This window comes from Heterodontus francisci, chromosome 12, assembly GCF_036365525.1.
Source record: "Heterodontus francisci isolate sHetFra1 chromosome 12, sHetFra1.hap1, whole genome shotgun sequence".
NCBI lineage: Eukaryota > Metazoa > Chordata > Chondrichthyes > Heterodontiformes > Heterodontidae > Heterodontus > Heterodontus francisci.
The window spans coordinates 65842862-66131219 of NC_090382.1; the positions used below are offsets into that span (position 1 = coordinate 65842862).

The 288358-nt window shown below is 42.2% G+C and overlaps 1 protein-coding gene across 2 annotated transcripts; it reads right to left on the reverse strand.

Moving 5' to 3' along the window:
- Positions 1-70770: 70770 nt before the first annotated feature.
- LOC137375893 (pro-neuregulin-2, membrane-bound isoform-like) lies at positions 70771-236374 on the reverse strand. 2 transcript variants are annotated; one of them, XR_010976086.1, is made up of 11 exons: positions 236256-236374; positions 212988-213150; positions 209066-209184; positions 128779-128902; positions 109219-109289; positions 88827-88929; positions 88493-88616; positions 85245-85372; positions 78844-79062; positions 73398-75795; positions 70771-73149 (listed from the first exon to the last, which is right to left on the reverse strand). XR_010976086.1 is itself a non-coding variant. In XM_068043542.1 (10 exons), exons 1-10 carry the CDS (start codon positions 236329-236331, stop codon positions 75147-75149), a joined length of 1776 nt encoding a protein of 591 aa, XP_067899643.1. In that variant the 5' UTR covers positions 236332-236374; the 3' UTR covers positions 70771-75146. The 2 variants fall into 2 exon arrangements, 1 of the variants encoding a protein (XP_067899643.1); XM_068043542.1 differs by having other exon boundaries at positions 70771-75795.
- Between the last annotated feature and the right edge of the window lie 51984 nt (positions 236375-288358).

A 288358-nucleotide genomic window follows, 5' to 3' on the forward strand; every position in this document is an offset into this window, starting at 1 on the left:
AAATGGAATTTAATCCTGAGAAGTGTGAGGTGATGCATTTTGGGAGGACTAACAAGGCAAGGGAATATACAATGGATGGTAGGACCCTAGGAAGTACAGAGTGTCAGAGGGACCTCGGTATACTTGTCCATAGATCACTGAAGGCAGCAGCACAGGTAGATAAGGTGGAAAATGGGATTAGAATAGTTAGGTGCTTGATGGCCGGCAGAGAAACAATGGGCCGAAGTGCCTGTTTCTGTCCTGTATAACTCTATGACTCTATGACTCTCCATGCACAACTGATGGCTCACGGAGGACCCTTGCCGGGAACCACTTTACTCTGCCCGGGACTGCCCTCCCCCTGGACTGCACAACCACCACATCCTGTCCCCGTTCGCTGGGACCTTCTGGACTGGCCCCAGCAACTCCACCTCACTTACCTGAGGTCTGGGTTTCCAGCTCTGGATGTGGGTCCAAGGCCTCTGCAGTACCATTAGCTCCCTGTGACGCTGCTGATGCTGATGAAGCATAGAGTCATACAGCACAGAAACAGGCACTTCTTCCCATCTTGTCTGTGCCAGCCATTAAGCAGCTAACTATTCTAATCCTTCTGGAGCCTGTTCAGAGCGACTCGAGCAAAGACTTTCCCCACTATGCTGAGCAGGGAGATTCCACGGTAGTTGTTGCAATCACCGCGGTCACCTTTGTTTTTATAGAGGGTGATGATGTTGGCATCGCGCATGTCCTGGGGTACTGCTCCCTCGTCCCAGCACAGGCAGAGCAGTTCATGTAGTGCTGAGAGTATAGCAGGCTTGGCACTCTTGATTATTTCAGGGGTAATGCTGTCCTTCCCAGGGGCTTTTCCGCTGGCTAGGGAATCAATGGCATCACTGAGTTCCGATTTGGTTGGCTGTATGTCCAGCTCATCCATGACTGGTAGAGGCTGGGCTGCATTGAGGGCAGTCTCAGTGACAGCATTCTCCCTGGAGTACAGTTCTAGGTAGTGCTCAACCCAGCAGTCCATCTGTTTGCGTTGGTCAGTGATTATGTCCCCTGATTTAGATTTGAGGGGGGCGATCTTCTTGATGGTTGGCCCAAGAGCTCTCTTCATGCCATCATACATTCCTCTGATGTTTCCGGTGTCTGAGGCCAGCTGAATATGACTGCATAGGTGTCGCCAGTAGTCGTTTGCGCAACGCCGAGCTGTTCTTTGTGCAGTACTTCTGGCTGCTTTAAGTGCTGCGGATGTTAAATCGCTGGGGGCTTTCTTGTAGTTCAACAGTGCAATGCGCTTAGCGGCTATGACAGGTTCCAGCTCTTCATTATGAGATTGAAACCAGTCTGCATTTCTCTTCGCACTTTTGCCGTAGGTGGTCAAAGCTGACTCATAGATGGCGTCTCTGATGTGGGCCCACTTGGTCTCAGCATCCCCTGTGGGAGTGTTTTGAAGGGCTGTTACAAGTGAATTTAGAAATTTTTGTAACAGCTGTGGGTGAGAAATTCTGCTCGTGTTGATGCGCGGGTGGCCCTTCTGCTTGGAATGATGCAACTTCTTTGGTCTGAGTCTAACCTTGCTGCACACCAGGGAGTGGTCGGTGTCGCAGTCCGCACTGTGGAAGCTGCGTGTGATTTGAACACTGTTTAAGGCGGCTCGCCTTGTGACAATGAGGTCTAGCTGGTGCCAACGACGTGATCTTGGGTGCCTCCATGAAACCTGGTGACAGGGTTTAGTGTGAAAGAACGAGTTGGTGATGCAGAGGTTATGATAGGTACACAACTCAAGCAGTCTCTGCCCATTCTCATTCATCCTTCCATAGTGGGGAAAGTCTTTGCTCGAGTCGCTCTGAACAGGCTCCAGAAGCTGGCCGAGCGCGTCTACCCTGAGGCACAGTGTGGCTTTCGTGCAGAGAGATCGACCATTGACATGCTGTTCTCCCTTCGTCAGATACAGGAGAAATGCCGTGAACAACAGATGCCCCTCTACATTGCTTTCATTGATCTCACCAAAGCCTTTGACCTCGTCAGCAGACGTGGTCTCTTCAGACTACTAGAAAAGATCGGATGTCCACCAAAGCTACTAAGTATCATCACCTCATTCCATGACAATATGAAAGGCACAATTCAACATGGTGGCTCCTCATCAGAGCCCTTTCCTATCCTGAGTGGTGTGAAACAGGGCTGTGTTCTCGCACCCACACTTTTTGGGATTTTCTTCTCCCTGCTGCTTTCACATGCGTTCAAATCCTCTGAAGAAGGAATTTTCCTCCACACAAGATCAGGGGGCAGGTTGTTCAACCTTGCCCGTCTAAGAGCGAAGTCCAAAGTACGGAAAGTCCTCATCAGAGAACTCCTCTTTGCTGACGATGCTGCTTTAACATCTCACACTGAAGAGTGCCTGCAGAGTCTCATCGACAGGTTTGCGTCTGCCTGCAATGAATTTGGCCTAGCCATCAGCCTCAAGAAAACAAACATCATGGGGCAGGACGTCAGAAATGCTCCATCCATCAATATTGGCGACCACGCTCTGGAAGTGGTTCAAGAGTTCACCTACCTCGGCTCAACTATCACCAGTAACCTGTCTCTAGATGCAGAAATCAACAAGCGCATGGGTAAGGCTTCCACTGCTATGTCCAGACTGGCCAAGAGAGTGTGGGAAAATGGCGCACTGACACGGAACACAAAAGTCCAAGTGTATCAGGCCTGTGTCCTCAGTACCTTGCTCTACGGCAGCGAGGCCTGGACAACGTATGCCAGCCAAGAGCGACGTCTCAATTCATTCCATCTTCGCTGCCTTCGGAGAATACTTGGCATCAGGTGGCAGGACTATATCTCCAACACAGAAGTCCTTGAAGCGGCCAACACCCCCAGCTTATACACACTACTGAGTCAGTGGCGCTTGAGATGGCTTGGCCATGTGAGCCGCATGGAAGATGGCAGGATCCCCAAAGACACATTGTACAGCGAGCTCGCCACTGGTATCAGACCCACCGGCCGTCCATGTCTCCGCTATAAAGACGTCTGCAAACGCGACATGAAATCGTGTGACATTGATCACAAGTCGTGGGAGTCAGTTGCCAGCATTCGCCAGAGCTGGCGGGCAGCCATAAAGACGGGGCTAAAGTGTGGCGAGTCGAAGAGACTTAGTAGTTGGCAGGAAAAAAGAGGCGCAAGGGGAGAGCCAACTGTGCAACAGCCCCGACAAACAAATTTCTCTGTAGCACCTGTGGAAGAGCCTGTCACTCCAGAATTGGCCTTTATAGCCACTCCAGGCGCTGCTTCACAAACCACTGACCACCTCCAGGCGCGTATCCATTGTCTCTCGAGATAAGTAGGTCCAAAAGAAAGAATTCTAATCCTATTTTATAGCACTTGGCCCGTAGCCTTGTATGCTATGGCGTTTCAAGTGTTCATCTAAATACTTCTTAAATGTTGTGATGGTTCCTGCCTCTACCATCCCTTCAGACAGTGCGTTCCAGATTTCAACCACCCTCTGGGTGAAACAATTTTTCCTCAAATCCCCTCTAAACCTCCTGCACCTTACTTTAAATCTACACCCCCTGGTTATTGACCCCTCCGCTATGGGAAAAAGTTTCTTTCTATCTAATCTATTAACGCCCCTCATAATTATGTATACCTCAATCATGTCCCCCCTCAGCCTTCTCTGCTCCAAGGAAAACAACCCTAGCCTTTTCAGTCTCTCTTCATATCTGAAACGCTCCAGCCCAGGCAACATCCTGGTGAATCTCCTCTGCACCCTCTCCACTGCAATCACATCCTTCCTATAGTGTGGTATCCAGAACTGTACACAGTACTCCAGCTGTGGCCTAACTAGCGTTTTATACAGCTCCATCATAACCTCCCTGCTCTTATATTCAATGCCTCAGCTAATAAAGATACGTATGCCATATGCCTTCCTAACCACCTTATCTACCTGTGCTGCTGCCTTCAGTAATCTGTGGACAAGTACACCGAGGTTCCTCTGATCTTCTGTACTTCCTAGGGTCCTACCATCCATTGTATATTCGCTTTACTTGTTAATCTTTGGCCTCCTTGTCTCGAGAGACAATGGGTATGCGCCTAGAGGTGGTCAGTGGTTCATGGAGCAGCACCTGAAGTGTCTATAAAGGCCAATTCTGAGTGACAAACTCTTCCACATGCGCTGCAGATAAAATCGGTTGTCGGGGCTGTTACACAGTTGGCTCTCTCCTTGCGCTTCTGTCTTTTTTCCTGCCAACTGCTAAGTCTCTTCGACTCGCCACTCTTTAGCCCCGCCTTTATGGCTGTCCGCCAGCTCTGGCGATCACTGGCAACTGACTCCCACGACTTGTGGTCAATGTCACAGGACTTCATGTCGCGTTTGCAGACGTCTTTAAAGTGGAGACATGGACGGCCAGTGGGTCTGATGCCAGTGACGAGGTCGCTGTTTAATGCATCCTTGGGGATCCTGCCATCTTCTATGCGGCTCACATGGCCAAACCATCTCAAGCGCCACTGGCTCATAAGGGTGTATATGCTGGAGATGTTGGCTGCCTCGAGGACTTCTGCATTGGAGATATGGTCCTGCCACCTGATACCAAGGATTCCCCGGAGGCAGAGAAGATGGAATGAGTTCAGACGTTGTTCTTGGCTGACATACGTTGTCCAGGCCTCACTGCTGTAGAGCAAGGTACTGAGGACACAGGCTTGAAACATTTGGGCTTTTGTGTTCTGTGTGGGTGCGCCATTTTCCCACATCCTCTTGGCCAGTCTGGACATAGCAACGGACGTCTTTCCCATGCGCTTATTGATTTCTGCATCGAGAGACAGATTACTGGTGATAGTTGAGCCTAGGTAGGTGAACTCTTGAACCACTTCCAGAGCGTGGTCGCCGATATTAATGGATGGAGCATTTCTGACATCCTGTCCCATGATGTTCGTTTTCGTGAGGCTGATGGTGAGGCCAAATTCATTGCAGGCAGCCGTAATCCTGTCGATGAGTCTCTGCAGACACTCTTCAGTGTGGGATGTTAATGCAGCATCGTCAGCAAAGAGGAGTTCCCTGATGAGGACTTTCCATACTTTGGTCTTCACTCTAAGACGAGCAAGGTTGAACAACCTGCCATCTGATCTTGTTTGGAGGAAAATTCCTTCTTCTGAAGACTTGAACGCATGTGAGAGCAGCAGTGAGAAGAAGATCCCAAACAGTGTAGGTGCGAGAACACAGCCCTGATTCACACCACTCAGGATAGGAAAGGGGTCTGATGAGGCACCGCTATGCTGAATTGTGCCTTTCATATTGTCATGGAATGAGGTGATGATACTTAGTAGCTTTGGTGGAGATCTGATCTTTGCTAGTAGTCTGAAGAGACCACGTCTGCTGATGAGGTCAAAGGCTTTGGTGAGATCTATGAAAGCAGCATAGAGGGGCATCTGTTGTTCTCCTGTAGCTGGCGAAGGGAAAACAGCATGTCAATGGTGGATTGCTCTGCTGGGAAGCTGCACTGTGCCTCAGGGTAGACATGCTCAGCAGCTTCTGGAGTCTGTTTAAAATGACTTAAACGAAGACCTTCCCCGCTATGCTGAGCAGGGAGATTCCACGATAGTTGTTGCAGTCACCGCGGTCACCCTTGTTCTTATAGAGGGTGATGCCTTGTTAGTCCTCCCAAAATGCATCACCTCAGACTTCTCAGGATTAAATTCCATTTGCCACTGCTCTGCCCATCTTACCAGCCCATCTATATCGTCCTGTAATCTAAGGCTTTCCTCTACACTATTTACAACACCATCAATTTTCGTGTCAACTGCGAACTTACTGATCATACCTCCTATATTCACATCTAAATCATTAATGTACACTACAAACAGCAAGGGTCTCAGCACCGATCCCTGCAGTACACCACTGGTCACAGACTTCCAATCGTAGAAAGAACCCTCGACCATCACTCTCTGCCTCCTGCCACTAAGCCAATTTTGGATCCAATTTGCCAAATTGCCCTGGATCCCATGGGCTCTTTCTTACCTTCTTAACCAATCTCCCATGCAGGACCTTATCAAAAGCCTTACTGAAGTCCATGTAGACTATATCAACTACTTTACCCTCATCTGCACATCTAGTCACCACCTCGAAAAATTCAATCAAGTTAGTTAGACATGATCTCCCCTGACAAATCCAGGCTGACTACCATTGATTAATCCCTGCCTCTCCAAATGGAGATTAACCCTGTCCCTCAGAATTTTTTCCAATAGTTTCCCAACCACAGATGTTCGACTCACCGACCTGTAATTACCTGGTTTATCTCTGCTACCCTTCTTGAATAATGGTACCACATTCGCTGTCCTCCAGTCCTCTGGTACCTCTCCTGTGGTGAGAGAGGATTTGAAAATTTGTGTCAGAGCCCTTGCAATCTCCTCCCTTGCCTCACATAACAGCCTGGGATACATCTCATCTGGGCCTGGGGATTTATCCACTTTTATGCCCACTAAAACTCTAAAAGCCCTCTAATTGGCCGGCAGCTCTGGGAGGTGGGATCCATGGCTTTAAAGGGACGGGTACCCCAGCTCATGAAACTTACAGGTTAAAAGACCGGAGGATTGCTCTGGGGCTGTGGAGGGGGCTGGTGGGCACGAGAAGGCCGAAGCAGGGCTCCCCTTGCCTATTCGGCCCAGTGCTGAGAGCCTCGCCTCCAACCACAAAATCCAGCCCAAAATATCCGTTCAATGCTTCTGCCATTTTCTTATTTCCCATTATTAATTCCCAGACTCACTCTCCAGAGGACCAGAACTCACTTTAGTTACTCTTTTCCTTTTTAAATGCTTGTAGAAACTCTTACAATCTGTTTTTAATATTTCTAGCTAGCTTTCTCTCATACTGTAATTTCTCCTTTCTTGTTCTTTCTTTAGTCATCCTTTGCTGGGTTTTAAATTCTGTCCAATCTTCTGACCTACTGTTAATCTTCAAAGAATTGTACATTTTTCTTTCAATTGAATACTATCATTAAATTCCTTAGTTAGCCATGGATGGTGTGCCCTTTTCTCAGAGAGCCTTTTTTCTCACTTGAATGTATCTTTTCTGAGAGTTATGATTTATCTCCTTAAATGTCTGCCACTGCATCCCTACTGTCATAGCCTTTCACCTAATTTCCCAGTTCACTTTAGCCAGCTCTGTCTTCATACCCTTTATACATTGTATGTCTCGGCGATATCTGTAATCCTAAATTGGAAATCTGCCCCTTTGTAGGTTACAGTGGTCCTCAGAATTCCTAGGGAGGGTGAAGGCAGAAACATTTAGACAGAGATCCCAACTCTGTTCTGGAACCACTTCTGTTCACCATGTACATTAGTGATTTTGATAGATGGGTCAGCGTCTACGAGCTCAAATTTATACATAAACAATGGCAGCCCGCATGCGCAGGCAAAGCTTCACGGAGCCGCCCCGATATTAAACGGGATGGCTCATTTAAATGGCCGGGGCGAACCGACCCCCCCTGCACCCTGGAGACATGGAGGGGGTGGTTGTCCCTTTCCGGCACCAGCGTCAGGCGCCACTGCACAGGCGCCAACGCCATTTTTAAAGGACGTTGAGCCCTTTCGTTTAAATATTTAAAGGTATAGGCATTTTTAATTTATTTTTAAAAGTTAAATAACTCTAGCCCCTCTCCCACCCAATAACCATGCACTCATTCCTTGCCTTCTCGCCCCACAAAATACTTACCTTGTGTACCTGACCTTCCCCCCCAAAGTTCATAAATTTTTAACTTCAACCCCTTCCCACCATCCCCTACACCAATCAGATTAGTTTTACCCCACTCCCCCTGCTCCCCTCTCCCACCAGTGTCCCACATTGGATCTCCAGATGGAGATCTGAAGGTGCGTGAATGCCGGCCACCAGCATCAATATCGGAGCGGGATGGACGGCAGGAGCAGGTAAATAATTAATTTGTTAATTTACATTTTTAAAATATGTAAATTCTGCTCCTGTCACCAAGCAGCGGGGGGGGTGGGGGGCCGCCACGAAGCCTCGCCACCGCTGGCGATATCGGATCCGGGTCTTCCCAGCATCAAGGCCTATGGCGGGCCTCTGCCAGTCACTTTCTGCGCCCCGCCCCACCCCCCGCCACGACTCCCAACATCGGGGGCAGGCTGTAAAATTCAGCCCTACATTTTCAGATGGTACTAAAATAGCAGACATAATGGGTGAAATTTACTGACCCAGTGCTGGCAAGTTGGGGTTGTTGGGAGGCCCAAATGCTTCTGCCAGAGGGCTTTCCCCTACTCTCCGAGGGGCCTACTGGCTTAGCACCTCTGAAATTTTCATTTAAATGTTATCCTCTCCAAGGGCGCCTCCATGTTGAGGCACCCTCGAGGTACTTAACCTGCCTCAACAGTGTCTACCTCTCTGAGTGGGGCTACCGAGGCTCTAGAGTGGCTGGCCCTCTGATTGGGCCGGCAGCATCAGGAGCCCGCCCACCATCCTTACTAGGACAGCGAGCACGGAGGCAGCCAATTAGGTGTCCACCTCTGGGAAAATTGCTCCCCCGGTCTCGCTCCTGGCCAGAGCGGGCTCGGGACCTCCATTTGGTCTCAACATCGAGTTCTCGAAGCCCTGTGGGCAAATCCAGCCAAATAAGTCATTCTCAGCAGCAGAGGAAACTGCAAGGGGATTTTGATAAGGTGGCGGAATGAGCAAAAAATTGTCAAATAAAGCTCAATGTCAGTAAATGTGTGATGGTATATTTTGTTACATTTTTTAAAAATGGAAAAGTAATTATTATCTTTTATGAATGGTGGAAAGCTGGGTGTTGTGGAAGAGCAGAGGTATTTGCAGGTTCAAGTTCACTCGGCATTAAAGGCATTAATTCAAGTGGATAAGACCATTAAAAAAACCTAATGGAACACTGGGTTTTAAGGCAAGAGGAATAAAATATAAAATTGGAGATGTAATGGTGAACTACATAAAAACGTAGGAAGGTGACAGTTGGAGTTTTGGACTCCACATTATCATAGGATGTTAGGGAAATAGAGAGGATGACGTGTATATTCAATAGGATGTTACTGGGTGTATGCAAATACAAACTCGAAGAAGATCCTGAAAAAATTGGGCTGTTTTTGTTACAACAGAGGAGATTATGGAGTGATATGATAAAGGTGTTTAAAATTGTAAAGGAATAAAACACAGTAGATAGAAACAGATTGTTTCCAGTGATTGGGGGGTTTAGAATGAGAGGACATTGCTGAAAGATTACATTTAAGAGATTTAGGACAGAAAGCAGGAGAAATTGTTTTATACTGAAGGTTGTGAGACTTTGGATACACAAGTGGAGTTAGTGATTAAAGAAGAGGTGCTATATTAGGGCATTATTTGCACTCTTGCCTTTATGCTAAAAGGCCGTAGGTTTCGAGCCCTTACTCCAGGATTTGAGTAAATAACATAGGCTACCACATTAATGCAATACTTCCTATTTGCAGTATTGTTAATTTGATTGGTCATCAGATTTTTTTTGTTCCTAACATACAAATCAGCTCCCATAAGTAAGCACTCTCATGGTCTATGATCTGGTTTGGACTAGTCCACAAGTAATCACTTAGTAGCAGCTAAGCCCCTGCTGGTTGTGGTCATATTTAGAATAACATTTCTACCTATGGAGCTTCTTATCTGTTATGATTTAGTTAAAATTATAACTAACTAGGAAACAGTAAATTCCCTATACTCTTTTATCTACAGTCTTTTCAATTGAGAAGTCAGCCACAAAGACACATTAACTGGTTATTTGCCTCATTGCCTATTTGTTTGTCTGCATTGAATGGATCTAAAAATCATAATACTTTTTCAAAGTTGCAGTACTGAGTCGTCATTTCAGCTTTCCCTTGATGTACATGTCGTAAAACATGCTCTTCCTAGCATCATCTGTTATGCAGATAGTATATGAGGACAATTTTAGGAACACATTTTTCTTAGCGACCTCGATGACCTCCACTTTTTGCTTCTGCATTTTTCAAATCATGAGCAGGTCCCGGGAGAAAAGTTACAGGTCAGTAATGTGAATGAATGAAACTGAATCTCTTCATAACAAATAAGGCCAGGCAGTAATGTGTTGATCTTCTCCTATGAGATGAGAAAATGTAACTTTGCAAATAATTTGGGATACAGTAGCATTAATATACCCAGCATTCTATTTAAGCCCCAGGAACATGCTAATCTAAAGGCTCTCACTCCTCATAACCTGAATCAAAGAATTTGTTACAAAAACTACTGCAGAAGCCAGAATGTGTGCAGTGTTCAAACAGGATGTTCATAGAGTTTGTAACATTTCCACCATTACTGAAAACAGGATCCTTGCTTCAGAACTTCCCAATTTTGCTCAGCAAACCTGTTTCCACTGCATCCTTATGGCAAAGGAAGTTCTCATATTGTGGCTTAACCTGGCACTTCAAATTGGGTTCCCAGCAGTCATTGACCAGTACAGGTGAGTTACATTATTTGTCACTATATTGTCTTGTTTCTGTATATAATGGAACAGATTAATAGGTCAAGGTTATCCGACAACAGAGAGGTCAATTCTTACAAAATGTTTCACATGTAGACACATACATATCCAAATAGAGATACACAGACAGGGAGACAAAAAGTGATGTAAAATGCAACACAGCCAGATATACAAATGCACACACAAAGAAATAGTCAACATACTGACACACACTAACCTTTTTACCAGCAACTATTTCACATTGACTTCTTAACTCATGCAAAGCAAAAGGAGATTCAGTGCAGTATCTCTTCAACATCAGACTCCCCTATCTAATTAAACCAAAGGTCTTCTCATTGATTCTAAATGCATTTGTTACCAATTACTTTGGTGCCCATCGTGGAAATTATAAAAACTTTTGGCAGACCAAGAAATTAATGTTTGCTGTTACAAGTCAGAAGATAACAAGATACATTTTCCTGGTACCTGGCAAATATTTATTCCTCACTGATAATTAATATGGAGTAACAAACAAGAGAGTGTAATTATCACAAAGACTGCTTCCCAGGAAATGCAGCTTCATGCCTATTTCCTCCTAACTGCCTGCTGTCTGGAGGAAGCAGAGGCTGCATACTGTGTGATCTCGGATTTAAAATTATATCTTAGAGTGGGCCTGTAACCTGTTTCATCAAACAGAAAAAAAAGGTTTCTTCTGAAAAAGAGGAAATATAACTTGATTTTTGACTGCGCAACTTAGAATAAAAAAGTTTGCAGAAAATGTACTTATCTAGGATGAAGAAAGCTTCTATAAACTAAAGTTTCGTGATACCATTTTCCTTCTGCTTCATCTAAAATTAAATGCTTATTTTAGTCCTCTTACTAAAATGGTTACTTTAATCTTGTAGAATTGCATGAGGCCTCTTTCTCCTTCAAACTCATTTGTAATACAGGCTGACATGAATGTTTGTCAGAATACATTAAAATGGTACCATGAATATTTATTCGATTGCAAGGAAAGGAGATTTAGTAGTTTTATAACCTGATGTGCAATATATCAATGTAACTGCTGACAGACAAAATCTAAATAAAGTTCACTCCTATGTGATTAACAGTGAACATGAATCAAACTTTATTATAAGTTGAAAAATTCTTGCAGACCAAATGGACTTTTCCCTTAAGCACAATAAGTTATATTAAGACAAAATCTTTTGGGGCTGAATTTTTAGGCCCCATTGGGGGCGGGCACAGAGGCGGGTAGATGTAGTATTTCACACCGCTGCCGGCGTGCCGGTTCCTTGGCTCCATCCTATCCCCACAGGCCATTTTCCTGGAGGCAGAATGGGTGTGGGGTTTGTGGGGGGAGGCGGGGGGGGGGGGGGGGGGGGTTGCGGGTGGCAAGCCCACCTGTCCAAAAGTGACAGGTAGTCGAACCAACTAATTAAAGGTCTATTAAGGCCTATTGTCGGAGACCAGCTGGGACTTTCCTAGAGGCAGCGGGGAACTGTTCAGCTGCCTAGAGGCAGCCTCCTGGCAGCAGATGGAGGGGCCAGCACCCGAGGAAGGCTTAGAGCCCTCCCCACTCACCAGGCCTCAGCTGCAGCCACAGGCTGCCCTGTGGCACGGTCCCTTCCACAATGATGGACTGGCTGCTTGATCTATTTTTATTTTAAATTTGAAAATGTTGGTGAGGGGGCACCCTCCCCTTCACTGACCTGCCATGACATCCTGCTGGTGCTTCTAAACTTCAGGACCTCCTTTAGACCCACCATCTTCAAGACACTACCCGCCATCCTTGTTTGGTCAGCTAGTGTGCACCCTGGCTATTCATTGGCCAAATTGGGGAAAACCCACAGGTGAGCAGCTGTTCCTACGCAGTGTGGTCTTTTAGCCCCCATTTGACCATGTTGGCGGGGTCCTGAAGCACACAGAGAAAATCCTGCCCTTTGTGTCTCCATTGCATTGATAAACTTAGTTACTTTTAGACAGGATACACTTAAAAATAGTATGGGCACCCAACCTTCTCACACAGCAGTATGGGCACCAGGTTCTGCCACCCGAAAGCAAGCCCACCCATGCAGAGTGCACAGCACTTCAGTCCAGCAATGGCTTCCACTCCCCTCTCTTCCCCTTTGCAGTGCTGGTCATGGCTAGCTACCCTTCGCAGCACTGAGGCCTCGCCTTGGTTCCGCCAACTTTAAACTGCCGGAGATCCGAAGGTAAGTGACTGTCGTCGACTTAATTCCAAACCCCATTGAATTGCGATCAATTACATGCTAATATATTAAAACTAACTGTTCTACAATTTAAATTGCACTTCTGTTGCTTCAGGGCAGTGACGCAGCCTTGGTGCTTTCCCGCTGCGGATTAAATCTGGAACATCATAATGCCATATTTCTGGGTGTACTCGTCTGACGCCATTCTCTGCCCTCCCCCACTCCCCTCAATTTCCACCCCAAATGACCTCACTAAATTTAGCCCTATGTGTGGACAGTGGTGCAGTAGATGTCACTTCTTTGCATCCCTCAAAGCCCTGGGGCTGCTTAAAGGGGCTGGAGCATTTTGAAGGTGAAACTTGCAAGCCTGGCTCTAGGTAAGTAGAGTGCAAGTATACAAGTTACAGAGAAATATCCTGGAGTGAGAAGTTATTTTTGTCTGAAGATAATTTTTAAAGTGGCAGTGCCAAAGCAAGATTTTCTGGTAGCAGTCAAGATAACCATTTGCAATCAATCAGTAAAGAGGGTTAAATGCATAATAGCAATCAGTTTTGATGACAGACATTGAGTGGCTCTCACAGAAGTAGAATGGAGAGGGAATGGAAGTAGATCATGAAGGCCGCCTGAGGCAAGCAGGGAATGGGAAGAAGTGGTTGAAACCATCAACACTGCGCCAAGGTAATAGTGCAACGTTAAAGATGTTTAATGACCTCACCAGAGGGGACAAATAAGTTTTATGGATTTTAAAATGTTTACCATTTATGTGGTAATGACCTAGCATTTCCTTTCATTCGATATAATGAGTCAGTTAAAATAGCATCATGTAATGATGGTATAGTTTCTTCCACATAAGGATTGACTCAGTAGTCAAAAATTACGCTCACTCCAAACAAGTATCTGCAAGAATCTAATGCATGAAAGATCAGTAAAGCAGCACCACCTCTACAATAGATGAAACTACTTCTGAATACAAAGTGGAAAAGCACTGCTACTGTTGCAGAACTTCATGGAAGACATGGAAGTCCTTTTTGTAATATGTAAATTGTGCACACTGAGGGGATGATTTTTTCCTGGAATCTTTAGGTGCTAAACAACCTCCAAGATGGCCAAATGTGATCTTAAGCTGAAACACCAATTTAGCCCATGCTTCATACAAAATGCCATTTTGGTGAAGGAATTGAAGCTTGCACTAGGAATGACTGTCTGGAGGGTCGTTAAGAGGCTGATTGCCACTTAAATTAAAGCTCATTAAGGAGGCTACATAGCTTTTTGGTGGCTAGCATTTGACCCAACAAACTCTCTTAATATTGACCAGCTGATGGACATAAACAAGTTGTTGCAAAGGATTTCAACTGTTACTTAAAGGTATATCACCTTTTACTGTTCATTTATTGCTGAAGGTTTGAAGAGGTGTTTTGCAACATATCTGGAGACTTTCTGGGACACTTTGTCAAAACTTCACCAACATTCTATCTTAGTTGCAGAAATTTTCTGAGGACTTTACCTAAAAAGAGTAAATGTGTGCTATTTTGCCCTATTGGACACCTTATAGGAGTCACCAGAAGAAAGAGAGTACTTGGTCATGCACAGCTTGCTAGGGGTCCCCATTGATCTGTAGAATGGATGGGAGGAGGACATACGGCCAAAGTAAACAGCACCAGCTGCTGTAGGAGAGAGAGTCAGGAGGGCAAGGTGGAATCCTACCCCCACCTGCAGGTACAGGGCATCCCTTCACCTCTTGACCTCCTCCACCTGGCCTCCAGTGCCATTTCTGAGAACCCGTCAGCTCCTTCTGAACCTAAACCATCTGGAAACAACCTGCTATGTTCCTTCCAGCCAGCCAGCCTCTGCTTCAGTGGAAGTGGGTGTGTGAAACCCATATATCTTGCTCTACAAAAATTGTGTCTAATTAGCGCTTGAGTGCTAAACCTGCAGGTGTCTGTTTAGCACCTCCAGGCAAATTCAAATTCTGACAATCAGTAATTAGGACCAAAATTGTATGCTAAATCCAGCCTTTCAAACAGGCTAGTCTTATTAGCACTGCACCCATTTAGCACATATTTTCATCATTTCATCAAAATAACCCCTGAGGGTTTTGTGTATTGGTGCATTTCTCTGCTATGTGCTAGTTTTAAAAATGTGTGATGTCTCTCCAATATGAGCAGATGCACTCTGGTGATGAGAATAGAGTTGCCAGAATGGTTTTAAGCAAAGATTTCGTGTGTTTATAGGTTTCCATTGCATTGGAGTGTATCCCTAACACCCATCTGCCAATACAGAAAGAGTATGATTGGTATGGAATGTGAGTGAAGGTTGTATAAGTGGTATAGGATATGGATTGGCAAGAATGCCATGAATTAGCTTGGCTGCCCTTGAGTGGCCACTAAACCTCTTTCAGGACTCTGTGGCAGTTCTTGGGGTGGTTGAGATTGCATTGACTGTCCCAGTCATATCTTTCCACATAACTCCTGTGTGTCTACCTGGCCCTCTGTCCCAAAGATTCTCTCCCTTCTGGCTGCTTTAACAAGCCTGCCACAGATGCATCTGAAAACCTGGAAGCCCTTGTTCTTGGCTACTCCCTACCGCCAGGGCTGCTGGTGGAAAATGGAGGACACCCCCAATCCTCACTTTAACTGGCTGCAGACTTTTAAATGATTCATTAATCCTGAACTTCCCTCTTCCCAGCAGCAGTAACCTTAATAGAAGCAAATTATCACTCCAAACTTGCCCTGCATAGCAAATGATGGCTGCAAGAGAAAACTGCAATGGGTTAGCAGTGGGAAAACTGTATTCTTACTCCACTGGTTCTCTGACATTGGGGGGAGAATCTAACTCATTGACTTCAATTTTAACACTCCACCACCACCACCCCCCCCCCATCAGAATCACGCAAGCTGACCCCAACCCACCGCATTCCTGAAAATATTCTGTACGTATTACAGCAGTGATTTAAACCTTGGATAAGACTCCCGCTAAACACAATCGGGGCTTACTTAAGATTCAGAAGTTGCAGCCTGATGATTCATCAGTGTTGCAACATATTTTTAACTTTTCATGGGGTAGTTCTGCTCTGTCTGTTGTCCAGCAGCAGAAATGTGACAGGAGGTGATAACTATAGTATATTGTGTTGTATTGGATATTGTTGTTAATGTGTTAATTCGAATTGGTTAATATGCTAATCATAAACTGCGTACATCATCACAGGAAGTGATGGAACATCACATGATTTGGTCTCTCATACAGCCTCGTGGAAGATGTAAGCCAGAGCAGTATGCTATGTTCCAATAAAGCTCCTATTTCGTATACCTCTGCAGAGTCATTAAATATTCTGTATTAGTCTAATGATACCAAGAATATTATAGTGACTGGACAGAGGAGGCCCCAGGAAGTATTACAACTTTGCCTGTTTTTAAGCTTCTTGTGGGCCAGGTGGAGCAGGATTGTTCCCGCCCATTCCGCAGAAGGAACCATTCAATCGGCCCAGCATTGGCCTTGAGATGATGATACCCAAACCTCCCCCTTCTGATCATGACAATGCCCAGACTTCCCCTTCCAAAACATAACCGTGCCTCTACCCTTCCTGCCTCCCTTTTTAATATTGGGGCCAATACCTTTGTGAAAGGTGGGGGGTTAAATGGGGTTTGGGGTTTCAGTGAACTGAACCAGGAGGTTTTTCAAGGAAATGATTATCTGGTTAATATGTTGAAAATTCAAATATGACTTCTTTAAACCAAAAATTTATTAATTGTGAAATATGAAAGTGTTTAAAATTAACCAGAATGCACCATTTAAAGTAAAAGTTCAAACTTTCAAGACTTTCATCTCTTGATGTTGTTTTTCCTCCAATGAAGGAATGTTGGATATGCTTAAATGACAAAGCTCATATAACTACTTATTTTCACATGTCAAATACTTAGAAATTAAGCTGTTCTTGTGTTGTCAAACATTTGGGGCTGTGCCAACATTTTACATTGTTGGTCAGCTCTTACTAGATTCTAGGTTGCCATGTATTCTGCTGTCATCCATTAATTTAATTATCTTGCTCTAAGACTGTAAATTTAGATCATTTATGTGAATGAGTAAGAGAAAAGTTCCCAGCATGGGCCTGGAACATCTCATTCAATACTTCACCCATTTTGATGTAGTTCCTCCTTTCTACTTATCCACCATTTTTCCCCCCTTTAACTAATTACTAATGCACTTTCATTTCTTATTCTCAATATCCACTCAGCTATGTTTGTAAAAGTGTTTCACATGTGATATTCTATCGAAATTTTAGGTGTATCAGCTTTGAATACATTCATTTTTTAGCCGATTGACTGTGTCTTTGTGTCGGAAGGGACAAATATTGAGACAGAAATTTCCGTTCGAGTTGGGGTGACCCCCTTCCTTCTGTGTAGGCATCAGCAAAAGAGGCAGGACTGGTGGCATAATCTGCCAAATTTCTGTCAGTCCTACCGCATTCACCGTTGATGCAGTGCATGCTCACGTGAAGCAGTTGCTGATTGTGACATAGTGGTAATGTCACTGAACTAGTAATCCAGAGGCCCAGGCTAATGTCGTGGGGACGTGGGTTCAAATCCCTCCTTGGCAGCTGGTGGACTTTAAATTCAATTAATTTGTACAAATCTGAAATTGAAAGCTAGTCTCAGTCAGTCCATGAAGCTATCTTTGTAAAATAAAAACCCATCTGGTTCACTAATGTCCTTTAAGGAAGGAAGTTTGCTGTCCTTACCTGGTCGGGCCTATGTGTGAGTCCAGACCCACAACAATGTGGTTGACTCTCAACTGCACTCTGAAATGGCCTAACAAGCCACTCAGTTGTCAAGGACAATTAGGGATGGGCAACAAAAGCTGGCCTTGCCAGCAAAGCCCACATCCCATGAAAGAATTAGGAAAAAATGTACTTGCCAAAATCCCATCAATAATTTAAAAGGCCAGTTTCCCAATGGCAATGGTAGTGCGGTCATTTGCTGCAGGCAAACTGGCCTATTTGGAAATAAGCCAGGTCTTTTTCACTGGTTAAGTCTTCAGTAGGCATAGCTGACTTTCTGCCCCAGAAGGTACAGTTTCTAACATTCTAATATCCTATCTTGTACAATGGCAAAACGTGTCAGGCTCATGTCTGAAGTCAAAGGTAGGCTGAAGGAAGAGAGACAGGGACATCTGCAACTATTCCTTGCAGCTCACTAATGCTGGGCATAGGCTCAGTGTCAATACAGACCAAATAGTCCCAACTAGTTTTTGGAAGTCCTGTGAAAGTATCCTGTTCATTGCATCTATGACAACATGGTTAGCTGCCATTCTGGAATCTACCAATGTCCGTAGAAGCTGCTCCTCATATCTTGTTGCTGCAGTCCTTGCAAATTTACAGTCCAATGTTGCTCAAAGTCCTCTCAGAATGCTGCTTGAAGTCCTCACAGAATGGTGCTTGAAGTCTTCATAGAATGTTGCTTTCCTTCAGCGAATTTCAACAATTAACAACTTGCAAACACTTGCAACATAATCAATCTGACTAGAGATTTTGAGGGATAAAAGATGGTCACAGTCTAACTTTCCTCCCATCAGTTTAAATTACCAGAGATCTCTGTTTTGGCTTGACTTTTTTTTTAGAATTTTGAGAGATAATAAGTAAACAGACTAAATTTCTCTTCCATCAGTTTAAATGGTTGAGAGCTATTTTTCCAGGTGCTGTCATCACAGCTGTCTGTGTCCTCTGTGTGTGTGTTAGAACAAACTGTCTTCAACTAAAAGCCAGTTCAAAATTGAATTGTAACAAATGTATCACATGAGACTCACTCCCAGTGGCTGTATCTATGGTAATGAGAATGTACCCTTTGAATCACTGTCTCCAAATGGCTGTTTCTAAGGCAACGAAAATGCACCTTCCTATAACTCCTGAGGCTTGCTGGTTCTGAAAGCAAAACTGATCCCTTGCAAACCATAAAGGCAAACAGCATATTCCCGAAAAAAAAACTACAGGACTGCGCAACCTCCACCCCTAGTGGAATGAAATGCCATTCCTGAAATGCGTTTCATCACAATGGGTAAAAAAATATATCAATTGAAAATTGGGGCGGCACAGTGGCGCAGTGGTTAGCACCGCAGCCTCACAGCTGGGTTCAATTCTGGGTACTGCCTGTGTGGAGTTTGCAAGTTCTCCCTGTGTCTGCGTGGGTTTCCTCCGGGTGCTCCGGTTTCCTCCCACAAGCCAAAGACTTGCAGGTTGTTAGGTAAATTGGCCATTAGCAATTGCCCCGAGTATAGGTAGGTGGTCGGGAAATATAGGGACAGGTGGGGATGTGGTAGGAATATGGAATTAGTGTAGGATTAGTATAAATGGGTCGGCACAGACTCGGTGAGCCGAAGGGCCTGTTTCAGTGCTGTATCTCTGATCTAATCTAATCTAATCTAATTACAGATATATACATTTCTAAATAAAATGTTTAGACGACAGCAACAAATTCCATCAGAACATTTCAGCTTTAAATTTTCAAAAGGTTGTTCCAATTAACCCATTTCAAATTTACCAGCATAGTCTTCCAATTGTTTCATGTTTTCCTTCCAAGTGTCCCTATTGTCCATCACCTCAGCCAGGTGAGCTGCACAACTAGGAGCACTGGCCACTACTGGGTTCACTATTCTATGAGACGTTTCTCGAGTGCCCCTCAACCTATGTGGCATCACTTGACACTGGAAAGCCCTGTCTGGTGTAACACAAGCTGATTTTTTCTTACTCTGGGGTGTCAAAGGAATTTGACAGTGTCCTTCCAACACATTTGTCTCTTTAAGACACATTGTGTTGCCCAGTCTGTCCACACAGTCCTTTAAATGAGAATTTGGGTAGGAGTCTGCCTTCTTTACCACAGTGACTTTTCTAGAGTGTATGCAAGTTTGAGCTGACCCACCAGGTTTAGTCATCAAGACCATCTGTGAATTCCAGCTGTCCTAACTAGGTTTATCTTAGCTGCCCTTCAGCATGCATTGTACCTCTGCTTCCACTTGGGCCTGTCTGTATGGACCTAAGTGACAAGGATGTTGTTTTAAAGGAATGGCTCCCCCTATACCCACATCATGTATGGCTAAGGTTGAACAGCCTGGCTTATCCCTACAAACATTTTGAAACGTTGTGAAAACCCTGGATAGGACCTCATGCTATTTTACCTCTAAGTGTAAAAGCCTGTTGGTTAATTTTCCTCACCATTATTCGCTAATGGGATAATTGGAGGCTCAATCGGAGAATTTCCTAAGTCTGCTTCTGCCTCATCCTCACTATTCTTTTCCTTCTCCACAGTCCTGATTATCTGAAATACCTTATCAGATTATCCTCCTCCCTGCAGTAATATGGTTTGAACAAATTAATATGACACAACCGGTTCTGCAACTGGCGATCAGGGGTGTCAATCAAGTAATCTACCTTACCCACTCTTTTGATCACTCTATATGGGCCACTGAACCATGCTTTCACTGGTTCTCCCTGTGATGGTGATAACACTAATACTTCATCCTCTGGTTTTATGGAAGGTTGTGGTTTTCCCACCATTTGACAGGTTACAAAATTGTCTCACATCCTTTGTAAGACCTGGCGAGTAATAATGTTTGCTTATGTGTGATTTGGTCTTCTGAATTCCCCTATGTCCTGAAAAGGGAATGTCGTGTGCTAACCTTAATAATCCTTGGCGATATTTAGGTGGTACCACTATCTGTTCAACACCTGTCCAGTCTTCGTCGGCAGGTCTATGAGGCGGTTTCCATTTCTTCCTAAAAACCCCATTTGCCATATAATAGCCTTCTGGAACTTCTTTTACCTCAGCTTCTGACAGCGTCTGTGCTATTTGGTAGATCTCTGGATCAGCTTGCTGTGTTGCAATGATAGATGATCTGTTAAACATCTCATTTGGATTATCTAAATCCCCAAATAAGGTTTCAGATGCCTGATTATCTATTTGTGGTGCCCCTTTTACCTCCAACAATGGATCCTGTTGCTCGGGTAACAATACACGCAGGAAATATTCTCGGAACTTGCTTCTTTAATGCTCCATTTCCTTAATTTCACATACTTGCTCTGTAACCATGGGAGAAACTGATATTTTTGATCCTGCCAAATCGTTTTCTAGGAGTAGATCAATTCCCTTTACTGGTAAACTGTGGACAACACCTACAATTACTGCCCCAGTTATTAAGTCACTCTCTAGGCATACTTTATACAAAGGTATGGGTATACACACCCCACCAATTCCATTTACTAAATCTATAGCGTTCAAGGCACTCTCTGGTGGAAACCTCATATCTTTCCCCAGCAAGAGTGTTTGGGCCATTCCTGTATCCCTGAGTATAATGATAGGTTTTCCTGCCTCACTTACAGGATACGAGTTACTCTCCCCTTTGACAAAAAATCATTATAACTCTCAGGTATTTTATTCTTAACCTCTACAGTCCTCTTAGTTTTAGTATCTGGTTTCACATTCACAGTTGTCGTTAAAGCTATAGCCTGGTCTGCTATATCCTCAGACAGAGTCTATTCCTCTGTGCTATTTGCATTATCTGCACTAATTGTACGTACCCCAACAAGTCCTATAGGTTTACCTCACAATTTCCAGCACTCTGAACGAAGATGACCCATTTTGTTGCAATGATAACACTTTGGCTTGCGAACCACACTTCTAGCCTCAGCACCTTCCTTTCTGACCTGAGGAGGTGATCCTGGGGCATTCCCAGCTGTTCTTTCTTGTCCCCGGCTACTGCCTTCCTTTCACTCTCCCACTTTTTTTTTAGATTAGATTAGAGCTACAGCACTGAAACAGGCCCTTCGGCCCACCGAGTCTGTGCCGACCATCAACCACCCATTTATACTAATCCTACACTAATCCCATATTCCTACCAAACATCCCCATCTGTCCCTATATTTCCCTACCACCTACCTATACTAGTGACAATTTATAACGGCCAATTTACCTACCAAACTGCAAGTCTTTTGGCTTGTGGGAGGAAACCGGAGCACCCGGAGAAAACCCACGCAGACACAGGGAGAACTTGCAAACTCCACACAGGCAGTACCCAGAATCGAACCCGGGTCCCTGGAGCTGTGAGGCTGCAGTGCTAACCACTGCGCCACTGTGCTGCTTTTTCTTTTTCCTGCTGAAGCTCCAGTTTTTTCATTTCTAACTGAATCCCAGCCACTTTCTTTCCTTCTCGGTTTATGGGGGTGACGGACAAAATAGGTTCGCTTATTCACAAACTCAAAATCATCAGCAATCTCTGCTGCTTGCCTAGCTTTCAAAACTTTCAGGTTATCTATATGAGTTCTCACTAGTGAAGGAATCAATTCTCGAAGGTTCTCAAATGTGGCTTCTACCTTTAATGCCCATATTCAATGATCAAAATTCATTTGCTTCATCCTCTCAAATATGTCTGCCCAGTCAATCTCCGTAAGTTCCGAAACTTCTGATGGTAAGCTTCAGGGACTAACTTATACACAGACAGAATAGCCTTTTTTGCCATCTCATAATCTGCAGAAGCCTCTTCAGAAAGCATGGCATAAGCCTCATGAGCTCTGCCAACCAGCCTGCCCTGCATGAGCACTGTCCAGCTTTCCTTCGGCCATTTCATCTGTTTGGCTATTTTTTCAAAAGATATGAAAAATGTCTCTACGCCCCTTTCCTCGAATTTAGGAAGAGCCTGTATAAATTTAAACAACTTCTCGCTGGGTCCTTATCTAAATTCAGATTCTTCCTGGCCTGAATTTTCCCTGGATTTAAGACTACCCCTTTGTCTTAGTTCCATCTCTTTTAACCTAAATTCCCTCTCTTTCACTTTCTCTCCGAAATGCTTTCTCATTCTCCCTTTCCTCCAATTCAAGTTTTCTTATTGCTATTGCTTTTTCTTTTTCCTGCTGAAGCTCCAGTTTTTTCATTTCTAACTGAATCCTAGCCAATTCCACTGCATCACTCTCAGACCTACTACCTTCATATCTTTCATATTCGCTTTCTTGTTCTTCGTATTGCCCTTCATCTGTATTACCATCATCATCTTCTTCTACCAATTCCAGATGTTTGGCTATTATGTCAATTATCTCTGCTTTTTTGGCACCTGATTTCAATTCCAACCCCAATTTCGCTGCCAATTCTTTTCATTTGTTCTTCATTAAAATTATCAAGTCACTCAGGGAAACATTCTGCTTTCCCATAACTCTGCTACATCCATTAATACCAAAACAATGGTATAGATTGTATCTTATTATACAAGAGACCTGGTTCTTTTAATTTCTTTATACTTGGTGTCAGATTTAGATCCCAACAATCAAGTTTCCAACTGATAAAATCCCAGACTCGAGAGCAATTAATCTGATGCCAAACACAGGACCCCAATTTATATGTTATTCAAATTGCAGACAAACCCCCAATTAATATGTTATGACTGTTCGCTCCAGTCAAAGCCCCAATCAAAATATACGATTCTGATTGTGGTGGGAGAAACGAACTGATAATTCAATCCCATCGCTCCACAGATCGCCTAACATATTATTTAAAACTTTCCAAATTAAAGAAAGACCCAGCCAAATTTATTCACCCCCCCGAATGAGGCTAACCAAACCAGGTGTCTTTAAATCAACAAATTAACTCTTTAATTAGAAGAACTAAATTCTTAAACATTATGAAGATATAAACAACATTTAAAATAGAAAAAATTAGAGTACTTGCAAATTTACAGTCCAATGTTGCTCTAAGTCCTCACAGAATGTTGCTTTCCTTCTCCAGCGAATTTCAACAATTAATGACTTGCAAACACTTTCAACAGAATCAATCTGACTTTAGAGTTTTTGAGGGATAAAAGATTGTCACAGTCTAACTTCCCTCCCTTCAATTTAAATTACCAGAGATCTCTGTTTTGGCTTGACTTTTTTTAGAATTTTGAGAGATAATAATTAAACAAACTAAATTTCTCTTCCTTCAGTTTAAATGGTTGAGACCGGCGGATGGGCACTTCGCCATCTGGGGAGGCCACCCAGTAAAACCTGACGGCCTCCTTGCAGTCTGGATGGAGCCCTCCTGATCAGGTACCCTGTGCCCATGGAGGGCCTACCCAGTGGCATGGAATGACATCCCCTGGAGGACCCCTCTTGCCCTCGTGATCGAACCCCTCCCCTTCGCTGGAACCTGGATGATTGGCCCTCGAGAGCCCTAACCCCACAGACCTTCTTCTCTGGCCTCCAACGCTGGCTGGGTCCTGGGATTGCTGCAGTCCCAGCAGTGACCACTGCTCCTAGTGATGCTGCTGGGTCTGAAGAGCTACCAGCCCTCTGATTGGCTGGCAGCTCTTGGAGGCGGGACATCCTGACTCAGAGGGGTGGAAGCCACGACCTCAGACAATTAATTGCCTGAGTCATGCAAAATTGTGTTGTGGCTTCCAGGGCCAGTGGAGGCGGGATTGTCCCCGGCGTTCCAGCTGGTGGGCAGGGCCACTGCCTCCTCATTAAATCCCAGCCATAGTTTCGCTCTACCATATCAATTCATTTAATTAGCTTAAACACCTCAATTAGCTCTCCCCTTAATCTCTACACCCAAGGAAATATAAGCCTAGTTTATGCAACCTGGCCTCATAATTTAACTCTTTTATCTCAGGTATCATTCTGGTGAGTCTGTGCTGCAGTGCCTCTAAGGCCAATATATCCTTTCTGAAGTGTGGCACGCAGAACTGAACACAATGGGCTGAGTTTTATCAGCACACTGAGCTCCGCAGCGGTGCGCTGTGAAGTCGGCGGCCTTCCGACACGGAAGCGCTGCCGCAGAGCCCCCACAATATTACACGTGGGGGCTTATTTAAATGGAGGCAGCAGAGTGGCCGCCTTCGATGATGTAGAGGGGGCGCCGCTCCGTCTCTGGTAACGGCGTCCGGCAACACCGTGCAGGCACCGCCACCATTTTTAAAGGGCTTCAAGCCCTTGGGAACTAATTGAAGTCTTAAAGCGATATAACCTTTCATTTGCATTTTGAAAACAAATAAAAGCTGGAAGCTCCTTCCCAACCACCCCCCAACCCCCGGAATATGTTTTGTATTGCCAAAAATGTAGAGATTAAACTTCATTAACAACCCAAACTTTCCCCCAACCTCTTCACATTTGACCGTCAACCCCTCCCCACCATCCCACACAGCCAAGAAGAGAGTTTTTCCCTGTGCCCTCCCTCCCGCTCTGATAATTTCACTCCTCCCCCCTCCCCACCAACGTCACACCTCAGAACTCCGTATGGGATGGCTGGCGGTGGCAGGTAAGTTCATTTACATGCTTATTACCCTCATTTCAATATTTTAATGAAGGCCCCGCCACCAAGCGATGGTGCGGGATGCTGCGCTGAGGCCTTGCTGCCACTGCAAATATCCAGTGGGGCCTTCTTAGCGTCGTGGGTCATGGCGGGCCGCTCCCACTAGCATTTTACGAGACTTCCTGCCACGACCCACAACGTCGAGGGGCTGGTAAAATCCAGGCCAATATTTTAAATTTGCTCATAAAGGTGATGTGCCTGAATCAAGATCCTTTTGTGAAATAGGAGTATGTGCATGCCTGAAATATCACTTCCTAAACTGCCATGGTAGGAACACTCAGCGAGCAGCTTTCACAAATGGTATTTAAAAGGATCTTCACCTCCATTAAGTCATCTTTAGTTAGTCGTTTTAGGCTTCTAGGAAGCTTCTGGGCCAGGTTTTTGGCTGTTTTGGCAATGTTTGTCTGTGAAATATTTGGAAGAGTTTGTGAAGGGAAGGAACTATTTCACAGGATTTGCTTCATCCCAATTGCTGAACATGGGAGTCATTCTTGGCTTGTCCCTGAGGTATAATTAATGTTGCATTCTGATTAACTTACTAATTTTGAAATTAACTCAGTGCTTGTAAACAGAATTTTAAAAATAGTAACTATAATGCAGACTAGACATGACATTGTATAATTATAGTGGAGAGAACATTTGGTAGGAATCATAATCATATGGTTCTGCATCTATGGTCGATCTTTCATTGTTACAATGACCATATTTATAAACTTTTCAATTTTATGATAGTTCAATGAATAACAAAATCATATTGAGTGACAGATTTCAATACAATTTTTAAATAACCGTAGAAGGATTGCATTAAAAAAACATTTTAGGTGCTTTCTACAGCTGCATTACCTGGCAGTAGTTTAAATCAATTTTATATTTTTTCAGCTGCTAACATGCAATATAAATCACTCTGTGTGAAGAAAATCTAACTTAAATGGATATTTTTGTTCAAAGAAGAAAAACTTCATTTTAAGCAGACAAAGTGATTTCTATTAGGTGCACCATACTGGATATGGGTCACAGGCAATCCAACATTTGTGTCATCAATTGGCACCTTCACTATTGTCAACTTATTATTGTGGCAACACAATTTAGTGTCAGGCAAGGTAGTTGATTGTCTTTCTCAAAGGTGCCCTGGTTTGACCTTGAGACCAGCAGGATCTAGAAGATGATTAATAATACTATGCAGGCAGCAAAGTAGTTTATATTTTCAAAAACAATATGCACAGACTCACAACAAAACCATTGCAAACAGTGGTTCACAGGAAATAAAACACAGGATGGTATTAAAACTATATACATGACTCACCTGTGCTTCATATTTGTGAGTTTGGTGGTCTAGAAACAGTCAATAGTTTATTTGGCAATTAATTGCCCCTCACCATAATTTATCTTCCATATTTATTATTAATTGATTTAAGGAATTTTTTGAATTCACATCTCTCTTATTAAATATTTGAATTTTAATAAGGTAAAACGTACTTGAACAACGCGATAAAGGAGCTTCAAAATAGGACATTGCCATTTGTGGGAGTCGCCCAGTAACAGTGGACATAATCAGCACCAATTAACAGTTCCATCAACTCATCAGCTGTACTAGAATATTTTCTGCACTCTATGAATGACTTACACTTGAATGACTTCGACATGCTTTTAATTCTTATGAGTGATTGTTATATTAATGAGAAGATTAGGCACACTCCCTATTAACGTTGTAATCTATTAAGCAAAATATTTGCTTATCTGAAATATGAAGTTGGTTCCTGAGAATGCAAAGAATTTATCAACAAATCTTGGTCAAAATGCGCGATTAGTTTGTTTGTGGAAGAAAGCAGGTTCATTTTTACATTCACTGTACCTGTTAATTAATGGGAAACCCCTAAACATTCTTCCACCTGTGAAATGTATGAATTACTACCTCTGTCATTGTTTACATTCTGCATAAGAACATAAGAAATAGGAGCAGGAGTAGGCTATTCGGCCCTTCAAGCCTGCCCTGCCATTCAATAAGATCATGGCTGATCTGCTCCGGATCTCAACTCCTCTTTCGCACCAGCTCTTCATAGCCCTCAACTCCCCGATATTTCAAAAATCTATCTACCTCCTCTTTAATTACTTTCAGTAATCTAGCCTACACCACTCTCTGGGGTAGAGAATTCCAAACATTCACTACCCTCTGAGAGAAGAAATTCCTTCGCATCTCAGTTTCAAATGAGTGTCCCCTTATTCTGTAACTATGTCCCCTAGTTCAAGATTCCCCCACTAGTGGAAACATCTTCTCAACATCTGTCAAGCCCCCTCAAAATCTTGTACATTTCAATGAGATCAAGTGAATAGCAATCCAATAATGATGTAACTGAATACACTTAGTGTATCAAGAACATTCATTTCTATTTGATATTTAGCAACGTTACTTTGTCGAACAATAATTAACTGTAGGGTTTTTCAATTACTTCTACTTAAAGTTTTGTTTTATTTTCACACGGCCTTGTCACTTTCTCCAATAGCTTTTATAAAATACATTAATGTTGAAACTTGCACTTTTTACAAGAATCTTTTGACAATTGTGATATCTTAACTAACAAGACACGTGTTCATTGCTGTATTAGTGTACACATCTACAAATGTTTCAAGATTACAGTGAGTTGAGATGAGGAGGACGGAAATATCCAAATTGGTGTGGAGGAACAGGAGAGGGATGTTTGTTGAGGGAGCAAAGGATCTTGGCATTATAGTATATAATTCTCTAAAGGTTCATGAGCAATACCCTAAAGGCATAACCAAAACAAATAGGGAATTATGTTGTATTAACAGGGCTATTCAAAATAATACAAAACAACAGCAATTTGTCCCTGTACAAGACCTTGATTAGACCACAGTTAGAATACTGCAGTTCTGATGAAAGGCCATCAACCAAAAATGTTAGGCTAAGTTTTATCTAAATAGACCCGCACACAACAAGGGAGCTAGTAGTAGGTCAGGTATCCATTTATTCCATCAACAGGCGTGGCTGTGGCTCTTTAACACAACCGAGGCATTAGCATCCCACTTCTGGGTTTCTTGCCCAATCAGAAATGGTGGGCCAAATCTGCTAAAAGTAGGATTTCCAGTTAAAGGGACCCAGCAGTGGTCAGAATGGCTGAACTGTTCATTGATTCCTGTGGTTTCAGCAACCCACAGGAATGGAAAGGAGACCTGGGAAGGTTTGTTCCCCAGGTCTCGGACTTTTATCTGGAGGTCCCGCTGCAGGATCTGAGGGACTTGAAGTGATGTTTCCCAAGGATGGCAGGAAAAGGCCAGCTTCACAAAATAAGCAAGCATGAATGGAAGTGCCCAAGGTATTGAGCAGCAGGAATGTGGTCCCTTGAACCTTGAGACAGTACCCGAAGAGGTTTAAGGACCTCAGGAAGCCTGGAACAGTGGGCTGGATTTTACTTGCCCTCCAACGTCGGGGGTTGTGGCAGGGGGGCTCGGAAAATACCTCTGGGAGAGGTTTTTTTTCCCAAAATATACTTTATTCATAAAAATCTGTAAAAAATACATTACCAAACAGTTTTAAACAGCACCAAGTCAAAAAATACAAACAGTACAAAGGAGAAAAGTTTCCTTCAATACAATCATGAGTTGCCTCACAACCCTTCCATTTCATTTTTACATTTTACAGCACATGAAATTTGGTCCGCCACAGGCCTTAATACTGAGAAATGCCCACCCCATATTACTGGTGGTGACAAGGCCTTGTGGCAGCACCCCCACCTCAAGGCGATGGGAACCTCATTTAAATATTTAAATTAATGTTAATTAATGAATAAGTACTTAGCTCATCATGACGGTCGTCCCGCTCTGATATTCCGGCCATTTGCCAGAACCCCCACGCCTTCAGATCTGTGTTCAGAGATCCGGCGTGGAACACTGGTGGGGAGGGGGGAGGAGTTAAGTCTTCAGGGCAGGGGGCACGGGGAAAACTCTTGCGATTGGTGGAGGGGATGGTGGGAAGCGGTTGTGGGAAGGGAAGTTTGAGATCGGAAAATGAGTTTTTTTGGGGGGGAGGTGCAATCAATAAAGTCTTCAATCATGGGGGTGGGGTGGGAGAGGGGCTTGAATAATTTATTAAATTTTGCACATTACAATTTTATTGCCTGTTTCCTTAAAAATGTAAATTACGTGTAAGGGCTTGAAGCCCTTTAAAAATGGCATCGGCGCCTGAGTAGTGGCGCCGCATGACGTTGCCGGGGACAGAACGCCTGTCCTCCATGTCATCAGTGAGGGTGAGGGTGGTGGTCTGCCCCATCCATTTAAATGGGTTATATAAAAACAAGAAATGCTGGAAATACTCAGCAGGTCTGGCAGCATCTGTGGAGAGAGAAGCAGAGTTAACGTTTCAGGTCAGTGACCTTTCTTCAGGACTGGCAAATATTAGAAATGTAAAAGGTTATAAGCAAGTAAAGTGGGGGTGGGGCAAGAGATAACAAAGGAGAAGGTGTAGCTAGGACAAGGTCACAGAATAGCTGACCAGAAGGTCGTGGAGCAAAGGCAAACAATATGTTAATAGTGTGTTGAAAGACAAAGCATTAGTACAGATAGGGTGTTAACGGACTGAAAATTGAACAGCCGCAAGTACAAACGTGAAAAAAACAGTGGGTAAACAAACTAAGATGAAATAAAATAAAATAAACACAAAAAAAATGTAAAAAAAATATTTAAAAAAGGAAAAAGAAAAAAATAACTAAAATTAAAGCTAAAATGGGGGGCCTGTCTGAAATTATTGAACTCAATGTTCAATCCGGCAGGCTGTAGTGTGCCTAATCGGTAAATGAGATGCTGTTCCTCGAGCTTGCGTTGATGTTCACTGGAACACTGCAGCAATCCCAGGACAGAGATGTGAGCATGAGAGCAGGGGGGAGTGTTGAATTTTGCTTTTATTTTAGCATTTAAATGAGCTGCTGTGCTAACTATCGCAGTGGCTCTGCAGCGCACATCTTGTGCATGCACCATGCCATTTATGAAGCTCGCTGCCGATCTTGGCAGCGAGCTGCAAAAATTCAGCCCGTTGAGTGGTATAATCTTCTTTGCCAGTATTCTCCTGCACAGTACTCCTCAGACCAACACACCTTGCAGCCTCCACTCATTCCTCTCTCTCCAGGCACCTCACATCTGAACTGCCAACACTGACACTCACTCTTGGCAGTTAAAATTCTGCCGGTTAACTCTATTTCTTCCTCCATTGATGCTACCTGACTTGCTAAGAGTTTTGCAGTAATTTTTAAAAATGTTAATATACTGCATCCATATGGTGAGTAATATGGGGGTTTGCAAATGGTTCAAAGGAGGGCCATAAGAATGACTCCCAACTTAAAAAAACCTTAGTTATTCAGATAAGTTTAAAAAGCTGGGTCTATTCATTTTGGAGATGTTTAGACCTTGGGGTGATTTGGGAGAAGTTTATTATATTTGAGTTCCGACTGAGATTATTTCAATTTGATGGGGAAGACCAGGGGTCAAGTGTATAAGTGACACAAGGGTAGGACTAGGTTACATGTTGGGCCTTTTTTACTTTCCCTCAGGATAGTAGACTGATGGCACACGTGACCAGTTCATGAAATGACTGCTGAATCTGCATGCTTTCGAAGGAGCTGGGCTTGGGCAGAGATTGTGTCTTGCAAAAGACTGATGAAATAACAGGTAATATAAGCATGGTCAATGTAATCGCCTGGGTTAGTTTTGATCACCTCAGGGGCTTGAAGTGAAATTTTCCAGACTGTTTTCCATAATTTTCCATGAGTCAGCCATTCATTTTTTTGCTCCTTCCAAGAGATTGAATTGCTACTGGTGGGTAAGGGCATCACCACTGTGTGGGGTAGTTTTGATGGATCAGCTGGTCTTTTTCTCTGTCGTTTTCATATGTTCACAGTTTTACTGACACAACTACCAAAATAAATAAAATAAAATCATATAAAATGTTGCAATTATTAATATAGTAGCAGTCACAATATTTATAGTATGCAATTGCTAATGTAAAAAATGCAAAATATGAGATCATGAATTGTGAGATCCTGTTATGGTAGTGTAAATTAGTTGAGAATTTGAACTCACAGTGTAAGTTGATTGTTGAGATTAGTTATGAAGTTGGATGCTGTCCCAGGTTGGTTTGGGATCAGTTGTTGCAAGAATAGTACAGCCCCATTACTAATGGGGAATAACAATTCATCTCCTGAGCATATGTTTTCCTTTTGTAAAACACATTTTTTTATTTGCTTTAAAATATGGCCAGCATCATCTCATCAGTAGATTTTGCAGGTGAGTAGGCAATTTACAAACACTGAAATTTGGCTAATTCTGCAGGTTTGCATGGAATTTGCCATTTCCGGTTGTGTCTTAGTCATAATGCCTAATGTACGTGAAAATATCCATAATCTTTGAATTCTTTGATCCCAGATAAGGAGCATGAGAAAAAATATTAAATGCTAAAAAGAAATCAGAAAGAAGACAAATAGGATTACAGATAAAAGGAATTAAATAATGTAACTACCCATAAATCTTTGATCCTTTTTCCATTCCTTAAAAATATTGTGCTAATTAATCAAAAATGCCACTCTTTTACCATGTAAAGGAGTTTTATTGAGTTCATTAAATTGTGCCCCTTTTTCCTTTTTGCTGCAGAATCTTGATCTGCATGTGTATGATGTATGCTGTATAACACCAGACATTTTAAAAAAGGGTCTCTGATAAAGATTTAAAGGAGTGTCTGCAAATATTCACAATGCAATCTTATTTATTTTTCAAAAATATGGGATGGGACAGGATTCAATACCATTCATGTAGCTATGGTGCAGTCTCGGCAGGTTCTATGATAGAATAGAGGACAAATATGTTGACCACCTCATAATTCTGCTACAGATTGCACTATAGCTATTAATGGAGATAATTTTCAAACTCCTGCTTTCAAATTGAAATTGAATGGAACTACGTCCAAAGTGCATTATTGGGATTAATGTTCATTGGCCAACAAGCAGGAAATATAAAATGCAGAATCAATCTTCTATTAGAAAAGTAAAACCATCCAAGCAATAAATAAGCAGTGACAGATTATATAAGTTTTACAGTTGAAACACATGATGAAATCACCAGTTAAGTCATGAGTAACTATTTCTATCTATTATTACAATAATGAAAAGAAAAAAATCTTTGTGATATTGTAATATTGAACATAAAGATTACTGGGATGTGTTCTTTCAGATCATTGTTAAATTCTCTTGCTTCTGAGAAGTTCAAACATTTTCATTCTTTACAATGAGAATTTACTAAATGATGTGGGATGGTGTAGGCAAATGTTTATAAAACAGTCAAGCGTTTTCTTTTACACAATTAATGAACCTCCTTTATGCTATTGAAAAACTATGCACTATGAACTATGATACATTGTTCAGACAATGTCTTTCTAGTATCAATCATTGTATAATCAGTAACCTTCTTGATATCCATAAAGTCTAGATAATGATATTAAATGCAGTTGAATCATTTCCACTACTGCCATTTTTTCAGATTGCAGGTGCTGATATGATTCTGCTGTTGCAATTTATAACTCCTCTAGATCAATCTTTTGTTTGTTTACTGGTCCCATTACCACCCCTTTTTTGCCTTGCACCATCCTTCCTTTTGTCATTGAAATCACTCCTACTTTCTACCTTATCACAGACCTTAGTTTAATTTAGTGTGCAACCATAACATCTCATGAATGAATAAAAAAAAAATCTATGAAATATAGACACAGTTCTTTCCTAATTTCTATAGCCTTGTTTACTTAGTTTAATACCATCATAAGCCAAGTAATAAAGAAGTTAAATGGAGCTCTTTATAATTGTAAAAGAGTTCCTCAGGGTAGTGTCCTAGGCCCAACCACCTTCAGCTGCTTCATCAATGACTTTCGTTCAATCATCAGGTCAGAAGTGGGAATGTTCACTGATGATGGCACAAGGTTCAACACCATTTGCGACTCCTCAGATGCTGAAGCAGTCCTTGTAGAAATGCAACAAGAGCTGGACAACATCCAGGCTTGGGCTGATAAGTGGCAAGTAACATTCGTGCCACACCAGTGCCAGGCAAGGACCATCTCCAACAAGAGAGAATCTAACTTTCTCCCCTTGACACCCAATGGCATTACCATCACTGAATACCCCACTTTCAACATTCTAGGGGTTATCATTGATTGGAAATTGAACTGGAGTAGCCATATAAATACGAGGGCTGCAAGAGCAGGTCAGAGGTGAGGAATCCTGCGGCAAGTAACTCACCTCCTGACTCCCCAAAGCCTGTCCATCATCTACAAGTCACAAGTCAGGAGTGTGATGGAATACTCTTGCCTGGATGGGTGCAGCTCCAACAAGACTCACGAAGCTCAAAACCATCCAGGACAAGGCAGCCCGCTTGATTGGTATTCACGCCCTCCACCACCAGCGCACAGTGGCAGCAGTGTGTACCATCTACAAGATGCACTGCAGCAACGCACCAAGGCTCCGAAAACAGCACCTTCCAAACCCGAGACCTCTACCAACTAGAAGGACAAGGGCAGCAAATGCATGGGAACACCACCATCTGCAAGTTCCCCTCCAAGTCACACACCATCCTGACTTGGAAGTATATCGCCATTCCTTCACTGTCGCTGGGTCAAAATCCTGGAACTCCCTTCCTAACAGCACTGTGCATGTACCCGCCTCACATGGACTGCAGCGGTTTAAGAAGGCAGCTCACCGCCACCTTCTCAAGGGCAATTAGGGATGGACAACAAATGCTGGCCTAGCCAGCAACGCCCATATCCCATGAATGAATTTTTAAAAATTAACAATATAGAGGCACTTCAGTGCAACTGTAAGATCAAGGTGGTGATCAGCTGAATGCTTATGTGCTATGTATGGTCAAGAATATTGTCTGGATGTGAAAATTGAACCTTAAGTACTGAAGTAAGAAGACAACTGGAGTTCTTTGAGTTGTGTTGTTACAGATATTAGTTGAAAAGTAATTCGGCAAGAATGATTAAAGAAGAAAAACATTTTCAGATTGATTATCATGATGCAATTATATAGTGCAAATTATTTAGGAGTCACAAGGAAATTTGCGGTTGTTATTGTTTGAAAAAGGTGCTAATAGATCAAGAGATGGGCAAAAGATTAACATGGCTACATGATGTGGTCAAATGGGCAGGTAAGATGTGACATCAGGGACTGATGCAATCCACCTGCAAAGAAGTTAGGAACGGCACTGGTTGCCAACCTCCAGAGCAGAGATAAGTATTGAGAGTTAACTGAATGCTAAGAAGATCTGCATTCTCTTTACTAATTTGCACAAGGAACAAATTTAATGAGAATTCTATTAAGATAATATATCCTTATTTAACATTTTCTGCCTATGTTTTGCTTTCCGATTGGATAGATAAAAGGAATAGCAATTTTAACAATTTATATATGTCTAAATTTGACGAAGATTTGGTTTAGATTCATTTGATTAGATTAGAGATACAGCACTGAAACAGGCCCTTCGGTCCACCGAGTCTGCGCCGAACATCAACCACCCATTTATACTAATCCTACACTAATCCCATATCCCTATCAAACATCCCCACCTGTCCCTATATTTCCCTACCACCTACCTATACTAGTGACAATTTATAATGGCCAATTTACCTATCAACCTGCAAGTCTTTTGGCTTGTGGGAGGAAACCGGAGCACCCGGAGAAAACCCACGCAAACACAGGGAGAACTTGCAAACTCCACACAGGCAGTACCCGGAATCGAACCCGGGTCCCTGGAGCTGTGAGGCTGCGGTGCTAACCACTGCGCCACTGTGCAATTCATTTGGAAATGAGTTTACATGTGTATAGTGTTAGCACTAATATTTGAATAAATGTAGTATATAGAACATACACTAAGGCACTGCAGGATTTATGATATGTGTATAATTAGGGCTAGTTTTTTTTCATAATCCACTTATCTCCACTGTTTATTCTGTATTTTCTTCTACATGTACCACATTCAAAATGGACTTTTAAAAGAGCATTTGTTTCCGAAAAAACTTTATCAATGCATATGTGGGATCATTATTTGTTGTGAATCTGGCTGATCAGAAAGAGCACAAGCGTGGACAGAGAAGGTTGTGTTGTGCTTTTGTTGAGATGTTACTTACCTAAAAACATGAAAATGCTTTAATATGGAATGGCTGTATCATGTGGGGGTTAATGCAAATTTTTCCACTCTCTACACCAGATATCCTTAAAACTTTGTATGAGATTGCCAACTTACAACCAATTTATCCAATGGTGTCATTTTATTTGCAAATGCCCAGTTGAGAATGTCTAAAAGGACTTCATGCTGGATCCTTAGAGCTGACAGAAAGAGAAGTGACCCTTTCAGAATGGTCTGGATTCAAACCAAGTTCTCTTAGGGCTAAAAGACCACAAATGATTCATTTCCCTAATAAAGATAGCAAGGATAGAGAAACTTTCTGATCTTCCTGTTTTGTTGAAGTGGAATCTACAGCTTGCATTTAACAACATTCATTACTGTAAACAGAGCAGTTGTTTACTGTTGTGATAAACAGTACCAACTGTTCCCAGCAGAAAGTCTGTAAACAAGGCTTAGATGATTGTTAAATGTGCTCAAAGTGTTAGAGCAAAGACTACAACACAGTATAGTGGAAGTCACTGGAAAGGAAAACTAGGTGCAGTGAAGATTGATGTCTGATTCACTGTCACCAATTTTACACCCCTGTTGAAGTTGAAAGTTCTTCTCCATCTTCAATTTCTTCTTTGTCTCTTTGTGTAATTGAAATTTCCATATAAACATATTTATATGAAACAAAATTGCGAAGTTTTCCTACCTGCTGGTAAAATTCACCAACTCCATCAGATAGTTAAAAAGGCAGGCTTGAACTATTGAGAATTTTGGAAATGCTCTTTGGAAATAAATCCTTTTCCAGTGGCTTGGGTTCTGTGCCTGTGGAATCTTGGTCTGAATTTTAATTGGGCGCCACTCTGTGTGTCGGCGCCCTTACGACTCAGCGCGGCACCTGCATTTAGCAGCTGCCACAAAGCCCCTGCGATATTATGCGCAGGGGCTCATTAGAATCACGGCACCGAGCCACCCTCCCCATATTAGAGGATTAGGGAGAGGCGGGATATTCGGCACAGTGAGAGAGTTTTTGACAGCTGTGCAGCAGGTGCCAGGGCCCTATTTTAAGCGCCCCAGCACCTGCTTCCTGACAGCTGTCAAAGAAATACTTACCTGACTGCTGAAGAGTGGGGCTGCTGTCAATCTGGCAGCAAAGCAGAAAGTGCTGCAGAAATCCAGCAGGTCGGGCAGTTAACTTTCAGATCTGTGAACTTGGACAAGTTAACTCTGCTTCTCTCCACAAATGCTGCTTGGCCTGCTGAGTGACCCCAGCACTTTCTGCTTTGCTGCCACATAGTTACCCTGCTGTGTCCCAGTGAACTGTGAAGTTGCGATCCTCTTCTCCCACTCAAGTGCTGCACCTGGGTGAATAATCTTAATTTTGCACATTCCTGGATGTGAGACTTAAATAGACCATAAAAGGTATTACAGAGGTTTACAGACAACACATTGACACAAATGGGAATGCACGGGTGTCACAGCAATGTAAATACATCTTTCACTAAATGTTCCTCACCAACATGTGTGTCCTTTTCTCTGTGCGAATGATGTGTGCCGGCATGTAGCACCAATGTCACATCCCTTTGCCCCATTGGCCCTTCAGGAGAGCCAACATATGCAATATCATTGCCATGCCACCATTACTCATGAGCGTCTCCACGGATGCAGTGACATGAACATTGGCTCAGCCAGCTGCTGCCTCTGATGGTTTACGCAGGGATGCTGCAGATGTGAACTGGTGCACAGCAGGTGAGCGAGGGTGATAATGTGGCTTGCAGAGCTCATGTAGTTTCCTATGGAGCAGACAGCCTTTGTCTGATAAGCCACTTCCGTACATCCCGACCTCACTGCTAGCCCTGCGTGCAGAGCCTGGGTGTCATCTGCCCTCCCATGAGTCTTTCATGTTGTGGGTCCTCAGTGTCCTCATAGTCTGAGGAGGAATCCTGTTGACATCTCTCCTCATCATGCCAGACCTGGCCCCTATTGGGTGCGTAGTTCTGCAGAGCAGCAAAGAAAGGAGCTGGCCTTTTTGGCTTGTAGTACAGGGCATCACCCTATCCATCCAGGCATTGGAGGTGCTCTTTCAGCATGCCGATCTCCTGTTCAATGGTGGCTCATGTAGCTCAGTGGCTGGTGTTGTATCTCTCCTCTGCAGCAGTGGTGGAGTCTCTCACCAGTGTCAGGAGCCATGTCTGCAAAGGATAGCCTGTACCTCCAAGAAGCCACCCCTCCATCTGAGCCAGTTCAGTGAACAGCGGTGGCAGCCGGGACTGGTGCAAGACCCAGGTTTCATGGCAGCTGTGTGAGAAGCAGTCACACATTCGCTGCAAGCATCTGCAGTGTTCACATCCCAGCTTCACCTAGACTGAGAGAGCTCCTTTAATGGTGACGGCTGCAGGTGGTAACCTGGCAGGAGGCCTGATGGCCACATGAGTGCAGTCTATGAACATTACAACCTATGGTTCTCCGACAATGGTGCCAGAACCAATGGCCCTCTGGGCCTGGCTGTGAGAGTCCGTCCTGAAGCAGACATCCTCACTGGCCCTCCAGTGCAGGGAATTGGTGACCTCCCTGATGCAGAGGTGCACTGCTGACTATGTGACCCCACAAAGGTTTCTGGTGGGCCCCTAAAAGGCTGCAGAGGCGTCAGGCTTGAAAACCACTGCCAGAAGGAGAAACAAAGGCATGGGATGTCCACCGGAGCCCATGCACTGCAGGTCATCCTTGAGCAGGTCACAGAGACGTGTCACCACCCTCTCTATATGCGCAATTTCCTCTGACACTGGTGCTCTGACATCCGATGGCATGTCATGTGGGGCCTGTGGATGCACGGCAAATGTAATGGCAAGCTCACCTTGGGGGCTGCTGCTCACGACCGGGGGCCTCTACATTGATCGCACCTGCCTGTTGATATTGCCTCTGGCACATATGGATCCTCATGTGCAGAGGATCACACAATGTAGGATGAGCCATACCTATTTCCATGTGATAAATAAAGTTGAACCCTGCATGTATTCGAAGGTTCCTAACAGGGCAGGGATTGGCATTGACGGGTACATCAGCTGCTTTCCTGCATCAACTATGTGGCGTGCCATGGCATTGCCCATCTTGGCCGACAATCAGAGTGGCACAGCATGACCACATCAAGATCCTACCAGCCGAATCGATTGCCCCCACCATTCATTTAACCTTAATGCTCCTGCCATTTCTGGCACCCACCCCACACACAGGGTGCCTACTGTGCCATTGCCCCCACACAAACACAGAGTGTACACTGTTAACGGAGGGATGGTACACGGCACCTCCCTTCATGCCAGCACAGCTTTCCCTCCAGTAATCCCAGACACCCTCCCTTTCAGAATGCAGAGTGAGACCCCTGAGTATCCCCCCTCCTCCCTTTCAGAATGCAGAGTGAGACCCCTGAATAACACAACCTCCCTTCGCTGGCGACAACCTCTGCCTCTGAAGACCTGCCAGCTTTTCAGATCGTGAATGCAACGGCACGTGACGGCCGCCCATTCAGCAAAAAACCCGGAAGTGTCAATGGAGAGGCGGCGGGCTACATAATCTGCAAAGTTAAGTACTCCTTACAATATGCTAATTGTGGTGCTGCCGCCGTGAGGCGGTGGGGGGGCCGCACCAAGGTTCTGCCGCTGCCAGTAATATGCAGGAGGCCCTTCTTGACGTTGCGGATCGAGGCAGGCCTCTCCCCGCAGCATTTTACCAGCCCCTGCGCCGTGACCCGCAGCATCGAGGGGCTGGTAAAATCCAGCCCCCTGTTTATAAGTTGTTATGAAAAAAGTTATCATTGCATCTTCCTGAATGTTAACTTGGAGAAAAGCAATTACTTTCATTACATAATGCCTCATGCGATGGATCTGCCTGAGTAGAGGCATTCTACATGTTAGACTTTGAATCCTTTCTACTTTCCTTGGTGTCACGGTGGAGAACTCAGTTGTCTAGTTCTTAGAATTTAAGTGTAGCTCAGAAGTTGTTGCACTGTAGTTTCAGAGATGGTCAAGTTATTGAAACTGAGTCACAGTCAGTGCTGCCCACACCCACTGAAATGTACTAAAAAAGGACACTGCAGCACATTAATATCCTGGGAAGAAGCTGCAATCACCTTTGATCATGAAATTTGCCCCTGAGATCTCAGTTTTGTCCGCTCTGCTGATAATAGTCAAGACACAAAATATAGGAACAGGAGGAGGGCATTTAACCCCTCTGGCCTGTCTGTCATACAATGAGACCATGGCTGAGCTGCAACTTAACTCTATATACCCACTGCTGTCCCATATCACCTAATATCTCTGGCTAACAAAGATCTATCAATCTTAGATTTAAAATTAACAATTAATTTTTATACTCTGCCCCCTATTGCAAGATTCCTCAACCCTGTTGTTCCCCTTAACGTCTTGAAAACTTCGATCAAATAGCCACTTAACCTTGTAATTTCCAGGGTATATTGTGTAAATGGCAAAACATATCAACTAAAAAAGTATTTGTTATAATAATGGAAAATTCATCAGTCACAAAATTTGTTACTTCTTATAACATGAACGTCTCAAACTTCATGCCAAACACCACGGTTGTCACCACTTCTGAACAGCTAGCAATGTGTCTGAGCAGAGTAAGGTTCAGCCTTCTCCCAGGCAACTGCAGTCAAAATTATATGGGACCTTTTGAAATGACAGAGCTTGGTGCTTTCCTCAAGCTTATGGAAACATAAAAATGATTTGACAACCTGAATGATGAGGCAGCAACTATGTGCCTTGTGGAGAATCTAATCTCTGATTCCAGCTATGGTTATGCTTCCTGTTGGGTTTATCCCCATGGGGTGATGAACGCTTCCACAAATCTTTGTTCTGAATAGTTCTTCTCATCTGCGTGTTTCTCAAATCCAGAGTCCACAGGGATCATATAACATTTGTACTCAAAGTCTTTGGATCACCTGAAAAATGATGCCAGAATTGAATCACAGTTTAACAGGATACACAAAGAATGCTGTGTGACTATTGGCAGTAAGATAATATGGCTTTCAAAAGAAAAGGCTGTTGACAATATATAGCAGACAAACTGTCCAAAACTAAGAAAACATCTATAAAACAAAACTGGGATGCAGTCTTTTTGAAGAGCTTTATCTTTTCTGTGGCACATCATTGAGAATGATGTCACTGATGGAGAAAGATTTACAGAGGAATGAGGAGATTATTTTAAAAGTTGTATTATTTACTTTATTCGTGTCATATAGCAGAATAAGATTTTTAAATGTTTATTTTTAATTATTATAGTACAGTAGCAATTTATTTTGTCAGGGAATGATTTTGATTTACAAAAATCTTGTGCATTAAATAAAACCAGTTCAGAATGCAATTTTTTCCTATATTTGGGCGGCACAGTGGCGCAGTGGTTAGTACCGCAGCCGCACAGCTCCAGCGACCCGGGTTCAATTCTGGGTACTGCCTGTGCAGAGTTTGCAAGTTCTCCCTGTGTCTGCGTGGGTTTTCGCCGGGTGCTCTGATTTCCTCCCACAGCCAAAGAATTGTAGGTTGATAGGTAAATTGGCCATCATAAATTGCCCCTAGTATAGGTAGGTGGTAGGGGAATATAGGAAAGGTGGGGATGTGGTAGGAAAATGGGATTAGTGTAGGATTAGTATAAATGGGTGGTTGATGGTCGGCACAGACTTGGTGGGCCAAAGGGTCTGTTTCAGTGCTGTATCAATAAATAAATAATAAATTAATTAATGCTTTGGCCATTTTAGATTTTTGCTCTGATTTCTTCAGATGGATACTTTGTGCTCAAAATGCTTCAATTTTATTTCTGCCATATATAACAAATCTTGCTCTATTCATCAGATATATGCTTTCAACATTTTTATGGCTAAAGGGTTGAATAATCTGGTTAAATGGGATATCCTATTTTGAATGGATTTTCTGCATTAATACATGACTCGGTGACCTCGAGATAAAATTATCACCTAGATTTTCCTGGCCACTTGTGCCATTGTAATGGCATGTCTACAGCATGGGGACCCTTGGACGGTGCAAAAGAGGAAAATTTGAACTTAGTTATGCCATTAATTATGCTACTCCATATTTTCCTGGTGTCAGGATAGAAAAAAGTATTTGTCTATCAACAAGGAATTTTTTTTTTTATTTCCAAATTATACTTTATTCATAAAAATCTGTAAAAATTACATTGCCAAACAGTTTCCAAACAGCACCAAAAAATACAAACATTGCAAGGGAGATCAGTTTCCTTCAATACTGTCATGAGTTTCTTCCCAACCCTTCTGTTTCACAATTGTCATGTCAATTACAGTTTTACATTTACAGCAATTGAGAATATTAACGATCCAGTTCGAGGGGTTTCCCAGTGATCTAGCCCCTCAGTCCAGTTTGGTGGGGGATCCTTACACTGTGGTCTTTCCCCATTGAGCCTTTGCTGCGGCTGCCCCAAGCTTTAGTGCGTCCCTCAGCACGTAGTCCTGGACCTTGGAATGTGCCAGTCTGCAACATTCGGTGGTGGACAACTCTTTGCGCTGGAAGACCAGCAAGTTTCGGGCAGACCAAAGGGCGTCTTTCACCGAATTGATAGTCCTCCAGCAGCAGTTGATGTTTGTCTCGGTGTGCGTCCCTGGGAACAGTCCGTAGAGCACAGACTCCTGTGTTACAGAGCTGCTTGGGATGAACCTTGACAAAAACCACTGCATCTCTTTCCACACCTGCTTTGCAAAGGCACATTCCAGGAGGAGGTGGGCGACCATCTCTTCCCCACCACAGCCAACGCGGGGGCACTGTGCGGAGGGGGCGAGACTTCGGGTGTGCATGAAGGATCTGACGGGGAGGGCCCTTCTCACCACCAGCCAAGCTACGTCTTGGTGCTTGTTTGAAAGTTCTGGTGATGAGGCATTCCGCCAAATGACTTTGACGGTCTGCTCGGGGAACCATCCGACAGGATCCACCGTTTCCTTTTCCCGTAGGGCCTTGAGGACATTCCGTGCAGACCACTGCCTGATGGACCGGTGGTCAAAGGTGTTTTCCCGCAGAAACTACTCCACGAAGGATAGGTGGTACGGCACCGCCCAACCGCACGGAGCGTTCCGCGGCAATGTGACCAGGCCCATCCTTCGCAACACCGGGGACAGATAGAACCTCAGCACGTAGTGACACTTGGAGTTTGCGTACTGGGGATCTACACTAAGCTTGATGCAGCCGCACACGAAGGTGGTCATCAGGATGAGGGCCACGTTGGGTACATTTTTCCCGCCCTTGTCCAGAGATTTGAACATCGTGTCCCTCCGGACCCGGTCCATTTTACATCCCCAGACGAAGCGGAAAATGGCTCGGGTGACTGCCACGGCGCAGGAGTGGGGTATGGGCCAGACCTGCGCCACGTAGAGCAACAACGTGAGCGCCTCGCACCTGATGACCAGGTTCTTACCCACAATGGAGAGAGATCGCTGCCCCCACATGCCCAACTTTTGTTGTACCTTGGCTACTCACTCCTCCCATGTTTTGGTGCACGCCCCGGCCCTTCCGAACCATATCCCCAGCACCTTCAGGTAACCTGACCTGACGGTGAAGGGGACAAAGGATCGGTCAGCCCAGTTGCCAAAGAACATGGCCTCGCTCTTGCCGTGGTTGACTTTGGCTCCCAAGGCCAGTTCGAACTGGTCGCAGATGCTCATCAGTCTGCGCACGGACAGCGGATCCGAGCAGAAAACGGCGACGTCATCCATGTACAGGGAGGTTTTGACCTGAGTGCCTCCGCTGCCTGGGATTGTCACCCCTCTTATGCTCGCATCCTTCCTAATAGACTCAGCAAAGGGTTCAATACAGCAAACAAACAAGACCGGGGACAGAGGACAGCCCTGTCTGACTCCAGATTTGATCGGGAAACTTTTAGATTCCCACCCTTTGATTGAGACTGCGCTACTGATGTTTGTGTAGAGCAGTTGGATCCAATTGCAGATTCCCTCCCCAAACCCCATTTTGGAAAACACGTCCATCATGTAGGTGTGCGATATCCTGTCAAAAGCCTTCTCCTGGTCCAGGCTGATGAGGCAGGTGTCCACCCTCCTGTCCCGTACGTAGGTGATCGTATCCCTGAGTAGCGCGAGACTATCAGAGATCTTCCTGCCGGGTACAGTACAGGTCTGATCGGGGTGAATCACCAACTCCAGAGCAGACTTGACTCGACTGGCTATGACTTTGGACAGAATCTTGTAATCAACATTAAGCAGTGAGATGGGCCGCCAATTTCTGATTTCTGCCCTCTCCCCCTTCTGCTTGTAAATGAGGGTGATGATGCCTTTTCTCATGGATTCTGACATGCTGCCGGCCAGGAGCATACTCTCGTATACTTCCAGCAGGTCCGGGCCGACCCAGTCCCACAGGGCCGAGTACAACTCGACCGGTAAGCCATCGCTCCCGGGAGTTTTACTCGTCTCGAAAGACTCGACGGCCTTTGTCAGCTCGTCCAGAGTTAGCGGCTTGTCCAGTCTCCCCCTCCTGCTGTCATCTAAGACCTCTGTGATAGATGACAGGAAGGACTGGGAGGCTCTGCTGTCTGTGGGCTTCGCGTCATACAGCCCAGCATAAAAGGATTTGCTGATCCTTAGTATGTCGGACTGCGAAGACGTTACCGAGCCATCTTCTTCCTTCAGGCTGCTGATAACAGAGCTCTCTCTGTGTACCTTTTGGAAGAAGTAACGCGAGCACGTCTCATCCTGCTCGATGGAGCGGACTCTGGACCGGAAGATGATCTTGGAGGCCTCCTTGGCAAAGAGCGAGGCCTGCTGGCTCTTCACCTCTTGGAGGTCCTCCTTGACCTCGACCCCCATTGACTGCAACCGGAGTAGATTTTGCATCATTTTCTGGAGTCGGGACAGTTCCCTCTGTCTCTCTCTCGCCTTCTGAACACCTTTGTGGATGAAGAACCTCTTGATGTTCTCCTTAATCGCTTCCCACCAGTGAACTGGAGACTCAAAGAGGGGTTTCACGGTCCTCCAACCTTTGTAATCCCTTTTGAGTTCCTCAACGTTCTCTGGGGTCAGCAGTGTCGCATTGAGCTTCCACGTCCCTCTGCCAGCCCGCTGGTCGTCCTGTAAGTGACAGTCGACCAGTAAGAGGCAGTGGTCGGAGAAGGACACCGGCTTGACGTCGGTGGATCCGACCGTGACAGCACGGGACACAAACAGGAAGTCAATCCTGGAACGGGCAGACCCGTCCGATCTTGACCATGTGTATCTGCGCTGCGCTCCGTCTGCAGGTTTGCTGAAGACGTCGTGCAGTTTGGCATCCTTAACTGTTTCTACTAGGAATCTGGACGTAGCGTCCAGTTTGCTGTCGTCACTGCCGTATCGTCCAGCCGCATCGATGATGCAGTTGAAGTCACCGCCTAGGATGACCGGCCTGGACGTCGCCAGCAGCAGTGGGAGCTGCTGGAAGACGGTCAGCCGCTCGCTGCGTTGTACCGGGGCGTACACGTTGATCAACCGGAGCGGAGCGTTGTTGTACATTACGTCTGCTACGAGGAGGCGGCCGCCCACCACCTCCTTAACTTCGGAGATGGTGAAGTTACCTCCCCGCAGCATAATACCCAGGCCGGAGGAACGGCTTTCATTACCCCCCGACCAGATCGATGGCCCGTGGGACCACCATCGCGACCACTGCCTGTAGGTGCTGAGGTGTGGTATTCCACACTCCTGCAGAAACAGTAGGTCAGCTTTGACCTTGGCAAGGTAATCCAAGGTTGAAACACATCGCGTAGTAGATTTAATGCTACGCACATTAATGGAAGCAATTCTTACACCCATTTTTTACTAAAAATTAGTTGTTGCTTCCCATACCATTTGTCCTCGCTAGTCCCAGTCCTTCCCCTTCGGGATGTTCCTGCATACCCATCATATGCGCAAGCAGTTTCACGTTGGTTGGGCTCAGAAACCCCTCCTGATTTTTCATGCAGGGTTTGTGCCGCTCGGGTGACATCGGGGGGGTCTTGTAGGCAGAGAGGATTGGGTTGTCCTCAGCTGCTTCCATCTGTTCCTCCTCGAAAACATCACAGCTCCCGGTCTCCCGGAGCTCAGGTGCGCCAGACGTGTCTTTGCTCCCGCTGTCCCGGAGCTGAGATGCGTTGGCCACGTCGTTACGTGTGGGGCATTGGGGTTGGGGCACGCCGGGCCCATCACAGCTTCCAGTGCCCGGGGGCTGGGATGCTTTATCATCCATCTCGGAGTTCTGCCGCCTCTTTTGAAGGGGCTGTCGTTCCAGCATTTCCCCGTCCAGTGAAGAGGAGTTGTTGCAGTCTGATTCAGAAGAGAGCCTCCTCTTGCCACTGGTTTGGGTGGTGGCTTTCGGATGTTTTTTCTTTGTGGTTTTCCTCTGGACCACTTGCCACTGACCTGTTTGTCCATCTGCTGCCTCCTCCTCCATTGATTCTGTCTGTGGAGGAGGGGTTTCCGGGCGCTGGGTAGGTGCTGGGTCGTTGGTTTCAGCTGCCTCCCCTTCCTTCTCAGGTTGAAGTTCCTCACTGCGGAGAAGGTTGCTGGTCTCCTTTCGAACAGCGGACGCCTTCGTCGAACCTTCTCCCGGCCTTTCCTTGGACCTTGCCGCCTGAGCATAGCTGAGGCAACGTTTGGGGCAGGTCTTGTAGAGATGGCCTGCCGCACCGCACAAGTTGCAACACTTAGTCTGCTTACAGTCCTTGGTCTGATGGCCTTCCTCCTTGCAGTTCTTGCAAACAACCGTGCTGCAGTTGGCTGCCATGTGACCAGATTTGCCACAGGTGCGGCAAACTCTGGGCTGCCCAGCATAGACCAAGAAGCCTCGACTTCCCCCGATAGCGAAGCTGGAGGGAGGGTGGATGATGGCTCCACTGGGATCTACCTTCAAGGTCACCTTGACCTGCCGCTTGCTGGTCCAGATCCCAAAGGGGTCCTTGACATCAGTGCTGCTGCCGGCCACCTCGACGTACCTGGCGAGAAAGGTGAGTACATCCACCACCGGAACATGGGGGTTGTAGAGGTGAATCGTCACCACCCGGTCCCGTTGTGACGGAAGCGTGAAGAGCGGCTCCGCTGTGAGGATCGACAGTGGCGCCCGGTCCCATTTCTCCTTGAACGCCTTCAGGAACTTGATGCATCCCGCCACGTTCCGGGACGTCACGTCGAAGTATCCACTGCTGGGGAAATCCTGCAGGCAGAAGACGTCCGTCGCTTGAAATCCGCAGCAATCGAAGAGAATTTTCTTGATGAAGAAGGTGCGATCGACCGGTGCATCTCCTTCCTTGTCCTTCACGACCACCCGAATGGTGTTGCGCACTCCCTGGCCCGAAGCTCGAAAATTGGTTATAGCCATTTTACTCAAAGCTTCCCCAGGATCAAAAGGCAATGATCATGGTCTCTTCTCAATCAAATAAGCACTGATAAGAACAGATACTACACTTGATCATTGCTGGTAGATACCTGGAGATCACCTTCAACGAGGAATGAAATACCTAGACACCAGAGTCAATGTTTATAAATTTATTAGAGAACGCACTGATTGATGCAAAGGCTACAGAAGACCACACATTACAGTCACTGAGATCAGTAATAGGGAGATCAGCCCTCAAATACCTAACTTTGCATTACAATTTACACTATCCGCAGACCTTTAGCTCATTTCTGCAGCCTGACCTTTACCCTCAATATTCATTAGCACAGCATCTCAGAGAATGGTCATCCTCTTCCAGATCCAGTTGCTACCAACCACTGGAGAAGGGAAAAGGAGGCCCAAGGCCTAGAGTCTGGCCTTACTTGGACATGCTCCAAAACACTAAGTCTGGAATGAGGGGATTGTCCTAATGAGGAGAGATTGTGTTATACTAGGCCTATGGTCCCTAGAATTAAGAAGAATGAGAGGTGCTTTCATTGAATCATATAAAACCCATAAGGGGCTTGACTAGGTAGATGTTGGAAGAATATTTCCTCTGACTGGAGAGTCTAGAACTAGGGGTCACAGTCTCAGAATTAGTGTTGGCCATTTAGGACTGCAGTGAGGAGAAATCTTTTCACTGAGACGGTTGTGAACCTTTGGAATTCTCTATCCTAGAAGGCTATGGATGTTCAGTTGTTGAGTATATTCAAGATAGAGATCGATAGTATTTTGAATATTAAGGAAATCAAGAGACATGAGGATCGGGTGGGAAAGTGGAATTGAGTTTGAAGATCAGTCATGGTTTTATTGAATAGTGGAGCAGGTTCGAAGGGCTGAATGGCATACTCCTGCTCCTATTTCTTATGTCTTGGGCAGAATGAGTGACACCAAATCAGGAGCCCACTTTAAACCTCATCTGATTTTGAAAAAAATGTACCCATTGAATTCAGTCGAAAGAAAAATCAGGTGATGTGCAACATGGGCTGGCAATTTACTATCATCTGTTTATCGCCCAGTGATAAGCATTAAAATTATCCTCAATGTCTGTCTGTCACCTTCATGCAAGTGCTCCTAACACTGGCAATTTTGTACAACTTGAGCATTACCCCTGCCAAAACCACAAGATAATTTTGCCCTCATTCAGTTCAATGGTGATCTATTTTCCTGAATTTAAGCCAGTTTTCATACCGTTGTTGCTTGAGTGAAAAATAATGAGGCTGGTAGCCAGGCAGCAGTCTGATTTAAAGGATCACCGGAGAACCTGCCAAAAATTTTGAAATGTAAAAAGGGACAGTACAGCTTAAAATAAAAATAACTAACAAAGGTCATTGACACTGAAAAGTAAATGCATTCTAAAATTAATTGGACCTATTTGCTATATAATTTTTGGAAACAAAATAAAACAATCATTGATTTTACCAGAAGAAAACTAATGAAATTGCAGCATTCAACTTGAAATGATCCCTCTTACATTCCACAAAGTTCATTAACCAAAATCATCACTGTGTAATCATTTTCGGTTCTGTCTTTATGTTACTCTGGAAAGGGTGGTTACTGCCCATGAAATAACATATTTCAGTGTCAAAACATACAGTGCTCACTGTTTTAGTGTATTTTTGATTTCCCATTATTAGGTTTAAAATTGAGAACATGTAGCCTAATAATTAAAGTGGGCAATGTTATTTGCTTGCAGTTATTGGAATCTTACCTGGTGCTGGTACATTAAAAACAAGTTAAGTAAAAATTTAAATTTTTTCAGCTATGAGATGTTACTTTATTTATTGCAGTTTTTCAGATATAATATTTTGTTCACATGATGCTTTTGTTATCTTTTTAATCACTTCAGGGTTACATTTCAAACTGACAGGAAAACTCTCCCGAAGCCACTCTGTGCCCTCTTCACACCCAAATCAAAAACATTGAAAGCCTACCCGCCAACAGCCAGACAATCTCTCAATCTGGCTGGCTACAGTTGGGAAACAGAGACAAATATGTTATGACCAGGAGGAGCGGGAGCTGAGCTGAGCAAGAGTGGAACAAGATAAAAAGTACGGTGGCAAAGCAAGCTGAGACCAGAAGGAGAACAGGCAGAAATTGAATGAACGGCATTAGAATGAGGTCAGAGTCAGTGCTGAGAGGAAGGAGCGACAGAACCCAAGGGAACTAAGATCAGTAGAGAGAGTGAGTACTGAGTGAAGATCTACGATAAGGAACTAGAATAATTAAATTGGGTAGTCTTAAGTTTTAATTCTGATAAATTTAATCAGTAGCCCAATAAATAAAGGCATAACAGGGCACCTCAGTCCCAAGGAGTGTACATCCTGCTCCATGTGGGAACTCCAGGTCACTTGTCCTGCCCTGGACAACCATACATGTAGGAAGTTTTGTCAGCTGGAGGAGCTCAAGCTCTGGGTTTCAGACTTGACTGGAGTCACTGAGATGCATTCACAAGACTGATAGTTTCATGGTCAGCATGTTTCTAGAGCTGGTCATCCCGCACCTTAAGGCAGAGAGTGAATGGGTAACTGCCAGACAGTCAAGTAGGACCAGGCTGGTAGTGTAAGAGTCTCCTGAGTCCATCTCTCTCTCCAACCGATATTCAGTTCTGATGGTGCCTCTGGCACTGTAGCCAGAGCCAAGTCCATAGCACCATAGGTGGCTCAGCTGTTCAGGGGGACAGGGGGAAGATTGGAAAAGCAATAGTATTAGGGGATTCTATAGTTTGGGGACAGGCAGGTGTCTCTGTGGCCATAGATGTGAATTCAGGATGGTATGTTGCCTCCCTGGTGCCAGGGTGAAGGATGTCAACCAATGGCTGCAGAGCACTCTGAGGGGGGTGGGTGAACAGCCAGAGGTCGTGGTCTAAATTGGTACCAATGACATAGGTAGAAAGAGGGATGAGGTTCTTCAGGCAGATTTTACAGAACTAGGAAGGAGACTAGTAAACAGGACCTCAAAGGTAATAATCTCCAGATTGCTCCTGGTGCCACACTCATATAGGTATATAAATAAGAGGATAGAGCTGATGAATGCATGGCAAGAGAGAGAAGGAAGGAGGGCTTTAGATTCCTGGGCCATTGAATGGGTTCTGGGGGAGATAGGAGGACAGGTTGCACCTCAACAGAACTGGAATCAAAGTCCTGTGGGGAAGTTTACTAATGCTGTCAGAGAAAATTTAAACTAAAATGGCAGGCTAATGGGAACCAGGATGTAGCATTAGAAAAGAGAAATACGGTGCACAAAGGATTAGGAAAGACAGCTATAACCACAGTAAGAAATAGTAAGGTATTAGGTGGGATTAGGTTAATAGGGAATGCATTAAGGTCTAAATTAGGTTGATGTTGTGGTGTTAACAAAGACCTGGCTCCAAAAAGAGCATGATTGGGTACTAAATATTCCTCAATACAAGATGTACAGGAAAGATAGAGAAGGAAAGAAAGGAGGAGAGGTGACAGTATTGATTAAGGAGAATATTACAGTGCTGGAGAGAGAGAGAGAGCATGTCCTGGAGGAGTCAAGGACAGAATCTATTTGAATACTGTTAAGAAACAATAGAGGTACCATTACCCAACTAGATGTATTCTATAGACCACCAACTAGTGGGAAAGGTATAGAGGAGCAAATATGCAGATGAGTTACAGAGAGGTACAAAAACTATAGAGTAGTGATAGTGGGGGCCTTTAATTATCCTAATATAGACTGGGATAATAATAGTGTAAAGGGCAGAGAGGGAGAAGAGTCTCTGAAGTGTGCTGAGGAGAACATTCTATATCAGTATGTTTCTGGCTCCTCAAAAAAGGATGCATTGCTGGATCTGGTTCAGGGGAATGAGGTGGGTCAAATGGATCAAGTGTCAGAAGGAGAACATTTAGGGTACAGTGATTAGAGTATTATAAGGTTTATGTTAGCCATGGAAAAGGTCAAGGAGCAATCTAGAGTAAAATGACTTAACTGTAGAGGGTCAATTTCTGTGGGTGAGACCAGATCTGGCTCAGTTAAGTTGGAATCAAAAATTGGCAAACAAAACTATAAAAGGGTAATGGGCTGCCTTCAAAGAGGAGAGATACAGTTGAGGTACATTCCCACTAGAAGGAAATAAGGCAATCAAAGCCAGAGCTGCCTGGATGATGAAAGAGATAGAGAGTAGGATGAAACAAGAAAAAGGGTGTATGACAGAGGTCAGATTTATAACACAAGTGAGAACCAGGATGAATATGGAAAGTTCAGAGGGGAAGTGAAAAAGTAAATAAAGGAAACAAAGGGAGAGTATGAGAAGAGACTGGCAGATAACATAAAAGGGAATCTAGGCATATGCATAGTAAAAGGAGGGGTGGGGCCAATTAGGGACCAAAAAGGGGGCCAACACATGGAGGCAGAGGGCATAGCTGAGGTACGAAATGAATACTTGGCATCTGTCTTTACCAAGTATGAAGATGCTGCCAAAGTCATAGTGAAAGAGGCGTAAGGGATCCTGGGCTTCATAAATCGAGGCATAGAGTACAAAAGCAAGGAAATCATGATGAACCTTTATAAAACACTGTTTCGGCCTCAACTGGAGTATGTGTGCAATTCTGGGCATCACACTTCAGGAAGGATGTGAAGGCTTTAGAGAGAGTGAAGAAAAGATTTACGAGAATGGTTCTAGGGATGAAGGACTTCAGTTTACGTGGATAGATTGGAGAACCTGTGGTCACTCTCCTCAAAAAAGAAAAGGTTGAGAGGAGATTTGTTAGAGATGTTCAGAGTCTAGATAGAGTAGATAGAAAGAAACTGTTCAAATTGGCCGAAGAGTCGAGAACTATAGGACACCGATTTAAAGTGATTTGCAAAAGAAGCATGAAGAAAAACCTTTTTGTGCAGTGAGTCTAGAATCTGCAATACACTGCCTGAGAGTGTGGTGGAGGTAGATTCAATTATAGCTTTCAAAAGCAAATTGGATAAGCACCCAAAAAGAAAACAAATTGCAGGGCTACAGGAAAGGGCAGGGGAGTGGGATTATCTGTATTGCTCTTGCAGAGAGCTGACATGGACGTGACGGGCTGAATGGCCTCCTCCTGTGTATGTCACCATTCTGTGGATTCTGTGATAATCAGGTCTTACCATTAAATTTGGCTGGAAATGCAGTAAACCTGTTCTTCAAGGTTACCCGTATGCAAAACCAACCTGCTCTGTCCCCATAAATATTGGGACCATAGAGTCTAATGCATGAATTATAAATTAAAATATTTAATTCAATGTAAAATCAGGTACTGAAAGTGAAATTAGGTAAAGAAAATGGGATTAAGTGAGAGAGTGGTAAGAGACAGAAAGAAAAAGTAAAAACAAAACTATGGCCGGAATTTTTCGCTTGTCAGATGAGACCCATCCATCGACTGAAAAGACAGTGGCAATCCCGCCTCCACCGGGCCTGGGGATCCAGACCGGAATTTACGGTCCCCAGGCCCTTAATTGGTCTTAGGCGGGACTTCCACATCATTGAGGGCCTCAGTCCCAGCAGTACCACTGGGAGCGGTGGCCACTGCTGGGACTACACCCAGCTTCAAGATGAAGAGGAACGACGGCCTGGAAAAGAGGTAGGTTTTTGGGTCCTTGCCAGAGGTGATCGGTCTGATCCTGGCAAGGTAAGGGGGATCAATTGTGGGGCGGAGTGGGGGGCGTGTTGGGTGTTGGGGGTGGTTGAGGCATTGGGGGACGGCCCTCCATCAGGCACCGGGTGCCCGATCAGGAGGGCCCCCCCCCCCATGTTGTCAGAAGGCCACCTGGTTTTGTCAGGTGGCTTTTCTCAGGTCTGACCCACCCGCCTGCCAATGGTAAAATCCCCATGGCGGTGGGCGGAGGCCCTTAAGTGGCCATCAATTGGCCACTTAAGGGCCTTGATTGGTCTTGGGTGGGCAAGCTGTTTCCCGCCGCCACCCCACATAAAAAGATAGCGGAGGCAGGAATGGGTCAGGAAGGGCCCCCTGAGCCTCCCACTCCATTTTATGCCCTCCCACCCCCACCACCAGCCCGCTCTTTGGGGCGGAGGGGAAGATACACTTCCGACCTATTTTTTAAAATCTCCAACAATAATTTAAAATCCAAAGGAATGAGACGCCACTCTTGTAAAAGTAAACTTTCAGTCTCAGAGAGGCTGTTTGACAGTAATTAAGATTTATCACTGTGTTAAAATCCATTTTAATCTGAATATCTCAGCGCTAACCTTTCCTGGCGTATTTCATGATGTCTAATGGGTAAGCACCATAACTTCACACCCTTCATGTGTTTTAATGCCAAGACTCTCAGCAAGGTATCAGTGCAGCGAAGCTTTGCAGAAGCAGTGCAACTCGGACAGCAACCTCCTGATTTCCTGACACTGGAAGCTGCTATTCAATTTACTCTATAATAAAGGTGAACACTGATATCTTCATGGTCATTTCTATTGCAAAATCCTGGCAGTACATTTAACAATAATCTGGAATTTTCTCGGAACTGAAACCAGTTTGCCGCCATATTTCAATGGAAGTGAAAAAACAACGACATAATCAGCCAGAGTCAACCATCCCGCTGAGGATTCCTTTAATTTTTAAAAGATTATCTATCACATTTGGAAGAGGCAGGAATTTACGTTTTGGGTTGGGACTCCTATGTTGGGGTCAAATGGAGGTCCTGACCCCGCACTGTGTCAGGAGAAGTCATCTGGCACTGATTGAATTGACTAATTGGCGGCCAGAGAGTGGCTCACAGTCAAATTAAGGTTGGCGTGCAAGCTCTCAAAGTTGGAGGGCCAATTGGAGGCCCTTCAACCTGGAAGGAGCTGCAGCCTCCTGTTGCAGGTAAGGGAGAAAGAGGGCACTTCCATCTTGAGGCGACCTCTCAGCAACATTAACAAATTTGAAATAAAAAATGACCACAACTGTCTGGCCCCCATTGTGGAAAATTCCAGTCAGCTCTGATAATTGACCTTAATTGGCCTTTAAATTATCCTAACAAGCTACCTGTCACTTGAGAGTGGGTAGCTGTTCCGGCCCCCAAATATCCTTCAGCAAAATGGCTCGGGGATGGGATGGTGTCAGAAAACCGGCACACCAGCCAGTGGTGTGAATTTACCTGCCCGCCTGCCTCTGTTCTTAGCCCCCATATCAGGGCAAAAATTCTGCCCAAGGTCATATATCGTACGATAGAAAATGTGAGAGTGGAAGCAAAGCAGGTAGTCTCTCATACCTCTGTCCATTAAACATCTGTGAATCAACTAAGTCAAGCTTTCCAGCAAAAAGTCTATTGCAGAGGTTTACTGATGTGATGGAATCTGCGGTCTGCAGGACCCATGGGAAAATGTGTGCAAACTATTATCTGGACAGATGGCTTGTCGAATGCTTTGGCAGGTGTATTGATGCTGGCCGCAAAAGATTGTTTCTTTTTGGGTACAATATGTCCTAATAGAAATTGAAAACAAATACTTCAGGTTACTGAGGCAACTAAAACTGGTTGGGACCAGATAAAAGGATAAGACAGTCCCATCCAAGCTGAGATGGCAGGAAGGTTGGTTTTACAGGCAGGTTGAAGGAAGTGAAGTATGGGTATAGGAGCAGTTTCTGTTATTTAGATGAACTGATTACCCAGACCTGGTCACACAGTGCACAGGTTGTCACTGAAGTGCACGGATAATGGTGACACTGGGCATCCACACTGTCAAGCCTGTTGTGAGAAGAACTGAAAAGTTTCTGGAGAAGTGTGCCATTTTTCCTTTGAGGAAAACTGTACCTGTGGAGTTCAGGATTAAAGGGAAACTGCTGTCAGTCAGGAACTGTGGCTACATTTTGGAGGACAAGATCTGGAGACCTGCCTGAGGAATTTCAGGATTGTGAAGAACTGTAAATTGGGACCATACATGCTGAAAGGACTACTCAGAGGACTCGTGAGATCCATCTTTGTTACATCTGATAATTAACGTGTAATCTTTGAGCTATATAGATATTGACCATGATTTAACTGCTAGTTCTTGTTCATTTATATTGGGTTTGGTTTGAGTGTTAAAGTAAAATTTATTAAAATGAAATTTTGTCTATTTGGTTTTTGTTTCTTAAATTGGGGTCAGTCAGTGGCTTTGATTCTTTTGGTTTGTTGGTGTTCTCCACGGGGATCATAACACTGATCTTTTCTACCTTTGTGTAATATGGCATAGCAGAAATGAACAACTACTGCTGAGAACATGACAAAACTAACATAACTAACTGATCATTGCTAAATTCCTAACTTAATCACATATAGAGAGGTACAGGCATAAAGAGTGTATGAAATTCCTTCAAACACAGCTGTGGATAAGGAAATTGATAAGCATAAGCTACTTACTAAAATTTGCTGCGCTATCTTTAAGTGATACCTTTAAGCACCAAGTCTCATTCATTATAAATTACTTTCTTACAAGATGTTTTTCCAGTTTTATTATTCAATTAGACAGCAATTTACTATCCCTACTTTTGGTTGGAATCCTTGTCTGACCAACAGGATTCCAGCACAGCCATAGTTGGAAATAGTGTTGAATTTAGGGGTAAGATAGCATTCTGGTTATGCTACTGGACTCATAATCCAAAAATCCGGGCTACCAGTGCCATGAAAATTAGGTTGAATCCCACCAGGGAAGTTGAGAATTTAAATTCCATTTTAAAAATCTGAAAGTTAAAAACTGATACCAGTAAAACTGACTATGAAACTGTCAGGTTGTTATAAAAACCCACCTGGTTCATAATTTCCTTTAGGGAAAGAAACCAGCTGCTCTTACCTGGTCTGGTCTATATATTACTCAGTGGACAATTTAGTAACTAATGGGAGGAGGAGACTCCATGGGCATCCCCATCCTCAATGATGACAGAGCCCAACACAAATAAGTGGGTGCAAATTTAAAAGCTGAAGCATTTGTAACTATAAAACAGGTCAAATCCAGTCCAGTCAGTTAGTGCTCTATTAGCCTACCCTAATCATCAACAAAGTGATGGAAGGAAACATCAACAATGCATCAAGTGGCACCTACCAACCAATAACCTGCTCATCGATGCTCCGATTGGATTTTGCCAGGAACACTTGGTGCCAGACTTCATGACAACCTTGTTCCAAACATGGATATGAACCGAATTCCAGAGATGCGGATGGACAGAATTTAATCAAATGTGGTACCAAGGCACCCTAATAAAAGCAAAGTCAATGGGAATTGTTGGGGGGAGGTGGGAAGGGGGAAGCTTTCCAATGCTGGAGTCATACATGACATAAAAGAAGATTTGTTGAGGTTGTTGGAGGCGAATCACCTTAGCCCTAGGACATTGTTGCAGGAGTTCTGCAGGGGAGTGTCCTAGGCCCAATTATCTTCAGCTGCCTGTGTGGAGTTTGCAAGTTCTCCCTGTGTCTGCGTGGGTTTCCTCCGGGTGCTCTGGTTTCCTCCCACATGCCAAAGACTTGCTGGTTGATAGGTTAGTTGGCCATTATAAATTGCCCCTAGTATAGGTAGGTGGTAGGGAAATATAGGGACAGGTGGGGATGTGGTAGGAATATGGAATTAGTGTAGGATTAGTATAAATGGGTGGTTGATGGTTGGCACAGACTCGGTGGGCCGAAGGGCCTGTTTCAGTGCTGTATCTCTAAACTAAACAGTAAATAAATTAATAAGAATAATATCTACATTGCAAAGGCTGAGTTTCTTTTCCATCAGCAGTGTAATGTTTTAATGAAGCTAGTACACTGCATTATCTCTTTGGGCTGTAACTAAGTGCCATGTGTATGATACCATGTTATTTATATCCTCATACATATTTTGACTCAGTGATGGCACTCACACCTTGGAGTCATTTGGTAAATTCAATGGACTTGAGCACATAATCTAGGCTGACACTTCAGTGCAGTACCAAGGGAGCACTGCACTGTTGAAAGTGTAAGTCTTTCAGATGAGACATTATTCCAAGGCCCCATCTGCCTCCTCAGGTGGACTTAAAAGATCCCATGGCACCATCCATAGAACATGAGAGTTCTTCTCGGTGTCCTAACCAATATTTATCCCTCAACCAACATCGTTACAAAAACAATATTGTTCAATATTGCTCTTTGTAGGACTTTGTTATGTGCAAATTTATGCCATAGTACAAGCTCACAATAATAAATTACACTCCATCATTTAAATGGATTTTTTAAATAGATCACATGGGACTTATTGTGTTAATAAAAGCAAAATACTGCAGATGCTGGAAATCTGAAATGAAAACAGAAAGTGTTGGAAATACTCAGTAGGTCTGGCAGCATCTGTGGAGAGAGAAGCAGAGTTAACATTTCGGGTCAGTGACCTTTTATCAGAACAGTTCTGATGAAAGGTCACTGATCTGAAACGCTAACTCTGCTTCTCTCTCCACAGATGCTGCTGGACTTACTGTGTTGGTTGTATTTGTTAAAAGGTTTTTGTGGTGGAAAATGCAATTATTGATGGTTTGAATTCTAACCCAGACAAACCAGTCGAAAAGCAATGTTCTTGAATTTTTTTTCTCGGTGCTATTTATGGCAATTTAACATAAAACAGAAATGATCAGAAGCAGGGCAAAGGAAAAACAGCAGCAAGAGGGAGTGTAGCCTGCAGGGCAGAGCAAAGGTGCAGACAGAAGTAGGAACAAGATTTAGAGAGGGGTCAGTTGGTGAGAAAAACAGCTGCAGAAGTGAAACAGATCTTGGGATAAAATGGAGCCAAGGGGGCACAAGAAGGAATGAGGCAGACAGGAAAAACAAGGGGAGAAGCAGGTACAGCAATGTACAGCACTGGACATTTGAAAGCATCCAACATCAGGCTGGGCAGATAGAAGGTGCAGTGATAGAAGGGAGCAGTAGACAGTGAGAAAAAGTACTGGTGAAAGAAAATATCACATGTTAAAGAATTACTCACTGGCCTAGATGGAAAAGGAAAAGGCCCTTGAAAGTTGGATGAAAAAAGCTGATGGACCTGACCAACATGTCATAGCACCATTGGTGATTGAAAGTTGCAACTGCATGCTGCAGACTTTGGGGCTGGATTTTGTGCAGGAGGCGAGGGTCCTGACACCAGGCCAAAAAGTTGGGAGGATCTCTGCCCGGGAGCGTCCCTGCAGTCTTTGGCAGTCAAAGTTGAAGGAGGCGGTATCCCCATCCCTTTAAACACTTAATAGGGAGAGGAATCCCGCCCCCAAGAGCTGCCGGCCAATCACAGGGCTGGCTGCTCAACAGTATCAGCAGCACCACCAGGAGCTGTGGCCACTGCCGGTACTGCAGAGGCCTCAGACCCAGGCCCAGTGTTGGAACCCTGGGCACAAGGTAGGTGAGGCGGGGTCTCCGGAGCCAATCCAGAAGGCCTCGGTGAGGAGGAGTGGTAAGGGGGTGGGCATTGGGTCCTGGGGAGGGGGCAGTCCCAGGAGGTTCAGTGGTTTCCGGGGTGGGGACGGCTCCTCCGTGGGCCACGAATTGCCCATGAAGGAGGGCACCCCCTCTCCCCCAAACCCTCAGGGAGGGCACCTCATTTTCCAAGGCTTCCTCCCCACATGGTGGAGGCCCTCCCCTGTCGCTGGTAAGATCCTAGCAGCAGCAGGAATAGGCCCTCAATTGGTCGTCAATAGGCCACTTAAGGGCCTCAGTTGGCCCCTGGGCTGAAAGGCCGATGTCGACCTATCGCCCCCCGGGTACATCGGGCCCGGCAATCCCGGTGTCGGTTTCTGTGGCAGCCGTTGCCACTCCCATTCTCCGGCGCCCCCACGACAGAACCCGACATGGGCTGGAAACAAAATCCAGCCCCATGTTTTCAGTGCTATCTTTGATATTAAAGGGAATGTTACAGGTTTACAGGTCAGCGACCAGACCAACACTGGAAATCTTATTAGAGCACTGTCTACCAGCATCCCAAGAAAACATAGTAGGTAAAAAATAACATCTACCTGTGGATATTTTAATATGAAAATCTGCAGAGAGATGCTTACTGTCAATTTTTCAATGGAACATTTGACATAGGCACTAATATATTAATAGTGAGTCTCCTGTGGTGTTTCAGCAGTAAGTTATAGAATACGATTTCTTTCACTTATCTGTCCATTCATATTACACTTCGGTTTCTTTTTTGCTTCTTTTCTGCTTCTTTTTCTACAACTCCTCTATTTGCTTCCCTCTCTGTGTTTTAGTGGTGTGTCTGCAGGCTGAGTTCTGACGATAGGTTATCAACCTGAAGCTTTAACTCTGTTTCTCTCTTCACAGATGCTGCCAGACCTGCTGAGTGTTTCCAGCATTTTGTTTTTATTTCATATTTCCAGCATCCGCAGTATTTTGAGTTTTGTAGTGGTGGTTGTGAGGAAAATGTGGCCTTTAATGCTCCATCCTTCCCCCATCACATTCTACACCCAAAGGATATCCTACCCTTTCTGACCTCTTCACTCCCATTGCTACCTCTATGCACTCCGATCATTGTCCCGCAACTTCCCCTTTGAACTATTTTCTCAACTGCTGTAGCCTCCAATTCCCTCACTTTGCTGTCACTGACCTCACCTATCACCCTTCATGCACTCCTCTCACTCCTATTTTGCCTCCATAAAGTAGAAACCCACATCACCTCAATTTAATTATGTTGTTGTAAAATCTTTTCATTTAAACACCTATTTTGAACATTAGTAATTTCAGTTACTGAAAATATAGTAGGATGAAAAATGTTCAAAACGTATTTTGAATGATTTGTAGGGAAAAGGTAACAGTATCACCTAGTGGGCAGAAACTAATATCACATAGGAGTTTATTAACGTAATTAAATATCTATTTTAAATGTATATCAAATGTTTTAAAGGAAAAGTTGACACAAAGGTTTGACTGAAAATATGGAACCAGATAATATGGTTTTGTAGACCAAATTTTTATATGAGATATAGATGAATAATCCTTCACTTTATTTAAATGCTATTTTGGCTCAATGTTCGCACTCTTGTCTCTGAGTCAGAAGGTTATGTGTTCTGGCCCACTCCAAGGACTTGAGCACATAATTTAGGCTGACAATTAAGTGCTGTAATGAGGAAATTTTACATTTTCTTGAAACTATCTTTCAAATGAGACATTCACCTGCCTGTTGGGGGTGGCAGGGCGGGCAGGGTGGGATGGGGCAGTGCGGGGGGCAGGGCAGGGTAGGGTGGAGCAGTGTGAGGGTGGGGCAGGGTGGGATGGGGCAGTGCGGGGGGCAGGGCAGGGTAGGGTGGAGCAGTGTGGGGGTAGGATAGGGTGGGATGGGGCAGTGCGGGGGGCAGGGTAGGGTGGAGCAGTGTGAGGGTGGGGCAGGGTGGGATGGGGCAGTGCGGGGGGCAGGGCAGGGTAGGGTGGAGCAGTGTGGGGGTAGGACAGGGTGGGATGGGGCAGTGTGGGGGGCAGGGTAGGGTGGAGCAGTGTGAGGGTGGGGCAGGGTGGGATGGGGCAGTGCGGGGGATGGGGCAGGGTAGGGTGGAGCAGTGTGAGGGTAGGACAGGGTGGGATGGGGCAGTGCAGGGGCAGGGTAGGGTGGAGCAGTGTGAGGGTGGGGCAGGGTGGGATGGGGCAGTGCGGGGGCAGAGCAGGGTAGGGTGGAGCAGTGTGAGGGTCGGGCACGGTGGGATGGGGCAGTGTGGGGGATGGGGCAGGGTAGGGTGAGGCAGTGTGAGGACAGGGCAGGGTGGGATGAGGTGGTGCATGGGGGCGGGGCAGGGTAGGGTGGGGCAGTCTGGGGGTGGGGCAGGGAGGGATTGGTCAGTGCAGGGGGCAGGGTAGGGTGGAGCAGTGTGGGGGTAGGACAGGGTGGGATGGGGCAGTGCGGGGGCGGGCCATGGTAGGGTGGGACAGTGTGAGGGGACAATGTGGGTTTATTTTACTGAAAGATTCCTGGGGCCAGATTTTCAAATGCCAGCGGGGTCAGGTACTGGTTCAGGCACAATTTAAAAATTGCAGACCCGGAGGTCGTCTCTGGATCCCGACACCTCCGGGGACAGTCTGCCATATTCAAAGTGCTGGTGACAGGGGAGGGAACAGGGAACTCACTCGTCACTAATTAATGGCCCATTAAGCTCCTTTAGGAGCTTATTAATGGTTCAGGGAGGTTGGCATTGCAATTTTTAATGGAGACTTTGGTGAACCTAAAAGTATTTTTTTTTAAATTGTAAGATTATTGGGCTGTCCAGTATCCTGAGCTGGAACATGCACAGTACCTCTGTTTTGATCGTTTCTGCTCCATCACATCCCTTTGTGCTGCTGGCCTTCTGAGGAGCTGCCTGCTCTCTTCGGCAAGGCAGTGGCAGGCCACATCATGGCTGCTGCTGGTACCAGACAGGTAGCTCCTGCCTCTTTGAGGATGTTGAGCTCACTTCCTGCCCAGTTGGGGGATTAGCATTAAAAAATAGCATGGTGTGAGCAGCACAGTGGAGGTGTGGTGTCAGGACCCAGAATTGATCTGCGGGTCAGGTTCCTGAGGTTGCTTTGAAAATCTGGCCCCTGGAGACTGTCAGCAATGGGAGGGAGAATGGACAAGGTCTGACAGTATTGGCAGGGTGAGGAGTCCCGAGGTCTGGCAGCATTGGCTTTGTAAGTTTCTAATAGAATTCTGCAAACATTGAATTAATTGTTTCATAATTGGTTCCTGGAAATGGATTGTTTTCCCTCTATGAAGAAGTATCACAGCTGCATAAATAAATATGCAGATTCCACCCTCTGAAGCCCTGTCTCTTTGGTTGCTTAATCTCAATTTAATTTTATTTTCAATTTTTTATATCACTTGGAATTTGGTTGGGGAGGCTAATTTTTAGCTGTAAATGGCCACTCTTCCTTTTAATCATTAACACTTCCATAAGTTACCTCAGAAAGCATTATTTATCCAAAATAAGTCTGAAAGTATATTCTTATATTCTTCTTCTTTGGCTTCCTTGTCTCGGGAGACAATGGGTAAGCACCTGGAGGTGGTCAATAGTTTGTGGAGCAGCGCCTGGAGTGGCTATAAAGGCCAATACTAGAGTGACTGACTCTTCCATCGGTGCTGCAGAAAAAATTGGTTGTTGGGGCTCTTACACAGTTGGCTCTCCCCTTGCGCTTCTGTCTTTTTTCCTGCCAATTCTTATATTAGAAATCTGAGAACAACAAAATAGTTTATGTTAAGATCAACTTACAGATGCTACTAAACAAATCTGTGTATACACGAATAAACTAAGTACAAGGGGACAACATGACCTCGATACTAACTTGGAAATGTGTTGGGAACAAGGGACCAATATTGCGCAGAAAACCTGAAAGTAAGTTCAGCATGTCTGTCAGTGACTTTTTAACTAAGCCAGCTCATTAGCAATTTTATGTCTGGGTTTGGCATTTAATGCATAGCAGAAAGCATGATGAGGATCTGCATGACACCATCTCAACCCCAATATTTAAAGGGTCAATCTGATGATGGAATTTGGAGGAGGTGGAGTTGCGAGGAAGAGAAGAGAAAGTTCAAGAATGGATTTGGGACAGGCAAAGGCTATGCTGTGTTTCAATGCTGCCTCCCTTGATGTGGGGCTGGGTTCTGTGAGGAGTCACAAGGATATACTCTTCCCTTGCAATGGGAGGAAGAAACCTGCTGCTGAAACCAAGAAGGTGTGGTGGATGGTGGCCCAGGAGGTAAGTAGTAGGAGTGTTGTGCGACGCTCCTGGTTTAAGTGCAGGAAGCATTTTAATGTCCTAGCCAGATTAGAAAAGGTGAGCACAGTTGCACATTCACCTACATCCTGCGATGCTCATCATCCCACCCCCAAATTCTGCCATGTCATGCTTAGTCCATCACATCACTCTTCACATTCACTTGCACGCCTACCCTCACATCCCATCTATCCATCCATCACTCCCACATGCCCTCATTCCTATGCAATTTCATGCCTCTCCATTATATTTATCCTCACTAATTTCACTGCATGCATTGGGTGAATGCGTGCCGTTACACTCACTCAGAGATCTGCGCTTTCCATTGTTGCGGCAGAAGGGAGAACGGAACACCAGGGAGAGAGAGAGAACTGGAGGTGGGCCTCCACATATTTTCCAGCTCATGACTGCAGAGGAGGAGGCAATGGAGATAAGTGGTGTTTTGGTTCCCTGGCTGTTGCAAATGAGGAGCTTCCTAGTGACACAATTAAATACCAGCGACCCACATGTCATATGGCACTCAGTCATGTTGACTTAATTTCACCAGTGAGTGAAATATGATCACCTTCATGAAAGCTTCCAACGTTCGTACCTTGGCATTACCAATTCATGTCTTTAATCTCGACCAGGATCTTTACACATGCCCAGGTGGGAGACCAGATACCCTACCCAGTCGCATAGATGAACCAATTGGTGAGCTAACTGCTCATCCAGCATAGAGTGAGTTTGGGTCGAGGCAGCATGCCTCAGAGGTTAAAGACAATCAAACCAACACCTGAAATTTCTGTGGGGGTTCTCGAACTGGAGTTATGATGAACCTTTGATGAATGGCTAAAAATAATCATTTACATTGTTTCTCCAGGGTTTCAAAGAACAAAGAACAGTACAGCACAGGAACAGGCCATTCGGCCCTCCAAGCCTGCGCCGATCTTGATGCCTGCCTAAACTAAAACCATCTGCACTTCCGGGGACCGTATCCCTCTATTCCCATCCTATTCATGTATTTGTCAAGATGCCTCTTAAACGTCGCTATCGTACCTGCTTCCACCACCTCCCCCGGCAGCAAGTTCCAGGCATTCACCACCTTCTATGTAAAGAACTTGCCTCGCACATCCCCTCTAAACTTTGCCCCTCGCACCTTAAACCTATTCCCCCTAGTAACTGACTCTTCCACCCTAAGAAAAAGCTTCTGACTATCCACTCTGTCCATGCCGCTCATAACTTTGTAAACCTCTATCATGTTGCCTTTCCACCTCCGTCATTCCAGTGAAAACAATCTGAGTTTATCCAACCTCTCCTCATAGCTAATGCCCTCCAGACCAGGCAACATCCTGGTAAACCTCTTCTGTACCCTCTCCAAAGCCTCCACGTCCTTCTGGTAGTGTTGTGACCAGAATTGCACGCAATACTCTAAGTGTGGCCTAACTAAAGTTTTGTACAGCTGCAGCATGACCTGCCAATTTTTATACTCTATGCCCCGACCGATGAAGGCAAGCATGCTGTATGCCTTCTTGACTACCTTATCCACCTGCGTTGCCATTTTCAGTGACCTGTGGACCTGTACACCCAGATCTCTCTGCCTGTCAATACTCCTAAGGGTTCTGCCATTTACTGTATACTTCCCACCTGCATTAGACCTTCCAAAATGCATTACCTCACATTTGTCCGGATTAAACTCCATCTGCCATTTCTCCGCGCAAGTCTCCAACCGATCTATATCCTGCTGTATCCTCTGACAATCCTCATCACTATCCGCAACTCCACCAACCTTTGTGTCGTCCGCAAACTTACTAATCAGACCAGCTACATTTTCCTCCAAATCATTTGTATATACTACAAAGAGCAAAGGTCCCAGCACTGATCCCTGCGGAATACCACTAGTCACATCCCTCCATTCAGAAAAGCTGCTGATCTTCTGCCAAAGTTTCAGTGGAAAATCAGCAGAGCCCTGTGGAAATTCAGCATCCAGGTGTTTTAATTGTTGCAAGGTGGGCCATAAGGCAAATTTCTGCTGGCCATATTGATGCAAGCCAAGGAGACTGTAGAAGCTTGTAAGACCTATTGTGCAGTAATTGCTGATACAGACTTTTACTCAGGCAAAGTGAATAGGTGCATACAAAAGGTTTGCAGATACTGGTTGTTCCTTCAGAACTGCATTCTGGTGCTTTACAGACCCACAGATGTATCCATGGCCGGATGTTGTCCAGAATATTACAGTTCAGCAGGAGTAACAGAATTGCAAATCTATTTCTTGTTGTCATTCAAGGTTTTCTTTGGGAATGACATCTGTGTGAGGAAATGTCTAAATGATTTTGCAAAAGGCAGACCTTATTAATCTAGCGCAGTCAGCTGCAGAAGCAGTTGACCAAGTGGTACAAAGTCCAGGTCTTCCATCTGAACAGAATCAGGAAAGCAATGTCATTTCAGGCAGAGGACACGTTGAATCAGCTTTGAGGGCAGTGGAGATGTGCAGGGTGGCAGCAAGTTGCACACCAAGGTATTGAGGGATTTGAGTATCCAAGGAGGACAAAGGGGGACTGAAGGAGGTGCTGCTTGCCAACCACACTCGAGGGTTTAGGAAATCTTCAAGCTACAGTATCTGGAGTTGTGGATTAGATTCAGCACATAAGAAATTAGACCCAGTTAAGGCATCTTTCTGGTATGGTATTTCTTGCTTACTGTATCAATTTGAGACAATGAAATTTGTTAAAATTGTAGAGGGATACTGGGTGTTGTTCCAGTATGTGTTTTTTTTATTCATTCATGGGATGTGCGTGTCGCTAGCCAGGCCAGCATTTATTGCCCATCCCTAATTGCCCTTAAGAAGGTGGTGGTGAGCTGGCGTCTTGAACTGCTGAAGTCCATGGGAGGTAACTGCACGTTCATGTAGTATATTCATGTGAGTCCAGCAGAGAATGGCTGGGCAATCTCACACCTAGGCGGGCCGTTGCCAGGTTGATCAGCAGCTCAATGGAATTCATTCCTGGGATGTGGGCATCACTAACTAGGCCAGCATTTATTGCCCATTCCTAATTGCCCTTGAGAAGGTGGTGGTGCCTTCTTGGTAGAGGTATGACAAGCGGGGTAGAGTCACGGGTTAAAATTTTGGCTTCCGATCCAGTAAAGAAAGGAAATACAGAGATACATGTGTCACTCTTAGAGAGGAAGTTAGATAGGGGGAGTCAGGGATCCTTTCTTGAGCTAAGTGCCAACTTGCTTCAGAGAAATGTCATGGTCCTGTAGTTTTTTTTCAGGAATATGTGGTTTGCCTTTAAGGTTTGCAGAGGATCAGTATTGCTTTAAGAACTGGCAAGCCTCAGGAGTTATCGGAAGGTGCATTTTTGTTGCCTTAGAAACAGCCATTTGGAGACTGCGATTCAAAGGGTGCATTCTCATTACCATAGAAACAGCCACTGGGAGTGAGTTTCATGTGATACATTCATTACAATTCAGTTTTGAACTGACTTTTAGTTGAAGACAGTTTCTTCTAACAGAACACAGATATAGAGGACACCACTGTGGTGTCAGCACTTGGACAAAGAGCTCTCAGCCATTTAAACTGAAGGAATAGGAATTTAGTCTGTTTAATAATTATCTCTAAAGATTCTAAAAAAAAAAGTCAAGCCAAAACAGAGATCTTTGATAATTTAAATTGAAGAAAGGGAAGTTAGACTGTGACAATATTTTATCCCTCAAAAACTCCAAAGTCAGATTGATTCTGCTGAAAGTGTTTGCAAGACGTTAGTTGTTGCAATTCACTGAAGAAGGAAAGCAACATTCTGTGAGGACTTCAAGCAACATTCTGTGAGGCCATGAAGCAATATTCTGTGAGGACTTCAAGCAACATTGGACTGTAAATTTGCAAGGACTCTAGTTTTTTCTATTTTAAATGTTGTTTATATCTTCATAGTGTTTAAGAATTTAGTTCTTCTAATTAAAGAGTTAATTTGTTAATTTAAAGACACCTGGTTTGGTTAGCCTCATTCGGGGGTTAATAGATGGTATAATTTGGCTGGGTCTTTCTTTAATTTGGAAAGTTTTAAATGATATGTTAGGTGATCTGTGGAGCGACGGGATTGAATTATCAGTGAATTTCTCCCACCACAATCAGAATCGTATATTTTGATTGGGGGCTTTGACTGGAGCGGTCGGTCACAATAGAAATGACTGATCAGAAAGGTTGTATATGGTACAGCAACAGGGATAGTGTGACATACTTTATTTTCTATGCTGTGAGGACAGTTTTGAAATAACTGGAGATTCACTCTTGTTATTACACTATTCACATAATATATGAAAAATAAATCAAGTTGAGTGGGGCATGTGAGACTACAGTATCCAATGAACATAATAAGGAGTATCATTTTTATTACACCCACATAATATCACAAAACTGGGTATGGGGCAGTAAATTCATGATCATAATGAATGCTAGGTAATATTGTAAATGGTTCCCTCTCTTCAGTTATTGTTCCCTTTGCTTTCAAATGTACCATTATTACTTCCTTGTCCAAAAACCCACCCTTGAACCCCATTGTCTGACCTATCTTCAACTTCCCTTTCCTCTCCAAAGTCTTTGAATGTGTTGTCAACTGACAAATCCATGCATATCATTTTTGCAGCTCCATGTTTGAACTACTCCAATCAGCTTTCTGCCCTTGCCGTAGCACTGAAACTATTCTTATCAAAGTCACAAATGATATCCTGTGTTACTGTGGTGCACTATTCCCCATATTCTTCTCCAATTATCTATAATCTTTAGTCCTCCTCCAAAACCTTTCCTCTATTGTCCAGCTTGGTGAGATGCCCCTCACCTGGTTCCCCTCTTACTTATCCAGTCATTGCCAAAGAATCTCCTGAAGAAACTTCTCTTCTCAGCCTTGCATTATTATCTCTGGGATTCTTCGAGGATCAATCTTTGGCCCTCTCCTATTTCTCATCTAGCTGCCACCCCTTGGTAACTTCTTCCAAAAACACATCAAGTCCCACATGACAACCCAGCTCTACTTCATCACTGCATCTCTAGACTGTAATGAGTTATTTTATGTTGTCTGATGCAACATAAATGAAATGCATGGAGTCCAGTTATGTTGAAGATCTCAAACAGATGTATTACAGCTAAACTATTATACAGTACAGAGCTAACTAGTTACAGAACTTTACTCTGGATGTTAGAGTAGCAGAGTGACTCAGGCTTGTAGTCACACGACTGCATCCTGGAAATTAGCTCATTAGCATACTAAGATTTTAAAGGGATATCACTCTTAAAGGCAATCATACAACATGGACCACTCCACTATCTCTGTTGTGTCAAACTGCTTGTCCATCATCCAGTCCTGGAGGAACCAAAAATTTCCCCTATTAAAATTGGGAAGACGCCCTTGTCTTTGGTCGCTGTCACAAACTACATTCCTTGGCCACCAATACCACTTCCCCTCCCTATACACTGTCTTAGGCTGAACCAGCTGTTTGCAACCTCCCCATACTATTTGACCTATATCCATCACAAAGCCCTCCGACTTTCACCTCCATAATACCAACCATCTCTGCACCTGTCTCAGCTCATCTTCTGCTGAAATTTTCATCGATGCTTTTGTTACCTCCAAACTCACCTGTTCCAATGCTCTCCTGGCCAGCCTCCCATTTTCCATCCTCCACATACTTAAGCGTAGCCAAAATGCCACCCTCTGATTCCTAACTTACACCAAATCCCATTCCCCCATCACCCCTGTGCTTGTTAACATATGCTGGCTCATAGTCTGATGATGCCTCAATTTTACCACACATGCCATTCATCTTCCCATTCAAATCCTTCCATGGTTTTGCCCTTCTCTATCTCTGTAGCCACCTCCACCCCTATAATTCTCCAAGAACTCTTTATTTCTCTACCCACAATTGCCTTCACCCATTTAGGTCTTATGCTCTGGAATTACCACACTGAACCTCTCTGCCTCTCTCTCCTTTAAAGTTATCCTTTGCTTTGACTAAGCTTTTAGTCAGCCATCTAAATACCTCCTTCTTTGGCTCAGTGTCAATATTTGTATAATTACATTCCTGTGAAGCACTTTGGAATATTTTTAATTCCATTAAAGGCGCTATATAATTCAAGCTGTTGCTATTCTTGCAGTATAGAAGTGAACAGTGATACTGGACCCCAGAAAATAATGCAGAAATTCATAACTGTGATATATTGTTACACACATACAGGATGTAAAAGCTATAGCAGCACTGAGGGATGCAAATGTATTTATTTTTGTGACTGTAGCCTTTGGAGAGCATAGATTTATTTATTTATTTATTTATCTACCAGTTTTCAAACTGCGATCCATGGAGACTTTCTGGGGTCTGTGGGTGCTTACCAAGCAGGGATGCCTTTTGGGCGAGGTGGGCGACCAGAGGCGGGCTTGGTGTGAGCTGGGAGTTGAGAGCAGAGTGTGGCTGCCATAAATGCAGAGCAGAGTGGTCTGTCTCAGAGAGGGAGGGAAGCATGAAGATCGCTGAAATCTGTAAGTAAATGCCTGTTTTCTTAAAAGCATTATTAAAACACTATTTGCATACAGCACTTGCATAGAATGAGCATTATATAGTATTATAATTTAAATGGGGGAGGGATCCTTGATTACCAATCCATTTGAAAAGGGCTGCTTCAACCAAAAAAGTTTGAGAATCACTGAACTACACTATGTAGTAACTCAAGTCCACGCACACCAGATCTCCAGGAGAGTACTAATATATATATATATATATATATATATATAAAAAAGCTCAACTAGCCGCCTTTTACATGCAAAAATAGCATTAATAAAACATACTTTTTTTCCTCCTGATCAAGATATACCATTTACCAACATGGAGACCTCTGATCTCTTGTATCATTAGGAAGTACAAGCAGTGGCGATGATTATTCCTATATCATATGACTCTGGCTACAGATATCTTTATGAGAACCTCAACACTCCACTAGGAACTGATGAGTAACCCTGAAAACCCTGTGTTAGAAAGCCGGTGCTCAAGATGGACACCTGGAGGCATGGGGGCCTTCCATTTACATGCAAACTTTGAGAGATTGCTGGGGGAGATCCTGGGTGCATGCATCCTATCACTTACACAAGGTTATGACCACCCGCCGACCCCCATAGTTTTTGGCTTCACCATCTTTATTGTTGTGCAGTCTCTTTAAAGGCTGCTCGGTGAACTATAAAGTTATGACCTCACAGCTTTGATTGTTAAATGTCATTGCAAGTTAGTAATAAAGAGATGGAAAACACTCCACTATGGTTTGAAAAGAATTCACTAAAGGCGAATGAATTTAACTCATAGGCCGGAATTGTTCCAGCTTGCCACCGAGATCAGCGGCGAGCTTCAAAAGCGGCGATGCACACGTGCAGGATTCACTCCACCAAGCCGCCGTGATATTTAGCGGGGCAGCTCATTTACATGGAGGGGGCGGAACGCCCGCCCCCGATGACATGGAGCTGGCGGGCACTCTGTCCCTGGCAACCACTGCACAGGCACCTACACCATTTTTAAAGGGCTTCCGGCCCTTCATTTAAATTTAAATATTTATAGTTACCTGACCTGAAAAATTAAAAGGGAAAATTTACTATAAGTTTCAATCCCCTTTCCCACAACCCCCCCCCCAATGACTACACACTTTATTAATTGCCCTCTCCCCCCGAAAAAAGTAAATTTGCGATCCCGACCTATCACCCCCAAACTTTCTTCACTTTAACCTTCAGCCCCTTCCCACCATCCCCTCCACCAATCGCAATGGTTTTCCCCGCTGCTCCCCCACCCGGCCCTGAAAGCTTACCTGCTCTCCCCCCTTCCAACCAGTGTTCCGCCTCAGATCTCCGAACAAAGATCCGAAGGCAAGGGAATTCTGGCAACTGGCCAGAATATCGCAGCGGGACGGCCGTCGCACCAAGGTAAGTATTAATTCCTTCATTGAAATGGATTTAAATATTTTAATGAATGGCCTGTCGTCGAGTGGCAGGGGGACCTCCAGGAGGTCTCGTCACAACCAGTAAAATGGGCTGGGGACTTCCAGCGTTGAGGCCCGTGGCGGGCCTCTCCCAGAGGTATTTTCCAGGCTCCCCCACCCCCCGCCACGAGCCCTGATGTCGGGGGGGGGCTGGTAAAATCCAGACCATAGTTTCAGTCTTTATGTTTAAGTTTCAGTGCTGTTACAGGGAGGATAAGGTATATTATCTGGCATGATAATCCTATCATGTTTTACACTGATCATCTATCACGACGAGAATGTAGTCAGGCTACAACGGAGATGTGCAGTGTAGTATAGGCTTATTGTCCCTGCATCACCTTTATAAACCAATCTAAAATCATGCAACACATTGAAAGTCAAAACCTATGCTATCTTGTCTTTTTTTTAAATTGTTACATTTGTTTTATTGTTGAAATAACCTAACATATATCATCTGAGAATCTCAGTCCATACCCACTTGTGGGAGAATCACAAGGTTAATGATATCTGTTGCGAGGATAAATTGGACTTTTAGAATTTCACATTAAAACAATTTTTGTGAATAACCATTTTATTTTCAATCATGTATAATTATTTTCATATACTACAGCAGTGTATATAAATGCCGGTTTGATTATAAAACATTGAAGAAAGTGCTTTAGCAGAATCATTTCCATGACCACAAAGTACTTTAAAGTGGTTGCCTGATTGGGACCTGACCACTGCTACTGGATGTCGTGGCACTGATCCTGTTGTCTAACAAAGCCTTGGTAGTTGTAATCCATATGTACGTGGGCAAAAGTCAGACATGACAAGTATTTGGCTGTGGCACTTGTAGAAAAGCCTAATAAATCTTGTCATGTCTGAGATAGATAGCTGCTAAACTGCCATTTCAAATGTGAGATTCTGAAGAGTCTCTGAGAAGCACTTGCAAACCTTTTCTGAAATTCATTTACAATTTCTTTTCACAGTGACTTGACCTATCCAATCATGAAACATTTTTTTAGTATTGTCAATGAATAGCAATGAGATTCTCCAAAATATCCTTGGTAATGATTAACTCACTGAAGTAAAGAGGAAATTGTCTTATTCAAACTAAAATATTAAAGAATCCTTTTCTGAGTAATGCTAAAGCACAAATGGAAGTTGCCCATGAAGGAGATAATGAATTATGACCATAAATTCTTAGATGCACAGCAGAATCTCACTGCAGAGCATCAAGTGATAAGTATCTAATGCAGCTTTGAAGATTAAAGCACCACTTTATGCAATGTGCTTTATAATGAGCTGAATAGAATCTTATAATTAAGGAATACAAAAACCATTTACTTTGTCACCACCCACTCAAAGTGGGCATAAATACTTGGCAAATTCCCAGTGGAAATAAACAAATTCTTGAAGCTCTGAGTAGAAGAGTTTGAAATGAAGTACCTCAATACAGGAAAGGAATGGGGACTGCTTTCACACACATCCCTGTGACTGGATACACAGCAACACCTTTAGTGCCTGGGGATAGTGTATGCCATTGGGAATATAAAAAGGAAAAAGGAAACACCACAAAAGAAACCTCAAAAAACCAACAGTGTATGAATTTAATACAAAATAAAATAAAATCCTGCTATGTATCACACGTTAATGTGCAAGGACCATATTGGATTATTTCAGAATAAGCATCAAGATGGCTGCCACTTGAAACAGCCAGTAACTAACAGAACTAAAAATAATGGGGAAACAAAATCACCCTATTTTACAAAAGAGGTAAACGTTGCAAGTTAGTCACCTAAAAGTACAATAGAGGGAAGAGTTACACAACATAAAGACTTGGTAACTTGGCACCTAGATACACAATTAACAACAGTATAAATATACACAGTTGTACCTAGAACCACAATAAAATATGATCCAGTCTGCATGACTGTAACTGATGAATTCTAGACACTGAATTACAAAGGTTACTGTAGTAAATGCATTTCAAAATTAAGAACAGCCCTCACTGTTATGATCCACATTGTTTTCTATACCATGCATCTTCAATCAGCTACATAAAAAGAGGTTTGCCACGTTACCATTATAAATTGTGTTTAGTTTACATTGTTTTGAAGTTTTTTCTGCGAGCAAGCAAGGATGTCATTTTGGAGTATCTGAGTGATTAATATAAAAAAAAATCCCAAATTTTACCTTTGATTTATTACACATAATTTTAGCAGCATTTGTATGCAATTAACAAGTAAACAAATGTTCTGACATTAGTTGCATCATGTAATCACACATTAGTACAATATGCCTAGGTTTTGGTCTTTGAAGCACACAGGCAACAATGTGCAGAACAATTACAGTACCCACACAACGTTGTTGGCGACGCCTGAACTATTTTGATGGTTAGGTTGGAAATTATCAACGGAGAGTGCAATAAAGGTCACCCTGAAGCCAAATAACTGCCGAATAAATTAACTTTTGATCTTGCCAGACCTGCTTCCGAGGATTGCTTTAAGTAACTTCTCAGATAGTTTCTCGTCCTATGGGCAGGTTTCCTCTTGGGCGGATGCCATGCTAGTAACTACTAGATTAGCATTGGTGGTCTAACTACATCATAGGTCCCTGATTTGCATAGCTTAATGAGGCTTCTGCCTGTTTCCAGCAGGAGCACCGATGCATAAATTGAGGCCTTCTTGAAAATCACAGCAGGCAGGCCTCAGACAGGAAGTTGGCAGTAAGTAACTGTTTGCAATTTTAGTCTCAATGCTGCCCTGCTCATGCAGAAAAATGGGGACCCAAATCAGGGCCCATTTTTCCTAAAGTGTTACCACTACCTCCATAGTATAAAGAGTAGATTGAACATTTTAATAAAGAAATGGATACATTTTGTTTTCTTAAAAGAGGTGTAGGAATGAATGCAGAACAAGTGAATTCCTTAAGTCTTGATATGCTTCACATTAGGAAGGCTGGCTCAATGGATCAAACAATAGTAAGAGTCTCCATGGAATCAGAGGCAAATTGCTGTAAAGATAGGAATGTTTATCAAATAAAATCATTATTTGGCACACATCACATTGGGTTGTAAAACACTAATTCAAATGATTTCTAGGAGAAAGGTTAAAGGTAAAATAGAAGTTAAGAAATCAATTGAGCATGCAATCATGTCAATAGTAGAAGTGAAACAGACTTCCCTTTAAATAATAAAGGAATTCTTCTTTCTAAAAAAAAAGACAATACGGCATTCACCTTCTGCAAAATCTTTGACTCACCCTTCCCTCCCTTCCAAGAATAAATCTGTTATGGTTTTCATGCCTTTCTTTCTGCTAAATGGTTTCTAGCATGTTCTATAAAACAACCAGCCTAGAGACTTGGATTCACAGATCTTGAAGATAGAAATCCAGCAGCATAAGATCTTTTGCCAGAAATGCTTCAGTGCCAATAAACACTGGAGTGCAAAAAAAATCATGCTTATTATTAATGCACATGATAACAGTCTTTTAGAGAACTAATGGCAACAATTAATTTTAAATAAAATATTTAAAAGTCACATACTGTACCCTATTCTTCATGTAAAAAAAAATGTTGCCATTAACTTTATGCCTAATGTTTTTATCACTTGTGAAGCAAATCAATTGTAGAAGGAGTAATATAACTGGAATCTTCACAGCTGGCTGCTGGTTCCTGTCACAACTTTGCTGAAGATGAATACATTGCGGGAATTTGGGAAAACAGTTAATCATTGTATTGTGGGCACTACATTTCCTCAATCGCATGTTATAGATTTATGCTATGTGCTATTTGGCATGCAGTGTTTTACAACAAGCGTTGGGGTTCATTGAAAGTAAAGAATATAGGTTTATTTCAAAATGGACAATGCTAATTCCATATTTCACAGCCCTGCATGGCAAACAGTTGAAATGTACCAATAAAAGATTTGCAGAACCCATATTAAACCTGCACTAAAAGGGACAATAGATGAAAAGTAATGCAGTTCATTAAAAACATGTAAAATCTTTCATTCCTAGCTTCCCATGCATCAATCCATTTGGAATGGTAAAGACATGCAAAATCATGTTGCAAAAATCCCATCGAAAACAAATATCACAAAGTTGTTGCTTATTAATTTCCAGTTTCCAATCTGACCATTTTCAAAGTATATTTGAAAATAACATTAAAATGAAAGTGGTGTGATGTTTTTGTCAAATGGTGCTTTTGTACTTTTTTGATGAAAACAGTTGAGAATACCGATAAATAAATCCCAAATAACTACAAATGTTGCAGACTCTTTAGTGATGTCTGAATGTCATGTCTGGTTTGCACTGACCTTTGAATTTTTATGTTGGTGAGATTGTCAGTAAAGTGGATTCAGATAACATGCTGCCAGTCTGGTGCCAAGGGATCTTATCTTGGTAAATTCCTAGGTTAAGAGGGGCTGAAAATTATTAATTTAATCTTCACTGTTAGTTTCTTCTTGTAAAAAGTAAGAAATATTTATTAATCTGTTAGGGGGCAAAAAATAAATATAATTGTACTGTGTCTTCCCAATCAAATAAAATAAAGAATAGAGTTCAGCCAGGATGTCACTTGATGTTTCAGTAACCAGTAAATAGATAAATGATATCAGATACAGATGTCTGTGTCCAGAATTCAAAGAAATCTAACTCTGTCCAAATGTAAGAAAGTCTGTGGTGAAAATAAAAAAAAAACAAAGGGCATATAATATAATGAATCCAAGGTAGAAACCCTACAAAACTGAAACATCAGCAGGAAATCTGGTATCAGCATACAGCAAAAGGCACCACAATATTATTCATTTATGATGTGAAAAACTGGCACACCATCATCGTCTTTAACTGTAAATCATATTTTACATATAAATACATGTTTTCCCTATAAAAGACTTTCCTGTTAGCTGTAAGACAACTTTGCTAAAATGAAAATAAAATGTTTAATTTAATTTTAGAATATTTGATAATTATATAAAATAAAATATTTTTACAGTTGCAGATCTATGGCATTTACACAGGGGTCGAGTCTTGACTTGATTTTACACGTGTTACTCGGGTGTGTAAGTCCTCTCGCACATTGTGCCTATTGGATGAGTAAGTCCTACTATCAGAAGACCGGAATACTGAAGCTGATTCTGTGTTTGCTGCTTGAGGGTTCTGAGTGCTTAAGAAAGGTGTATGCTCTCCTGCTTTTTCACCATCAGAATCCGAGTCAGAGCAGCAACTTTCTGAGTTTGAGTCACAGTCGCATTCAGCTCTGTGTGAAATGTGACCATTTGGTTTCGTTTTTCTCCACCTTCTACTGCTGTTTGCCATTTTCTTTGGTCGATCTAGTGCTGGGATGTACTCTTGCGTTGTCTCATACTCATCATCCTCTACGATTCTCATTGGACTGGGGGGTAGACTTCCAAAGCTGTCATGAAGATAACTGCAGCGCTGCTTGTAGGGGTCGAGTCTCTGGTTGTCTTGTTGGTACTTGTGGTATCTTTTCAACAAAGGCTGTTCATCTTCCACTGTATAACCAACTGCTGCTGGAGGCAATGATGTTGCATGGGTAGATCCATGTGGAGACATCTCAAAACCAGGTGCATATGAGGGGAGAGAGTAATGTAAATCAACAGGTGATAACCGGGCTGGCGTTGTGAGGGCAGATACATACCTAAAGAAAATCAATAGCATCAACACTTGAAATACTGAACGATAGTTAGAATAGGTGCAACTAGATTATTGTACTATTTAATTCATCTGTAGGCAAGCATGATAAATTGTATTCCAAAACCATTTTATTTTCAAATTTTCCCTCCAATTTTATCATCTTACATTTTCTATCCTCATGCAAGATTATGGGGCTGAAATTTTGGTTGTAGGTCCCAATCTTGCCATTGAGAGGAAATGTAGGTCAGGAACCCAGACATGCTGGCGTCAGGACCCAGAGGGCAATTTTTAAGAAGGCAGCCAATTAAGTGGCTGCCTCAGGGAGTCCTGTCCAATTAAGGAAAAAGGGCAGGCTCCCGAGGCTGGGGGACCAATAGGAAGCCCTCCAGCACTGATACATCGGCAGCTCCAACATCAGAAGTGAGAGCTACCGATGTAGGTAGGTGAAAGAGAGGGCGCCGCAACATGGAGGCACCTTCTGGAGACTTTTTAAAACTTAAAAATAAACAGAAGCCACAGTTGCCAGGCTATCATCATGGAGGGGAAGCCCCTCCGAAGGGCAGCCTGTGGCCACAACTGTAGCCTCTTTCGGCCACCAGGGAGAGAGGGTTAAAAATGTAGATGGAGCACTGGCTCCATGGTCTGCCACCGGCAGGCCACCTCCATTAATCAGCCAGGATTCCACCTTAGTGGGGGCCTGACTGCCGACTGGAAAATCCCAGTCGACATCTGCACGCTGGCCTTAATCAGCTCATTAAGGGGCTCAATTGGCTACCCATTGCTTGCAGTCAGGTAGCCCCACCCCCACCCCCTAACCAGGTTCTTCAAAAATGGCCCTGAGGCGGGACCATGCTGGCAAACTGACACACACGGGGAAATTGCGGGCCTGTCCGCCTCTGGTCCCACCTGCATGGCCATTTAAAACTTCGGCCCATGGTTTCACTAGTTGCGACGAGCCCTCTGGTACCACACTGGTGGTCTTCTTCATTAATGAATCTGGACAGTGAACATAGTCACACTACTGAAGCTTAAACGTGTCCTTAACCAACATGCCACACATAAACACTTCCATCAGGGATTGTGCATAGGAATTTTACTTGAGTTTACCACCCCAAGCATGGGGATGCTGAGGGCAATTGTAGATCTTTCTAGTGCCACATTGATTGAGAGTATTTAAAGATGTTGATGGCTCAATGGCACAGAACATACTGCAACCACTCAGTGAGCCATAGGAGGAGTCTCCTACAGGACACTCTACAATTCCAACAAAGAATGCAAAGCGATAAACTTAGCTGTAAAACTGTATCTTTACTGAAGTTAATACAGCTTCTTTTCACTAAAATGGCATCCAGCAGAACATGCACATTTCCTGTAGATTTGCTGATAGATATATTTCCCGGCCAGTTTCTTACTTGAGAAACATTACATATTCTTTCAGCAAATAACCAGCATTACAGCAGATTGACCTTTGATTTAATTAAAGCTTTGCACATACTAAAGTCTAAAAAATAATCCACAGAACATCTGTGGGAGACACTAGACAACTGTATTTTGACATCAAACATTTAGAAGCATTTTTACTTCTGTCAAAAAGTTTTTCAAAAACCCACAGGCCAGAAAATATACAGGGCTGTGATCTCAGTAGTTCAGCCAGGTTGTGCTTGCTGCGAAATATCGCTGCTCACACTACAGAAGGTCACAAGGTCAGGGGGAGATACTTCCACAAATGGTCTTCAGCAGTTTGGAGGGGGGAAATCTGCAGTACATCCACCCCATTGGGTAGAGGTATATGCCTGCCACTGATGCCCTGGACTAAATTTTTAATCAACTCCAGAGGTGGGACGGGAGGCAGGCGAGCCCAGAAATTCCTGCCGCTGGCCAGTGTGCTGGGTTGCTGACATGGTCATTCCTCTATGCCATTTTCCAGGAGGCCGGGTCAGCGGCGAGACAGCTGCCTGCCCACAAGTGGCGGGTAGCCGCTTGAACCAATTAAGGGGCTTATTAAGGGCTCTCTCCTACGCCGACTGGAATTTTCCGGTCAGCAGGTGGACCCCCTACAGTGCCCGAAACATGGCCAGAGAAAGGAAGTGGCAGGCCGAGGCTGGGGAGGGGTGTGCGGGGCGGGGTGTGAGGGGGTGCGGGGCGGGGTGTGGGGTGGGGGGGGCGGCAGCGTCCATTTCACTATTTAAGCATTTTCCCGCCACCCTCAGACGATTTATAAATGAGGACAGTCTAGCAGCTGTGACCATTTTTAAGTTACAAGATTTTCTAAATGCTGAGAGGACACTTCCATCTTGAGGCGCCCTCTCTCTCTCTCTCTCTCTTATCTGCGTCGGCTGGCTGCAGCTACGTCAGTGCTAGAGGGCCTTCTATTGGTCTTTCAGATTCCTGACCCCACCCGCCATCCTTAATTGGTTGGTGAGCACATCTTCTGACCATTAATTGGCCTTTCAATCAAAAATTGGGGCATGTGAGTCACACCCACACCATGCGGGTTCAAGATCTGGAAATTATCCCAAAGTCGGGATCCTGACCCCAGGACAAAAATTCAACCCCACAGTGTCAAAAGGCATACATTTATATAAAAACCACCCTCTAATCTTTGACGGCCCAAGTCACAACCCAAGTCTGGAGCCTCAGATGGGCCTGACATTCTCTGCTGCCATTGAGAAAAGCCTGCTGAAACCAAGTGTACTTGTGCTGATGGTCGACTGAAGCCCTGGTAGTTTCTATCCCACCTTACATTGATGGAGTGGTGAGACCCTGGTCCAATACAGTCATACATGTAACTTGCACTTAAGACCGAGAACTAGGGTATCTGAGTCCCACTGGATTTACTGCAGCGGTTCAAGAAGGCAGCTCACCACCACCTTCTCAAGGGCAACTAGGGATGGGCAGCAAATGCTGGCCTTGTCAGCAATGCCTATAACCCACGAACGAATTAAAAAAAAAGTCTACCATGCAATTATTGGGAAATAATTTGTAATGATTCAGTCCACAAATAAATCCGTGTAGAACACAATCTTGAGTTGTAACGTGATACATCTCATACCTGTCACTATGAGGTGAGTCTCTGAGAGAATCCACTGAGTCCCTGCAATGGAAGATTGGATGTCTTGTGTCATGGTGACCACAAATTGTGCTTAGTCTGCCTCGTGGTTCCAAGGGGCTGTTACATTTACTGGTTTCCAATGACGATGTCATCATACCAGAATGCATTTCTGAAGTCACGCTCTCAGTCCGCTCTATGCTCCATGTGTGGTTTCCATTTCTATAGGAAAGAGCCATATGTTGATCAGAATATGCTGGACAGGCACTAGTAATTGTGTTTAACTGTACCCCAGGGCAAAAGAAGTTATGTAGTTTAATTGACGTTTCTGTCACAAAACAGCATAACTTTTTAGGCACACTATAGCCTGCCGGACTGAACATTGAGTTCAATAATTTCAGAGCATGACAGCCCCCCATTTTACTTTCATTTTTAGTTATTTTTTCTTCCTTTTTTTTACATTCTTTTTTACATTTTTTACAATTTTTTTTTGCATTTATTTCATTTCATCTTAGTTTGTTCAGTTTGCTTACCCACTGTTTTTTTTTTCAGGTTTGCACTTGCTGCTGTTCAATATTCAGTGTATTAATACCTAATCTATACTAATGCTTTGTCTTTCAACATACCATTAACATATTGTTTGCCTTTGCTCCGTGACCTTTTGGTCAGCTATGTGGCCTTGTCCAATCTAGACCTCCTTTGTTATCTCTTGCCCCACCCCCACCTCACTTGCTTATAACCTGTGACTTTTCTAATATTTGTCAGTTCCGAAGAAGGGTCACTGACCCGAAACGTTAACTCTGCTTCTCTTTTCACAGATGCTGCCAGACCTGCTGAGTGGTTCCAGCATTTCTTGTTTTTATTTCGGATTTCCAGCATCCGCTGTATTTTGCTTTTATTATACAACTTTTTGACTGCTAGGATGACAGGAGTTATAATTTATGGGCACTTGTTGCTACATATATGACACCATATCAAATCAGCAATTATTCAAAAATTAGAGAAACACCATCAATATCCAGATTTTTTAGGAAACAATTTTTTTTCATTTCGTATTATGTTTGAGGTTGGCCAATATGAAGGCCAATGCCACTCCATGATCAGTCACCAGGAGGCGCAGCAGAGCAGCCAGTGGGGGATGCTTTGCTTCTAATCAGTGGATCCTTCGAACAGCTTGTTCCAGATTGGGAAGTGGCTCTATGTGGAATACTGGCTACAAGGGCAAGTTAGTAGAATGGCATGTTGCTGAAGTAGCACATACTGTGCCACTGCTCCATCTCAAAAATGTTAGAAATTGTATAGCAAACTCAATTAATCATGTCAATGCTAACATTTATTTGTAGAATTGTATAATAGTACAGCACAGGAGGAGCCATTCAGCCTATCGAGTACATGCCAGCTCTTTTGACCAGCAACCAGTTAGTCCCCTGCTCTTTCCCCATGTCCCTGCAATTTTAAGTATTTACCCAATTCCCTTTTGAAGGCTGCTACTATTGAATCTGTATTCACCACCCTATGACGCTGTGCATTCCAAATCCTAACCACTTATTAGACAAAAAAAAAGCTTTTTCTCATGCCACCTCTGATTCTTTTGCCAATCACCTTAAAATTGCATCCTCTTGTCATTGGCCCTTCAGCCATTGGAGACAGTTCCCATTTATTTACTCTATCTTCATGATTTTAAATAACCCTATCAAATCTCCTCTTAGCCTTCACTGCTCTAAGGAGAATAACCTCAGCTTCTATTTAAGTAACTGTAATCCCTCATTCCTGGAACCATTCTTATAAATCTCTTCTGTACCTTCTCTAATTTAGATTATAGGCTGGATTTTGTGTTGGAGGCGGGGTTCCTGGCGCCGAGCAGAAAAGGCGGAGGAAAGGAGGAAAGCCCGCGTCTGCCTTTTCGTGTCCCCCTCTCCACCACCACCACCCCCGGAGCGATCCTCCTGTCTTTTTAAATCTATGTTTAAAGACGGGGATCCCACCTCCAAGGGCTGCTGGCCAATCAGAGGGCCAGAAGCTCAAGTGTATCGGCAGTGCCACCGGGAGCAGTGGCCACTGCTGGTACTGCAGAGGCCTTGGACCCAGACCCAGCGCTGGAACTTGGATTTCAGGTAAGTGAGATGGGGTCACTGGGGCCAGTCTGCAAAGCCCCAGCGAGGGGTGTGGGGGTTGGTCTTGCAGTCCGGGGGAGGGGAGCCATAAAACCTTATTAGTATATAGGACTAACTAGTATAAAGGTAGTATAAAAACAGAAAGTGCTGGAAATGTTCAGCAGGTTTGGCAGCATCTGTGGAGAGAGAAACAGAGTTAACAGAGGTCACAGACCTGAAATGTTAACTGTTTCTCTCTCCACAGATGCTCCCAGAGCTGCTGAGTATTTCCAGCACTTTCTGTTTTTATTTCAGATTTCCAGCATCCACAGTATTTTGCTTTTATTTTGCATTATAATGGTGGTTATGCGCCTGGAAGGTGCATTCATGTTATGGCTTCTGAGATTGCTAATCAGCCTATGAATTCTTCCATTACTTCACACCATTCTCCAATGGAAGAGTGTGACGATATGAAAAACATGTACAATCTATTGTCAGGCAAACGGCTCCCCCCCCCCACCCCTCTGCCAAGACTGAGCCACACATGATTTCGCCACATGAACATTAAGCAAGCCACTGGCTGGAAGGACATTTGCAGACAGTGTTGAAACAAAGGAACCAGTCCCCGCCCCAATACACAGAACATGCCTGGTCAAACCAGTTGGTCACGTGACCACCTGCTGGCCAACTAGGGGAGTTTTAAACAGGAAAAACAGAATTTGAACTCAGAACGGTGTGTGCTCCTGGAACTGAAGCAAGAATTACCTCCTCTCCTGTCTGCCCTCAACTCGCTGTCACCAGCGTCAGAAACCATTGAAGACATGTAAACTCAAAGAGAGAAAAGTCTCCTACGTGAACAAGGTTTAAGAAGAATATTGGGCCCCAACAAAACACAAGATCATATCTTCAATCAAGGACTAAGGCAAGTTCGAAGCACAGTAACAAGATATTGCCTCAAACTGTTCCACTTTATCTCTTCTCTTTTCTGTCCCTATCTACATGTGTATATCGCATGTGCATGCTAGCATTGGCACGTCATATATCCGTAGGTGTGAACCGTATTAGAGTTTAAGTAAGTTTAATAAATTTCACTTTTCTTCTTTAAACCAAGAAAGCCTGTTTGTGCTAATATCTTTGCCTTATAATTGGAAAGCTGTGAGCAAGAAGTCACAAAGGGGGAGCTCAAAACACAGTGTGTTTAAAAATAAACCCTGTTACAATAAGACCAGGTGAAGATAGTAACAGACCCCTGGACACATTTCGCACCTGGTCGTAACACTATGCTATCAAAAATGAGTTATTCCTGTATTTAAACTGTTGAGAAATTAGGCAAAGTTTTTCTCAGTTCTGCAAAAGGAAATTAAATAAAACTCAGAATATCTTGCTAATCGCATTCCACACAACATGTCTGGCTCACTGATGGCATTTTTGCTCTGAGTCAGAGGACTGTGCCAAACTGCCTACGCTGATGGTTCAGTGCTGTATTGAGTGTTGTACAGTTGGTGGTGTTGCCTTTTGGATGAGATGTTAAACCAAGGTCCCATCTGCCCTCTTAGTTTGGGACATGAAAGATCCCATTTCATTATTTAAAGAAAAAGAGCAGCAGAGTTCTACTGGTGTCCTGGCCAACATTTATCCCTCAACCAAAAAATTATCTGGTCATGTATTTCATTGCTTATTGTAGGACATTGCTGTGTGCAAATTGGTTGCCACATTTCCCTACATTACAACTGTGACTAAATTTCAAAAGTACTTCATTGTGATTTCATTGCATTTCAATTATGAAAAATCCTTAGATCATGAAAAGTGCTATATAAATGAAAGATGTTTCTTTCTATATCCTGAACAAAGTATCCTTCATTTTCATAGCTCCATGCAGTATTTGAGTTGTAAGGGATAATTTCAACTTACAAGAGTGAGGGAAAATGTGTGGTAGCAGATCGGGGTGTCCATTATACACCCTGCCCTGGAAAATCCTCAGTTAAACAGAATTCAACAATGCTATGACCTACATTTATTTCTATTGATAAGTGAATGACAGATAAATACTAAAAATTTATCTTCAATATTGCCAGTGTAACGGCTACAAATGCGCTCCATTTAAATTGTCTCATCTTGTCTTGGACTGTGAGTCATAACATTTGTTTCTATTTATATGTGAAAATTTACCCAGGATGGTAATAGTCAATTGCAAAGAAAATGAGTTTAATTTATGAGGTCTGGTGTAAGGTAACAGACCTGAAATGTTCACTCTGTTTCTCTCCTCTCAGATGCTGCCTGACCTGCTCATTATTCCAGCATTTTCTGTTATTATTTCAGATTTCCAGTATCCACGGTATTTTGCTTTTGTATTAAAGTTTAATTTATTTTAGGCATTCTAAATTCTGAGTTACAACCAAGTGGAACTACACAACAAACTGTGTTAATACATATCTAGTGTCAGAATTTTAAAGTGAAGAGAGCCATCAGTGTCAAATGTGATTTGCTACACAGGCATTGTTGCATGCGTGCCATTCTTAAACTCTCCAGTTTTACAACTATGGCCAGGATTTAGTGAGGCCCCCTGAGGCAGGGTGAGAGGCCGGGGGCCACGGAGTATTGTGACGCATGGCCGGGGGGTGGGGGGGGAGCGGGGGGTGGGGTCGGCAGGGCAGAGGGCCTGTTGTCTCCCCGTCACCCAGTGATCTTCCCAGGGGCGGGATAGGCTGACAATTGCGTTCCCGCCCAGAAGCCAATTGAGGCCTATAAGTGGCCTATTAACGTCCAATTAAGGGTTTGTTCCCGCTGCACTGGGATCTTACCAGCAGCAGGTGGGGGGCCTCTGCTGCGCGGGGAGGATGCCTTGTAAAATGAGGCACCCTCCTTGCGGGCTTGGGGGGTGGTCCCTCATTTGTGGGCAATTTGTGGCCCATAGAGGACTCCCACTGGGAACAACTTTATCCCCCGGGACCACCCCCCTCCCACCTGGACTGCATGACCACCCCACCTCGGCGGGGCCTTCCAGACTGGCCCCAGCAACCCCACCTCACCTACCTCTGTTAGAAGGTTGCAGCGCTGGGACTGGCTCTGAGGTCTTTGCAGCACTGGCAGTAGCCACCACTCCCATTGGCGCTGCCGATACTGCTGAGCTGCCGGCCCTCTGATTGGCTGGCAGCTCTTGGATGCGGGATCTTCATCTCTTTAAAGACTTTAGAGGGATTGGGATCCCGTCTCCTTAAACTTTGATTGAAAAAGAGTGAAGAATCACTCTGAGGCGTATGAAAAGGCAGAGGCGGGGATCCTCCCACCTTTTCAGCCCGGCGCCAGGAGCCCCGCCTCCAGCATGAAATCCAGCCCTATGAGTCTGACAAACCTTCTTGAACAATAACAGCATGCCCATTTTTCAGCATAACTAATGAACCAACAAAATCATAGGAATCAATAACTTTGAAGTATGCAGATTTGGTAATGATACTGAAAAGCTAGTAGTAATCATAATGCACCTGCATTTAATGCTTGTGAATAGCTTAACTACTTAACCAGAATAAATGTTAAAGAATTTGTTAATCTGGCTGTGGAGTACAATTTTTGTTGACAATGGCTGAACAGCAAGTGGAAAATTTTACAATTATAACTGGCAAGTGCTCGTAATGGAAAAATGCAAATACATTTTCAGTGATGGAGGAGAGCCTCTAAATATTCAAACAGGATGTCAGCAGCGCATGATGTCACCAACATAGTTAGCTGGCTTAAGATCCAAAAGAAGTTTAATGACTTAAAGAGAAACATAAAGGTAAGACATAAATATTGTAAATCAGCAGCACAGAAGTTGTATTTGTAAAAACATGTCTCACTGTCATAAACAGACATTAAGAAGGCCATTGCAATTTACCAGAAATGAAAGTAGCATGAAAATGCCAATTACATTACATGTGCAGTAATGGGAATGATGATAAGGAATTTTAATAGCCAATTCACCCTGTTTCAATCTCCACTGTTCCCATAACAGGATTCAATGGATAATTGCCCTCATGACATTAAACATGAGGAGGCAAGAATTGGTTCACACAAGGGAAAGAGTTTAGAAGGCATTCACTAATGAAATATACCAGATTAATCATATATTCAATTATTTGTATTCTGTGTTCATGCAGATCAGTAGCATTGTGAGCAGGAGCCTCCATTAGTGGCACATTTGACACAGCCAGTTTGCACTCACATCAGCAATAATTCTATACCATCTGGTAATTTAGAAAGTTAAAGCAATAAATATTCCTTGTATTATTGTCTTTATGTGAAAGTGGCAATGCTTGCTCATTAATAGTTAATTACCTATGGCTGGATGTATGTGTAGCTGTAGAGGAGTGATGAGATGTGGACGATGGCTGGCTTGCAGAAAATGAGGTTTCTGTTTCGTGTCGTCTCACGTGTTCAGGGGCTGGAACATTTTTCGAAATGTACTGCACAAGGAGAAAAGAAAAAAATCTTCAGAGTCAAGCAACAGGGCTCCCAGCCATCAAGATTTAAATGTCATTTTTACAATTAATTACTTAAGAAAACTAAGGTAAATAACTCACACAGTAAATCGTTGAAACAAACTATTCAAAAGCATATTTTTATAATAGGTTTTGTATGGTTTGATATTTTTCCAATTCCTTTTGGGGATTTCCCTGCAGTATTCCCTAGCAGCTTAAATTATTCCCAAGAGGTTAATAATTGTAAAGGAGATTGCCTGATCTATTATGGCAGTTTAAGGGTTAAGGAATCAACTGGACACAAAAGCCTTCTGGGGTTACCATCTGATCAGAAGGAAAACATTTAGCCCACTGCACCTGTGGTCAGCTTGTGTGTAGTTCAAGACACAAACCTGAATCCTTTCACACTTTTCAGAATGAATAGAAACACCTAAAGGACAATTCACAAAAATATCTTTGTTGTGGTGGGCGAGGAGGGAGATTTGCTTTTTGAACTAAAAGTAACAAAATTGTAAATGCATTGATTTTAATGGGCTAATAATTTTGACACATGTAACTTATGATGACAAGGTGAGGACGGGGTCTAGGGCTCCCTTCTCAGCCTATTACTGGTTTGGCCGTAACAGGGTTTAATTTTTAAAACACCCTAGTTTTAGCTTCCCCTCAGGGAATTCTGGTTTACTGCCCTCTAATTGTAATGGCAAAGAAATCAACGGACAGGTTTTCTTAGATTTAAACAAGAAAGGTGTAAGTTTATTAACCTTAAAACTCTAATTCAGTTAACACTAATAAAACACACTCACAAATAGAGACAGAGGAGGAGAAAGAATTAAAGAGGAGGGTTGAAGTAATATGGAGTTCAGTTACTCGTTTTGGGATTCGATGTAAAGCCTTTGATTGCAGTTAAGTCTTGCAGTTCTCGTTGGGGCCCAGTGCACACTTTCACTTATGTAGCTGGTACCAGAAGGCTGCAGGAGTCTTCTCTCTTGAGGCTGGAGTTACTTCTGTGGGGTCCCTGGAACTTTGCGTCAGAGAGAGGGAGAGAGAGATAGATGCTTTCTTCTTCAAGTTCCATTGTAGTCTGTTTCCCAACTGTTCTGTGAGCCGAATTCAAACTGCTCCAAGTTGGTCAGTGGGTTATTCATGTGACTAGCTCCTTATTTGGAAGAAACTCTCCTGCGTTTTGTGGATTTCTCCCAAGTTTGGCAGACACCCTCAGTGTGTGGGGGGGGGGGGGGGGGGCAGTGGTGGGGGGGTGGAATGTTGGCTTTTACACAGTCAATATCTCTTGATCAAAAACCATCTGGCTCATTGAACAGTGAAGCACTCCCATTGTCTTCTCCAGGCAACTGTCCTTTAGAATGCAAATGTGCAGCCATGTTTCAGTGATCTTTTAAACCAAGTTATTTTTCAGTCCAGTAACAGTTTAAAATTAATGTTCCATTTGACGAAATTAATGTCTCCTTTTGGCAGGTGTGGTTTTCATCACAAACTCAAGAAATCGTCACCATATACTTCAGTGTTCATAACAATCAGACTTCTGTAAACTATGCTGTGATAAAATGCATTTGCATTTAACTTTCAAGGTAGTCCATAATTACAGCTGTTGATCCGAGCTGGTATTCTGCCTGCTGCAAATTGCAGATTCTTTTTCAACTACAAAATGACCTCAGTCAGACCAATACACCCAGGAACAGTGATAACAACTCTGTGCACCCATTCTTTGACTCGTGCACAAAGCACTGTTGCTAATTTTATTATTGAAGAGTCCTCTTTGTCTCAATATTTAATAGAAGTTTTAAAGATTCATTAATTTCATTGGAGCACCGAAGCACTTTTAAAATGTTGGTGCTATACTGCAGCCACTGCTATCTGAGATGGATTCCTGCAAGTGTAGGAGTGGGGTGGGGTTGGTCTCATCCCACCTGGCTTTAGGGTACTCGGGTAGATCAGGATTAATAATTACATTTTGGGCCAATGTACATTCAAAACTGTTTTGCATTAATGCAACACTATAACTATAGCCTATTTGCGGACTCAATATTGGACCACTACAGTCTAACTTATGCAATTTGTTGCCAATATTGATATCACAATGAATTCGGGGCCAGTATGGCTCAGTACCAAATTTGGCAGTGCATTTAGCAGCTAAGCTGTTCGAAGCACCTGTCATGAACTTGAAATTATTTTTCTCCTTGGATTCAAAACAGTGTGTGTGCCACAGCTGCATTTTTTGTTACCCTGCGTAACAGCAGGAGAGAGAGAGGTCACATGGTAATGTTTCCACTTGGCTGTGTGTGGAACTGGTAGAAATGGCTGAAACCAATTAGCTCTGGGAGACTTTACAGCCAAGCGAACTGAATATTCTCTCTCAGCAGAAAATTCTACAAGGAGCTACAAGCTAAGTTAATTCCCTGAGTAAAGAAGAAAAGCCTTTTTTTCAAGAAACCATTTGGATTGCTATGCTCATCGTTCAAAGAACTGTTCAATGCTTGCTGCAGCCAAAGAGTTGAATGCCTATCTACTGAAGGACTATTTTCATCAAATCCACATTAGAAGACCTCATCCATCAGGAAGGTAACCTACAAAAACTTACTTATTTTAGTTAATATTAAGAGACAGCTAATTTTTTTTAATCTCCACTTGTAAAAAACAGTTAACTGTTAGTTTTTTTGAGTGTATGTGTGTGAATGTTGGAGTTAGGTTAAAATAAGAAGTTATAAGGTCTTTAGACATAGGTTTATCTTAATAGTGTTTAAGATTTAGCTTTTAATAAACAGTTAATTTGTTGTTGTCTAAAGATACCTGATTTGGTCTGTTTTATTCCGGGGTGGGGGGGGGGGGGGGTGGTGGGGGGGGTTTACTAGAGTGTTTAATTTGGCCGTTTTACGATTGGGTGTGAAAGCGTAATAATGTGCTGCAACCTGTGGAGTGATGGGACTGAACTGATAGTGCGTGGCTCCCACCGCGGTCCTAACACATCCCGAAAAGGCTTTTAATCATAAGCATTTTAATCAAAATAGTTGCTAAGCAATAAACAGGATTGTCACTAAATAATATCTTATTAATTATCCTAAAATTTGTTTAGTAAATAGAAGCACATACATCAACCATTTGAATGTCTTCTGGGAGAGGGCCAGGATGGTTGGGTCCATTGGCAAGGTTTCGATTTTGATGGTCTACACAAAGATTTTGCCTCAAGTGGCTGTGCATTTTCTTTCTTTGTTTTCTAAAGAAGTACAATAACTAGAGTAAGTTCTAGACAGGGTATTGAAATAACTTCAACAAATTGCAACATATTTGACCTCAGAAATGTAAATGTATCTATCAAATTATATGTAAATTTTAAAAATTACCTTACATTGCAACAATCCATTAACAACTTTAAATTCTCATAAGGAACTTTATGTTACAGTAACTGGCAGGTTTAAAGACTTACTTTGTTTTACAATATGCGACTACACACACAATTCCAACCACTAGAAGAGCAACACAAATGCCAGTGATGGTCAAAACTCTCTTTTGATACAGTTCCTCAGCTTCTGCAAACAGAAACACAGAGTGCAAAAGGGTTAAATACCTCTTAACACCCACAAGCATCATTTAATTTACTTCAGTCACAAGTTACACATGAAAAGCCTGGAGCATTTCTCACATTAATTCGATACACATACACACACATATATAAATATATATAAAATAATAGTGTACAAAATAGCAATAAACTGCAATAACATTACAATTACCACAAACCCCCACCCCAACACACTAAGGGCAGACTGCAGGCTTTCATAATAAAACTTTAAAAATTCATCTAAAAATCAAAACTATTTTACATATGCAGTAAAAGTTAAATGGCAGTATATTAAAGTAAAGCTTCAGAGAGAATTCAAGTTAGGGATGGAGAGTTATTCTGAATGACATTTTCATTTTAGTTTAAATGTTCTAATTTTGATATCCATATGCGGCTATTGGAAAAACAGTTGAAACATATTTGCTGTAACTTAGTAACTGTACAGATTGAGAATTGACAGTACTCAGACTAGTTAAACATTGTTTATATATATGTCAATCACAGTAATGAGAATATAAATAAATAAAAAGACAACGGAAAAATGGCAGACACATATATCTGATAATAGGTTGGGGGGGGGGGAGGGGGTGAGGGGGAGAAGTGGGAAAGTCAATGGCTTGGCATAGCATGCTTGTTACTGAAGAAGAGAATGGGAACATGGAGGGAAGAAAGATTAAAGCAGACTGTGAAGGGATGCCCCAGACTAAAACAATGGTGTCCTGACAAGACAAGGAAGTTGGAATTTTCTTTGTGATCAATAATTAGAATGTCAGCAGCACTCGTTTTGCTGAAGGTGAGAGAAATGAACAGGCTCATGTGTTATTAATGCTTTGCTATTACCCTTTTGCACTTCATATTAGGAAACTGCTGTGACTGTAGTGACATCATATTTATTATGCATAAGGACTAACCAAAGTACACAAGTGTGTCTCAAAATCTGAGATTAATTGCATAATATTACCCAGGATGAAAACAAATTGTTGAAAGTTTACATTCAAGTAAAGTGAGCTTTGGTACAAGTTTATGAAACTGTTTAATTTTCTCTCAATAAATAAGCTTAATTTGCTTTAGCTTGAATGTTTTGTTGTTTTTCTTAGCTGGGTCATTTTCTAATTTTTAAACTGTGTGCCATATAAATTGTTTATATTAGTTGCAACTTCAGCAAAAACATTATGACCTGCAACCTCGCTTGATTTACTGTTAAATCAACTTTATTATAAACCAAGTTTGGAGTTCAAAGAATAGGTCTCCTAGTCTAAATACCAGCTTCACTTTTTGAAAAGCTAACAGATGACACAAGCTTACACACATCTGGAGCTAACATGAAATTTATAGGTCAAACATTTAAGCAGTGGTTTTATGCTGTCTATTTACAACAGTTATAAATCTGGCAAGAGTTCTCCTGGGCCAGCTGCAGCTCATCTCTAGTCAAAAAGAGTGCTGCTATAGAAAAGCTGTGCTTATCTGTAGCTCAATGTCATCATTAGATACTGGACTCCTTTATTTTGGTAATGGATGGATTAGTACAACTAGCCAGCTGCAGTCAGATCATCCCTTCAAAGCAAAAGAAGTTGCTAGAAATCCAAGGCAGCTTTTTACATTTGCAGATTAAAATGAATGGTTTTCCATACCCATAAATTCAAATCCAAGATGCTCTGCCAATGCAGAAAGTTGACAAAAAAGAAAGAAAAAAGGAGAACAGTTTCAGAGAAGAATATTTAAAACATACTAAAAATTATACACGTTATGTGGTTAGCTCAAACTTTGGTACAGAAACATGGCAGGTGTAATATTAACATGTAACATAGTGCTCAGGGAAGTATTTCCATCTCGGACAATGGGCACTACCATTACAGGCAAACGTTTTACACATGCAAAACATGACAGGAATGGGTGGAATACAGTTAGTTGCAAATAATTACTCTCTTTTTTTACAATTCTAAGGAACGATATTATGAAGGTAATAGGTGACTGTTTAGGAGTAAAAAGTCAGTTATTATTTATGATTTTATCAGGTTTAGTATAGAGATGGCACTATCTGTGCTGTGAAAACACGGCTTTCAAGTAGATTAATGTTATGTATACTAGCATTAAAAGGGGTTTGAAAATCTTGCTACCAATTCAATCTAGGTTTATAGAGAACATACGTATAGCTCTTATGCATGTAAAATAAGCCTGATTTGTCGTTATTGGCAATGAGTGTGTTAAGGTATTCATTACTAACAACAGTGGCAAAATAAAATATCTTCTTGCCCATAGAAGAAATTATTATTGTGCTTTTTATTGTTTCTTTTCTTGTCAATTTTCTTGCCTCCCTTCCTCTCCTGAAGGCACTGCCATCTTCAGATAGAATTCTGCACATCTCAGATGCCCTCCAGTACCTCATCCAAATGCCTATAATTCATGTCTGAGTCTTAAAAGTGATTATAGGCAAGATATTTGACTGTGGGAGCATAACGCCTGAACCTGATCCTATCCTTATCTAATTTTCACACGTTAGTCAACAGCAGCAAAGAACAGCAACCTGGTCCAATTTTATCATCCTTAGCCTAAGAATACCGAGGTCAATTGTAGTATCACATCCATTGATTGGCTGAGATCAGTTAAATTAGCACAGACTGAGGGATTTTCTTGGGAACTTCCTGACCTTCATGATTCAGCTTTTCGCTGGTTAAATTCTCTGAGCTATCCAATTAAGGAATCCAATGATGATTGTTTAAAGTTACACAATGATTTACAGTGAATAATTTTCTTTGAAATACACTGTAAATTATTAGCTGGTATATTATGGCACTGAAACCACAAAAGTGGCTTAAGAATGTTGCAAGACTTCGGAACAGCAGCTCCGCTGATAAGTAAGAAACAAAAATTATGGGTGTGAATTTCTATTAAGTTTCTCCCATTCGTCAGCCGTAATTTTGGCGGAAGAGCCATGGAAACTCTGGAAGTTACATCAGATGATCGGAAGACACTTGACAGAAATTCACCTCCATAATTTCTAACTATATAATCACTGCACAAAATAATGGATATCAGAAAATGAATTCAAAGCTGTGAGTTTCAGCTAAGATTGACAAACTGTTCAGTCTTTATTCCCATGTTCTTGTAACACACACTAAGTGTCTATAATTTTATATATTGAATAACCATAAAGAATCTGAATATCAGAAGTATCCCACACCTTCTGATGTGGTATTATAGAAGTAATAGTGGCTCAGGGACAGGCATTCACAGTCAAAAGAAGATTGTACAGCAATGGCTGTAGATCATATTGGAGAAGGATGGTTACAAAATTGAAATAAGTGAGAAGAATGCATAATGCCAAGTAGAGTTCTTTCTCTAAGTGTATGCAATGAAAAAATAATTTGAAAAATACAGCACTTTATCATTCATGTACACCAGCTACTGAATTATCCTTAACTCATAATTGGTAAAGTCTTCTCAAGGTAGTTTTTCAATACATTAGCTATTAAGCCATATGAGGTTAATTAGGAATCCAATTAAGGCCAGTGACATTTTTGTTTAGTAAATAAAAAATGAGTAATAAGACACGTGATCTCAATACTCACATTCGCACAGCATATGCTTGTGTACTTTAACTTTTATGTGCACTTGCTGGTAAAATGGTAAGACAAGACGCACAGTGTGCAAGTCAGTTTTGATTGTTCCATATGCTTTACTTCCTTGGTTACTGTTTATTTGCTAAAATGGGGCATAACATGGGTGAAAAGGCTGGATTTCAGCACCATGGAAACACCTGGAGTTATCGTTATGGTCAGCAGAGAACACTCCACATCACCACAACAGGTCAGCCCGAGACCCAATCAAAATCTGGCCTCATATAAATTAGACTGGAAAGCTATGGACCTCAGAGTAGCTATGAGATCCTGGGAGGGGAGAGGGAGGCAAGCTGCAAGGGGCCGTGAGGGCTGGCAATGGTCTTTGGGACTGGTGTGGAGCCAGAAGCACTTGTTTTACGCCTCAAGAATGAATGCAGCACATACCAATTTCTTCCCCGCTATACTGGCTTTGTTAAATCTCAAACACTTTTAAAATAAAATAAAGACTTGCACTTATATAGCACCTGTCATGACCCTAGGACCTTTCAAAGTGTTTTACAGCCCATTTTTGAACTATTTTTGAAGTGTAATCACTGTTGTAATGTAGGAGACGCAGCAGCCAATTTGTGCACAGCAAGCTCCCACAATAGCAATGTGGTAATGACCAGATCATTTGTTTAGTGATGTTGGTTGAGGGATAAATATTGGCCACTGGGGAGAACTCCCCTGTTCTTTTTCAAAATCTTTCCATGGGATATTTTACAGACACTTCAGAGGGCAGATGGGGTCTTTGTTTAATGTCTCAAATGAAAGACAGCACCTCCAATAGTGTAGTACCCCCTCAGTACTGTGCTAGAGTATCAGCCTAGATTTTTGTGCTTAAGTCTCTTGAGTGGGACTTGAACCACAACCTTCTGGCTCAGAAGTGAAAATGAGGCATGTCTGATACCCCTTTAGGGACATAAGATTATAAATCCAGCAAAATGGGAAATAAAGATCCATGCAATTTTAAGTGTGAAACAGAATAGAAATACAGTTTAATTATCTCACTAGATTTTCCAAAAAAATATACAGTCGAGACAAATCCAATACTGTATGGGATGAATGTATAAAACTGGATAGAAATACGTATTAGTACTTTTCCCATTCCATCTATATATCTTTCTGTTGAATGATTAATTTTATGGTTTTATCAATTAGTGCATCACTAGTGATGTCCAACCTTTAGGAGCTGAAGGCGAAATACATGCATTTAAACCAATTAGTTGGTGACATATGATTTGGCAGAAATGCATGCCCCATATACAAAAAAAATGAGACCACAAAACACAAAAAGTGGGATGCCCATGCATAATAAAGCAAGACGGCCTTATACAAAAAATATATGCCCCCATATACATAAAAATGATATCCTCATATACAAAATATGCAATTATAAATACCCACTCCCACATTTATACCAGAAACTGCCTCCCACCAGTCAATCCAATGTAGCGCTACCAATGGCAGTAGATTGTAATTACAGTGTGACAAGTTTATATAGGCAGTTTCCATTATAAATATGGACTTAGGAATTTATAGTGCAATATAAAAAGAAGTCCTTTAAAATGGCAGCTGAATTATATCTGTGCAGCCTGCGCTAATTCTCCTGTGCCCTCTATTCTCACTTTATATGGTGATGTTGACTCCCTGGGCTGAATTGTACGAGTGCACCACAGATCGCGGTGGTGTAGTCTGATGGCGGCGTGCATCCTGCATGGATGCGCCGTCCCTGACCTCCCTGTGATATTAAACGCGCGGGGGCTCATTTAAATAGAGGGGGTGGAGCGGCCGCCCCCGATGACGTAGAGCGGGGACCACTGTGTTCCCGGCAATGGCATCCGGTGCCACCGTGCAGGCGCCGGTACCATTTTAAAGGGCTTTAAGCTCTAAGATGAAGTTTTAATTTTTAAAGGCAAAGTCATCGGAATTTTTATTAAACAGATAATAAAGATAAAGAGGCCCTTTCCCAACCCCCACCCCTTCCCTCAATGGTCATTTCAATGCCTGATATGACCAACACTTGCCTTTTTCCCTAGCCGAACTTACCCTCCCAACCTTCTAACTTTTGCCTTTCAGCCCCTTCCCACCATCCCCACATCCAATAAAAAGTGATTTCCCTGCTCCCCCACCTCTCCCACCATGAAAGTTTTATTCCTTCCCCCTCCACACCAGGTTCCTACCTTGGAACGCCGTACGGAGTTCTGAAGGACAAACGATGGCCGTAAAATCGGCATGGGACGGCTGCCACCTGCAGGTTAGTTAATTTACATTTCTTTATTGTTAATTTGCATATTCAGATGAAGGGCCTGCCGTCAGGCAGCTGGGGGGGGGGGGGGGGGCGCTGCACAGAGGTCCCCCCACCACCGGTAATATGCGGTGGGCCCTTCTCGACGTCGCGGGTCAAGGTGGGCCTCTCCCCACGGAATTTTACCAGCCCTCTCCTGCCGCGACCCATGGCGTCGAGGTACCGGTAAAATTCAGCCCATTGTGTGCGATATCCACAGGAGCTTGATTTAACATATTAAAAAATCTTACATTTGTGCACACTTTCTATAAGTTTTATTCCATTACAAATGTCCAAGTCAACTGCCAACGTAAACTGGTTAGGCAGTAATTATACCCTCCCCACTGTGGAGGTGCTGCAGTGCCATCAATAGCATAACAAATTTACATAGGGAGCTTCCATTAATTGACCTATAAGCTACATCTTGGAACACCATTGATCTATACTACAAAAGTACTGGAAGCAATCAGAGTGAGAACCTGAGCATACAGACCTAATATACCATATTAGTACCAGCTACTAATCCTCTAATAAACAAGCAACAACAACAGCATGTAGTAATAATCTTCAGAAATTTCCCCAGAGTTCTCCTGATCGGCTGCCTCAACTTTGAAGAGCACAGCTTACCTGCATATATTCAATACAAAAGTACCTTCAAACTTTTTCTTTAGGGCTTTAAGCCTTGTGTAACCAACGATTGATTCTGAATTGTAAATTACTGTGATATTAAACGCGCGGGGGCTCATTTAAATAGACTGGAATGTGTCAGACATAGCATCTGAACTTATGCTGTTTCAACAGCAAATGGAGCTGTGTTTCCTCGATCAAGAAGTGAAACAAGCTACTAAAATTAAGATTGCACTGGGCAATGAGGGCCTGAAAAAGATCAATACATCAGGATTGTCAGCTCAGGACCCTAGCAAGATATAGGCATTCCTGGAGCAGCAACTCAAAGTGAAGGTAAATTTCCGAGTACATAGGCTTGAGTTTATGACCTTACGGCAAAGGCAAGATGACTCCATTGATCAGTTTGTTGTAAGGTGTTGAGACAAAACTCAATATTGTGACTGCAGATATTGAATTAGCGGAATGGGTTATAGAGCTTGAGGCCTTTCAAAAGACCTTCTAGAAAATAAGGGCACACCATAGATACACTACTTATTGATGGAAGGTAATTTGAAGCCATCATGACTGGACACCAACGGCTACCAGCATTGGGGGTGGCTACAACATTTGTTAACCAAAGCTCAAAAGTCTGATAAGCCTTGTGGAAAATGTGGCCTGACTCACCTAATTGTCAGTTCTCCAGCGTACCAGGACCAGTGCAAAGCTTGTGACATGTGAGGGCATTGGGCAAGGCAATGCAGAAGGCCAAGCTCAGATACCGCACACAGGAATGGTGGCAGATCACATGCAGAGAATACGTCTGCAAGACAGGATGACAAATGCAATAAAAGATATGCCAACACACAACAAAAGCCCAAGCAGGTACATCAGGTTGGCAGAGAGACAGATTGCCAGGAGGACATAGATGAAGAGTGCACTCATGCAAACAGCAAGCAAGCATTTCACACAGTTAATTTGGATCAATGTGTCAATGCTATTACACAATTTGAGACATTCACCATGATTGGGATTATATGCCCACAGAAGAGTAGCAAGCATAAGCTCAGGGTAAAAATTGATACTGGAGCAAGTGCAAATATTCTGTCCATCCGTATACTGAAGGACATGTACTTAAAGGAATGGGAATCTATACTGCAATTCACCACAATAGGCTGACTGCCGACAATAGTTCTTCAATCAAGTGCATTGGAACAATAATCTTACAGTGCAGCTATGGGAACTCCAAATGGCTACCACAAATTTTTCATATTGTAGACACAACTGGACCAGCTGTCGCAGGACTTCCAGTATGCCAAGATTTTCGAATCATCACAATACATGAAGTCAGCTGAAAGGTATGGATGGTTGCAATACAGAGTGCACTGAGTCGGTTGGAGACCTGAAACAACCTTACCCAGACAGGTTTGATACAATCGGCAATTGCAAGGATGATGCCATATTGCATGTGAGGGAGGATGCAGTTCCCACTATCGACACGTCAAGTAAGTGCAGCGCCCACATTAAAGAGAAGCTTAAAGTGGAGCTGTATGAGATGGAGCGCAACAGAGTCATCCACCGAGTGCACCAGCATTCCGATTGGTGCAGCTCGATTGCCTGTGTGCTGAAGACTGATGGCTATCTCAGGATTTGCTCAAACCTGTGACAACTGAATTTAGCCCTCAAGAGATAACCACATAAAATCCTGACCCTGGAAGAGCTGAATCCTGAGTTTACTGATGCTAAGTATTTTTCAAAGCTGGATGCAAAACATGGCATATGGTTTATCCATTTAGACCAGAAGTCCCAGCTACTCTCAACTTTTAGAACGCCATTTTGAAGATACTGCTTTAGATGGTTACTGTTTGGTCTGTGCGTCAGCCAGGACATTTTCCAACAATACATGGACAGGATAACAGATAATGTCCTGGGCTGTATCTGTATAGCTGATGATATTGCGTTGATGGGGCAAACCATGGCAGAGCATGTCCGAAACTTGCATTTGCTAATGCTGGCCGCTCTTCGTGAGGGCCTTGTGTTTCATAACAAGAAGTGTCAGGTCAATATTGGGCATATCAACTTCTTTGGGTCAACATATTCCGCCACAGGAATACACACAGACCCAGATAAGATTGAAGATAGCAGAGCCATGCCAACTACTCAGGACTGGGAAGACTTACAACGGTGTCTAGGGCTGTTCAACATTTTGGCCCATACATCACCAATTTTGCTGAGCAAGTAGCATCGCTTAGGGAACTGCTGCGTAAAGGTACCCCCTACTTGTGGCAGGAAAACCACCAGCAGGTGTTTGAGTCCTTAATGTTCGCTCTGTCAAGTCAAGATAGCGGGCTACAGTATTCGGACCTGACCAAAGACACCACACTCAAGGTTGATACGTCCCAGAAGGGATTAGATACTTGCATCATGCAGGAAGGGAAGCCAATCACCTTCACATTGAAGAGTTTATCACAAACCCAATCTAATTATTCTAATATCGAGTGTGAAACTTTAGCTCTGGTTTTTGTTATTGTAAACTTCCACACCTACTTGTTCAGAAAACATTTTAATGTGGAGACTGACCACGAGCCACTTGAAATCATATGGTGCAAACCACTCATGAGTGTTCCTCCATGGCTGCAGAAATTTTTGGTGACGGTTCCGGGTTACGATTGTGGCATCCGATATAAACCAGGCAGCAAAATGTTCACATCGGACACTCTGTCTATCCCGAATAAAGATGCAGGCATCTCGCTGGATTTGCATGTCGAAGTTGTGGATACTAAGATTGAGAATGTCCTCTAGATCAACCTCATGAGATTTGGACCTCATAAATGTGAGCAACTAAGATATGATATGGCAGGTGACCATATCTTATCATCGCTGTGGAAGATGATGGTGGAAGGATGGCCTGACTCAAGAAGTAACCGAACGTCTACGCTGTTTCTGGCCGTATCAAGACGAGCTCGATATATCACAAGAGGTGATTTTCAAAGGAAAACAAGTCCTGATACCCAAAGCTCTGCGTTCTGATATTCTTGCCCAACTGCATCAAGGGCATCTAGGAATAGAACATACCAGACACCTTGCCAGAGAGATGGTCTACTGGCCAGGAATCAACTGTGATGTTGAGACTATGGTGAAATCCTGTAAGATATATCAAAGTCGTTAGTCAAATCAACAGAAGGAACCTTTGATCCCACATGAAACACCTTCACACCCATGGGTAAAGTTTGGCACAAATTTATTTCATGCTCAAGATGATGATTAACCTCTGTCACAGTTACTTCACCAAGTTTCCGATCATCAGACAGCTACAAGTGCAGTGGTTGTTGAAATGGTCAGTGTCCCGTTCAGCCTATTTCGTGTGCCAGAAGAAATCATCTTTCATATGGGCCATAATATGCAGGAAGACCATTCCAAGACATGTGTGCCAGGTGGGGAGTCCATCACGTGACATCGTCAGTGTATTGTTTAAAATCCAACGGCATGACTGAACGCATGATGTGCAACCTCAAATCGCTAATTTTAAAGTGTAGTCAGATATGACAAGATCCCAAGGTTGCAATGCTGCACCTCCAAGCGACTCCATCGGACATGGGCTTACCATCACTGCAGAGTTAATGTTTGGGAGGCACCACCTCTAAGCTTTTCACAGTAAAGGATATACTTCTGTCTAAATAAGGGAAGATGAAGGCATCGCACGACAGGCACACAGGACCAGAATTAGCTCGACTGCAAGTAGGACAGAAGGTCAGAGTCCTCAATCATGTGTCGGGATCTTGGTATCCTGAAGAGGTTGCGAGGAAATGCGACCAGCCCAGATTTAAGAGGTCCAGACACTCATTGGTGCGACTCTCAGACGGAACGAAAATCAGGTCAGAGAGATGTACGACAACACTACATGTGACAACCCTGTGGCATTACAGACACATTCAAAAACAAAGTCTGAAGATGAACGTGTGTATAGCGACTACGAGCACAGAGGATGAACATGCTTAACAGAGTTCTGAGTCTCAGAGGAGTCATCAAGATGAGCTCGATTCTGGGAAGAGGTTCACGATAACAAGATCGGGTCGAATAAGCAAACCTCCTCTATGTTTTGGGAGTGTTAAATTTGCTTATCCGCAAATAACATGTTGATTTAATCATATATAGTGAGTCAAAATTGCAACATCATTGCTTATTGTACATATGTTTTATCTTTGGAAACAAGGGTGATATTATGGGACCACTTTAAGAGCGCACCAGCTTTAAGGAGCTGTAAATGAAGATCACCGGAGGAAGTGTCACACATAACCAGGCAATTGTGGGTGGAGCCCGATGGAGCTAGATGTGTTTAGATGTAGCTCATGCAGTAACTGTTTGTGTCTATATATATATTATATATATATAAAGTTCCAACCAAAGTAAAATAAAACGCACATTTACTACGGATGTTACTTATAGTCCTGTGAGACTTACAATAGATCACACACCAAAGGAACATGTAATATTACAGCAGCCAATTATGAGGCTGCCACCAGTAATATCACCCAGTTGGTCCCAAGCGCAGGCTCAGGACTTCCATTTGGTCCCAATGTCGGGGTCCTGAAGCCCAGGGTAAAATTTAGCCCAATGTAGGAATGAATTACATCTCAGTAAATACTTTACTAAAGAAGAAAGTCAGGAATAATGATCTATCTTAATCTACTTCGGTTTACTTCTCAATTACCAATGTTTTTTGAAATATTTTTGTTAAGCAGCAAGTGCAGTTGAAATATTGAGGAGTCACTAAATTCAACAGTATGAGGGAGTTGAACTAATATTTTTAGTTGAAGAGGGTGCACCCTGATACTCTGGTTAACAATTGTTTCTCAACATATAATAATTCAGCTCTCTTGCACAGTCAGACTCAGTGGCTGCAAAATCTGGCTCCTTAGCATCCATAATTTTGGTGCTTAGCATCTGCAGCACACACACACACACGCATCTGGTGCGAGCCATGTCGGATGCTATTTTAGTGAGGGTGTTGGCACATGCTATTTTGGAGTTCATGGTGCAGGATGCCATTGACTGCACACACATTGCTGCATGTCAACTCTGCTCTATACCACAATCGAATGGGATTCCATTCCTTCAGTGCCCACCTGGTATATGATCAGAGGCAGAAGATCATGCAGGCCAAAGCCCGGTATCCTGACAGCAGTCATGATGCCTTCATTCTGCAGCAGTCTGCTATATCATCAGCATTTGAGTTACAACAACAAATCAGAGGGTGGCTAGTGGGAGATGAGGGCTATCTTTTGACAAAATGACTCATGAATCTTCAAGAGCCCACCCACTGCTCGGAATTGGAAAGGGAACCTGTCTCCATGCCAGTTAAGGGGGTGCCTCCGTGAAAATCCCGGAACCAGTCCCAACTCCTGTTCCCTGCCCCCAGAAGGAAAGTTCAGCCTGTTTTTAAGGAAGAATAGAAACAATTAGGTAATTTTTCAAATGACTCTGTTCACTGGGTGGGCGTGGGCAGAGCAAACTTACCACGCATTGAAAGAAACAAAACATTTTCATAGTAAGGCTGCAGTAGAATAAAATCGTCAAGCTGTCAGTGCTAAACAACTGCTAATAGGCAGCTTGTTGTTTCAGGAAGAGCAGGAAATCCAGCAGCCTATCTGTAGAGTTGAGCCTTTAATGGACAGCCTGATCAGGTGGAAGGAGGGCAGAAGATTCGACAGGACTTTTGTGGGGAAACAGGAAAAGCCTTCACGCTCCTTTTGCCCTGCAAAAAAGTCATTACTTACCTGAATTTCAGCCTTTTCTGAGCAGCCTCCAGAGATCCCTTTAAGGGATGCCTGCTTAACCACTTACCACACAGAGCATAGGCCGGACTAAGACAGCACATACATCATGCGCTTTAACTCTAAAATTGCATCAACATCCTATGTACATCAATGAAACAAAAATCAGACAGATTCCACAACGGCCAGGCAATCTATGCTGTCAGGTTACTGTCCAAGCGGCAAGGCTCAAAATTATCCATTAACTCTAATTACTAGATGAATGACTGCTACTTCATGAAGGTAGAAGAATTGAAGGGGAGTGGTTGTCAGCCAATCTATTAATTGTGTCTCTTAAATTGTGAGATGGCGATGACTGAAAACTTATTATTAGGATATATTGTGAGAATCACTAAATCCAAGTCCATAGAGCTGATATTAACTCACATTTTGCATAATGCATTTGCAAAATTACACTTAGAATATTGATTTCTGGCTGCAAATTGAATTTTAAGGGTACTAAGAACATGAGCAAAATATGATTTTTTAAAAATCATGTCTGAAATACAAGTCAATAAATTCTTTGAACTGAATTAGGAATCAAATACAAGAGTTAATGCCTTTAAAGTAGAATCCTGCCGAATGATGATTGTCACTTGTGGATTATTTTAAATGGAACTTGACTAAATTTGTGCTCTAGGAAGTATTGAGGAATATAATTACTTTTAACAATGGACAGTGAAGGTTGAGGTTTTAAGAGACAGAAAAACTGAGGAAAACATTGGGCTGTATATAGCATATTTGACAAAACAAACATGATAAGCTGAATAACCTTTTATTTCTCTATGCCCTACGTCATTTTGACAATTTCCAGTTTCCTGGTCCCAACCGCCTCCTCTTCACTATGGACGTCCAATCGCTCTACACCTCCATCCCCCACCAGGATGGTTTGAGGGCTCTCCGCTTCTTCCTGGAACAGAGGCCCAACCAGTCCCCATCCACCAACACCCTCCTCCGCCTGGCTGAACTTGTTCTCACATTGAACAACTTCTCCTTCAACTCCATGCATTTCCTTCAAGTAAAAGGTGTCGCTATGGGTACCCGCATGGGTCCTAGCTATGCCTGTCTTTTTGTGGGATATGTCGAGCATTCTTTGTTCCAGTCCTACTCAGGCCCCCTCCCCCAACTCTTTTTCCGGTACATTGATGACTGTATCGGTGCCGTTTCCTGCTCCCGCCCCGAACTAGAAAACTTTATCAACTTTGCTTCCAATTTCCACCCTTCTCTCACCTTTACATGGTCCATCTCTGACACTTCCCTTCCCTTCCTCGACTTCTCTGTCTCCATCTCTGGGGATAGGTTGTCTACCAATATCCATTATAAGCCCACTGACTCCCACAGCTACCTCGACTACATTTCTTCACACCCTACCTCCTGTAAGGACTCCATTCCATTCTCCCAGTTTCTCCGTCTCCGACGCATCTGCTCTGATGATGCTACCTTCCATGACGGTGCTTCTGATATGACCTCCTTTTTCCTCAACCGAGGATTTCCCCCCACTGTGGTTGACAGGGCCCTCAACCGTGTCCAACCCATTCCCCGCACCTCTACCCTCACCCCTTCCCCTCCCTCCCAGAACCGTGACAGGGTTCCCCTTGTCCTCACTTTTCATCCCACCAGCCTCCATATCCAAAGGATCATCCTCCGCCATTTTCGCCACCTCCAGCGTGATGCCACTACCAGTCGCATCTTCCCCTCCCTTCCCCTGTCAGCATTCCGAAGGGATCGTTCCCTCCGCGACACCCTGGTCCACTCCTCCATTACCCCCACCACCTCGTCCCCGTCCCAGGGCACCTTCCCTTGCAATCGCAGGAGGTGTAATACCTGCCCATTTACCTCCTCTCTCCTCACTATCCCAGGCCCCAAACACTCCTTTCAGGTGAAGCAGCGATTTACTTGTACTTCTTTCAATGTAGTATACTGTATTCGCTGCTCACAGTGTGGTCTCCTCTACATTGGGGAGACCAAGCGCAGACTGGGTGACCGCTTTGCGGAACATCTCCGCTCAGTCCGCAAGCAGGACCCTGAGCTTCCGGTTGCTTGCCATTTCAACACTCCCCCCTGCTCTCATGCTCACATCTCTGTCCTGGGATTGCTGCAGTGTTCCAGTGAACATCAACGCAAGCTCGAGGAACAGCATCTCATCTACCGATTAGGCACACTACAGCCTGCCGGACTGAACATTGAGTTCAATAATTTCAGAGCATGACAGCCCCCCACTTTACTTTCATTTTTAGTCATTTTTAGTTATTTTTTCTTCCTTTTTTTTTACATTCCTTTTTACATTTTTTACAATCTTTTTTTGCATTTATTTCATTTCATCTTAGTTTGTTCAGTTTGCTTACCCACTGTTTTTTTCAGGTTGTTTTTCTTCAGGTTTGCACTTGCTGATGTTCAATATTCAGTATATTCACACCTAATCTGTACTAATGCTTTGTCTTTCAACACACCATTAACATATTGTTTGCCTTTGCTCCGTGACCTTTTGGTCAGCTATGTGGCCTGGTCCAATCTGCACCTTCTCCTTTGTTATCTCTTGCCCAACCCCCACCTCACTTGTTTATAATCTGTGACTTTTCTAATATTTGTCAGTTCCGAAGAAGGGTCACTGACCCGAAACGTTAACTCTGCTTCTCTTTCCACAGATGCTGCCAGACCTGCTGAGTGAATCCAGCATTTCTTGTTTTTGTTTTCTTTCTCTATGTTCATTTGTTCTTTTTCCGAACAGATTTGTGTATGCAAGTAGTAATGATGTAGCAGAACATGAATAATTAGATTCCTTAGCACCTAATTCTGTGGACATTCTCTGTATTTTCATCTTCCAACAAGATTAATCAACTCTGGTGAAGATCAAAAGAAAATCCTGCATGTGTGATTTACAGTCCACACTGCAACTGGAACGATTTTAAAGCCCAGCTGAACAATGCTCATAGGATTAAGATGCTGGTCTACTTTGTGCCAGTGCATTCAAATGACCTTTCACTTGAGATGAAACTTTGCAAAGGCACATGAAAGGAATCAAGCAGTACCTTGTCATGTCTGCATAACATTTTTATGTTTTTTGTTATTAAGAATTTCTTGATACATTCAGGATTATCGATGATAATCAGATTTCTGCCTTGTTGTCTTTGATAATGTGTGGAAATTATTCCAGGATATTGAAACTCACTGGTTTGATTCTTCTTCAGTCCCTTACTGGATCTCAATAATACTGGCTGATTTACTTCATAGTTTTGTTAAACAGATAACTGAACTAGGCAATATGATTTACACCAAGGAAGACACTGAAGATGAATTGAGGCAGGGAGTTGAAATGTCCCAGAAAATTTTCCATAAGCACCAAAGACATGAAATTTAATATCTCATATATGCTCATACATATGTATTACTATGTACCTAGCACCACAATACCAATAGAAAATCTACTTACCCTACTGACAGTGTGCTTTACATTCAAATTGATTGTTTTTCTTTTTATCTCCTTTTATAAAACAATGTTCAACTCAAATTTAAATTCAAATTTAAGCATGTGGTGTCCAACAATTTCATGGTGCTCCGAGGTCACGTTCGGCCTAAAAAACATTACTATTTGCCTGAGACATTTGCTGAGACATTTTATGAAGGCCAATACCTTTAGTTTGATGACCAATTTTGTACCTACCCTTACATTTGTTAACCTAAAAGTAACTTTTGTGAAGAAGGAACAGGGATGAAATTTCCGGATGCTCCAGAACTAACTGTGCAGGACAGGAGGAAAAATCTGTTGCTGGATATATGCTAGCTCCATTGTAATTACTGGCAGTGAAACCAGGCATAGGCACCCTTCTGGAGGTGCACCACAGAGAAGAGAAGGTAGAGGACGATAGAATGATCAACCTGTTGAACTCTGGAAAAGCTGAAGACGTGGGGTGATAATGCAATATGGTCATCGTCACAAAAGAGGTCGTTACTGACTTTGACTTGAGTTTTTCCATTGGCAGTGCAGGGTGAAAATCAGATTGTAGGGATTTGAAGAGGGAATTTTGGGAGTAATACGTTTTGAGTTGTATGGTAACATTGCATTCTAGTAACATGAAGAGGAAAGGATTGAGAAATTGAGGGTTCTTTTATGGGAACAGATGATAACTGCAAATTTAAAGAGATGGGGTACATTGCCCAAACAAAAGGAACCATTTATAGTTTTACAAGTATTGGACAAGGAGAGATAATTGAGTATTCAGGAGATGGGAGGAGAAAGGATCAGGGTGGCAAAAGATGGGCTGCTTAGAGGAGATAAGCCTGATAAAGGCTGGTGGGGGAAATTTCAGCAACACAAATCAGGCTTGGGGAGACTGGAAGGGGATAGTGAAGATGGAGGAGGAGAGCTTGCATGATATGTCCTGATCTTTAACATAAACAAATCCATAAGATCCTCACAATTACCAGTAGACATGAGATTGGAGGAGGTCTAAGTAAGGTGTTGGAAGGGGTGGTGGATTCTGGGATCATCCTTACACTCAAGGATGATCTTGGAGTTATAGGATTTGGCCATGGAGAAGAAATATGATGTTCCTTGAGTTGGTGAAACAGGTCTAACATTGGACAATGAGAGTGATCACACCACAGGTGCTTTCATGTCTACAGACTTTACACGTGAGGACACAGTGAGGACAGTACCAGGCAGAATATTGGAATGAAAAACCCTTAATAGCTTGGACCGATGAGGTCATCAAAGGCAAAACTCAAGCAGCTGTTGAGAAGTAAACAGTGGCAGTGATGTTGTGGCAAATCAAAATCCAGAGGAGCAGTTAGATAGTGTAATAGTGTTGGAGCTTAGAGGGAAAAATCTTCCCAGAGTGAAAGGTGAGTGTGGTGCAAGCGGAGTTGGGCAAGAATTACATAGGCAGAAAAGATGAGGTAGTAATCAGAGAATACTAGGTGATTAAAATCTCCTAGTTCCTAGTTGGTGAAGCCTCAGATGATGGCAAGGTCAAGGTAGCTATGAGTATGAATGGGGAAGGCTGAGTGAGAAGTCAGGAGAAGATTAGGGGCGTTTAGATTAAGAATGAAGTTACCAAGGATGAGATGTCACTCCATGCAGAGGCTATAGAGGAGATCTTGGCAGCAGGAGTAGACAGAACAAGAATTCTAAAGGAAATTCTGGAGGAGTAGAAGACAGTAATGCACTTGAATGAAAGAAAGGCAGCAGAAGAATAGGGGGTAGATAGTATAGGCAGGAGACATAGTGGAAGTTGTATCCAGATAGGTGGCTTTGGTAAAGGAGAAGGAATCACTCTCTGGTAGCCAGATTTTTCCCTGATCTAGGATATCAATAAATTCACCCAGGATGATGTCATAGAGAGTGAACATTCTGGAAAGTGGCAGAGAGTTGAATATTGGGCATGTGGTATCCCATGTGGTAGCCAGAAAGGCATGGAGTGGGAATGACAGGTGACAGGGAGGATGTTAAAGAAATAAGCCACTGGGAAATGAGCTGAAAAGGAAGGTCACTAAGAATAAGAGATCAGGCAGTTAGGAATTCTACAAGAGACAAGAATTGGTGGCACTGTGGGCACAGCAGAGTAACATTGGGGTAGTGCAGAGAGCTATGTGCATGGTAAAGAGGGACTTAAGCTTGCTATCACAGTAGGAAGAAAGGTCAGCAGGGAGTAGCATTGAATGGGACAAGGTTGTATGTTATAATAATGAGAGTAAAAAGGTAGAAGTATGATGCCAAGTCAGGAGATGATGGGAGTTAAAAAGAGGAGCAGGGAAGTCAAAAGGCAGCCAGTAGGGGTAGTGATTTCAGGTACAGAACAGCAAACAATGTAAACATCAAAAGTAGGTTTAGGTTATATAAACAGATACAATGGAGAGGAAAATGTGATTTAACAATTTCTATACATAGAAACTTAGGAAATGGTAATTAGGAATACATCGCCAGACTGAATGGTGTGTCCAGATCTGATTGACGACCCAGGGCTATTGTTAACAGTTAACCATTTTGTTCAAATAACAATTTGTTTCTAATTCATAAATTAAAATGATCTGTTTTCATGAAAAGAGCATTGTCATTTTAGGAACAAAGTAAAACTAGCTATAATACTGCAACTAGAATTAAACCCAGGGAGGAACTAAAATAAATAACCAAATAATAAACTAGAATTGTAAACTCTCAATCATCTTGCAGCTTTATGTGTTACTGTAGCAAAATTTCAAGACCTTTGTCTTTTCATATTTTATCTGTACTGCATGATCACCTTTCTTATAGATATTAGTCTTCACTGAGTTACACCTAATCAACAAGTGAATCCTAAATGAAATTATAACCGGCATAACAAGGTTTTACAGTGTTCAGTTATTCTGTCGGTACAAAAAATATTTTAGTAAAAAGAAAATGGATTTGATTGCATAATAATTTACACCTGCCATAACATGAATCTTTGAATGTTGTTTAACCAATAATGGTTCATCTCCCACTCTGTCTTGGATGAAAACATCTCTCATGTTGAGTGAATACACTTGCATATTTCTATTTAATTTGCAGAATAAGGACAGGAAGATAATTGCACAACCAATTAAAACCAGATGAGACATAAACACATTCTCAAACATGTTTTTGCATAAAATGCCACTGAAGTGAAACTGCATGCAAATGTTATAGACGTGGAAATATCCAGTTTGTGCTTTTTGGAATATTAATGTATTAGCATTCTGGTGTTTATAGTTATTATACAATTTCATTAGCTTTAATAAATATAATACAACTGCCCTTATTGATCACTTATATAGAGTAGTCATCTGTCTATTTTTACAGCACAAGATTGGTCTTAATGAGATTTAGATGTTTATTAAAGTACCATTTGCATGAACAATTTTATTCTTTGTTTCCAAATGCCATGGCACGATCATGCAATTGAATTGGAATGCAGGACATGGGGATGTGACACTTCACCATCACAGATATTGGCTCAGATTCCTCTCTAAACCCAACTCAAAAAAAGGTTTTCCAAACACTTTTCAAGGAAGATAGTGGACATTTCATATAGCTGTGTCCCTTAAATGGCATTATCATTTCATAGAAGTCAGATGGTATCATACTGTATTGCTTGCTCTACTGTTTACTGACACTTGTGGTCAGATAACAGAATTAAACATTACTGCTAATAACTGATATATATCTATGAGTATGAAAATTAATTATGTGGTTTATCTGACCAAATAGTCTATCCAAAGGCCAAGTGTAATCCTTGACCAGATTTATTGAAGTTCAAGAAATTCATATTTCAATGCATCCTACACTAAAGTGCAATGAAATGCTGTAAGATATCCATTGCTGTATCATTTTCCAAATCAACAACTGTTTTTAAAAAAAACTATCTAATTTTATTCTGATAGTTTTGTTAACTGCAATGCCTCATTTGGTATTTGATTGAAATTAGAAGTACTTTTACATATTTCTATTAAGTGCAGTACAAACTTTCTAATTTCATCTCCTTTTCGATTTTGAAGACATAGGTTTAATAGTTTAGGGAGGCTATTAGGGATTACTATATAGGAAAGACAGGTAATAGCATCATCAACAGAAAGCAGTAGCAGAAAAACATGCTATGATTCAGCAATAGCATGCTTCAGTTTAAGAAGAGAAGAAATGGACGTACTGTAGAAACTGGCCATTACGTAGTGTTGGCAGCGATCACCTGTAAATTCATTTGGACACCTGACAAGAGAAACAAAAACCATAGAGAAAGAAACAAGATAGAAAGGATTTAACATTAGAATAGAGCATTCGAGGGCACACATCCCAAAAATATTGGTGAGACCACTGGATTATTCAACAGCAGAAGAAAAGTTTTCAAAAGAAACTAGCTTTTTTAATCTAGTTGTCTTTATATGTTGCTTCTGTAAAAGTCCCAACTCCAGTGGTGTCACCAAGGATACCTAGATGTAGTGCAACACTTCCTTACATAACATACTTAGATCAGGTTTATATGTTCTCAAGGGCTCAGTCTCCAAACATCTTTGTCCGAAGAATCCAGGTTGGCATCTGGGGGAGGAAAAGGGGACAAATCACAAAACAAATGTAGGCAAATGTTAGGCCGAAGTTACAAAATAACTTCATTCTCCAGTGGAAACATTTGTGTTATAATGAGAATGCAAAGAAGCTGCTGAAATAGCATGTTCCTGTTACCACCATTTGTTTGGTGGTCCCACTGAAAGCTGGAACAGTTTATTTCAGTACAAAAAAAGAGAAAAATGATAACAAGCATAATAAATCATTTTATTTAAATTTGATAAAATTAGATGATGAGTAATTTTGGATAAACACAAGTAAAATTTTTGGGTAGTAGTTCCAGATCTGCATTAAAACAAGACTGACAAAATTGTACTATATACTTCTGAGGAATGTAGTAAAAAAGTAAGAACAGGCAAATTTATGGGACTTGAAGTAATTTGAGCTGCAACGACAAGTCAGCATGAAAGTGATATTAATATATGAAGTTATCATAATTTAATGAAAGAAATTACCATACATCATATACTAGAAATATAAATAGCATCTAGTAACATTGAAGGTTTATAATACAAATATAATTTGAAGTAACACAACTTATGGTTTTATGCATGAATTTGTATTAACATGTTTCATAATATAATTTTGCAAAAGTAATTCAGCATTAGGTGCAGGATGTTTGTAATGGCTACAAAATATAATTGTATTGACAGCCATTGTGTGATAAACCAAAGGAAACTCACTCCTACTTAAATCATAATAATTTGCGATATGTTCCTCACAAGCACAGTACTCTGAATTATGTTTCACCATATTGTGGAGAAATCAATTTAGAACATGAAACCTGGTGATCAACAGCTTTTCACTACATTTCCCACGTATTCTGGGTAAAAGTCCATAGCGGTGTGACAATTGTATATTGTCGATAATCTTGCTTTACAAATTTCCACACTATTTTGTCATGTTATATATTTTTTAAACTTTCAGTTTTCTGAAAATTTATTTGGAAATATAGTAGAAGTCCATGTGTTCCAGACAATAGATCTTTCAGAATAAATGAATGGATAGACCATTAACTAACATTATGAATGATTACTGAATTTTTCCATGTTACAAAACATGACTAGTTTTATTTGACCTCCAGAAATGCTCATTTTTTCTTTATCATCTTTTGCCTAATTCCAGATAATTTGCCAACTCTATCCTTTTTTTTAGTTCTCTGACTGGATTCCATTTTACGTAACCTATGTTCTCCCAATCCTTTTGAAAGTAGAAACAAATGCTCCTTTGATCAAAAAGAGACATTACAAACACGTAGGGATAGCTCAATCAAGTAGCGTAATAAAATAAACCATCAATTAACTTTGAAGAGGAGGTGGGAGTGACTGGTGCAGAGTCTGGATTAGTAGCCAGAGTCTGTGAAGGTTTCCAATGAACCAATTGACACTTACACTAGTCCTCTGTGGTCACCTGGCTGGCACCAAATCTAATAAACTGAATCATGTTACAAAGAACTTTTACTCATTAGCTGTAATTTTACACCATTATACGGATTTCAGTTGGGGCTTATCAGCCAAAGTACTTGTTAAAAAAAGGGAGAAGGATAAACATAGCATTTACTGGCCAGTCAGTTTAGCATAGGTGATGGAGAAGCTTGGAGAAACAATAATAAGGGAGAAAATTAGCAGCTAGTTGCACAACGATGGACTATCAACAAAGAGCCAGCAGAGATTAGTTAAGGGCAAATCGTGTTTGACTAACTTGACGAGGTAACAGAGAGGGTGAATGACAGCAGTGCAGTTGTTTTGTGTATGTGGACTTTCAAAAGGCATTTGATAAAGTACCACACATTAGGCTTGTTAAAAAATTGGAAGCCCAAGGGATAAAAGGGACAGTAGCAGCATATTGGCGAAGGGATAGAAAACAGAAATGTGGTGATTGGCTGTTTTTTGGGCTGGAGGAAGGTGTATCCCCAGTGTTCAGTACCAGGAACACTGATATTTTTGATTTGATTAATGACTTGAACCTGGGGGACCAGGCCCAATTTAGAAATTTGCAGATGACACAAAACCTGGAAGTGTAATAAACAGTGAGGAAGATAATACTAAACTTCAATTGGATATAGACTGATGGAGTGGGCAGACAAATGGCAGATGAAATTCAAAACAGAAAAGTGTGAGGTGTTACATTTTGGTAGGAAGAATAAGAAGAGAAAATACATGCTAAATACTACAATTTTAAAGGAGGTGCAAGAAGAGAGAAACCTGATCTGGAGTCCTGTGTGCAGTTTTGGTCTCCACATTTAAGAAAGGATATACTTGCGTTGGAGGCGGTACAGCGAAGGTTCACTAAATTGGTCCCTGAGATGAGGGGTTGTCCTATGATGAGAGACAAAGTAAATTGGGCCTGTATTCTCTGGAGTTTAGAAGAATGAGAGGTGCTCTAATTGAAACATATAAGATTCTGAAGGGGCTGGATAGGGTAGTCACTGAGAGATAATTTCACTGGCCGGGGAATCTAAAACATGGGGGCACAGTCTCAGGATAAGGGGTCGATCATTTAGGATTGCAATAAGGAGAAATGACTTCACTCAAAGGTTTGTGAATCTTTGGAATTCTTTACCCCAGAGGCTGGGATAGACAGATTTTTGGGTCTCTCAGGGAATCACGGGATATGGGGTGAGGGCAGAAAAGTGGAGTTGAAGCCTAAGATCAGTCATGATCGTACTGAACGGCAGAGCAAGCTCGATGGGCCGTATGGTCTACTCCTGCTCCTATTTCTTGTATTCTTGTGCTTTAGAAATAGAAGAATAAAGTATAAAAGCCAGGGCGTTATGCTAAATCTATATAAAACTCGAGCTCAGCCCCCAGCTGGTGTCCAATTCTGGGCACCACACCAGGAAGAACATAAAGGCCTGCATTTTACATTTCCAACGCCAATGTAAACAATGGCGGTCCGCCCGCGTGGTTCGCACGTCGCAGAGTCGACGGGTTATTAAATGGCCGGGGCGGAACACCCCCCCATGACGTCCCTGGCAATGGCATCAGCTGCCTTTGCGCAGGCGCTGGCGCCATTTTTAAAGGGCTTTGAGCCCTATCGTATTTAAATATTTAAAGGAAAATGGTTTTTAAAAAATTAAATTCATTGATCTTGCCCCTCTCCCACCCCCCACAACAACCATAGATTTAATTCCTTGTCCTCTTGCACCCCCCCCCCAAAGTTCATAAAATTTAATCCTTACCCTTTCCCACCATCCCCTACACCAATGAAATCACTCTGACACCCTTCCCCCACCCATCCCACCGCACTGAAAAACTTACCTGTTCCTCCCCTCCCCTCCAGTGTTCTGCCTCAGATCCCCGGATGGGGATCCGAAGGCATGGGAGTACCAGCACCAATATCGCTCTGGAATGGACGGCTGGAGCGGGTAGGTAATTTATTTGTTCATTTACATTATTTTTCATATGTAAATTTGGCTTCCATCACCAAGCGGCTGGGGGAGCTGCCATGAGGCCTCGCTGCCACTAGCAATATCGGGCTGGGCCTTCCCGGCATCAAGGCCCATGGTGGGCCTATGCCGGAGGCATTTTCCAGCTCCCCCTGCCACGACCCCCGACATCGGGTGGGGTGGGGAGCTGTAAAATTCAGCCTAAAGGTTTTAGAGAGGGTACAGAAGTGATTTACTAGAATGGTTTCAGGAATGAGTGATTAAAGTTATGTAGATAGACTGGAGAAGCTGGGGTATTCTCCTTAGAACAGAAAAGGTGATTTGATAGAGAAGTTTAAAATCATGAAGGGATTAGGTAGAGTAAATAAAGAGAAACTGTTTCCAATGACTAAAGTGCTGAAAATTAGAGGGCACTATGCAACAAGTGGTTAGGATTTTGAATGCACTGCCTGACAGATTCAATAGCAGCTTTCAAAAGGGAACTGGATAAATATTTGAAGGAGAAAAAAATTACAGGGATAAAACTAAAGAGTCAGGAAGTGGAAGTAATTGGATTGCTCTTCAAAAGGGATGCGTAGACGTGATGAGCCAAATGACCTTCTTCTGTGCTGTACTATTCTATGATTGCTAATTATATTCCACAAATAATTAAACAGAATTGTACGACTATTGAGAATAGTTGGCAAATATCTACCTCCTTAAAAACTTTTCTTGTTAACAATAGCAGTGTAACAACTAATGAGAAAAATAACCCTTCAATGTAATCCAACCTGTTAGACTATTGTTCGACTGCCACTAACAAATACATAAAAAATAATTTTGTGTATTTGGATGTGAAGATGTAACTCAGGAATCTGATTGGTGATATAAAACAAGAGTTATGAGACTATCTCTAGCAGATACACTTATACAATTTGAGCTTTGCACCAGAGAGTGCAATTCTAGAAGAAGTTTCATTCCAAGCTGTGCAGTTATGTCCTTGCAGTTTTTGGATATTTTGCTTAAGTGCACATTCTTATCATGAAAAATTACCTTTGAGCCATGAAATGTTAAAAGATAGATTTCTCCACAATACCAGAACACTTGGCAGAGAACCACATTTGTAAGTCATTGGAATTTACTACTTTCTAAACGTAAAATTGATTTTACTTTTTAAGCAGCATGGCAGCGTCACAATTCTCAAAATCTTCCATTTAATTTTGAAAGCTTTGAAAAGAAAAGCTGCTCAACTCAATGAGTTATGATCAGCGTAAAGTTAGTTCAATTTATTCATAATAATCAGCATAAAATGAGTAAGTTTGGGTACACAAATTGTGCAGTTCATTTGCTTGCCTTTCTTTTTCACCCACACATGCAGAAGAGCAGAAAAACAGTGGAACTATGAAGTATATAGTCACAGTTAAAAGTGCTGAAATAAGAACCATGTGGGCCAAATCATCATATATGCGACTGAATCATGCACAAACTAACTGGATCAAAGGTTAAAGCAGCCAGTCAAGGGTGATTCTGCCTGCTCCTGTCACCAACATAGTGTGGCACATTAAAAAAAATGTTAAATGCAAGAGAACTGCAGATGAAAAAATGTGATAATGAGGGAAAAGAGCACTTAATCATCAGGAAAAAAAATCATGCTTTGTATAGATTGATAGTATGTGAATGAAGTATATGGAGTTTATGAACCAAGAAGTATTGAAGATTACGGAAAGCCATCAAAGTAGAAGTATAATTTACGGTAAATGCTTGTCGCAAATGTTGCTGAGGTGACTGGACACAGTTCAATATATTATCTGCTGTTCTCTCCAAACTTTGCAACAAAATGTTTATTTTCACAGTTAAAATGACCATGAATTAAATTATCAAGAACATTGTTTGAGTTGAGATATTCATATGCTACTCATAAGGCAGCTCAAAATTTTTTTTTTTTTAAGTCTTTGGTTGGAACGTCAGCGCCTTTATTCATCCAGTCGGTCACCAAGTGTGATATATGCTTTTGTCTCTGATTTACCACATGCCAAGTTCCAAATCTCAGCCATCTCATAATGGAAGGTGTCAAGCAGAAGTGTGGCAATTCACAAGAGGAAGTTAAAGAAAATTAATGGGATAGACATGTCATCTTACCCTCATAAATCTGGTATTGGCTGGTTAAAAAGTAGTAGTATTAGATGATATACTTTGGGAACAGTTATTGAGCCCATCTTTTCAGATAATGAATGATAAATTCAAAGGAACCTAGGGGAAAATATTCACAAGATGCCTGAAAGATAACTTTTTCAGATAGAATTTCTGTGGATTTTCTCCCAATCTCCTAGCATAACTTTTTTTTATTTGTTTGTAGGATAAGGGTGTTGCTGTCTAGGCCAGCATTTATTGCCCATTCTTAATTGCCCTTGAGACATGAATAGTTGTTTATGCCTTTGTTCTGGAGTTTCTATTGAGGTTATGTCGGTATGTTGATAGAATCCATATTTGTTAGGGATATTTGATGAATGGGCCCTAAAGGAAAAAACCTACAGAATAAACATCAAAATAATTCAGTAATGGGGCTGAAGAAACTGTAAATATTATAGAGTCATATACAGCACAGAAAGAGGCCATTCAGCCCATCGAGTCCATGCCAGCTCTCCATAGGGCTATTCAGTCAGTCCCACTCTCCCGTCCGATCCCTGCAACCCTGCGAGTCTATTTCCTTCAAGTGGCCATCCAATTTCCTTTTGAAGTCATTGACTGTCTCCACTTCCATCACCCTTGTGGGCAGCGAGTTACAGGTCATCACCACCCACTGCATAAAAAAGTTCTTCCTCATATTCCTCCTGCGTCTCTTGCCAAAAACCTTCATTCTGTGTCCTCTAATCCTTGTACCATTAGTTAATGGGAACAGTTTTCCTTTGTCTAACTTATCTAAGCCTGTCATAATCGTGTATATTTCTATTAAATCTACCCTCAATCTCCTTTGTTCTAAGGAGAACAAACCCAGCTTTTCCAACCTAACCATGTAACTAAATCTCCCATCCCTGGAATCATTGTAGTGAATCTCCTCTGCACCTGTTCAAGGACGCCTCACATCCTTCCTAAAGTCTGGTGACCAGAACTGGACGCAATACTCCAGGTGGGGTCTAACCAGAGCTTTATAAAGGTTCAGCGTAACTTCCCTGCTTTCATACTCAATGCCTCTGTTTATGAAGCCCAAGATCCCATATGCTTTACTAACCACTCTCTCAATATGTCCTGCCACGTTCAAAGATTGATGCACATGCACCCACAGGTCCCTGACTAGAACTATGTCATTAAGTATATATATATTGTCTCTCCCTATTCCTTCTGCCAAAATGCATCACCTCACACTTGTCAGTATTAAATTCCATCTTCTACCTCTCTGCCCATTCTGCTAGCCTATCTATGTCCTGTTGTAGGCAGTTCATATCATCCTCATTGTTTGCCACACCTCCAAGTTTGATGTCATCGGCAAATTTTAAGATTCTACTCTGAATTCAAAGATCCAAGTAATTTATATATAGCAAAAAAAGCAGTGGTCCCAGCACTAACCCTTGGGGAACACCACTGTCTACCATCCTCCAGTCTGAAAAACAACCATTAACTACGACTCACTGTTTTCTGTCCTTAAGCCAATTTTTTATCCAATAGGACACTGACCCTCCTATTCCATGTGCTTTAATTTTGTTAACCAGCTTTTTATGTGCTACCTTATCAAATGCTTTCCTAAAATATATATAAACAACATCCACTGCATTCCCTTCATCAACCTTCTCTGTTACTTCATCAAAAAATTCAATTACATTAATCAAGCACGCTCTGCCTTTTACAAATCTGCACTGGCTATCCTTAACTAATGCGAACCTCTCCAGGTGTGTGTTGATTTTTTTCCCTGGATTATTGTTTCTAAAACCTTACCCACCACTGATGTTAAACTAACTGGCCTGTAGTTGCTAGGATTGTCCTTACACCCGTTCTTGAATAAGGGTGTCACATTTGTCACTCTCCAATCCTCTGGAACCTCTCCCATATCCAGGGAATATTGGAAGATTATGGGACGATTAGGCCCAGTTTTTGTAGAACTAGTGAGGAATGGCATAGTCAATTGAGTGACTAAATGCACTGTGAGGTAAGGAAATAAGCCATAACAGATCAAAAATATCCCAGATTTGATTCCTGGCTTGTATGGATATTTTAAAAGGATCAGGGCTCTGGCTCCTCATGTGATCCATAGACCCTTGCTGAAAGTGTAGATGACAGATAGGCACAGATTAGGTTTGGATATAGTGCCACAGAGTAAAATAGGTCAATGGTCTCACTTTCCAAGCTTGCACAGGGCAACTTATGCAATGTACTGCCACTGTTTGGTCAAACGATACCCCAGCACAAATCAAACCAGGAAGCTGAAAAGCAGACAAATCAGTGGAAAAGAAGTAAAAATACCCGGAAATGATTTAGGAATTTAAGCAACTTGAGTTTCAGTATGCATCTTCTATCAAAACAAATATTCAGTTCCTGACATAAGAATGCTTTTTGAGAAATTAATTACTTTCATTTGAAATCCCAGGCTCCAACAACCTGATAAGCTAACTTCTAATAGTGACTGAGCATAATGTCACAACCTGCTTGTTTATTAGTTTATACTATCTGACCAATGATTAGAGATGTTATAGTCATCATGTAATTCAGTGGTTTGGTTCCATTTTAAAGTATGGCACTATTTGAGGACAGAACAGGACCTAAAACAATCTAGAGTGGTAAAAACAATCTGTACATCAATCATTATATTGATGCGAATTTATCTTTGTGAAGCAGTTTTGGTTCCAATGGCCATCTTTGCAAGACTTGGCTTAAATCTTATTAGAAGGCTTTATTCTTTTTGACAGTACACGTCCTCCCAGTTCAGCTCTTCAGGTTGAGTAATTAAACAGGCTGATTAATCAAACAAACTGGTAGTGAGACTGGCTAGCTGCAGCCAATCTATGATGCCTCTTCACACAAGCAAACAGGGAAGGAAAGTGAGGCATTTAATAGCTCTGCTTTGTTCATGGTCAGCACAGTCCAGTTTCATTAATTTTTTTTTATTTTATAGTTAAACTAATTATCTTTTGATGTTTCCCTTTATTTGAAATGACTTAATTACTAATGACCAAATGATTTTAAGACACAAAGTTTCATGGGTGTAAACTGTTGCACAACATGTGTCCAGTCCCTCTCAGCAGGTCAGGGATGAGAAAGCAACATATGGAAAAATGGCATGCTTGGTTGTGCTTGTCATGGTGTTCATGGATTATGTTTGTTCTGTCATTATCCCCAGATCAGACGCAGACACCTATTCTTTGTAGCCCAGTACTCAGAGCAACAACCTTTGAAAAACAGTGTGTGTTAGTTGCACAGCACAGAGAACACTTAAGGCCCATTAACGCTCAAGTTAGTATTCAGTACTTTTAAATAAGGTACACAAACTTGGATTACACAACATTTTTCTGTTAAAAATTGACAATTTACTTTTCAATGCCTGGGTCACACAGCATCTTTTGGATTCTTAGTTTTAATACCGAGGTGCTAAAAAAATGAGTTTCGAGCACGTAGTTTTCTATTTTCGTAACAATGCCAATGTACAGCGACCAGTTGTTCTGTTTTGTTTTATTCATTTTCAATGTGGTGATTTTCATTAAAGCAATTCACAAGCAAGGTTCTAGCCATAATAACTACCTTCATTTTGTTTTCTTGTATGGTATTGTGTATAATAAGGAATGCCTTGACATTACAATGCAACATTTTCAGTATTTAGTTAACGTTTTTGTTATGCTTGATGAAACCTGCTTTCATATTGCAGGCTCACTCTCAGTAGAGTGACCTAAGTACAACCCAATTGTACAGCCAGCTTTCCTGTAAACTGGCTGCAAAGTAAGTTCTGTAATTTTTGGCATGTGTTGACTGGCTGTGACAGTTTTAGTGATGGCCTTGTGTGAAATACTGGCATCATGATGTCAGCAATAAGAGTTATCTTGATGCCATCACATGGAATCACTGTACATTTGATGATGTTGTTCGTGATGCCACTATCTGGACTTCACTGCTGCCACCAGAGGAGCATATTTACTGATCCCAGGAAGACTGGCAGTTGTTGGGAAGACCCAGTAAAAAAAAATGGGCCTTCTTGCTACCCAGTTTAGATAGTGCAGTTATTATTTGGTTGCTGTTTGCTATGTAAGACCCACGTGTCACTAGCTGTGGCACAGAAATACAGTCAAAACAGCTAGCATTTCCAGCAAATAAATATCACAAAAAGCTGTGTACTATACTGAATGTAATTTAACAGGCTGTTTGACTATCTGGCCAATAGAGCAGAATTTTTTGGCTGAAGTGTACAAAACTCTACAGCAGAGTGCTGGATTTCCAACCACATAGGCCTGAGTTTAAATCCTGTTCTTGGCAATTATTCAAGAGCAAATTTTTATCCACTCGCCACCAGATGATTAAATGGACAGCCTTGGGGGGGGAGGGGGGGCGCGTGGAAGGGGTGTTGTTAGCACGTCACCTCTGGGATGAAAAGAAGCTAATATTAACAGTCCTCTCCCCACAGAAGCCATATGACCTCTTTCACATATTTGCAGCACAAGTCTCTAGCTCAGGTGGTCCTGCCTCACTGGATGAAGGATAAAGGACGCTGAAGGCAGTAACAGCACAGATGCTCGGAAGGGCAGGGGAGGAAAGAAAGGGAAATATGGCAAAACACAGTAAATTAAAAATACAGGCGTGTTAAAAGGTGCATGTGGCATATTGTCTCCAGTTATTTAATCAGCCTACAAAACTTCGTGTAACTTTGGGAACATCCTTTAAAAAGGTTATCATGAAGTATAATAAATTATTTTAGCTCTCCAATTGTCAGATAAAGCAAAATCTACTAATGTCTCTACATATCGGTACTCATTTTTATAGCAACCAAGTGCCCGTATAGCCGGAGTGCAGCGGTGGAGTCAAGCAATGCACTGTTGTATTTTATAGATCAATTTCTGTGATGTCACTGCAGCCTAGGTCAAGAAGGCTGTTGGCTTGGCAATATGAACTGTAAAAATACTTGTGCAAAAGGGATTGAGTAATGAAACAGTAATGCATTGTCAGTCTACTTGTGTTTTTCTAAAATTACTACAATTAATTATAAAACCAAAAGCATTCTTTTTAAACTATGTACTGAGAAGCCTATTTTAACCAATCTAATTGCAGCAATCGCTAGTAGTTAAATTTGAAAACCCTAAATGATCTATATGAACAAGGTTATTGAAAGATGAATACTATTATTTAACTTTGAATCTGGATAGTTATATGAAAACATGACAATGGAGGATTTGTTCCAAAGACATGAAACATTCCATTTAGTCACTACTGCAAAAATACAAGAAAAGTGCTTAGTAACAAATACAATGAATCCATATGAGCCACTCCATTAGTTTCTAGGTTATACTCCTTGCTGCGTGTTTTACTAATGGATGCATCTTTATACACATATTGTCCTGTTGCAAATATATTTGATCACATTTGAGGAAAGTGTTGTTTCACTACTGTAGATGTAAGAGTTAGTATTAGTTTTCATGGTTATTTTGTAAAGGAAGGTCATTAATAACTGTAGGAGGTGGGTGGTAGTTCTCATCAACATGGCCGTTCGAATGCTGAAGGCTGAAAGAGCACAGGATTGTGAGGTTAATCAGTCTTTAGTTTGTAGGTGATGCAAATAACATTTATGATATTTTTCAAAGTTTCAACTATGGGAAAATGATTGCTTTTGGAATAAGTAATTAATAAATTAAAGTCCCTTAAAAGCATAATTTCTAACAAGCAGTTCAGGAAGCCTTATGTCTGTATTTTCTTTCATATAATGATTCTTACAGAGAAGATACAGTATTTGAGCGATTGTTAAAATACTTATAGCTTCGTAAACTATTTTGAGCATGATTCCATTGTGTTACTGCTGTGAGCAGTTCATGTTATGGAATGAAAGTGGAAGCAAGCATGATTGTAATATGAGGTTCCTGTGTAACTTCCATTCGAAGAACGGAACGTATGCAAGAGAGACAGAGAGAAAAATAGGGTAAGGCACTTCATGAGAGAGAGCCTCCAGGCTACACTGCCTTGGGGAAAGTGGTGAGAGTCCAATACTGATAGACTGAAGACAGTTCTATTTATAAGCAGTAGAGTTTCCATGAGATCATTAGTTAGGCAAGTCACTAATTGATCACGTTAAAAGACGACATTTATTTTGCAAGTTACATCGCTGCGAGAAAATGAGAGACCCCATTTAAATAGAAATTGAACTTAAAAGGCTTCTTGTCACTTTTTCTCATTATCTTTGCTTCTACTAAAATTTAATTTTCAAATATGGCATCACAAACTGGCACTGATTAATTAACATCATGGCTGACATCATCAGAAACAGATCTATAGATATAAATTATAATAAACATGTCAAATGTGCTATGGATTATATAAAGCCATTGTTTGGTGACTGTGGACCAGGCAAAAAATTTCCATATTATACAGAAGAATAAGGGATTCATAACCCTGTGCGTTTTTTAAAAAAAACTAAAAGCAAGAGAATTGTACAATTTAAATTCAATACAAGTTAGAAAAGACTAAAAGAAGCTGAATATTAGATATTCATCCAGCACTTCACCAATAATGAGACTCTTGTTTGTCAATAGATGGAGTCAGTTATAAGGCCAAGCTTCCTCCCTCACTCCCACCACCCCCTGCTATTTTCTGTAACCATTTACATATCTTCTGGGGCACAGATATATCTTTTATTTCCCAATTCTTTCTCATTATTGCCTCCTTTTGTCATTCCATTATCACTTCTGTCATTTAATTATCTCTTGTCCTCCACTTAATCACACACTCATTTTCCCAGGCTTTATTTTTTCCTTATAAATTGTTGATGTGTAACACCTCCCTGTTCTACCAAAAGGTCATTGACCTGAAACATTATGCTTAATTTCCTTTCTCTGCTGCCTGATATGGTGTGTCACCAGCCTTTTTTGCTTTAAGTTCAGATTTCAGCATCTGAAGTATTTGTTTTTTTATTGCATTAAAAAAAATCATTTAACTTGTGTATTATATTTCAATAATTTGCATATGAAAGAAATATTTAATATTATTCTGATATATAATTGATTTCCTCCCCCACCATCGACCTTCTTTATCCCTCATCATTCCTGATTCATGTTAGGCTACAGCTCCACGGAAAGTCCCTGAACACAGGCTATCTAATGGTGAGGTCCAGCTTAGCCAAGCACGATGCTGCCTTCTCCCAACATCCAAACACTCTCACTCACATACACAACAACAATTGTCTAAACAGAAATGTGTGCATTGTAATCAGGAGAGTGAATCCTGACCAATTCTTAACCAATTAACCAAGGTCATGAGGTCAATTATAGCTGCCTTTACCATCTTCATAAATGATTCAATTAATTATGCGATTGTTTGAAACATTTCTTTTCCACATGGTTGAAATGATGAGAAGATAGTTACAAAATAAAACATTGATTCAAACATTCCAAAATGATCCCAATAAATAAAACTGGTGAGGAAATTCAAATTGGCTGCAACAATTCCATAATTTTTTGAAAATTAGTCACCAGTACAAAAAGTAGTTACTAAAAGCCCCAAATGTAGTTAATTCATTTATACTCTGAAACTTTACAGTCATAGGATTAGAGAGGTATGATCTTTCATCCTTGTGTAAATGCCAGAACGACACAGTAGCAATGATTTAGATTGGTAAAATGCACTGTGGGGAATTTAGCTTAGAACAGAAAATATTAAATTGATGTAAGGTAAATTGTGTTGGTGAGGGAACTGTTATGGCATCCAAATGAATTAACCTATTTGAGAAATACTTCACAAACAATATAGAAGCTGTTACCTGAAATCACTTCACCATGTCAGATAAGAAATGCTTCCAGTTGGTTTGCATGGAATGATTTGTTATCATTGCCTCTGAACAACATTAAGGCCAGAATTTTACAGGCTGGTGGTAGGGGTTGAGTGGGAGGCAGCACCCCTGCTGCCCCCGCTGCAATTTTACGTGGGGGGACGGCGGCATGAAACCGCCCACCCGCCTGAGGTCAACAGCTCCATTCGGTGGGACTTTCTGCCTCAAGGAGGTGGAAGTCCCACCTAAGACCAAATAAGGGCCTGGGGAGCCAAAACTCCTGGCCTGTTCCCCAGGCCTGGTGGAAGCTAGCTTGCCACTGACTTTTCAGCTGGTGGGTGGGACTTTATTTATTTAGAGATACAGCACTGAAACAGGCCCTTCGGCCCACCGAGTCTGTGCCGACCAACAACCACCCATTTATACTAACCCTGTAGTAATCCCATATTCCCTACCACCTACCTACACTGGGGGCAATTTATAACAGCCAATTTACCTATCAACCTGCAAGTCTTTGGCTGTGGGAGGAAACTGGAGCACCCGGCAAAAACCCACGCAGTCACAGGGAGAACTTGCAAACTCCGCACAGGCAGTACCCAGAATCAAACCCAGGTCCCTGGAGCTGTGAGGCTGCAGTGCTAACCACTGCGCCACTGTGTCGACTTCTCACGCAATGTAAAATTTCAGACTTTATTTCAAAGTGAAAGATGTAGCCATAAATAAGGAACAGTTTGTCTTTTTTTCTTGTAAAGGGGTAAATAATTACATAGGAGGAATGTTCCCATTGAACATGGCAGCTTAGAACTTCAAATCCCTGCAGGCATCAACTGTATTATCATATTTGTTGCATCTTCCTGGTGAATAAACTGTAAGGAGTGAGTTATTGCTAGTTTCAGTTTATATCCTGTTCCTTGAATATTTCTTCCAACAGTCAGCCAAAATCAGAAATCACAAATGCCACACTACACACTGTTAAGATCTACATACCCTCTGCATAATACATAATAAGTACATGTATGTAGATGTTAAGTGATGAGTACTGAAGGTGCCTTTCTGTAACGTTTTTAAAGGAGGTTTAATTTTTATTCCAATAAGCACCAGCTAGGCATGGGTAGTCTTCAGATATTTATGTAATTTAGTTGACACAATATGAAACAATCCCATTTCAATACAGTTATGTATTTTAGCCTGCCAGTTATATCATAGAATACAATATTGAATCTTGTCCATGAGACCCACCTCCTGCTCCCTCAACCCTATTTCCGTTAAACTGCTGCCACCCACCTTACCTTCCTGGTTCCCATGTTAGAAGATATTGTTAACTATTCTCTCTCCTCAGGTGCTGCCCCTTCCTCCCTCAAATTTGCTGTCATCACCCGCTCCTCAAAAAACCCTTGACCCCTGTGTCCTTGCAAACTACTGTCCCATCTCCAACCTTCCTTTTCTCTCCAAAGTCATTGAATTTGTTGTCGCAGCCCATCTTTCTCAGAACTCCACGGTTTCGTCCCTGCCTCAGTACTGAAACGGCTCATATCAAAGTCACAAATGACATCCTGTTTGATGGTGACAATGGTAAACTATTCCTCCTTGTCCTCCTTGACCTGTCTGCAGCCTTTGACATGGTTGACCACACCATCCTCCTCCAAAGCCTCTCCACAGTTGTGCACTCGCCTGCTTCCATTATTATCCATCCTGTCGTAGCCACAGAATCACCTGCAATGGCTTCTCTTCCCACTCCTGTACCAGTACCTCTGGTCTCCACTGAGGATCTACCCTTGGCCCCCTCCTATTTTGCATCTAGATGCTGCCCGTTGGCGACATTATCCAAAAACACAGTGTCAGTTTCCACATGTACGCTGATGACACCCAGCTCTACCTCACCACCACCTCTCGAACCCTCCACTGTCTCTAAATTATCAGACTGTTTGTCAGACATCCAGTACTGGATGAGCAGAAATGTCTCCCAACTAAATCTTGGGAAGATTGAAGTCATTATCTTTGGTCCCCACTACAAACCTTGCTCGCTAGCCACCAACTCTATCTCTTTCACTGGCAACTGTCTGAGGCTGAGATATCATATTTGAACTGAGATGAGCTTCCAACCATCTAACAAATTGGACAGTCTACACCTGGGCCGGACTGGAACCAATGTCCTTGGGGGTGCTTTTGCTAACGCTGTTGGGGAGGGTTTAAACTAATGTGGCAGGGGGATAGGAACCAAATGAGGAGGTCAGTGGACAGTAAGGAGGTAGTAACTAAAGCCTGTAAGGAACTAGATAATGAAGTCAGCGTGACGAAGGGGAAGAGTAGGCAGGGAGCAGATGATGAACGCAAAGGGACTGGTGGTCTGAGGTGCATTTGTTTTAATGCAAGAAGTGTAGTAGGTAAGGCAGATGAACTTAGGGCTTGGATTAGTACCTGGGAGTATGATGTTATTGCTATTACTGAGACTTGGTTGAGGGAAGGGCACGATTGCCAACTAAATATCCCAGGATATCGATGCTTCAGGCGGGATAGAGAGGGAGGTAAAAGGGGTGGCGGAGTTGCATTACTGGTCAAAGAGGATATCACAGCTGTGCTGAAGGAGGGCACTATGGAGGACTCGAGCAGTGAGGCAATATGGGCAGAACTCAGAAATAGGAAGGGTGCGGTAACAATGTTGGGGCTGTACTACAGGCCTCCCAACAGTGAGCGTGAGATAGAGGTACAAATATGTAAACAGATTATGGAAAGATGTAGGAGCAACAGGGTGGTGGTGATAGGAGATTTTAATTTTCCCAACATTGACTGGGATTCACCTGGTGTTAGAGGTCTAGATGGAGCAGAATTTGTAAGGAGCATCCAGGAGGGTTTTCTAGAGCAGTATGTAAATAGTCCAACTCGGGAAGGGGCCATACTGGACCTGGTGTTGGGGAATGAGCCCGGCCAGGTGGTTGAAGTTTCAGTAGGGGACTACTTTGGGAATAGTGATCACAATTCCGTAAGTTTTAGAATACTCATGGACAAAGACGAGAGTGGTCCTAAAGGAAGAGTGCTAAATTGGGGGAAGGCCAACCATACCAAAATTCGGCAGGAGCTGGGGAATTTAGATTGGGAGCAACTGTTTGAAGATAAATCCACATTTGATATGTGGGAGGCTTTCAAAGAGAGGTTGATTAGCGTGCAGGAGAGACATGTTCCTGTGAAAATGAGGGATAGAAATGGCAAGATTAGGGAACCATGGATGACAGGTGAAATTGTGAAACTAGCTAAGAGGAAAAAGGAAGTATAAATAAGGTCTAGGCGGCTGAAGAAAGACGAAGCTTTGGAAGAATATCGGGAATGTAGGACCAATCTGAAACGTGGAATTAAGAGGGCTAAAAGGGTTTCATGAAATATCTTTAGCAAACAGGGTTAAGGAAACTCCCAAAGCCTTTTATTCATATATAAGGAGCAAGAGGGTAACTAGAGAAAGGATTGGCCCACTCAAGGATAAAGGAGGAAAGTTATGCATGGAGCCAGAGAAAATGGGTGAGATTCTAAACGAGTACTTTGCATCGGTATTCACCGAGGAGAGGGACATGACGGATGTTGAGGTTAGGGATAGATGTTTGATTACTCTAGGTCAAGTCAGCATAAGGAGGGAGGAAGTGTTGGGTATTCTAAAAGGCATTAAGGTGGACAAGTCCCCAGGTCCGGATGGGATCTATCCCAGGTTACTGAGGGAAGCGAGAGAGGAAATAGCTGGGGCCTTAACAGATATCTTTGCAGCATCCTTAAACACGGGTGAGGTCCCGGAGGACTGGAGAATTGCTAATGTTGTCCCCTTGTTTAAGAAGGGGAGCAGGGATAATCCAGGTAATTATAGACCGGTGAGCCTGACGCCAGTGGTAGGGAAGCTGCTGGAGAAGATACTGTAGGATAGGATCTATTCCCATTTGGAAGAAAATGGGCTTATCAGTGATAGGCAACATGGTTTTGTGCAGGGAAGGTCATGTCTTACCAACTTAATAGAATTCTTTGAGGAATTAACAAAGTTGATTGATGAGGGAAGGGCTGTAGATGTCATATACATGGACTTCAGTAAGGCATTTGATAAGGTTCCCCATGGTAGGTTGATGGAGAAAGTGAAGTCACATGGGGTCCAGGGTGTACTAGCTAGATGGATAAAGAACTGGCTGGGCAACAGGAGACAGAGAGTAGCAGTGGAAGGGAGTTTCTCAAAATGGAGACGTGTGACCAGTGGTGTTCCACAGGGATCCGTGCTGGGACCACTGTTGTTTGTGATATACATAAATGATTTGGAGGAAAGTATAGGTGGTCTGATTAGCAAGTTTGCAGACGACACTAAGATTGGTGGAGTAGCAGATAGTGAAGGGACTGTCAGAGAATACAGCAGAATATAGATTGGAGAGTTGGGCAGAGAAATGGCAGATGGAGTTCAATCAGGGCAAATGCGAGGTGATGCATTTTGGAAGATCCAATTCAAGAGTGAACTATACAATAAATGGAAAAGTCCTGGGGAAAATTGATGTCCAGAGAGATTTGGGTGTTCAGGTCCATTGTTCCCTGAAGGTGGCAACGCAGGTCAATAGAGTGGTCAAGAAGGCATACGGCATGCTTTCCTTCATCGAACGGGGTATTGAGTACAAGAGTTGGCAGGTCATGTTGCAGTTGTATAGGACTTTGGTTCGGCCACATTTGGAATACTGCGTGCAGTTCTGGTCGCCACATTACCAAAAGGATGTAGATGCTTTGGAGAGGGCGCAGAGGAGGTTCACCAGGATTTTGCCTGGTATGGAGGGCGCTGGCTATGAAGAGAGGTTGAGTAGATTAGGATTATTTTCATTAGAAAGACGGAGGTTGAGGGGGGACCTGATTGAGGTGTACAAAATCATGAGAGGTATAGACAGGGTGGATAGCAAGAAGCTTTTTCCCAGAGTGGGGGATTCAATTACTAGGGGACACGAGTTCAAAGTGAGAGGGGAAAAGTTTAGGGGGGATATGCGTGGAAAGTTCTTTATGCAGAGAGTGGTGGGTGCCTGGAATGCGTTGCCAGCAGAGGTGGTAGACGCGGGCACGATAGCGTCTTTTAATATGTATCTAGACAGATACATGAATGGGCAGGAAGCAAAGAGATACAGACCCTTAGAAAATAGGCAACAGGTTTAGATAGAGGATCTGGATCGGCGCAGGCTTGGAGGGCCGAAGGGCCTGTTCCTGTGCTGTAATTTTCTTTGTTCTTTATCATATTTGTGTCATCACTAAGACCATCTTCTTTCACCCCCTTAACCTTGTCAGAGTCTGGTCCTGCCTCAGTTAACCTGCTGCTCAAACCTTCACCTACGCTTTTGTTCCTTCTAGGCCTGACAATTACAATGCAATCCTGGCTGCCCTCCCACATTGTACCCTCCATAAACTTGAGGTCATCTGACATTCTGCTGCCCGTGTCCCAACTCGTGCCAAATCCTGTTCACCTCTCACCTTTGTGCTCCCTGACTTACATTGGCTTTTTGTAAGCAATACCTACATTTTAAAATTCCCATCTTTGTTTTCAAATCCCTCCATGGCCTCGCCCCTCCCTATTTCTGTAATCTCCTCCAGCCCCACAACCACCCGAAATATTTGTGCTGCTCTAATTCTTGCCTCTTGAGCATCCCTGATTTTAATTGCTAAGGCCCTATGCTTTTTAATTCCCTCTTAAACCTCTCTGTCTCGTTACCATTCGTTCCTCCCTTAAGGCGCTCCTTAAAACCTCTTTTACCAAGCTTTTGGTCATCTGCCCTAATATCTCCTCATGTGGCTTGGTGTCAAACTTTGCTTAATAACGCTCTTGTGAAACAACTTGGGATGTTTTACTATGTTACAGGTGCTGTATAAATAAAAGTTGTTGCTGTCATTGTTATTAAATAGTTGCTAGATTTAGCAATGCAATGTAATGACAACTTCATAATGTTTTCTACACTTATAGATTTTTGGGCTAACTGTTCAGTAGTGTTGTGGTTGTACAGTCCAATTACTATATTCAGTCCCTTGTTCACCATTAAGCCAACCCTTCAATACTCAAACGGCAAAACATTTTCAGTATTATCAAATGAAACATGCTTAATCTCAAAGGAAATAGTGAATAAACCCCTTCTAAAATAATATAGAAAAATTCACTCACTTACTTGCAAGAAAGTTTATTAATACCATCAATATAATAACACACACCGCCATTGACACAGTAAGATTTCTCAGACTCATTGCATCTTCTAGCATGGCCAGATTCAGGTGAGAGTGTAGTAGTAGCAGCTGCAAAAGAAAACATGGGACAAATTTAGAATTTCCTGCATATCAAGTAGAAGTCACAGAATTATAGAATATTGCAACAGAAGAAATCCATTCATCCCATTCTGTCTCATGTTGGTTCCCTGAAAGAGCTATTTACTTACTTCCATTTCACTGCCCTTCCCCCATGCCTTCTTAAGTTTTTCTTTTTCAAATATTTATCAACTTTCCTTTCAAAACAATTTATGGAATGTGTTAACACCACTGCATCAGGTAAGGCATTCCTTGTCCTCATAATCCTTTATGTAAAATAAAATTCTCCTAACCTTTCTTTTTGACACCCTCTAGCTACTGACTCACCAACAAATGGCAAATGCTTTATTTTATTAAAACTTCTCAATTTTGAAAACCTATTAGATATCCTCTTAGTCTATTTTTAGTTCTATTGACAAGAGCCCCAATTTTTTTAGTTTCTCCTCACAACTAAATCCGCTCATCCCTGGTATTAACTTAGGTTATCTTTCTGCATGCTCGTTATCACCCTCATAAAGTAACACAACTGAAATTGGACGCAATATTCTAACCACAACCTAACCCATCATTTGTATGAGTTCAGCATTTTTAAAAATAAAAACTAGCATATCACTTTTTTGCAGTCTTGTCAACATGTCCTTCCACATTTAAAGATTTGTGTATCTAAATTAAGTCTTTCTGTTTCTCCGATCTTTCAAGCTTTTAGTGGATATATCTCTTCTTACTCTTCCTCCCAAAATTTATTGCCTCATATTTCTTTGCTATACATTTCATCTGATAGCTAGCTGCTGAATCAACTAAACAGTCTATAACCTCCTGAAGTCACTTAGAGCTCTTATTATTTGTTAATTACACTCCCTATTTTTGCATTTATTTGCAGCTTTTGATATTGAATCCTCACGCCTAAGCCCAGATCATTTTATATATTGAGAAAAAAATGTTCTTGTGTGACCCCCAGGGAAAGGCCACTGTTTACATCTCGCTGGTCTGAAAAATATCCATGAAGCACTATTTCATGATTTATGTCCATAATAAACTTCCTACAATAGTATTGCACTATTTTTAATACCAAATTCACTCATTTCATTAACAAGCATCCCAGGAGGCACCTTATCCCACTGGTGAAAGGATCGAGGATGAGAGGGCACAGATTTAAAGTGATTGGCAAAAGAAGCAAAAGTGACATGGGGAAAAACCTCCTTACGCAGCGAGTGGTTAAGATCTGGAATGCACTGCCTGACAGTGAGGTGGAGGCAGGTTCAATTGAGGCATTCAAAAGGGAATTAGACTGTTATCTGAAAAGGAAGAATGTGCAGGGTTACAGGAAGAAGATGGGGGAATGGCATCAGGTGGATTGCTTATTCGGAGAGCCAGTGCAGACACGATGGGTCTAATGGCCTCCTTCTGCGCTGTAATAATTCTGTGATTCAAATGCCTTTTGAAAATACACGTACACAGTATTTATTGCATTTCCATTATCATTACACTCCATTACTTCCTCAAAGAATTCTATTAAATTTGTCAGACAGAGCTGCCTTTTATAAATCTGTGTTGGCCATCCTTAATTACAGATGCAATTGTAAAATACTGCAGATGCTGGAAATTGGAAATAAAAATAGAAAATGCTGGACATATTCAGAAGGTCTGGCAGCATCTGTGGAGAGAGGAACAAACTTAACAATGAGAGGTCATCGACCTGAAATGTTAATTCTGTTTCTTTCTCCACAGATGCTACCAGATCTGCTGAGCATTTTCTGTTTTATTCTTAATTAAGGATGTCTTTTGAACTATTGTAATATCAGATAATTTATACTTTAAATTATAATCATTTGTATTGGCAGTGGGATAATTTGTCATTTCAGTCAAAGGTCTTAGTGACAGTGAGAAGATCTCATTTTATTTCCAAGTTGGTTAATTATTTCATTGAGTTTTAATATTGTAAATAAAGGACAAAGGATAAATTGTTCCCTTATGGTTGTCAGTACATTAATCAATATTCTACTTGTGAAGCCTGCACGATATTGTTGAGCTGTTCTCCGATAAGAATGCTAGTGTAGGGACATCAATCCTTAAAATTGTCATTACCAGAGTAACAAATATGTAATAATTATTTAGCGACGTATCAGTTATTGATCTCTTGCTTCTAAACTGTCACGAACATGCAGGAGCCATTTAAACCTGCAGATCTGCTTCAAGAATACAAATGACATTTTTCTGCGGTAGATTTTCAACTTGCTGCCATCAGAACTTTTTTTTAAATTTGTTCATGGGCTGTGGCCAGCATTTATTGCCCATCCCTAATTTCCCTTAAACTGAGTGGCATTTCAGAGGGCATTTAAGAGTCAATCACATTGCTGTGGATCTGGTATCACATGTAGGCCAGACCAGGTAGGGATGGCAGATTTCCTTCCCTAAAGGGAATTACAACAATTGACAATGGCTTCATGGTCACCATTAGACAAGCTTTTTAATTTCAGATGTAATTGGATTCAAATTTCACCATCTGCTGTGTGGCATTCAAACCTATGTCCCCAGAGTACGAACATGTGGCCTACCACTACGCTACTGCCTCCCCATTGTGGATTGGCCACCCAATACAGCAACAGCCCTATTTTCTTTTCCATCAGTAGAAATAAAAATAGTACAGTTTCTATGGTCGACCTGTAACGCTAGTTTTATGCTCGGGTAGCAAGTTGAAAATATCTCAGAAAATATTAAAATTAAATAGAATAGAATAAAATTTCATATCAACTGGAAATTAAATGAATCAGAACACATGTAATGCCTCTTTTGCAAAAATCATGAATATGTAATGTCATCTCATTTAAATGTTCTATTAATTACTCTCATCAAAAATAAATTTAAAATATGTGAAAGTAATATAATGAAAACTCTCCAACATCCAAAGGTACATAGTGAGTAACTGATGACAGTTCAATCACAACTGAGGCTATGACGCCTTATGTGAAACCTTTGATGCAGTGCTTCTCAAAATGTTTTGGTGGAAGGACCCCTTTTCAAATGGATTAGTAATCATGGATCATGGAACCCCCATTTCAATTATAGTACTTGATGTAAGACATCAATTTAAACTCCCAGCTTGTGATATAACTCCAGACAAGTCGAAAAACCCGAGCCAGCTTCTTTAGATGTTCTATATTTCAAAGCAGATACTTTCCTACCAGCTGCTGTAGCCAAATTGTTTTGTTTACTTCCCTTTGTTGCCCTCATGCCCACAGGAAAGGTATAATAGAAAGAAAACTTTCAATAAATAATCCCTTAACTTTTTATTGGTTCATTGATGTAACATTGTGTGGCGACTAGATGAAGATCATATCTGTCATTGGCAGCACGTTCATAGGCATTTGAAATATTCCCGCCTGAGTGCGGTGATGGTTGGAAGTCAGGAGGTGTTTATGGGAGAAATGGGCAATGACTTTTTGCTCATGAGTATCAACAATAATCCAGAGGCTCGCAAACATACTACTAATGATTGGTTTGATCTTCATCCAATCACCGCATGACACCTTAGACAGCCACTCATTTGATTATTTCGCAGACCCCAGGAAAGTCTGTACAGATCACCAGTTTGAGAGCCACTGATTTAATGTATTCTGGGAATCAGATAAGTTAGTTACCATTACAGAAGAAGTGATATTTGATAGCAGGATATGTTATGCTAGTAATGGTGGAGTGTTTATCTATTATCTCAGATTGGTTCTGCAAGCATTTCAAATACTTCATGTATAAATGGTGCTTAAGTGCCATACAATGGGGGACACTTTAATCCCCTCCACCTAATGGAAATGGTACAGTACTGGAGCTAAAATGGAGGTGGCAGACTTAATACCCTTTCACTGGGCAGCCCAGGCACCTGTTAAATCATTAATCTATGTAAACAGGGGTCCTGTAATGTTCCTAGCACCTTGATGTCATTTTAAATGGCCACTGGACAGAGTATAGTGGTCTTTACACTCAGTAAACCTTGGCAGTACAACAGAAGGGGCCCAAAAAGATAAGGGCTAAATGTATTTTGCTGGTATTCTCCGCTGCGCTCCACAAGAATAATATGGGCTGCTGCCACACCAGACTTCTCTCCCCACCTCTGCAATCATAGCTCCTCCCTTGAGTCAGTGCAGAGCCAACAAGCTGCGAGGGGTGATTATTTGGTACGCAAAGCCTGCTGAACATATGTTAATGAGGCTCAGCCCTCAAAATGGACTGATCCTCTCCCCAAAACTATTGGGTGGCCAGATGGTTCGCTCCACTGGTTGGACATCTGATAGTTAAATTCTATCCCAATATGTGTGGGACATAAATGAGCCATTAGCAAGTATTATTTGGTATTCACTCTGCATGCTTGTTTCTTGAAAATTCAGTTAATGGGTCCAGCAAATGCTGTTTGATCAAGCCAGTCAAACTCAAAAGAGATGCAGTCATCCGTCAGGAAGGTTCAGTAAGTCTTTCAGTCTTATTGTATTTGTTCATATAGTATTATTATGCGGTGAACTTCTTAACTAACCTTCTAAAAAGACTTCCCTTGTATTATGTAAGACCAACAATAATGAGGAAGAATATCACATCTAACAGGGAGTTGAAAAAAAAATTGTTTTGTTGTTTTTAAAACAAATATCTATTTTAAATAATTCTCCATCACGATCTTGTAATACATATACAACATGCTAATTTATGATCAATTAATAAAATTGGCTTTGATTACATGCTTTAAAAATCTGTTAATGCCAACAGATATTTAATGCAAAATACCAAGGCAGAATCATATAGCCAAAAGTTACCAAATGACACTAATTCCCATCTGTTGTGTGTGAGTGTAAAGGCCTTTGTAACTCACTCTTGAATTAAGATCATTGGACTAAGTAATGCATTTATGTAATTCTACCTGTATATGATTTAATCTATACATACCAGGACAACTATGAATAACAATCAATAAACAGACTAAGAAAATTAAACTAAAAAGGTAAATACACAGATTTTCTTTTTTCTAACAATGGCAGAAACAGAGTACTCCAACAGGTTGTTACACTTTTTAAATGAACAGTCAGTAAACTACTAACATCATTAAAATGTGATGGCTTAAACTCAGTTCAATTAAAGTACAAACTTATACCCTGAGAGACACTTCAGCAATCTGAAGGGCAATTTAATTTACAAGAACGTATAATAGTTATGTAAGCATGTAAGAAAAATACCTGCATTGCGATCCAAAACTTATTTAAAAAGATTGGACAATTATTGAATAAGCAGTAGCACTCTTCTAATTGAACCATTGTTAACTTCTTAAAGCACTCAACAAACTTGATGGCATTTAAGGGGAGACCTGTGTCCAGACTCACTGGATTGCCTCAATGCAGTAAATATCAAAAGTCAAGCGAGTTGAAGTGCAACACCTTTAAAATAACCTGCCCAATTTTCCTCCATTGATGCTGATGTAGAACTATAATAGGCACATTCATTTGTTTGCAACTGTTTTCAATTAAACGTTCTCACATTGTCCTGTCTACTATGTGTAATTTCATATTCTTCTTCTCTTCCATACCTAACAGTACAAAAGGCAACCCATGTCTTTCACTGCTTTACATGCAGAGGATTGTGCTCTGTGTTGCTTCTGTAACAAAATCCCTTTTTATGTGACACATTGTTAGCCTGGCTCACAACTCCCTACCAGGAGAACTGGTTCAATGTGATGGGACAAAGGGGGGGTGGGTGGGGTGGCTAGTCCATTCTCATTGAACGTGAATACCCTGCTGGCTTTCACCCAAGTATTCAGAAGCTGGAGCTTTGGCCACCTGTTTACCGGGGAGAATTTCTTAATACTCCATTTTAATTAAACACCATATCAAGCAATGAATGAGCTACTGTGCCAGACTAATTGAAGTCTGTCTGTCATTTTAAATGAAACTAGAAATTCACATCAGTGTTAAACTTAATTCCTGCATTATGAAACAATATACTTATTTTAAATTTAATTTGTGCCTATGTGCACAGCATTGTAAATTGCTTGGAGTGAAATTTTGTGACAAAGCTACAATCATCAGCCAGATTCTAAATCCAGTATACAATGCATTCCCAGCTATCATATTTACTGCAGTGGCTGAAGTCTGTGGCCTGGATTCTTTATTTATAGGTGAGCTACTATATACTTCATGGCTTAGAAATTTGTTTGTACCTGAAAATATATGTAAATAAGCTTACTTGGGACTTGACAGGTAAACAGTGGGAAGGGCTAAGAAGCACAAGGGAGTTCAGGGAGATTGATCATGGGGTGAAAACGGCACAAATTGCTTTCTATCCCATTTTGCTGCCAAAAAAGTTACTTTTTCAACAATAACAAAAGCTTGCATCTGTATAGTATCTTTAATGTAGTAAAGCATCCCAAGGCACTTCATATGGGTTTAATTTTCCAATGAAATTCATCAATGAAACAATGTGGAATTTCTTGTTAATTGTCATCTGCTGCATGTTCCCTATCTTTGCCCTGCAAAGAGGTCTCACCCTACAAGTCAAAGGACAGGTTGGAAAAGTCAGATTAGAGCAAATAAGTGAATATTACAAAGAATTAGCTGTGGATTTAGCAATGCAATATGGAAGACTAATGCACTAGGCACTAATTCAAGATGCCTCCCAATGAGCTACAGCTATACCTTGACCTAAAGCTGCAAACCACATCTATAAAGGATTCTACTGAAGCCATCCCCTCCTAAACTTTTACATTCAGTACATCAAATATTATTTAAGGTCATTTTATGCTGGATTCCTACTTTATTATAGCTAATGACAAATAACTGCTCAGCACAGTGTTCAAATCAAGTGCAGGGCATTTATTTTATTCACTGCGTAGTGTATGAAGGATGTCAGCTTGATCAGGTGTGCTGTTGCTCCTTTGTGATTTTGCCTTGTTTAAGATTTGCGAACCGAAGCCCTACTCCGAATTGACTCCCTTGTAGAAGGAATCATGTTTGCTGGCCAGCTACATGGTGTCACTGATAGATTCTGATGGACATAAACCTCCTTGAGTTATGCATTTTGAAGATCTGGTGATTGATTGGTTCAATCTACTTTCTTCTGCCATGCCTGCCTCTGAGAGAATGGGCTTTCATATCAAAGTGTGCCCATGATTCCCTAATTCCTGGAAGTAGGGCTTTTCTGCACCTAAAGTCAACTTACTTTTCTTAACTCTGTACTAGCCCAATTTTTCATCCACTTTGCTCATTTAATACCTGCTGTAGGCTTTCCAGTGCTACTTTAAACTCTTTTATTATCTCATAATTGCAGTTCACAACTGATTATACTTCATAGATTGGCCCTCTCTTACATTTCCATTTTCTGCAATCAGTGTCATTGCCAAACAGGTCAGGTATAGTACAGTTTTAACACAGATGAAAACTTTCTCCACTCTATCCCAGGAATTTAAACATACTCTTTAGCCTACATTCTTAAAATAATAAAGCCTTGTGTAAAGCAACTTTCTTTGTCACCCTAAGAAAATACAAATTTGACCTTAGTGAATCACCCAATAGTGCACCACAACAATTTTCAGCTTTAGAAATGATCAGAATGTACTTGGCATTTTACTTCAGAATTTAACATTATGCATAAGTCAAAAGCTGAAAAAAAATCAATTTTTGTTAGCGTAGTAATACCAGCACTGCATGTATGAAGAAGCTAGGCAGATATTGATAAGTTACAGGGAGACAGACATCGAGGTGTCACCAAGTGGAGCCTGTGAAGCATTTTCTGTGCATCCCTACTTTCCTCATTTTTCTCCTGTCCTTTGTTCAGCTCCTTTATTTGGAGTTTATTTTCCAAAACTGTCTAATTTGAGGAAGTTATTTGTTTGCGTTTAGCTTTCCTCTACTTCCTTATTTCCTTTTAATTTGTATTTCTTGTCACTTTTGCTAATACCTATTGTTTGATTTTCTAGCTGTTAACTGCATTTTCACCATCCTTGGGACAATCCATTGTTAATGAATGGAATAGCTATTTTAATCTTCAGATAATCCTTGAAATCAACAATTTTCAACTTGTTTTGTATTCGTTTGGTCTTTTGAACTGTCATGGGATTGCCAATAACATTTCACACCAATTATAACATATATAAATATTATTACCAATAATAACCACAGAGCACAGTTGAAAAAAACATTGTGAACTTTGTGTGAAGATCAAACAGCACTGTGATAATGACCAGATAATCTGTTTCTTTTTGTGATGTTGAATGAGGAATAAATATTGGGCAGGGTATCAGGGATAACTCCCTTGCTCGTCTTCAAGATAGTGCCATGGGAGCTTTTATGTCCACCTGAGAGGGCAGACAGGGCCTTGGTTTAACATCTCTTCAGAAAGATAGAATCTCCAAAAGCGCAGCAGAGGAGTGTCAGCTTAGATTTTTGTTTTTTTTCCAAAATATACTTTATTCATAAAAATCTGTAAAAAAGATATATTACCAAACAGTTTCAAACAGCACCAAGTCAAAAAAATACAAACAGTGCAAAGGAGATCAGTTTCCTTCAATACAATCATGAGTTGTCTCACAACCCTTCCATTTCATTTGTCATGCCATATACATTTTTACATTTTACAGCAAATGAAAATTTTCCTGATACAGTTCGAGGGGTTTCCCATGGATCCAGCCCCTCCGTTCAGCTTGCTGGGGGGACCTTACACAGTGGTCTTTCCCCATTGAGCCTTTGCTGAGGCTGCCCCAAGCTTTAGTGCGTCCCTCAGCACGTAGTCCTGGACCTTGGAATGTGCCAGTCTGCAACATTCGGACATGGACAACTCTTTACACTGGAAGACCAGCAAGTTTCGGGCAGACCAAAGGGCGTCTTTCACCGAATTGATAGTCCTCCAGCAGCAGTTGATGTTTATCTCGGTGTGCGTCCCTGGGAACAGCCCATAGAGCACAGACTCCTCAGCTTAGATTTTTGTGTTCAAGTCCTGGAATGGGATTTGAACCGACAACTGTCTGAGTCAGAGGTGCTACCAACTGAGCCATGGCTGGCAATGCTCTGTTTGGTAATGCCACTGAGTGCAAAAAAAAAGAAAATGGGAGCTTCTTGTACCCAAATTGGCTGACGCATTTCCTACATTACAACAGTGACCACTCTTCAAAAATACTTTATTGGCTGTAAAGTGCTTTGTGGTTGTGGAAGGTGAAAGTAAGTCCTCCTTTTTCTTCAAGTATAATGCAGTAGTTATGCAGATTAAAGCACCCACTACTCCATCTCAGTCTTGTCTCCATGAATCTGACTACCAATTAAGTGCTAAACAGTGGATTATTTTACTCTATGATTTGAGCCTATGAAAAGCAGGAATGAAACTATTGTCAATGTAGATGCTTACAATGCAACTTTCAGTCAATATGCTGGGTTCAATTTGAGTTTGAGGCCTCCAGCCTGGCAGAAATCGAGCATTAACAACTGAAAATAATTTGGAATGACATATCACTTCACTTCCACCGATGGTCTGGTCGTGCCGATATTTCCATATCCTCATCGACCATTTCTGGTTCTGCCAAAGAGGAGCCTGCAGATCAATTTTAATTTAATTTTGTGGCATAGGGCAAACTGCAAAAATGACCAAGGGTACTCCCATAATGGCACTGCTTTTCCAGTCACCCAAACACCACTGAGAGGGAAAAATCCAATCCAAAGTCCCTAAAATAAAAGAAGCATTGCTGATTGACTACATTAACCACTATCTGTAATCTCTCAGTCGATACCTAGTGAGCTCTTCCCATACAGATTTTTCACATGACGCTCGCTTTTGCTCAGATGATATTCCTAAAGATAATATATTAAAAGGTGTTTCACTGTACTCACTGTAATTATAAATTATCATACAGAAATAAGTGTCATGCATGATCATAAGGTTTTTTTTAATATGCAGTACAGGAATCACCCTCATGCATAATTCCAAACCATTCACTCAGATTGTTATCCTGCTTCGGTGGCAAAAAGCCAAAACAGATCATTCACCTTCAAATATAGAAGACAGACTGTCTGAATTTAAAATGATTAGGCAAGTATGGTATAAATTATTTGTTCTGATAGTTTGGAAGGACATGATCCTGAACTCCTGGGGAGGAAAAACTGGTTTCAAAAAAAGTGCTAAACAATAACCCTTAAAAGGCATTCAACATGATGCAGGATACATATGTGATTGGATCAGATGCAATTAGTACAATGGCAGACAGCATCATATGATTAGCCACAGGGATTAATCAGCAGATGGGCTTGTATTATCAGTTAACAGATAGGTCTTAAAATTACATTGCGGGATACCAACAAACAAACACTTAATGTGTTCATTTGAAACTTCGCTTATCTTCCATTTGAATAAAGGTGTTAACCTATTTAAAATAAGTGAGCAAATGCTACTGCTATAATAGTACAGAGAGAAATTTCAGATAAATGCATTAAGTATTTTTATGCTAGTATTCCACGGGGAAAAGCATGGAAGCTTTCAAGTGAAACAAATGCAATTATTGGAAAAACTAGCTGATCTCAGGGGCAAAAAAAAATTCCGTGTTACAGTTCCTTTGCTTGTCTTTCACGTGCTAATTTTTCTCTGTATCTCTTTTTGTCTTGTCTTTTATCTTCTGCCCTTTCTGCCTGAGACTTGTGAAAGCTCTAAGAAGGGAGGCCCAAATCTACTGCCAGAACTGAGGTTAGCTCCAGAATGAGTTGTGCTGGGAATGCAAGAATTGCTTGCTAAATGACTGGCAGTGGTTATGTGGTGACAATGAACAACAAATAACAACAGCAACAACCTGTACTAAATAGTGCCTTTAACATAATGAAATGTTCCAAGGAACTTCATAGGAGCATTATAAAAAGAAACTGGACACCGTGTCATATAAGGAGATACGAGAGCAGATGACCAAAAAATTGGTCAAAGAAATAGAGTGTCTGAAAGGAGGAAAGAGAAGCAGAGTGGTTTAGAGAGGGAGTTCAGAGTTTATTGCCTTGGCAGCTGAACACACAGCCACTGATAGTGCAGTTATTAAAATGGGGGATGCTCAAGAAACCAGAGTTAGAGAAACGCTCATATCTCGGAGGGTTGTGGGGCTGGATGCGATTTCAGAGATAGGAAGGGGCAAGACCATGGAGGGATTTGAACACAAGGATGAGAATTTTAAAATCAAGGTGTTGCTTAACTAGGAGCAAAAATAGGACAGCAAGCACAGGGGTGATGGGTGAATGGGATTTGGTGCAAGTCAGGACACGGAGAGCAGAGTTTTGGATGAACTCAAGCTTATGGAGGGTAGAACGTGAGAGGCCAGCCAGGAGTGCACTGGAATAGTCAAGTCTGGAGATAACAAAGGCATGGATGAGGGTTTCAGCAGCGAATGAGCTGAGGCAGGAGCAGAATCGGGCGATTGTAAGGGGGGTGGAAATAGGCGGTCTTAGTGATGGCATGGATATATAGTCGGAAATTCATCTCGAGGTCAAATATGACACCGAGGTTGCGAACAGTCTGGTTCAGCCTCAAATAGTTGCCAGGGAGAGGGATGGAATCAATGGCTAAGGAACAGAGTTTGTACTGGAGACAAAGACAATGGGCTGAATTTTGTGGAAAGATCCAAGGTCCCACGTCTGGGATCGAAAGCAAGAGCCGCTTGGGTGGGAGTGGGGCTGCGTGCTAGAGAACGCAATTTAGTGGCAGCTGGCCAATCAACTGCCAGGAGGCAGAGGAGCTGTCCACTCAGATGGTGCAGACGGCATGAGATCACACCACTGGAATTGCTGATGCCATATTTAAAGGGCTGCCAGCACTCTGACAATTCTATCCACCCACAAATGCAGCACATAGTGAAGCCCTAATGAAGAAGGCAGCACAGGCAATGGCTGAAGGACAATGCAGGGTGGCCCCACGGTTCAGTGATGCCTTCTGCAGGCTCTCCACTAGACTGCTCGGGCAAGGAGGGAGGTCCTCTTCTCCCAGGATGGGAGGAGGAATCTGGCCCAGCAGACCAAGCAAGCCTGGACGGAGATTGCAGAGGAGGTCAGTGCACCACACATTGCTTACCCTACAGCCTTACAAGTGACTAGGCATTAATGTGAGATTGGTAGAAAGGGCATGCTCACCCAGCCATTGGCAATGACCAGGCAGCAGCATTGGCTGCCAGAGGCATGACAGCCTCTCTGAGAAGTGCCCTGATCAGTCAGTTGACTCCTGCACTGCCGCTACTGAGTGGGCACCTGTAGGAGGCATTCCTGTGGCACCATCATGGACAGTCAGGCTGTCACCAGCATAGGTGTTGTGCATGGCAACTAACAATGGTCATTTCTGTGCTTGCAGGAGAAGACTGCCCACAATGCAAAAAACAGAGCCAAGATGGGTGGTGGTGTCCCTTACCTGGCCATCCTGATACTGATGGAAGAAGAGGCTCTGGAACTCAGAGGCCAGCATGCAGCTCCATAGCAGATGGTGAGACAAGAGTACAGCCCCAAGAGAGTGAGTGGCAAACAATCAAAAAGGCTAATAGAATGCTGGCCTTTATATCTAGAGTATTAGAATACAAAGGTGTAGGAGTCATGCTTCAGTTATACAAAACCCTGGTCAGACCACACCTGGATTACTGTCAGCAGTTCAGAGTACCACACCTTAGAAAGGATGTATTGGCTCTGGAGGGAGTGCAGTATAGATTTACCAGAATATCTAAACTCCCAGGGTTAAATTAAGAGGAAAGATCACACAAACTATGGTTGTATTCCTGGGAATTCAGAAAGTTAAGGGGTGATTTCATCAAAGTTTTCAAGATATTAAGGGGAACAATTAGGGTAGATAGAGAAAAATGATTTCTGCTGGTTGTGAAGTCGAGAGGAGAAAATCTAAAAATTTGAGCCAGACCTTTTAGGAGTGAAATTACAAAACACTTCTACACACAAAAGGTTGTAGAAGTTTGGACTCTTCTTCCACAAGTGTCAATTGATGCCAGATTAACTGTAAATTTTAAATTTAAGACTGATAGATTTTTGTTAGCCAAAGGTATTAAGGGATATGGGGCAAAGGTGTATACATGGAGTTAAGTCACAGATTAGCCTTGATTTCATTGAATAGCAGGATAGGCTCAAGGGGCTAAATGGCCTACTCTTGTTCCTATGTTAAGGGAATATAAGAGGGCAATGACCTCAAAAGGAGAGAGAGAATAATGAATTGAGATGGAGGTTGAAATCACTGAGGATGAGAAGTTGCTTGGTCCAGAGGCCAAAGGAAGAAAGCAATGAAGATATCTTGGACCAATCAAATGAAAAATAAACCCCACATGAACCAATTATTTTTATATAATACAAGTATGCTGCAAAGAATAAAATAATTAAGCAATTAAAAGTCAGGTAATGTAGAATAAATCCAAGTTTTGCAACTCTACCAAACGGCTCTCATCAAAAAAAGTTGTCAGTCAGTAATGGCCGTTGACCTTCAGGCAGAGCAAGTGATGTAGATAACCATGTAATTCAAAAACAATATGGGTGGAATCTTACTAAGAAAAATACTGCAGATGCTGCAAATCTGAAATAAAAACAGAAAATGCAGGAAAATCTCAGCAGGTCTGGCAGCATCCGTGCAGAGAGAAATAGAGTTAACATTTCAGGTCGATGACCTTTCATCAGTGACAGACGCCTTGTTGGCCGCTAACAATACATGGTCACCTGGTCCACTGTCCCACGAATATGCAGATGTCAGCAGCGGCCTGCTTTGGGAGCCTGAGCCTCCTAAGGCACTGGTGCTCAAACATATTGAGAAAGCTGATCGTCTGCCTGTAGACCCTGTGTTAGGGGTCTTGCCTCCTTCCAGCTGGATCTCAGAGGCCATCCTCTCTGCCCTGTGGAGGGGCATGTGACTGGGAAGAAGGAAGCTGGTGTGGCTGCTGGTGTTGCTCCTGCTGCTGTTGGAGCAGTTGGTGGTGGTAAATCCTCTGCCCTTGACCCTCAGCAGAGGTGGATGGTAGAGCTGCAAAAGTTGCTCCTGTCACGCTCTTAAGGCTGGCAGCAGGAAGTGCAGGTAGGTGAACTGCTGGACAGGTAAAGTGTGATACAAGCAGTTGGCAATCCCTGTTGAGCAATGATCATACTCTCTGTCAGAAGGAATGCTTAAACAGCAGCCTTTCACCTGAGCATGGCTGCAGCTCTTCAGTGTAACTGATCAAAGCCTTTACAGCTTGTCTATTTCACTGAGAAAGTTCTTTCTGCTGTGCACTCGCCTTCTCCAGCCTGCCGGGTTTCAGACACAGCATGGAATGCCTGTTCTGTTCAGAAAGAGGGAATTCATGCACAAAATTGCTCCTAATTGCCTTCTTAAGAACTTCACTTGGCTTCCTGCGTTAGCAGGGGTCCCTGCTCGACTCCCATTCTGCCTCTGGGAAAGACGGAATGGCTGGGAACACCGGCCTGGGAAAATTCCACACTACAATCCAAAACTTGCCCAATCATAAGAAGTTACCATGACAGAGCAAATGGTTCACCCAGATCTGTCAGACCTCAGATTGGGAAAAGATAAGCACAACACAATTTTTTCACATTTTTATGAGTGGATCTCTGGTGGCATTGTTCACAGTAAGTTGAATGATATGTTACTTTATAAGGGCAAGATATATCATGCAACATACAATGTATTGTTTTACTGTCAAGCTTTGTGTATGTGGTCTATCACTTTAATATGACAAGGCTAATTGCGATAATAGAAATATTCCATCACAGGCTAATTCTTCTGAAGGTCATCATGAGGTCAATTAGATGGTAATTTTTTCTTTGTAAGTTAGCAGCTGATTTAAACTCCAAGATCCTCTCCAAGGTCAGAAGAACCTATTGGAAATGACTGGTTCTCTTTCTTTACTTCTTCAAAGATTATTTTTCATTTAGAATAAATATATGTTGGATTCACACTAAATTCAAGACAAAACATTTAAATATAACTGCACTTGAAAATAGTCGTTGCAGTCTAGAATGTGTGACAGATTAAATGAACGTCAAGATTTCAACAGTAAGTTTTGTAAATGTCTTAATTTGAATATATACAGATAATGCTTAAAGAACGATGAATAAAAGGGCTACTTTGAGAAAATTTAAGGTCTGTAGAAGACTTATATAAAATGCAGCTTAAAGGTCATGACAATTTTTTTTACTTTCTTTTAGTTTTCTTTAAAACAAATTTAATTCAGAATTGCCTGAATAGTGTTCATTTATGTCTCAAAATATTCATAAGTTGTTACATATTTTGCTATATGCTTTGAATATCTCTACACTACAAATGAAATTTTACACTGCTTTTGGCTGCATCAGTATATTTTTTCATTTAGAAAACATTATTCTTGGCCAAATATTTCCCTTCCTTTTCTCAAAAGTTGGATGCTGCCACTAGGCTCATGAAAAGTGACTGCTTCCATACTATTTGGTAGAATTCAGACTGTTTATTCTGTGACAACATGGGCATCCTGGAAAGAAGACTCCATCAGATATTTACAATGTCTTTGCTGGAGGATGCAAAAGTAAGCGTCATGGGAAAGCTTTGGATTCAATGGGCTGGATTTTTAAAGCCTGCTGAATGCGGGTACAGGGGTGAGAACAACTTAAAAATCACATTCTCGGAGGTCAGCACTGGGACCCACCACCTCCTGGAACACAAAGCAAGTTTTAAAGGGATTCTGGGAAGGTGGGAACAGCAACCCACACATCTCCAATTAATTGCCTGTTGAGGTCATTATGCAGCTCATTAACAGGCCTGTTAGCGGTCGTTTGGTATTTTTAAAGGTACTGTCATGCAGGCCCCCACCTGCCAAGACTGAGGCACACATTATTTCGCCACATGAACATTAAGACTTAAAATTGTGGCTGGGAAGAAAAGAAGGTCTATCACAAGGAATTGCCAAGCCCCTGACTGGAAAGACATGTGCATGCTAGCAGACAGTGTTGGAACAAGGGACCCAGTCCTTGCTTCCCCAATACACAGAAGATGACTAACTGTTGAAGTTTTTTGAATTTGATCTTGCTGAGAGAAAGAAACTCAGAAAGCTCCTTTCTCCTTTACTGAGAACACCTCTCTCCTATCTGCTCCCATTTCTTTCTCACGGAACTGAAAACCATTGAAGACATACGAACCCCAAGAGAGAAAAGTCTCCTATTGTGAACAAAGTTTAAGAAGAATACTGGGCCCCAATGAAAAGCAAGACTACCTACATTTAAAGACTATGGACAGTTCGAAGCACAGTATTTTTCTTCTGCTTTTTTCTGTCCCTATTTGCATGTGCGTATTGTGTATGCATGCTAGCATGGGGCGTGGCATGTATCTGTAGGCGTTTACCGTATTAGAGTTTAAGTTTAAGGTTTAATAAATTTCACTTTTCTTCTTTTAACCTAAGAAAACCTGTTTATGCTCATTCCTTTGCCTTATAATTGGAAAGTGGTGAACAAGGATTCACCAAGGGGGCGCTCAAAACACAGTGAGTTTAAAATTAAACCCTGTTACAATAAGACCAGATGAAGGCTAAATTGGACCCCTAAAAACCTTTCTCACCTGGTTGTAACAGTATGGAATGGGGAAAACACCGTGGGTGGAACATGGCAGGGTGTATAAGACGTGAACACTGTGGGGGGCCATGAGGGCTATGGGAAGGGCTGATTAAAATAATGCAGAGGCACAAAACTAAGTTCAGCAGCTTCAAAAGTGCCACAGAGATGCCATTGCTGGAGCTGTGAGGCTTGTTATTTTTAGTAGTGAGTGGCAGGAATCTGGAGAGGTACATGAGCAAACTAGCATCACTTGCACACCTGGGGTTGGCAGAGGAAGGCCTGGTGAATGAACAAACCCCAGCTGAATCAGTTCAGATGGGAACAGGCTCCTCTGACAATGGACTGGGCGGCCAGGATGAGCTTCAGCAGATACAACCTTCTGGACAGCAGGAGGCCAGAGTAGCATAGCAGAGGGTTGCAAGGGAGGAAGGCGCTACCAAAGACATCAGTTCTACCACCCAAGAGTCGGTTACCTGCAAATATTAGAGCCCCAGTGCTGTATGAGGCTGCACCTATTCAGGCAGATGGTTTCGGACCTTTGTGCTCTGATCTACAATGACAGGAGACCCACTGCAGTCCCTTGCCTGCAGCCATCAAGCTCAGCGTTGTTGTGCTACACCTTTAAGAAGGTGTGGTTATGTTTTTAATGTACAATAATGTAAGGGAAATGATGTAATGTGCCATGTGACTTCTACTCGGAGGGAGTCTGTAGAGAGTAGGCATCCAGACCTGTGTAAGATTGCTCCTAGTTGCATACCTGTTGTAAATAAAGAATCTATGTTAACCAATCCCTTATGCGTTGTTGGTTTATGGGTATAGTCAACACTAACACAAAGAGAAGAAAACACAACAACCGTCGTCCTGAGTTTTTATTCAACTGGGTCAGTCCAGGGATCTTCTGCGGACGTAGGTGGCATCTCGCAGTCAGCAGCTCATCACACCACTGGGCAAGTCATGGATGCCATATTCCAGAGGGTGGGCACTACATCCACTTTGACACAGATGGGCCTACAAAGGCAGAGAGGGCATTGGGATTCTCCTCCATCACTGGATTCTCCCAGGTGCAGGGCATCATCGATGTGACCATCAAGGCACCCAGTGACTAGCCAGTGAAATCCATCAACAGAAAGGGCTTCCACTCCTTCAATGTCCAACTGGTCTGCAGCCGCAACAAGAGCTTCCTCCATGTGTGTGCTCACTTTGCTGGCAGCTGCCATGACTCCTTCATCCTCCGCCCGTCCAGGCTACCTCAGATCTTCACTCTAACCCCCAAAGTGCATGGTTGGATCCTAGAGGACAAGGAGTATCCCTTGAAGAGATGGCTACTAATCCCTCTGCAGGAGCCCCAGACAGGCACAGAGTTGATACAACCAATGCCTCCTGCTCGGCAGGTCAAGCATTGAGCAGGCCATTGGGCTTTTGAAGAAGCGATTCCGGTGACTGGACCGGTTGGGTGTTTCCCTCCAATACCCTCCTGCAAGGGTCTCGGTTATTGTGGTGGTTTGCTTCGCTCTCCATAACATGGCCCTCCAGAGAGGCATAGGCCTTGAGGACAGTGAGGCCGTGGAAGGAGGCAGCTCATTGGGGGAGCAGCAGGAAGCAGAGGGAGATAGCACTGAACAGAGAGGTGCCTCTGCTGCATGACAAGGTGGCCTCCTCCTGCCACCCTTTGGGAAGATGACCTCCCTCCTCTCCCTTCAGCAAGATCAGATTAAGGTCGGCATTGATGAAGCGAAGGTCTGCCCTGCCCCTAGTACCAGGCCTCCAGCTACCCTGTGACACTTCACTTCCCTCTGGTGCTGTGGAAGGCAGATCTCTCCCTCAGGACAACAAGCAGCCTCAATGATGGCTGTCTTGGGCGTCTACGTGAGTCCCACACTTGATCTGACTCACCTCCATTCCCATGCCCACTGGTTCTAAGTGGACAGGAAATCCATCTCCATACCAATTATGGGCTCTCCCATTTGAAAATTGGAATCTAAATCAGTATCCCTCCAGAGATGGGTTTTTGACCCAGAATCAGGCCCAGTTCCTGTTTCCCGCCTCCATAATGAAAATCCAGCCCAATAGGTTTAGTTGAGATTAGTTGAAAACTAAATCATTACATGATAAAGCAAACTGTTCTCTCATGTTTAATCATTATGTAAGGCTTAACTGGTTTTCCTTTGCCTGCATAATCTTTGGGCATATTTTGAGCTAAGCCACCCGATGAAAAACTAATGGAATTGGGTCGGCCACCTATTTTGTGACTTGACAATTTTACTCTCTCTTATTACTTTCAATAGCGGGTAAGATCACGTGGTGTGTAAAAGAAGTGGCTGACTCAATCCTGTCAGTTTTTCGTCCAGTAGGTTACATTAAAATAAGTTACATTAAAATAAACTCCTAGCTTCATGTCTGAGTTTATAAACTTTCACACAAGTACCTATTACAAATTATGCAATATGTTGCGTAATTTTTCAGTGGACACCCAGTTAGTGACTTGTGTTATTTTCACTTACAAACACCAAATTGCGATCCATATCATTTCACCAAGATGCCAATGATCCTTAATGATGCATTTTAATGAGTGGTTCATGTATTTTATGGTTTGGTTTGTGCACTATATTTAGTCTAGAGGTAAACACATCTAAGCTTATGACATCTGGGAGACTGTGTGCACATATTTATTCAGATAATGTTTTTGAAAACAATCTCATTTGTCTTTACAGGGTAGGTTTTAAAAAAGACATTCATTAATGGAGATGCAATCTTTAGGCATATTGCTTTCTAGGTAGGTTTATTAACTGAGTTTTCAATGATCAAGCTAATAAAATATGCAGGAAGAACTGCCGTCCTGAATTGTGCCTTGTGTTGTGATCTCACCAAAGGCATGGGGAAAACTAAAGGGATACAGTCAATAAAAGATATGTCCACATGTGGGGATAAAAAGTTAATGCTGTAAATCATTTATATGGATATCAGATTTTCCAAATGCTGTCTTAGGCAAAAAAATGGCTGGCGATATAATATGGCTGCTGCACCATTCAATCACTTGCCTACATACTCATGTCCACCTCATGTAGTAGCAAATCACTTTGCCAGGCACCAAAGAGAGAATGTGGATGTTGTGCCATTCCTTCACTCACATATTGACTCTTTTTCTGTCTCAGCACAATATGAAGTCTGTAAGCAAGTGATGGAATAGCACACCATACGTATTGCCTATCTGATTCCTGGAAAAGGGAGGGCTACTACATGAGATGGAGGTGTGGTGGTTTCCCCTTTTTCACTACTCAGATCCCATTCCAGAGGACAGCCCTGCCGCATACCTAACAGAAGATGGCAATGAAAAGGTGGTCATTGGTAGTGCCATCCATAGGTTATAAGTTGATTCAAGGTGGCTGTGCAGAGGATGGCACAGATCTGCAACTGATGCCATGCTGAACCGGAGCCTTTGGAGCTGGTTATTCACTGTCATTGTCATGTGCGTGTGCCAGGACCTGAAGGCATGGATGATAGTAAACAGTTTGACTCTGATGCCTGCTGATCTCCCTGGTATGACTTCTTTCATCTTGTACAATTTCAAGCATAAAATACTATGATAGAGACATTTTAAAACAACTCTGTCATTAAGCTGAATTTAACTGCTAAGGCCTCTTCACTTGGATGCCTTGTAGCTCTTTGAGCTTTCATGAAAATTTGTCTTGTAGGAGTTCTTTTTTCATGTCTCTTTTTAGCTCTTTCATTTTGCCAAGCACCCGCTTTATCTGCTCATCTTTCCAGTGATTTGGCAAATAATATTTAACTTGTTTAGATGCTAAATACACATTCAGAGGAAGGGGAAAAAAATCTTGAAACTGTCGGCAAACATTTATAAACTGAATTCTGTACTAAAAACTTGCTGTCAAAGTAAACAAAAGCCAGAAATTCTGAATCCTGTAACAGCTTAAAAGCTCATCATATTTCCCTTAGACCCATTCCAAATGGAGGAAGGAGCAGCCAAGCTTAATCTTGGCATAAGCAGATGAAAAATGGTGCTAGACTTCAAATGTAACACTTTGCATCAATGTTAATAAAAAAAAACTAATAGCTGATCATGGTGAACTTAATTATTGCACAAATGCTGTTAAGTTCATTAATTTTCTGTGGAGTGGGCACTTTTGGTGGAAAATAGCCAACTATTCAAATGAGCTGGTCAGAAGTAGCAGTAGGATTTAAAAGTGAGCAAAAAAAGTAAGTTATGAATGTTCTTACTATAAAATAAGAGAACAGAACATATAAGTGTCAGCCTTGGCTCCTCATGTGTTCAAGCCCAACTCCAGAAACCAGCCTGACACTTTAGTTCAATACAATACTGAGGGAGTGCTGTATTATTAGAGATGTCGTTGTTTGCGTAAGACATTAAACCAAGACCCCCTTAAGGTGGATATAATAGATCCCTTGTCATTATTCCAAGAATAGCAGAGAAGTTCTGCCAGCATGCTGACCATCACTGATCTCTCAAGCAATATTATTTTTAAAAAATCATCTGGTCATTTATCTCATTGTTGAGGTACCTTTACCTGGCAGAGTTTGACTGTCATGTTTTCCTACATCACTACACTTCAAAAGTATTTCATTGGCTGTCCAGTGTATGATGTTCTGAGGCTGTGAAAGATGCAATACTTTAAATATGGACATGAAAGGAATTAGTATTTGCAAAACATATATATATAATCCATTGTACTGATGTCAAAAAACATGACAGAAAAGAAGTAGCAAGTCAGTGAGTGGAAATGGAAATAGAAGGTTATGCAAATTCCATTTCATGTGTCATGATCGTAAGATAGAGTGAAGAAAGCCAATCTGTATATCTTAGTTCGTCCACCAAGAATGATCTTATTGTCACCCTTGTTTCAGCATCCAATTGCTTTTTCTTCCAAGATTCCAGTTTTTCACCTCTATTACTCTTCCATATATTGATCACTGTTTTGTGTCAACAGTCCAATGCCATCAGTCCTAAATTTAGTTTTAACTAATTTGAATCTAGGTCCTTTCATCCTACTCTCACTAGGTAACATAATAGGCCATATTTTATTCTGGCGATGGGGAACTCGGTGGCAGGCCGGAAGGCAGAGAGAGATCCTGCATCAGCCCTCTGTTACAATTAACTGCTCACGTCAGATGCAATCCCTTTAAGGGACCACTGCCCGCTTCCAGAACCATCGGCCATTCAGAAGGCCGGCAGCTCTGCAGTACCGGAGCACCACCAGGAGCGTTGTCCACTGCCAGTACTGCAGGAGGACTGAAGTACCGAGGACGTCAGAGACCCTGGGACAGGTAAGTGGGATTGGGGTCACCAGGGCCTGTCAAGCAGACTCCAGCAATGGGGTGGGGGGGCCAGTCTTCCTGAGAGGGGGGGGGGGCAACCATTGCCACCAGGAGTGCCCTCTGGAGGCCATGGCTTTCACCAAAAGGAGGGACCTGACCCTGCTAGGAGGCTGCCAGGTCTCACCTGGCGGTGTCTCCACGTGGCAGCGGGCCGCTCTGTCCTCCACAAACTTAAGAGCCTCAATTGGTCGGGGTCGGGGTCGGCAGTGGAGGGGGAGGCCACCCTTGGCCTTCCCCACTCTGGCCAAAATAGCAGGGGTCCTGGGTAATATCGGAAACGGTACCCCTTGCCATTTTGTTTGCCCCCCCCCCCAACCCCTATGCCTCCGTTCCTATCTCCAAGAGCAGGACAAAGTCCTGCCCAATGTTTCAGGTTTATCTTTTCTGTTCCCTGAACTGTCTCAATAAGATCACCTGTTATACATCTTACCTGGCTGACAATCCCAATATTATATAGTCTTTTTTATAACACAGGCCCATGACACCAGGGATTAACCCTGTGGCTCTTCTCTGCAATGCCTCATGAACTTGAATGTCTCCCTTGTGTATTGGTAAGAAAAATGAGACACACTATTCAAGGTACGGTTTGACCAGAACACTATTGAGTTTGGTCATAACTTCATCTGATTTGTATTCTACTGTTTTGCCTCTGTAGTTTAACATTTTATCAGCCTTTTTGATTGCTGCTCTGCTTTTGTTAGGCTGCTAAGATATCATGATTGTTTCATCTTCTTCCTTAGCTATTTCAACACTATTCAGGGAGTGCATGTATTATTTACTTTCTCCTCGTGTGCCATATTTCACATTTATCTGCATCAGACTTCATCTGCCATTTTGTTTTGCTTATTATTCTATCCCACTCATTCTGTAATGTTCAGACTGCTTCCTCTGAATCCACTACTCTACTGGTTTGGTATTATCTGAAAAATTGACCACTTTGCATTGAGTTTCAGAAACCAGGTTATTAGAAATAGTACAGTCCCAACCTGAGCCCTGGGGATCCATCTCTACTTCTCCTGACTCAGTAATAATGGAATCGATTTTGACTTTGGTGGGGGTCAACCAGCGGAACTTTCCTGTTCATACCATCACTCAGAGTAAATTTTTCTCCTTCTTAAGCTGACCTGGAGGTTTGTAACATTATGCGACCTTGGATTTTTTTTCACATTTTACATGTCTAGCCAGCTGGTCCCTCCCACAAGATCAACTTGATTTACAGATGTTCAGCCAATGCTATCATCTCTGTTTTTCCATCTGCCTCTTCTGAGACCTCATTTCCTTCTGCATTGGTAGACAGAGCCCTGATATTTGTTTGTTAATATAATCTCTAGGGTAACATCACAAGCTTTCTTATCTTTCCGACTATATCAACAAATCTTAATCTATCCAATATCACAGGCATGCTCACTTACCAATTCTATTGTTATCCATTACTCCTCAAAAATGTCATCACTTTTGTATACCCTGTAATTTTTATACCTTTTTCTTTGAAGCTATAACCCTTTCTATTATCTTATACATTATAGGAATGCTAGTTGCATTTTAAATGAGTCCACCTCCATATTCAGGGGAATGCTCCGGCTGCCAAATGTAGGCCCAGGGAGACATTTCCCCAGCAACACTAGCTCATTACCCACCATTTTTGGGGTTACTCTTCCTTACCATTACAAATTAAATGAATGAAATCTATTAGCCTTTGAGACCTACTGCCTCAATCTGCCAACTCAAAATCCTTGCTTTCCCAGTTCATTTATTTGAATAGAAACAGTCACAGGCAGAAATGTGAAACATGTAGTGTAGTCCTAAGAGCATTCACTGTATGAAAGTTGTGGTGTGATCCAATGTATCACAGGAGAGGGCATTTCACCCGTTTAATTCTTTCACATCCTGGGATTTAATGTTTTTAAATTTGAACAGTAACCCTGGAGCAAAGGCAGTTCCTTCCTGAATATAAGAAATCCTTACTCATGAGCATTGCATGCAAACACAATTAAGCCATGATGGCCTTTTGCACAAGTGAAAAAGCGCCTGGAGCTTAACACCAGCTGGATGTTGGGTTCATTCTATGGGAACACATCTCCTGATACAATCTCACAGCCACAGTTACTGAAATAACTTCTCAACTACCACACCCTGTTTTCAAGCACAGTATGATAATCAACACATGGTACCTTTAAAAAAAAACCATGCCATGGACAGTGAAGTTGTAAGTTGTCCACACAACATTAATTCAGTTAGATTATTTGAAAATACTACTTTCTTATTATATGTTCAAATATTGTTGATGACAGCCTGACACAGTAGAAGAAACAAGGGACATGTGCAACATTTCTGTGGCAACAAAAAGTGTTCTACTACTGACTGAGCCTCCCCAAAAAAGTTATGTCACAAACACTCCTCTCATGTTGGACAATAGATTGAGGACAGTAGGCTGACTGAAGGATAACATGTGTGATCCAGTGTTTTAGGTTAAACTGTTAACTCCCCATTCCAAGTGGAATCCATTATGATGATTTGAGTATTATTTCTGCTGCTGTTTAGTACTGTTTCCAAAACAACCATTGCTTTGCTTAAAATGTGCAAGAATACTTTTCATTGCCACTGGCTTCTTGCATGTTCCTCATTTTAATCACTCCATCATTGATACCCATGCCTTCAGCTGCCTAGGTTGTAAGAGCTGGAATTACCTCCTGAAGCATCATTGCATCTCTACCTCTTTCCTCCTTTTAAGACAATCCTTAAAACCTACTTCTTTGACCAAGCTTTCGATTACCTGTCCTAATACCTCCTTATCTGGCTTGGTGTCAATTTTTGTTTGGTAACACTCCTGTGAATTGCCTCAGCATGTTTTGCTATGTTAAAAGCACTGTAGAACATAAGAATATAAGAAATAGGAGCAGGAGTAGGCCATTCGGCCCCTCAAGTCTGCTCCACTATTCAATAAGTTCATGGCTGATCTGATTGTGGTCTTAACTCCGGTTTCCTGCCTGCCCCCAATAACCCTTGACTCCCATGTCAATCAAAAATTGGTCTAACTCAGCCTTGAATATATTCAATGACACTGCTTCCACTGTTCTCTGGGGTAAAGAATTCCAAAGATCAATGACTTTCTGGGAGAAATTCCGTCTCATCTCAGTCATAAATGGGAGACACCTTATTTTGAAACTGTGCTCCCTAGTTCTAGATTCCCCTACAAGGGGAAACATCCTCTCAGCATCTACCCTGTCAAGCCCCCTCAGAATTTTATATGATTGAATAAGATCATCTCTTATTCTTCTAAACTCCAATGAATATAGACCCAACCTGCTCAACCTTTCCTCATAAGACAAACCCTTCAGCCCAGGAATCAACCTAGTGAACCCTCTCTGAACTGCCTCCAGTGCAAGTATACTCCTCCTTAAATTTAAGGTGACCAAAACTGTATGCAGTACTTTAGGTGCGGTCTCGCCAACGCCCTGTACAGTTGTAGCAAGACTTCCCTACTTTTATACTCCACCCCCCTTTGCAATAAAGGCTAACATTCCATTTGCCTTCCTAATTACTTGCTATATAAATGCAAAGTTGTTGAAATATTAGATGTAAATAGTCTGTCCTCCATTATGCATATCATGAACAATTTATTATTCTTGTATTATTCCATGTAAAATTTATTTTGCAGATGCATTTTGATACTATGGTATCCCATAGCATTTGAGTTTTAAGTGCACTTACAGTGATGCAGCTGCTATGCTAAGCAAATGTTTGATCTATGAGTTTGCAGTTTAAGCATTAAGACACCAAAGAGTTAATACAAAGAGGTAATGCATTGAACTGCCAATCTGATTTAGTTGTACAATATTAATATGTGTGTGTAATATGAAACCTACAACAACATATTGTTACAACCAGATGAGAAAGGTGTCTAGGAGTCCCTCTCAGTCTTCACCTGGTCTTACCGTAACAGGGTTTAATTTTAAACACACCGTGTTTTCAGCTCCCCCTTGGTGAATCCTTGTTCAGTGCTTTCCAATTATAAGACAAAGAAACCAGCACAAACAGGCTTTCTTAGGTTTAAAGAAGAAAAGTTGAAATTTATTAAACTTAAACTCTAATTCGGTTAACGTCTACGGATACACGACACGCCCACGCCAACATGCATATGCGATACACACATGCAAATAGAGACAGAAAAGAGAAGAAAAATATAGTGGAAAAGTTTGAGGCAATATCTGAAGAGTTGTTGTTATGGTTCTTTGAGCTCACTGTAGAGTCCTTGATTGTAGTCGGATCTTGCTTTTCATTGGGACCCAGTATTCTTCTTAAACCTTGTTCGCTGAAGGAGACTTTTCTCTCTTGAGGTTCATGTATCTTCAATGGATTCAGAGGCTTGTGAGAAAGAGATGGGAGCAGACAGGAGAGATCTTCTCAGTTCAGGAGCAAACAGACACTCTCCTTCAAACTCTCTGTGGTCAGTTCAAAAGAAAACTCTGGAACAGCCAGGTAGCCATGTGACCAGCTGGTCTAACCAGTCCTGGTCCTTGTGGATTGTATCCTCCTTAGCTGGCCCTGGAATGCACTTCCTCACCTTCGATGTCTGTTAGTATGTAAATGTTTTTTTCCAGCCACAGCTGATCTGTTTAGCAAGTCACTTCCTCGCTCCAACAACAATTAAAAATCAATGTTTATGACAAAATTGATGTACCTCATTCTTGGCAGGTGGGGGCCTAGCATCACAATATTAATCATAGCATTCCTGAGATTCCACATTAAACATCTGCAGGCACGTCTAAGCTTCAGGTTCTGAATTCTAACCCCAAGATGAAGGAGGACTCCAATGAGGCATTGGTCAGTTCAGATATTCTCCCCTTTTCCCTGTGACTGTGAGACTTGGTACACTACCTAATATCAACTAATATTGATGTGGCTAACCTGTGAGTAATTACCATCCACATATAAAATGTTGGAAATGGTTGAAATGTTTTAAATACAGTAAGTGCAGCAACGGACTGGATCATGGTAAATGGTGTTAACTAACCCCACAATCCACAAATGCAGTGATGAGGTTAGGCACATGCTGTCACTATGATGTGACACTAAGCTCCATGTAATTCAGAACCATAAATATCACATTGCTGGGGCAGAAATAGCATTGCATGTTGTCATAATAAATGGGATTAACTTGATCTGGTTTACACAGGCATAAATGGGGCAAATCTCTTGAACGCATATATTCAAGAAGCTAAAACTATCCACCCATCTAAATGTAACTTTTTCTAAACAATTATTCTGCACATGGTGAGTTTTTGCAATTGTTTAATTTTAGAGGAGAATTATCAGAATCTCCTGAAGGTTAAGGACTCAAGAGTTGTACAGTTTTTTCTAATATAATAATGGCAATGCCGCACGCTCACTGTGCGACTTGACAGAGTGCTGGGAGTTCGCTGAGTTGAGGGAATCTTAATCTCTTTCTAAAAATCTAATTTTATTTGAATTTAACATTTAACTGAAAGTTACTGTTTAAATTCTAAATTTCATCCATGGGTCTAAGCAGGGATATACGAGCTATCCACTGGGCAGCAGCTGTAGTTAGTTAATTAAGGAAACTAGCTTGAACTATTTTTTCTGTACCCGGGCCTCAGCTAATCTCTTTAGTTTCAGAACATATAAATACCGGCATCTCAGTGCGACTTAGCACTGAGTGCAACTTGAACAGAGTTCTGGGAGGTCGGTGAGGGAGTTGGGGAAGGAGATACTCCTTTGCTTTTTCTAACTTTTTCACGCTGTAGAATTTGGTTCTTATTCTACTACAGGGGAAGAAGCTAGCTGTTTTGTGAGTATATGGTAAGGTCTATTCTATTCTTAAGGTTTAAAGTAGTACAGGAACTGGTGGTAAGGTTATTAAAATAAAAAGCCATTCGAGTGGTGGAAGCAAAAGGAATGTAGTGGTAGTAGGAGACAGTTTGGTGAGGGGGATTGACATTGCTCTCTGCAGCAAAGAGCAAGAGTCCAGAAGGCTATGTTGCCTGCCCTGTGCCAGGGCTTGGGATATCTGCTCAGGCCTGGAGAGGAACGTACAGTGGGAGGGCGAGGATCCAGTCGTCATGGACCATGTAGGTACCAAAATAGGCAGGACAAGGAAGGAAGTTCTGCATAGTCAGTATGAGGAGCTAGGCACCAAATTAAGAAGCAGAACCTCAAAGGTAATAATCTCTGGATTATTACCTGAGCCACGTGCAAATTGGCATAGGGTAAATAAGATTAGAGGAATGAATTTGTGGCTTGTGAGGCATTGACACCAGTACTGGGGAAAGTGGGGGCTGTACCATTGGAACAGTCTGCACCTGAACCATGCTGGGGCTGGTGATCTAGCAAGCCGCATAACGAGGGAAGTAGAGAGTGTTTTAAACTAAATAGTGGGGGCAAGGGATCAAATTTGGAAAGATATGGTAAATCAAAGAGTAGAGACAAGGCAAAAGAGAAAGGTATTAATATGGGAAATGATAAGCAGACCGTGACAGGAAGGGACAGAGAGTACAAATCTAGGAGTAAATCAGCAGACAAGGCTATATGTTACAAAAATAATAAAAGGACAAAACTAAAGGCTCTGTATCTGAATGCACGTAGCATTAGAAACAAAACAGATGACTGATAGCTCAAATAGAAATAAATAAGTACGATCTGAGAGCCATTACAGAGCCATGGCTGCAGGGTGACATAGATAGGGACCTGAATATTGAAGAGTACATCACATTTAGGAAGGACAGAAAGCTAGGAAAAGGAGGAGGGGTGGCTCTGTTAATTAATGATGGTATTAGCACATTAGAGAGGGATGACCTAAATTCAGGAAACCAGGATGTAGAAGCTGCTTGGGTAGAGATGAGAAATGATAAAGGCAAGAAGTCACTCGTGGGAGTGGTGTACAGGCCCCAGTAGCCACATGGTAGGACGGGGTGTAAAGGAAGAAGTAATGGGAGCTTGTCAGAAAGGTATGGCAATAATCATGGGGGTTTTTAATCTACATATAGACTGGAAAAATCAAATAGACAAAGATATCCGAGATGAGGGGTTCATAGAATGTTTTTAGGATAGTTTCTTAGAACAGCATGTTCTGGAGCCAACAAGAGAGCAAGTTATACTTGACCTGATATTGTGCAACAAGATAGGATTAATTGATGACTTCATAGTGAAGGCGCCCCTAGGTAACAGCGATCATAATATGATTGAATTTTGCATACAGTTAGAGGAAGAGAAGAACAAATCCAAGACTAGTATTTTAAACTTAAATCAGGGCAATTATGAGGACATGAAAGCAAAGTCAGCTAAAGTAAACTGGCAAATTAGATTAAGGGATAGGTCAATAGAGATGCAGTGGCCGACATTTAAGGGGATATTTCAGAATGCACAGAATAGATGCATTCCAATGAGAAAAAAAAATTCCAAGTGGAGCACCCACTATCCGTAGTTAACTAAAAAAAGATTAAAGATCGTATCAAACCTAAAGAAAATGCATAGAATTGTGCAAAGATGGGTGGCAGGTCAGAAGATTGGACAGAATATAAAAAAAAGCAAAGAATAACTAAAAGATTGATAAGGAAGGAAAAATCCAAGTATGAGAGAAAGCTAGCTAGAAATATAAAAACAGATAGTAAGAGTTTCTATAGATATCTATAAAAGAAAAAAAGAGTTAACAAAGTGAGCGTTGGTCCTATAGAAAGTGAGACTGGGGAATTAATATGGGAAAATATGGAGATGACAGATGAATTGAACAGGTATTTAGCATCGATCTTCACAGTGGCGCAGTGGTTAACACCGCAGCCTCACAGCTCCAGTGACCTGGGTTCGATTCTGGGTACTGCCTGTGCTGAGTTTGCAAGGTCTCCCTGTGACTGTGTGGGTTTTCGCTGGGTGCTCTGGTTTCCTCCCACAGCCAAAGACTTGCAGGTTGATAGGTAAATTGGCCATTATAAATGGCCCCTTGTATAGGTAGGTGTCGGGGAATTTTGGGGATGTGGTAGGAATATGGAATTAATGTAAGATTAGTATATGTGGGTGGTTGATGTTTGGCACATACTCGAAGGGCCTGTTTCAGTGCTGTATCTCTAAATAAAATAAAGGATGCAAGTAACATCCCAGAAATAGCTGTAAATCAGGAAATGGAAGGGAGGGAGGAACTCAAGAAAATTACAATCACCAGGGAGGTAGTACTAAGTAAATTGTTGGAGCTGTGGGCTGACAAGTCCCTTGGTCCTGATGGACTTTATCCTAGGGTCCTAAAAGAAGTGGCTGGTGAGATAGTTAATGCATTGGTTTCAATTTTCCAAAATTCTCCAGATTTGGGGAAGTTCCCATTAGATTGGAAAATAGTGAATGTAACTTCTTTATTTAAAAAGGGAAGGAGACAGAAAGCAGGAAACTACAGGCCAGTTAGCTTCACATCTGTCATAGGGAAAATGTTAGAAGCTATTATTAAAGACATTTCAGCAGGGCACTTGGAAAAATTCTGCACTCGGCAGGAGTCCCCCATCCCATAGAGATCTCATGGAGTCCCCACTCGATGCTTTGTGGAAGAGGACCAATCCAGTTGTTTTAAAAATGTTTTAACATTATCTTCAGAGGTGGCTTCTGCTCCCTGGATCCCCCTTCCTTTCTAGTTTGCTCACAGGTACCCTTTTGCAGCCCAGTATGTCTCATCTATTTTGGTAGACTGGTCTCCAGTATTGAGCTGGGTCTCTTCTGAAAAGTGGGAATGATTAGTAAGCAAAGTCCTCATCCCTAGTACTTCCCTCTTGGTTGGGGTGTGTAAAGATTTAATCTTACAATCTTTTACAATACTGATTATGATCTCCCAGAATAATCTGGGTGCCAATTTCTGGCACATTCCACTGGACTCTCATTTGAGTTATGGCAGGAGTCCAGCAGAACTCACAAGAAAATTCAAGGTCAGTAATGTCTGCTTTGGAACTGAATCGTATTCAAATGCATTGTATTACTGGAAGCAATCAAGATTTGAAGCTCCTTGGTGTTCTTTCAGTATTAACAACCAGATCATTTTGAATTTACACACAATTTAAAGTAATTCCAAATTGTTTACTGGGCAGAATAAACACTAGACCATCAGAAATAAAAATTCCTGAAAGAGCACTGAATAAGGTGGTTGATAAATGTACTTAAAATATGGCCCAATCGTGAAGTGCATGCCTTAACCGCATAGTTTGCTGTTCCTCTCAGAACAGATTGCTTATATTGTGCTATACATCAGTGAAAGTTATGAACTCAATGGCAGTGATAGAGCTCTGGAAAGTCAAAAAAAAATTTCAAACCTACAGACAAGTTGAAAACTGAAATGTCAACATAAATAGATTTCAATAAGAACACACAAAAACCCATAGCGATGCATACAGATCTTTCATTTTCTCACCCGTCAAATTCCTAGGCTGGAAAATGGGTGGTATTTAAAGGCAGAAATTAGGTGCACCTGCGACAGAGGAGGAAGAAATTGGGGAAAAACCCCTTTACAGCTCTTGAGAAATTCCACCAAAAAGGGAACTATTTCCACCTGCAACCCCTATATGCTGATGCCACTTTTGGGGCTAGGGTTGAAGGGTTCCTCAGCTCCCTGGAAATCCCATCAGTTCTGCCTCTTCATAGTCATAGGTAGGTATACCTGCATGTATCTGGACCCCACATTGCTGTATTGAAATATAATGAATCCAAGCCAGGTTGGATATTGGGCTCACCAGCAAGGGAGAAATAGCTAAGCAAACTTTAGCCTTTGAAATGTTTGGCCGGTCCATTTTGCGCCCCTCCTCAACAAATCAGCAAGTCGCTGCAAAATCCCAACCGTTAGGCAGGGCACCTGCTCCAATCCCATCCCTGGGATTTGGAATAGGGGAGGCCAGATGGGTATCATCTCAATTTCTTGGCTTTTGTCTTCAATAACACTGGGAGAGACTGCAGATTGCATCATGTGACATCATAAAAGTGCTGCAGTTAGCTAGATATTACCTCTTACATTTACGACATGGGTAAAAATCCAAACCAGACAATGGGCTTTAACTGTCCTCTGTCTTTTGGCTGTAAATATCTTCTGTCAAAAATCACTTGACATATGATCTTTACCTATTTTTAAAAATTGTATTATCAAGAGAAGACATTTGCATATATATTTTAGAAAGTTATTGTGTATATTGGTGCATGTTTACACAGATAATTTAAGCCATTATTTGTCTGGTGTTTGCAGGGGGAATGTATTGATACATCCAAGTTTCTTGTCATGACTGTGCTTGCATTGGGAGCAGTGCAAGCTCTAATTTTCCATTAACTGGTAATCTCAGTCAGACAGGCCACAAGATCACTAACAGGAGTAAAATGTCACAGTCGTGCAGTAGGAGGTTTTTTTAATATTGGGGCATAGTAGAGAGAACATTATTCTACATCTGGTTCTTTTATACCTTTCGCAGGAGTGCTTGAAGCTGACATCAGGGGCTCAATTTTCAGTTTCCCCTGAAGTCAGGAATAGAGTTTGGGGGGAGTGCCCGAATATAATAGTGCCGGCCGACGTGTCAGTTTCAGGATTCCATTCCAGCTGCTGGTAATATTAACCAGGATGGGGGAGGGAGGGACATGAATACTATTCGCATGCTATTGAGGCCAATTAAAGTAGTTTAAAAACTCGGTAAGCACTTGCTGGAGGGGGAGGGTGGAATTTTAAAGGGGGTAGGTTTCAGGAGATGCATGTTGCAGATCTGCTGAAGGGAGGCAGGCATTGAGTTAGGAACCAGTCATGGTTGCCCCAGGGTATCACCTTGACCCCATAAGAGGGTTAGCAGGGTAAAGGTGGACTTGGCATTTGGTAAGGAACTGCCCTTGATGCTGCGCAGGTGGTGAGGAAAGTGGGCACTCAGTGCTTGGGCATTGAACTGGGTCGTCACCCACCCCCGCCCCCCACCCCGGCATCGCAGGGACAGTAGAAGAGCAGGGGGCAAGGTTGCCAAGGACAATTTTGTGGCCACCTCTCCAAAAGGAAGGTTGGAACTGGCAATGGGGGAATGACTGCCAGATTCTGGGCCCAGTGGTGATGTGGGGCAACACCCTCCTCAGGAAAGGTAGAATCCCGAGCAGCAGGAGGGCATGGGAGAGGAAAGAGGTGCAGGAAGGACACGGAAGCCATACCCTCAACACAGGATCTACTGCCAAAGATGGAGCTACCTGGAGATAACCAAGACCCTGTGCCACAGGAGACTGTGGCTCTCCAGGCAGATGACCACAGACATCTGTGATCTTGTCGCCAAAGATCTTGCAGCTCACAGAACTCATTGCTATGCCCTGCTAGTGGCCAGCGAAGTCACTGTGGCCTTGAACATTTTTGCTTCTGGCTCCTTCGAAGGATTAGCTGCAGACCTTAGTGGCATCTCGCAAGCAGCTGCACACCATTGCAACTCGCAGGTGACTAATACTCTCTTTGCCAGGCTGGACTGTACATTCATTTCATGACAGTTGCATCTTACAGGTACAAAGGGCATTGGGTTTCGCTGCCATAGCTGAATTCTCCCAGGTACATCGATTGCATCCATGTGGCCATCAAGGAACCCAGCGACTGCTCATGCAGATTTGTAAGAATTTGTAAGAATATTTTTGATTAACTTAATGGTACTTTAAGTGAAATTTGTGGTTGATATTTGTGAAAGCTATTCAACCCAGGATTCATCGATAGTTTAGATAGAAGCAACGTGTTTTTTGCTTTAGCCAGTTGTACAGAAGTCTTAGCAGTATGTTTTGCAAGACCAAGAGAGAAAAGCTGCAGGCTGCTTTTACACAGATAAACAAAAGCCATTGGTCTGTGAAGAAGATCACACTTTCAAAGCCATGGAATGCTTTGCAAGAGGCTCAAGGGCCATAAATAGGGTAGAAACCAACGACCAGCCATCCTTCAAAGCTGTGTTTTGCTTTGATGCAAAGTTAGAGCCTTAGTGAACCTTTATGTTTCGATAAGTCTGATTAAAAGTAAAACTGGATAGACATAAAATGTCTGTTCTGGGGAATTATAAACCCCAAGTACTGAAATTCAGCTAATTTAAGTGGTATAAAGTTTATTTGAAAGCTGCAAGAAAATGGCACAAGCTGACATTGGCTGAATGATGTCAGGGTTTGTCTTCTTTTGAAATGCAAAGAAGTTTAGCTGTGTGTGCTTTTCTGTGCTTCCTAGAATCAGATAAACTCTGCTTTTAATTCATCAGGCAACAACATTCCAAAAAGTCAGTAATTTGAGAGACTTTGATTGTTTAATTATTTTGGTAGTCCTGGAATATGTGACCAGGAAAAAAAGCTACTGCTGTGTTTGATGATAATGATCTAAAAACGTCTGCAGTACAAGAGTGATGGAAAATTATTGAAGGAAGTTTAAATCAGATGAACAGTGTCAAAGCAGGGCTTAACTTCGTGGTTTGCACAAAGAACCTCCATTGGATATTGTAGCTGAAGGTGTATTTTGGTAGGACAGTATGACTCTGTCAACGAAACACCCACGCCCATCTTGGAAGGAAGGGTATAAAGATCATTGTAAGGAATAATTTGATGCTGCAGGAGGGCAACTTCATCAGTTGCTGAAGTGTACGATCAACGGGAGGTGACCACTCATCAGGTAATCATATTTATAACTTCTGGTAATGTATTTGTGACTAATGGGTGTATTGCTAACAGGTGTATTGTATTGTTATCTGGTATTTACACTAGACCTAGTAAAGATATTAGTGTTTAGTTTGGGCGTTGAGTGTAGTCTCATTATTTCTCATAATGCTCATATCCAGACTTAGAGAAACCTGTCAAGGATAGAAGGTTACATCTTACAGATTTATCAAGAGGAAGGGCTTCCTTCAACCTCCATATGTGTGTTCGCTTTCCTGGCAACTGCCATGACTCCTTCATCCTCCAGTAGTCCAGGCTGCCTCCAACACCCAAAGTGCATGGATGGATCCGAGAGGACAAGGGATATCCCTTGAAGACATGACTACTCACCCCTCTGCGGGATCCCCAGACAGAGGCACAGAGGCGATACAAGCATTGTAACCTGCTCAGTAGGACAACAACTGAGCAGGCCATCGGGCTTCTGAAGTTGCGATTCTGGTGTCTAAATGAGCCAGGTGATGCCCTTCAATATTGTTGTGAAAGGGTCTCGGTCATTGTGGTGGTCTGCTGTGCTCTCTATAAAATGGCTCTCCGGAGAGGTGTGAACCTGGAGGATGGTGAGGCCCTAGAAGGAGACTGCTCATCAGGAGAGGACCAGGAGCAGGAGGTGAGAGAGCAGGAGGAAAGGAAGGAGAGGAAAAACAGGGAACTACAGGCAATTAGCCTAACATCAGCCATTGCGGAAGTGCTGGAATCTATTATTAAGGAAGTCTTAACAATGCACTTCGAAAATCATAGTATGATCAGACAAAGTCAACCTGATTTTATGAAAGCAAAATCGTGTTTGACATGCTTATTAGAGTTTTTTGAGGATGTAACTAGTAGGGTAGATAAAGGGGAACCAGTATATGTACTATACTTAGATTTCCAAAAGGCATTTGATAAGATGTCACACAAAAGGTTAATAAGGCCGTAACGAGCTGGGGTTGATATATTAGCATGGATAGAGGATTGGTTACCGGACAGGAAGCAAAGAGTAGGGATAAATGGGGAATTTTCAAGATAGCAGGCTGTGACTAGTGAAGTGCCGCAAGGATTAATGCTGGGGCCTCAGCTATTTACAATCTATATTCATGACTTAGATGAAGTCACAGAGAGTAATGTATCTAGTTTTGCTGATGATACAAAGCTAGGTGGGAATGTAAGCTTTGAGGGTGACACAAATAGACTGCAAAGAGATATTGACAGATTAATTGAGTGGGCAACAAGGTGACCGATGGAGCATAATGCTGGGAAATGTGAGATTATTTGGTAATAAGAATAGAAAAGCAGAATATTTTGTAAAAGATGTGAAACTTGTAAATGTTGTTGTTCAGAAGGACTCAGGTGTACTTGAACAAGGAAGATAGAAAGTTAGCATGCAGGTACAGCAAGCAATTAGGAAACCAAATAGCATGTTGGCCTTTATTGCAAGGGGATTGGAGTACAAGAATAAAGAAGTCTTGCTACAACTGTACAAGGCTGAGGTGAGACCACACCTAGAGTACTGTGTACAGTTTTGGTCACCTTATTTAAGGAGGGATATACTTGCATTGGAGGCAGTTCAGAGAAGGTTCATGATGTTGATTCCTGGGATGAAGGAGTTGCCTTATGAGGAAAGGTTGAGCAGGTTGGGCCTATACTCAGTGATTTAGTAGAATGAGAAGTGATTATATTGGAACATACAGGATTCTGAGGGAACTTGACAGGGTAAATGTTGAGAGGATGGGTAGGATTTTGTTTGCCCTTGAAGACGGGCACAGAGGCGGAGGGGCAAACAAAAATGGCAGGGGTGCCATTCCCCACACTACTTCAGGCCAATTGAGGCCTCTAAGTGGCCAATTAATAGCCACTTAAGTGTCTCTTCCCACCTCCACTTCAATTTTGTTAAAGGTGGAGGGGTCCGCCACCGTCTGGAGAAGCTGCCAGGGAAAGCCCGGCAGCCTCCTAGTGGAGGGCCCTCCCCAGCAACGATGGTCGCTCCCGGGAAGAGCCCTCCCCCCTCACTAACACATGCCCAAACCCCATTGCCAGGACGTACCTCAATGGCTCCGATGACCACAACCCCACTCACCTCTCCCACGGTCTTCTCCAGTTTTCTTCTCTGCAGGGCCTCCTGCCGTACCGACAGTGGCCACTGCTCCCGGTTGCACTGCTGGGTACTGCAAAACTGCTGGCCTTCCCATTGGCTGGCAGTTCTACAGGTAGGAGCTAGTCCCTGAAAGGACGGCGTCCCAATGGTGGGCAGTTGATTGCCTGCCCGCCATTAAATAGCAACGAGGCCCAATGGTAGGCTGAGGTGGCATCTCCCCCCTCCTTCTGGCCTGCCATTGGGAACTCCTGTTGCCAGAATAAAATCCGGCCTGATGTTTCCCCTTGTGGGGGAATCAATAACTAGGCAGCATAGTTTCAAAATAAGGGGTCTCCCATTTAAGATGGAGATAAGGAGGAATTTCTTCTCTCAGAGGGTCATTAATTTTTGGAATTCTTGACCACAGAGAGCAGTGGAGGCTGGGTCATTGAATGTATTCAAGGCTGAGTTAGACAGATTTATGATCTGCAAGGGTGTAAAGGGTTTAGGGGGGACAGGCAAGAAAGTGGAGTTAAGGCCACAATCAGATCAGCCATGATCTTATTGAATGGCAGAGCAGGCTCGAGGGGCCAAATGGCCTACTCCTGCTTGTTCTTATGTTCTTATGAGAGGGTGCAGAAAAGATTTACGAGAATTGTTCCAGAGGTGAGGAACTTCTGGTATGTGGATAGATTGGAGAAGCTGGGGCTGTTCTCCTTAGTGAAGAGAAGTTTAAGAGGATATTTGATAGAGGTGTTCAAAACCATGAGGGATCTGGACAGAGTAGATAAGGAGACATTGCAGGGCTACGGGAAAGGGCAGGGGAGTGGGATTAGCTGCTCTTCTCTTGCACAGAGCCAGCACAAATATGATGGGCCAAATGTTCTTCTTCTGTGCTGTAACCATTCTATTCTATGAGGAAGAGGTGGAAGAGGGGTATATCACCGAACAGAGGGGTGTCCCTGCTGTGCAACGAGGTGGCCTTTCCACTGGAGGTGGGTTTCTGACCCAAAAATTCAGCCCCAGGACTCTGCAATCTACCTGAGAGTGTAGCCACCTCCAGGGATACTGCTACTGGGTCCAGGAGTTAATGTTCATAGCCTTTACAGCTTTGGCTCAACCAGATGCCAAACAGCAACTGTGCTCAAACATGTGCTTCACTTTGGAGAGGCAGATGTCCACCTTGGAAAGACTGATGGAGGATGGATAAAATAGATAAAGGCATCACTTATCTATTGCAGTTTGCGTTTCCACAGGTCAGTGGAAATGCTGATGGGCTTCCCATGGAAGTGTCCGCGGCACAGTGGGAATAGCATGTGGTGCCTTTTCTCAGGATGTCAGACATCTGCTTCCTCGCCACCTCCTGAACCAATACCACCCACAGTGCCAGAATGTCAGCACGGCCTGACTGCCCTAGCAGCTGCCAGAGTGCTGGGGTCTGCAGCCTGACCTTCAGAGGCCAGAGCTGCCATCAATAAGCATCTCAAACTTCCCCACAAGAACAACAGCAACCTGTTGAAACCTCTCGGGGGAAAACCTCATAGAAGTAGCAAGATTAGTAAACTTTCTTTTAAGAGAACCACAATAGGCTGATCACTTGGGTGACAATAAATAAATATTGTGTTTGGAATTAAACTCAACGCCACGATCACATTAGGCATTTTGGTCTATAGTTTCTTCCCATTACAGTTTCTTAGTCTGCATTGTCAGAAAGTCACATAGAGGTTGGCTGTATAGTTTTGATTTTTTTTAGTTCAGACTCACAGAAGTGGTGAAGGGTTAACAAGGATTTTACTGAGGGTTTTTTCTGACTTTTTAAGTAAGGGGATTGAAGGGTTCACTAAAAGTGCTGCTCTACCAACTGCTCCCTGGTTCTTCTAAGTGCAATGTCTTCTGCTTGCTCTCCTTCTTGTGGTGCTCCATCAACTTCATTCAAATCTTCCTCATCTGATGATGCCTTCTCTTGTTGCTCTGCCTCCTTCAGCAACAATTGTCATTGCATTGCCAGGTTGTAGAGAATGCAGAAACCTACAAAGATGTAGCCCATTTAGTCTGGGCCATATTGCGAGAAGGCCCAGAATGATCAAAGCACCTGAACCTTTGCTTCAAATGCCAACAGTACATTCTATGATGTTCCTGGTGGTTCCACGTACCTATATTGACCAGGAATGAGGAAGTTTTGGGGGGGGATTGGGGGGGGGGGGGGGTGGGTGTCATCAGCCAGGTGTAAACATTCCATGTCTCCTAGAAAGACATCCTATGACATTTCTGGATGAGTAGAAAAGGGGTGATGGATGAGTGTCACAGAATGAAGGCATTGTGGCAGCTGTCAGCAAAAGTGACATAGGCTTGCATCATCTACCTGTGATGATCACAGACCAGTTCAACAGGAGTGGAAGCCTTTCCTGTTCATGTAAGTTGCAGATTCTTCGGATAGCTATATGAATTTATTACACCTTGGACATGAGGAGGGAAGCTAGTGACTGCCCCAAATCCCACAGTTCTCATATTCTGGCTGTTGGCATCCATTGGGAAGGTAATGTACTAGTTTGCTTTGGCAAAGAAGGCTTTTGGTAGCCTGCTTGATGCAGCTGTGCACTGCAGACTGAGAGATGTTGCTGATGTACTATGCAGTGATAAAGTTAGGGGAGCTGGTGAGTTTGACAGCCCCTGGCAAAGCATGGCCCGTGATCCAGCAGGCAGCTGGTCCTGCTGCAACAGGCACTGCTCCTCACAAATATCCAAGCAGGTGTCTTGGCCTATAGACCCTGTGGACTGAGTAAGGCCTTTTACAAACAAGTCCTCTCACCTCCTATCTTCTAAAAGATCCACCTGCTGCTTGTTTTGGTTTTTCAGGTTGCTGCTCTTCTTCTAACTGTTCCTCAATCCATCCAAAAGAGTGAAGCAAAAGTGACACACATAAACTGTGATTGCTCAATGAGGATAAAGAAGGGGACATAAAGCAGAAAAAAGGAAACTGGAAGATCACAACTGTTTTGGAAATGCTCTATTCACCATGGTGTACAGATTTGAACGGTCCCAGTGCCATAATGGTGAATGTCCCTTTAAATTTAGCTTTCAATCATGTCAGTTTGTGAAGCCAATGCTGCCAGGTTCTGTGCAGTCAGTTAGTTATTGGGGCGACTTCTGACCTGCCCAATTAAAGATCATGTTGGGTTCCAAAAGATATGATTAGATCTGTTTTACTTTATTAATGAGGCACCCACCTTTTTATGGGGGAAGGTTGTTCCTGATCTGTCAGTTCCAGAATTAAAATGTCAGTCAGCGGGTTTCTAGCTGTAAAGATTTTTGCGATTATAATTGCTCACCAACCCTGTTCCCATCGATCTGGGTAGGTTAAATTTGGGGCCTTGGGGAGCCTGAAGTGGAGTTTCTATTTGCAGCAATAATATCTTTCATCTCCAAAAATAATTGGAAGTGCAACTACACAGTCAGAATGATAAATATGCTTGAAAACCAGGATAAATTAAATAAAAATTGAAGTGCATTTTACTTGAAGAAATCTTATTATACACTGTATATGTCATATCAATAGAATTTACATCTGGCACTGCTGGTTTATTGGAAAGAAATTACTCGGGCTATTGTTGATTATAAATCCATCACAAATCACACAGCTAATACCACGCAATAGTTTATTTTCCACAAACCGCTAGTCGCTGAGGTGTTTCCTGTAAGTACTGCATGATAGATATTCACTAATGGAGTGTTGCTGAATCTAATGAAGCATATTATTGAGGTTGAAGTTGTGGTTGACAGACCAACCTGCAGATCAATTGATGAACAATGCCACAGCATAACACTCCCTCCAACAGGAAGAGAAATTTAGCCACAGTGTTTGAGTCATCCTATTTCCAACTGGTTCTTAAACTTTACAATAGTTTGTAACAGCACAAGTACTTACTTCAACATTGATGGTCCCTTTACCAGGCTCCCTGCAGAAATGAATAGCATTTGTTGAGTAGTTCTGTCACTCAAGATTGTGATATTTGAATATCACAAAATCTAAGTAAATTATTTTGGCCAGAGGAAGTTCAGAAAATTAATCATTTAACAAGTATTTGCAATTACGGACTAGTTAAAAACACAACTTTGTTCAGCTCTCAACCAGAAACTTTATACCCAAGATGCCATTTCTGTCTCCCTCCTCAAGCTGCTCACTCAGACAGAAGCCACAATGTCTTGTTGACTTGGAATTGGATTTCTGTTCCATTGCCAAAACCTCTTATTTCCATCTCTAGAGCATTGCCCACTTCATCCTCTATACTGCTAAAACTGATTAAAAGGAAATTAGATAAGTGTATGAAAAGAAATGACTTGCAGGGCTATGGGGATAGGGTGGGGAAATGGGACTAGCTTGATTGCTCTCGCAGAGAGCTGGCATGGACTTGATGGGCTGAATGGCTTCCTTCTGTGATTCTATGAATTTCTAATGCCAAGGTCATCAAGTAGAGCTCAGTAACTGACAGGTCATGCCAGAGTGACACTGAAGAGAACTCCCAGAGCACCGTTCTGTTGACCAAGAATGTTCCTGACAGAAATGTGTTCAGGGTTTATAATGATCAGGCATTGTATCTCCTAAAATTTAGTTTGGGATAACCAAGCAGAGGATGCTGAGGATCATGATGGCAATGACAAACCATTGGCTGTGCTGCTTTGATTCACCGCAATGCTGTCTGCGGAATATTCTAATTAGCAATGCAGAAAAATATGGACGAATTTAGCAATGGCAAGAATGACACACTATGGTGTACATTGCCGGTTTCACCGGTGCAAGAAAGCCTAAGCTATTACGTGACTGAGAAGTAAAGCTTTTTCAGAATCAGAATCTGTTTTTCAAATTTGAGACGGACAATAAATATTGCGTTCAAAATTAGAGACAAAATGACAATCAGCCTTGTATTAGTTTAGTTTAGTTTAGTTTAGAGATACAGCACTGAAACAGGCCCTTCGGCCCACCGAGTCTGTGCCGACCATCAACCACCCATTTATACTAATCCTACACTAATCCCATATTCCTACTACATCCCCACCTGTCCCTATATTTCCCTACCACCTACCTATACTAGGGGCAATTTATAATGGCCAATTTACCTATCAACCTGCAAGTCTTTTGGCTTGTGGGAGGAAACCGGAGCACCCGGAGAAAACCCACGCAGACACAGGGAGAACTTGCAAACTCCACACAGGCAGAACCCAGAATTGAACCCAGGTCGCTGGAGCTGTGAGGCTGCAGTGCTAACCACTGCACCAGCTGTGCCGCCCCAAGCTGATCCAACTGTAGTGGAAAAAGATCCAGATCAATTTGTTCTTGTATTTGTGTTTTCTTTGCTAATACCACATGAGACTTGATCTATATGGGCTGAATCTTCTGAATTTAAAAAATTTTGAGGTGTTGGGACCATTTCCGGGTCCCTATCCCTTTCGTAGCAGCAGCGGGACTTCAGAAGCAATTGTATGGGAGCTGGCCAATTAGGAATCCGCCTCCAGGAGCGGCGTCCAATTAGGGGCTGCGGCTGGGTTCCAGAGAAGGGAGGTGAATACAGCACAGCCCATTGCTAGGGTCACAACAACAAAAACAAGAAATGCTGGATTCACTCAGCAGGTCTGGCAGCATCTGTGGAAAGAGAAGCAGAGTTAACGTTTCGGGTCAGTGACCCTTCTTCGGAACTGACTAGGGTGGCTGGCCATTGCTAGGGTGGCTGGCAGCCTTCACTGTCATCAGTGAGAGCGCTACTGACAGGAAAGCAGCAGAAGAGGCAAGGATGCATTGGAGGTGCCATCTTTATCAGGGGAGTGGCTGCCACTGCATCAGTCCCAGCATTATTGGAGACATTAGTCTCCAGGAGATCATCACTGAACAACAAGCCTCTGACCTGAGAACACATCAGCCTTGCCATTTTTTTTTAATCAGTGGACGTTAAAAAGCCTTCATACGCAGCTATGACCTCCTGCTGTGCAGCTACCTCCTCTGAGTTGGTGTGGTGCTGCCACAGTGGCGGGGTGTCATGATGATAATTGAGTGTTATGTGGACTTGCATATTAGATACAATACAGTACTTCAATATGATACATGCCGTTTGGAGGTCATCTGGCCTGGGGTTCAAAGGTCAGACAGCACATGTTGAAGGACCGTATCTGTAGAGTAAAGATGGCTGGATAAAGTCTGTGAAGCAACGTTACATCTCAGTCTTGCTATGTGTCATTACTGGAGGATCCAGCATAGGCAACGTGGAATAAAATATCGGATTAGGTTAGTGAACCGTTGCAGTCCAATATGGCTTTTGGCAGATTGCAATCTGCTGGGATTAGAAGTGTAAATCCGTTTGATCCCAATGGTGAAGCCAGTGCAGTGAATGCATGATGGGTCGCATATCTGAAAGAGTTTGAAGCTTACGCGGACAGCAGGGGCCTGTTTCTTGATGGGCCAACATCGACGCTGCAGGCACAAAGGTGGGCTTTGTTGCTCTGCAGTGCTGGGGCATCAGTGAGAGAGACATTCAAAACACTTAATGGCACAGGAGAATGGGATGATTATGACAAGGCTGTGGATGCATTAAACAATCATTATGTGGTGAGGATGAATGGAACATTTCAGCGACATGTTTTTCAGCAGACGAAGCAGACAGATGGGGAAACTGTTGTGCAATTTGTCACTAGATTGCACCAAGTATCTAAGGGATGTAATTATGGAAATTATTTGGATAATCAGCTCAGGGATCAAGTCGTACAGAGTTGCCAATCAACCTACTTGAAGCACAAGTTGTTTGAAAAAGATGTGTTAACCTTGGCAGAAACATTGAGGGTGGCGGCTTCGTTTGAAGTTTTGGCAGCTCAATTCCAGTTAATGAAGATGGATGCAGACACTTCGGCTTCAGGGTGCCTGGATTAAACTCAAGCCAAGTGAACAAGATTAGATGCTCCAAAGGGCAAGGTAGGAGTAGCCCATCTAAGACTGAAAAAGAGTGTTTCAAATGCAGAAATTTGGGACATTTTGGGAAGACCTGCAGAAATTGTGGGGGAAAGGATCACTTTGCTAGGAAGTGCAGAAGCAAAACTGAGAAGATAGGAAAGTCTGGAAAGGGAAACAGAGGACAAAGGAATGAACAAGGCAGAAATATATGCCGAATAGATGATGACAGCAAGAATGATGGTGAATGTGATGAGGAATGCATGTTTGCAGTCAATGATGGGAAACATGGAAAAGTTCCAGTGCTGATGGGTAGGGTGAAAGTGAGTATCATTGTGGATTCTGGAAATGATAGCAATATTATTGTTAGGACAGTGTGTGAAGAATTGAAGAGTGCAGATCATGGAAATGTGTGAGGAAGTTGTACCCATAGACATCCAAGATAACGCTTCAAACTGTGGGATGTTTCAAGACTGCAAGTAGGTATCGAAAAGGTAGATGCAGAGTTTGTGGTCATTGAAGAGAAAGGAGAACCACTCATAAGCAGAGACACAGCTCATGTCTTAGGGGTGTTGCATATTGGATTGAAGGTGAACTTGGTGAAGTCATATGCTGAACTGAAAGGGGAGTTCAAACCTGTTTTCTAGGTGTTACAGCCAGGTGAAGAGGGGGTCCCTCCTTGCCCTTCCTCTTATTTGACCACAACAGGGTTTATTCCTTTTAAAAAGCAATTGTGCTTACCACCTCTGTGAGTGTTTTACCTTTTTCCTTTGCTGTGATCTTGAAAGAACCAATCGGCCATGTTTTCTTGAGTTTAAACAAGAAAGAGGTATGTTTATTAATTTAACAATCTAACCCGAATTTAAAAATAATTTTTAAAAAGCCACACATTCATGTACACATTCACATGAGAATCACACACACACAAATAGATTACAGAGGGAAAAGTAGATTTGTGGTGAGATTAGAGTCCAGAATAAATGGAACTTAAATACACAGGCTGTGGAGCGGATGTTTCATTGGTCTTCCAGTTGAAGCTGTATTCATGAAGTCCTTGGCTGGTCAAAGTGCACTTCGTGCCTGGCCCGCTTGGCTCAGGGTTTTCTTGGAGGTAGAATTTTAGTTGGCTCTCTTCCCCTGGTCTCTAGCCTGTAGCAGTCTGTGGGCTTGGAGGGTCCACAGTCACAGACGGTTTTCAGCTTGATGTTTTCTGGAGAGAGAGAAAGGCAAGCACGCAGCCTTTTGCTGCTGCACCAACCAAGTTACTGCTTGTCTCTTCTGTGTGTAACAAAACTTCCATTTTTTTCAGAGATGGACAGACAGACATAGTTCTCTCAATCCCCTTTGTTTTTAACGAGGTCCAAAGTGTAAAACCCAAAAGATCTCTCAGGTGATGTTATCTGTGTTTTTATTCCCCTGGAGGGATGTCTCCACTTTTGAATGTCTCAGGATGACTTTAAATGTCCTGCTAATGAGGATGATCTGGATAATCTACTCACTTAGTCAAAGCATTGTTCTGGCTGTTCTTCTTGTTAGACTTTTGTCTCCAGTTCGATCTCCTGGTATTTCAGATGCAAATTGTGGTGGCCATCTTGGCTGCCAGTTTTTTAAAAGTTAACTGTAAGATTTTTTCCATTAAAAGTCTAATGTAAGTTTCCAATCGATTAATTAATATTTCTCATTTGGCCTATCATGTTTTCCTGACACAAGGAATAGGAAAACTTTGTGATCATCAAGTGAAGCTAACCATTGATGACATCATCAAGCCAGTAGCTCAGCCTGGATGAGGAACACCTTTTGGACTGAGGAGCAAGGTTGAAGCCAAGATCCAAGAGCTCATCACTCAAGATATTGTTGAACCAGTAGAAGGACCAACACCTTGGGTGAGTCCAGTAGTGGTAGTGCCCAAGCCAAATGGAGACATAAGACTGTGCATCAACTCAAGACAGGTGAATGAGGCAGTGATTAGCGAATATCATCCTATATCAACTGTAGGTGGGATACTTCAGGAGATGTCGACAAGTTGAGGTGTTTTCCAAGTTGGACTTAAAGTGGGGGGGACCATCAGCTAAGGTTGCACCCAGACAACAAACAATGTTAGTTGCACACTATGGACTGTACCAATACAAAGGGCTGTTATTTGGCATAAACACAGAACCTGAGATTTACCAGTACGAGATCCACAAAGTATTTTAAGATGTCCAGGAGTGACCAATATTTCAGATGACATCATCGTTCATGTTGCCTCTCGTGAAGAACATGATGATAGGTCGAGACCAGTGTTGGCAAAGTTGCAAGCAGCGGGTCTAATGGTGAATGCAGACAAATGCCTATTCAGATTGTCACAGCTAGTATTTATGGGTCACAAATTGACAAACCAAGGCATTAATCCAGCAAGAGAGAAAGTCAAGGCAGTGGCAGTGGTAAGAGAACCATACAATGTCAGTGAGGTGAGGAGTTCTCTTGGTCTTGTAAACTATTGTACAAATTCATACCAAACTTTGCTACAATGGCTAATTCATTGAGGAGGTTAACAAGGAAGAATGAATGATTTGTGTTTGGCCAGGAGCAGAAGGATGCATTCAGAGCACTGAAGGAAAGTTCAATGAGGCTCCCATTCTGGGATATTACAATCCCCAACCACAAACAAAGGTCATTGCAGATGCCAGTCCAGTAGGACTAGGCACAGTGCTAGTACAGAAAAACACCAGAGGACCAAGAGTCATCACTTACGGAGGCCGGTCTTTGACAGATGTGGAGAGGTGATATTCTCAGACAGAGAAAGAGGCCTTGGGACTGGTATGAGCATGTGAAAGATTTAATGCGCACTTGTTTGGCATTGAATTTGAGTTGCTGACAGACCATAAACCACTGGAGGTCATATACTCTCCGAGGTCAAAACCAGGTGCTCGGAGTGAGAGGTGAGTACTTAGAATTCAGCAATACAAGTACAAGGTTAGTCACATTGTGGCAAAGACAAACATTGCAGATTCACTATCAAGACTACTGAAGGTGGACAAGGTGGAAGGATTTACACTAGAGAAGGAATCAGAATCATTTGTCAGAGTTATAGTGGTACACTTGACACCCAGAACAATGAGAACTAGGGAGATAGAGAGCGAGTCAGACAGAGATCCAGAACTAGGAGGCATCAGGCAGAGGATCCAGACAGGAGAGTGACAGGTGTATAAATAACTCCTATTTTGCTGTGAGAGATAAACTGTACACAATGTAGTACTATGTGCTCAGAGACAACAGATTTGTACTGTCAAGGCAGTAAAGGAATATAATGGTGGCATTGGCTCATGGAGGTCATTTAGGTGTGGTCAATATGAAGCAGATCCTGTGAACCAAGGTTTGGTGGCCTGGAATGGAGGAGGATGCAGAAAGATTTGTCATGGATGTTAAGTCGGTAGCTGACCCAACCCACCTGAACCAACAGGCAATAAATTGCCACCAGCCTGATCATGGGAAGATGTAGTCATAGATTCTTTAGGTCCGTTTACATCAGGAGAGTCAATTCTGGTTGTGATTGATTATTGCAGTTGGTACTATAAGTATGTTGTGATGAAGGCTACAACAGCAGAGAAAATAGTGACAGTGACAGTAGAATATGACAGAAATACATCATATGTGAAGACAAGTCAGCATCACAGTAGTTTTATGATGCAGAACCCAGAGTCTGAGCAAAACCTAGTTCCAGGTCAAGATGCACAGATGGTGGAATAGCTAATATCAGTTCAACATCGAGATGTGGTTCTGATGGCAACAGGGACTGATGAGGTACCTGGACCAGGGACCAGAGACTCCAGAGTTTCTGACAGCAGGCCAACAGCTTGCAGTTCAGAGGCACAGATGAAGGTGCATGAAAGGCAGATGATATCCTCAAGTCAAGGGATAATAGGATTTTCTGAGATGGCAGGCAGAGCCAAGCATCAGAGCAGATCAGCCAAGAGATATGAGGATTTTATCTAATGTGCACATATTCATTTGTGTAATGCCAGAAAATCATGGACATGTTTTCAGTCTGATAAGGGAGGGATGTCATTATGATAACTGAGTGTTATGTGGACTTGCATATTAGATACAATATGGTACATGCTGTACTAGTTAAGAGGTCATCTTATTGGGAGTTCAAAGGTTAGATAGTACATGTTGAAGGACTGTATCTGTAGAGTAAAGATGGCTGAATAAAGTCTGTGAAGAAACTTTACATCTCAGTCTTGCTAAGAGTCATTACTGGAGGCAACGCTGGCAAAATGGCAGTAAATGTATCCTTTAATTAAGTTAATTGGATTCCTGCCTCAGACGCGCAGGTTCCTGGCATTGACCCAGCCCGTCCCTGGTAAAAGTACGAGGTGGCAGGAACACAATCGTAAGGTCAGAGGTAGGGATGGTCGCTGAAGATTGTACAATGTCCAGTACCTTTCGCAACTCCTTAGATACTGAAGCTGCCCGTGTCCATATGCAGCAAGACCTGGACAACATTCTGGCTTAGGCTGATAACTTGCAAGTAACATTTGCGCACACAAGTACCAGGCAATGACCATCTCCAACAGTAGAGAATCTCACCATCTCCCCTTGATGTTCAATGGCATTACTATTGCTGAATCCCCCACTATCAATATCCTGGGGGTGACCATTGACCAGAAACTGAACAAGAGCAGGTCGGAGGCTAGGAATACTGCAGCAAGTTACCCACTTCCTGAGTCCCCAAAGCCTGTCCACCATCTACAAGGCACAAGTCAGGAGTGTGATGGAATACTCTCCACTTGCCTGCTCCAACAATATTCAGGAAGCTCAACACCATGCAGGACAAAGCAGTCCGCTTGACCAGCACCCCATATGCCATCTTAAACTTTCACTCCCTCCAACACTGACGCACAGTGGCAGCAGTGTACACCATCTACAAGATGCACTGCAGCAACTCACCAAGGCTCCTTCAACAGCACCTTCCAAACCCATGACCTCTTCCACCTAGAAAGACAAGGGCAGCAGATGCGTGGGAACACCACCACCTGCGAGTTCCCCTCTAAGCCACACACCATCCAGACTTATAAATATATCGCCGTTCCTTTACTGTCGCTGGATCAAAATCCTGGAACTTCCTCCCTAACAGCACTGTGGGTGTACCCGCACCAGATGGACTGCAGCCGTTCAAGACGGCAGCTCACCACCACCTTCTCAAGGGCAATTAGGGATGGGCACAAATGCTAGAGTTGCCAACGACACCCACTTCCCATGAAACGAAGGAAAAAAAACACATCGGAGAGGCGACCTGATGCATTTTGTTCCAATTTTCCTGGCCCCCCCCCCCACCTCCAAGGGGCTGAAAAAACTCTGCCCTATGGCACAGTTCTTAATAACCTCTTAGTTCAAAGTCCGAATAAGCTCATCATTCAAATTCGGTTGCTTCGTTCAAAGACACAGATTTTCAGTTGCTTACTGCAAATCAGTTTCTTGCAGTTAATAGTCTAGTCTAATGTTAGCTTAGACTTTGAACAGTATTGTAGTAGTTATCTTTTATTTCAATATGGTCTGTGATGCTCTGAGTAAATCTGTGAACAACCACGGAATTCTTTTGCGTTGTTCCATAACCAGGAGCACACGTGATTCATGAGTTTTATGCTAATAGGAAGATATGCAGCTTAAACTGGCTATGGTGGTAAACGTATCATAGACTTTTCTGCTACAAATTAGTAATAAATATTTAATAAAGGCTATTAACAAATAAATGTATTATGAGCATTAAGTATGCAAATTAATTAAAATTAAGCTATTCTGGTACAAAATCCGATACTCGCCAACGTTATCGGTTGTCGTCAGAGATCTAACCTACTGGGGGAGGGCACTCTTCAACAGACTGCATTGTCACTGTAGGTGTGTGGGAAACCTGATCCTATATACTGACACCTGCATAAGCAGGTATCTGAGACAGCTGGCTAAAAACATCACAATGCAGTAACCAGGAGAAAATGGCATCATGAAAGTGGACTCCAGCCATGGCACTGATCAGGAGGACAGAGCTGATGATATCAGTTAGATCCTGCAGACCCTTAGAGATGTTGTTATGAAGCTTTCAAAAGGCAGTAGGTTATCTGGCAAAGACCATCAGGAGCTGTATTTGCCTCCTGTAGGCATGTTTAGTAGCAGAACAGCAATAGTACCTGTCCACATGAATCCACCCCAGCACATTTGATGTGTTTGCCATCATAGCCAGTTAAGGATGCTCATCTATTTTCCAGCCACTGATAGTGTCAGATATTTCAAGGAGCATCAGCCTCAGGGAAGAAAGGAGCAAGAGCTCCCAGGTTTTCAGATGCATCTATGCAGGCGTTTCTGGCTGAAATCAATACTAGAAGACAGAGACTGGAATACTAAAGAAGTTGAAGCGCTTGTCAAAAGGAAGAAGAAGGCTTATGTTAGGATGAGACGTGAAGGCTCAGTTAGGGCGCTTGAGAGTTACAAGCTAGCCAGGAAGGATCTAAAGGGAGAGCTAAGAAGAGCAAGGAGAGGACACGAGAAGTCATTGGCGGATAGGATCAAGGAAAACCCTAAGGCTTTCTATAGGTATATCAGGAATAAAAGAATGACTAGAGATAGGTTAGGGCCAATCAAGGATAGTAGTGGGAAGTTGTGTGTGGAATCAGAGGAGATAGGGGAAGCGTTAAATGAATATTTTTCGTCAGTATTTACAGTAGAGAAAGAAAATGTTGTCGAGGAGAATACTGAGATTCAGACTACTAGGCTAGATGGGATTGAGGTTCACAAGGAGGAGGTGTTAGCAATTTTGGAAAGTGTGAAAATAGATAAGTCCCCTGGGCCAGATGGGATTTATCCTAGGATTCTCTGGGAAGCCAGGGAGGAGATTGCAGAGCCTTTGTCCTTGATCTTTATGTCGTCATTGTTGACAGGAATAGTGCCGGAGGACTGGAGGATAGCAAATGTTGTCCCCTTGTTCAAGAAGGGGAGTAGAGACAGCCCTGGTAATTATAGACCTGTGAGCCTTACTTCGGTTGTGGGTAAAATGTTGGAAAAGGTTATAAGAGACAGGATTTATAATCATCTTGAAAAGAATAAGTTCATTAGCGATAGTCAGCACGGTTTTGTGAAGGGTAGGTCGTGCCTCACAAAGCTTATTGAGTTTTTCGAGAAGGTGACCAAACAGGTGGATGAGGGTAAAGCAGTGGATGTGGTGTACATGGATTTCAGTAAGACGTTTGATAAGGTTCCCCACGGTAGGCTATTGCAGAAAATACGGAAGTATGGGGTTGAAGGTGATTTAGAGCTTTGGATCAGAAATTGGCTAGCTGAAAGAAGACAGAGGGTGGTGGTTGATGGCAAATGTTCATCCTGGAGTTTAGTTACTAGTGGTGTACCGCAAGGATCTGTTTTGGGGCCACTGCTGTTTGTCATTTTTATAAATGACCTGGAAGAGGGTGTAGAAGGGTGGGTTAGTAAATTTGTGGATGACACGAAGGTCGGTGGAGTTGTGGATAGTGCCGAAGGATGTTGTAGGGTACAGAGGGACATAGATAGGCTGCAGAGCTAGGCTGAGAGATGGCAAATGGAGTTTAATGCGGAAAAGTGTGAGGTGATTCACTTTGGAAGGAGTAACAGGAATGCAGAGTACTGGGCTAATGGGAAGATTCTTGGTAGTGTAGATGAACAGAGAGATCTTGGTGTCCAGGTACATAAATCCCTGAAAGTTGCTACCCAGGTTAATAGGGCTGTTAAGAAGGCATATGGTGTGTTAGCTTTTATTAGTAGGGGGATCGAGTTTCGGAGCCACGAGGTCATGCTGCAGCTGTACAAAACTCTGGTGAGACCGCACCTGGAGTATTGCGTGCAGTTCTGGTCACCGCATTATAGGAAGGATGTGGAAGCTTTGGAAAGGGTGCAGAGGAGATTTACTAGGATGTTGCCTGGTATGGAGGGAAGGTCTTACGAGGAAAGGCTGAGGGACTTGAGGTTGTTTTCGTTGGAGAGAAGGAGGAAGAGAGGTGACTTAATAGAGACATATAAGATAATCAGAGGGTTAGATAGGGTGGATAGTGAGAGTCTTTTTCCTCGGATGGTGATGGCAAACACGAGGGGACATAGCTTTAAGTTGAGGGGTGATAGATATAGGACAGATGTTAGAGGTAGTTTCTTTACTCAGAGAGTAGTAGGGGCGTGGAACGCCCTGCCTGCAACAGTAGTAGACTCACCAACTTTAAGGGCATTTAAGTGGTCATTGGATAGACATATGGATGAAAATGGAATAATGTAGGTCAGATGGTTTCACAGGTCGGCGCAACATCGAGGGCCGAAGGGCCTGTACTGCGCTGTAATGTTCTAATCCTAATACTGCATTCAGTTTCTGGCGCTAAAATTCATGAAATATGTACTGGCCTTGAAAGAGGTATAGTGCAGGTTCACCAAATTATTTCAGGAATTGAAGGGTTAATTTACACAGCCATTCCTTTGAGCTTAGAAGATTGCAGGGTGAACTAATTGAGTTGTTCAAAATGATAAAGGGCTTTGATACGGAGAACTATTTCTTCTGGTGGTGAAATGCAGAACAAATGGGCACAATCTTAAAATTGGAGCAAGGCCATTTAGAGTGAAATCAGGAAGCACTTTTTCACAGAAAAATCAGGGATTAGTACTGCACAGAAGGAAGCCATTCAGTCCATTGAATCTGTACTAGTTCTTTTGAAGAGCAATACAGTTAGTTCCACACCCTGCTCTTTCCTCATATCCCTGCAATTTTTCTCCTTCAACTATTTATCCAATTCCCTTTTGAAGATTACTATTGAATCTATATCCACCACTCTGTCAGGCAGTTCATTCCAAATCCAGACCACTCGTTGCATAAAAAAGTTTTTTCTTATGTCACTTATGATTCTTTTGCCAATCATCTGAAGTCTGTGTCCTCTGGTTACTGGCCCTTCAAGCTTTTGGAAACAGTTTCTATTTATTTACTCTAACTAAACCCTTCATGATGTTAATCAATTCTATCAAATCTCCTCTTCGCCAGCTTCTCCAGTGTATCCACATAACTGTAATCTCTCATCCATGGAACCATTCTAATAAATATCTTCTGTATCCTCTCCACAGCCTTCACATCCTTCTTAAAATAGGGTCCGGAATGGACACAATAGTCCAGCTAGGGGTGAACTAGCATTTTTTATAGGTTTAGCATAACTTCCTGGCTTTTGTACTCTATGCTTCTATTTATAAAGCACAGGATCCCATATGCTTCATTTACTGCTTTGTTAACTGCTTTGTAGGTCTTTAAAATTATGAAAGGTTTTGATAGAATGGATACAGAGAAAATATTTCCTCTTGTGGGGAAGAACATAACTAGAAGCTATCAATGTAAGATGGTCACCAAGAAATCCAGTAGGGAATTTAGAAGAAACTTATTTACCAAAAGAGTGGTGAGAATGTAGAACTGGCTACCACAGGAGGGGTTGAAGTGAATAGTGTAGATGCATTTAAGGGGAAGCTAGACAAGCATATGAGGGAAAGGGAATAGAGGGTTACGATGATAGATTTAGATGAGGAAAGATGGGAGGAGGCTCAAGTGGAGCATAAACGCTGGTTGGGCGGAATGGCCTGTTTCTGTGCCATATATCCTATATCTGTAATCCTATGTAACCAGTCCTGACACCTTCAAAGATTTGTGCACAAATACCCCCCAGGTCTCTCTTTTTGCAGCTCCTTTAACAATGAACCAATTAAGACGTATCTCCTCATTCTTCCTGCCAAATGTATGACCTCACACTTCTCTGCATTGAATTTCATCTGTCATGTGTTCACCCATTCCACTGGTCTGTTTATGTGCTCTTGAAGTCTATTACCATCTTCCTCACTGTTCATTACAGTTCAATGTTTTGTGTCATCTGCAAATTTTGAAATGGTACCTAACACCACCCCCCAAGTCCAAGTCATTAATTTATATTAAAAACAGCAGTGGTTCTAGTACTAAATCATGGGTAACTCCACTGTATACCTCCCTCCAGTCCAAAAATAGCACCCTTGTTTCCTATCCCTTAGCCAATTTTGTATCGATGCTGCTATTGTTCCTTTTATCCCATGAGCTTCAATTTTGCTAACAAGCCTAATATGTGGAAGCCAATAAAGGGTAGTAGAAACCTGGAACTACTCCAAAAGGTGGCGGACGTTGGGTCAATCGAAATTTTTAAGACTGAGATCGAAAGATTTTTGTTAGGTAGTGGTATCAAGGGAAATGAAGCAAAGGCATGCAAATGGAGTTGATGTACAGATCAACAATGACTAATTGAGTGGCAGCCAGGCTCGAGGGGCTGAGTAGATTATTCCAGTTCCTATGTTTCTGGATGTTCACAGAGATATACAAATGTTTTGGATAGGAGAGGGATCAGCCCAGAAGTTGTGGTGCATCTTGGGACCGGTGGCATATGAAAAATATAAAATTGAGGTCCTAAAAGGGAATTTCAACAAATAGAAGATTGATTATAGAACAGGACCTTGTCAGTAGCAAGCTCAGAATTACTTCTAGTACCATGCAGTCATTATAGGAAGAACATATCATGAAATTAAAGGTATGTCTGGAGAGATTGTGTAGGTGAGAAGGATTCAGACTCCAGGGACCAATTCTGGAGCATAAGTGGTCCAGTAAAGAAAGATGAAATTCTCGTGAACAAGGTTGGGACCAAAGTCCTTGCTGATAGTGATGCAGGCAAGGGTTTAAGCTAATGTGGCAAGGGAGGAAAAAGCAAGATGATGAAGCAAAATGGAAAGCAAAAGGGAGAGATAGTACTGGCAGATATTGAAAAAAAAGGAAGATTATAAAGAAAAGATCAGAAGGAGGTAGGATTAAAATGATTAAGATTTCTGAATAAACAAATGCCAGTTTAAATCATATGCGTATAAATACTCAACATGTTAATAAAACTGGTGAGCTAAAGGCATAAATTGTTATAGCGGTTATTAATCACCGATTCTGCTACAACCAATGTTCCTGCTAAGCTGCGCACATGCACAGCTGTGCAGCAGCCTAGAAGATACCATGCAGGCCTTATTCTGTGTTAAATACCGTGTGGCCGCTCAATAACATTTAAAGGCCACGCACAGCAATGAAATTTTACTGCGAACACTGGATACATCACTAGAATATATGGATGATAATTGGGGATGTCTCAAAAGCAGATTTGTCTTTCATCTCTAATCAGCCGAGCCATTTTAAAACTCTTTCACTTACAATGTGTTGGTGGCACTAGAACCAAACAGCGTGATTTTCCAGAGGCTTTGTCTGGCCCCTTCTTAATGTTGTGTCCCAAGATGTGCCATATTAGTATGGATGCCGCCCCACCAGAAAAAAATGCAGATTTGGAAACCCCTGAAAAGTCCAGCAGATTCCTGGCAGGTGCATCTTTACAACTTGGATCGCAGACCACGGACCTTCAGGTTCCTAATTTTTTTTTCATGGAATGTGAGCATCACTGGCTAGGCCAGCCTTTGTTACCCATCCCTAATTGCCCTTAAAAAGGGCATTCTTGAACTGCTGCAGTCCAATGGTGTAGTGCTGTTAGGAAGGGAGTTCCAGGATTTTGACCCAGCGATAAAGGAATGGCGATAAAATTCCAAGTCAGGATGATGGGTGACTTGGATGGAAACTTGCAGGTGGTGGTGTTCCCAACCTTCTGCTGCCCCTGTCCTTCTAGGTAGTAGAGGTCATGGGTTTGGACAGTGCTGCCAAAGGAGGCTTGGTGAGTTGCTGCAGTGCATCTTGTAAATGGGAAATATTGCTGCCACAGAGCGCTGGTGATGGAGGAAGTGAATGTTTAAAGTGGTGGATGGGGTACTGATCAAGTGAACTGCTTTGTACTGGATGGTGTTGAACTTCTTGAGTGTTGTTGGAACTGTACCCATCCAGGCAAGTGGAGAGTATTCCATCACACTCCTGACTTGTGCCTTGTAAATGGGGACTCAGGATGTGTGTTACTCGCCACAGAATTCCCAGCCTCTGACCTGCTTTTGTAGCCACAGTATTTATATGGCTGGTCCAGTTCAGTTTCTAGTCAATAGTAACCCCCAGGAATTTGATGGTGTGGGATTTAGCGAAGGTAATGCCATAGAACATCAAGGAGAGATGGTTAGATTCTCTCTTGTTGGAGATGGTCATCGCCTGGCACTTGTGTGGCGCGAATGTTACTTGCAACTTATCAGCCCAAGTCTGCATGTTGTCCAGGTCTTGCTGCGTGCGGGCACGGACTGATTCAGTATATCAGGAGTTGTGAGTGGTACAGAACACTGGGCAATCATCAGCAAACATCCCCACTTCTGACCTTATGTTGGAAGGAAAGTCATTGATGAAGCAGCTGAAGATGGTTGGGCCTAGGACACTACCCCGAGGAACTCCTGCAGCGATATCCTGGGACTGAGATGATTGGCCTCCAACAACCACAACCACCTTCCTTTGTGCTAGATCACTCCTACCAATACTAGATTGGACAGATGTCTATATGACAGGTAGATTGGTGAAGGCCAGGCCAAGTTGGTTTTTTCCCTCTTGTTGCTTCTGTCACCATGTGCCACAGGCCCCGTCTGGAAGATATGCTCTTCAGGACTCAGCCTGTTCAGTCAGTAGTGGTGCTACTGAGCTACTCTTGGTGACAGACACTGAAGTCCCCAACCTAGAGTACATTCTGTTCCCTTGTTACCCTCAGTGGTTCTTCCAAGTGGTGTTCAACATGGAGGAGTACTGATTCATCAGCTGAGGAAGGACAGTAGGTGATAATTAGCAGGAGGTTTCCTTGCCCATGTTTGACCTGATTCCATGAGACTTTATGCGGTTCAGAGTCAATGTTGAGGACTCCCTGGGCCCTCCCTCACCACTGTGCTGCCACCTCTGGTGGGTCTGTCCTGCTGGTGGGACAGGACATACACAAGGATGGTCACAGAGGAGTCTGGGATGTTGGCTGAAATGTATAATTCTCTGAGTATGACTATGTTAGACTATTGCTTGACTAATCTGTGGGACAGCTCTCCCAGATTTGGCACAAGTCCCCAGGTGTTAGTGAGGAGGACTTTCAGAGTTGACTGGGCAGGGTGTGTCTAATTAGTCATGGCATTGTGTAACCAAATAGCACAGTATTTAATCTTTTTTGAAATATCTCTCATTTATGTCTTTTTACACTCGTAGAGGATTAACTGCTTCCATTTAGCCTCATCCAGGACAAAAAGATGGCCAGGACCATAAATGTTTCCTCAGACACAATGGAGGCTATTCCACAATTAATTGAGAAAACATAGGCTCATATCTGTGGGGATTGATAGGTCAATTGGTCCCTTCTTGAGATGATTCTAATGTGAGCAGTTGACAGCATACTCTAGTAACAAGTGTTACAACAGAGATACAGTGCATCTCTGTCCGAACAGCATGGCGTCATTCTAACACAATGCATAGAATAAAAGAGAAGAATGTTACTTCCAAGTAAATGTCTAGTCAAACTTACTTCAGAAATATGAGAAAAATCATCACAAGATGATTAATGAGAGCAGAAAAGAAGGGATTCTTTTGAGGGAAAACATTTACATTGTAAAATCTTTAAAACAGACATTGGACCGTCTGAAAGGGAACAGCAGCTTTCATCCTCACTGGCCTCTTGTCCTATATATTAATTAGCTAAATTGGGATTTCTGACAAAACCCTGCCTAAAGAAAAAGCCCGTTTTAAAACAGCTATTACAATCATCAAAGAAGATAGAAAAAAATTAACAAATGTTGCCAGTATTCATTAAGGGAATATATCTGTGTAGGACAAATACTTCCACTATGCGTCTGTATTTTTATTCCCAGTCATGTTCTGTAAACTGACATTTTCAGGGGTCAGATATGCTCATCAGTGGCGTCACTGCATGAGTCCGCACAGAGAATCAGTATTGGAGCCAGCCGGAATTTAGCAGGCTCCTACCGATAAGCTGCAACAAGATGTCCGATTGCCATTTAGAGATTGTCTGGTCAACTCTAATTTTGTCTGATACTGAATTTCAGTGGGTTCTCGGGCTAACAAGGATCAAGCATGCAGAGCAATTACTCCAGTAAATTACCAGTCCAAATTCTTGGCCACATGTTTGCACCATAAAACCTACCCCAAATCATAAACAATAAAAAGGAGGCTAAAAAGAGGTAAAGCATATGTACAAAATTTCTTTCCTAATGGCTTGAAAGAAGCTGACACAAAAGACATAGACACAGAAACATAGAAAATAGGAGCAGGAGTAGGCCTTTTGGCCCTTTGAGCCTGCTCTGCCATTCATTATGATCATGGCTGATCATCACCTGTTCCCACTTTCACCCCATACCCTTTGATCCCGTTAGACCCAAGAACTATATCTAACTCCTTCTTGAAAACATACAATGTTTTGGCCTCAACTGCTTTCTGTGGTAGCGAATTCCACAGGCTCACCACTCTCTGGGTGAATAAATTTCTCCTCATCTCAGTCCTGAAAGGTTTACCCCATATCCTTAGACTGTAACCCCTGGTTCTGGACTCCCCCACCATCGGGTACATCCTTCCTGCATCTACCCTGAAGTTCTGTTAGAAATTTATAGGTTTCTATGAGATCCCCCCTCACTCTTCTGAACTCCAGCGAATACAATCCTAACCGACTCAATCTCTCCTCATACGTCAGTCCCACCATCCCAGGAATCAGTCTGGTAAACCTTTGCTGCACTCCCTCTATAGCAAGAACATCCTTCCTCAGATAAGGAGACCAAAACTGCACACAATATTCCAGGTGTGGCCTCACAAAGGCCCTGTATAATTGCAGCAAGGCACCCCTGCTCAAATCCTCTCGCTATGAAGTCCAACATACCATTTGCCTTTTTTACCGCCTGTTGCACCTGCATGCTTACCTTCAGCGACTGGTGTACGAGAACACCCAGGTCTCGTAGCATATTCCCCTCTCTCAGTTTATAGCCGTTCAGATAATAATCTGCCTTCCTGTTTTTGCTACCAAAGTGGATAACCTCACATTTATCCACATTATACTGCATCTGCCATGTATTAGCCCACTCACTCAACTTGTCCAAATCACCCTGAAGCCTCTCTGCATCCTCCTCACAACTCATCATCCCACCCAGTTTTGTGTCATCTGCAAATTTGGAGATATTACATTTAGTTCCCTCACCTAAATCATTAATGTATATTGTAAATAGCTGCGGTCCTAGCACCGATCCTTGCGGTACCCCACTAGTCACTGCCTGCCATTCAGAAAAAGACCCATTTATCCCTACTCTTTGTTTCCTGTCTGCCAACAAATTTTCTATCCATCGCAATACACTACCCCAATCGCATGCATTTAATTTTACATGCTAATCTCTTATGTGGGACTTTGTTGAAAGCCTTCTGAAAGTCCAAATAAACCAAATCCACTGGCTCCCCCTCATCAACTCTACTAGTTACATCCTCGAAGAATTCTAGTGGATTTGTCAAGTATGATTTGCCTTTCGTAAATCCATGCTGACTCTGTCTGATTCTACCACTGTGCTCTGCTATAAAATCTTTGATAATGGACTCTAGAATTTTCCCCACTACCGACGTCAGGTTGACTGGTCTATAATTCCCTGCTTTCTTTCTACCTCCCTTTTTAAATAGTGGGGTTACAGTTGCTACCCTCCAATCTGTAGGAACTGTTCCAGAGTCTATAGAATCTTGGAAGGTGACCACCAATGCATCCACTATTTCTAGGGCCACTTCCTTAAGTACTCTGGGATGCATACCATTAGGCCCTGGGGATTTATCGGCCTTCAATCCCAACAATTTACCCAACTCTACTAATACTGATTTCTTTCACTTCCTCTCTCTCAGTAAGCCCTGTGTTCCCCAACATTTCTGGTATGATATTTGTGTCCTCCTTTGTGAAGACAGAACCAAAGTATGCATTTAGCTGGTCAGCCATTTCTTTATTCCCCATAATAAATTCCCCTGTTTCTGACTGTAAGGGACCTACATTTGTCTTCACCAATCTTTTTCTCTTCACATACCTATAGAAATTTTTACAGTCAGTTTTTATGTTCCCCACCAGCTTGCTCTCGTACTCTATTTTCCCCTTCTTAATCAAACCCTTGGTCCTCCTTTGCTGAATTCTAAACTGCTCCCAATCCTGGTCTGTTGTTTTTCCCGGCAAATTTTTATGCCTCTTCCTTGGATCTAATGCTATCTCTAATTTCCCTTGTAAGCCATGGTTACCTTTCCCATTTTACTTTTGCGCCAGACAGGGATGAACAATTGTTGCAGTTCATCCATGCACTCTTTAAATGTTTGTCATTGCCTATCCACCGTCATCCCTTTACGTAACGTTTCCCAATCCATCATGGACATTTCGCGCCTCATATCTTTGTAGTTTCCTTTACTAAGATTCAGGACCCTTGTCTCAGAATCAACTACGTCACTCTGCATCTTGTTGAAGAATTCTATCATATTATGATTGCTCATCCCCAAGGGGTCTCACACAACTAGATTGTCAATTATTCCTCCCTCCTTACACAATACCCAGTCTAGGATGGCCTGTTCTCTAGTTGGTTCCTCATCTTGTTAAGAGGTTCCATGCCTGGAGTGGCACTGACTCATAAGAGACTCAAGCATCCAGTGGTGCTGAGTTATTAGGAAATGGTTTAAAACATAAAATATTTGAATAATGAAATTTATATGCTGAATTTATATGTTCCTAAATTTTTTTTGAAAAGTTCGGAGATTATGCAGCAGAACTTTAAATTTACTTCATTTTTTTACTTTACTCAGGAATATGAAGTTTCATGGTGCAGCAAATCGAGTTACATCGTGGAAAAGAATGGGTAATCTGCTCATTTCTTCCGAGAGATGTAATGTCACATTTATGGTAATACTTGAATGTAGCATCGTTATGGCTTTGCGCCTTCTCAAACTTCACAGAAAATATGCAAAGCTTTAGAAATAATTAGAATGTTGTCTTGCCATTCTTTCTCCTTGGATCATTAAATTTTCCTTTCAACAATACATTTCAGCTTGAGTAAAGTAAGAATATTACAAGCTTTCCATGGAGATGATGAAAAAAACTGTGTCTATGTCTGATGTTTCATAGATTAATTGCAATTCCTAAATCATCTTAATTATACTGGAATTTTGTCAAACTGAAGAAACTTCAGGGGTGGGGTAGAGGGGTAGTGATTTAGGTGGGGAACAGGCTTCAACTTACATACCATTAGAAATACTAACTGTAACTTAAAAGGAATGAGCAAGTTCATACAGATCACCACTGTCCCACACCTCTTTAGAAGTCAAAATACAAATACTACATCAGATTTAAACCAGATTTTGAGTGCAACCAGATCAGAGCCATCAGCACTTTGGACCAAGTAATTTGTCAGCATTTAAACAAATAGACCGTGGCATCTCCCTGTCAGCTTCAAAGATAATAACTCAGGAAGTAAGAAACCACATGCTGATAATTACTGGAGAATTTCAGGCTAGAAATCAGATATGAATAGTTAGATTGCCTTTGAATATATTCAGAATATATTTGGGAAAAAAAACAAACTAAAAATCTCTTCAATTTCATTGTATACTCTAAATAAATTCTCACCCTTCAAAACCTTTACACTGGTACAATTTCCTAAAATACTATAATGAAAGCCAGGAATTTGGGAAATTAGGACACAAACTGTAGAACAACAGTTAAAAAAATTGCCAAGGTGCAGAATAAGAATATTCAATTAAAAAAGGAAACTACTAGTAGTTTTAGGATGCCATGGATATACAAAGTGATTCAAGATCAATTACAATTGAACAAAAGGTTCTATCAGAACAATAAGAAGGTTTCATTCCCTTCTGACTGATTTCATTGGAACAGAGTCAGAGAGCTATCCCACTATTTTCAGTGCCTCCAAGCAGTCCTGATGGAAGAGGTCAGGAAACATATTAACCAGTTTGCTGGGGATATTGCAGTACCAGCTAATTTTCCAGCAATATTTCAGTGCCAACCAGTTTCCTGGGAATATCACACTGTTAGCCAGTTTGCGAGGGATGTTGTACTGTTAGCCAGTTTGTAAGGGATATTGTACCGTTAGCCAATTTGCAAGAGATACTCTACTGTTACGCAGTTTGCTGGGGAGATCATACTGTTATGTGGCTCAGTGACAAATTTGTTTTATAACACTCCTGTGAAGTGCCCTGGGGCATTTCATTACCCTAAAGGCATCTTTGTTATTGTTGTTAACCAGTTTGCTGTGAATGTCACATTGTTAACCAATTTGCCAGGGATATTTCAGAACGACACTGGACTCTCAGTGCATTCCTAACTCATCCCTTTTCCCTCTCCTCTCAGTCCTTTTCAGCACCTGGACCTTGCAGAAGAAGACACCTTGGAGGAGTTTATGAAATTCTAGGTTTGGTCACAAGGGGCATAGAATATAAAAGCCAATAGGTAATAATGAGCCTATATAACACCAGTTTTTACCTGGCAGCGTTTCTTTGCGGCGCAGGCTGCTCCATCTTGTATTAAATTGAGGTGGAGGCAGGAAGAGGCCCTTCTTAGGGGCCTCAATTGGCCTGGGGTGGCTAGGCCATCCTCAAGCTTCCTTACCCCAGACTAAATTGGAAGGCGTCGGGGACATGATGGGCACTCAACCCCCCGCCTTCCAAAACAATTTTACGGGCCCCTCCCCACCCACCTCCATTCCCATCCCTAGGGGGCCCATAAAATTCAGCCCGATGAATCTGTGGAAGGAAGCAGATTGTTTCCAAGAAGGAAAGGTTAACAGATACAAGATTAAATGTTACAGATTTAGAATAAAGGGCAGGAGAAATTTCTTTACACAGAGAGTTGTGTGAATGTGGATCTCACCTCCAGAGTTACTGGTTGATGCAGAAGTTATGTCAACATTCCAGATTAGATTGGCTAGGTAGATACAAGAGAAGGGGTTGAAAGGCTATGGTAACAGAGTGGATAAATGTGATTAAGATCATTTGCTTGCATGGAGGGTAAATGTTGACATGGTCTGATTGGGCCAAGTGGCCTGTTTCCATATTAGATATATAATTAATTCAAAACAAAATAGTTGCTGAAATCCTCCAATGCACAGATTGCAAGTTTCAATATAATCTATGCGACCCATGATTTTAGAGTGCACTCAGTCTGATTTAGTTAAATTCAGTTCAACGTCAACTTGTATTGATATAGGGCCTTTAATATAATAAAACATCCCATGGTGCTTCACAGGAGCATTATGAAACAAAATTTAACAAGTCACATAAGGAGAATTACATTTTTATTCTTATATTGCCTGAATCTATCAAATTGGAGGTGGTTTTTGTAACAAATTTGTTGGCTGGTGACTAAGAACATGGTCAGACATATCTTTTAAGGAGCATCTTAAAGGTAGCGAGGCAGAGAAGTTTAGCCAGGGAATTCCAGAAATTGGGGCCCAAGCAGATGAAGACATGGCCACCAACGATAGAGCAATGAATACCAGGGATACATAAGGGGCCAGAATTGGAGCAGCACAGAGATCTCAGAGGGTAGCAGGACTGGAGGAGGTTACAGATCAACCCTGCTCAGCTGGTGTGGATTTTCTGCAATCATGATAGTTCCTGAAGGTGCAGATTTGAATTTTACAATCTTTATAGCTCCTATAATCTACATACTTTTAAAATCTAAGCTTGATGTCACTTAACCACTACATCTCATCTTCTATTCTTTTAAACATTGGTGGTGTGCAGCAGTATAGACCTAGGTCCTTCACTTAGGTTTCAATTTTCAATAAGAAAACTGAGAGCTCCGTCTCTGCTTTGTTCACCTCTCTCTCCTACTATTGTGTCCCGACGATAATTCAAGGAAAATCTAAGTTACTTCATTAAGCTTTACATTAACTTTTGCTGAGTGTTTATTGTCTGGTATTGTTACAGACAGATTAAACTAGATCAGAAAAATGGCATTTCAATCATTGTTCTTCGAAAATAGAATTTGTAGCCAGTACTTATAAATGCAAATACATTTCAGAACAAGACTTTTCAAAATATGGACAGTAAGGGCTCTTTGTATACTCAGTGTGCTAGTATGAACTGTACAATCTCTACTCCTCTAAGTGACCTATGTGCCCCTTTGTCTACATACTGATGAAGCACAGATTCTTAGTTAATTTTTGAATTCTGCCTTAGTGATTGGTTCTTGCAATCTATTATTTCTGACATTTTCTCTAATCTAAATGTTTACATGTCTTGAAATTCATTGTACTTTTAAAAGTTAAACATTAACAGAGTAAAACACATCTGGCACTTTGACATTTTGAAGAATTCATGAATTATTAGAAGTGTTTTAAATCAAGGACTGAGCAACAAGCCAGTGTGAGAGAATATTATGACCTGTACTCCACAGAAAATACAACAATATTTGTTTCATTGGGACAGAAATAATTTAATATTTGTAGTGCAGTACCAATACCAATTTGAATCCAGAAATGACCTTACAAATATGAAGCATTAAAAAAGACATTAAACAGAAGTATTATAGAGTCATAGAGCCGTACAGCATAGAAACAGGCCCTTCGGTGTCCATGCCGACCATAATGCCTATCTATACTAATCCCACCTGCCTGCATTAATTCCATATCCCTCTATGCCTTGCTCATTCAAGTACCTGTCCAGATACCTCTTAAATGTCACTACTGTTCCTGCCTCCACCACCTCCTCAGGCAGCTCATTCCAGATACCCACTATTTGTGTGAAAAATTTACCCCTTTGATCCCCTTTAAACCTCCTCCCTCTCACCTTAAATCTATGCCCTCCAGTTTTAGTCACCCCTACCATGGGAAACAGACTCTGGCTATCGGCCCTATCTATGCCTCTCATAACTTTATATACCTCTATCATGTCCCCTCTCAGCCTCCTTCACTCCAGGGAAAACAGACCCAGCCTATCCAATCTCTCTTTATAACTCAAGCCCTCCAAACCAGGCAACATCCTTGTGAATATTTTCTGCATCCTCTCTTGCTTAACCACATCTTTCCTGTAGTGCGGCGACCAGAACTGCACACAGTACTCCAAATGCAGCCTAACCAACGTTATGTACAACTGTAACATGACGTCCCAACTCTTGTACTCAATGCCTTTTACAGAATGATTTTACAGAATGTGATAGAACTTAAGAAACAAATTACACAAATACATTGTTGTTTAAGAATGAGACAATGATGCTCAATGTTACCACAATAAACTATAGAGGAGATTACTTACGGAACTTCTGTATTGTAATCAAGTTGAGCTCCGTAGTAGACAAGGACTGCGTTGAAATCTCTGTCACTGGAGACGATTGCAACAATAGCTTCATAGTTGAGGACAAGGTAGAAGATGAAAGGGAGAAACTAGAAATTCTGAAGCCGTAGGAACTTTCGAAGGAAGAATATGAAGTGGGTATAGCTTGCAGCCCATCTAAGGAAGTTGTAGCCTGTTTCTCAGTCTCAAGGACTGATCTTTCCGAGGTCACTTCACTTAAATGCATTGGCAATGTTTTAGTTAAGTAGGTGCCAGTCGAACTCTGTGCAACCCCTTTTAGATCAAGTAAATCTGGAAGATCACTCTTATATTTTCTGTTCACAAGAAACCATTTTGCGCCAGCAATGCACAATATCAAGCAAATCAAACAAGCCAGGACTAAAATGATACAGATCTTGTCAGAATTTATATACTTTTGCACATGGATCTTCTCTGTGCAGACACAACAAAAATAGTCAGCAGTACGTTCTGATGGGTTTGGATCATTTCCATCGAGTTGGCTTTGAGTTTCATCATCCTCACCTGAGGCATCAATAGGAATGGAGGCAGAGAAACAGTGCATAGGTGGTGCCAAGGAATAAGCAGACAGATCTTGAGCCATTGCCAATGTTTTGAAATATAACATTAAATCCAGTAGATCAGAAAATATTAGTATCATAGAAACACTGGGGGAAACTGCATGATTTTTGCCAATCTTTATGTTTTCCACTTCACCCAGGAAAATAAACAGAAGTTGTCAAAAATGCATAACATAATGCAATTCTTTGGTTCTTTCTTCGAACATAATGTAGTTAGGATGAGTGGAAACAAGAATCAATATTATTTTTAAATTGCACTATTTCTTACCATGAGATAAAATATTGTAGTTCCTTTTGCTGAGAACACTGTTCCCCTTTACTAGATATGTACAACTGACGAGAAATCCCTGAGATCTTGCAGATGAACAAGGTCTCTGAACACCTTAGCTGTCAGTTCTATTAAAATCTAACCAGCAGCACAGGCAAGCCTGTCCTCCAGTCAAAAACTACTTGCGATCAAAATACTCTAGTCAGAGCTGCACACTAGCTATACACCCTTCAAAAAACATATTGTCATAACAAAGCACAAAGAAAATCACCCAATATATCTTTTAGGCGAGAAAGGATGAGCAATCGATTATGCTAATATGAAGAGTCACATATGGAGAGCTGCTGGTAAACTGACATGAAGGGCACATGATGATGCTCTGGGGAATAGCAATCACAGTTTGTCTTTCCAGAGGGAATATCAAATGCAGTTTATGCACATACTGATCTGATTTCAGTCAACTACTATGAACAAAGAAAGTCAGGAATCTAAGAATAAAATGTGATGCTGCTCCTGGGTTATGGAAAAATCTACAGGCATCTAATCATGAATGCAGTGATTTTTTTTTGCTTTTAGTCCAGAGACATGGTACAGCTGAGAATTTCCATGTGCAGTTTTCTATTTGAACTACTGCCCACAGATAGCCATCAATCCATCAGGCTCCAGTACCACCTATCAGTCTGTAATGTAGAAAACAGTGCAGCACACCTGCTGTGGGTGGGATTTGTTCTCTTATTTGACTCAGTTGCAGCTGTTAGCTGAGATCTGTTATGATGAATATGTTCCATAAGACCATTGCAAAATAATTGGATGTGAAGAAGGCCAGTTGCAACACATGAAGCCTCAGTGAAGCCCAGAGCCTGCAATTTATCAGGCTGAATCCAGTTAGAATCAGGTATTGTAACAGTTAGTTCATCAGGTCCCTCAATAATAACACAGTATATAACGCCTGAGGACAAGAGATCTAAGTATTAAAGTAGCTGCTTCAACACAATAATTCAGACTAATAGTTTTCCTTTATTTATTTTATAAACCTCCTTTGGTAAGTATATAGAGAATAAATTCAGAACAACATTGGATACAAAATTTTGCAACAACTACCTGGTAGAATAACACATCAGTTTCATTTTTTCTTTTGGGCCTCCTTATCTCGAGAGACAATGGATACGCGCCTGGAAGTGGTCAGTGGTTTGTGAAGCAGCGCCTGGAGTGGCTATAAAGGCCAATTCTAGAGTGACAGGCTCTTCCACAGGTGCTGCAGAGAATTTGTTTGTCGGGGCTGTTGCACAGTTGGCTCTCCCCTTGCGCCTCTGTCTTTTTTCCTGCCAACTACTAAGTCTTTTCGACTCGCCACATTTTAGCCCTGTCTTTATGGCTGCCTGCCAGTAATGCATCAGTAATGACACCATATAGAGGCCTCATTAAATACCTTGTTTGAAGTCAACAGGAAGGAAATCAGGTGGGGTGAATGAAGGGAGGACTAAAGTGTGCAGTTTAATGTTGGGTACAATTGTTCAATAAATATTGTATTCAATGGGATCCCTGGCATGTTAATTTGTCTTAGACAATAGTTGACATGATTTCAAAGGTCCAATTTTATATTTTGAAGGAGAAAGCTAGGATTTACATTTGTATTGAGGAGATTATGGGAGTAAAATTCAACATGGGCTATCACAAAACATGTACTAGCAAATTGGCTTCTCTTGTACATCCCAACCCACTTTTTTCACTATTAAACTCAATTGGGTGGGGTATATAGCGGGCAGCCAATTCACTACCATGTGTCTTATGCTTTTGCCAAAGTTGAATTTCACTCTGTATGGTTGGTAGATGGTGGATGGATGGAAGGAATTATGTACTGTTGTTGTGGTAGTAACTGTATTAAAGGTTACTTTTGGAGACCATTATCAAGTGTCCTTTAAGTCAAACTTCTGTTCATGTACCGAATCAACATGCAGAATTTAAAATACTGTAGTTACAAGCAAAAATAGAATAAAATTCAACATCTCTGGAGTGCCAAATGATAGGATAAAAGTAAACAGTATTCGTGGAGTTTGGAAGACCTAAGCAAGAATGTCATTCTGTCCACCAAGGTCTTCTCTCCACAGATTGTATACAATCTGCCCCATAGGGCATCTACCCAATCCATTCATTCTGTCAAAGAAGACACTAAAAACAGGTAAAGCTACAAGAAAGCAAAGATCAGTGAAAATTCTTCCTGATTCTCATTATCAAGGAAACTTCCAGGAGCAAATTTCCTCCATTCACTAATGTTGACATAAACCAGCTTCGTATTAATGACAACTTTTTGCTAACATCAGTGAACAGAAGAAGCTATAACCCCAGAATATTAATTCGGTCATACAACACATACAACTCTGACCAGCTGCTTTGCATAGGCGACTAATCCATGGTCGCAGGAAAGCATGAACCCTTGTATTTCATAATGTATTACATCATGTGTGACTATTCTAATAAACTACAATCTATTCTTAAACAGACACTTATCTAACTCTTTTCAAAGGAATTAATTAACCTAACGTTAACTGTTTTTCTGGGAGTCTATTCTGCATATTCATGTTGGAGAAAATAAGTTCTCATCTCTAATAGTGCTGATTTTTATATTCATATCTTCTTGTTATACATGGGCATAATTTTTTTATGTTCATTCATGGGATGTGAGCATCTCTGGCAAGGCCAGTATTTATTGCCCATCCCTAATTGTCCTTGAGAAGGTGGTGGTGAGCCACCTTCTTGAACTGCTATAGTCCATGTGATATAGGTCCACCCACAGTGCTTTTTTCTGTAGTGGTTTTGATACAACTGATTGGCTTGTTTAGACATTTCAGAGGGCAGTTAAGAGTCAACCACAGTGCTGTGGGTCTGGAGTCACACGTAGGCCAGGCCAGTTAAGGATGGCAGATTTCCTCCCCTGAAGGGCATAAGTGAATCAGATGGGTTTTTATGACAATCCAATAGTTTCATGATATGTATTAATGAGACTAGAATTATATTCCAAATTTAATAATTAATTGAATTTAAATTCCACCAGCTGTAGTGGTGGGATTTGAACTCATATCTTCAGAGCATTAGTCCAGACCCCTAAATCACTAGTCCAGTAACATTACCACTATGCTACCACCCCCTAACATTGCTCATAAATATTCCAACAAGGAATTAACTTTACTTCATTTGATAAATTCTTGCTAAATGTTACCATGATGGTTAAAGTGAAATGCATGTTCTTGTCATTATCAACTATCATTGCTTGCAAATTAATGTTTAATGTCTACAAACCTGATGGTTGTGTTATGAATAAAATCTTTGAACAAATTGTCATTTTTCATGTGACAATAAATACACAAAAATAATAATTTCAATAATCTGCAGTAGAAAACTTTCGTGAAAGGCGATGGTCTAACGCAATGCCACAATGAAAATGAGCATATCTTAATTAAATGAGCTCCTTTAAAGTTTCTAAATCTTTGGAGCTGTCTCATTTAATTATGGGTCAATTTTCACATTCTGCTGCCTTTTCCTTAATCTCTGTGTAAAGCAGACTTTCTCTGTTGTATCAACAATAAGACATCTTGCTCTGATAAATTAAATTTCTTCAGAAGTTAGTTAGAGTAGTAACATAGTAAACAATATGTAAATTACATACTTCAGTCATCAATGGGAATGAATTGGTCTTAGTGGTGGAATAAAATGGACCACTGTAAATCGAAAGCCCATTTTACACACTGCCTGATTTTGTTTTCCATTAACTTTACTGGAAATGATGATCAAGCAGGTTGTTAAAGAGGCTGTCGATTCTCTATCACCTGTTTTGTGCTACCACTGAATACCAATTTCACCTCATGTCTTTGAAAACAAATGATTTGCTTTTACACCTTGGAGGGTAACCATCAAGGGAGAGATTCGCACATTTCACAATCTTTGTCTTGCAGACTTCAGTCATTTGGTCTCAGATTTTCTATCGAGAGGTTACTAATGCAATTTCTCACTTAGACTATCCTCTTACTCATTGTAAACATGTTAGAGCGGTACAAAAGAGTTCATTCTATCTGTTAAGTTATCTCCTTTTACAAATTACATGCTCCTACATTTCTGACACTTAAGGATTTAAGTAAAATCAAACACAGCCATATGCTTTCAATGAAAGCACTCTTTACATTCTGTTACTGCTCCCTCAGACTGTGAGTAATTTACTTTCTTTACATTTTCTAAGGTTTTTCTGCTTGCAGGTTAGTAACTGGCACGAACACAAAGAAATCTAGTTTTTATGTATCAATGGTGTACAAAGTAACTTCAGCCAAAAATACTCAGTTCAAAATGTTCATATCTCATTCCCAATTAGTCTCATAACAAATCTAGTAAATCCATGCAAACTTATTACTTCACAACTGTTTTCTGGACTGCTGCATGTTCAACTATACAACATTTTTTACTCCGAGTTTTGGAGTTCTTCAATTAAAGTAGAAATAGCTCAACCAAAAGTTTAAAAATGTCACATTATGTTTTACAGTATCTACTCACAAGTAGTACAATATCTTTTAAATTGCATGTGTTATGATTTTTGAATGTAATTGTTTATGCGGTTATATGCTGTCAATGTAAACAAAGGGACTGGTCAAAGATTTTTCAAGTGTGTATGGTTTACTATTATATTTATTACTTATGAGCTTAAGTAGTGTGTTGGCATCCTTCCATCTATGAAAGATGGGCACGTGGCAAACAATCCATTTAGGTGGGGTGTCTTCTCTTGGTGCACCACCTTTGCTAATGGCTGTGAAAGCCAATCCTTGACAGGCAGATTCTGCCACAAATGCCAGACGTGAAGCTGCCAAGAGATGCTGTGAGTTGTTGTTTTCAGCACTGGCACCTGTTGTCAAGCTGCTATAGCCACTGGTCGTCGTGGTAGTTCACACCAGTCCACAGGATGTGTCGCCATTTCCCTCTATCGCCAGCTAGTGACTCCCAGCTGCAATAGTTGACATGTAGGGCCTTCATGTCATGCTTTCAAGCATCTGGTCACGGATACCTCACCATACCGAAGGTCTTTGGGTATGTCACCATCTTCCATCCTGTAGATCTGTGGATGTGTCCAATCCACCGAAGCTGTCTCTGTTTGATTAGTGCCAACACACTCGGGAGCTCTGCCTTTGAGAGGACTGCCACATTTGTGATTTTATCCTGCCAGGATATACCCATCATGCACCGCAGACAGCGAAGGTAAAAATTATTGAGCTTCTTTTCCCGGTAACTGTAAGTTGCCCATGTTTCACAGCCATACAGCAAAGTGCTTAGAACACAGGCCTTATAAACTATCAGCCTGGTCCCAAGGGTCAGTCTGGTGTTATCCCATGTGTGTTTTGCGAGTTGGCGAAGGTGGTAACTGCTTTCCCTATGCATGTATCGAGATCTGCATCAAGGGATGGATTGTCTGTCACCTTGGACCCAAGGTAGCAGAATTTGTTCACCACTTCCAGTGGGGTGTTATTTCGTGTGGTCAGGGGCAGAGATGCAACACCTATGTTCTTGATGGTTCTAGTCAAGGAAAACAAGTTACAAGCATGGGAGAGACAGTCCATGAGTCTTTGTAGCTGAACTGCCATGTGAGCAACTAGCACAGCACCAGCGTAGAGGATTTCTCTGATCAGGAGACGATGGGCTGGATTTTGTTCTCAGCCCGATGTTGGGTTCTGTGGCATGGCAGGGCAGGGGCGTGGGGGGCCGGAGAATCAGAGCGGCAGCACCAGCCACAAGCCCAGCACCAGGATTGCCAATTCTGATCTTACCGCAGTGGCGAGGCTCCTTTATGGCACCTCCGCCACTCTGCGACGGGACCTACTTTAAATATTTAAAATAGCTCTCTGCATAAATTTAAATTTAATTCCCTGCGATTTTACCTTCAGTTCACAATCTTGAGCACTTTGGTGGGGCACTCACCCACCTTCACTTTCTCGTCCAGGAGAAGCTGGCGCCACCAAGGTGGGAAGGGGTCAACTCTGCTTGATTTAGTGTATGGGTGGAAGGGGTCAACTCTGCATTATGTTGTACTGTGTGCAGGGCAGGCAGCCTTTTAGAAATGGCATAAGTACCTGCTCCTGCATCAGGTGACACTGTGAATGGCATTGCCAATGCTGCCCCCAGCACGTGATTTTAAGTGGCTGCCCACTGTGTAATCGCGGTGGCGCAGGTTCCATGGGGATGGCCACCATGTTCCCCGTGCGCCGTTGTTCCCAGCGGCAAGACTATAAAATCCAGTCCGATGTGTTTTTGTCTTTGCTTTCAGCCATGATAGATTATAGAGCTTGCTGCCTGAACTAGTGTGCAGGTATAAAAACAAGAAATGCTGGAACCACTCAGCAGGTCTGGTAGCATCTGTGGAAAGAGAAGCAGAGTTAACGTTTCGGGTTCCGAAGAAGGGTCACTGACCCGAAACGTTAACTCTGCTTCTCTTTCCACAGATGCTGCCAGACCTGCTGAGTGGTTCCAGCATTTCTTGTTTTTATTTCAGATTTCCAGCATCCGCAGTATTTTGCTTTTATTCTAGTGTGCAGGTAGACTCCTTCCATATTTTCAGGGAAGACAAAGGTCAGGAGCATGCAGAAGAAGATGCCAAACAGAGCGGGGGCTAGGACACAACCCTGTTTCACTCCATTCTTCACTCCAAAGCTATTGCTAGTGGAGCTATCAACCTGTACAGCGCAATGCATGTTGCCATGGAAGGGGCAGATGAGACTGAGGAACTTCGGTGGACAGCCAATTATTCCCAAAATCTTGTAGAGCCCTGCTCCACTGATCGTGTCGAATTCCTTCATGAGATTGTCAAGAAAATACAGTATGCCAAATGAGGGAATTTTAATTCATCAGCTGGAAATTTACATAAAACTTTTAATGGGAAAAATCCTACAGTTAACCTTAAAAAAACTGGCAGCCAAGATGACCACCATAATTTGCATCTGAAACACCTTTTCACATTCCAAAGATCCACCCAGAGACAGGTCTGAACGGCTTGTAACCAGAACAATGGCTTGCTCTAAGTGATTGAATTACCTAAGGTTGCTTCATTAGCATGGCATTCAAGGCAATCCTAACACCTTGACTTTGAAAGAGCAAACGCCCTCCAAGTGTAAATACTGGCATCCTGGGGCCTGGTGAGCCAATTCCAAACCTTGAATATCATTAGAAGGTTCCAGTAACTACATGGAGGCCGTCATGTGACCATCTGTCCATCTCTGTGAAAGCTAAAAGTTTCCTTGAACAAAGACTGACGGGCAGTAACGCAGACTGTGCCTCTCTCCCACTCCCTCTCTCTCTCGCTGTCTCTCTCTAGATAATACAAGTTTGAACCCCATCTCCGATTGTTGCCTCCAAACTTGATTTCCCATTCATAAATCCATGTTGACTATGCCCAATCAGATCTTTATTATCCAAGTGTCCATTTATCACATCCTTTAGAATAGATTCTAGCATTTTCCCAATGACTGATGTAAGGCTAACAGGTCTGTAATTCCCTCCCTTCTTAAATAATGGGGTGACATTTGCTACCTTCCAATCTGCAGGAACCATTCCAGAATCTATACAATTTTGGAAGATGATCACCAATGTATCCACTATCTTCATAGCTACCTCTTTCAACACTCTGGGCTGTAGAATATCAGTTCCTGGGGACTTATCAACCTTCAGCCCCATTAATTTCTCCAATACAACCTTCTTACTAATACTAATTTCCTTCAATTCCTCATTCTCCCTAATCTCTTGGATCTCGAATTCTGGGAGATTTCATGTATCTTCCTCAGTGAAGACAGACACAAAGTAATCATTTAGCTTCTCTGCCATTTCCCTTTGCTCCATTATAAATTCCCCTGACTCTGCCTGTAATGGACCCACATTTGTCTTAGCCAAACATTTCCGTTTTGCATACCTATGGAAGCTTTTGCAGTCTGTTTTTATGTTTTTTGCTAGCTTACATTCATAATCTATTCTCCCTTTCTTTATCAGTTTCTTCGTCCTCCTTTGCTGTATTCTAAAATCCTCTCAATCCTCAGGTTTACTACTATTTCTGGCAAATTTATTGGTATTTTCTTTTAATCTTATACAATCCTTAACCAGTCGTTATTGTGGGTTCCACCTTTACCAAATGATGCTTCTGCTGCTTTATAGATGATTTGAGCTTAGTGACTGCCAAGCTTCATCGATGCCAGCATCGATACTTCCCATTAAGGCTTTTCTGGGTAGCAAGTGTTTTATTGACAGTATGAAGTGCTGGTATTTGGTATCATTGCTTGTGCAAGGGCCATTGATACATGGTGGAGCTGTGGAACATTCAGGGGTACACCTTGATTCTGCTACTGATAAGAGAGTGGTCAGCGTCACAATCTGCGCTATGGTAGGTGCGGGTGTGAAGAACACTGGGCAAATCGCGCCTCCTTGTGATAACTAGTTCTAGTTGGTGCCAATGTCCAGACCTTGAGGATGCCATGATACCTTGTGGCAATGTCTGCCCTGGAAGAAGGTGTTGGTGATGCTGAGTTCATTCAGGGTACAAAGCTCAAGAAGGCGTTGTCCGTTATCATTGATTTTGCCCACCCCATGATGACCGAGGCACGTTGGTCATGAATTACTGTCTGCCCCTAGACATGCATTGAAGTCACCCAGGATGAAAAGCCTCTCGCCATTTGGGATGTTTCTCAGAACATCACCTAGGGTGTTGTAAGTAGTACTGGGTCCAGTATAACAGTTGGGGCTGAAATTCTGTCTCAAAAGCCAACAGTTTCAGAATGTAACATTATTGCATACAAGGAAACTGGTCTATTTACTCAATTGGTAATCAAACTACCCATCCCACAGAGGTAAGCAAACTTATATTTTTTATTTATTCACAGGATGTGGCTGTCACGGCAAGGCCAGTATTTATTGCCCATCCCTAATTGCCCTTGAGAAGGTGGTGGTGAGCCACCTTTTTAAATACAATAAATAGCTTGCTAGCCCATTTTAGAGGGTGGTTGAGAGTCAACCACATTGCTGTAGGTCTGGAGTCACGTATAGGCCAGACCAAGTAAAGACAGCAGATTTCCTTCCCTAAAGGGCATTATTGAACCAGATTGGTTTTTATGGCAATCTGTAGTTTCATGGTTACCATTACTGATAGTAGCATTTTATTCCAAAGTTTTTTCAATTCTTTTTCCTCCTTGTTCTGTTCAAGCTGAAGCTGCTTCATCTGTAACTGAATTTTAGCTCATTCTGGTTTGCTTTCTTCTTCTTCCAATTGCAAATGTGCTATTACTTCAATTCTGTCTGCTTTCTTAGCTCCTGGTTTTAACTCTAACCCCAATTTTGCTGCCAGTGCTATTAGCTTAACCTTGGTTATGCCAACAGTGTGGGTTCAACCCCCATACCGGTTGTGGTTGTTCATGGAGGCATGCCTCCTCGCCTTGCCCCACACTTGAGGAGTGGTGACCATCAAGCTATATGTCACTAACTGTCTCTCTCTAACGAGGAGAGATGCCAATGGTCCTTTGGGACTATGGCTAGAACAACAACCTTGGTTAAGTTCCTCAAATCACTCAGGGTTACATCTTCCGTCCCCAGAAAAGTCACAGCAAATGATAAAGGCATTCCAGTAGAGTAAACTTTAAACTTTTTTTTATTCGTTCGTGGGATGCGGGCGTCGCTGGCTAGACCAGCATTTATTGATCATCCCTAATTGCCCTTGAACTGAGTAGGCCATTTCAGAGGGCATTTAAGAGTTAACCACATTGCCGTGGGTCTGGAGTCACATGTAGGCCAGACCAGGTAAGGACAACAGATTTCCTTCCCTAAAGGACATAAGTGAACCAGATGGGTTTTTACAACAATCGACAATGGTTTCACGGTCACCATTAGACTAGCTTTTAATTCCAGATTTAATCTACTGCACAAGAAACCTAGGTTCCTTTTATATTTCCTTTTTCAATTATTATTACTCCACTTACAATTGTATGTCGTTAACATTGGTTTTATACCACAAAGAACCCCCAATTATATGTTACGACTGAGGTGAGAGGAGTGCACTGTTTCTTCTAGTTCCAGTTCTCCACGGGTCACAACATATATTTAAGTTTTTTCCCACTTACCGATACGGTCAATCATAGACTCTATTTTTATCCCAGAATAAAACACACCAACCAGGTTTCTTTAATAAACAACAAAATTATTAATTTATTATAAAACAAGTCTTAACCAGTAATGGAGTAAAGCATAAACACACAGATGGAAATATTAAAGTTCCTTTTTTACCTTAGCCCCTCACATTCACACACACACATACACCGGTTAACCAGAAAAATAAAGGGATTTTGTTTGTCGAGCTCGATTACAGCCAAAAAAACACTTGGGCCAAATACTTGCTCATTCTTGAAGAAACAGCAGATGAGTTACGTTGTGTTCCAAAACTGGCATACAGTCTGGCGTCCGAGTACACGTAGACGGGTCACTGGGATCTTTTAGAACAGTTCTTTTTAGGCGACATTGAGAATTAATTTAGCAGGCTTTTATTCAAAAACAGAAGACAAGATGAGTTGACACAGTGGACTGCTCAGGGTCTTTTAGAGAGGTGCTGGTAAGCTGAGCTGAGTTGTGGTCTTCCTTTCTTGGGAATTCTCTTCTCTCCTTGGAAGTTCTATCCCTTTATAAACAGTTCCACCTCAACTCAAAACAATTCAAAAGCGAAACAGACAACAGGAGGTCAACCTTTTGACCTCCATCAATCTTGACCTGTCACTTTTTTGAAAACAACTTCTCCAGGTGTCCAAAGTTCTCTGTTGTTTATTGAGCTGGAAGTCAGGTGGTTTCCCGGAAAGGCTTGTTGTTGCTGGAAGTCAAGTAGTTTCCTGGAAAGGAATTCCGAAGAAGGGTCACTGACCCGAAACGTTAACTCTGCTTCTCTTTCCACAGATGCTGCCAGACCTGCTGAGTGATTCCAGCATTTCTTGTTTTTATCCTGGAAAGGCTTGTTTTCCTCACAAGACTTCTCAGTGTCCCTTTTGAAAACATTTCCAGGGACTGCTTTTAAAAGTCAAGTGGCCTTTACATGGCCCCCTTTGAAAACCCCAAAGTTTAACATTCCTTCAATCTTTAAAAAATGAATCGTCAAAAAATACATTTAACAAAACAGAGGCATTTTCGTAACAATAGTTACCCATTTTTTGGGTTTGTGAGGTTTTAACAATGCAATTTGACTTCCTTTCTGTTCACTGAGTTATTGGGCTAGATTTTAAGAGCCCGCTGTCGGTCCCAGCGGTGAGCTCAAAAAATGGCGGCCCACATCGCAAGCCAAAGAGCCGCTGTAATGTCCTGCGTGGTGGCTCATTTAAATAGCCGGGACAGCCCGTCCCCGCAATCACGTGGAGGGGGCGGGCTGTCCGACGCCAGCAATGGCATCAGCTGCCTGTGAGCAGGCACTGGCGCCATTTTTAAAGTGCAGCCCGCCTTGCCAGCATATTTAATTTTTTAAAGATACACCCTCCAAAATTTATCAAATAAATTCTAAAGCCCCTTTCCCCCCCCCCAAATATGATTACATTAACTAGTTGCCCTTTCCCCCAAAACACGTACCTTTGAAATCTGACCTTCCCCCACCAGACTGCACAAAGTTTAAAGTTCATCCCCTCCCACCATCCCCTACACTCATTACGTTTATTTGATCCTGTACCCACCACCCCTCCCCGCTTCCCCACACACTAGAAATCTTAACTCCTCTCCTCTCCCCACCAGTGTCATGCCAGCTTTCCCCAGACGGGGAAGTGAACAAGGGTGAGTGCCGGCCACCTCACTGAGGATCGCGGTGGGCACAGAAGATTGTTCATTTAATTTATTCATTTCAATGATTTAAATATGTAGATGCAGGTCCTGTCACCCAGCGGAAGGGAGGCCACCACGAAGTCTTGCCGCCGCTCAGAAGATCGGGCCGGGCCGGGCCGGGCCGGGCCTCTGCCACAACCATCTTCCAGCCCGCCCCCTCCCCGCCATGGAGCCCGATGTTGTGGGCTTGGTAAAATCCAGCTCATTATATTTCTTTGAACATAAGCACCATGTCAGTGAATCAGTTGGGCATCTCATGTTCACAAATAGTAATCAATGCTATCGATTTCAAATTTTAGAACTCAGAACAATTGCACGTGCTGCCTTGACGATTTTCTTGTATAATAATAATGCAGCCCTATGCATTACAATGGAAAGGTCAGACACCTCATACTCTGTACAAAAGGGAACTTGTAACTGACAATAGATTTCTTACTTGGAACAGCAGCTGTCTTTTGCATCACTGCTTCTCTTGGCCTAGACAGCAACAAGCCTAACAATATGACGATTTAGCTCTATTAGGGCATGCATTGATAATAGCCTATGCACAATTGTCACACTGCCCTCTAAAGGATGATACAGTGAGTTCAACTTGCATATGTCTGCTTTGGATCATTGGAATACAATTCATTATGCATATACAGTAGTTTAATGTCATTTAAAATGATAATAAGGTTTCATTGGCTGGAATTGTACTTGGTGAAAACTATTGTTAAACTTGAGAATGATAAATTGTCATTTATAGATTCCTCAAAAAGAAAGTCATTTTTAGAAAATGGCTCTTTTCCATAATACTTTGTTTTCTTGCTAACAAAATGTTTCCTGCCTTTGCCACTTAGATCTGACAGGGGAGAACACAGGAATAAATAATCTACTGTGTTTTAAAATGATGGATCTTGGCTCTGATTCCTAATAAAAAGCCTAAAGATGTTATGAAAGACAGATCAGACTGTAATCAGTACAGAAATACAAAATGATTATGTTAATTTCAATTCTGTAAACTTTCCATCTTAACATTTCAAAGATAAATAGATTTAATTCACAGCTTTTGGCAGCAGCTACTTATTCTGGAAAGAGTTACTGTCCTTACTAAATTTAGTGGTAGCAAATGGAGGTTTAAGAATGCATTTCTTTATGGTTGATCACTATTCTATGAATCCATTGACTTTGTGTGAAGTAAAACGAAAGGGAGAAACTGCAGCTGTTAAAAAAGTCTTGTGGAATTATCACCTTCCTCTTCTATACAACTTAATATAGTCTCCTTTCCACCAAGGTTCCAAATGTTGGAGAATACAGTTCTACAATCTGCTTGAACATATATATCACTGATAAAATGACCTCTGTCTTGGATTATAACCTGATTCTGATTATTCAATTATCAGAATATTCATCTATTATTACCAAAATTATGCAATTTAACTACTACAGCTGTAGATAACAGGCCATATATACAATTATTTAAACCATTTTTATTATGCATCTAAAAATCCCTAATTCACAGCAGTACATCAATACTACACTTAACTGGGAGAACAGCTATTGTATCCTCTTCTTTCCAGATTTGGATAACCCATTTTCAAATTCAAACAGGATCCCAAACAATATTTGTTCTTTATCAACAAAAATGTTCAAATATTTGTTAAAAGATGCCTATGAATTGATTGCCTTTTCCCAAATCATATGCATGACCACAAAAACTGACATTATGAAATAGCTAATAATCCATTACCAGCATCAGTTTCTCTCTCCCACTGTGAGCTAAAGAGTTTATTAACTCTTTCATTCCTAGGTAGAGTTCAATCAATGCTGTCCTGTTTAAAATGCTGTGGACTATATAAGAACATTCTGATTGTATATAAATACTCTCATAAAGAAAATTATGACAATTATCACATATTATATTAACCCCCTATGAATGCTGATATGGCAATACTTTCCATTCCGCACATTGGAAATGTTAACTTCTTTCTTTTGGGCCTCCTTATCTCGAGAGACAATGGATACGCGCCTGGAGGTGGTCAGTGGTTTGTGAAGCAGCGCCTGGAGTGGCTATAAAGGCCAATTCTGGAGTGACAGGCTCTTCCACAGGTGCTGCAGAGAAATTTGTTTGTTGGGGCTGTTGCACAGTTGGCTCTCCCCTTGCGCCTCTGTCTTTTTTCCTGCCAACTACTAAGTCTCTTCGACTCGCCACAATTTAGCCCTGTCTTTATGGCTGCCCGCCAGCTCTGGCGAATGCTGGCAACTGACTCCCACGACTTGTGATCAATGTCACACGATTTCATGTCGCGTTTGCAGACGTCTTTATAACGGAGACATGGACGGCCGGTGGGTCTGATACCAGTGGCGAGCTCGCTGTACAATGTGTCTTTGGGGATCCTGCCATCTTCCATGCGGCTCACATGGCCAAGCCATCTCAAGCGCCGCTGACTCAGTAGTGTGTATAAGCTGGGGATGTTGGCCGCTTCAAGGACTTCTGTGTTGGAGATATAGTCCTGCCACCTGATGCCAAGTATTCTCCGAAGGCAGCGAAGATGGAATGAATTGAGACGTCGCTCTTGGCTGGCATACGTTGTCCAGGCCTCGCTGCCGTAGAGCAAGGTACTGAGGACACATGTTAACAAAGCTACAGAACATTTACACTTACCGGCTTGCACATTAATGGTAGTTTTTGAAGTGTCCTTGCCTAATGCATTCTCAGCTTCACATGTATATTCCCCAGCATCTTCCACCTTCAGTTTATTTATCTGAAGTCTTGAGTTCTTTCTGTGGAAAGAAAATGAATATTTTGGGATCAGTCTTAGGTATATATTTGTAAATTGTCAGAAGAATGAAACAGAAAAGTTGAACCAGACACACAGCTTTACAGCATTAATTTTTCATTTTACAACAGAAGTGTAGACTTTGCATCCATTAAGTGTAATCTGTATTTTGATTCACTTTCTTTGCTCTAATTTGTTTAAATGATAATCTTCAGTATAAATTACTGGTGCTTTTGCCCTGATAAATGAAATTGACAACACTGAGATATAACGCTAGGGTGCTGGGTGACATTCGTATCCGACCAGCAGAATATTCTTTTTAATTGTTGCAATATAAAATTACTGGAACTTATTTGAAATAACAAAAACATATATTTATATAGCGCCTTTAACATAATAAAACATCCCAAGGTGCTTCACAGGAGCCACATAAGGAGATATTAGGTCACATGACCAAAAGCTTAGTCAAAGGGGTAGGTTTTAAGGAGTGTCTTAAAGGAGAAAAGTGAGGTAGAGAGACAGAGAGGTGTAGGGAGGGTATTCCAAACCTTAGGGCCCAGGCAATTGAAGGCGCACCCACTAACGGTGGAGTGATTAAAATCGGGGATGCACAAGAGGCCAGAATTAACGGAGTACAGATTTCTCGGAGGGTTACTGGGCTGGCAGAGATTACAGAGATAGGGAGGGGTGAGGCCATGCAGGGATATGAAAACAAGGATGAGAATTTTAAAATCAAGACGTAGCTTGACCGGGAGCCAATGTAGGTCAGCGAGCACAGGGGTGACAGGGGAAGGGGACTTGCTGCAAGTTATAAAAGGACTAATATGCTGCTTTAGAGATTTTTGGGTATCTAGCTAGCAATACGTCTTACAAAGACTTATGTAGAATTAAATTGCATTACTTTGATGTCCTGTTACAAGATTACTAAAGCAATTAATATATATTTTAGGCTGCACTATTGCTATAAAGATCAGAATTATTGGACTGGATTTTGCAGTCAGCTGCAAAGCAAGGGCGCTCGTCGCTGATCTCAAAGAAAGCTGCCCTCAAAGGTCTAGTGATCTCAATGGCATGGTTTCCCCCACCCCTGATGGCAGTTTAAATCTGGTGCCAAGCAGTGATGTCAGCAAGCAGATAAGCAGCCAATCACATTGAAGTATTCACACACAGCAAACCAGGAATTATTCTTCACTTTTAATTTTAAATGACTATGATCGGATTTAGATAGAAGATAAAATGTCAATATAAACAAACTTTAAAGAAAATGTGGAATTGTTAATATCAGATTGGAAAAATTTGACATTTCACAAATGTAAAACTACCTTCTTGGGCCCAATGAGGGTGTTTAACAGTAATTGTGAAGTTAGAACACTGTTAAAAATCCAGTTACACCTCCTTCGACAAGGTATAACTTTTGAGGTTTTTCACAATGAGACTAACAGCATAAGAGTGGACATTCTCATCAAATTATACGATTTCCCATTGATTGCAGTCGAAGGGAACCTCAAAAGTGCACCCTCCGGAGAAGCATAGGATCATTGACAGCAACCTCTGGATTTCCGCATTATTCTGCGCATGTGTGCACTCCAAAAGTTGCTATCAGTTTCAATGGAGTTATGACAGCGAACTCTGAGTTTCACCATCGTTACCACCACACAATCCAGGCCAATGTTTTATATTCTTGCCATAAATGCAGGAAAATCGTATTCTCCAGTCTTTTACGTAGGAGAGGAACTATGCTAAGGAACTAAGTGAAGTTTTGGCAGGTGAAATGTAGGAATAGCACAAATGCTTAAGAAAACTCACGCGTAGCGATTTTTCAGCATAAACTGGCGTAAATCACTTCGATGCAAATTTCCTTGGAAGAAAAAATCAGTGCAACTGTGATCTTACGCCTGAGTTACGCCAAAACCTTCCAGGAATTTCCAGGGCAATCATGGTGTTGCTGACTAAAAGGGACCAAGGTAAAAATTGGAGGCCAAGTCAAGCTGTGAAACTTTCATGTACCTCCTACCAATTAGTCACTTGCTAAGATCAAATCACCCATTCAATTTCTTTGCTTGGAAATGATCTGTGGTACTAAAATAAGTGCAACATGAACCAGGGAATTTTATTTACAATGGCTTTACTGTTTTCTATTTTAGACATCTATAGCATAGTGAGATTAACCAATCATAAAACGGTTGTTAAAGATAGGATTCGCAAGATTTCTAGAACGTTTGATTATTGATTTGTTTAATGATAGAAGCTATTTAAAGCAATATCAACATCCTCTTAACATAGATGAGCAAATTGCTTCACTCATCACTCATCCTAATGATTCAAGAATTATGGAGAGGAATTCACTTGGGCTCCATAGTAATAGATCAAACTGCTTTGTTTATAACTTAAAAGCCTAGATGTATTCAGTTGAAAGTGCATTTGCAAAACTGAGGTTTTGTGTGAATTTTAAAGCAAGCATCTCTAACTTTCATTTAAGATCTTCCTCCTTCAACTGTTTATGTTGCATGAAGGGCTATATGGTTAGTCTCACATTTAACTCCAGTAGAAAAGGCATCTCAACTCCTCCAACTTTGTCTATTTACACTAAATGAAAACTTACAACTGAATATGACCTTGTTATCAGAGGTAACATAATGATCATAAACCAGAAACATAAAAGCTGTGGCGAATTGCAAATACAAATGGAAAAGGCACTCTCATTGTAGCCATGTTTTTTCCCAATATGCACCAGTTTGAGAGTTTTTGGTTCAAATGTGTCATCAGAGAGAGATACCAAATGGATATAAGGCACTTACCCAAAAGGGGAGGTAAACGCAAAGGAAAGTCACAAATCTCATATATTACCTAGTAAATAGCAGCATTATCAGAAATATTTGTATCAGTTTATGTCTCCTCACAATGACTTGTTGACCATTAGAGGAATGGCACTTTACTCATCATATGCAGCATGTGTCCATTCCTCCAGTTAACAATAGTAAAGACTTCTATTAAGAAGTGACTACACATTGTATTTTGATAGATACCAGCATTCAGGACATTGCAGTAGTGTAAATGGGGTCCATAGGAATATTCCAGGCTCGTCGGGACCTGTTGATGCCACTGGACTTTCAGAAAAGGGACTGTCAACATAGGTTTCTTTCCTCTTCTGTTCGACCAACTGAATTTGAAGGTTGGCAGCAAGCAATCTCCAGATTTTCTGCATCCTCCCAAGATATGCCAATACTGGCATGAGTGCCCACTGGTGAGATGTAAATTACCTAACCCCAGGAATGTTAGCGGGGTCAGCGCCCGAGTTATTGGCAGGGTGCAATTAATACTCTGCCATAGTTATAATGGTAGAGCTGGATCTCGCATTTTGGGCCCCAATAACCAAGCCTCACAGGGGTTCTTCCTATTGTATCAGTGTCAATGTTCCACTTATGCACCCCCTCTCAAGTCCAGCCTTTCCTTGTGGCCTTTCTGATTGAGTACCTATACTGAAAGTGACTTAATTCCCTTCACAGGATTCTTACATGATCAGAAAGAATTCATACAGTCTGGGCTGGATTCAATCCCAGACCCAGTTAAAAGAAGGACAGTGTGTTAAACCACTGCAGTTTCTCACCTCGACTAAGGACTATTTATTGTACAATGTTTTCCTTGTGTTTTTGTCTCCAACTATAAAAGTCATGACAAGTGGAAAGTGATTTACAAAGGACTTAAAGCAATGTTTTATACAAAGAAGTGTTAATTTCCCAGTGAATAAGTGAAAAAAATGCCCGTAAGTTAGATGTAAAAGCAGCATTGTATATTTTGTGAACTTACTTCCCAGTTTTTATCCTGATTTCTTTGTTTTTCTTTATCTCTCTTCCATCTTTGAACCACTTATAGGTGGGTCGGGGATTTCCAGCTGCCTCACATTTCAAAGAAAGCTTTTGTCCTTCCAGAAGAGTTTGGTTCTTCAGTTTCTTCAGCTTTGGAGGAACAGCTGTGAAGACACAAATTTACCTTGGAATCAGTCCACTTGAACAGCGTCCCCAACAAGTGCCTTCAAATACTAACACATAGAGGTAAGGTAATCATTAACATAAAAAATGGTGGCCAGAAATTTCCTCAGGAGTTCTTCCAATTGGTCATTATAACTTTGACAGAAAACCTGGATAAACTGTGTACACGGAGGTTTCTGTCGATCTTCTGCTATAGTTAACTGTGGAAGGTGACTAATAAGGAGAACCCCAGAGCAAATTCCTGGCCATAGATGGGCTGCTACAAAAGTGTTACAGAATGTAACATTTAGGGTTCCTTTGTTAATGCTCTTCTAAGCCTGTGGCAGAAAACTTTTAATGGGATGCCGAATGGCATAAGAACATATACTTGATACAAATCAAATATATGACAAAAGCTGTAGGAAGATCCTATTCCAACATATACGCTGTTAAGGATTGTTTTGGATCTGATTTCACAAGTAGGAAATCTCTACTACTCGGTATGGTTATTTGAAAATATTTGACAACAGTAATAGTTTGTGAAGATTCCTCAATTAGTTTGGAGCTCGAGAGTTATCACAGGATTATTTTCAATAACCTGCTGACACAGGTGTACCTTCCACTGGAATGCTGCAACTTAATTCCTACAATTTCTATCAGTGATTTAATAGGTTTTACCCTACAATTATTGGTATTATTTTTCACATTGCACATTTGGCTATTCTATGCCAGTTTTAGTGTGTGGAGGCAGAGAATGCTAATCAGATACAGCTGCGTTCTATTGTTATGCTCTCTGCTGACAACTGAAGCTACAAGCCAATCTGAAGCACAAAGCATTTTCAAGTAACTTTACTGATAATAAAATTATACAAAAAAATACCCCTGGTGTGAAAATATAAACATAGAGGAGGTGATATTCAACTTTGGCAGGGATGCAAAATGGGGAGTAATGGAATGGTCGCTTGCTATAAATCCCAGCCCACAAAGCAATACAGTGTGAGTAACAGGAATTCATTCCACTAACACCCATATTTCACACTGCCAAAGTTGAATTTCAACCACATAAGGTTAATCCTATTCATGTAATAAGTTCACAACACATTAAACAGAAATGACGTGTACAATAGGCAGCAGGAATATTCTGTTAATAACTAAAGCAGATTTTCAAAGTTCTATAATTGCTTTCTTTGGTACAATAACATGATAAATATAAGTTACTGTTTGGCAATGAGTGAACTATGTAAAATAGATCATTGCATAGTGCAAAGCTACAGAATTTGTGAATGTTGGATTACAGGAGTAACATAAGAATAATAGGAACAGGAGTAAGTCATTCAGCCCCTTGAGCCTGTTCCATCATTCATTTAGATTGTGGTTGATCTGCACCTCAACCCCACTTATCTGGCTTTGCTTCATATCCCTGGATATCCTAACCTAACAAAAATCTATGTGACATTCCCTGCAGCATGTATTTTCTATTTTCCATAATCCCTGTATTCCTGACATTTGCTTTCTTTGTCCTTATCTGTTCCATATTATCATTTGAAGACCTTTCTGGTATTCTCTTTTGGTTGCAGGACAGATTGTGGGTGGAGGGCTGATACTGAGTTGTGGTCTACAGGTCAGTTATTGGGAATTCAATCTGTCATTATTTGGTTATTCATTCATATTGGGCAGCTCAATGAAATGAGCTGTGGGACAGGAGCTACAAAGAGGTGAAAATGATGAGGAAACAGATCTGAAGGCAGACAAAAATATGCAGAAGAGAAATAAGCTGGCAAAAGTCAGGCAGCAACTAGGAAGAAAGAGAGAAAGTGTTGGCCATTAGGCTCAGTAGTTTTGTCAAATAGCTTCAACAGTGCAACATAAGATCTTAAACCAATCAGTATAGTTCACTGAATTAAATCATTCCGGTTTGGTATAATTTGAGAATAGCAGACAGAAGTGGAATACCAAATTTGACTTCAGATTCGAATCCAAGGAGGTCATTCAAGTTTTGCAAAAGGAAGTAAAATTGGGATGTTACTCTTGATCATTGCTGGGAATTTCCTTTGGGTTCTGCCAATTGGCTGCAGTACCTTTGGTGGAAGATTGGTGGAAACACCTGGAGTGATTTTCAGTTTGGGCAGGCAGTGGGAGGTGCACCCGCGACACATTCCTTCAATCATTGCCTTGAAGCCCAAGTCATTTTACAGGGCTGACCTTGTTTGGTCACTGCTGGCAAGCTGCAAACACTGTGCTAGCACAGAGAGGCAAATCGTTGGTGAGCAGGTGTGAGGAGGGAATTCTGATGGAACTTGCCAGGAGTCAAAATGGAAGTTAAATGGCAGGTAGAGGCAATCATGGCAAAGGGGTAAGGACGGGATGGCAACGGGCCACATGTTTCTCACGAGGAGCAATTATGCTCCTCCTAGCCTCATAAAAATCTTTTAAATAACTTACCTGGCCTGTTTTTAAGCAGCCTGCAGTGATCCCTTTAAGGACACTCAAAGCTTGGTACCAATGGCTCATAAAAAACCAGAACCCCCGTTTATGCATCTATCTGAGGTTTCTGCCAAAGATACAGCAGCTAATCAGGAGAATCCCAGAGAAAATTTCCAATGCATCAATGTCACATTGGAATTAGACATCTGACCATGTACGAAGCTCTGATGGCATAAAGGGAAAATATATTTTAACCAGTATTTGTGAATCTCTTGTTTCTGGGGAAGTAAATGATCATTTGAGATGTCATTGCTATGGCCATTACACAACCCACTGCTGGTATTTTGTTGAGCTCCTGATGTCGGGCTCCGTGGTGGGGGGCAGCGCTGGAAGATTATAGCGGCAGCAGCCCGCCACGGAGTCCCATGCCGGGATTGCTGGGCCTGATCCTCACAGCAGCAGCGAGGGTCCTTGGCAGCACCCTCTGCTGCTTGAACCCAACTATAAATATTTAAATAAAGGCAATGAATCAATTCAAATACTATTCACCGCAATCTTATCGGCTACCTGGGATCTTCCATGCGACAGGCGGCACTCACGCATCTTCACTTTCCCGACCAGGGAAAGCTGACGCCACCAAGGTGAGAAGGGGGGGGGGGGAAACTTCGGATTTTTAGTGTAGCAGGATTTGGGGGGTGGGGGTGGGAAATGGGGTCAACTCTGCATTTCTAGTGTAAGGTGGGGGAAGGAGTGACCTCTGCACTTTGTGCAGTTGTGGGGGGGAGAGGTCAACTCAGCAGTTTAAGTTCAGAGGGCAACAATGCAATGTAAGACGTTTGTCGAGGTGAAACGGGGTGACAATTTATTTGCGGTGTACTGGAGTGGGGTACAGGGCTCAACTCTGCACTTTTTGTGGCAGGTTTCACAGCCCTTTAAAAATGGCAGCAGTGCCTGTGCAGAGGCAGCTGACACCGTTCATGGCGTCGCTGAGGCTGCCCTGCCTTGTGATTGGGGAGGGGGAGGAAGTGGCATGCCCTGCATATTTAAATAAGTCACCCCATACTAGATCACAGTGGCGTTGTGGTTCACGGCCCGTGCATGCAGACTCCCATTTTATTTCACCCAGGGAAATAAAATTCAGCCCCATGTGTGTAACACAAAAACAGCACAGTATCCATCAGTCACCGATCAATAACTTGTTTTTTCCTTTTTTTAAAAATAATAAAGCTGGGTGATTTACTCTTAAAATAACATGGTATGTAATCTACATAAAAACAAATCAAATTGCCAAGAGACTTAGACAAATCAAAAGATTCCAGTACTGCTGAGAATGCAGGAGTTACAGTTTATATTATCATCACAACTCAGGTTGAGTAATTGGTTTTTAGCTTATTTGTAGCTCATCTGTTATACCAGATTTGTACATGAGTCAGTCCACTATTCGAGACAAGTTTTGCCACTAACACCAACTATTTTTAATGGATTTTCATTCATAAAACACATGATAACACCAACAGCATCAATCTAAATCACTGACGATACATAGCTATCTGTCTAGATGTCTACATTTTAAAAATCTTACATTGTTGCACACTTCCAGTCAACATTTTATTATAAATTCCTCTGTCACATTCATAATGTAAACAGCCTATGCCAACTTCAGTGCAGTTACACCCCCTGCCAGTGGTGCTGTAGAACCTCAGTATTGTGCCTTTAAGCTCCTCTGCCAGAAAACCCGTTGCAGTCAATGGAATTAAATATCAGGAGTTATGTATAAATGGCCAGCCAATTCAATTCCACCCATTTTGTGCCACCACCTGGACGAATTCCTATCCCTTAAACTTCTTTGTTTACCAAACTGCCATATTGATATTTAACTATAATAATATTAAATCAATTTATTATCGAAAAAGGAACAGAATATCTGACTCTAAAATGCATATACTAGGTCAATAACCTTCTGCCCTCTATTTTTATTTCAACTGAAGTATACAGTTGATCTTGACTCCCTGTTTGAAACAAAATGGAATATTAACTAATATTTATCCACTGTGTATTAAAAATGGTGAGTCATCACAAGATCATAATGGTAATGTACCAGAAGTTAGAGTGGTATGCATAAAATGACCTGATCAAGCAATTACAGTAACTGAACAATCAGAAATCTCAAGCATTAAATCTTGCTTCCTGTATTTCTCCTCTGATGGGCTGACTGCTCTATGCTTCGACTGTCTTTCCTGACCTAACAGTACTGGATAACCTTGAGATATTTCCCAAGAAGTACACATTCCTTTTTATCCTCCACAAACCCCCGATGAATGACTGATCAGTGATGGCTTAAGTACCACCACTGTAGGCAATTTGATTTGACTTTCAGTACATGTTTGGCAGACAAATCAGATACTGATCCTTTGTCTCTCCCCTGTGTGCTTCTCATGTTGGCTCGATTTCCCAGGCAGTCCACTGAACATTACCCAAACCCCTGGCATTTATATAGTGCTTCTCATGTCCTCAGAATGTCCTAAGGTGCTTCACAGCCAAGAAAACACTTTTGAAGTGTAGTCACTGTTGTAATGCAGGCCAACAAAATTTGTGCACAGCACCATCTCCCAAACAACTATGAGATAAGTGGCCAGTTATTGGGGATAAATTCAACATTAACAGGGTGCTAAACAGGCTGACGTCCATGGAAAGCAAAATTAGACTGAGTGTATAATGGGAAGATGATCCACTGTCACTGTTCTGCACAATCGCTGAAGTTGAATTTTACCCCCAAATCATGTTTTTTTGGTCCTGTAGTTTTTTTTTCCGGAATATGCGGCTTTCCTTTAAGGCTTACAAGGGATCAGTATTGCTTTAAGAACCAGCTAGCCTCGGGAGTTATAGGAAGGTGCATTTTCATTGCCTTAGAAACAGCCATTTGGAGACTGCGATTCAAAGGGTGCATTCTCGATACCATGGAAACAGCCACTGGGAGTGAGTCTCACGCGATACATTTGTTGCAATTCAGTTTTGAACTGGCTTTTAATTGAAGACTATTTGTTCTAACAGAACACACAGACACAGAAACATAGCTGTAATGACAGCACCTCGAAAAAGTGCTCTCAACCATTTAAACTGAAGGAATAGGAATTTAGTCTGTTTTATCATATCTCAAAATTCTAAAATAAAGTTAAGCCAAAACAGAGATCTCTGGTAATTTAAATTGAAGAAAGAGACGTCAGACTGTGACAATCTTTTATCCTTCAAAAACTCTAAAGTCAGATTGATTCTGTTGAAAGTGTTTGCAAGTCGTTAATTGTTGAAATTGAGAAGGAAAGCAACATTCTGTGAAGACTTCAAGCAACATTCTGTGAGGACGTCAAGCAACATTGGACTGTAAATTTGCAAGGACTCTAATTTTTTTCTATTTTAAATGTTGTTTATATCTTCATAGTGTTTAAGAATTTAGTTCTTCTAATTAAAGAGTTAATTTGTTGATTTAAAAACACCTGGTTTGGTTATCCTCATCCAGGGTTAATAGATGGTGCAATTTGGCTGGGTCTTTCTTAATTTGGAAAGGTTTAAATGATATGTTAGCTGATCTGTGGAGCGATGGGATTGAATTAACAGTGCGTTGGTCCCATCACAATCAGAATCATATATTTTGATTGGGGGCTTTGACTGGAGCAGTCGGTCGTAACATGGTTGAAAGATACATTTTGGCTAGGATACTGGAACACCTCACTGCACTTCCTGAAATCATGTCATGAAATCAAATTACACTTCAGGCTGAAAAATCCAGTAACACAAAAAGCCCACCCTCGACTCTTCTGTCATGCAAACTACAGCACCATCTTCAACCTCCCTGTCCTCTCCAAAGTCCCTGAATGTGTTACTCCCTCCAAAGTCTGTTCCCACCTTTTCCACAACTACACTTTTGAAACTCTCCAATTAGGTTTCCACCCCTGTCACATCACCAAATCAAAACCATAAATGGTATCCTCTGTGGCTGTAGCCACAGTGAGAGCACAGCAGATTGAGCTGATAATAGAATGAGCTGGGAAAGGGGAATTTGGAAAGAGTGGGAATTCGGTACAGCTGGGGGTGGGGGGGGGGGGGGGGTGTTGGAGGGAGGGGGCAAGGATGTGCTAAATAAATTAAAGAGACAAATGCAAAAACAGAAAAAAAGATGGATTTGGAAACTTTAATTGAAGGGCTTTGTTTTTTTTTCTTTTTTCCTTAGGGTTTTTAAAAACTCAAACAGGCTTAAAATTTTAACGTTGCAAGAGGAAGGAATACTTTGTGCATTGTAGAAGCTGCGAGATGTTTGCCTTCCAGACCAAGATTCTGGAGGATTTCACGTGCAACAACTGCAAGCTGCTCTATGCATTCAAGGCTGAAGTGGTCAGTCTTAGTGAGTGCCTGACCATGCATCAAAATATTACGAAGGGAGAAGTTGCTATAGAAGACCATGCTGGAGATCAGCGAGGGCGAGAAAATCCCAACGCTTAGAGGAGGAGGGTATGTCTCTGTTAGAAAGAGGGCTAGAAGTCACAATTGGGCAGTGGAACATCCCTCATACTTTCCAGAAGTTTCTCTCCTCTCAAAGGAGATGATGTGGAGACTCAAGAGATGTGCCATTCACTGAGGCAATTCAGTAGCCCATCAGCGAAGGAAGGTAAAAAAAGGAAGAGTAGCAGGCAACTTGTGGTGTTAAGGGATTTGTTTATCTGATTCACGACAGAGGTCTGTGCAAACCGAACCCAGAGAAATTAATGGTAAAGTACCTCCAGAGTGCATGGGTTGAGAATTTGATGTCCTAGGTTGACTGAATGCTAGCAAATGTAGATGAGCAAACAATTGTTATCACCCATGTGGGGAAAAAATATAGCTATAAGCAAACCAGAGGTCATGATAAATTTAGAACGGTAGTAATAAACTTTAAGAGAAGGACCTTAAGTGCAATATTTTCTGAAATACTATACTCCCCACATGCTAGTGATGAAAGGCAGAGAGTAATTAGGCTGATGCATGGCTAAGGCTTTACTGTAGGGAATCATGATGTTCTTTCAAATGATGGGACACCTTTTAGCTCACATAGGCTCCATCAAAACAAAAATAGTGAATGGAGCTGTTGGCAGGCAGGTGTAGATAGAATGGTAGGGATGTATTAAAACCAGAAGCGAGGACGGGTTGTGGTGGCTGCACCAGATCACCCATATCAATTAATGGTGTAAACTTAATCTCAGCCCATTTTCAGACTGATAGATCCTATCATGCCTCCATAGACAGCTCGCCCTTCTCCAAAAGTGAATTTCACCAGTAGCGGCCCTTGGGTATATGCCAGGAAGGGGTGGGGGAACAAACTGCCATTGGGGATCAACTGTGGTTGTCAGGGGCTGTTAGCACACCTGCTCCTACTGATGCCACATACATTTAAAAAAAAATATTTACCTATTCAGTGGCAGCTGCTGGTTAGGCCACATATTCAGTGGCGCAGTGGTTAGCACCGCAGCCTCACAGCTCCAGCAACCCGGGTTCAATTCTGGGTACTGCCTGTGTGGAGTTTGCAAGTTCTCCCTGTGTCTGCGTGGGTTTTCTCCGGGTGCTCCGGTTTCCTCCCACAAGCCAAAAGACTTGCAGGTTGGTAGGTAAATTGGCCATTATAAATTGCCCCTAGTATAGGTAGGTGGTAGGGAAATACATAGACAGGTGGGGATGTGGTAGGAATATGGGATTAGTGTAGGATTAGTATAAATGGGTGGTTGATGGTCGGCACAGACTCGGTGGGCCGAAGGGCCTGTTTCAGTGCTGTATCTCTAAAAAAAAATCAACAGCTGGAAAACCTGAGGATATATGCTTTGCTCAGGGTAGCCCAATTTCCCAGAAGGAACCTAAAAAGCAGGTGTTACATTCCTCAATGGCATGTGCAAGATGCCTAACGCCTTTATTAGAATGACTGTAAAATGGCCTTATCCAATTTCGGGTTGGATATTTTCATGTTTCATTGGGTCTTCGTTGGTTCCTAAAGTTTGGTGCAACCTGGTACAATTTTACTATAATAGATGATAAAAGTGATAAACTATTATTAGAGATATGCTATAGATACCCAAGCAAGGAGGATGTGATAAGAAGGTGACTAGTAATGGACCAACTCTAATAGTTGGAGATTTTAATTATCATAAATTGATTGTGATAAATTCTCTACTGGCAAGACAGGGAAGGGACTTCTAGAGTTAATGGAAGACTGTTTATGATTCAATTTGTTAAAATGTCAACAAGGGAAGAAAATATCTTTGATTTAATTATGAGTTCCAGGGATTATTAAATCCCCAACACAAAGGTGGGTAAGGTTTTAAGTTCCAATGATCAAATGTGATCACATTTGACATTACAAGGATTGGAATGGTTATAAATACCCAAACTTGAGCTTGAACAGTCTTGTTAGAGGTGAATGGGGAATATGTAGAGGCGAATGGAGAAACTATGGAGTTCTTTAAAGAATGTGGTTCTGAATGCAATGGGCCAATGTGCACCCATGCAAAGCAAATATACCAAGCTTAAAGGCACTTCTGCCTGGTTGAACTAGGCCACAAAGTAATTCAAAGAAGAAAAAAGAAACTAGAGGCCACAAATGAAATGGCACAGAACTAAGTAGGGTTCAATAACAAAAGACATTCCAGGAGTGTATAATGGTAAATAAGCATTTTGAATTGAATGTGGCAAGAAAAGTAAAGGATAATAATGAGCTTTTTAAAGTTATAATGAGGAAAAGAAAACTGAGGGATGGAGTGGGGTCACTGAATGTAGGATTGGATGAGAACATGACAACTGATGCTACACAGACTGCAAAAATTCTAAATAAATTTCTTGCTTCAGTTTTTAATTAGGAGGGGATAGGTAACTTATTTAAACTGGAAAAGGAACTAAAGGGTGTTGCAGGGGTATGCTGTGACACTATTCACATTACTACCAGCATGGTTGCCAAATACAAACCTAAGGTTAGTAAATCAAAGGAACTCTGGCATGAAGCTTTCAGAAATTGCTGAATACTGGAGAGGTCCCTGGGGACTGTAAAAAGTACAGATGTTGGGTTGAAAATGTGACCCAGAAAACTACAAACGGTGGGCTGAATTTTATGCAGCTGTTGGGGGTCCCAACGCCAGGCCAGAAAGGTGAAGGGAACCCCGCCAACGGCCGTTTGGGAAACCCCAGGCTGCATTTTATAGCACACAGGTAGTTAACTGCCTGGCCCCAGGGTCCCTGTCCCTTTAAGGACCGGGAACCTGCCTCCAAGAGCTGCCGGCCAATCACTTCAGCAATCCCAGTAACCCCACTGGGAGCAGTGGCTACTGCAGCAGACAACAGATTAGGAGCAGCACTGGAACCTTAAAGAGGAGGTAAGTGGGAGTGAGAGGGTGGGGGAGGCGGGTATTGGCACAGGGGCAGTCTTTGACACTAAGGGCCCTCTGTGGACCCCAGATTGCCCAAACTGGAGGCCCCCCCACCCCCACCGGTCTACACCTGATGTTACTGGGCAGCCTCCCCACATGGTGGAGCGCCCCCTCAGCCACTGGTTAAATGCCAGTGGCAGCAGTATGAGGTCCTTACGTGGCTATTAATTGAGAGCCTCAATTGGCCTCTTGGTGGGAAGGCCGTCCTCGGCCTTCCCCACCCTGGACTCAATTCAATGGCATCGGGAAGGCAATGGGCACTCCACCCCCATCTTCCCTTGTTTTTATTTGGACCCTCGCACCACCCTGCTCATCCCCAAGAGGGCTGATAAAATTCAGCCAGTGAGTCTGATGTCCATTGTTGGTAAACTAATGAAAAAAAGATAAGAACGTGAGCTTTTGAATAGAAATAAAATCATAACAGATAGCCAATATGGGTTAATGAAGGGGAGGTCTTGCCAATTTAAACTGTTGGCTTTCTTTGTATGTGCGACAAAGATACTTGATAGAGGTAAGGCAGTGGATGCTGTGTACTTAGATTTCTGTAAGCCCTTTGAGATAGATCCTTTGGAAAGGTTTCGGTTGAAAATAAAGATAGCAGGTATTAGTGGAAATATTTTACAATGGATGTATAATTGGTTGACTAATAGAACCCATTGTACAAGGACTGAAACAAAAACAAGAAATGCCGGATTCACTCAGCAGGTCTGGCAGCATCTGTGGAAAGAGAAGCAGAGTTAACGTTTCGGGTCAGTGACCCTTCTTCGGAACTGACAAATATTAGAAAAGTCACAGATTATAAACAAGTGAGGTGGGGGTTGGGCTGGAAAGAGAAGCAGAGTTAACGTTTCGGGTCAGTGACCCTTCTTCAGAACTGACAAATATTAGAAAAGTACAAGGACTGACATTAGTCTGGGAGAATATTATCGGTAGGATCTCACTCAGGGTCTGTTTTGACCTCTTTTGTTTAATATCCCAAACCTAGAAGAACAAGGGAAGCAGATGCATGGGAACACCAGCATCTGCAAGTTCCCCTCCAAGTCGCACACCATCCTGACTTGGAACTATATCACCATTCCTTCACTGTCGCTGGGTCAAAATCCTGGGGGTAGAAGTGAGAGATCTTGGAGTGCATGTCCACAGGTCCCTGAAGGTGGCAGAACAGGTAGATAGAGTGGTGAAGAAGGCATGTGGAATGCTTTCCTTTATTGGCCAAGGTATAGAATTCAAAAGCAGTCATGTAATGCTGGAACTGTATAAAATGCTGGTTAGGCCACAGTTGGAGTATTGCATACAGTTCTGGTCACCACATTACAGAAAGGACATAATTGCTCTGGAGAGAGTACAGAGGAGATTTACAAGAATGTTGCCAGGGCTTCAAAGTTGCAGCTATGAGGAAAGATTAGATAGGCTTGGGTTGTTTTCCTTAGAACAGAGGAGACTGAGGGGTGACTTAATAGAAGTGTACAAAATTATGAAGGGCCTAGATAGTGTAGACAGGAAGGACCTGTTTCCCCCAGTGGAGAGGTCAATTACCAGTGGGCACAGATTTAAGGTGATTGGTAGAAGGATTAGAGGAGACATGAGTAAAAACTTTTTCACCCAGAGGGTGCTGGGTGTCTGGAATTCACTGCCAGGAATGGTGGTGGAGGCAGAAATCCTGAATTATTTTAAAAGGTTCCTGGACATGCACATGAAGTGCTGTCACCTCCAAGGCTATGGACCAGGTGCTGGAAGGTGGGATTAGATTGGACGGCTAGTTTATTTCAGCCTGCACAAACATGACGGGCTGAATGGCCTCTTTCTGTGCTGTAATTTTTCTATGGTTCTAACTCCCTCTTTAACAGCACTGTGGGTGTACTTATACCACATGAACTGCAGGGATTCAAGAAGGCAGAACATCATCACCTTCTCAAGGACAATTAGGAATGGGCAATAAATGCTGGACTTGCCAGCTATGCCCACATCCCAAGTATGAATAACATTTTTTTTTAAAGGGCCACAGGAACAGGAGTAGGCCATTCTGCTCCTCGTACCGGTCCTCATAATTTAATCCTTTAAGCCATGGTATAATTCTGGTGAAACAGAAGGAAAATACCACAGATGCTAGAAATGTGAAATCAAAACAGAAAATGCTGGAAATACTCTGTCAGCATCTGTGGGGACAGAAGCAGAGTTAATGTTTCAAGTCGATGACCATTCATCAGGTGGTGGTAGACCCAATCAGTATTTCCAGCATTTTCTGTTTATAATTCTGGTGATTCTACGCTGTACCTCTTGCAAGATCAGTATATCTTTCCTGAGGTTTGGTGTCCAAAACTGACACGCTACTCCAGATCAGATCTCTGCTACTGAAGCACCACATCCTCACTTTTGAATTCCAACCTCTTGACAAAAAGGCCAACATGACATTAACCTTTTCAATTACTTTTTGTATCTGAGCACTAGCTTTTAGTGATGTGCATCCATGGACACATAAATCCCTTTGCTCTTCCACAGCTTTCAGTCTCTCACCATTCAGAAAATATTCCACTTACTCTTTCTCAGATTAAGAGTAGCGCACTCAATTTGTAACTTCCTGTTCCCATCCAAACACCTTACCGTGCCTCCTAACTAGCACCAATTACAAACTTGGGTACACAGCTCTCAATTCCTTCATCCAAGTCAATCATATAAATGCTGAGAAGCTGAGTCCCCAGTATAAATCCCTGTTCACACCCAGCAATAAATTACATAGATGATCTAGAGCTAGGAGTCACAAGTTCAGTGGCTAAACTTGCAGACAATACAAACATATAGAAGTGGCAGACTGCAAAGCTGATTAAAATAAGCAGCAGGATAATTAGAATATACTTGGGAATTTAGCAGACAGGTGGCAGATGAAATTCAATGTAGAAAAATGCATGAGGAAAACAATCCAGCAAGGGGGCGGCACAGTGGCGCAGTGGTTAGCACCGCAGCCTCACAGCTCCAGCGATCCGGGTTCAAATCTGGGTACTGCCTGTGTGGAGTTTGCAAGTTCTCCCTGTGTCTGCGTGGGTTTCCTCCGGGTGCTCCGGTTTCCTCCCACAGCCAAAAGACTTGCAGGTTGATAGGTGAATTGGCCATTATAAATTGCCGCTAGTATAGGTAGGTGGTCGGGGAATATAGGGACAGGTGAGGATGTGGTAGGAATATGGGATTAGTGCAGGATTAGTATAAATGGGTAGTTAATGGTCGGCACAGACTCAGTGGGCCGAAGGGCCTGTTTCAGTGCTGTATCTCTAAATCTAAATCTAAAAATCTAAATGGAAAGAAAATAATATATATGAAAAACGAAAGCGATCTGGTAGGCCTGATTGACAATAAATTGAGAATATTGCAATAATGGTCACTGGCAGTGCGCAAAGCAAATCAAATTCTGGCACGTCATAAAAGGTAAATATTGAGTTGAAATAGTCACACTTCAAAGTGTCAGATGCATAATGAAAAGGAGAAAGAAAAGCCATAAGTTAATGCTTATTTTTTCCTAATCTGGAGGAAGAAATTTACAACCCCCTACCAATCTACAAGCTTCTGTCACTAATTGGATGTGGAGCACTGGCTTGCATCCCAGCAATGGGTCACACAATCATGGAATGTAGAAATGGAGCTCAATGAGTCATTCCATTTCAAGAAAATCTCCAACTACAGTTCCAAAAGGCAAAGTTTATTTAAAGGAGCCAGTTTATTACAACTACTCATACATTATTCCATTCTCTCCTCTCTCTATCCTACACTATACACAAAACTGGTTGCTGCAGAGAAGATATATACCAAAGATTCATGGAATTAAACAAATGTAATGACGAAATCCAAAAGAACAACAGGAAATGCTGGAAGTACTCAGCTGGTCAATCAGCATCAGTTCACAGAACAGATAGGTTAATGCTACAGGTGTAGATTCTTTGTCGGAATTAGAAGAAATTAACAGATAAAACAGCACTTCAAAAGAAACAGAACATTGAAAGGGGAAACAAAGCAAACATACACATGAGAAGTAAAATGACCATCTTAAAAGATTTATAAATTTTTGATCTGCATTAGATATTCTCTTGGGTTTCGCGTCACTGGTCTCTGGTCATTCCTGTAAGTGGATCCTGCACTCCTTATAATTAGGAGTTCACTGTTACTGCTCAATATCTAGTTACATGATATTTATCAGAACCGTAACAATAAAATCTGTTTTTGTACGAAGTATATACTATAATACCACCTGGCCCATTACGTACAATACTCCAATCTTCCAAAAGGGGAACATGAAAACTGACTGGAAAAGTTTCTATAGGTATGTAAAGAGAAAAAGACTGGTGAAGACAAATGTAGGTCCCTTGGAGTCAGAAACAGGGGAATTTATTATGGGGAACAAAGAAATGGCTGACCAACTAAATGCATACTTTGGTTCTGTCTTCACAAAGGAGGACACAAATATCATACCAGAAATGTTGGGGAACACAGGGCTTAGTGAGAGAGAGGAACGGAAGGAAATCAGTATTAGTAGAGAAATGGTGTTGGGGAAATTGATGGGACTGAAGGCCGATAAATCCCCAGGGCCTCGTGGTATGCATCCCAGAGTACTTAAGTACTTGCATACAGTTCTGGTCACCACATTACAGAAAGGACATAATTGCTCTGGAGAGAGTACAGAGGGGATTTGCAAGAATGTTGCCAGGGCTTGAAAGTTGCAGCTATGAGGAAAGATTGGATCGGTGAGGGTTGTTTTTCTTAGAACAGAGAAGGCTGAGGGGTGACTTAATTAGGGTGTATAAAATTATGAAGAGCCTAGATAGAGTAGACAGGAAGGACCTGTTTCCTCTAGCAGAGAGGTCAATTACCAGTGGGCACAAATTTAAGGTGACTGGTAGAAGGATTAGAGGGGATATGAGGAAAAACTTTTTCACCCAGGGGGTGGTGGGTGTCTGGAATTCACTGCCAGGAATGGTGGTGGAGGCAGAAACCCTCAACTCATTTAAAAAGTGCCTGGACATGCACCTGAAGTGCTGTAACCTGCAAGGCTGTGGACCAGGTGCTGGAAGGTGGGATTAGATTGGGAAGCTAGTTTTTTTTCAGCCGGCAAGGACATGGCGGGCTGAATGGCCTCTTTCTGTGCCGTAATTTTTCTGTGGTTCTATAGATGCATCTCTACAATTAACCTTGACTACTCCTTATGGCAGTGAATTCCACATTCTTCCAACTCTCTGGGTAAAGAAGTTTTTTCTGAATTCTCTATTGGATCTCTTGGTGACTATCTTATATTGATGGCCTTTAGTTTGCTCTTACCCACAAGTGGAAACACTCTGTATGTGCCTACTCTCTCAAAACCTTTCATAATTTTAATGACCTCAATTAGGTCACCCCTCAGCCTTTTCTTTTCAAGAAGGAAGAGACTTGGCCAGTCATCCTTTCTTGATAGATATAACCTCACATTTCTGGTATGATCCTTGTAATTCTTTTTTTGCTCCCTCTCCAGTGCCTCCATATCCTTTTTATAATATGGTGACCAGAACTGTACACAGTCCTCCAAGTGTGGTCTAACCAAGGTGTGATACAGGTTTAGCATAACTTCGCTACTTTTCAATTCTATTCTAGAAATAAATCCTGGTGCTTGGTTTACTTTAATGACCTTATCAATGTGCATCACTTCTTGTAGTGAATTCTATATTTAGGAGTGCTTCTTTTCTCCTCTATTTCTTAGCTGGATAGAAAGCCAAGGGCTTAACATCTGACTATCTCCAAACTCCCTGCAACAAAACACATAATAAATACTATGGAAATCCAAAGCAAAAAACTGAAAAATGCTGAAGTCAGCGGGTTCAGCAGCATCTGTGGGAAAATGATGAAAAGTTAACATTTCAGGTAGATTACCCTTGGTTTGACAAAGGGTCAGAATCGTAAAATGTTAACTTGACTCTTTTTCCATAGATGCAGCCTAACCTGCTGAGTTTTTCCAGCATTTGTCTGTTTTTGTCCCAGCTCTGTGTGTCTGGGGATCAGCCAGCTGTGTTTCCAATCAGATCTAACTACCACCCTCCTAGGTGTGAGCTCCTGGCAACCAACCCCAGCTGACTTCAAATGAATAGAGCCATTCCAACATCTCATGCATAAATGTTTACTGAACTGTTTTAAATGAACATCTATTGTTCCAAAGAATCTGGATTAATGTTATGTCTGAAATCTAATCTGCACCCCAGTGCAAAGTTGTTCTCTGGATCTAATCCCTTGTGGATGAAATTTAATTTAAAAGTAACATATTAGCATCAATTTCATCCAAATCCTTCCTCAGCCAAATAATCAGAAATTCCAAAGCCTAACAGTGGCACATCTAAAAAGTATTTTGCAATGACTCATATAACCGAGAGATACCATCAGAAATCCCTTAGTCGACCAAGCTAATTAAAGCACTGTAGATTCGTATTGCACCAGTCTCTGTAGCCATTTACTTCTCAAGAGTTAACTTCGCTCAATGATAGCATCTAACCTGAATCAAAAAATTGTGGCATTGAGGATCACTCCAGGACATCAGCACATGATTTAGGCTGATGCCTCACTGAGGTACTGAGAGAATTCTGCATTGAACAGGCATAGCTTTCTGAAGAGACTTTTGGGCCAATTTTCAAGAAGTGCTCAAAATGGGTACATGGATGGTGGAGCAGCCACACCACTCACCATTTTTGCCAGTGGAAGCCCCAAGCCACTTTGAGACCTGATCCTCAGTAACATGTCACTGGCAGCTTGCCGGTTCTGGAAGGGCAGGAAATCAGCCCACTCCCACGCAGAGCTGGCCATCAGATCAGGCCTGTGGGATGGCAGGGGACTTTGAACTCCTGCTCCTCCTGGGCCCATCAAAAACAGCTGCATAACTGCTCGATGTTTTGCACAAAGAGTGGGAGGAAGTATGTGTGATACATGATCTACCCATGTGTACCTTTTTTATTTGTTCATGGGATGTGGTCAGGCCAACATTTAGTGCCCATCCCTAATTCCCCTTGACAAGGTGCTGGTGAGCCGTCTTCTTGAATGGCTGCAGTCCGAGTTGTGTAAGTACACCCACAGTGCTGACAGCAAAATTGAAAATTATGTGATCAGGATCCTATAATGAATGTAGGATCCTGATTTGCATGTTATGCAGTCTTGTACATGCTGCGCACCCATTTACAAGCCCATCTGAAAATGGCATAGACAGGCATTGGGTATTAAGAGGAGGCCAAGGTGTTCCCCCTGACCTCCTCCCCAGTCCCCAGCCCCACCTCTCCAACTTTCAATTGTGGCTGCCTGTTTTTCAGAAGATAAAAATCACATCCCCCACCCCACCCCTCCCCCCACCCCCTGTTAAACTGAGGCCCAGTCTGATTGTTTAGATGGATGTAAAAAGATCTCATCATACTTTTTCAAAGAACAGTAAGTTATCTCGGTATCCTGGGCATCTCTGAAAGTCCACCACCAAAAAGGTTAACTGGTCATTACAATCATTGCTGTCTTTCTAGGACCTAGCTGTACACAAATAGTTCAAAATAACAATGCCTACATTTAAAAAATAATTTGCTGGTTATGAAGCACTTTGACACATTTTGGGATGTGAAAAGTACTATGTAATTACACATACATAATTTTTCTTCGACAACTTGCAGACAACTGCAAATATGCTGATGTGGATTTTCTTATTAGGCAACACTAATGTGTAGAACATAACGTTAAGTTTAATACTAAATGATACAGTTGCTATTTCAAAAGAAAAATATATCACAGATTCTTCTTCCACTAACTTTTCAGGTGTATCATTTTGGTCTGGAAGGGCACATTATATTGCATAATATTCTAACTAGCAATCCATCTCAGTTACATTTATGTGGTTAATGGAGATATTTTAAAAAGTTTATCAAAGTGTAAAAAAAATTCAGCGTACATTATGCAAATTAAAATATTTAAATATTAGGTATATGTATTATTTGATTTTCAAAATCCCCTCCGTTCACTGCTATGGAAGTACGTGACAGCAGTTTCAATTTTAGCTTCTGCACATAATCCACATTTAATCAGCAGAGTGATGACCCCAGACCTTCATTTTAACTACTGTTAATCCTGTCACTGTTCCATCAAAGGGCCCCAAAATTCAGCCATACAGCACCCACTTTTCAGGCACTGACTAGCCAACTAAGCCCGCGATATGATGGGTAGTAAGCGCATACGCACTTCCAGCCTGAAATGCAGCACCTGCCATATTGGGACAGGATCAAAAATTCACATCCGGGGTCCACACCTGAAACAGGCATTTTTCCCTTGCATGTGCAAATGAGGGACCTAACCCTTTTTGAGGCCCCCACTTCAAGACAGGTTTCCATGAGGCAGCCCACACCAGCATTGGCTGAACTCAGTAAAGCCAGATTGTAATCTTACAATGTAAGATTTTCACATTTACTTACCACAATGAGGAGCCCAGAGGAGCAGGAGATAGGCTTGTATTTATATAGTGGCTTTCATTGCCACAGGACATCCCAAAGCACTTTACAGCTAATTAAATGCTTTTGAAGTGTAGTCACTGTTGTATTGTGGGAAATGTAGCAGCCAATTTGCACACAGCAAAAGCTCCCCAAACAGCAATGTGATAATGACCAGATAATCTGTTTTTGTGATGTTAATTGAGGGAAAAATAGTTCTCATAAATTAGCCAGGACAACACTGGTGATAACTCCTCTACTCTTCTTCAAAATAGTGTCATGGGATCTTTTACGTCCAAGTGAGAGGGCAGACAGGGCCTTGGATCAATGTCTCATCTGAAAGACTGCACCTCTGACAGTGCAGCACTCCCTCACTACTGCACTGGTGTGTCAGCCTTGATTTTCGTCCTCAAGTTGCTGGAATGGGACTTGAACCCACAGCCTTTTGACTCAGACGTGAGAGTAATACCAACTAAATCACAGTCAACACTGACAAGAGTGCTTCTCCTGACCCCACATTTAAAGAAAGCTTGCTGCTGCTCACGACCCTACCCATGCCAGATTGCTGCTGCCCCCGCTCCCACTCCCCACCCTGGCCTTCAATCCTGGCTCCAGCCTCCTATCATTCTCCTCCTAACCTCTCACCCTGAGTCGCCACTCGCGGGCCCCTGGTCTCTAACTTCCGATCGCCAATCCTTTCCTCCCCTGTCACCCTCTCTTGACCCCCAATCCTCCCTCCCCAGCTTTCTATCCTAACCCTAGATCCAACCCTCAGCCAAGTATGCTTCCCTCCCGGCCTCTGATCCCATCCCTAGGCCACCTATCCTTCCTGGCCTCCAACTCCAAGTTTCCTTTCTGGATCCTCAGCTTCCAACCCTCAAGCCTCCTCATCTACCATCCTCAACCCTCCCCTCGGCCTCCTCATCTGTTGACCAATGATCTTCCCCTTCAGCCTCCTAACCTGCACCCCAGCCTGACTCTGGGTTCACCTACCTGAAAGCTGCTATGACACTGATAGCAGTAGCCTGATCTTGGTCTCCTTTTCGCTGTCTGGCTGCTTCAAGCTGGCTCCATTGTTAGGAGGCCTGAGGCCTCACCATTCAGGGACAAGAAATATACACTTCACCCTCAAATGGCCGAATATAGGTTTGCCTGAATTTCCAGGCCAATATGTTTGTTTAGCACCTGGCAGTTTACAACACACTGATGTCTGGATAATATATTTTACCTGTTTAACACATTATTTCAAAAATCAACCTAAGGAATCATGTACCCTGTGCCAGCCTGTCACTGTCCAATGTGCATCTGTCTGAATACAACCTTCATGGCCTAAGAACAGTGACTTGCCTGAATGTATTTTATTTTGAACCTGCCTGTGGACATAGCCAGCTAACATGCATTTTGTAACCTTGCTCTTGATGACACTTTTGGCAGAAGGAATATTATTGTGAGCAAACCTTTCCACACCGAAAATATTTCACACTCTCGTTTCAGTACCCACATGTTAGTTGAATAATATCAGCTGCCAAAGCTCACCGTGTCGTGCCTTGCAATGACATAAACCAGGCAAACCCAGTTTCAGATTTGATTACTTTTCCCCATTCAGCGATACATCAGCAGTCCCTCAATACAGTGCATTGAAATGAAGGATAGAACCTCTCCACAAGATTGACAGTGAGTGAATCAAAAGCAGAAATGTTGTGATAAGTGTGTGGACCAGGTTCTGATTCAATAGAAGGAAACTACAGTAGGCTGAAGACTACTTTAAAATCAGCTGTTGCAGAAATCGAATTGCATTCCTTTCAACAAATAAGTTTTGAATTTTTTCATTTTACTAATTTCATTGTTGGATTCTGCAGTTAAATAAATAAAGCTGAATGCGACTGATTTTTCAACAACCCTAATGCTATTTGAAATTATGGCATATGAAGGGCTGTACAGTGCCACACCACACTGAAGCCCAACATGTGGGACAACTGAATGTCAGAAGCTGCAATTCACACTGGCCGAAATTTTACCGGCATGTCGTGTGTCCCGCCACCAGGCCCAAATACGGATCCCGAGCCCGCGCAGGTGAACGGCGGGACCGCAGAGAGAATTTTACCAGCAGCAGCCAGTTAAGAGGCCACCAGCAGGACTACCATCCCATTAAGGTAGGCTGCCTGCCTCTCCGAGCTGCCGGCCCAATCAGAGCTCGGCAGCGCCACTGACACAAGTGGCTGTTGCTGAGGCTGCAAGGAGAAGGAGAGGGTGCCTCCATACTGAGGTGCTGTCGAAGGGCCAGGAAGAAATTTCCTTAATGTGCAGGGGCCAGGCAGGCAGGCCAGCAGCACTACAGCCTCGACAGCACCACCAGCAGAGGTGGCCGCTGCTGAGGCTGCAAGGGGTAAGAGAGGGTGCCTCAATGGAAACTTTTATTTCTGTGCCGCTGCCAGGCAAGCAAGGCTCGGCAATCAGAGGGTAATCCAGTGGCAGCAACAGGGCCGGGGGGCACTCGTGGGCCCCTCTGTGGTCTATTGAGGCTCCAGAAAGGAAAGACACCCCCAACCTCTGGGAGGCTGCTGGGAGGTCACCTTGATGAAGCTGGTGGACTCTTCACGTAGCAAGGGGCAGTTCCGATGCCGGTAAAATGCCAGCGGGGTCGAAATTGGCTAATGAATTAGATGAATTGGCTACCCACCTCTGATCAGTGGGTGGCTTCTGGAAATACTCGCTGGCGGTGGGAACACGTTAGGCTTCTATCCTGCACCTTCTGCCGCCATTCTACTACCTCTCCCACTTCCCAACCCATCTCAAAAGGGCTGGTAAAATTCTGGCTAAGTACTTCCCCATGGAGGATGGTGGACTGAATTTTATGGGTCTCCTAGGAATGGGAACAGAGACCCTGGAAGGCAGGGGGTGGAATACTCGTCGTATTTCAGTACTGCAGGGCCTCCTGCAGTACCGGCAATGACCACTGCTCCCTTAAAGGGACAGCGCCCCCGACAGCAGGCAGTTAATTGCCTGCCCACTGTGGAATTGCAATGGGGGACCAATGGAGGGCCGAGGTGGGGTCTCCCCCCACCTTCTGGCCTGCCCCTGAGACCAGAATAAAGTTCAGCCCGGTGTATCCACTCTGGGCTGGTTTCATTCACAATCTTGCAACCAGCTTGACAGCAGCATTGACTTAGGGCGGGGAAGAGTTTACACACCTACCCTCTTGAGAATAAAAATAGAAAGTGCTGGAAATATACTCAGCAGGTCAGGAACATTTATGGAGACTGTTCTGATGAAAGGTCACAGACCTGAAACGTTAACTCTGCTTCGTTCTCCACAGATGTTGCCAGACCTTTCTGCATCTGTTAAGTTGATGGTAGTACATTGTCAGTGTTGTTTTATAGGTGAGTAAAGCATTAAATTAATATGAGTAGCTAAAATAGTGTCCGTGGGCCATGCACCAAACATTAGCAAGAGGGTAAAACAAAAGCAAAATACTGCAGAAGCTAGAAATCTGAAGTAAAAACAAAGTGTTGGAAATATACTCAGCAGGTCAGGCACATTTATGGAGACTGTTCTGATGAAAGGTCACAGACCTGAAACGTTAACTCTGCTTCTCTCTCCACAGATGTTGCCAGACCTGCTGAGTATTTCCAGCACTTTGTTTTTACTTCAGATTTCTAGCTTCTGCAGTATTTTGCTTTTGTTTTACCCTCTTGCTAATGTTTGGTGCATGGCCCACGGACACTATTTTAGCTACTCATATTAATTTAATGCTTTACTCACCTATAAAACAACACTGACAATGTACTACCATCAACTTAACAGATGCAGAAAGGGATTACTTGTCTAGAGATCTGGGATGAATAGATGCACTGCTCTAAGTAGTGATCCACTAATGCAAAAATAATGCATCTTCCGTTTGACACCTCGAACGGTACTAAAAACTTTTGTTTGCCAAATAAAAGCATATAATAATTCATTTGAGAAACTGTACTTAAACATCTGTAAGCAAATACTTATTAAACGATTACCAGCACAAAAGCTGTCAAGATACATACAGTAAAATCTTTAACTTGATGTGTTGCAGCCAGAGCACATTGAAAAATGTGATGCAGAATCTGCTCTCTTTAAAATACATAGAAAACTCTGTGAAGGAAAACTGCTTTTCAGACTTACAAGTCAAAATCTCATCACGATTACAAGTTACAATATTCATGCCCGAGTGGTTGTAACAGCAAAGGAGTTTAAATTGAGTATAAAAGTTAGAAGATGTGACATCTCCACATTGAATTAGCTTTTGCATGAAGGAATGCAGCTAGTATGAGAGATGGCACCATGATTTAACACACTGCACAAATAAAACCACACACTTGAGCCAGAGTGTCTTTCCAGATACAACAATGGAGCATGGGCATTACAGTGTGTCAGATTACTCCTAAATAGGGAACTCTGCCCATATTTCAATAAACATCTTTGAGAACTGAACTATACGTGCTTGCATTTCTTTTCTTTTCTTCCAGTAGCAAGTAGATTTCAGAATATATATTTTAAAAACAGCTACTTCTTAAATATTCTATTAAGACTTTTTGTAAAGTATAGAATTTATGTTGCACGTTTCTCTTTAAAGGCTGTCAAAATAACCCAGTTTCTTACATGTTAAAACTCATCCAAATCATAGTCAAAAAGATTACACTGATTTGCAGTAACTTGTCCCTTTTTGCACAAGGGCACAACCTAAAAAAGCAGTCAGAAGAAAAATTAATTTGCATTCGTAGCTTCACAAACACTAAAGAGGCATTGTTTAAAATAAATTACCTTTCTTTTTCCCCTTGCCTTTATCACGTTTGTCACCTTTCTTTTTTCCTCTGCCCTTTTTCTTGTTTTCAGTCATTCTGTGCAGTTGGAAACTACTCCTAACACACACGCAACAGACTATGCTATATGAAGACTGGCTTAACTTCCTTGTCCCTTATGTTTATTCAGCACTCACTATGGTACCTCCTACTACTGGATGACGTTTGTTTGATACTGACTGGATGGGGGTTTCCCATCCAGCAACCATTAACTAAACAAGCCACTTTTTTCCCAGTGATTTATTGACTGCAGATCTTAATTGTTTTGGTTAGAGTAGCATAGATACAATTTTGTTTAGGTACAGAAAGGCTATTCCTAAACATTATTAGAGGGGAATGGACACACTTTCTTACTTTAGTTTTACCAGAATTGACTTATTCATTTTATTTAGCACACTGAAAATAAAGCAGAAAATCACACCAATGCTAAAGACGCACAATTTTGATAGTTTTAACCAGTTGAGTTAAATTGTGTTATCATGAGATGCCATCATTAACAAAAACACACAGCAATGGGGCATTACATTATTTCCAATCATTATCCATGGACAAGAGACCCCAAAAAGAATCTGTGTGGAGCATCTAAATACTGTCCATGCTGACAAAAGCTGCTGACAGCTTTGCAGTTTTCATGAAGAATCAATATTTATACACACAGATTCCTACTGTGGGGTCGATTTTAAACCTGAATGGATTCCAGGTGGATGGAAGGACATAGCGACTGTGAAACACATTCGTTGAAATAAATTTCAGGCCAGGTGAGATTTTAACACCTGGGTCTCATTTACATGTGACGAGTAGGTTCCTCGCTCGTTTACACTAGGAACTGGAAACCCGTTCATTTTCAGCATGTATTTCCTGATGGGCCCCTTACTTACAGAGGGAATGCACCTCTTAATGAGAGGATGAATTCATTGCTGCTTGCTTGATAACGCTGCAAGAAGATTTTCTGCAGCAAGGTGTTGGAAGCAAGTCCCCAAGTTTGCTGAACCCTGCTGGAGATCCTAGTCAAAGAAGGGAAATTCTCTTTTCCACCCATAGTAGAAAGATACCAAGAATGTACAATCATCACAAAAACAAATAAAAAATTCTTGGCGCCTTGGGCACCAAGAACATTTGGAATCCGTCTGCTCACCCTAGCCAGCCACTGCTAGTCTATTAAATACAAATATTTAGTAAAACATACAACAAAATAGGCCCGTGGAATGTTTACCACACCGCATTAAGATTAAGGGCTGTGGTGAGTTTGACAGCTACGGCCAATGCATGGCCACCTGGGCAAGCAGATAACAGGTTCGGTTGCAGGAAAGTTACTTTTGGCCATGAGAAGCCCCCTCCCTTCACCTGCTGTCCTCTAACTGGGCCACCTGCTGCTCATCATGCATGTTGAGGCAGCTGCTGCCGCTGCTCTCTTCCTGCAATACTTCCTCTATCACAATCAATGAAGCAAAAACGGCACTATGATGCACTGTGAGAGCCTAATCAGGGTGAGTATGACAGAATCAAGCAACACCCAAGCTCAAAGAACTCTTTGAATTTCACTAAGCACAATAATTCCTATGATCTGAGTACCTTCAATTGAGTGCCCTTTTAAAACGTGCTTGCACCTATATCAATCGGTTAGTGCTTAAAGCCAGTCCTATGAGGTTTTACTCAGTGGGTTGACCACTGGGCAGCGCTTTTGATCTGCTCAATGAAAAATCATGTACAGTCCTACTTATATAATAGACCCGGTTAAACATGCATTTATGAGTCATCTGCCTACTTCTGGCAGACTCCTCAGTCACTTAAATGAATTGAGCAGTTAAAATGGGGGCCAGCACGATTACAGCGGGAACAGGGCGATTATCAAATTGATCAATTTTAATGATCCCTTTAACCCATTCCTCTGGGTGGGATGGGTTATAGTTGACCTCTGTGTGTTACAAAGACCTATGCAGCAAGGGCTTGAGATGATGTCATAAAATGTCAGTGCAGTGTTGTATAATGCATGCGTAATGTATATATGTCGTATGCATGTAGTAATCTATTTTTACTGATTTCATTTTTTTAAACCAACAGAGCTATCTTGGAGACAGTGACAAATAAGAGGTTCTTACAATCACATAATATCTTAGTATATTTTACTGGCTGACACAGTGGCACCTCGGAGCTTCCATATACTGCATCATAATGGCATAAGCACTTGTATGGAAAGGGATTACATTAATATTCTTTAATAAGCCACCTTAAAATTAGTTTTAAAGCAGAAATGTTTCTGTCCTCTCAATCCCCAATGATGATGAGACAAGGGACAAGATTTTGGCCCCTAATGGGGTCGAGCACGGAGATGGACAGGTGCGAAAATTCGCATCGCTGACTGGCATGGCGGTTTACTGGCACCATCCCACCCACAGGCCATTTTCGCGGAGGTGAGATGGGGCAGCAAGGCTACCCACCCACAAGCAGTAGGTAGCCAATTAACAAGTGTTTAAAGACCAATTAAGGCCTATTGTCAGAAGCCAACTGGAATTTTCCAAGGCGTCGGCGACTAGGCCACCTCCCAGTGGCAGACTTGAGGGGGGCTTAGCACTCCAGGCAGGAGGCCCTCCCTGCCTGCTTGGTCATAGCTATGGCCGCAGATGGCCCTTTGGAAAGGTTTTCCCTCCGCAATGGTGGCCCAGCTGCTGATTTCATTTTTTTATCTAAAAATTTAGAATTTGGGGAGAAGGTGCCTCAAGATGGAGGCACCCTCTCCCACTTTTACCTGAAAAGGCAGGCTGCTGCTTCCTCCTATCAGCCTTCCAGCTTTGATAGCCTGCCTGCCGTCCTTAATGGAATGGTGAGCCTGCCCTCTGGCCACTAATTGGTCAATTTGGGGAAAATCTGTGCGGCATTGTGACCCCCATTTGATCCCAATATTGGGGTCCCAATCCAAAACATAAAATGCTGCCGATGGGGTTGAAAAGTAAGACTTAAGGACATTTAGTGAAGCTCAAATAACTAGAAGACAACTGATCATACACTTAAAAGAAACAAGGTAAAAAATAACAATGCATGGTATTCTTTTGCTCCTGTAAACTAGTAGAATAGCACCCATAATATAGGTTCAGTTCTTGAATTTTAACCATGATTGAGTGTTATCTGTGGCATGATAATAAAGACATTGCAGATTGCTACATAATATAAAAAGTAAATTGGATTACTGTTCAGTTCAAGTGATCAATTTATAAAGCTGCTGAAACCACCACATTTTAATTCTTTGTGATCAACCCAAACACATATAGTGCTATAATTTATTACAGGACTTCTTACAAAGTTGTAACAGTATGCTTTTCAGATCCGAAAAAGCCATTGTTTGAAACTTACAGTTCTTTTATTCAGATACAAAACAAATAATGCTGCTCAATTCATCCATTCAATTCAAGCTAATTGTTATCTGGAATAGGTTCTGGGGAAAACTGATAAAACCAACAGGCCAAAGACAAGTATTTGCAAAGAATACTTAGCTAATAGGTCCAGATGAAGAGGGGTGGGAGGAGACTTGTGTGGAGCATAAATGATGGCACAGATCAGTTGGCTGAATAGCCCATTTCTGTGCTGTACATTCTATGTCATTTTATATAATAAAGATACAGATGAATTATGAAATCTCCATTTAAATACTCACTGTTAAATACAAAATTGCAAGGTTTCAACATGCATTATTAAGTAAACACGAGGCATAATGCAACAAAGATCTTCTAATCACAGGCAAGAACAGCATGGATAATAGAGGTGAGTTAGGAAGATTTGCTGATTAAATACCAGTGACCTTTATGTGATATAGTCTTGATAACTTGAGATAAAAAGACATAATTCAACTGATTTGATTAAAAGATGGGCATAAACAACATTTGTTCCATACTTTCTCCTCAGTAATGACAATATTGTAAACTTCTTTAATCATATACAAATAATAGACACTAATTAAATTAGAGTTTTACTGAAGGCAGGTGCATGAGTGGTTGTGTATATTTGTCTGGAATGTTAATCATGAACAGCATGACTATTCCCTTTCCTTGAGCACGTTGTTATGATCTTGTAGTTTTTTTTCTGGGAAGTATGCGGTGTGCCTTTAAGGGTGGAAAAGGATCAGTACTGCTTTAAGGCAGCAAGGTCCAGGGACTGAGTCAAAGAATGCATTGTCATTGCCGTAGGATACAGCCACTCAGGACCAAGGACACGAAATGCAATGTTGCCGATCGACATTTGAAATGAGCTAAAAACTGGCTTTTGACACAGACACAGACAGACAACTGGACCAGCATGAGCCTAGCAGAGTTCTCTGATAGTTTAAACTGAAGGAAGGTGAATTTTATAATGATCACTTTTTCACCCCTCAAAACAATTAAAAAGCCAAATTGATTCATTGAAAAGCGTCTGCAAGTTGAATTCATTGCTGGAAGAAGAGCATCACTTCAACTTCTGAAAATAAACTACTGACTGTCCTATTGTTGAAGAACCTTTTCTCCCCATCGGATGGCTGTGAGGACTTCAAGCAACCTTGGACTGTTCCACATTGGAAAATTCCACTTCGGCAAGTGCATAAATCTGCAAGGACACTAATTTTTTCTATTTTAAATGTTGCTTCTATCTTAGTAGTGTTTAAGAATTTAGTTTTTCTAATTAAACAGTTAATTTGTGGATCTAAAGACACCTGGTTTGGTTAGCCTCATTCAGGGGTTGGTAGATGGTCAATTTGGCTGTGGTTTTCTTTAATTTGGAAAGTTTAAAATGATATGTTAGGCAATCTGTGGAGGGGCGGGACTGAATCAACAGTGCGTTTCTCCCACCACAATCAGAATCATATATTTTGATTGGGGGCTTTGTCTTTCACGGTCGGTCATAATCAAATTAGAGTTTTACTGAAGGCAGGTGCATGAGTGGTTGCGTATGTTTGCCTGGAATGTTAATCACAGGCACAGAAAAGCCACAGAACAGCATGACTATTCCCTTTCCCTGAGCACGTCAACAAAAATGAACTTGCGATTCTTAACCCTTCCAACAAGACAAATTTATTCATTCCAAAGCTTTCATTATAATCTTACGGCCAACTGTTTGAGAAGCAAGCATTTGAATGATACTTTTTATTTGTTTACATTGTTAACAGAATCACATAATGTTTGTGCCACATTGACAAAGTAAGGTAAATCACTCAAAAGTTCTTTGTCATCATGTAAACATTCTGTTAAAGCTTTGAATGTAGATCTCCAGTCGTAAAAGATTTTGATAATTGCACTGGAATAGGATTTTACACATATAATGCTTTGTTTCTCAATGGGACAAGTATTAGAGAATTTTTAAACAATCTAATTAACCATAAACCTACTTTTAAAGTCATGAATGGACTAATAGATGCTTTCGTGACTGAGTAAACCCCAAAATCACACACCTTTTTTCCTATTATAGGATTAGAAATGGCTCAGACTCATGCCTAAACTAGTTATCATAACACAGAGTTTAGTGGGAGAATAGAACTGTATGCAGAAAGGATATGTATAAAAATTCACATGTTTTGTGCATCTAGGTCAACAGACACACTTCTGGGGCTATAGTTAAAGGGAAAAATCTGATTTATATTGCTCACTATAAGGTTAGTACCAGTAAAACAATATTTTATCAGCACAGAAACTGTCAGTGTTCATGACAAGGCATCCACTGGCAAGTTAAAATCAAAGACTTGGCCTTCGAAGAAAAAACTGCTTCCATCCTTAAGAAACAAGCAAGGACATGTGTGAGGATGTATGTGTGTTTTCAAGCTGCTTATTAACTTCTCCCACTGCTGAACCTTGCCCAATCACAAAGAGTTTCAATTAAACTGTGTACAGATACTTAAGCTCCGTGTAGGTGGCAACAGAAACTTGACAATAGGTTTCAGCAAGTTCTCACATTTTGAAAAGTGCATTTCTTACAATGGCAAATAAGTGAGTTTTACCTGAAACGTCATTTTTATTGTTAAAAAAGGCAACTCTTGTAATGATCCATAGATACAAAGAGAACTGGATCATGTCTGAGGTTCTGTTGAAACTGTTTACTTACTGCTATAAGAAGGCGCTATGGTGATTTCAAGAAAGCAAAAACTTTGCCAATTATAGCCTGAACAGAAATAAAAGATACACGTTTTCCACACAGGTTAAGTTTTTTTTTATCAGATCCTTTCAATGTTGTGAAACATTTTAGCCCTTTACTTTCGATGTGAAGCTAATGTTACCTACACTGTTGAAAGATCTGTTTTAAAAATATCACTCACCTGTACAGTGCACCCATCCTCCAATCCATTTTTAGAATCTTTTATGTCAGGATTTGAAAATAAAACATACATTGAGTGGTTTGTTCTTCATGAGCTGCAAATGCCAAGCCAAGTTGTGAAGTTACAAACACAGTTCATTTGCAGTCAGAAGCACTGCTCAATTTTGATACACTTATACTTTGCTATGCTAGAAACAAAAACTGAATTGCAAGTCAACATGCTACTTTTCAAATGCAAAAACCTGCCCTCAGTTTAAATTATTTATAAATTTTTTTGGTAAAATATTTACTGGAAATATTCAAACCTTCATAATGAAAAGGATTTTGTCACAACTTGATAATCTTGGCATCACTCAATGACTAGGTTGCTTAGTAACAAGGCCATAGCTGTTGACCGTACCATTAGACTGCTGACCTACCCCAGGTACCTTGCTCTCACTAACTTGCTGTAAATTTTGCTCATTTTCTAATTAGAGTAAGCCACAGGGAGGGTAGAAGCCGGTGAGCACTCAGTGCGGATCTAAGAGCTGAAGTTACGGCACATTCACCATCCTGAGCTGTGGCAATTTCAGTACATTAATGCGTAACTTCTTAAACTTTAATCTCCCATTATTTTAAGCTGTAGCATACCTTTGCAAGTTTCAAGATTTTTGTCAGTTCCACTGCTGCATGTGATCTATGAGTTCACTTAATTAGAAATGATTAGTATTTTAGGAAGTAAATAATTATTGACATTTTTATTTTTATAGATTATGTGGGCATAAAATGAACTAAGTTTGAATTTTCAAACTTACTGAAAGGTTCTAGGAATGAAGATTGCTCATGCTCAACTTTATTTTTAGCATTTTTCTGTTATTCTAATAATGCCATGCATCAAAATGATGACTGTACTGAATCTGGTGCAGTACAAAAAACAAAAGCAAATAATTATTCTAAATTAATGGTGAATCAGATAAACGTGCAAATGCTTCTTACTTATCAAAGTAAGACAAGATCACTACTGCAATCTAAATCAAATTTATTCAGTAACAAATTCCTTTTGTTCTGTACTATCTTTATAGATTATTTTTGTAAACTTAGGCGAAATGACTACCTTACAGAGTTTTCCTGCTATCAATGATTCAGCTTTCTATAAAACTATGCTCATAATATTAATTAAACAATCCATGTATGAAAACCCACCACAGTTAAATCTATGGAGTTACAAATGATATAATCAAAGTCATAATTGTTCTCTTGCCACAGGGTTCTAGTCCTGTAACTTGTAAGGATCTATAAAGTAGTACATTAGAAGTAATTATTCCACAATCCCCTCAGCAATACATGAGCCATATCTCAAACATTGTCCTTCAAAGAAATAAAATATGGAATAATGCCAGACTATTTGTTTCAATATTTCATTTATGGATACCAATCATGTTAAAGGTGCTAAAATTAGGACTTCTTCAAACTTTTAGACCACAGAGAATATAATTTCTGGCATTGCGACATTACCCAGTGCTATTGGGAGCAGTTATTTTTTGGGGGAATGGGTTCGTGGCTGATTACCATTCACCTGCTCTTTCCCCCTAACTTTCTTTCAGTTTTAATTGTCCATTTTTCATAGTTTTCAAAGGGGAGAGCAACTAAATATCTTGAATACAAAGCCATAAATAATAGAGCAAATCTGGGTGTAGCAGCAGATCAACATCAGTGAAACTACACCACAAATGATTCAATCAAATAATTTACATGCAGTTTCAATATGCAGATTAATGAGACAATCTTATGAGCTGTACAGCTGGAAGGGAACCTTGCCTGCCGGAGTCCAATTCAAATATTTGGGTGTGCACAGCCCACACATTTCTGTCTGTTAAAATGTATAGTTAGAAAATCATGTGAAGTAGGTGCCCAATGTTTTTGATTTGTACTTTGTGAAAAGTTCCATGTTGTTAACACTGACTTTATAAAGCTCCCCCTGCCAACACCCCTACCCCACCACCCAGAGTGAAAAAAAATACTGCAATGCAGAACTGGAATATGTTTTGAGAAAATACGTTGCTTTTTGCTCCTACAAATAATATATCACAAAGCAGCCTGGGAAAAATGCCTTTACTGTTAGTCAGTCACTCCAGTTGCATGTTAGCCTGGTTTAGTTTTAGTTTAGTTTCGAGATACAGCACTGAAACAGGCCCTTCGGCCCACCGAGTCTGTGCCAACCATCAACCACCCATTTATACTAATCCTACACTAATCCCATATTCCTACCAAACATCCCCACCTGTCCCTATATTTCCCTACCACCTACCTATACTAGTGGCAATTTATAATGGCCAATTTACCTACCAACCTGCAAGTCTTTTGGCTTGTGGGAGGAAACCGGAGCACCCGGAGAAAACCCACGCAGACACAGGGAGAACTTGCAAACTCCGCACAGGCAGTACCCAGAATTGAACCCGGGTCGCTGGAGCAGTGAAGCTGCAGTGCTAACCACTGCGCCACTGTGCCGCAGCATTTTATCTGACCTAGTGTATACAACTGATAAAAGTAATCGAAGCTTTTAAAAAAGTAAAACTATGTTGTTTAAAATAACTAGGATTACTAAATCTATGAATTAATGAGAACTAACTCTGGGTCACAGTGCAATTATGGAAGAAACTTCACTTGCACAGGGAGACTGTATATTCAGCATCTTCTTCAGTGATATAGGTGGAGAGTTCTAATTGATAATTTGATTAACATGATTGCTATGATGCATATTACACCACCAATGAGACAATCTCTCATACTTTCCTAGACTTCCCCTGAGGTTGCAGTTGCATACAAAAAGTGGAGTGTGACTTCATGCCAATTTTGAATTTATGCTACAACATATTGCATTAATACAAACCATCATTGGTATGTTTGTGGTGATGAGACTCAAGCAATGTCAGTTATTATGTCCTGATAATGTCAGGTATTATGTCAAAAAGAAAGATAGGAAACCAATTACTAGAACATTACGAGAAACCCAAATGTGAATTAAGCAAAGAGGAGAAGAATGGCACAATTTGTTGTTGATGAGCCTGTGACATAAATGAAGCATTTATTCTAAGACACATCATAGTATTGACTTCTCACTTGCTTTATATCACTGGCACACAACGGGTTAAAGTCAGCTTCATTTACAGAAAAAAGTGCTAATTTACTTGGATACAATTGTTGTAGAATTAGTTGTTTGGCTGAAGGGTAATGTAATCAAATCCACCCAGCAGGAACTTGATGGGATGGGGTTAGCTGCCCATTTTACATCCCACCCTATTTTGCTTTCCATTACCACTGTAATTATCCCAAGTGGTGGAGGCAAGCCATTCAATTCAAATACAAACGTCTTATGTGATCGGTTCAAATATATATTTGACAGAAGACACAAATTACATACCAGAAATACAGGGTAACCAATGGGCTAATAAGGGTGAGGAATTTAAGATAATTAATATTAGCAGAGAAAAGATTTTGTAGAAACTTAAGAGATAAGGCTGACAAGTCCCCAGGACATGATGGCCTACGTCCTCGAGTTCTAAAAGAGGTAGCTGCAGAGATATTCGATTTGCCGGTTATGATTTTCCAAAATTCCCTAGATTCTAGAATGGTCCCAACAGATTGGAAGTTAGCAAATGTAACACAGCTATTCAAGAAAGGAGGGAGAGAAAAAACGGGGGACTACAGGCCAGTTAGCTTGACATCAGTCATCAGGGAAATCTTGGAATCTATTATTAAGGAAGTCTTAACAATGCACTTAGAAAATCATAGATCAGTCAAAGTCAACTTGGTTTTACGAAAGGGAAATTGTGTTTGACAAATTTATTAAGAGTTTTTTGAGGATGTAACTTGCAGGGTAAATAAAGGTGAAACAGTAGATATACTATACTTGGATTTCCAAAAGGCATTTGACAAGATGCCACTCAGAAGGTTAATATGCAAGACAAGGGCGAATGGAATTGGGGGGTAATATGTCAGCATGGATAGAGGATTGGTTAACAGACAGAAAGCAAAGAGTAGGAATAAATTAGGCATTTTCAAGTTGGCAGGCTGTAACTAGTGGAGTGGCGCAAGGATCAGTGCTGGGGCCTCAGCTATTTATAATCTATATTAAGGACTTAGATGAAGAGACCGAGAAATATATAATGAGTTTGCTGATGATTACAAAGCTATGTGGGAATGTAAGCTGTGAGGAGGATACAAAGAGGCTGCAGAGATATAGATAGGTTAACTGAGTGGGCAACAAAGTGGCAGATAGAGTATAATGAGGGGAAGTGTGAGGTTATTCACTGTGGTAGTAAGAATAGAAAAACAGAATATTTTGTAAAAGGCGTGAAACCTGTAAATGATGATGTTCAGAGGGTCTTGGATGTACTCGTACAAGGAAGACTGAAAGTTAGCATGCAGGTACAGTAAGCAATTAGGAAGGCAAATGGCATGTTGGCTTTTATTGCAAGGGAATTGGAGTATAAGAATAAGGAAGTCTTGCTACAACTGCACAGGGCTTTGGTGAGACCACACCTGGAATACTGTGCACAGTTTTGGTCTCCATATCTGAGGAAGGATATACTTGCCTTGGAGGCGGTGCAGTGAAGGATCACTAGATTGGTTCCTGGGATGAGATGGTTGTCCCTTGATGAGAGGCTGAGTAAATTGGGCCTATAGTCTCTGGAGTTTAGAAGAATGAGAGGTGATCTCATTGAAACCTACAAAATTCTGAAGGGCTTGACAATGTAGACACTGAGAGGTTATTTCCTCTGACTGGGGAATCTAGAACACGGGCAGGCACAGTATCAGGATAAGGGGCTGATCACTTAGGAATGAGATGAGGAGAAATTTCTTCACTTATAGGATGGTGAATCTTTGAAATTCGCCACCTCAGAAGATTGTGGATGCTCCATTCGGGAATATATTTAATGCTGAGATAGACAGATTTTTGGTCTCTCTGGGAATCAAAGGTTATGGGGTGTGGATAAAGAAAGTAGAGTTGAGGCAAAAGATAAGCCATGATATTACTGAATGGCAGAGCAGGCATGAGGGGCCATATGATCTACTCCTGCTCCTATTTCTTATGTTCTTATCTTCATCTCCTTCTGAATTTAACACAGGAAATTAAATTTGTTTGGTCATTTTCAAAATAGAAATTCAGCCTGTTTGATTCAAAGTGGAGAATTCTTCTCAAACATTTCGATATAATCAGGTCAAACAGACTCTGTGGATAGTAAGAAAAGTGGAACTGCCATGTAAGAACATTGTGCACTTTATAGTTTAGAGTGGTGGTTGCAACTATTCGGTATTTTCTACTTACTTGAGGAATTAGTTAAACTTATTAAATATTGTTAATGTCATGTGTCACTGCCAGTGTTCATATATTATTTTAAAATTTAATCAATTTATTTGGAAGATGAAGCCTAATGCACTCTGTAGTGAAGTGTTATTTTGTTGCCTTCCAAAGTTGAGGAAGATCATATGAAGGCATGTGGCTTAGACTCCATGGGCTGAATCTTCCCAGCCCTTTGGAGATGGGCTGGGAGGCAGGAGGGTTGGTAACATGGCAGGGGAAGGCATCAGGAGAGGAGCCTGACATCTTCCCACTGCCATGGCATACTGCCAACATTGGGAACCTCAGTGGCGCGGCTGCCCACCAGGTGGCCAATTGAGGCAATTAATTTTCCACCGCAACCGCCCTCCTTGCCTGACTGTCGGAAACTGCCTGCCTGGCCATGGCTTCCTCAGAAGGATTCACCCATCTTTGATGTGCCTCAGCATTAAGGTGGCCTTTCCTTTGTGATGCAAACTCAGCAGTAGCCACCACTAGTGGTGGCACAGCCAAGGCTGCTGAGTGTCATGCAGACTCCCACCTGCCCAGAATGAGGCACATTAATTTTGCCATATGAACATTGATTTTAAACTGTTGCTGGAGTGACAGATATGACAGTTATTAGAACTGAGCTGTTTTTGCCAATTTCTGATTTAATTTGTAAGGGCAGAAATTCTGTCTACACTGTACCAGTTAAATTATTGGCTAAAGATGGGGCCAGGGACAAGGATTTCCTAAACCGGGAGTTCATGCGACTGAGGCCAAGTTGGAACCCAGCAATACAGTGTGAGTTGGCATGAGAAAGATGAGGCATACAGGCTGCCACAAAGATGCTTGTGGTATCACTGGTAGCTCCAGGCCTAGCAAGAATTGGGTATTTTTTTAAACTCCTGATTTGCCCCTTTGCTCAGAGCTGAATGGAGTGGTGGCATGGTCCCCCCACCTATTGGTGGGCAACCGTATTAGTTTAGCATGGAGCAGCAGGTACCAAAGATGCACCTCAAGCTGGCTCTTGTGCCCATTGCCCATGCAAATGAAGTTTCTTCCACTGAACCATGAAACTTCAGCAGGGCTGGTGTTGGAAGACACCATCAGATGTGATCCCTAGACAATTTCTGGGATCTCTGCCCATGGAACCTTAGGGACAGTAAACCAAAACAAACTGATGAGCATAATAATAAAAGCAAAATACTGCGGATGCTGGAAATCTGAAACAAAAACAAGAAATGCTGGATTCACTCAGCAGGTCTGGCAGCATCTGTGGAAAGAGAAGCAGAGTTAACGTTTCGGGTCAGTGACCCTTCTTCGGAACTGACAAATATTAGAAAAGTCACAGATTATAAACAAGTGAGGTGGGGGTTGGGCAAGAGATAACAAAGGAGAAGGTGCAGATTGGACCAGGCCACATAGCTGACCAAAAGGTCACGGAGCAAAGGCAAACAATATGTTAATGGTGTGTTGAAAGACAAAGCATTAGTACAGATTAGGTGTGAATATACTGAATATTGAACATCAGCAAGTGTTTTTAGTTATTTTTTCTTCCTTTTTTTTTTGCATTCCTTTTTACATTTTTTACAATCTTTTTTTGCATTTATTTCATTTCATCTTAGTTTGTTCAGTTTGCTTACCCACTGTTTTTTTCAGGTTGTTTTTCTTCAGGTTTGCACTTGCTGATGTTCAATATTCAGTATATTCACACCTAATCTGTACTAATGCTTTGTCTTTCAACACACCATTAACATATTGTTTGCCTTTGCTCCGTGACCTTTTGGTCAGCTATGTGGCCTGGTCCAATCTGCACCTTCTCCTTTGTTATCTCTTGCCCAACCCCCACCTCACTTGTTTATAATCTGTGACTTTTCTAATATTTGTCAGTTCCGAAGAAGGGTCACTGACCCGAAACGTTAACTCTGCTTCTCTTTCCACAGATGCTGCCAGACCTGCTGAGTGAATCCAGCATTTCTTGTTGTTGATGAGCATTCTCCGTTTGCCTCCTGACATGTCAGAAATTTACTTTGATATCTGGAAAACACATAGTGCTCTCTTTGTCAAAGGGACAAGGCTCACCTACAGAAGTAATCTGAGACACTGAACTCCTCAAAATATCAAGAGTAAAACCCTCCAAAATATAGCAGAATCTATATAACAAGAAAATAGCTAAATATGCTGAGACAGATAACTCAAACTAGGTTTAGAGGAAATGTAAATTGCCCTGAGCAATGTATATTGGGTGTGAGAAAGATATCAGGTGAGACTAGAAACTGAACTAATCAGCAATATGTAAAGGTCATTAAAAAACTCAGAACAGCTGATTATAAGCCTCAACTGAGTAATACGCTGGGGCCCTGCTATAATGTGGTCCATGGGGACCATAGCTCAAGACCGTGTCACAACAAGGTCCCTTCAAAAGCGCCAAGAACTACAGATAAACTGATTAAAACGGCCTCAAACAAATAAAACATCTGATCTCATGTAAATAAACAGACTTCCGGCAACAAAATGAAGACAATCAATTCAAATAAATTAAATATTATTTCTTCTGGTAACAAAAATGTGAATATAGATGTACAATTGGACTACTTAAATCCACAGATGGTCAGTTCTTGCTTATACGGATTACACATAAATATGTTGAAAGCACATAATTGACAAAATCGTAGTTCATTTAATGTATGGATGGACGCATGTTGAAGAAATCAATGATTTTTAACAGTTTACATTCACTCCTCACCTCTGCCTATGCTAGATGTAGGATGTTCCCAAGTTGTGTTACATTTGCAACAATTGATTTTTCGTTGGCTTCTAACCATCTCAGTGATTCTTCGATGTACTGGATGTCTGTATGGGATGATGGCAGTGCCTCGGCTTGCTGGACGTCTTGAGATTTTGGATCTGTTATGCTGGCAATATTTCATTATCTGTCATTGTCTCATTGGTAGCTTCTTGGTCATCGATATTCAGCCATGCATTGATGTCATCACTATCTAATTCAGCTCCAAGTTCAGACCTGGCATTGTTTAGATCATGGGCATTGAATCTATTGTAGTCCACTATTCGATTCTTGCTTTTATGTACTCCTTCTTCAGTAAAGCCTTTGAAATCCTCCTTGTCGTCGCTGTTGGTTTACATCGCGAATGCAGCACCCAGTGCATGTTTCCAGGAGTTTTTGATATAATTTCTTGCCAGGCACGGCTGCATATGTAGATTCCGTCTTTCATGTTGAGTTTCTTCAGGTAAGTTGTCACATTGTCCTTACTGTCCACCATTCTCCTGATCAGTTCTCTTCTGTATTTAAGTTTGAAGGTTGGTATGATGCCTTGGTCAAGGGGTTGAACTTTCAAAGTTATGTTTTTCTGCAGATAGATACATTTAATATTTCCATCTCGTGTTACCAGGTTCTCTGGGGGTAGGTGTGCATGACAGTTGTCAAGCAGTAAGATAGCCTGCTTTGGTCTGTCTGAGGTGTTTTCTGACATTTAGTACAAATTCATGATGGAACCAGTCTTCAAAAATTAATGAAGTCATCTGGGCTTATGTTGACCAGTTTTGCTGCAGCAAAAGAGGATTGTCAACCTTGTCTTTATCTATTTAAATCCTAACGCTTTCTTGGTGTTGTTTCTTGTTGCTAGTGTCTTCTCTGGTAACATTTTGTATTTCAGGGCTGTGTCATCATAATTGTAGATTTGTTCTGCAGTGTATCCTCCTTCATCTAAAACCTTCTTTAATTCAGTGGGTAATGATTGCACAATGTTCAGCACCATTCGTGACTCCTCAGATACTGAAGCAGTCCATGTAGAAATGCAGCAAGACCTGGACAATATCCAGGCTTGGGCTGATAAGTGGCAAGTAACATTCGCGCCACACAAGTGCCAGGCAATGACCATCTCCAACAAGAGAGAATCTAACCATCTCCCTTTGACATTCAACAGCATTACCATCGCTGAATCCCCCACTATCAACATCCAAGGGTCCTAGGAGCTACCATTGACCAGAAACTGAACTGGAGTAGCCATATAAATAGCATGGCTACAAGAGCAGGTCAGAGGCTAGGAATTCTGAGGCGAGTAACTCACCTCCTGACTCCCCAAAGCCTGTCCACCATCTACAAGGCACAAGTCAGGAGTGTGATGGAATACTCTCCACTTGCCTGGATGGGTGCAGCTCCAACAACACTCAAGAAGCTCGACACCATCCAGGACAAAGCAGCCCACTTGATTGGCACCCCATTCACTCCCTCAACCACCGACGCACAGTGGCAACCGTGTGTACCATCTACAAGATGCACTGCAGCAATGCACCAAGGCTCCTTAGACAGCACCTTCCAAACCCATGACCTCTACCAACTAGAAGGACAAGAGCAGCAAATACATGGGAACACCACCACCTGCAAGTTCCCCTCCAAGTCACACACCATCCTGACTTGGAACAATATCGCCGTTCCTTCACTGTCACTGGGTCAAAATCCTGGAACTTCCTTCCTAACAGCACTGTGGGTATACCTACCCCAAATGGACTGCAGCGATTCAAGAAGGCAGCTCACCACCACTTTCTCAAGGGCAATTAGGGATAGGCAATAAATGCTGGCCTGGCCAGCGGCGCCCACATTCCATGAATACATTTTTTAAAATGATGTTAGAGTCATAGAGAGATACAGGACTGAACAGGCCCTTTGGCCTGCCTAGTCTGTGCCGACCATCAACCACCCATTTTATACTAACCCTACATTAATCCCATTTCCCTCACATCCCCACCTTCAATTCTCCTACCACCTACCTACACTAGGGGCAATTTACAATGGCCAATTTACCTGTCAACCCGCAAGTCTTTTGCATGTGGGAGGAGACCGGAGCACCTGGAGGAAACCCACACAGTCATAGGAAGAACTTGCAAACTCTGCACAGGCAGTACCCAGAACCAAACCTGGGTCGCTGGAGCTGTGAGGCTGCGGTGCTAATCACTGTGTTGTGGCTGGATTGTCTGTGGACCTTCATTCTCTTTGTATAACTTGTGGAATGCTGTGCCAGTTCTTGAATCTTGATAATTATCCTTTGCTGGCTCCAATCTCGACTGGGACACTGGTATTTTCATTCATTTGGTAGCAAAACTTCTCCTCAGCTTGAATAAGAGGACTGGAGACGGGTACACCTTCGGCTCTCTGCTGGGTGAACCATGAAAATACGGCTTTGACGAGAGGTGTGTTGTCAGCATTTTGGCTTTTCTTCTTGCTTGGCCACCTTGATATGTCTCGATCAACATCCTTCTCAACTTCAATTCATCTTTAAGCCACCCATGAAGCATTGATTCAGCGATCCCCATTCTTTTTGAAACAAATGCTTGCTTAGTGCCTTCCTTGATCTGGTCGATGATTTTCAGCTTTTTAGCGATGGCATAAGATTTTCTCTTTCATGATTCAGTAGACATGATTTTTCGTTGATCGTTATATGGGTATCAGTCCAAGTACACAGATAGCCCCATCCTATATTTGACCCATATTTATATAGAGAAAAATGGCATTCCATTGCAGTGGGAAAATTTCACTGACTAAACCCCTTAATTAGTCACAAGACTGCCATTTCATTGCTGGTTCTAAAACTAACTGTGTGTTCTATTATCAAAAATGTATTATTAAAATAAGAATTAAACTGTAATCGATAATCCAGCAGTTAATAAAGAACCAGGGTAGCAGGGTCATTTGAGAGCTCATTGGGTAGTAGCACTGCACTTTTACGAGTCACCCCAGGCCCACATAAAGGTCCCATGCTCAGGGTTACGAGCCATGGCCAACGGCAGAACCAGCGAATTTTCGATGGTGATGGCAGAAGAGTTAGAACCTCAAGGGATAATGGCTGCATACAGGCGGAGGATCCTTTGGGAAGAGGACTTCTGTTACTTTTAAAGCACACATGAGGAAGGCAACAGGAAACAACCTCATGTACTTTTTACCTAGTCATACCATTGCTCATTTCTCATGGAAGTTAAAAAATGGGAGGCTCTTACAAGCAATTGAAGAGGAAAGCGCAGGACCATAAGGCATGAAGAAATGAGCAGAGAACCTGTCCTTGGGCAGATCACCACTACACAATCAAGAACACAGTTTTATGAATATTATAACATTTATTTTAATTCATATTTCCGTTTAAAGTGTGACCTGAAATTAGTAAGTTTGACAATAAATTTGCATTTTATTGGAATTGCTTGTTAGGTGGCGATAAGTATTATCTGGTGGAAGTTTGTCATTTGTGTAGCATTTGTATTTCAACCATGTTTGACACATTGTGAAAAAGTCTAAACATACGTTCTGAAAGGATAAATTCAAATGAAAATTTTGGGGCCCAAGACGGACCAGCGTTACACCGAGGTTAGTGGAGCCTCAATGTATGTTTTGTTATTTATATAATTTACAGATGATTGAAATCAAAGATGAAATATACAAAGATTTTAACTACTGTATACCTGTTTCCAAATACAGAAGTCTATCAGTCCAGTTGTTATTAACCAGATTAAATCATAGCTTGTTAAGCCACTAAAAAGAGATATCACTTTCTCTTTCAAATGAATGAACATGTCACATTAGTTATAGCCAAACACCAATGATGTTTTGGAGGTACCATGGCAAATCAAATACCCACCTCTGAAACATCCTTATTATTGAAATATGTCCTTTTATGCTTTATGATTTGTTATGAAGCAACTTAGCCCAGGAAATTCAGCTTTGGCTCCCAAATCAGACATTGAAACTGAACCGTATGGTATGTCTGTTCGCAAAATCTTAGACAGGAAATGCTAATAAGTTTCTAAGGGTGCGAAATTTGGATCCGCTGCTGGAAATGGCACACCATCCTGGGAAGGCGGCTTGTGCAGGCGACCCCTGTGTGTCTCTGAAACTTCTGAACTCGTTCTATCATGACATTACATAGCCCGAACAGCTGATGTGATGCCCAAATGCCAAATTTAGACTGCACAGATCCATTGCAGGAATTTGCTTGTCACTCAGCAAGGATCAAGCATTCAGCTGCAAGAAGGGCCCAGCACTAGCGTTACTTAAAGAGCCAGGCACCCAAATTACAGTTAAGGTAAGTTTGAATAACTTCTGCTATTGCAAAGTGTCTGGAAGTGCTCCAGAGTGTTTTGGAGGTGCTGTGGTGAGTTTCTAGATTTGGCAGAGAATGTTGTTGCATTCTCAAAAGGAGTGTAGAGGAGTTGGTGACCTGTCTACAAAAGGTTGCAATGGTTATGGGGGCTGCAATTGCCGTGCCTCTAGGTCGACAGCACGACAGGAAGATGGAGCAGAGGCTGTGGAGAGGACAACCTCTACACGATGCCCTGTGCCAACTTGCAGCCAGACTCCTCCATGTTCCCCGAAAGTGACAGGAGGCTGTCTGGCCAGCCATCCAATGCACCGAGCATCTGTGTGCATCAGCATTCCCCTGTATGCTGCCCCATCGAGGTCCTCACTTGAATCCTCGGCAGCAGAACTTGTCTGCAACCTTGACCTCCAATAGGCTGACACTCAAGCCATCCCTTTACCTCTGGCCTGGTTGCAGCCTCATGCCCGGTGACTCACCACGTGCTGAAATCAACTCCATATACTGGCCTTTAAAGTATGTACAGTGTCAGTATCTGAGTTGGCAGCTGTGAGTGTCAGGTCAAGTGGTGGGGCCTCTTCAGTACTGTGCTGTTGCTCCCTCTCCTCTTTCTGGGGCTGCTGTGGCTGGTCAGGTGGCAGTTTTTGGATGTCTGAAAATAGAAAATCAGAAGGTGAAGGTTGGGGTGAAGGATGTGGAGTGGGGTAGAAAGAAAGAGGTTCTTAGTGACACCATCTGCAGCTTGCTCATCATGCCAAATAGCAGGCTGAGGGAGAGCTTGGAGTTGAGAAGGGGCGTAAGACAGGAACATACCATCACACTCATGTTCACAGTGACACCAGATACCCTGGGCTCTGTTGCAGCTGGACCCATGATGAGAGGCTTATATAGTGGATAGGAGATGTCATTTTAAGATGCAAACACTGACCTTGACCACCTGCATGAGGTCACAAGACTTTTTGTGGCACAGCTGTCAGACTTTTGGGTCTATATGCGAGGAATTAACTGCCCTGGCCACCTGCTCCCAACCCCTTCTGAAGGTGGTCCTTATGGGTCTCCTGCCGCCCCCTCCCCATCCCCGTGGAATCATGGTGTCCCTGATCCTGTCCACCTCCAGCAGTGTCTCCAGTGCCACATCAGTGACTCTGGAATGTTCTCTCTGCCCTGATGTTCCATTTTGCATGTCGTAAACTGCAGCAATATTCAGTAGCAGCCCCCTGTAATACAGTGCAGCTTCCCTTTAAAATGGACAGACTGCCTTTAAAAGCAGAAGGCTGGCTGCACTTTGTGCTATTAACACCTGCTGCTTGGAGTCCTGCTGAATGCAGAGGCAACCAGCAGCACAGCAGACGATCAAGTAAATTTGCATGCTGCTCATCTTCACTGAAACCAGCATGGGTCGCAAATCATACCCTTGTGTCCAAAGAATGGTGCAGACCAATGTTTAGCCCTAGGTCTCTGTGAACATTGTCATAAAATGTGGTTGCAAGACTGCAAAACTCATAGATGCCTCAGTAAACCAGTCCCGAAAAGCCTACATCACTACATTGATTTCTGTCCTTATATTTTGTTGCACTTTAGTAAACAAATGAAAATTCCTAATTAAAATGCATTCTCTGAATACAGTGCACCGGTTTACTACTTAATATTTAAAGATGTTTAAACATGTGCCCAAATAATATAGTAAAAATAAAACAGGTATAATTTTAAATCAACTAATACTAGCACGAGAAGTATAGAAGAGATGATTAGGGTAACTAATGGGTTAATCATGTGAATGGATGGACAACACTAGCAACAACAACTTGTACTTATATAGCACCTTTAAAGTAATAAAACATTCCAAGGTGCTTCACAGGACCATTATCACAGAAAATCACAGAATCACAGAATTGTTACAGCACAGAAGGAGATCATTCAGCCCATCGTGTCTGTGAAAGAGCAATTTACCGAGTACAACTCCCCCACATTCTCCCCATAGCCCTGCACATTCTTCCTTTCCAGCTAACCATCCAATTCCCTCCTGAATGGCTCAATTGAACCTGCCTCCACCACACTACTCAGGCAGTGCATTCCAGATCCTAACCACTTGCTGCATGAAAAAGTCTTTCCTCATGTTGCCATTGCTTCTTTAGCCAATTACTTTAAATCTTTGCCCTCTTGTTCTCGATCCTTCCACCAGTGGGAAATGTTTCTCCCCATCTATGCTCTATTAATCACTCTCTCAACCTGTCCTGCCACCTTCAATGATTTACGCACATATACATCCAGGTCCCTCTGCTCCTGCACCCTGTTTAGAATTGCACCCTTTATTTTATATTGTTTTTTGACATTCTTCCTATCAAAATGAATCACTTCAGACTTCACTGCATTAAATTTTATCTGCTACTGATCTGCCCATTTCAGCAAACTGTTCTACACTATCCTCCTCTCAGTTCACAATGTTTCCAAATTTTGTATCATCTGCAAATTTTGAAATTGTGCGCTGTACACCAAGGTCTTGGTCATTGATATGTATCAGGAACAGCAAGGGTCCTAGCACCGACCGTTGGGGAACTCCACTACATACCTTCCTCCAGTCTGAAAAACATTCATTAACCACTCTCTGTTTCCTGTCACTCAGCCAATTTTATATCCATGTTGCTACTGCCCCTTTTATTCCCTGAGCTATATCTTTGCTCAAAAGTCTGTTGTGCGGTACTTTATCAAATGCTTTTTGGAAGTCCACCACATCAACTGCATTACCCTGATCAACCTTCTCCATTACCTCCAGCAAGTTAGTTAAACATGATTTGACCTTCATAAATCTATGCTGGCTTTCCCTAATTAACCTGCATTTGCTTAAGTGACTATTAATTTTGTCCCAAATTATCATTTCTGGAAGCTTCCCCACCACCAAGGTTAAACTGACTGGCCTGTAGTTTCTGGGCTTATCTTTACACCCTTTTTTGAACAAGGATGTAACATTTGCAATTCTCCAATTCTCTAAGGAAGACTGGAAATTATGGCCAGTGCCTTTGCAATTTCCACTCTCCCTCAGTATCCTTGGATGCATCTCATCCAATCCTGGTACCTTATCAACTTTAAGTACAGCTATCCCTATCCTATACCTCCTCCTTATCAATTTTAAACCATTCAAGTATCTGAATTACCTCCTCTTTCACCATGACCTGTGCAGAATCTTATTCCTTGATAAAGACAGATGCAAAGTATTCCTTTAATATCTCAGCCACGCCCCATGCCTCCATGTGTAAATCCCCTTTTTGGTCGTTAATCGGCCCCACTCCTCCTTTTACCACCCTTTTACTATTAATATGTCTATAGAAGACTTTTGGATTCCCTTTTATATTAGCTGTCAGACTATTTTCATACTCTCTCTTTGTTTCTCTTATTTGCTTTTTCACTTTCCCTCTGAACCATCTATATTCAGCCTAGTTCTCGGTTGTGTTATCCACCTGACATCTGTCATAAGCAAACTTTTTCTTCTTCATCTTTATCTCTATCACTTTCATCATCCAGGAAGCTCTGGATTTGTTTCTCTACCTTTCCCCTTCATGACTGTGCTCGAACTATCTCTTCTTTAAAGGCTGCTCATTGTTCAGTTACCATTTTCCCTTTCATTCTTTGATTCCAATTTATCTGGGTCAGATCCATTCTTACACCATTGAAGTTGGCTTTCCCCCAGTTAATTATTCTTACTCTACATTGTTCCTTGTCCTTTTCCATAGCCAAACTAAACCTATAATACAATGACCACTGCCCCTAAATGTTCCCCTGCTGACACTTGAGCCACATGGCCCATCTCATTTCAAAGAACAAGGTCAAGCAGTGCCACCTTTCTCATTGAACTGGAAACATATTGCTGTAGAAAGTTCTCCTGAACACACTCTAGGAACTCTTGCTGCTCTCTGCCCTTTCAACTACTACTATCCCAGTCTATTTTTGGATAATTAAAATACCCCATTATAACCTCTCGATAATTCCTTCACCTCTTTGTAATTTCCTTGCAAATATTTTCCCCTGGTGGCCTATAGACAAAACCAAACAATGTAATTGCACCTTTTTTGTTCTTCACTGTAGGCAAATAGATTCTGTCCTTGACCCCTCTGGGACATCTTCTCTCTCCAGTGCTGCAATGTTCTCCTTAATCAAAACTGTCACTCCTTCCACTTTTCTTCCTTTCCTATCTTTCCTGAACACCTTCAATCAAGGAATTTTGAGTACTTGGTCCTGCCCTTTTTTGAGCCAGGTCTCTGTTATTGCCACAACATCATACTTCCGCTTGGCTATCTGCACCTGCAGCTCACCAACCTTATTTGCCACACTCCGTGCATTCACATACATGCATAGTAACCCTAATTTAGAATTTATCACTTTCCCTCCTACTCTGAACCCACCTAATACTTTGCTATTTCCTACTCTAGTGTAATCTATCTCTCCCAATTCTTTCTGCACCTTGGTGCTCCTCTCTTATAAAGCAGAATTTGACATCAAGCCACATAAGGAGATATGAGGGGAGATGACTAACAGCTTGGCTAAAGAGGTAGGTTTTAAAGAACGTTTAAAGGAAGAGAGCTAGAAAGGCTGAAAGATTTAGGAAGGGAATTCAAGACCTTAGGGCACCAATGGTTGAGCGATTAAATTCCGTGCTGCTCGAGAGGCCTCAAATAGAGAAGCACATATATCTCGGCGGGTGTAGGGCTGTAGGAGATTAGAGATAGGGAGCAGCAAGGCCATGGAGGGATTTGAAAACAAGGATTTCAAAATGGAGGTGTTGCTTAACCGGGAGTCAATATAGGTCAGCGAGCACAGGGTGATGGGTGAATGGAACTTGGTGCGAGTTAGTTTATGAGCAACGAATTTTGGATGATCTCAAGTTTATGAAGGCAAAATGTGGGAGGGCAGCAAGAATGTGATGCAAAAGACAAGGGTAAAGATAATAAAGGCATGTATGAGCAGCAGATGAACTGAGGCAGAGATGGAGTTGGGTACTGTTATAGAGGTGAGAATAAGTCTTAGTGATGGCGCGGATATGTGGTGGGTAGCTCATCTCGGGGTCAAATATGACACCCGGGTTATGTATAGTCTGGTTCAGCCTCAGACAGATGCCAGGGGAAGAGATGAAGTCAGTTGTGAGGGAACTGAGATTGTTGCTGGGACCAACATCAATGGCTTCAGTCTTCGCAATATTTTGTTGAAGGAAATTTTTGCTCATCCAGTACTTGTCCAGTTAGACAAGTAGTCTGACAATTTGAAGAGAGTGAAGGGGTTGAGAGAGGTGCAGGTGAGGTAGAGCTGGGTGTCATCAGCGTACATTTGGAACATGAAGCTGTGTTTTTGAATGATGTTGCTGAGGGACTGCATGTAGATGAGAAATTGGACAGGGCCGAGGATAGATCCTTGCAGGACATCATAGGCAACCACCAGTGGGAAGAGGCGACATTACAGACTTGAACCACATCTCATCTACTAAATAACAACATGCTCATTGAATATTGTATATTTATATTGGTGCCATTTCTTTTCCTGTGTTTAAGACGTTTTGTAGATTGTGATACACAAAATTATATACCCAGGAAGCCAAAAACTCTATTGAATAATTTGATGAAATTTCAAATAGACAATAAAGAATGTATTCTATATTTGTGAGCTATTACAAGCAGGATTACTTGGTTCCACAATATAAAAGGACCCCATAAATCTGCCATGAATAGATGCTTCATTGGAATACATTGTTTACAAAATGTTGCATAGAATTAAAACAAAAGTTACTTCTGATTCCATACAGTTGCTGAAAAAGAGTTTGGAATAGATATTTGAATTATTTGTGATTATAGATAGAGTTGTAGAGATACACTACCATTTCCCTGGTGAAATGAGTAACTTTGTGTCCCCAATTCTTTTCAATGGGGAAATGCTGTGCAACACACTTAGCAGATGTGTAGCTGAATGGATCTCCATGAATTTTCTCACTCCATTTTGCCCCATAAACTGGCACTGACCTCTTAACTTTCCAATATGAAAGGATTCAGTCTGCAGATCATCAGAAGTGTAAGTCCAAGATCAGTTCCATTTTTTTTTACAATTCTCAAAACCTGATAGAAAGTAAGCCAATCTGCATCTAAAATTTGGGCTCATCCAATTCTACTACATCTTGAAAGGAATTAAGTTATATCCAGGGTGTCACACTTTTGTGTGAATGTTCAACACCATACTTGCTGATTAGGCATGTGAAATTCAAGGTTCAATTTCCAAAAATACATTGAAATACAACGCTTCAGCTGACTAAATCATGAATGCACACAGCAGCATTAAATATCTCCTTCAGAGCTTTGAAACATTGATCTGGGAAAGATAATAGCCTGAAAGCACAGCAACTCATGTTCTCAAAGTCCTATCTGATGAACTAGCTACTTACCTTACATCTATTTGTACTTTCACTTTAACCCAGTGGTAAACAATATATGTTCTTATAATTTTTGAGATCAAAGATCCAAGAACAAAGGAAAAGTACACCTACTGCCAATCTTGTCAAAGATCACAGTAAATGAAAGATGCAGTCATTGATTACATTTTCACTAGAGAATGGCAACTTGCCCTTGTGACAAAGTTGTTGTGTACCACTGCAGCTGTTGAATTTGATATGCGACTTATTTACAAGATGTAGACTTTGGTCATGTTTTTTTTTAAATCACAACACCTATACACATGTCCATCAGGAAAGCATGATACAAATCTTTTTCCGGTCATCACCAAATTCCTGATGGGTACTGTACAATTCATTATTTTAGTGATGAAATCGCCCATATTTTTAGAATTGATACCTCTTTTGAACACCAAGCTGTGACTGAATCAGTGCAGACAAGTGCAGACAGAATTGGACTGTTGTTCAACAAATGGTGTATTATCCTCAGCCCTGAGATGACCATGTCATTATTAATTGAAAACAGCTTGGCTGTGATGTAGTTAATTTGCTTCTACTTTATTCTCTCCTTAGTTGAAATAAATGGATATCGAGAAATGGCTGAAAGCACTGGATACAGTAAAGTCTATGAACCCTGACAACATCCCAGTTGTGGTACTAAAGACTTGTGCTCCAGAACTAGCTGAGCCCCTAGCCAAGTTGTTCCAGTACAACTACAACAGTGGCATCTGTAATGAGAAGCTTTGTATGTTGTCTGATGCAACATAAATGAGATGCGTGGAGTTCAACTGATTGAAGATCTCAAACAGGTGTATTAAACAGCTAACAAGTATATACACTGTACAGCTAACTATTTACATGACTTGCCTCTTGGTGTTACAGTAGCAAAGTGAGAGTGGCACGTAGTCACATGACTACATCCTGGCACTTAGCTCATTAGCATACTAAGATCTTAAAGGAGCATCACTCTTAAAGGCAATCACACAATAGTATCTACCCAACAATGTGGAAAATTGCACAGGTATGTCCTCTTCATAAAAAGTGCAACAAATTCAATCTGGCAAATTACCGCCCCATCAGTCTACTCTCAAATCATCAGCAAAATGATGGAAGGTGTCGTTGACAGTGCTATCAATCGGCACTTACTCAGCATGAACCTGCTCACTCACCAAAGCTGACTTTGGGTTCGGCCAGGCCCACTCAGTTCCAGACCTCATTACAGCCTTGTTCCAAATATGGACAAAAGAGCAGAACTGAAGAGGTGAGGTGAGAGTGACTGCCGTTGACATCAAGGCAGCATTTGGCCAAGTACGGCATCAAAGGAGCCTTACCAAAACTGAAGTCAATGGGAATCAGAGGGAAAACTCTCCACTGGTTGGAGTTGTCCCGAGTACAAAGGAAGATGGTTGTGATAGTTGGGGGATAATCATAGCCCCAGGATATTGCTGCAGAAGTTCCTCAGGGTAGTGTCCTAGGCCCAATCATCTTCAACTGCTTCATCAATGACCTTCCCTCCAACATAAGGTCAGAAATCAGAAAGAAAGAAATACAAAAATGGGATTAAAAATTTATGAAAGTAAACTGATATCATTATAAATAACTCTAGTAAGAAAAAGAATTTGGGATCAATTTTGGTGTATGGTTACAAGTTCTAAATGGTTAAAAATGGGTACAAATTTAACCAGAATGGCAATCTGCTAATAGCATTCAATTTTCTAGCATCAGCCATTTCTATCATTATTCATACATCCATGCGCAAATTGGGATGGGTGTTTAGAGACTGTGCCTGAAATGCAGAAGAGTTTGTATGCAATGCGTAAGATATGAGGTGTGGGGAAGTGAGGGTTGCAATATTAGTGAGAGTATGAATATGTGGATGAGGAAACAGAGTGAAGTGTGGGGTAGTGATTGTAGGGGAGTGAAGGGAAGTGGAGGAAGGGTGTCTTAGAGCAGTGAAGCTGCAGGTGGTGGAAGCGTGAACAGAGAATAAGAGAGCAGTATTTTTACCTTGATAATTCCGGTGAAGGCATTTAACTTTTTTTGGCATTACAACCATGTCCTAGGAGCTAAGCTCCTGGCATTGACCTCCTCTGCAACCACTTCCCACTGGTGGTGAAGGTGTTACCTGGAAGAATTTCTGCTCTCAGGGAAACAGGATCTTCATCCTCATGTCCACCACCCAAACCTGGGTACCCACTCTACACCTCTCCAACCCATTTTTCTTCAATCTCAGAAGTTTCCCAGTTGTGTATATTCAGATTGCATTGCGCCTTTGAGAAGTGCTGGCTACTTATATGTGGCATCAGAGATGCTTGATTTCCCACGCCCCAAACAGACATGCAGCCAATAGAGTGAGTGGTGCTGGCTGCAAATCTGAATAATTACAATGAGCTACCAGTACCCATATCACGTGGTCCCTGGGACCACTTCAACAGTTGTGTGCGCCCCACTGCCTGGATATCTGTCTTCAGACATGATTGAATGTCTCAGCCCATATTTTTTTCTTTTTTCTTCTTTCTGGGGATGTGAGCTTTTCTGGCAAAGCCAGCATTTATTGTCCATCCCTCATTGCAATTGAAAAAGCAGTGGTGAGTTGCCTTCTTGAACTTTTGCAGTCTGTGTGGGGTAGGTACACCCACAGTCCTGTTAGGAAGGGAGTTCCATGGTTTTAACTTAGTGACAGTGAAGTAATGACGATATATTTCCAAATCAGGATGGAGTGTGACTTGGAGGAGAACTTGCAGGTGGTGGTGTTCCCGTGTGTCTGCTGCCGTTGTTCTTCTAGTGCTAGAGGTTGCAAGTTTGGAAGCTGCTGTTGAAGGAGCCTTGGCGAGTTGCTGCAGTGCATCTAGTCATTGCCATTGTGTGCCAGTGGTAAAGGGAGTGAATGTTCAATGTGGTAAATGGGGTGCTGATGCAGCTGGCTGTTTTGTCCTGGATGGTGTCGAGTTTCTTGAGTGTTGTTGGAGCTGCTTTCATCCTGGCAAGTGGACATTATTCCATCACACTTGAGCCTTGTAGATGGTGGACAGGCTTTGGGGAATCAGGAGGTGAGTTACTCGCTGCAGAATTCCCAGCCTCTGATCTGGTTTTGTAGTCATAGTATTTATGCGTCTGGTCCAGTTAGGTTCCAGTTAATGGTGACACCACCCCCCTGCCCCCCAGGATGTTTTGGTGAGGGAATTCAGTGATGATAAAGCCATTGAACGCCAAGGAAGATGGTTAGATTCTCTCTTGCCTGGGACTTGTGTGGCATGAATGTTACTTGCCACTTAGTAGCCCAAGCCTGAATGTTGTTCAGGTCTTGCTGCATGTGGGCATAGACTGCTTCAGTATCTGAGGAGTTGTGAATGGTACAGAACACTGCGCAATCATCAGCATTACTTCATTAGGTAAGCTACGAAATTTCAGTCTGGGTGACTATAAAACAGTAATTTCATAGTCGTAGACTGCTATGCTAGAAACCTGAGTTTAAATCATCATTTCCACTGATGTAGAATCTGGATTGCAAAATCATGTCCACTTCACCAGAAGGCCAAATTTTTCACATTTTAATTAGATGTGTGTTAAGTTGTAAAAAAGTAAGATTCGTGATGTGATATTAACAAAAGTAAACATTAACTTATAGATTAATTACAGTATTTTGCTCCAAAATACTTATAAAAATACAACAAAGAAGGTGATGGTCAAAACAAAAAACAACAAGTATGTTAAAATTATGACAGGATAAGGGTTAATACATAGAATCCAATAAAGCTTTGATTAGATGCTGGGTGAGGTTCCATCCAATTTTCTGGAACACTTAACAGCCTTACAAAGTACCCCATTGCACTAGATGGGTCGGTGGCACCATCCACTGGCTGGAAAGCCAGTGGTAACCCCGCGTGACCATTTTTGGAAGCCCCGAATGGATTAAAAGCCAAACTGCCATTGGGGTTCTCATGCCTTAAATGGTGAAGGTTCTGCCTCCAAGAGCTGCTGGCCAATCAGAGGGCCAGCAGCTCTTCAGTCCCAGCAGTGTCACTGGGAGCAGACACATGGGAACACCAGCACCTGCAAGTTCTCCTCCATGTCACACTCCATCCTGATTTGGAAATATGTCGTCATTACTTCACTGTCACTAAGTTAAAACCCTGGAACTCCCTTCCTAACAGGACTGTGGGTGTACCTAACCCACACAGACGGCAACAGTTCAAGAAGGCAACTCACCACCGCTTTTTCAAGTGCAGTGAGGGATGGGCAATAAATGCTGGCCTTGCCAGAAAAGCTCCCATTCCCAGAAAGAATAAAAAAAGAAAAAAATATGGGCTGAGAAATTCAATCATGTCCGAAGACAGATATCCAGGCAGCCCCACAACATCAGCCATGAAACAGGCCCCAGAAGACATGAGTGGGGTGAGCTTGCTGAGGCAGTCAGGCAGGCTTTGGCAAGGTGGGGGGAGGGCGGTGGTCATTGTGGAGGGAGATAGGGCTCTTTCAGTGGGGGTGGCCCTTGCCTCTGAGGAGGGCCTCCGTGTGCCATAAGGGTGCCAGATCAGGAGGGTCCCCAACCCCAACCGAGCCCACGGGGAGGCTGCCTGGGTAAATCTGGTGGCTTCCCCATGTGGCATACGGTTCCACCCCTGCTGTTGGTAGAATACCAGCAGTGGTGAGATCAGGCCATTACATGGCCATTAAATGGTCACTTCAGTGCCTCTATTGCCTCCAGATGGGCCATCCTCGTCCTTGACTTTATCGGGGGTGGGGGGAGGAGTTGGGAAGGCAACGGGCTCTCGATCTCGTGCCTTTCCACCCGATTATATGGCTTCCTTGCCCTCCAACCTGCCTTGCAGCCTGCCCCCGGAAGGGGAGGGGGTGCGGTGGGGGATTAAATTTCTCCCGATATTTCTGTCAGCCATTCCTCTTAGATTATTGCTTCTTTTACTTTGGCTATTAAAATAAGTGGCATTGTCTGTTAAAAACTGAAGCGAATGACCTGCAGTGTTAGAGCACATCTGTCTTGAATGTGCAAGTAACAGTCAGAATTTGTTTATGGTGGCTGAGTTCATAGCATCAAATCAGTTCTAAAGGACTATTTGGGAATGTTAAAAAGAACTAAAACTTTGTAGTTTTTAATGTTGAAATTTGTTACACAGATTGAACGATTTATTTTGCTTCTTGCCAAACATTGGAGGCAAAGCAATCACATAAAGTAAGTCCATAATGAATGACAACATACAGGCCACTCAAGCAGTGCCCTCCATCTATCTGCCAAAATCTAAACAGATTGACCTAACTGATGTGTACTTTATTGTTCACCGAAGCCAATGTTCCATAACTGGCATTTTTAGATGGGTGCAGCTGCCTAAGATTAATTACAGCATTTAGTCACCTGCCTCCAGTCAAACTATGCAATTATGTTTTTATTTTATGAGTAATTTTTACATTTGCCAAAATGGGAATGTTACAGAGAAGCTTCTATGTAAAGAGAATAGTGGCAAAAAAGTGCAATCATTAGCTTTTGTATATTCATGTCACCAACTAGCCTAACTCTATTCTTTTTCAAAGGGTCAACCAGAAAGAATAATTGTCCTAAACCTGTAGGTTTAATATCAACCTATTTTTAGCAAGATAGTGATCGGGAACTGATAGAGTAAACTACTATAATGGCCCAAATTTTACAGTGAGTGGTGAACAAATGGCACTCACTGCTCACTGCAAGATCCGGACCATTATAGCAATTTATTCTATCCTTCAGTTCCTGACAATATGAAAGGCACAATTCAACATGGTGGCTCCTCATCAGAGCCCTTTCCTATCCTGAGTGGTGTGAAACAGGGCTGTGTTCTCGCACCCACACTTTTTGGGATTTTCTTCTCCCTGCTGCTTTCACATGCGTTCAAATCCTCTGAAGAAGGAATTTTCCTCCACACAAGATCAGGGGGCAGGTTGTTCAACCTTGCCCGTCTAAGAGCGAAGTCCAAAGTACGGAAAGTCCTCATCAGAGAACTCCTCTTTGCTGACGATGCTGCTTTAACACCTCACACTGAAGAATGCCTGCAGAGTCTCATCGACAGGTTTGCGTCTGCCTGCAATGAATTTGGCCTAACCATCAGCCTCAAGAAAACGAACATCATGGGGCAGGATGTCAGAAATGCTCCATCCATCAATATTGGCGACCACGCTCTGGAAGTGGTTCAAGAGTTCACCTACCTAGGCTCAACTATCACCAGTAACCTGTCTCTAGATGCAGAAATCAACAAGCGCATGGGTAAGGCTTCCACTGCTATGTCCAGACTGGCCAAGAGAGTGTGGGAAAATGGCGCACTGACACGGAACACAAAAGTCCGAGTGTATCAGGCCTGTGTCCTCAGTACCTTGCTCTACGGCAGCGAGGCCTGGACAACGTATGCCAGTCAAGAGCGACGTCTCAATTCATTCCATCTTCGCTGCCTTCGGAGAATAATTGGCATCAGGTGGCAGGACTATATCTCCAACACAGAAGTCCTTGAAGCGGCCAACACCCCCAGCTTATACACACTACTGAGTCAGCGGCGCTTGAGATGGCTTGGCCATGTGAGCCGAATGGAAGATGGCAGGATCCCCAAAGACACATTGTACAGCGAGCTCGCCACTGGTATCAGACCCACCGGCCGTCCATGTCTCCGTTATAAAGACGTCTGCAAACGCGACATGAAATCGTGTGACATTGATCACAAGTCGTGGGAGTCAGTTGCCAGCATTCGCCAGAGCTGGCGGGCAGCCATAAAGACAGGGCTAAATTGTGGCGAGTCGAAGAGACTTAGTAGTTGGCAGGAAAAAAGACAGAGGCGCAAGGGGAGAGCCAACTGTGCAACAGCCCCAACAAACAAATTTCTCTGCAGCACCTGTGGAAGAGCCTGTCACTCCAGAATTGGCCTTTATAGCCACTCCAGGCGCTGCTTCACAAACCACTGACCACCTCCAGGCGCGTGTCCATTGTCTCTCGAGATAAGGAGGCCCAAAAGAAGAAGTTCCTGATCACTATCTCCACAGACCAAGAGATAAACGAGACAGAAGTTGTTAAAAATTTTCAAATTTTTAAATTGTTTTAAATCTCCGAGCAATAATTAAAATCTGTAGGAATGAGATTCCACGATTGTAAAAGTTAATTTTCAGTGTCAGAGAGGTTGTTTGGCAGTAAAGAATTAACCCACAATTTAAATATTCACTTACACTTGAATGGATAAGCCCTAACATTTTCTGGTATGTTTATTGGGTAATCTAGTGGGTAAGTGTCGCAACTTCATGCCCTTCCATGTGTTCCAGTGCCAAGTTTCTTGGCAAGATACTGATATAGGGAAGCCTCTGGAGGAGCAGGGTAACTTGGATAGCATCTTCCTGAGTTTGCGTTAAACTGTGTATGTGCAGTCACTGGAAATTGCTGTCCAATGTACTCTTTAATGGCGGTGAGTGCTTTCTCCCAGACCCAAGTTCCAGTGTCTCTCACCTGTATGTGTTATACTAGCTCCCAGATTCCTCTTTATTTAACTGACCATGGTTCCAGGTACAGCATGAAAGAAACATGGAAATCATCTGGCCCAGAATATAAGTGCATGACAGCCCAGGCCTCCCAAAACAGACTCCCTCCCGTTTCAAGAAAAAGGAGTGTGGGACAGATATAAAGGAGGAAAGTAGGAAGGCCTGAAAGAAACATAAATGATAAGGTAAAGAGACATAGATACAAAGCCAAAGGGACCAAAGATAGTCATACTGAGTGAAACACATAGAGAGTAAGATTGGAGAAAGACAAAAATAGAAAAAGCTAGAGAAATGTGAATACAGTAAAAGAGAAAAGCGAGTGAGAAGCTTGCAGACATCGGGAGATATACAGCAGAGAGATAAGGGGCTAATTTCTTCACTTTTGGAATACTGGGCAGCAGTAGCATGATTAAATCAATTGCCAGTTCGACTGAATGTGGGCTATTCATACACGAGGTGCCATTTTACCCCATGTCACTGATGGGGTAAAAAGGAAACTAATTATCATGCAGGCTGTTTGGCAGTTATGGTCCTAATAATTGCAATAAAAGTGACTAGATTCTGCAACAGTTGTGCAGAGCTGAAGATTTGGAATTACCATGCTAGCTCTTGGCACAGAGCATCAATACTACGTCCAAATAAAAAGGACAATAAAGGAAAAATGAAAGAAATTTAATGATATCAAGAAAGCCACTAAATTGTTCCAATGGTAGCTGTGCTCCGCATTGCAGAACATCATGTAGAGAGGATTTGTATTTAGCCAATAGAGTTAAGATAATCCTGTTACATAAAGAAGAAAAAAAGTGAATGAAGCTGTAATTTTAAAGGCATTTCATATAAAGAGGTGCATTCTGTAATTATGAATGAATGAGCACAGGAGCTGTGGAAACTTGTAGCAGGAAACAGCTGGGCATCTTGTGACAGTATAATTATCAAATTGAGGAAGAGCAGTGAATGTTTTCGTTTCTGCACTTCACGTAATTATAACTGCCAAAGTGGAACCATAACAGCAATAACTTTATTTATATAGCACCTTTAATGTAGTAAAACATCCCAAACTCCTTCACAGGAGCATTATAAAACAAAATTTGACACCATGCCATGAAAGGAGATATGAGAACAGGTGACCAAAAGCTTGGTAGGTTTTAAAGGACATACGAACATACATACGAACATACAAATTAGGAGCAGAAGTAGGCCATTCAGTCCCTCAAGCCTGCTCAGCGTTCAATAAGATCATGGCTCATCTGTTTGTGTCTCGAATTCCACACTCCCATGTACCCCCAATAACCTTTGATTCCCTTGCCTAACAAAAATCTCTCTACCTCCGCCTTAAAAATATTCAATGACCCTGCCTCCACCACCTTCTGAGGCAGAGAGTTCCAAAGTCGTACAATCCTCTGAGAGAAATAATTTCTCTTCATCTCTGTCCTAAAAGGGCGACTCCTAATTTTAAAACAGTGTCGCCTAGTTCTGGATCCACCTACAAAAGGAAGCATCCTTTCCACATCCGCCTTCTCAAGACCATTCAGGATCTTATATACTTCAATCAAGTCTCCCTTCATTCTTCTAAACTCCAGTGAAAATAAGCCCATTCTGTCCAACCTTTCTTCATAAAACAACCCGCTCATTCCAGTTATCAATTTAGTAAACCTCCTCTTAATGGAGGAGAGGGGGAGAGGTTTAGAGATGGAATTCCAGAGCTTAGTGTCTAGGCAGCTGAAGGAACAGCCCCAATGATGGAGCAATTAAAACCAGGGATGTGTAAGATGCCAGAATTGGAGGAGCACCGAAATCTTGGAGATTATAGGGATGGAGGAGAATGGCAATAGGGAGGGGTAAGGACATGGAGAAATTTGAAGACAAGGATGAGAATTCTAAAATTGAACTACATGAGAAATTTTGATTTTGATTTAGAGATACAGTACTGAAACAGGTCCTTCGTCCCACCGAGTCTGTGCTGACCATTAACCACCCATTTATACTAATCCTACACTAATCCCATATTCCTACCACATCCTCACCTGTTCCTATATTCTCCTACCACCTACCTATACTAGGGGCAATTTATAATGGCCAATTTACCTATAAACCTGCAAGTCTTTTTGGCTGTGGGAGGAAACCGGAGCACCCGGAGGAAACCCACGCAGTCACAGGAAGAACTTGCAAACTCCACACAGGCAGCACCCAGAATTGAACCCGGGTCGCTGGAGCTGTGCGGCTACGGTGCTAACCACTGTGCCACTGTGCCGTAGGTAATAGACCATAGTGGAGTGGTAAACACCGTGAAAATGAAGTGGTCAGCGTCCGGGAATTGAAGCGGTCAGCACTGGGGAATTGGAGGGATTAGTACCGGGGAATTGGAGCGGTCAGCACCGTGGAAATGGTACGGTCAGCACCTGGGAATTGAAGTGGTCAGCACCAGGGAATTGGGGCAGTCAGTACCAGGGAATTAGAGCGGTCAGCACTGGGGAATTGGAGCGATCAGCATTGGGGAATTGGCGCGGTTAGCACTGGGGAATTGGAGGGGTCAGCACTGGGGAATTGGAGCGGTCAGCACTGGGGAATTGGAGCGGTCAGCACTGGGGAATTGGAGGGGTTAGCACTGGGGAATTGGAGCGATCAGCATTGGGGAATTGGAGCAGTCAGCACAGGGGAATTGGAGCAGTCAGCACTGGGGAATTGGAGCGGTTAGCACTGGGGAATTGGAACAGTCAGCACCGGGGAATTGGAGCGGTCAGCACTGGTGAATTTGAGCGGTCAGCACTGGGGAATTGGAGCGGTTAGCACTGAGGAATTGGAGCGGTTAGCACTGGGGAATTGGAGCGGTTAGCACTGGGGAATTGGAACAGTCATCACCGGGGAATTGGAGCAGTCAGCACCAGGGAATTGGGGCGGTCAGCACCATTGTGCTCCCACCTCTGGTGGATCTGTTCTGCCAATGGAACAGGACCTACTCATGGATGGTGATGGAGAAGTCTGAGATTTTGGCTGTAAGGCATGATTCGGTAAGTATAACTGTGTCAGGATGTTGCTTGATCAGTGTGTGGGACAGCTCTCCCGATTGTGGCACAAGCCCCCAGATGTTAGTGAGGAGGTCGACTGGGCTGGGTGTGTCTTTATCATTTCCAGTGCCTTGGTCGACGCCAGGTGGTCCGTCAGGTTCTATTCTTCTTCAACTTTTCTGTCGTGGTTTGATACAACTAAGTGGCTTGCTAGGCCACTTCAGAGGGCAGTTAAGAGTCAATCACATTGCTATGGGTCTGGAGTCACATGTAGGCCAGACCAGGTAAGGGTGGCAGATTTCCTTTCTTGAAGGACATTAGTGAACCAGATGGATTTTTACAACAATCCGATAGTTTGATGATCATCATTAATGAGACAAGCTTTTTATTCCAGATTTACTAATTAATTGAATTTAAATTCCCCCAGTTGCCGTGCTGGGATATCGGTGCATGTATGCCGAGGCCACATATTTAGATGTTTACCCCGCTTCTAATCTTTTAGCCTTCCTCTCTATTCTTCAGGCCTTATTTTTGGTCCTTTAAATGCATAGGCCAAGTGGTCTTGCAGGTTTTTCTACATCTGGTGTCTTAGCAACTGCCCCCTATCTTGGTATGAACCATCTCTTGGCCTGGGTGTTTACCATGGTCGTGTCTTTTAAGTTTCCAAACTGTCTTTGTTCATATATTTCCTCCTTCCTCCACATCCACTCACTGGCTAAAAAGCAAAAGCGTGCTGGCATATTTTGGCCAATTTAAACCTTCTTAAGATATTTTGCTACATGTGTTATGTACAAATAGAACACATAAAACACATGCACAATCATTGGACTGCACTGCTCTATTTTGTTTTCCATTTAAAGCACTCGATAAAACTAAGAATCTTTTCAGGTATTTATTTAACTAGAACAAGCTTCATTTGAAATAAAATTCAGACATCAATGCAGATGCTTTTTTATTTATTTAGAGATACAGCACTGAAACAGGCCCTTCAGCCCACCGAGTCTGTGCCGACCAAGAACCACCCATTTATACTAACCCTACAGTAATCCCATATTCCCTACCACCTACCTACACTAGGGGCAATTTACAATGGCCAATTTACCTATCACCTGCAAGGCTTTGGCAGTGGGAGAAAACCAGAGCACCCGGCGGAAACCCACGCGGTCACAGGAAGAACTTATAAACTCCGCACAGGCAGTACCCAGAATTGAACCCGGGTCCCTGGAGCTGTGAGGCTGCTGTGCTAACCACTGCACCACTGTGCCGCCCTTTGATAACTATACAAATATGTACAAAATAAGTCAGTGCATTGGCGATAAACAGAACCAATTATGACTTATTTGTTAAATAATGTGGTATAAAATCTAGCATACATCTCATATTGCTAAATTTAGGAAAATTACTTAGACTGTTGCAACTTCAAAGTTTTCCTAAAGACTAAGAATATGGGTGCCACTTTTGACCTCCTGCTGATTACCACCTACCGTCCCCCCCTCAGCTGATGAATCAGTACTCCTCCATGTTGAACTGCACTTGGAGGAAGCACTGAGGGTGGCAAGGATGCAGAATGTACTCTGGGTGGGAGACTTTAATGCCCATCACCAAGAATGGCTCAGTAGCACCACTATTAACCAAGCTGTCCGAGTCCAAAAGGACATAGCTGCTAGACTGGGCCTGCGGCAGGTGGTGAGGGAACCTGCAAGAGCATCTGTCCATGACAGTATTGGTAGGAGTGACCACTGCACAGTCCTTGTGGAGACAAAGTCCCGTCTTCACATTGAGGATACCTTCCATCGTGTTGTGTGGCACTACCACCGTGCTAAATGGGATAGATTCTGAACAGATCTAGCAATGCAAAACTGGGCATCCATGAGGCACTGTGGGCCATGAGCAGCAGCAGAACTGTACTCATCCACAATCTGTAACCTCATGGCCTGGCATATCCCCCACTCTACAATTACCATCAAGCCTGGGTACCAACCCTGGTTCAATGAAGAGTGCAGGAGGGCATGCCTCAAAATGAAGTGTCAACCTGGTGAAGCTAAATCCTAGGAATACTTGCATGCCAAACAGTGTAAGCAGCATACGATAGAGCTAAGCGATCGCATAACCAATGTATCAGATCTAAGCTCTGCAGTCCTGTGACATCCAGTCGTGACTGGTGGTGGACAATTAAACAACTAACCGGAGGAGGTGGCTCCACAAATATCCCCATCTTCAATGATGAGGGAGCCCAGCACATCAGTGCAAAAGATAAGGCTGAAGCATTTGGTAGGAATATGGGATTAGTGTAGGATGAGTATAAATGGGTGGTTGATGTTCGGCACAGACTCGGTGGGCCGAAGGGCCTGTTTCAGTGCTGTATCTCTAATCTAAAAAAAAAACAATCTTCAGGCATATGTGCCGATTGGATGATCCATCGTGGCCTCCTCCTGAAGTCCCCAGCATCACAGATGCCAGTCTTCAACCAATTCGATTCACTCCTTGTGATATCAAAAACACTGAAGACACTGGATACTGCAAAGACTATGGGCCCTGACAACCTTCCAGCAACAGTATTGAAGACATGTGCTCCAGAACTTGCCGCACCCCCAGTCAAGCTATTCCAATACAGCCACAACACTGGTGACCTACCTGGCAATACGGAAAATTGCCCAGTTATGTCCTGTACACAAAAAGCAGGACAAGTCCAACCCAGCCAATTACCACCCCATCAGTCTAATTTCAATAATAAATAAAGCGATGGAAGGTGTCATCAGCTGTGCCATCAAGTGGCACTTGCTCAGCAATAACCTGCTCAGTGACGCTCAGTTTGGGTTCCACCAGGGCCACTCAGCTCCTGACCTCATTACAGCCTTGGTTCAAACATGGAAAAAAGAACTGAACTCAAGAGGTGGGGTGAGAGTAACTGCCTTTGACATCAAGGCAGCATTTGACCAAGTATGGAATCAAAACTGGAGTCAATGGGAATCAGGGGGAAAACTCTCCACTGGCTGGAGACATACCTAGCGCAAAGGAAGATGGTTGTGGTTTTTGGAGGTCAATCATTTCAGCTCCAGGACATCACTGCAGGAGTTCCTCAGGGTAGTGTCCTAGGCCCAACCATCTTCAGCTGTTTCATCAATGATCTTCCTTCAATCATAAGGTCAGAAGTGGGAATGTTTGCTGATGATTGCACAATGTTCAGCACCATTCGTGACTCCTCAGATACTGAAGCAGTCCGTCTAGAAATGCAGGAAGACCTGGAAAACATCCAGGCTTGGGCTGATAAGTGGCAAGTAACATTCGCGCCACACAAGTGACAGGCAATGACCATCTCCAACAAGAGAGAATCTTATCATCTCCCATTGACATTCAATAGCATTACGATCACTGAATCCCCCATTCTCAACATTCTGGAGGTTACCATTGACCAGAAACTGAACTGGGGTAACCATATAAATACCGTAGCTACAAGAGCAGGTCAGAGGCTAGGAATCCTGCGACGAGTAACTCACCTCCTAATTCCCCAAAGTTTGTCCACCATCTATAAGGCACAAGTCAGAAGTGCGATGGAATACTCTCCACTTGCCTGGATGGGTGCAGCTCCAACAATACTCACGAGGCTTGACACCATCCAGGACAAAGCAACCCACTTGATTGGCATGCTATCCACAAACATTCACTCCCTCCACCACTGATGCACAGCGGCAGCAGTGTGTACCATCTAGAAGATGCACTGCAGCAACACATCAAGGCTCCTCTCACAGCACCTTCCAAACCCACGACCTCTACCAACTAGAAGGACAAGGCCGCAGATGCATGGGGACACCACCATCTGCAAGTTCCCCTCCAAGCCAAACACCATCCTGACTTGGAACAATATCGCTGTTCCTTCACTGTTGCTGGGTCAAAATCCTGGAACTACCTTCCTAACAGCACTGTTGATTTACCTACCCCACATGGACTGCAGCGGTTCAAGAAGGCAGCTCATCACCACCTTGTCAAGGGCAATTATTGATGGGCAATAAATGTTGGCTTGGCTAATGATGCCCACATCCCATGAACGAATAAAATAAATGGATAAGATGATTACAAAAAAGCCCAGAATACACATCCGTGTTCACTTTTACACAGAATGGGTATCCTTTAACTGTTCCTTTAAATTATAAACACAAGCAAAGATACAACGACAGGGGATCTTCACTGCTCCTCTTGTAGCAAAATGAGGTGAAGTATAAATAACTGACTGGTACAAGAGTGGGACCAGATACCAAAGATGAAACCAATCTTGATCAGAAGATCTGATTTTTAAGGGCATGCAATGACATGCAATGTAAGGAACTGTATTCCTATGCACAATCTAAATTAAAAAATGACTCACCAAGGATTATGTGATACTGGGTGTAATTTAACATTGGTACAACCACACATGGTGCACAACAACTAATACTTAGCTCATTTTTGTGATCTCATTGGGTTAGTCGAGCACCATTGGCTAAGATGAAGCTAGAAAACCACCTGTGGTTTAGAGTAAAAGTAGTATCCATTGTCTCTCGAGATAAGGAGGCCCAAAAGAAAAGAAAAAAAAAGAAAGAAAGTAGAAACGTGTACTCATACCTTTTTATGTCCTGCTGGGAATTAATTTGAATAATAGGAGTATAATGACTAATGATAAGGAGGAGAAAGTGACTAATGACTTAGAAAATGGCAAAGGCCCTGAAGCCAAAGTGATCTGAACTGGCAGTAGCATTGGTCGCAGTCATGAGATCAATTCACACAATGCCTGAGACAGTAGCCAGGTCCTGGAGGAGTGGATTCCTGCTACCACTGTGATGAGGATTTAAGGGGCCGAGAGCTTCCTCACATAATATTCAGCAAGAAGTCATCAGCCAGGGAAACTTGAGTAATTTAGACCACACAGAGTAGCTGATAGATTCTAAATTAGGGACTACATATGATCTCAAACTACTTGGACATCAGAGATGCATAGGGAGTTATTTTAATCCCCCAAAGTGAGTGCGTTTGGGTTGTATGGGGAGTTAAAATGTAAAGTTTCAAACCAGAACCCAACCTACCTTGAACCCACCCACTTCTGCTTTTAACGGAAGCAGGATGTTAAGGGGAGGTGGGCAACCAGCCTGTCTCAGGAGACGGGTCAGTCATCGAAACTTTTTAAGGAGGCTGCGTGCCTCCGTTTTTACAAGGTTTCTATTTTTAACTCGTATGCCAGGTTTGTCTGCCCTCAGGAAAACCTGGCAGACAAAAGGAAGTGGGAAGTGCTAAATCCATAAGGTAAGTGACCTTACAGCACTGCTTGAGGGACAGGATAAGCTAGACTGTTTCCTCCATGCCCAATGAGCTCACTGATAAACCCCTACAATGATCTGTTCGACCTCTCACTTCCACAATCTCGGACATCCAATCTCCTTCAATGCCCCCACGATCACCAAGCCTTCCCCTGGCAATGTTGCCTTCCCCATGTCTACCCTCTCACCCCCTACAATTGTTCCCTCACCCTTCCACCGCTAGAACTACCTTTTCCTCTGCTAAATCCTTCTGCTGCAGGCTTTCCCACCTTTAGGCAGCCAGGTTGTCTGTCAGGCTGACTGTCAGGCAGGAAACCTGGAGGAAAAAAATATTGAAACATGCCAATCAGTTAAAATTATAGGGGGTTTGGGGAAACCTGTAATTCTGCTCTTCCTCCCCACTCCTACTACACTCTGAAAACATGCCTTGGTAAATATCAGGGGCATAGACAGATGCAAACGATTGGCATAGGTAGGAGGATGGACCTCTAGTTTAAAATTATAAACTCAAATCAATTCTACGACACGAACAAGTGTACTGAAAAGATATTTCATGATGCAAGCAAGATTATAATGGATAATAAGAAAATTGTTAAATGAGTACTTTAAATCTGTTTACATAGTGGAGGAAGAGGGCAAAATTTTAGTGGAACAAGGGAACTTAAAAATAAGTCAAGATGAGAAACTTAATGGATTTAATAGCTGTTAAAATGTCATAATGGAGAAAATAATGAGACTCAATGTAGACAAATCTCCATCACCTGATGATTTCCACCCCAGGGTATTAAAAGAAACAGGTGAGGAAATTTCAGAGACATTAGTCATAATTTTCCAAAGCTCTCTAGATTTAGGAATTGTGCTTTTGGATTGGAAAATTGCAAACATCACTTCATTATTTTAAAAGGGAAGGACAGAAAAAACAGGTAACTACCAAAAATTTGAAATAATTTAATTGTCACAGAAGCACAGAATTGTTACAGTGCAGAAGGAGGCCATTCAGTCCATCTCCGAAAGAGCAATTCACTCAGTTCCATTCCCCCGCCTTCTCGCCGTAACTCTGCACATTCTTCCTCTTCATATGACAGTCTAATTCTCTTTTGAATGCTTCAATTGAACCTGCCTCCACCATACACTCAGGCAGTGCATTCCAGACCTTATCGTCTCGCTGTTTTTCCTCATGTCACTTTTGTTTCTCTTACCAAATAATTTAAATCTGTGTCCTCTTGTTCTCGATCCTTTCACGAGTGGGAACAGTTTCTCTCTATCCACTCTGTTTAGACTCATGATTTTGAATACCTCTATCAAATCACCTCTCAGTCTTCTCTTCTCCAAGGAAAACAGTTCTAACTTCTCCAATCTATCTGCATAACTGAAATTCCTGAACCCTGGAAACATTCTTGTGAATCTCTTCTGTATTCTCTCCAATGCCCTCTCATCTTTTCTAAATTGTGGCACCCAGAACTGGAGGACGTAATGCTTCTGCTGAGGCCGAACTAGTGTCTTATGCAAGTTCAACATAACTTCCTTGCTCTTGTACTCTATGCCTCTTTTAATAAAGCCTGTAAGCTTTATCAACTGATCTCTCAACCTGTCCTGCCACCTTCAGTGACTTATTCACATATAGACCCAGGTCCCTCTGCTTGTGCACCCCGTTTACTTTTACTATATATTTTCTCTCCATGTTCTTCCTACCAAAATGAATCACTTCACATTTCTCTGCATTGAACTTCATCTGCCACCTGTCTGCCCATTCCACCTACTTGTCTATGTCCTTTTGGTGTTCTACACTATCCTCCTCACAGTTCACAATGCTTCCAAGTTTCGTATCATCTGCAAACTTTGAAATTGTGCCCTGTACACCAAGGTCTAGGTCATTAATATTTATCAGGAAAAGCAAGGGTCCCGTGGGGAATTCCACTACAAACATTCCTGCAGCCCAAAAAACATCCATTGATCATTAATCTTTGTTTTCTGTCACGCAACCAATTCTCTATCCATGTTGCTACTGTCCTTTTTATTTCATGAGCTATAACCTTGTTCACAAGTCTGTTGTGTGGCATTGTATCAAACGCCTTTAGAAAGTCCATGTACGCCACATCAACTGCATTGGCCTCATCAACCTTCTCTGTTACCTCCTCAAAAAACTCCAGCAAGTTAGTTAAATATGATTGTCCTTTAAGAAAGCCATGCTGGCTTTCTTTAATTAACCTGCATTTGTCAATGTGACTATTAATTTTGTCCCGAATTATTATTTCTAGAAGTTTCCCCACCACCGAAGTTAAACTGACTGGCCTGTAGTTGCTGGGCTCACCTTTACACTCTTTTTTAAACAAAAGTGCAATTTATGCAGTACTCCAGTCCTCTGGCACCACCCCCAAGTCTAAGGAAGACTGAAAAATTATGGCCAGTGCCTCTGCGATTTCCACCCTCACTTCGCTCAGTAGCCTTGGATGCATCTCATCCGGTCCTGGTGCTTTATTCACTTTAAGTACAGACAGCCTATCTAATATGCCCTCTTTATCGATGTTAAACCCCTCTAGTGTATGAATTTCCTCATCTTTCACCATTGCCTGGGTTGCATCTTCTTTCTTGGTAAAGACAGATGCAAAGTATTCATTTAATACCTCAACTATGCCCTCTGCCTCCATGCATATATCCCCTTTATGGCCTTTTCTAGTTCCACTTCTCCACAGGTCACAACATCTATTTAAATGTTCACTCGGTTACCGATACAGCCAATCATATACTCTATGTTTTTTATCGCTGAACAAAATACACCAACCAGATTCTTTAATAAACAACAAAATTATCAGTTTATTATAAAACAAGACTTAACCAGTAACAAAGCAAAGCATTAACACACTGATTAAAATATGAAAGTTCCCTTTTTAAAAATTCCCCAACTACTCTCACATATACACTGGAAAGAATACAGAAATTCACTCTGCAGAGGTAGGTCTGTTAGAAAAAAAGACAAAAAAATCTACTTTGGTCAAATACTTGCTAATTGCTAATTCTTGATGAAAAAAAAAGATATGGAAGAAAGTCAGTTGTCCCTTTTTTGGTCTGGCATCCGGGTATACAGAGACAGGTCACTAGGATTGTTTCAGAAGCAGTCCGTTCTGGAGATGTTGATAATTATTCTAGTAGGCTTTCTCGGAGAAATGTTGCATCAAGGCTTTTCTGCCAGCACACACTTGAATCGCAGGATTTTTTTTTCAGCTCTTCAGGAGCTATACGACACCAGGGATTTTCTTTTTTCCACACTGGGTCTTGGCAGGATTTCTTCAAAAAGGTAGAGAAGGAGATGAGCTGAGTGGGTTCTTTTCTCCTTGGCAGGAAAACACCAACTGTCTTCAAACAGTTCACACCACAACTAAAACTGAAAACAATGTTCAAACCCCAAGCAGAGAGTTGACCTCCTGACCTCTATAAACCTGGACATGTGGCTTCTCTGTAACCATTTTTCCCCAGGTCACCAAGGGTTCTGCTGTTTTCTAAGTCCAAATCACAGGTGGCCTCCAGCACAAGTGGTTTGCAAACCTTGGCTCAACATTCTTGCCTACCCCCTATAATCTTTCACCCCCTTGCTTATCAAGAATCTATCTACCTCTGCCTTAAAAATATTCAAAGACTCTGCTTTTACTACCTTTTGAGGACAAAAGTTCCAGACTCATGACCCTTTGAGAGAAAAAAATTCTCCTCATCTCTGTCTTAAATGGGAGACCCCTTATTTTTAAACAGTGACCCCTAGTTCTAGATTCTCCCACAAGAGGAAACATCCTTGCAGATGGAGGCCTATAGAATACCCCTAGTAGTGTGATCATTCCCTTTTTACTTCTCAACTCTAACCAAATGGATTCTGTCCAACACTACTCAATGTCTTCCCTAATCAGTACTGCCAGCTCACCTCCCCTTTTTCCTTCTTTATCTTTTCTGAACACTTTATATCTTTGTATACTAAGATCCCAGTCCTCACTAATTTTAAGTCACATTTCCATTATTGCCACTACATCATATTCCCATACTGCTATTTGTGCTTGTAGTTCATCAACTTTATTCACCACACTTTGTGCATTTACATACATGCATTGTAATCCTGTCTGTGCATTCCTTGTAACCCTTCGCAGTCTGCTCCTATCTAATATGGAACTATTCCCTTGAAGCAGGAGTAGCTCTCCTACTTCTGCAATAATGCTGAGGGCTGCTGCTAGCCTGGACTGCCTCATTGTGACTGCTTCCTCCCCCCACGGCCAACATGAGGGCGGCAGCTGGCACTATCCCAACGTTGACCTCCATTTAGCAAGTGAGCTTACTTATTAAAATTTATATTGGACCTCGGGCCTGTTTGGATGCAAGGATGTGCAGTTTGCACCAGCCTAGCATTGTGAAAAGGTATCCCCTCTAGTTGTGATTAATGAGGAAAAAAAAGTCTCCTCTCAATGTTGGTTGTTAGGGACCTATGTCATTCCCAAACTAGTTATCACTAAAGGAAGTCCAAAAAACAAAACTATGTTGTTATGAACAGGTGGTAAGGGGTGTGGGTAGTTCCCATAGTTCACCTCCCGACTGACCGCAATTGCGTTTTGTAAAAATGATGCTTTAGCACCTGAGTCTCTTTAGGGTCAAATAAACAGACAGTGACAGGTTTTCTTATATGTTTAAAACAGAAGATTAACTATTTATTGAACAATATTCATTTCCAGAAATGTTCGCAACACCACACACACACATACATTCACTCTCACATTCACTCTAAAGAGAAAATAGATAGAAGGTAAAGGGTAAGAGTTCAAGGTGTGGTAAGTGTTCGTGGTTTTCCGTAAACCTGTTGAATCTTATAAGTAGGACAGAATCTTTTAAAGGCACAGACGTGGGTTCTTTGTAGTCTTGACTTGTTAAGGTGCTGTAGATTTCTGGGGGTTAAGATTTCAGATTGAAGGTGGTGGCCGCTTTCCGTTCTTTGCTGCACCATGTTGAAGTTTAGAATTAGCAGCAGGGCTTCTTGTTGTTTAGGCTTGGTCTTTCCACAGCCCTAGGCTGGACTCCTTCTGTGAGGTTGTTGTGATATCTCTCTCTCATCAGAGGGTTACATTTTAAGGTCAATAACTGTCAAATCAGAGTCTTTGTGAATTGGCACATTGCCCTTTCCCTGGTGTAACCACACAATGGACCAGGATGTGGAATCCATGGTCATTCATTGAAGTCTGGGTAGGTATAATCCTGTTATGATGTGGCTACTTCATGCCTTCTTTGCTTCAGAAGAACCCATTCAATTCAGGAATGTCCCTTGATTGTTTCAGGATGGGTGTAATTGACACTTCTTAGTCAGGAATGTATCCTTTTGTCTTTTTGAGACAGCGGGCTGAACTTTATGGGCTCCCCTGAGGTGGGGCCGGAGGTGGTGGGGGGGCATGGAAAATCATGATGGGTGGTGGGGAGGGACGGAAGGCCCGTCGCCAAGTGATCTACCCGGGGCAGGACAGGCTGACATTGGCCCTCCTGCACGGTGGTCTATTAAGAGGCCTATTAATGGCCAATTAAAGGCCTCTTCTGACTGCAGCTGGGATCTTACCAGGTTGCTTTGTAACAAGAAGTGACCTCCCTGTGGCCCATGGAGGATCCTCGTTGGGAACCACCAGCCCCCCGCCCCCAGGGCCCCCCTCTCCCTGGAATGCACAACCACCCTCCAGCACCCTCTTGCCAGGGCCTTCTAAACTGGCCCCAGTGACCCCGTATCATCTACCTCTGGGCTGGTGTTCCAGCGCTGGGCCTGGGTCTGAGGCCTCTGCAGTATCAACAGTGGCCAACACTTCTGGTGGCCCTGCCGATACTGCGGAGCTGCCAGCTCTCTGATTGGATGGCATCTCATGGAGGCGAAATCACCGTCTTTAAAGGGTTGGGGATCCTGGTTCCTGAACCTTTGATCGAAAAGGACCGGAGGATTGCTCTGGGGGCAGGAAAAGGCAGAGGAGGGGCTCCCCCCACCTTTTTGGCCCAGCGCTGGGAGCCCCGCCTCCTACACAACATCCAGCCCAGTGAAACAGTTTGAATATACAGGCCAAGTCATCTGACGTTTGGCAGCCATCGTGTAGCACACTGACTACTTTTTAAAGGAAAAGTCAATTTCAAAGATTCCATATTGGATAAAGTTTGTATCTTAAAAGTAGGAATATCTGATACGTCTTTACTGGACATGATAATGTAATTTGGTACAAATCGACAATTAACAGGCAGTCCCATTCAGCCAGCTGATGTCAACAAAAGAAAAATTTGTATTGATAAATATTTTTCCATTAATTTTATGATCTGAGAGGCTAGTGTGGGAATTGGAACAAAAAACATATTACATAGGGAGTACTTTCCTGCTTGCAGTTAAGGCACATTAGCAAGACAGAGTAAAAAGAGGTTTTCTTGGAACTGACAATGGCCTTACTTGATCTGAGAATGCATGACATTAAATGCTTTTTCTGGTTGTATATCAGTCTAATAGTGAGCATAAGAAGGAGGCGGTGAGTGCTGAGATGTCAATCAGACAGCACTGGATATCCTTCATCTTAATGACCTGAAGAAACAGACCTAGATATAAAGAAAATGTATAAGCTACCCAATAATGTTGTGCTTCAGGCCACAAAGAAGAGCTGCTGGTCCACCAGCTGGGAATCTTAGCTAAGGTTGCACAACATCATGGTAGTAACCGAAAATTTAGAAAGTCTAAGATTTGGCAAAGTTCAGATAATGATTGATCAATCTGAGAAAGGTCCTGGCCTTGAAATTAAATGGGGTCATTTGCTCCAGTGATGTGTTCCAATGACACCAAACTACCACAGTACCTCCACAGTAAAACCTGTGGTCAGCTCATTTAAATATGCTCCTCTGTTTCCTCAGCATAACTCCAATATGGTGACAGGGTAGAGGTAACTGATGAGGGGATTGAAAGTGCAGGCATAGTCTTTAAAAGAAGGGATTCATTGAAAATTTCTGCAGCAGATTGGGCAGCAGCAACTAATTAGTGAATTGCCAAGGAATTGCAATAGATGGCTCATATACGATTTTCTGGCACTTCTGATGATTGTTTTCAACAGGGAGAATGACCCAAAGAAGGGCATTAAAAAGAGGCAGAAAATAGCCCAAAATTTGAATCAATCTGGCCTTCAAAGTGCAGCAGACAGAAGGATTGTTGGATGTTCATAGATGTAAACATCAGAAAAGTGCGTCAAAAACCATGTACAGGGAGGTGGCAGTGGCACTGTATGCAACCTCTCTCATTTGTAAAACTGCAGTTATCAAAAGAAATTGAATGACTTGACAAAGGCAGACAAGATAACAGATACTGTCTCCTTTCTTTCCCAGGCACAGTGTGCACCAATAGACTGTTCACTCTTGAATATAACTTGCTGCACAAGTCCTCCTTTGCACTACACTGTAAATCAGAGATTCATTAACTTTGGCTCTGAAATAGAACAGGGATGCCACCAGTCTCCTTATGGAGTTACAACAGAAGACCAATAGAAGCCCCACAGAATATCAGAGCCTGTAAATCTCGCGTTACGTGTTGCCAACTCTTGTTTCAAGAATGGCTTGCATGCAAAAGCTTAAAACCCCTTTTTCCATTTTACAAGAGTGTTTCTTGTCAGCTGTCTCATACCACCTGGGAGACACCCTTCAATTGCTAATCTTCACTTAATATTGGACTCAATCCTGTCACAGGAGAAACTTGCACACAATATTTGTGAAAGAAAGGTGACTGGAAGAGGGATCCCAACACTCTGGAACTGACCTTTTATAAGAGAAAGACCATAAAGCTATTGGGAAGGCACTCTTCTCTAGCCTATGGATGACAAAATCAATGGAATAGGATAAAGCAAGGAACATCTAGACATACAAGGAAAGCATGGTTCAAGGAAGAAGAATAGCTCATGATTATCTTTGATTTGCTTGTAATAAACGAGAAGGTGCACTTACTTTGTGCTCAATTATTCATGTAGCTTGTAAAGGCTTGCACAGTCAGGCTGGGACAATGAGGTCCGACAAATTGTAATGTTCTAGGATGTGTACTGCATTGAAGGAAATGAACATACAAACAATAAGAATTAGCAGCAGGAGTAGGCCACTTGGCCCCTTGAGCCTGCTCCGCCATTCAATAATATCATGGCTGATCTGATTGTAACCTAGACTCCTCATTCCCGCCTACCCCCAACCTTTCACCCCCTTGCTCATCAAGAAATTGATCTGAAGTTAGGAGAATTGAGTAATAGCCGTGGTGACAAAGGAAAATTGTTAGAGAAGAAAACATCATTGATAAGTTGGGTTTTCATGCCTATGCTGTCATCACTGAAGATCCCTCCAAGGGACTATACTCATGAAGACTCCACACTGCTCTATTGCTTGCAAATAAGCTTGGGCCACCTCTCCAGGAAAATCGGTGTTCAGTTTTTTTTTGGAGGACAAATTTGTCCAGAACATTACAAACTACCACGATGCAGAATAAATGCCATATTGTAGAGCTCCTCCAATACTGTTCCAATGAACATAAGAACATAATAACATAAGAAATAGGAGAAGGAGTCAGCCATTCGGCCCTTTGAGCCTGTTCCGCCATTCAATAAGACCATGGCTGATCTTCTACATCAACTCCACCTTCTCGCATTCTTAATTTCCTTACTACCCAAAAATCTATCAACCTCTGTCTTGAATATACACAACGACTGAGCATCCACAGCTCTCTGGGGTAGAAAATTCCAAATATTCACAACCCTTTGAATGAAGCAATTTCCCCTCATCTCGGTCCTAAATGGCACCTTATTCTGAGACTGTGACCCATAGTTCTGAACTCCCCAGCCAGGAGGGACATCCTTCCAGCATCTACACTGTCCCTTAAGAATTTTATATGTTTCGATTAGGTCACCTCTCATTCTTCTAAATTCTAGGGCATATAGACCTAGTTTACTCAATTTCTCCTTTTGAACAAACCTCATATTCCAGGAATCAGTCCAGTGAACATTCATTGCACTCCCTTCAAGACAATTATATCCTTCCTCAGGTAAGGAAACCAAAACTGTACACAGTTCTCCAGGTATCTGCAAGGCCCTGTATAATTATAGTATGACTTCTTTACTCTTGTACTCCAATTCCTTTGTAATAAAGGCTAACATACCACTTGCCTTCCTAAATGCTTGCTGTACCTGCATGTTAACTTTCAATGATTCTTGTACAAGGACACCCAGGTCCCTCTGAATATCAATATTTCCCAGTCTCGCACCATTTAAAAAATGTTCTATTTTCTGCTCAAGGAACAGTATCCCACCTTTCTACCGGCACTTATAGCCTTCTGGCCTTTACTTGGGCTAAATATTCATTGGCACCTGTTTTTGGGCACGGGGTCATGATTTGAGATCTGCCTGTGCCCACACGTGTTGAAGCAGGCAGCACACAAACATCATGCTGCCACCTCATTTGCATGATTTCAGGATGCAACCCATGCTCATAGGGGGCCTAACAGCTAGCCTCCAGCTCTTAAAGGCAGTATGTTCCTCCTGAAAGGAAGCTGTTCTGAATGAAAGGAGCCTCGTGCTGACTGTCACTGCTGCAATTGGAGAGAAGGGAAGTGGAACACTAGTGTGGACAGATGGCCCCGTGGTTTACAGATACTGCACTAGAGGTCTTAGTTTTTTTTTTAGTGATACAGCACTGAAACAGGCCCTTCGGCCCACCGAGTCTGTGCCGACCATCAACCACCCATTTATACTAATCCTACACTAATTCCATATTCCTACCACATCCCCACCTGTCCCTATATTTCCCTACCACCTACCTATACTAGGGGCAATTGCTAATGGCCAATTTACCTATCAACCTGCAAGTCTTTGGCATGTGGGAGGAAACCGGAGCACCCGGAGGAAACCCACGCAGACACAGGGAGAACTTGCAAACTCCACACAGGCAGGACCCAGAATTGAACCCAGGTCGCTGGAGCTGTGAGGCTGCGGTGCTAACCACTGCGCCACTGTGCCGCCCTATATAGGTGAACAGGAGGAGAGACACCATATTTCCACAGAGTGGGGCAAGGTGCAGGAGGCCCTCAAGAATTGCCCTCTGAATGTGCTGGAAGAGGTTTAATGATCTCACAGATAGTGTTGGTCAGTGAAAGCATCCCCACATTACCTTGACCGCCCACCACATCACTAACCTTTCATTTCGCTCAATGCACCACACCCCCACCATTCACCCAACAGCACTCCCTGGTACACAGAACTCACGCCTAACATTCAGATACTCTACATCAACCTCACACACCTACCAATGCTGCCAGCCTCACACCCACCACTTGCTGCCTCCACACACCTCCAGCTATTCAGCTATGGCAGGCACATCACCCACACACATTGCAACACAATCACTGACATTCTTCTCTCTCTCTTGCAGGACAAGTTTGACCATCATAGAAGGGAGCAAAGCCAGAATGGCAGGCGCCAAGCATGCCTAAATCTCCTGAGGCCAATGGAAGAGATGGTGCTGCACATTATGGGCCAGCTGCAACAGAGCCCATAGCATCCAGCATCACCTAGAACATCCAGGACGAGGGTATTTTGCTACCTTAAGCCCCTTCTCAACTCACACCTCACCCTCATCCTGTTGACATGAAGTGCAGGCTGCAGATGGTGTGAGCACGGCCCTCTTGCTTTAAATCCCACCCGCCACCCTCCCATTCTGATTTGCTGCTTTCAGATACCCAAGAACTGCTTGCTGCCAGGCACAGTAGCCCAAGGAGGAAGAGAGAGAGCTGCATCGGTTGCCCGATAAAGAAGAACTATCACTTAATCTGACACTTGCAGCTTCTTGCTCAGGTAACAGGCACTACGTGTAGCTTAGAAGTTAGTGTAGAGTTGGGATCTGCACATAGTGTCATGCTAGGCCCCCACCTGCCAAGAATGAGGCACATTAATTTTGTCATGAACATTGATTTTAAACTGTTACTGGAGTGAAGAAAGGACTTGTTGAACAGATCAGCCGTGGCTGGAAGGGATGTTTGCATATTGGCAGACGGTGTCTGGAAGGACAAAGCATTCCCTGACATTCAACCCACAATGGACTTTTGATCATCAGACGTTGAAGGTGGGGGAGCTCACATTCTAGGTTGACTGCTAAGATGGCCAAATACACAAACGGACAT

What these genes read in the sequence shown, in the direction of transcription:
- LOC137375893 (XM_068043542.1), bottom strand. Translation starts at nt 236,331, where the DNA reads ATGACTGAAAACAAGAAAAAGGGCAGAGGAAAAAAGAAAGGTGACAAA. An exon ending in TACCATTAATGTGCAAGCCG is followed by an intron (nt 128,903 to 209,065) that starts GTAAGTGTAAAT and finishes TTTCTTTTGCAG; the next exon opens with CTGCTACTACTACACTCTCA. An exon ending in GTCGCATATTGTAAAACAAA is followed by an intron (nt 88,617 to 88,826) that starts GTAAGTCTTTAA and finishes GTACTTCTTTAG; the next exon opens with AAAACAAAGAAAGAAAATGC.